At 43.6% G+C, this 280,597-nt stretch overlaps 13 protein-coding genes and 1 long non-coding RNA gene across 26 annotated transcripts; 8 read left to right on the top strand and 6 right to left on the bottom strand.

Annotated features, from left to right (window-relative positions):
- The first annotated feature begins 16,752 nt into the window (after positions 1 to 16,752).
- On the top strand, positions 16,753 to 19,420 carry LOC134132770 (uncharacterized). Of its 4 annotated transcripts, none has more exons than XR_009956963.1 (4): positions 16,753 to 17,182; positions 17,570 to 17,651; positions 17,742 to 17,832; positions 18,474 to 19,420. It is a non-coding gene; the product is annotated as an uncharacterized LOC134132770 (long non-coding RNA). The 4 variants fall into 4 exon arrangements; XR_009956965.1 differs by lacking the exon at positions 16,753 to 17,182 and having other exon boundaries at positions 17,386 to 17,651; positions 18,474 to 18,545; positions 18,646 to 19,420; XR_009956964.1 differs by lacking the exon at positions 16,753 to 17,182 and having other exon boundaries at positions 17,386 to 17,651; positions 18,474 to 18,799; positions 19,258 to 19,420.
- Positions 19,421 to 111,708: 92,288 nt separating this feature from the next.
- LOC119218277 (BCL11 transcription factor A b) lies at positions 111,709 to 145,425 on the bottom strand. The gene is made up of 3 exons (XM_037472572.2): positions 145,008 to 145,425; positions 142,024 to 142,416; positions 111,709 to 117,119 (listed from the first exon to the last, which is right to left on the bottom strand). The coding sequence occupies exons 1-3, from the start codon at positions 145,060 to 145,062 to the stop codon at positions 115,141 to 115,143; spliced, it is 2,427 nt and encodes an 808-aa protein (XP_037328469.2). The 5' UTR covers positions 145,063 to 145,425; the 3' UTR covers positions 111,709 to 115,140.
- Positions 145,426 to 146,705: 1,280 nt separating this feature from the next.
- On the top strand, positions 146,706 to 159,029 carry cep170ab (centrosomal protein 170Ab). 5 transcript variants are annotated; one of them, XM_062564538.1, is made up of 19 exons: positions 146,706 to 147,447; positions 148,847 to 148,992; positions 149,102 to 149,191; positions 149,808 to 149,889; positions 150,086 to 150,141; positions 150,547 to 150,709; positions 151,120 to 151,254; positions 151,390 to 151,842; positions 151,937 to 152,301; positions 152,411 to 152,539; positions 152,640 to 152,772; positions 152,897 to 154,360; positions 154,851 to 155,094; positions 155,354 to 155,462; positions 155,551 to 155,715; positions 155,978 to 156,066; positions 156,402 to 156,495; positions 157,230 to 157,281; positions 157,363 to 159,029. In XM_062564538.1, exons 2-19 carry the CDS (start codon positions 148,888 to 148,890, stop codon positions 157,617 to 157,619), a joined length of 4,185 nt encoding a protein of 1,394 aa, XP_062420522.1. In that variant the 5' UTR covers positions 146,706 to 147,447; positions 148,847 to 148,887; the 3' UTR covers positions 157,620 to 159,029. The 5 variants fall into 5 exon arrangements, with proteins under 5 accessions (XP_062420522.1, XP_062420519.1, XP_062420520.1 ...); XM_062564535.1 differs by having other exon boundaries at positions 151,117 to 151,254; XM_062564536.1 differs by having other exon boundaries at positions 146,706 to 147,621; positions 151,117 to 151,254.
- Positions 159,030 to 166,428: 7,399 nt separating this feature from the next.
- pld5 (phospholipase D family member 5) lies at positions 166,429 to 198,081 on the top strand. The gene is made up of 10 exons (XM_037473273.2): positions 166,429 to 166,796; positions 168,653 to 168,789; positions 169,251 to 169,434; positions 169,593 to 169,701; positions 170,005 to 170,132; positions 195,362 to 195,559; positions 196,236 to 196,387; positions 196,539 to 196,704; positions 196,869 to 196,959; positions 197,267 to 198,081. The coding sequence occupies exons 1-10, from the start codon at positions 166,764 to 166,766 to the stop codon at positions 197,524 to 197,526; spliced, it is 1,458 nt and encodes a 485-aa protein (XP_037329170.2). The 5' UTR covers positions 166,429 to 166,763; the 3' UTR covers positions 197,527 to 198,081.
- A 1,478-nt stretch (positions 198,082 to 199,559) lies between these two features.
- Positions 199,560 to 216,363, top strand: LOC119218423 (girdin-like). 2 transcript variants are annotated; one of them, XM_037472837.2, is made up of 28 exons: positions 199,560 to 199,977; positions 200,057 to 200,148; positions 201,672 to 201,771; positions 203,232 to 203,301; positions 203,863 to 203,921; positions 204,003 to 204,086; positions 204,387 to 204,527; positions 204,765 to 204,940; positions 205,880 to 205,961; positions 206,686 to 206,844; positions 206,989 to 207,135; positions 207,279 to 207,423; positions 207,901 to 208,527; positions 208,610 to 208,815; positions 208,912 to 209,106; positions 209,627 to 209,757; positions 209,848 to 209,989; positions 210,085 to 210,258; positions 210,438 to 210,599; positions 210,743 to 211,020; positions 211,128 to 211,271; positions 211,354 to 211,540; positions 211,803 to 211,948; positions 212,132 to 212,224; positions 212,595 to 212,806; positions 213,311 to 213,388; positions 214,281 to 214,346; positions 214,626 to 216,363. In XM_037472837.2, the coding sequence occupies exons 1-28, from the start codon at positions 199,915 to 199,917 to the stop codon at positions 215,714 to 215,716; spliced, it is 5,250 nt and encodes a 1,749-aa protein (XP_037328734.2). In that variant the 5' UTR covers positions 199,560 to 199,914; the 3' UTR covers positions 215,717 to 216,363. The 2 variants fall into 2 exon arrangements, with proteins under 2 accessions (XP_037328734.2, XP_037328735.2); XM_037472838.2 differs by lacking the exon at positions 213,311 to 213,388.
- Positions 216,364 to 223,702: 7,339 nt separating this feature from the next.
- Positions 223,703 to 225,944, top strand: mettl26 (methyltransferase like 26). The gene is made up of 6 exons (XM_037473079.2): positions 223,703 to 224,055; positions 224,273 to 224,435; positions 224,769 to 224,828; positions 224,934 to 225,001; positions 225,262 to 225,340; positions 225,469 to 225,944. The coding sequence occupies exons 1-6, from the start codon at positions 223,862 to 223,864 to the stop codon at positions 225,523 to 225,525; spliced, it is 621 nt and encodes a 206-aa protein (XP_037328976.1). The 5' UTR covers positions 223,703 to 223,861; the 3' UTR covers positions 225,526 to 225,944.
- A 140-nt stretch (positions 225,945 to 226,084) lies between these two features.
- On the bottom strand, positions 226,085 to 228,674 carry wfikkn1 (WAP, follistatin/kazal, immunoglobulin, kunitz and netrin domain containing 1). Its single transcript, XM_037473078.2, has 2 exons — positions 228,004 to 228,674; positions 226,085 to 227,880 (listed from the first exon to the last, which is right to left on the bottom strand). The coding sequence occupies exons 1-2, from the start codon at positions 228,262 to 228,264 to the stop codon at positions 226,363 to 226,365; spliced, it is 1,779 nt and encodes a 592-aa protein (XP_037328975.2). The 5' UTR covers positions 228,265 to 228,674; the 3' UTR covers positions 226,085 to 226,362.
- Positions 228,675 to 229,915: 1,241 nt separating this feature from the next.
- On the bottom strand, positions 229,916 to 233,563 carry LOC119218482 (ras-related protein Rab-40C-like). Its single transcript, XM_037472955.2, has 6 exons — positions 232,879 to 233,563; positions 232,734 to 232,794; positions 232,579 to 232,639; positions 232,419 to 232,496; positions 231,982 to 232,204; positions 229,916 to 231,241 (listed from the first exon to the last, which is right to left on the bottom strand). Exons 1-6 carry the CDS (start codon positions 233,030 to 233,032, stop codon positions 230,940 to 230,942), a joined length of 879 nt encoding a protein of 292 aa, XP_037328852.1. The 5' UTR covers positions 233,033 to 233,563; the 3' UTR covers positions 229,916 to 230,939.
- A 592-nt stretch (positions 233,564 to 234,155) lies between these two features.
- Positions 234,156 to 242,928, bottom strand: LOC119218654 (inositol 1,4,5-trisphosphate receptor-interacting protein). 2 transcript variants are annotated; one of them, XM_037473254.2, is made up of 3 exons: positions 242,803 to 242,928; positions 242,558 to 242,693; positions 234,156 to 236,512 (listed from the first exon to the last, which is right to left on the bottom strand). In XM_037473254.2, exons 1-3 carry the CDS (start codon positions 242,823 to 242,825, stop codon positions 234,569 to 234,571), a joined length of 2,103 nt encoding a protein of 700 aa, XP_037329151.2. In that variant the 5' UTR covers positions 242,826 to 242,928; the 3' UTR covers positions 234,156 to 234,568. The 2 variants fall into 2 exon arrangements, with proteins under 2 accessions (XP_037329151.2, XP_037329152.2); XM_037473255.2 differs by lacking the exons at positions 242,558 to 242,693; positions 242,803 to 242,928 and adding an exon at positions 236,813 to 237,886.
- On the top strand, positions 238,451 to 240,450 carry LOC119218655 (calcium homeostasis modulator protein 1). Its single transcript, XM_037473256.2, has 2 exons — positions 238,451 to 238,996; positions 239,910 to 240,450. Exons 1-2 carry the CDS (start codon positions 238,451 to 238,453, stop codon positions 240,417 to 240,419), a joined length of 1,056 nt encoding a protein of 351 aa, XP_037329153.1. The 3' UTR covers positions 240,420 to 240,450.
- zgc:175214 (uncharacterized protein LOC557610 homolog) lies at positions 242,223 to 248,263 on the top strand. 3 transcript variants are annotated; one of them, XM_062564548.1, is made up of 7 exons: positions 242,223 to 242,906; positions 243,282 to 243,469; positions 244,826 to 244,979; positions 245,405 to 245,447; positions 245,898 to 245,939; positions 246,355 to 246,437; positions 247,382 to 248,263. In XM_062564548.1, exons 2-7 carry the CDS (start codon positions 243,445 to 243,447, stop codon positions 247,500 to 247,502), a joined length of 468 nt encoding a protein of 155 aa, XP_062420532.1. In that variant the 5' UTR covers positions 242,223 to 242,906; positions 243,282 to 243,444; the 3' UTR covers positions 247,503 to 248,263. The 3 variants fall into 3 exon arrangements, with proteins under 3 accessions (XP_062420532.1, XP_062420530.1, XP_037329154.1); XM_062564546.1 differs by having other exon boundaries at positions 243,090 to 243,469; XM_037473257.2 differs by having other exon boundaries at positions 242,223 to 243,469.
- On the bottom strand, positions 248,260 to 260,360 carry pdcd11 (programmed cell death 11). 2 transcript variants are annotated; one of them, XM_037473250.2, is made up of 36 exons: positions 260,281 to 260,360; positions 259,644 to 259,764; positions 259,293 to 259,436; positions 259,026 to 259,190; positions 258,724 to 258,885; positions 258,524 to 258,635; positions 258,262 to 258,437; positions 257,782 to 257,889; positions 257,376 to 257,588; positions 256,920 to 257,044; positions 256,761 to 256,821; positions 256,238 to 256,384; positions 255,884 to 256,135; positions 255,623 to 255,748; positions 255,344 to 255,538; positions 254,991 to 255,161; positions 254,666 to 254,879; positions 254,436 to 254,582; positions 254,036 to 254,148; positions 253,407 to 253,906; positions 253,197 to 253,259; positions 252,982 to 253,078; positions 252,740 to 252,829; positions 252,552 to 252,654; positions 252,233 to 252,410; positions 251,902 to 251,958; positions 251,684 to 251,806; positions 251,454 to 251,576; positions 251,152 to 251,335; positions 250,812 to 250,943; positions 250,543 to 250,689; positions 250,169 to 250,419; positions 249,636 to 249,804; positions 249,367 to 249,520; positions 249,024 to 249,189; positions 248,260 to 248,793 (listed from the first exon to the last, which is right to left on the bottom strand). In XM_037473250.2, exons 2-36 carry the CDS (start codon positions 259,743 to 259,745, stop codon positions 248,622 to 248,624), a joined length of 5,442 nt encoding a protein of 1,813 aa, XP_037329147.2. In that variant the 5' UTR covers positions 259,746 to 259,764; positions 260,281 to 260,360; the 3' UTR covers positions 248,260 to 248,621. The 2 variants fall into 2 exon arrangements, with proteins under 2 accessions (XP_037329147.2, XP_037329148.2); XM_037473251.2 differs by having other exon boundaries at positions 260,207 to 260,296.
- Positions 260,361 to 260,430: 70 nt separating this feature from the next.
- On the top strand, positions 260,431 to 261,789 carry atp5md (ATP synthase membrane subunit k). The gene is made up of 4 exons (XM_037473258.2): positions 260,431 to 260,557; positions 261,281 to 261,386; positions 261,485 to 261,578; positions 261,672 to 261,789. Exons 2-3 carry the CDS (start codon positions 261,300 to 261,302, stop codon positions 261,572 to 261,574), a joined length of 177 nt encoding a protein of 58 aa, XP_037329155.1. The 5' UTR covers positions 260,431 to 260,557; positions 261,281 to 261,299; the 3' UTR covers positions 261,575 to 261,578; positions 261,672 to 261,789.
- Positions 261,790 to 261,791: 2 nt separating this feature from the next.
- On the bottom strand, positions 261,792 to 266,885 carry taf5 (TAF5 RNA polymerase II, TATA box binding protein (TBP)-associated factor). The gene is made up of 11 exons (XM_037473253.2): positions 266,436 to 266,885; positions 265,638 to 265,866; positions 265,226 to 265,541; positions 264,964 to 265,127; positions 264,427 to 264,562; positions 264,222 to 264,342; positions 264,007 to 264,136; positions 263,315 to 263,479; positions 263,040 to 263,217; positions 262,528 to 262,705; positions 261,792 to 262,369 (listed from the first exon to the last, which is right to left on the bottom strand). The coding sequence occupies exons 1-11, from the start codon at positions 266,854 to 266,856 to the stop codon at positions 262,155 to 262,157; spliced, it is 2,253 nt and encodes a 750-aa protein (XP_037329150.2). The 5' UTR covers positions 266,857 to 266,885; the 3' UTR covers positions 261,792 to 262,154.
- Positions 266,886 to 280,597: the final 13,712 nt, after the last annotated feature.

Raw genomic sequence — 280,597 nt, 5'->3', positions numbered from 1 at the left:
CGACAGTTGCTCCTCTACACACAGACAGAAAGGAACAAGGAGCATCATTTAGCTGTGCTGATTTAAAGAAATGCACACACGGGACATCGGACAGGCTTCAAGAAAAAACTCACAAAAGCAGCGTGTTCCCTGAGCACAAACACTTTCATATAGGGATGAAAATTTTTGCAGTTGTGCATCTGCATACCAAGTGAGGAAACAATATCCTTCATCTGCATTCTGTGGGCAATCATAGAAACACAACTGCTGTGTGATCACACTTTGGTGTAAACACAGCATCAACAGAGCCTGGCAGTCACACGACAAAGCCGGTTTAACATGTAGGTCACCACCAAACCGAGTCGATGCTACGTGCGCCTTACAATGGTTTGCTAATGACCCGTTTCTAGTACAATAGGAGTTAATTACATCCTCTGATGACTTCACACACTAAGGCCAATGGCCAAAAGAGATAACTGATCCGTCATTACTGGTCCTATATCTTAGCTTAGATGATGGACTCATCAAACAAACTTTTTTGTGGGGACAGTTTAATACGAGGATAATTCCAGTGCTGTAGCGGGGTAACATCGTAAGACCAGCAAGCGACCATCATAGAAAGGCCAGTGTGATTCTACTTATTGCTCTTTCAGAATTTTGTCATTGTTCTTGATATTTATTGGGTTTCACAAAGGCTTTTGTTCCTATTTTACCATACGTTTGGTCATTTTAGTTTATCCTTTGACATTTTATATTTAGTTTTTTTTAATTTTGGGACTGCAGTTGTTATTATAAACAATAAAAATGTCTTTATATCACGCAAATAATTCTGCAGTTTTCTCTGTATGATTTATCCAACTTGCAGTGTACATTTCTAGAGCTGCAAGAGGCTCTATCCACAGTTGTTGCTGCACATTCAGACTACTATGAAAAATCTACCTGGATCTGTTTTGTCCTTCACACCAATTCGGCTGCACATTATGTACCATGCATTTTGGAAGTGGAGAATTTTGCAGTAAAAATGACCCTCACTAATTGGGTGATTTTCATTATTGCGATACGTACAAATTCTAATCCATAATATCAGAATCAACATTTTCTAATCATTCTCTTATCTAGGCTTATCTGTGTCACATATTGTTCCTCTCTTTATTCTTTTCTTTTTTTTTCTCCCTTCTCCTGATTGGGAGAGCAGAGTCGAGAATGGTGAAGTGAGATATTAGCAGTGACCCAGTGCTGATATGCAGTGACAGAAGAGGAGGCAAGCAGTGGTGGAAGAGAGAGAGAGAGAGAGAGAGAGAGAGAGAGACCCAGGACTGATGTTCTCATCCTCTGTGACCTTTTGACCACATCCTGTCTTCCGCTGCCTCTCTTTGTTTTAATTTTTAATCTTGCTATCTAGGAAGTGTCACATCTCTGTGTCCGCCACTAATCGTTCATTTCTTTAACAGAGAGAGCGATATTACCCGCTCAAATCTCATTACTGCGTCAATATGACAGCTCTGTTGTAGCGAATGTAACTATGCTAATGTACCATGCAGGCAATGTAACACAGAAAAAATTATGTTTGCCTTGCTTCTTTTCCTACTAATAATTTTCTAGTAGTAACAAAAAATACTACATGGACCAGCTTAAAGAAAACAATATTTTCTTTTTTAGTAATGCTGGATAAATGATCACATAGGAAAGGCCATTTTTACACCAAACCTTCTATTTGCTTTCTTGGTGCTCGTAACACACAAACTGTAGCACTAACAAATTGTAGCACTTAAATTGTACTTATGACACTTTTCTGTAAAAATGTTTTGAAACTGCTTATTTGACGAAATTGTACTTTCTTCTTACTTGTTCGTCTGAGTTTGTATCTCTATGTGGAAATGCACTTATTGTAAGTCGCTTTGGATAAAAGCGTCAGCTAAATGACATGTAATTGTCAGAGGGTCGAGCTGGTGCAGGTCGAAGAAGGCAGGCAGGAAGGACTCAAACGCAGGGTTTCCAATGATAAAGTGCTCTTTATTGCCAAAACGAAGACAAGACGTGCTCCAACGATGAGTGACGTTAGACAATGACGCGACAAGGGACAACAGGCACACAGGGCTTAAATACACAAGGGAGGTGCAGGTGATTGGACACAGGTGGAAACACTCAGGCAATCACAGGACAAGGCAGGAAGTGAAGTTAACCCAAGACCACAAGGAACATGAAACTTCAAACTAAAACAGGAAGAGAGACCAAACCGTGACAGAACCCCCCCCTCAAGGACCGAATTCCAGACGGTCCTAAAGGGGAGCAGAACCGGAGAAAATCAGACAAGGGGAGGGAGGGTGGGGACCCGACGATCCTGGACCACGCGGGGAACTCCGGGTGATGGCGGTCATGTGTGGGGTCCTTCGGGGGGGCGGCCGGAACGGCGGCCGGGCCTCAGGGTCTCGGGGGCTCTGGCGGGGCGGCGGCCGGGCCTCAGGGTCTCGGGGGGTCTGGCGGGGCGGCGGCCGGGCCTCAGGGTCTCGGGGGGTCTGGCGGGGCGGCGGCCGGGCGTCGTGCTCTGCGGCGGCATCGTCGTGGCGGGGGGCGCCGAGCTGTGCGGCTCGGGCGTCGTCGTGGCGGGGGGCGCCGAGCTGTGCGGCTCGGGCGTCGTCGTGGCGGGGGGCGCCGAGCTGTGCGGCTCGGGCGTCGTCGAGGCGGGGGGCGCCGAGCTGTGCGGCTCGGGCGTCGTCGTGGCGGGGGGCGCCGAGCTGTGCGGCTCGGGCGTCGTCGTGGCGGGGGGCTCCGGCCCAACCCCTGACCCCACCCCCCCTTCAAGGACCGACTTCCAGGCGGTCCCAAGAGGGTGGGAGGGAGGGGTCATGGTCAGGCGCCGCGGGGCCGGGACCGGGGGCGTGGTTCTCGGGGCTGGAACGGGCGCTGACGGGGTTCTCGGGGCAGGAACGGGCGCTGACGGGGTTCTCGGGGCAGGAACGGGCGCTGACGGAGACTGGAGTCTTGGGGCTGGTTCAGGCGGAGACGGGGGTCCTGGGGCCGGTTCAGGCGGAGACGGGGGTCCTGGGGCCGGTTCAGGCGAAGACGGGGGTCCTGGGGCCGGTTCAGGCGGAGACGGGGGTCCTGGGGCGATGGTGTCGTACAAGGTCTGGATGTGGGCGGCCAGCTCCATCATCTGCTCCCAGCGTGCGCTGATGACTTCCCAAAACGGGTCTTTAACGTTGAGCCCTGCCGAGTCCTTCGGTGGTCGCGTCATTCTGTCAGAGGGTCGAGCTGGTGCAGGTCGAAGAAGGCAGGCAGGAAGGACTCAAACGCAGGGTTTCCAATGATAAAGTGCTCTTTATTGCCAAAACGAAGACAAGACGTGCTCCAACGATGAGTGACGTTAGACAATGACGCGACAAGGGACAACAGGCACACAGGGCTTAAATACACAAGGGAGGTGCAGGTGATTGGACACAGGTGGAAACACTCAGGCAATCACAGGACAAGGCAGGAAGTGAAGTTAACCCAAGACCACAAGGAACATGAAACTTCAAACTAAAACAGGAAGAGAGACCAAACCGTGACAGTAATGTAATGTAAAAATTCTTCTTTCACTGGTAGAAGTGTTTTGGTGAAAAATTGTAATTGTAAGCTAAATAACATATATTTAGCATGTCCATTGTACTAAAGGTCTAACATAGTGAGATTTGATTATGTATTAGATAACATCCATGTAAATACTTTGAGTGTAACTTACACCACTGACCTATAATAATGATCTAGTGTTTCTCTTTAACTCAAGAAATCAGAATCTTAAAAGTTTCCTCATGTTTTTCATTTCAATCATTACATGTGTTGCGTAATAGTTAAGAAGGTGGGGACAGGCAGAGAAGAGGTGTGCGGGCACGAGGTGCGGTTTCTTCTCAAAATATACACACAGGACTTTCATAAGATCTCGGTAGTAACACATTACACCTTTATTCAATTGCATATTTCTTTTTGTGATTCACTCTGTACATACACTGGGTTTTAAGAGAGTAATAAGAGTATGTTTTAATTCATTTCAATAGAATACACCACAGTGCTGGGAGATATACCATGTATTGGATGCATGGAACAATGACACAATAGTTTTTAACCAATGAAGAAACATTTTATTTTATTGATAATCTGCTGCTTATTCACCTGCTTATCTTTCAGGTATTGTAGCAAAAAAAATCACAAGTGGATGTGAAATTTTAAAGGCAACGTTCTGATTTACAATCTATCTGTCAAAGATCAAATTAATGGAAAACGGTCCCTACCTAAGCATGGCGCCAGCAATAAGCCATCAAACCCATAAGAGCAATTTCATTATCATTTGACCCAATTTAGAAGGAACATTGGACAACCAATCTGCAGCTAGATGTTTCCAGTATTTAATTCAAAGAGATGACGGGTGCTTTGGTTGGATTCTGAAAATGGTAACTGTCTCTCTGATTAATGATCAGCTTAAACTGATTAAAATGATTCCTTAGGATGGGAATATAAGGAATTTGCCATGTGATGGTTATGTAAAACAAAATAATGTCAATGCATTGCTAAGGTTTCCAATGGTGGTGCCATTGTGTGAGGTCCCTTCAGTTTAATCTTCAGCATCTAATCTTCTATCTATAGACAAATTGCTTAGACCAATGGGGCACCATTCTAGCTGTTCTGGGCGATGAGGGTTAGAAATAACGGACCATCTTAGATCGTTTCACTATATTGGTTTAGCTACGAGGCTTGAAACGAAGGCTAAGACGGCTCCGTGGGGATATTTTTGATGACTTTGTCCCCTCCGGTCCTTCCTTACACTAACCTTCTCCACAAGCCCGCTTCTTAATATTACTGAAAATAACAGAAACCCAACAACTGACAGAATATGTATTTGCGGGTGCAAATATGGTGAGTGTGAATGGATTATACATCCAAGCATTTAACATTTTAAAATTAAATATCCATTTAGAAAATTACTGCATTACTGTATTTTTAAGGGATTTAACAAAGTGAAGTATTAATTATCATTTTAAAAAGATATACCTGTCAAATGCATAGATGTATAATCCTTTCTCACTCACCATATTTCCACCAGCAAATACATTTTCTCTGTCATTCCTTAACTTACTGTATGTTACTGTATTTTTTCTGGTCCACAGTGAATCAAAGGGATTTAACAAATCGACCACAATTTGGCTCATACAGGGTGTTGCTCATGCTAATGTACCCTAGTTCAATGTAGGATGAAAAAAGACAAAATGAAATTCCTGAAATCAAAAAGGATTTTAAAAAAGCCCTGAAGTTGGATGAGAAAATATACTGATATAAGTGTGTACTATCCTTACAGCATACACACACAACTATAATAATCTGTTAATCTGCACACATGTCAATATGCCATTAGTGTCATTTGAAATGCGAGGGAATACGTATCGTTCCTAAGAGACCATCAGTCCCGCAGAGGCTTTAGACGGATTTGTTCGGGCTTAACTTTTCTGATGATGGAGAAACTCTGAAACAAAAAAAGAAATAGACTTGGAGTGAATGAATGTAGGGCAGATTTAATTAGCTGGAGTTTGGATGAGATATACTGTAGATATACATATAGACTTTTGAGGCAAACATTGCAACACATCAAAAAGCCTGCAGAAAGGACATGTATAGAAATGTATGTATAGAAAGGACAAGTAGAAAATAACTTATAAAAGAATAATTCACTTATTTAACCATTTGGTGGTTTGTTTTCCTCATGCTGCAGCCAGCTGCTACCTCCATTGCTCCAACCTCTGGAATGGCATTGTAAACAATATAGACACAAATTCAGAGAAATAAACAAAGGAATCAATCTGCCAGAGCCTAATCCTGTTTTCTTGGCGTAATAAGAGTTGAAAGGCAAGCAAGCTGCTCTGTGAAGAAACACTGGACAACACAATGGAAGAAGTTAAAGTAAATTAATGACTTTCTTCCTTTGCATTCTATTGTTCTATTGTCCATCCTGTCTTTTTCAATTCTTGTCCGGTCTTGTCAGGTCTGTAAATTCAGCTACTCTGACGAGCCAACGCTAAGAGGGAGGGGTTGGGGTGGGGGGTTGTAAAACAGGGTGGATGGTGTGAAACAGTGGATGACGTGTGAGTAGCTTTGGGACAAGAATCAGGGGGCCGGAGACACGCTGCAACAGCCGCCCTGCTGCCCAGCAGGCCTTGGCCTCATTAGAATCAGCAGCAGTTTGCTTCTGAGTGAGTGTGTGTGTGTGTGTTTGTGTGTGCGCGCTTGCTTTGCACTAGCTGCAAGAAGACCCTCCGAGCTAGACCAGATGCTCCATACTCACACTCAAACTACCCCGTTTGAGTGTGCTATCTCTGTCTGGGGTCTTTGCTGTCTCCTCGTCTCTTTGGGTGTCTCTCTCTCATAAGGCTGGCCTTTCAATCTCTTACTATGTTTTCTTTCTACAGCGATTGCACTTTCATTACTGTCCGAAAAATGCAGTCTCTGGTAGAAATAATGAAATTGTGACCATGTGTTGTTTCTATGCCTTGCTTTAGTGCAGAGACTAATGATGTCTGAGTTTATTATAACAATTGCAAGCATTGACGACAGGAATTTCTTAGACCTTATTATGAAAACACAATTCAATGATGTACTATGGTGTGAAGCACTGCATTTTGTGCTCATTCGTATTTCCCCTGGATTCTCACAGCAGAGGGTCACGACCTGACCCGTGATAACATGCCATGCTCTCAAGCAGAGCCCGGACTGTTATGATCTGACATCACAGTGATCTTATTGGATCAATGTGTGGGGTCATGCAGTTTAGCAATTTGATACTCTGCTCAAGTTGACATTATTCCACTTTGTCTACACCAACAGTTGTTCGTTGCTACAGGAATTCCCTGAAAATTTGCAAACCAAAAAAGAAAGGAAAAAAGATCACAAGATTTGTATAACCAAAAAGCACAGTGGTGTATTTGGAAATTATTCCTCTGTGTGTCGCGCTGATTGACATTAAGCAATGCGGATAACACTTGAATATTCACTGTGAAACATCAATAAAACAGTGACCCTTTTACATTATGAAACTGTTGATCTTACGGTTTCACCAGCATTTGAAAATAATTATCACTGGTAGTAGGGAATTCTGAGCCTCATCAGCGCTTATTTATTAATTGACACATTGAGTATTCATTTAAACGTTAAAGTGTAAGCTGCCCCACATCGCCCACTCCATTTCTCTGCCAGCCTCCCGGCTTCCACTTATCTCCAACAAGAAGCTTTATCATTTTGTCTGAGCAGCAGTGTCTACATCCCAGGCTAAATGGCTTTTTACAGGACCCATTTGGCTCCAAAATCGATTAAAGACCCTGCCACCACTCTGGGTGCTAGTAGATGAGAGGAGGGGGAGGGGGGGACATGTCACAGAGGAGGCCAAGTGACGGAGTGACTCAACCTGGGCTGAAATCTCAACTTGTGTGAGCTAGATGGACGGTAGCACGAGCAGTACCGCTGAACCTCGTCATCAGTGAATAACCGATGGAGGCTGTTTTCGGGCACGTCATGGAGCAGGAGGAGGGACGTACCTCTGTATGTCCTGGAATTTCACCTGGAAATTCACCTGGAAATAAAAGTCTGACCTGTAACTCATGTGGATGAGACTTTTATTTCTAATGACGACTGTTTTATTTTGACATGTCTGCAACCATCTTCAGCACCTTCAAACTGAACATTTGTCGAATAAAGACGTGGTCACATAGAAAAGCGCTAGCGAGGAACACATTGGAAGGACAGGAATAGGAAAACATGATGTGACCTTCACCTCAGGGATTAAATGTCAAAGGTCACATCATGACATCACATGATTTAGACAATGATGAAGCAGCCCATTAAGGACTTTAAATCCTAAAATGTCTCAGCCTTGAGAGGTGAACAAGCATTTCTGGAAATAATTCAGAGTACTGTCTTTCTTTGTTTTGAATGTTATTGATTTCACAACGATATGCCACTTTCTATTCCAATTCCAATTAGATAGAAATACTGGAGAGATGAGAGTGACTAAAAGAAAGACATTTGGAATTTGAAAAGGTCATGCTCTAACATCAATCCCAAAACCACAAACAAATACTGTTAATAGTACTTATTTTTGTTAAAATCCCATTCTCAATATCGAATATCTCGAATGATCATTGTAGTAATGAGGCAATAAACTCAGCTCAGCTTAGAATGAAAGCAACTCTAAATTCACCTTTTGCTGCCACATACAACCCGTTCTGTATAAAAGCTGCTGCGAATTACATTTAATAAAAATCCGACGTTAAAGCACATATATTGGGACAAGAAGGCATATTTTAGTGGTAAAAACAGCAAAGTAAAGTGACAACTAACAAATCCTTGGATATGAATATGAATATGTATTGTATTAACAGACAGTTTAAGCCTAAGGATATAAAGAGTGCATCTCATGGTGCCTGTCTATTTTCCCTTAGACAGCAGAGTCTGGAGGGTTGCAAAAACAGGCCAAGCTTCTCTTAACATGACTACTGGGGTCTGAGATTTATCACACCACCTGCACACAAGTAAAAAGAGATCATTTGCTTCCCTCCCTCCATGCATAAACTGCTGTGTCATTCCGGGGAGTGCATAACATTCATCGTGAAACGCTTTTTGCCTCGCTATTGTAGCTTGTATAACCAGACGTGACGCCGTGACAAGGAAGCGTATGGCTCGGTTTTTATGTATCAGTACAGATCCGTCACCGCAATGGATCATGGTACGCTGTCGGTTAAAGTCAGCATCAACGTTGCATTCATGCACTTGGGTCCGGTTCGGAGAGTTGACGTGCATTTCAAAACATGCTTAGGTTTGGAAGCTCCAAAGAAACAAAGGGATCAAGCAAATGTTCCATATCTCCAACGGACAACCAGCAGCAGACAGGCTGAGTGCCACAATACGATCCCTCAGGTCCAGAAACCAGCTGTGTGTTCACATCTAAGTGTCCTTGACAAGAGGTTTGTAAATGAGGTCCTAACCGGGATGTTTAGCAGTGATGCTAATATTCAGCAAAGCTTGGATGGAAGTGTGTCAGCCTCACTTTTAGTCACATGGTATCGTGGGGGATAACAGTCGCCGTTTGGCTGAAGACGAGAGAGTTCTAGCTGCTGATAGACCTTTAAATAGAAGTACTTGTAGGGTTGTTTTAGACAAAAGTGGGCCTTGACATGGCGTTGAGTGTGCGGATACACACACACACACACACACACACACTTCCTCTCCATTTTCAAACACACCCTCAAATCAATAGCTTGATTGAATTTGGTTCTCCACTTCTTGCTCCCCAGGGGTCCTGTTGATTGGTCTTGGCAAACGCAATCTTGTGATTGCATGTGTAACAAAGAGAGAGCATGAATGTGTGTGTTTTCCCTCATTGTGCAAAAAGTGAAGCAGCACCTTTGATCTGCCTTTTTGATAGGACTCTCCAGTCCCAGCAGCAAAAATCACGCCAAAATGTTGCCCCATCCATGTGGGCGAACCGCTCCACAGTAAGTAAAAAACGGGCTTCTCCACAGGTTGTTTACAGCTGTCAGTGGAAAGGATTCTACAGCTGATGAAGCTGATTAACCGGATAATTGGTTGTGATTCACAATGAAACATGTGACCATCAAATCTCACATGCTGAGGTGGGAAATAGTCTGTAAGTGAAACAAGTAAAAAAGCCAATAGGTTTCCTCACTCAAGAGACAATAGTAGATGTAAGAGATGAATAGATTGATGGTTTCAGTTGGATATGACCAGCCCATTTTGCCGTTTATCGTTACTACCGATTTTTTAATTAGGAGCCAAATTATTGTCATTTAAAAAGCAACATCTAAAAAAAGTGACATGACAGGCCAGTTGCTACATCCCAGTAATGACTTCGATTTAGAGACTAACTACTTGTTTTATATTTTACAACCTCCATTATCTTTTGCCTGCAAATGTAACAGCTTTAAGACCAACTGGGGAATAGAAGGGGATAGAAATGAATAAATGAAATTTAAAGAAGAAAGAAGAAATGTGTGGCGCTCCCTCTCTCCCTGTCTATGACTTTGCACTTTTCTTCTTATTAGTGGAGGCGGATCTGCCAGTGTGCTACCGCAGACAGCAGCAGCCCAAAACTGTGGCCAGAATCTCTAATGAGAGGTCCAGATAGATAATTAATGACAATTTTGTATTTGTGATCTATTATGCAGACCTGGAACACTTTAATGAGAAATAAAGATTCGAAAGCAATGCATTTTATATCAATCAGGCAAACAACCCATGGGAGAAGAAGAAGGGAGGGGGGAGAAAGGGAAAGAAACACACAGTGTTATGTGTCTGAAATCAGCAAGCAAGAAGACAAAGGATTTTTAGGTTAATATTGTAAACATTGTGCTGTTTTGATATTGTTTTGTAATACTGTCTTAGGTATGCTATATGATTTCAGAATATCTCTCATTTCAGTGTAATTCGTCTTTAGATTATCCAACTGCGACAATTCCAGAACAAAACCAGAACGTGGCTTGTTTCCTTTTATACTTGAATGTTCTACGTGTTGACCAAAGCACACTCTGGGTTCAGTCAAGTAGAGCACAGTGGGTGGTCTCCCTTTTCATCAGTCCTCCTGTATAAAAGAGGAACACAATGTCCCGCTGACAGCCCTCTGGCAGACTGGAGATGTCAACTCAAACTGTCACAACAGGGACTCAAAGACGAAGAAAAAGAATTGGTGTGGAGGAATCACAGAGGTGGAGGAAGATGAGAGAGAGAGGAAGCCCCCCGACAATCAGCACCCTGCAGACGGCCGCATACAGTGCTGATGACATCAGTGAATCAGAAGGAACAGCCGGCTGTTTCTCACCCTCTGGACAGAGGACAGAGTTGGTCCCCCGTAACGTGACACGGACGCACATGTTAACGTACACTTGCTCTCAGTGACAATCACCACCCAGAAGCATTAACACAGATATTAGCATTTGAGAGGAATCCACCATTATCTGTTTGAACAATCTGAGTCTGGAATATCTGAGGAATACTAAAAATGTCCTTTCCCACAGAGACTAAAAGACATGGAATCTAAAAGACATATAGAATAAAACTGTGGGGACATTTAGTAGAAACAATAGTTGGTAATTCTACCTTTCAACACGTGGTATCGATCATGTTCTATGCAGACTTTTTGGAATAAAAAGTCGGGGTCATTTGTACCCATGAAAAGTGTTTCCAGCAAAGTTCCCATTCGAAAAGAAGCCTAATTCACTCTTGTGACCCGCCTGAGGTCGCTTTGATAGATAATTCCCTTTATGTAATCATCTTAACATGATTAATAGACTGTGAGAGCCGGCTAAGAGGTGACTTTTGTTAACCTTTCATGGCTATTTCCCTCTAGAGGGGCTATAAGAGGCTTGGCTATTGTCTGTTTTACCATCAGGGCCAACACAGCCTGCCAGAATTGATATACTTCTGTGACGTGTAGCCTCTCTCAAAGGGAGTGGCAAATGAAGTCCATAAACGCAAACTTATTTCCTAGTAAGCATGTGATATTTTATTGTCCTTGAGGGGTAAGGTATTTGTCCCAGGCAGTTTTAGGCAAAGCATGTCCACATAAAAGTCTATTCCAATGAGAAATCACCTCCTAGGAGAAGATTTCACTAAATAAAAACATAGTTGACCCAAACACAGCAATAGAAATATTGTCATGCACATGATGTACAGTATAGCACAGAGCACACACCGAACACGAGCCTCCCCGTTTTGACCCATGCACATGCACACAATATCCAGTAACAGTAACAGTGCAGGCTGGGTAGTTCCTGCTGCAGTGGCCTTTGGACACCTCCTCGATGGAGATTCAGAGGCAGCGCCTGCAGCATACTGGCACACTGGCACTGCAAGCATTTCAACATTATACTACTGTGCACACAGTTGAAAATAGATGAAATTTCCAGGTTTTGTTTAAAAAGATCATTCCCACTGACAAACGCTATTATAAATTCTTTAACATGCAATAACCTGGAAATAAAAGGTCCGTTTTTGGCCATGAATGAACATCACCGCGATCGGTGGCCTTCAGGTCACCATCAAGCTGACCAATGTGCTTCAAAATTCATGACAGGGGTATCTATACAGGAATCTGGAATCAGGAAACATTTATTGCCATAATATGTCAGACATAAATGGAATTTGACTTGGCGGTTGGTGCATAACAGACATTTAGACATTGGACAACAAGACAACATAGTGAAAGGAATAAAATAAAATATAATAAAATATAATGCTATGGGTTAGTAATCTTAAGCTAATCTAAAGCTATGGGTTAGTTAGAAAATAAAGAAATACATACATTTTACAGATGTAGGCTTTAACCAAAGACTTTTTTTCAGGCTTCAAGCAAAGAAACCACATTCACTTTGACAAAACAGAAGTACAAAAATGTGAAATCATTTTTAGGATACGGGACTATTTCCTGGACCACTCTAAAAATCTTATCATTAGGGCTGTATAGACTCTATTTTGACAATTAATTAGCAAATTTCCACCCAATGTTGTTTTTCACCGACAAAGCGCATACCTAGAAATCATTAGAGTCTAATCTTCCTAATCTTTCACCCTGTCAGTGTAGGGACATGCTGATAACTCCACCCAGCACCCAAACAGTGCTGCCCTCCACAGCCCTTCACCCACAAGCACCACAGAGGGCAACAGCATGATGCATGCCCCCTAATCCGAATGGTCATCCACTGCAGACAGGGCCGAAACACGTCTCCAGCCCTCTGACAGTGATTTCCCTCAAGTGTTGTGATGCAGTGTGTCCCCCCCGACACACACACACACACACACACACACACACACACACACACACACACACACACACACACAAACACAAACAGCAGACAGTTGGGCTGACAAGTCGGCCGGTCAGACATCTTCCAGCCTCCTTCTACACCTGGTTTCTACAGTTTATTTCCTGTCCCTGTCTGCTTGGCTTCCTTGCGTATTTTGGATGGCTGCCTTGTACAATATTCCACCTTCTAACTGTCTGGCACGCTGGCTTACCTCTCAGGCTCGCGAAGGGAACTTTCGGCAACAATCCGCTGGCCAAACTTTGCTCTTGATGGCTTAGTGGCCGTTATCCTGCTGATTGTCTGACCCGTTACCTGTCTAACTGGCTCCTCACCAAGCTCAAAGGATAAGCAGCTGGCTTTGCACCCGCTAAGCCAGCTGCAACTGTGTACCAGGGGCCCAGGGAATGCACGACATTGAACCCTTTAATAAGAAAATTGAGAAAGGCCCCTGGAGGGGCGGCTGCTGACAGCCACCGCTGGGCCTTTGGGAACAGGGGATTACCAGCGGTGATGGGATACACAACGCATCTACAGCGGTTGGTTTCCCTCTTTTTCTCTGCATGAATCTCCCATGAACTCAGAGATTCCTTATTTTAGCAACGTCCGTATTCTGGGTATATGGAAGTCAAAGAAAATACTTCACAAGAATTGAGGGAAATGCACACAAAATTGAAAATTTCAAAGAAAATATTTGCTAAAAATGGCACATTTCTTATTTCGTAGTTAAGAATGATTAGATAGATTTTGGATTGTTGAAGAACAAGTGTCCACAGGTCAACAGAAGAGGAAAACATGTTTAGGTCCGTTCCCACTAGACTCAGGAAGCCATGTGAGTTATAAAGTGCTAAAGACCAGCAACGGTTTTAATGCAATCCTCGCTTAGCAATAACATCAGCCCTCAGGTTGTTAGTCACTATCCGGGATGAGAAATCAATGGCGGACTGCAGTCTGGTTTCATTTGGCAGAGAGGAAAACATTGAGGTCGGCTTCGATACGCGCTGTTGTGCTCGGACACAGCTCACAGCTTAATGTGCTCCTTAAAGTAATAGGTTGCTTGTCTTATGTTTTCGGACTTTTGCCAACGTTTGCTTCTTGAACTTCTTGAAGATTTTTTTTAAAGGGTTAAAGATGGGCAGGGACAAGATTTTTTTATTTGTGTTTATTGTTGAGCTTTATGTGTCACCAGAATCACTGTTGTGCCTTCACTATGCTCATCTCCCCCCACCCGCCCACTAAACACACACAAACACTCCAAAGGCAAAAGGATATTATCCGGCACGGCAGAAACCAAAGGCACTGGTGGTGAGCCAATATCGTCATGACTGGGGGGAGTCGAGTTGAATGACTTACTGAGGAAAAATTGTTTGTTGTGGGTGGAAGCAACTTTCTCAAGACCAAACCGCGGGTGGAGAGATGGCTGCCCATAAGCTTGCACACAGATGGAGGGAGGGGAGAGGTGGAGGGCCGAGAATTATGGGGCAATAGATCAAGTGCAATGGATGATAAAAGGATCTGGTTGAAGTGCATCACACATAATGTACAGGAAAAGCATACATTTTTCATAGGAAGCCCAAAAAAAACTTGGCCTGCTCATACTAGTCATCAAACGACTTGCATTGAATATACGTTTGCATAAGTAAGCGTGTGATTCCAGTCATCATCTTGTGGATAATTCTGTGTCATGACATGTGACCGGCATTGTCCCACCGGATCATAGCGAGGAGGCAGGATATGACAAGTGACGCGGAAGATGCCTCAAAAGTCCCCCTCACAATGACTCATCGCTCACTGCCCCTGAGGTTTGTATGGCTGTCAATCAAACTGTTTTCCAATCAATACAACTTTAGCCGCATAGTTGGTGATTATCGCCTTAATGAGAGAGCGGAATTTGATTTATATTAGTTTGGTATAGTCCCTGATACCCCTGGGACCTGGTTTGATTTTCTTGGTATCAATTAAGCAACAAGGTACGAGAGGCTGTACTTTATTGTCCAATAATGTAACAGTTTGGGGGTGTTGATAAGGTACTGCCTCAAGTACCTTTGCTTTGATAATACGGTTCATAATCATTGATAATCAGAATGCTGGATTTCATCACCCGGTGTTATAATGCTGGTTCACAACCTGCCATTTATCAGTGAGCCATTGGAGGTCAGGGAATTAGGGGGACTTGATTTCCACTGGGGGTGTTTTGTTTGAATATAACATTATATTTCCATAATATATTAGAAATGCAAATGCAAACAAAAGACTTTTCCCATATCCCTGTTTTCACCACAGTCTCTATTACTCTGTCTCTACTCAGCGTGTACTCGCATACACAAGCACATGCCTTCTCCATCTACATGTAATATTTCAACGATTATAACCGCATCCTCAAACACTCTGCCAGGCGTTAAAGGGAGGCTTTGGAACCGTGGTTGGTGAGGCACGCAGGTGAGAAAATGAGCTCGGTTTGAACATCTTTCTCAACTTCTCTTGCACAGTGCAGGTCCATAAGCACTGCAGCTAGTAACGCCATGGCGTTCTGCACTTATTACAAAAGTCAGTCGTGTGTCCACTTTATTGTTAGTTAAAACCAATTTTCCATCTTAATAAAGTAGCAACTTATTGGCAACACTGTTATAAAATCATGAATCTTTTTGTAACTTTCGTTATTCATAGTAAGCTTTACTGATAATCTAATCATAGCTGGGTTCACACTTATCCTTAGTTAGCAGCTAACCTAGCTCAAAAGAATTGTCTATAGCTGCCGGTTAAACCACACTGTTAAATGAGATGTGACATCAGGGAATGGAGCATTGCAGTTATTAAAATACACCTTCAATGGCACCACCCCACATGGAAAGAACCTATATGTGGATATATGCACATATATGAAACCTATATGCAGTATATAAGTACATATATACTGCATATAGGGTACATATATGCTGCATATATGCGTATATATGCTACATATAGGCGACCTATATGTGGCATATATGCGCATATATGCAGCATATATATTGTCATATATGCCCATATATACAGCATATATGGGCATATATGCAGCATATAGGCGACCTATATGTGGCATATATGCGCATATATGCAGCATATATATTGTCATATATGCCCATATATGCAGCATATATATTGTCATATATGCCCATATATGCAGCATATATGGGCATATATGCAGCATATATGGGCATATAGGTCGCCTATATGCAGCATATATGGGCATATATGCAGCATATATGCGCATATATGCAGCATATATGCGCATATATGCAGCATATATGTGCATATATGCCACATATATGCGCATATATGACAATATATATGTTGCATATATGCCACATAAAGGCTAAATTGTGGTGCTTATATGTGCATATACAGACCATATAGGTCTCCTGTATTTCTTATATCCACATATAAGCCCAATGTACACCCAATGTACAAACAAGATATGTCTTATATGGCTCATGGCAGGATCTGGTCATTATGTAGCTCATATCTCACTGTCATACTGTCATACATGATGCCTAGCTCATATTATTATCAAAGCATTAATTAAGAACTAACTATAATAAAAATTCTGCAAGAACTTGTGTAAATGCAAACACGTGAAATTAGTATCACATGTAATGTGATGTTATGGAATTTAACTATGGCAATTAAGTGAGCGGAGATGGAAAGCTATGATGGCTATACAATTTCAAATATTTCTTGTATGAAGTGAGTGGTAAAGAAGAAAATGTATAACAACATCACTCGTGTTTTTCTTTTATTTTGTCAATCAAGCCTTTTTTTTGCAATGTCAAGTCACTTCCACACATTCACATTAATGCAGTTTCTAAATGGCTGAAAGGTCATTAGTCTAAATGTAGCAAAAAAAAGTAATCATCATCCCATATCTATCTGAGCATTTCACTGTGGTTAATTAATTTTAACACAATGTCAACATTTCCGTACACGGTTTTAACGAAGACACTTGTCTTTAATTTGAGATACTTGTACAGCTCCGCTACAGCGTCGCGTGCGAATGACGTCATCAACCGCGCTGGGCCGCTTGTGGATGACGTCATTCACATGCAGCTGCGATCGTATCTTTCGCGCCGAAAGATAACGGCTGGGACTAAGTAAAAAGTAGTAAAAATGGAGACATAGCGAAACGCTGATGTCTCCATTTTTACTGCTTTTTACTACTTGAATGGACTGAGGGTGATGATAGTGGGGCGCATAGTATTTTGGCGATTGACTGTGTCCGGAACTTTTCAGTTCAAGATTTTTTTGCCTCGACTAAACAAAACGAGAAGCTGGTGGAATGGCGAAACGGCCGCCAACCCTGGCCGGTTCACCCAGCCAAATTGACGTGGCAAGTAAGTTACGTTACATTCTTTATGTATATATTACATTAAATTTGGCTCGCACGTAAAGAAGTGTAAAATGGATCTTGTTACCTGACTAGCTTAGCATGCTGGCTGTTAGCTACATTAGCAAACATTAGCTATTTGCTAATGTTAATGTTAAGTCTCTTAATTCGGCAGGGGAAGACCGAGAAGGCTTAAAAAAAGGTAACTGACTGCACCAATTGGTGCTTTAGTTTAAGTTATCTCCCCTCTCTTGTTTCTTAATGTGTATGTTTGTAGGTTTGTAATTGTGTCATCTATGATGATTTAATGTGCTTTGCCAAGATATATGTGCAAGGTGGTGTAACGCAAGTTAATAAGAGTTGGGCTAAAAGTCAGTGTCTTGTGGGTTGACAGTAAAAAGGGAGGGTCTTCCAAAAACAAGCACCAGGAGGGTGAGAAGCAGGAGGAGGGTCATGACAGACTTTCAAAGAACAAGGTACACTACCTGTCTGCATCCTGTGTGTGTGCTGTTACATTACATTACAATACATTCATGGTTCCTCTGTTTCTCCCTCTCCCTCCAAAGGTTGTCGTGAAAAAGAAAAATGTTTCTAAATACGAGACAGGAGGAGGAGGAGAAAGTGGATGATGAGGCGCGTCATGACACAAAGAACAAGGTACACTACCAGTCTGCATTCAGTGTGTGTTATTAACTAAGCTATAGAGATTTTTATGTTTGGATAGTTAGTGGTAATATGTAATTTACTTGCCCCACATGCATAAAATTGTTGAAAAGATGTTTTTCTTCTCTAACAAGACTGCGGCAACAACTAAAAACTCAGCGAAACCACAGGTGAATAACATTATGTAGTAAGGATGAGTATAAACTGTATGCTTTGTAGGATCCAATTATGGCACTTTTCCACTGCATAGTACAGCATGGTACGGCTCGCTTTAAATGGTACCTGGTCTGTTGATGTTCTAAGCGTACCGTAACGGTACTTTAAACGTGACATGAACACACTGAAGTGGTACTTCTGCAGTGGAAAAGCAACTCAGTTAAAGCGAACCGAGCTGTGCCGTACTGAGACGAGTCGTACCACGCAGTGGAAAAGCAAAGCGAGCCGAGCCGAGGCGTTACATGCAGTGGAATAAATCATGTTTGTGTGCGGGCATACCATCGCTTTTTTACTTGCTATTTTTGTATTTCCTTGCACCTCAAGAAAATGTGATGTGTGTGTATATATAAAAAAAACTCTTGCTTACTCCACCTTCATTTTACCCGCCTTTCATAATAATTTTGAAATATTACTTTAAGGTGGGAAGCCAACCAGAGGGGACGGGGAGCAGCTGGTTGCCCTGGACAAAATTAAAAAGGCAGCCATTATTGGTGAGTAAATGCATAAAGTGTTGAGAAGGGAAAACAAAACTTTTAAGACTTTATAAGTTCACCACTTTAACCATAGCCTACTTGTATCAATGTATATTAGGCATCAATGGAGACTGGATAAGGTAGGGCACCCATTATTGTTACTGTATCTGCTTAGCACCTATAATACTAATTCATTGCTTGCTCACTTTTTGATCCCACCTTTCCTTTTCTAAAGCCACATTTCTGGGGTATTGCCCTCAATGTGCTGTAAGGTGTGTAGTCCTCTATTTTGTAGAACATATATTGTTGCAAATAACCTCATGGCATATTGTTGTTGTCTGAAGTGTTCATAAATAATATTCACCCCTCCTTCACCCTTAATCCCCTCTGTCCTGCCTTATTTTGTCTATGCCGGTAATTGATTTGCTTGATTTTAATGCATACCTTCTTCAAGCGTGTGTGTGTGTGTGTGTGTGTGTGTGTGTGTGTGTGTGTGTGTGTGTGTGTGTGTGTGTGTGTGTGTGTGTGTGTGTGTGTGTGTGTGTGTGTGTGTGTGTGTGTGTGTGTGTGTGTGAGAAACAAAAGGTCTTGTTTGCTCAAAGCCCAGCCCAGAGAACACGGAATGTGTTAAAAAGTCAGGATTTGTTAATTCAGAACAGATGGCTGAATGCCATTCGCTCATTATTGTTACAATATTATTATATTGTCTAATTATTTTTGTCTTCTCTAGATGCTACATTGAAGAAATGGCCGGCAGCCAGCCGAGGGCAGATAGGAACAGCTATAAATTCCAAGCTCGCAGAGATGCGAAGATCCATGAAATGTTTTTTTTTTTTTGTTGTTGTCATTTTTGTACATTTTGATAGTCCTTAAATAAATAATGTAAATTTCCACATTTTGGGCTTTTATTTTTGTTTCCTAGTTTGGATTTTAATAATTTTACTTATAGGTGGACATATGTGCATATATGTACCTATATAGGTACATTTATGCATGTATATATATGTGTACATGTATGCGTGCATATATGTGGGCATATATGTGGGCATATATGTGGCGCATGTATGCGTGCATATATGTGGGCATATATGTGGGCATATATGTGGCGCATGTATGCGTGCATATATGTGGGCATATATGTGGCGCATGTATGCGTGCATATATGTGGGCATATATGTGCATATATGTGGCGCATATATGTGGCGCATATATGTAGCGCATATATGTACATATATAACATATAGGAAAACGGCCAATTTTATATATGTCACATATATATATGTGGCGCATATATGCGCGCATATATGTGACGCATATATGTGGCGCATATATGTACATATATATTATAACATATAGGAAAACGGCCAATTTTATATATGTCACATATATCAATTACCTATATCAAAACATATATTAAAACATATATGTTTATATAGGTTCTTTCCATGTGGGACTGAATACCACCATCGCCTTTGTTGTCAATCAGTAGTATTACATGATGATCAATTGGTTACATTTTCATTTGTCTTCCTTAGCGTAGTTCCCAAGTAATATAATACCACCTACCATCTTACCACTTCCACTCTGATGTCCTGAGGTCATGACAGCCGTTAGGAGAAACCAATTGAGGCCAATCTTTCAAACTGGCTGTGTTAAGATTTGTGAGTATTAGTAGTGTGCTTAACAAACCAGTTATGTTCAATTCACATGCCCTGTCCGCACAAATGCACTTAAGCGCGTGAATGTGAGGATGCCCGTGTGTTTGCACTAGCCTAGCCTACGTGTGTGTGTGTGTTGTGCCTCTTCCTGCAGCATGAACACACCTACAGTGCAGACAGCCGGTGAGTTAAAGGGCTTGCAGACAGTCTTCTGAGTGCTCTCTGTGTCTTCCGCTTTATCCATCAGAGTCGTGAGGGAGAGCTATGAATTAGTCTCCTTCACTCAGATTTATTAAAATGATTTACAGTCACTGTCAGCTCTTGGCACACATAAACTGCATTTTTAAAATAAGAGCACTTTGCAACTTGAGAGCTGCAGAGAAATTATTGGGGAAATGGTGCAGACACTGAACAGTTTATATGTACAACACTGTACATATAAATGAACGCATGATGCATGAAACAATTGAAAAGCTTGATAATTACACTCCAGATAATACAACAGATTTCTCCTGTATATGGAAAACCCATCAGACTGAGTTCTCCCCCATGAGAGTGATGCTTGACATACTGTAATAATGAAATAATTTATACATAATGTAAAGCTCTACTACATGGTTTTGCTGGTGGAGCTGACTGTGTGGTGGCATCAATTTATCCTAATACCTAATTGCTAAAAATATTGGCCAACACCGAAAGGCATTTGCAGTTGGAGAAGATCACATTTCCATCAACATTAATACACAATCTAAATTTAAGTTTGGTAGGAAATGATTTTAAATGCTGTATATACATGGGATGCAATCGTCCAATAAAACTAAAATAAAGAAAATCGCAATAATAAAAAGACAAGACTGTCTGGCTGTCAGAAGCAAACAGGAAACAAACATCATCTTCCACGATGCATTCCCCAATTTGTTTACCTATTCATTCACCACAACTTTCTCACTGTATGCACTTTAAGTAATTTCACGTTGTTTATTGTGGTTTTTGGGCTCTACATCACAATCAGATTGCTCTTTATCCACTCAGGGCAGTGTTTAGCAAGGATCTGTTTTTGATCCTCCTCCATTTTCAATAAAACCACCGCAATGTAATGCGATGTTTAAAGAGTGAGGTTATGTCATGTATTTCTGTGAGATGAAGTTGTACACCAATGACACATTGTTGTCAACATCATTGATTCCTATCACTTGGATCATTTTATTTTTATTGCACAATGCCCAAAATATCAAAAATCTCGACTACCACAACTAATCCTTGGGCCAAGATGTGTCCGAGTCTCCTAGTCTCACCCCACAGCCAGCTCCCATTACAACAAACCACACTCACCACGGGGCTTTGCTCTCACAGGGATGTTACATGTAACGAGTGGGACGTTTTAGTTGGCATTTTACAGCTAAAGAATATTGTGCAATTACAACGTAATAATGTATTACTCTTATTCTCTCTTATTCAAGTATTAGAAAATGACATCTCTAATAAAGTCTATCTGTATTTGGTGTTAATCTGACGGGTTTCGGTCTTGTCAAAGGTTGAACCTGCTGAAATCTTTTGGAAAGATTAATAACGAGGGACATTCGGGATTTTTTTCTTTTCTCCAAAAATTGTTTGTTGTCATTGAAAAAGGAAAAGCCATTTTCTGTCCAGCCACTGAGCTTGGCCTGGCCTATATTGATTTTTGCTCCAGTGGGCAAGAGGGAACTCCCACAAAATGAATGACCAATGGAAAATAATATGCTGTTTGAGGTAGAAGGATGATTAAGGCCCAGAACGATTGTCCATAACAGTAAGATTGTGGTGTAGCTCCACAAAAGCACAGCGTACTGTTCAATAAGAAATGAATCCACAACACTCAACCCAAAAATGCATTACCACCCTGTAAAATGCTGTGGCAGCACTGGGCCTCACAATTTCACACTACAGTGTTTGATTATTTTATTTTTGCACGAGTGGTCCAAAGGTATCTGGTTGCAGTTTGAGCATGGGAAGGAATCCTGCATCACCAGCAGCAACCAGGACACATCGGAGAGGGACAAAGCTTGTTGGAGCGTGCTGTTCTCGTACATGTCTGGAAAACAGAGTTCTTCAAAAGCACCAGATATGCCATGAAATGATGTCATCCAAGTGTATGGACGGAATAGCACATGGACGGATGAGATTTTGTCGTGTACTTTATTTTCTTTTCAGATTCCTGTAATGGCAAAATATAATGATGCCATAATGTTTTATTAGATTAATGTCTAAAACCAATCATGACTTTAATTCTGAGAAGTTCCAAGACACCAGCTGTGTGGGAACTATCTGAGCTGCTCTCAAACATTAAGAAGAAGCTTGCCACTGCCTGTCAATGTATAGTTGTTGCAGACCTCTTCTTCCTTGCAAGAAATGAATGGAAAATACAACTTTGATTCACAAGAGACTTTACAACTGATTCCCGATTGCATGAGAAAATCTTCCACAACATTCCCTTCCTATGCATCTCTATTTTCTATCTTCCTCTGGAGCAGCTATCCTGCCATAGCACTCAAATGAGGTCTACATTGTGCAGTCTTCAGAGCCGCAACACACAGATCGGTTCTGACACGCACATAAACACAGTCCCACTCTGACAGGGGCGAGAAGTTGCTGTACCCTCGACTCTTCCAGCCACTAACTCCACTCGCATGCAACTTCAAATGTCAGCTTCCTTTCTCCTCAAAAGCAACGTCAGCTCGGGGAATTAGTGGAATCTTAAGGCATCAATGTATTTACTTAGTATATTAAGTCAGTCTAAGCACATAAACGGTGCACACCATGGAGCAAAAAAATACACATACACATCAAGCGTAGACCAAGTTGGAAAATCTACACACACTGGGTTTTATTCTGATGCCTCTCTATGATCATAGAAGCCTTTGTTTGTGAAAAGGAGAAACTACTCCAGGGACAAGCAGTGCTCTCTATGACATTTGAAAAACCTACACAAAGGAATAATATATAACCGTGTCCTGAAGTCACAAAAGAGAGTAGATTGGATTTTAGATGGAATTATCATGTGGCACAATGTTACATCCAGGTTTCCTTTGGATGTGCCGAGTAGCAATTATCCACACAAAATGCTGAAAACATGAACAAAACAAAGCCAAAGTCCTGTCTTTAAATGATGAGTATCGCGCTTCCTATACACGTGGTGTGGTATGTGTGGACGAATCCATTGCTTAGTGCTTTTCTCCAACCTAGTTATGGGTGCTAAGTCTGCGGTTTTTGAGAGAGAGGGAGAGAAATGAGAAAGAGCATATTAGTTGTGTGAGTAGTCAATGAAGAGGTGTGACGTTAAGCTAACTTACAAAACTGCCGATAACATTTTAGTGAATGTCAGATGTTTCTGGAGGTTCCATCATTGGAAATGTATATGGTTCTAACATCAAAGTAGCAAATATCAATATTTAGTTAACTTATATTTTCTACAATTTTTTTTAACCTGTAAATTGTTTTTGTAATATGTAGATCTGTCTAAAATACTTGATTGGCCAATTTTTTTTTGCTGTCTCCGAAAATGGCCTCAGAAAAACTCAAACTAGTTCTCAGAAAGATGGTAATACAAGTACACACACACACACACACACACACAATCCATGTAGCACCACTTAAAGGTCATTCACAATTTGCTTCCATCTCCCTGATAAACTGGATTAAAACAGTTTTTCCCCACACACTACCATGCTCCCCGTGTCCGACCGTATATCACCTCGTCAATTCATCTCCCTTGGCACTGCAGCAGACAGGTGATGAAGTTTTTTGCTCACTCATAATCCTATTATTGCTGCACCTTTCTGCACTGGACCAAGGCCAAAACACATATTACACAAATAAAACATTAGACAGACAGAGTGGGGAGAGGGGGGAGGGGGGCGGCAAGGTGCCTGCTCCAACCTCTGGCGCCTTCCTCTCATGAAGCTCCGTTGTTGAAAGCAACAGACCAGGATGAGAGATGGTCCTTGACATTTATGTCCAAACCCAGTGGGGTCCAAATGAACATCATGGGATCAACATTTATTAAATAAATTTGTTAGACATACAAGGAATTTTACTTAAGACAGATAAGACAACATGCAAGAAAATGGAAGGTTAAATTTACAAATTTACAATTTGACTCTAGGGTACAAAATAAGGTTATGGGGTTGGGAGATATAACAATTTAAATATAAAGGATAAGAAGAAATTTAAATTAAAAAAATTAAAAATAAAAGTTAAAAGTGCACCGGCGGACAGATAACCATACTGTAGACAACTGTGTTGTGAGTGTATGTGTATGTGCATGTGGAGCGTGAAGGGAGTGACTGGTGGAGAGGGACAGTCAGTGGGGGACACGGGCAGTGATGCCAGTTACTGTAATCTGACCATTTTAACGAGTAATCTAATGTGTTAGTATGTCCAAACCAGTAATCAGATTAAAGTTACTTGTTCAAGTCACTGTGCGTTACTATTTTGTCATTAATAGTAAAATATATATTTGATTTCTTGCGTCTCTGGGAGTGAAGCCACGTAGTCTATGCAACAATAAAGTCACGTTTTCAGCACGAGGGTCACGTCACGTGTGCATACATAGACCTACCACGCAGGGACACAAACAACAATGGAGGAGGAGAGAGAGATGAGCTAAAATTATCCCCCGCCCTCCTGAAAAAGTGTGGAATAAAAAATATTTTAGGTCAGCCGAACCATCTGCCCGACTCGACTAGATGAAGTGAGTGTTGGCATAACAAGTTGTCACTTTTTATGTTGAGGCGGCGGGTGTTGTCGGCAGCTAGTGAATGTAACTAATAAAGTTGAAATCTAACGTAGTTACTTTAAAATCAAGTTATCTGTAAAGTAACTAATCAGATTCCTTCTTCAAAGTAACTGTGGCAACACTGGACACGGGCATATTGAGGAGACTGACTGCCAACAGGAAGGAGGTCTTGGTCCTGATGGATCTCAGCCTCCTGCCAGATGGAAGGGGCACAAACAGTTTTTTTCCGAGGTGAGAGGGGTCGGCCACAATCTTTCTAGCTCGCTTCAGGGTCCTGGAAGCGAAGAAGTCCCGGAGAGACGGCAGATTGCAGCGTGTCCCCCTCTCTGCAGAGCGGGTGATGCGCTGCAGCCCATCCTTGTCCTTGGCTGTGGCTGCAGCGTACCACACGGTGATGGAGGAGCAGAGGATGAACTCGAAGGTGGCCGTGAAGATGTGCACCGTCATCGTCTTTGGCAGGTTGAATATCTTCAGCTGCCTCAGGAGGAACAGCCTCTGCTGAGCCTTCTTGGCGATGGAGCTGATGTTCAGATACTGTACTGTTTCTTTTTTTAGACATTTTGTTAATGTTTTTGTGGTTGTAATAAGGGAGTGATGCATCTGTTCTGAAGGGATTCTTAGTTGACAAAGAAGCGGTGTATGCCTTTTACAGCTGCATTAAATCACCTTTTTTTTAATTTATTTTTTTATTCACCTTGCCATTTATTGGCCACTTGGTCATTACGGTAAGTTGGCGCATGTTTTTGAAGCAGAGTAACATGTTAGAAAGATTGCATATTAGATGTTACTGACTGAGAACAGATTATAGTCATTCCTATCACCAGACAGACATCAGGGATTTGGCAAAATATTTGAAAATATTTGATTCTCTTCAAGTTTTTAGATTCTTTCCATGTACAATATCTGTGCATGTCAATTGCATTATGGTTATGGAAAGCTCATTGTGATGAAAATAAATCTGAATATTTTCATGGTAAAATTTAGAGCATATAAAAACGTCGCACGAGCAACACAATATATTTTTAATTGAAGCTGGTGTCTAAGCCACACACTGCATGACCTGCTATAAAACAAACATTAACTGGTCTCAAATGTATTCAATCCTGTTTTCGTTTCCTAAAAAATGCAAGAAGCCAGTTCCCAGTGTGACCACCAGCCATGTATTATTAACGACGTAACATCAACAAGCGCTCAATCAAAACTTCAACAGTAATGTAGCACGCCACTACGGCAACAGAGAGGGAGCACGCTACCACCTGCATTGGTAGTCTTTCATCTGCACTGGAAGTATGTTGTGAGGTGCAGAGTTGTTCAATACAAACGTATGTCAGACGGATACAAACCTAATCATAAAACTCATAACATTGGCTCTGGTTTGACTTGGTAAATCCATGAAATGGATAAACGACTAGACTGTTGCTCAGCAGAAAGCTTATGTCATGTTGTATAATAATCTGCTACGGGCTTATCTAACTTGTACAGAGAGCGAGCATGAATAGAGGTTGGCAGTTGTTTCGCTGGCCGATTGTTGTACAGCCGGGCTGTATGAGTGACGTGGACCGGGCACAGGGAACCTGACCTTGGGTATCATGTACCGTGAGGGAAGGAAAGATAGGGAAAGAACAAGAAAAAAGGGAACGCGGGAGAGGACGGAACAGAGGGGAAGTAGTAGGAGACCACTCCCTAGGCCAAGTTAGAATTAGTGTGTCTGTCTCCATTTAAGTGTACACTCATACACCTAAATGGAGGCAGAGACACTAATTCTAACCGCAGTGGAGAAGCAGGTGTGGACGTACAAACATAGACAGAATACTAAGGATCTGACTGGGAGTCACTAAGGAAGACTGAGAGGAACAAAGGGTCTGGGTAGGGGGAGAATTCATGGTTGTGTTTAGATGTCATCTGCTAAGGTTAGCTTTGCATCGCTGGCAGCAGCAGTCTTCTGGGAGTGATCACAGCTCCGTCAGCCCAGACTCGAGCCGAGTGTCACTACCTGGGAGCAGCCATTCGTTGTAGCCGCCCGAACGGATTCATCTGCCCTGCATGGCTTCCATAAATTAACATTTACTCCTCCGTTTGCACTCCTCTGGCTCTCCATTGCTTTCCTCTGGTCTGTACATCTCTTGTACTCTCTCTCCCTTGCTGTTTTTCTTTTTCAGTTGCTCTCCCTGTACCCAATTTTCTCTCTAGCTTTTCCCAGAAAAAGCAGAGCTGCAGATCAAAGCAAGTCAAAGCATTCAGATGGATGGTAAAATTGTCACTGTGTGTTCCCCGGGAGATTCGTCCATGCAGTCAATATGTTAGAACTGCACTGGAAGGTCTGACGAGTAAGGATTTTAACTTCTAGAAGCAGGTCTATGTTCAGGTAAATTACCTGAGCTCATCACTCTTGGGAGAACTACATTGTGTGCTCATCAGAAAAAGAATAAAGCCATATTCTAGCTCAGATGGTCCGGGAGTTCTAGCGCCTGTGTGACGGTTTATACGTGGCGCTGCGGTAAGATTTTACCTCGAAGAACAATGAAAAGAACATCTCATCAATTGACATTAGCATAACAAATGTGACACATGCAAATGTTTCAAGACACAGACATCTAAAAATGCACATAGTAACACACAGGCAGTCTGTGCACCGTGGGCGCCTGCAGCCCCCAGGAAAGTTCTGCTCCGTTGCATGTGAATCCTTAGCCCAGCAGAGTGTGAATCATAGTCCAGCAGTCAGGTCAGTTAACCCTCTGTGAGTCTCCACGCACAACATCCATTCAGACGGACGGTGTGCTTCAACTTTGCTCTATATATAAACATCTTAATGTTGGGGGGAATTCAGGGCAAAGAAGAAGTGGCGATGCTTTTCTAAGCGGAAGTAATGCATGCATTTTAGTGCAACAAATGATTTTTGTGTGTTGTAACATAACATTTATGTGTCTGACATAAAAAAAGAACATTGCAAATTAGTAAACAGAACATGTTAATAAAGGTACTGCTGTATAAGGAATGTTCCAACATTCATCTACGTTATTGTAAAACCAGCCGCAATCATTTTAGATTCATGCAATTTTCCCTGAAAGGTTAATAACAATCATCCACTCTTTTAGCCGAAAAGTGAATCTAATCAGCATTCTGCAGGGACACCGCTCTCATTCACTGACGGATCCCATTCGATTTCTTAGTAATGGGCCTCTCCTTGCTTTCTCCCACCAAAAATCATAGTTTTCTGTTCTTCAATTATGTGTGGATTAGACTGCATCATCCCACACGGCTGTCCAGAGGTCTTGCTGAACCAGAATGTCAGTCAGGGTGACAGAAGCAGTCACATTTACATGCAGCGGGGCCAGCCTCCGTAACACAGAGCTGAGTCACGATTACAGGCCCCTGAAGAGGCAATGTTCATTCTGTCTAGTTGGGAAACATCTCTCCAGGGAAGCGACCTTAGTTGCTGACAAACACGCTGACCTTTGCATCACATTGTCGTTTAACACATCACATACTGCTCCATTGTACAACATTAAAGACAAATGCTCAACCTAAAGCAGCTTTTCTGCAGAAGGAAAACAGCAAACCCCTCAGACAAATGCAATAAACCACAAAACATTATCTTAACACTGCCGATATGATCAGAATTTAAAATGTGCTGCTTTTACGTTTCTGTCTCCCTTCATGTTACCCAGCTGCTCGTTTGGCACACTTACACACAAAAACACGCTAAGGATTAATGCCACATTTAGCCCACAATTGAGGGGCCCTGAATCATTTTAGAAATGTCTGGCAGATATATATTTTTTTATCTGGGGCGAATTTCTGCCATGTCAGAAATTGTCCTCGGTTGTCTTGCAGTTTGAACAGTTCCATGGTCCGATTTCCCATAAGGATGCTGTCAAATACATATCTAAAGGGAATGAGCCAGCTCTAATAGCACTACTACTTGAGGTGTTCATTGGGTCCATTTCAATGTTTTAACTACTAGGCTAAATAACCGAACAAAGCATAGAAAGGGTAATTTGAACTATACTCATATTGCAGATAACAGAATTCCAGTTTATATTCTGTATAGAATTAGTACCTCAAAGATCAGCCGCTTGTGTCCACATTAGGAATTGAAAAGGAACAAGTCCGAACCTAAAACACTGCCCCGAGCAGCTCTTACAATACGCTATTTCCAAAACACTTTGCTTTTCTAAGTGACTCTTGTTCAGTAAGTGCACCACAAATGTAAAATCACACTAAGTCACACAATAACACTTGGAATGCAGTCAAAGTCAACAGACAGTTTAGGACTCAAGAGAAGTGATTTCAAGAGGATCATTTGTTTTACGACTACGTGGCACAGCGGCTGCCTCCTGCTAATGTTGGGCCATTACCGTGTATCTGCTTGTTGTCTCCTGATTGCAGGTATCATGCCCTTCAAACGTGCATCAGCAAGTCATGCTAGTCAAGACTGAAGGACAACGCTGCCACCTCACTCATTTCTGTAGAATTGTGGTTAATGATGTATTTCCAGCTCTGAGTGCTCATCTGTGCGACCTCCCAGTAGATACGCCTATTTAGGGGCTACTTTCCTGACCTTTGCACAATATTTAATATAGCTGCGTGCTGATGTGCTGCCCGATGCTGCATCCACCTCGCCGGCCAGAAATCAGACGTTTTTATTCAGTTTGTGTTCAGCGGTGTGTGGTGCAAATGTATGTTCTTCCCGGGGTTAATAGCAATTATACAAAAAATCACATATATCTTTTAAAAAGATTTAAGCAAATAAGTTAGCTGAATGGATTGAGCTCTTTTCCCACCCATGGTTCGGAGGTGTAACAAGAATAAAAGAACAGAGTATATACTCACAGTATTTCGTCGTCGCGGTGACCTCTTAAGAAGCTGTTCTCCTCCTCGGTCTGTTGAGGCTTCCACAAGGCTGAGATCCCAGCCCCGCCACGGCCTCCAGCATAGAGGCTACTGCAGCAGTCAAAATAAAATAAAACTTTTTGGCGAGTTTGGTGGGCTTCTCTGCAGAGATAAGTTATGCAAGTTATAATGTACAACATGATCAATTTACCCAACAATTCAAAGGGAAAACAGGACTTGCTCTGCTCCGTTTACGTATGCTAGTGGATTAAGTGCCAGGCCTGGACTGGTAATCTGGCATACCGGGCAAATGCCCGGTGGGCCGACGCACTTGGGGGCCGGTCGATAGGCCTATACGATTTTTGATTTTTTCGTTTTTGACCGGCCCATAAAGCAGGGACAGCGGCCCATTGGTTCATTTTCCATACTGACACTGGGCTGGCCCAATCATCTCTTAGAAGGCTTCACCCCTCCCTCTCCGTGTGTCAGTCAGATGCATTCAGTGGCTCGGACCCAGAAAGAAATCTGTTCATCAGGATGGAGAAACAAAAACGTAAGAGCAAGGGGGGTGCGGAGAAATTGCGGGCCAAAAAAATAAATAGAGGTTGATGCCTCAACATGTTCAAAAATAACCGACATGTTTAGTGCTGTAGCTTCAGTTGTCAAAACTACTACAGTACCTGACGACAACATAGGGTTGCCAACTCTCCCAACCCCAAATCAGGGACACTTTCGCAGGCTGATGGGGGTGGGGGGGGGGGCTAGCGGTCGACGGGGGGAGGGGGGTGCTAGGGCTTGCCCAATCAATTTTTTCTTTGCAGCTCCAGCACTGCTCATTTCCACAGAGAGGACAGCTCTCACCCGGCACCCGCGCGCACACTGGTCTGATGCGTCACACAACTTCACAACAACCGGGAGTTTTTCGCGCGTCATTGACTTAACAGGCTGTAATTGGAAATTGGGACTGGTGCTGTCCCGGCCGGGACAGATCAAAATTGCCCGTAATTCGGGATGTCCCGGGTAATACGGGGCGGTTGGCAACCCTACCCATGGAGGAGGAGAGGTGACTAGCCACAACGATAGCGGTGCTTGCGGCTCGCAGGCAGCAGAGGAGAAGGTGCAGCAGGTGTCTGAGTCTGACAGTGAAGTCAAGGAGGGGCAGAGTGAGCAGGAGAGTGTCATTGAAACGGTAAGCAAGCAGGTAGCTACATGAACAGGGAGGGAGTGTTAATCAGGGAGGGTGCATGAGGATAGTGTGTGTGGGCCTGGCTGGGCCACAACCAAGATGATGACGATTTAACAGTTACCTCAATTAATGAATATTATAATACGGCAACAGACATAATTGTTGTTGGTTCTTGCTATTATAAAGGCTGAGTGTCAGGTTGTCATTTGTCAAATTGTCACTTAAAAGTTACTGCAAAGGCCACTCAGCTAAAGTCAAATAACACAGCATGAGCTATTTTGCACTGTTTTTGTAGCTAGCAGAGTTGAGAGTTCACTTATTCAATTGCAACTTGGGATATTATATATATTACATATTCTAATGTAACCATTTAAAACTCATAACGGCCGTCGACTGCCTTTCTTAAATTTAAAAACTTAAATGATGCCATTTGATTATTTTAATTATTACTCGCCCACAACGAGTTACACGTTAGAAGAGGTAGCTAATGTATGTTATTTGGGGGTTAAAAACCCACTTTGCATTTTGAAAGCTGTATATTCAACTAACTAGATATTTTCTAATGTTTCTTCTGAATTTCCAATACCATCAATATGCAATATTACGGCAAGTGAATACTCTAAATTTTTTATATATAGAGGTAAATGTTGTTTGGTGTCATATTTAAGAGGTGTTTGTGCTCTTTAAAGGGATAGTTCACCCAAAAATGAAAATTGTGTCATCATTTACTCACCCCCAAGTTGTTTCAAACCTGTATGAATTTCTTTATTCTGCTAAAAAGATATTTTGAAGAATGTCGGTAATCAGACAGTTGATGGACCCCATTGACTTCCATAGTAGGAAAAAAAATACTATGGAAGTCAATGGGGTCCATCAATTGTCTGATTACCGACATTCTTCAAAATATCTCATTACCGTCCACGGCACTTACAGTAGTTCTCAGCTTTGTATGGGTTTTTGGGAACGGAACAGTAGATATGCTTATCTACAGGGACCGCAAGGATAGTGTACTAGTTGGTGGTTCTGTCCCACCGATTGTGGTGGGCCGGTCTGAGCAAAAATGCCAGGCCCCTTTTTTTTGTCCCAGTCCAGCCCTGTTAAGTGCCAACAGTGAGAGGCTGCAGGGGTGACGAGCTCAGACAGATCCAACACGTCTTCTCTGCAGTACACTACACATTGACATTGGATACCTGTAGGTCTGTTGTTTTAGTGGAGTTACAGCAACATTATACAACATTTATTCCAACAATAACATATTGTGTTGTTGTGGCAATACATTTGACCAGTGAGGTTTGTCTATTCAAAAACGACACGTCGCATTTGAGACTGCGATGCACAGCTGAATCCAATAGGCCTCAATCAGAGCAGGTACTGTGGGGAAAACACAGGTGTTACCAACGACACCAACGATGGCTCTGACCTATGCAAGCGAGCCATTGAGTCATAACAGGGTGATAGTGAGCCCGCATGAAACTAAAGCAGCTACAGGGAATCATGCCTTCAATTATTTACACGGATGGGAAGAAGGTCTAGATTGTGTCCAAAGTACCGGCCTTTTTACTCATTCATTCCAAGTATATTACGCATTCAATAGTTACTCTGTAGTTAGCAGTTAATCAAAAATGTTTAATGATTCAGGGCACTACGTGAAGTATTAGTACACAAGATACCGCACACCTGTTGAATGACAGAGATTAAACAACACACGGTTGAGAATAAGCCTTTATGGTTGTATCTGCATACCAGTAACTTGAGTCAGTAAATCAAATAGACATTTAAAAAAAGGGGGAGAACAGTTATTCATGAAAGATATATTTGGCGTGAGATTAGAATCAGTGCCACTTCCTGTAATAAAAACAGCTTTAAAGCATCATAGTGCTTTAGGAGTTTGCTCCAAAGCTGAGCTAAGAGTTTGTATTTGACCATGCAGCTATATATTGGGTTGGTGGGTTATTTTTTCTCCAAACATGAGAAAAAAAAATGTATTCCCGATGCTACATCTGTTTCCAGCGACAAGCTGTGCTGATGTGAGTAACAGTGAATGTGGTTGTGGGCAATTGTCTTTCCATTTCTGTTGTTTGTCTACATTTGTGTGACTGGGTGGAAAGCTGTGTGATGTGATAGCCGGCCGGCCGAGGGCTGTTGACCTTGGAGGACTACCTTCTGGCAACAGATCTGCTTCCTCCATTGATTTTTATGTTCATGGGTGGGTTATTTGGGTTTCTGCCCTCGAGTCTCATCTTAGCAGCCACCAAGGTCGGCCCCGGAGACGAGGAATCTGCTTTTGTCTCCATCAGTTTCACACTGTAAGTACATATGGGTGTGTTGTCTGTAGCCTATAATCTGTCAACTCTTCTGCTAACTCCACTGGAGCTCTGCCTCTCATGCTTGTTTACCAAAGCAAGAAAATGTACTAAATAAAAAATGCATTTTAATTCTATTTTCTTCTTCAGCAAGGAGTGTTTTTTCGCACTAAATGTACCCTTCACAAATGCTAAGCATTTACATCTTTTGACAATAATATCTTTAAACATATTTATTAAATATCAAAGTATAAAGATTCTAATTCTGTCCATGTGATAAGGACGTTATGAATGATTATGCACACATTGACTGTCTGATTGAAGTAGTAAAACACATATTGTAAGTCTCCAGCTAAATTAAATATAATGTCAAATATAGCAATATATCAGGTAGTGTGTTAGCAACTGGATTCGAATCCAGGTCTCAGGACAATGCACACTCTACCTGATCAGTACAATTAATTTAATGTTCTAGTGCACATGCATGTTTCATGGAGAAAGAAATAGAGTAAGATAAGGATGCAAATAGGAGACTCATACAGCCCTTTTAGAATCTAAACGGGTTCAAAATCTGACCTTTAAAACACTCCGTGGTTGCACTAAGTACCACCTTAGGAATGAAACCGCCTACTTTCATGATTATAGTCATAAGTTCAACGCTCCCCTCAAGCTAACACTTGAATGATACATTGCGCTTTTGCTCTTTCTGTCATAATTCACCCTTAAAAAACACAACACACACGTACACAAATACAGTCCAAATTTTGCACATGGATACGTCACAATCTTTTAAAAAAAAATGTACATACTGGCTTCTGTCAACATGAGAATTAGCTTCTGCTGGTGGATACCCAGAAACTATATGTAGAAAAAGTGATGGATGGAGCACACTATTGGACAACATGTCATCTGATCTAACAGCAGGACCTACGACTGATCAGACAGAGGATGAATGTATACATCTTGAGTATCCAATCAAATCCCAAGGATGACGAATTGACCTCCCCACCATACCTCACAAACACGGATCATAACTCTTGACAATGCCAACTGGATAGACTTGTCTCACAGGGGAGAAGCTGACCCACCTTTGACCTACTTCCACCGAGAATCCTCAACAGGCAAGATGTCCCCATCCCCCCATCCTGCTCCTTCCCACCCTGCTCTGTCCAGTTGAGTCCAACCCCCATTTCCCACCTGAATAAAAGCTGCCTCAGACAGGGACGGGGGAGTGGGACTAAGCAAAGATCAAACAAACAAAGGCTGACCCATGAGTTTCTGGTCATGAGTTGTATTTTGAACACCTAGAGGTAACATTTAGTCCATGACTACTGAGCATATTTGCAATGTTCATGCAAAACTCAAAAACACAATGTTCTTGCACATTCAAAAACACATTCAAACATACGAGGTACAATTGGACAAAGAGCGGGCTTTGTGTTTTATATAAGCTAAGTGCATTAAAGAAAAGTATTAGTGTCCAATTTCCATTTCACTCTGTTGAAATCTATCTGCTTGCACTGCCTTTTGGAACAAAATCGGTCAAAACACAGTTGCCAAACGACATGATCAATAGCTTTTACACAACATCTATTGTAAACTGAAGTTTGACATTCACTCGCAATTGATCATTTAGACAATAGCATTGTATATCTCTAATATTCTATAGCCAGTTTAGTTCATTTTTGTGTACGAAACCTGACCTACCCTGGACCAAACAATAACCTCCTTTTTATACTTTGTCGGTATGTTTGTGTTTATGTGTGCGAGGGGGCAGGGAATCAACGTGACATATTGCTGACTGAAGCACGCCAGTAAATGTTGGTTCAATAATTAACAAGGTCCTAAACCTGCTGTCTGTCCCCCCAAGACCTCCTTTGTAATTTGTCTCTCCTCAAGCTGTCCTTCCCAACTGTCACACACACTCACGGCTGCAACTTCTTTCTCTGTTGATCAATCTTTTATCCTCAATTAGCCATAACACTGGGTTTGAATGCACTCATGCATCTATGTGCATGGTTGCATGTATGCATATATGTGCAGAAACACTATCTGCACATGCACTACCCCCACAATGCTTCTCAAATAGTCCTTCTATATGTTCAACACAAGCTTCCATGCATCTGCACATCCCTGCACATGCACTGCTGTCGTCTTAACAGGCAAGAACGTCCACGCTGCTCTGCTGTTTGTTAAAATTGCACTTGATACAAAATACGGTCAGAGTCAAGCATGTAGTGATGGAGGTTATCGCACTCGTTGGAAATTGGTAATTAAGGTTTGGCTGGGTTTGAACTGCCCTACCACTCATAGGGGACATCAGAAGGGATCAGCTGTCTGAGGCTGTACAGGGGGACCAGTCTTTCCCCACAGGGCTTCTCTCACACAGCGGTGCCAAATAAACATGCTGCCATCTAGTGGATACAGAACGGCCAGTACAGCAATTGATGCCTGATCATTTAGAAATTAAGTAACCTACCAGATGTACAGGGATGACACTTTGCTTTTTGTGTCAATTAAAGCATTATTTACTGCCTGATAAATGATCCATTGGTAAGAAGCATTTATCACTACATTTAAACTACAGGTTTCCGCTTTTTCTTTTTTAATTGAAAGAAGCAACCTGACAGAAATATGACATTTTGCTTTATTATAAATATTATAATCTAACTTATATTGTAGTTATACGGACTAAGATATTTTTTCCGAATCAAAAAATGAATGGTAACATGTTACATGGAATTACTGGTACTTTTGAAAATGAGATAGAACACATTAGTACATCACAATTTAACCTTAAGAACCATATTTTTATGTGGTTATGATCAAGTATTTCCATGTGCATTATAGTGTCTTACATGGTTCAGTGACACAGCTTTAATCAAATCAGTTTTGTTCAATAATAATATCATTAACTAATTGATCATTTTTATGGGGCTGAAAGAAAAATAGAAATCATTTAACAAAAAAAACATAATGCATTAAGGATGTGTTGAATTTTAAACACATATTTCAAAAATTAATTTGCAGGATGAAAATGGAGAAAAAGACAAAACGAATAGAGAGGTTTGGCCTGAAGGTGGCAGCAGAGCTCTTGACTCAGCGCTTTTGAACAGTTTAGTCTCCGTTTGTTGAAATTTCCAGTACAATGTTAAATGTCAATAACATTTTAATCGGAAACAACTGCTGCTGAATAGAGGAGAGAATACTTTAGTGTAAAAAACCTTCAATGGCAGAAACAAAAAAAGATCACAATAATGTACAGTGGCTTTCAATCCTACTGCATTTTAATCACTCGTACAGCAGATGGTGGTCCAGCCCTTTTGAAAGAATGAGATTGAGCACTTACACTGCTGCCTTGAATACAGACCTGTGACATGATGAATTATTACCGTATAACTTGTATCTACACAATAGTAAAACTGATGGTTTCCTTTGCTTGTGTCTAACACTGTTTCTAAACAATTACACTAACCAACTCACCTCAATATTTTTTGTGTTGTATGACCATTTATGGCAATGCAGGGGCAGTTTGTTTTTCTTTGAAGATGTCTTACATCACGCATTTTTGGAATTTGCTTTTGCTTTTATTTTGTAGCAATATACGGCACACGCACGCAGTGAGTGTTTATTCCAAATGTGGAATACCACACATTATGACAATGGCTGAAAATAAGTCAATAACTACTGTCTAACCTGTATTCATGCACTTGAAAGTCGACTCCGCCCGTGGGAATCAAAGTGGTGCTTTCTTTATGTGCATTGCAACTGTCAGAACCCATCAGATCATTGCTCCACAATGTAACCTATCATCAAGCGTATATCATATTGCACAGAGACAAACGCCTCCGTAGCTCAAGCAACGTCCTCACACACAGACACACACAGGGAGGGACTCACAAATAAAAATGTAAGTGTCCACGGAACAGTGTCAGGCATGCTGACACTGGCACACGCCAAAAGAAAAATCTTGGCCTGGCTAATGGAGAAAGGGAACCAATGCTCCCAGTGTCAACAGGCCGAGACACACCCCCTTCTCTCTCAGAGGGGACTTAATTTTTCTCGTGTCACCTTTCTGCCAGAAGACACTGATACCAGTTCCTCCAAAAGCTGCTCAGCCTTGCTGACATTGCTTAACAAAAAGCACTGAATGCATGCGTGGAATACACGCTGACCATTAACAGGAAATTACATCATCACAGGGTTCGCTCGTTGATGATGCTCAGGCAAAGAAGGGGAGGGGAAGCAGAGCGAGGGTGTTATTTAGGTGTGTGTGTGTGTGTGTGTGTGTGGAGGGTTGGGGAGGGCAGCGCGGTCACAGGTGACTGTCATGTTTAATAATGATTATCACCACGCACCTGCGCCCCCACGCTAATTAACTGGACGCATATGCAAATGAGTCGGGGGATTTAAAAAAAAAGAAGGAGAAGAAAAACAGCTTCTGGAGTGGCAGTGAGCGGTTGTTCAGCTGCTGGATTTGATTAGGATAATGAACGGTCAGCGGTGGAGGCCCCGGTGGTGGTAAAAGGAGGAGAGATAAGGGAGGATATTCGGGTAAGAAGGGCGGAAGGAAGGAGTATTATAAATAGAGGGAGTGGGAGGAGGAGGAGAAAGAGAGAGAGAGAGAGAGACATCACGGTGGTCACATAACGGGAACAGGTGGACGAGTGCCCTGTTGACTGAGGGAATAAAGGACGCATGGAGGAGGGAGATTGTGTGTTTCAGCTCAACCAATCCAAAGTCTATGTTCCCATGTTAGAAGGCTCAAGGATTTCACAGCGTAAACACCGCTCCATCACTGATTGCTGTTATGTATAATTATGCATTCAGATTATTTCTAAGGGACAAAATGGTGTTAGTGAGAGCAGCTGTCATTTGTATTTGCACATACCGGCAGACACATTTTATACCGTGTTGCATAGTCAGAAAACTAATCTACGGCTTCACTTCCCTGACGACTGAGAAGAAAGAGATGCATATAAAGGAGAGTGAGCGCCGTAGAAACCCATTCATTTTTTCCGAATGCATTCCAAACACGGTTTCTATATCTCAATGCTGTGATCCGGCGCGTGCATGCATATACACCTACCTTTAACAAAGCAAATTGCAGTTCATCCAACTCGATGGCCCCAATCTCAGTCGGGGGAGGCAGGCTCGTCACTCACACAGATAAGAGTGAATTAGGGTCCCGCTCTGGGTTTTACATTTCAATTTAGCCTCCGGCTTCAGAGCCATTAGTGGCCTAATCTAAAGCTTGGTCCGCAGGGTTCTCCTTTCCTACCAATCGCAATATTGTTTTATTAACTTTCCTGTACGCCGGAATGAGACGCCAACAGATTTATTACTTTGCATTATATTCATATTATGGTTATTTGTGATAGGAAGATCTCTTATTTAAGAATGTACAAGTAGTCAGTGTATTTATATTGTTGTGTTGCTGGATCACCAACTGGTTGGTTTGGGCGAGCAGAGCAGAGCATGAGAGTGTAATTGCAAGTTGATAATTTGCCTGGGCATGAAGAATGACCAGGACAGCACTCGCCAACAAAGCGTAGAGGAGGGAGGGAACATTGTGCAGGTGCAATGTCAAAAGTGGACTGTAACTCTCTTAAGATAACTCTCTGCAGATCATGCAGTTTTTCACATTGCGCAGAAAACCCCGATAAACGTTTAGCCTCTGGTGTTACTTATACAGGGTTTGAAAGAAAACTGTAGAAATCTAAAAAAATAAAGATAAGTAAGCAACTGTGAGAGGAGCTGATAGAATGCATTATGTTGTACACATTTACCTATTTTTTAAAATGATTAATACATACATTACTTTCATTGATTAGCCCGAATCTGTCAATGATGTCTTTAGATCAAGTTTATAAGCCTCCATCCCAGGACTTTGTGGTTTGACAACAGCTAACTTTTAGCTGTATTAACCCCTTGGCCCTACAGAAATCCGGCCTTCAACTTTGAAGGAAACCAGAAACATGACATGCTGTGACCACCGTGCAGTGAAGCAACACACGGGGTTGTTGGTGCAACGCTAGATGGCAGTTCACGATATATCCCATGATGCTGCTTGTCTACTGCCGCTGCTCGGTGAAGGGAAAGGTGAAACTTCTTCCCGGATACTCACTTTGATGCTCTGCTTTCTTAACCTCCCACCAAGGCCTCATCCCCTCGTCCCCCCTCCCGCCACCACCGTCCTTCTTCTCCACATTTCATCCATCCAGTCTGAAGCTGTAACTGTTTATTTAACTCTTTTGTTATCACACACACACACACACACACACACACACACACACACACACACACACACACACAGTTTTTTCATACACAGGTTGGGTCAGTAAACCCACTCTGCAGCCTTTGGTGTGGTCGGTATTCCTGAGCTCAGATAGTAATGCTGGCTGTGGGGGATGCTTGACAACATCAGAAAATGTGCGTGTGTGTGTGTGTGTCTATGAGAGGGAAAGAGAATGAAGGAGAGAGAGAGAGAGAGAAACTGGAGGAACATGTGGTAGTAATCTGAGTGTTTTACTGTCTGGCTCTGGTGGTGAAAGTGTTGGGCAGGGGCTACGAGCGGTCTGGATCGTGTCAGAAGCCGCCGGAGTCAGGTTACCCTGACAGACCAGACCAAGAGAGAGTACAGTGGGGGAGAAAGAGCAGGAGAGGGAGGGGGAGAGAGAGAAAGAGAGAGAGTCGAGGGGATAAACAAGTGAATGAGCGATGAGACTGGAAAGTAAGAGACTGAGGTGGTGGACTTTGGAGAGCCAACCCTCTGACTTATTCTGCCTTCCCTCAGGACATTTTAATCCCAGTCTATGTGTGTCTACTTGTGTGTGTGTGTGTGTGTGTGTGTGTTTGTGTGAACCCGGGCCAGTGGGCTCCAAAAGACAACCACTTGAACCAGCCCCAGCTGAGAAAACAAATGGCCCCGACTCCGCTCTTTTCTCTTCTTCTCTCCTCATCCAATTTTCATCTTTTTTTCCTCGACGATGGGCATTTAATCAAGTAAGGGAGCTAATCAAAGCCAGAGGAAGGCTCCTGAACCCTCAGCTATCTCCTTCTTAATCCTAAAGCTCTGCTTCTCATTTGCCATTGACCTCGAGGACCAGACTTGTCCAATGAACCTCCTGCCACAAGGACAGAGGGGGGAGTTGGATTGCTGGAGAGTTTGGCGGTTAGAAAAAGGTTATAGCATGTGCATTCATGTCTGTGTGTGTGTGTGTATAAATCCATATTCTAAGGCACAGTAAAGGGAAATGTCAACAAACCTCTTCAACTGTAGTGTATGAAACATTCAGAGGATGAGATGAATAGGGTTGAGGAATGAGGGAGTAGAGGGGAGAAGTGAAGAGGAGAGGAGCAGGGAGGATGTAGGAGGCACAGGGGGGGTCACAGGGGTTGAGGTGATAAGTCGCCTGCTGGGGAATTAATAGGGAGCAGATGGCGCTACCTTTACTAAATGTAGGGGTGTGGATATAAGAAGAAGACATTCATCAGTCTGTATTTGAGTGGAGTCTGCCGACGGCTGACGGGCCGACTCCCCCACCTGAGGAGGATTTAGCACATTCCTGCCTCACTGTGAACTGGGAGGTGTCGGCGGAACAGCAGAAGTTCACTGTCAGAAAGGGGGATTTTAAATTGTAATATGTGTATTTTTTTTCTTTCGTTCATGATGAAATGTACTGAGAGTTCTTGAAGGTGAAGAGGTTTGTTGTTGTCCCTTTGAATACCCATGGTTCTCTGTTAATGAGCACTCAAAGTAGATGAAAGAAAGAAATGTGCTTATCAAAATGCTTACCTATTTTGATCCGGTGCTCATGCTCTTATGATGTCTATCCTATTTCACATTCCAGGTTATCTCTGAGTCTGTTACAGATAATTACACACTGGGCTCTTACATCCTCCTGACAGATAACTAATTTGGGTTCTACGGCGGGTACAACGTGATATGAAACACTTTTCTTCTAAATGCCATCCTGAAAAGAACACAACCTAACTACTAAAATAGTTGAAAATGAAATGATTTTCTTTTCTGTCCAAATCTGAATGTAAAATGGTTTATTCGATTAAAAAAAAAGAACATTTTACAAAACTTAAAACAACCGTCTTCTTGAAATAAAAATCTGTAATCTATGACCTGTTCCACTCACTGTAATGTCTTCCTCAACTTGACCCAGTCCGAGTTATTTCTATGGATACAGCAATGGACCCAGCGGGACCGAGTGGGCCTATCGCTCTTATCACTTTAGTGATAATGACCGTCACATAAAAGATAACCTGGTGAACTCCACAAATGCCAGAGTGGCCCAATTAGCCACTATGCATTTCATACAATTTGCAAAGGGCAAATGTTCCCAAGCTGTAATTATGTACTCACATTGCCCACCTCGGGTGACCTGCCAACCAGTTTTGACGTCCATCCATTGTAGAGGTCGCCATGACATCGCTGGCAAAAACACAAAGAAAAAATGAGCTTGGGGGTCTGTCATTGTGTCTGTAATTGGTCAAGTTGCGCTTGTTACCTGGTAGTGAATACATAATGGATAGTGCTGATTGCAGTGTGAGATGGACAGGGAAATATCACTGTGGGGGAGGCAGGAGTGGGAGTCTGTCGGTTATGTCCACAGTTTAACGCGACTACATCTGTCATCAGCATCGATCAGTGAGCAATTTGTCCTTTTATGACCATTGTAACGCCACGCCCCGCCACCGGTTTGATCCTGGAAGGAAACGTCTGCTCCAGGTTGACCAGTCCACTGACAAAAAATACCCGTCTCGCTTAAAGGAAGATGAGCCTACAACGTGATGCAGTTCAGGGTTGCCCTGCTGCCACGTAGAAAGCTTGTTTGGACAGAAGCTACAGGTATCGCTGAGTGTCTCACTGTGATTGGGTCACCACACAGTGGTTTTCAAATCGTCATCTCTGCTCCCATGAACTGATTATATCGTTGCATAGTTGCACTTTTTCACTATTTTCTATATTGAACTACAGTGTTCAATGATAACATACAAAACACTCTAATGTTTCTTTGACAAAGAAAGTAAGGTCTTTGGGGGCAGAAAGTAGCACACGACTTCCTACTAAACCACATGTTGTTGAATTTTTGATACAGAAGACAACAAGATATACATTTATACAATTTTAGAGTTTTAGAGGTACTGGTGTGTACAAATGTCTTTAAGCTAAGCTATGCTCACTGCATATGGAAAGCAAACAATTGTAATTTCCAAAGTGTTGATCTATTCCTTTCATGAACACTGACACCACAGATCACATTTCAAAAGAATCTGTTGTAGAGCTTGCTACACATTTACTCTGAACGTTTCTTAAACTTTTTTTTGCATGGTTTTAACTGAAATTCCCTTTAATGATGTCCATTATTATAAACAGTACCATTTCAGCAATTCAGGATGACCTGTCGTAACCCGTTCCAGCTTCTACGTCGCTGTGGTCGAGCAGTGTTCAGGAGATGCTGCTGTGAGCCAGGGCCTCACTAATGTCTCCATTGCCTGCACCTGACCCCGATAGCCAGCAGTGGCCAAATTTAGTTTGGAAACGTGCCACCATGGGAGAGCCGACAGGCCCATTAATCAGCAGGAGTCTCCCCCCTATTCATCCTGCAGGTCAGAGAGGGAGCAGCACACACACAATTACACACACACACGCTATGCACACAAACTACCTTCGTGTAAAAAACACAGTGCACAATAGTGCATGACACGCCGACTAAACAAACAGTTGCTGATACTCTAAAAAGGACTCTGACAGCAACCTGTCTCTTTTCCCTTTACACTAACTATCCTAAATCCTCCATCACCTCCTTTGCGCACACACACACACACACACCGGGTCAAGGCCCTCCATCACTCCCAGTCTGATGCGGTCTCATCTTCTCTTAGTCTGAGGCAGGTTTTCTGAGGCCCTGGTTGAAGGGGTTGACCACACCCTGCTTCTCCTGGCCTGAACACACATGAACACACAAAACAAACACACACAAAATGAACACAAACACTCGTTTGTGACCTTTGGGAAGCAAAACACTCAGAAAGACCATCTGCAAAATATGATGGATTGATGTGTTGGATCTGAGCCAGAGACCTATAGTTTTGGAGGAACAGAATGAATGTGAATAGAAAAAAGTCCAATAAAAGGCCTTGAATACATGAGGTGTAAGGACAGGTTGAATGCGACGTTTGTTATAATGTCTGAGATGAACTCAAAGTGCTCTTGCCTTTGGGAATACGCGGAAAAATCTAGTGAAGATGTCCAACTTTATCTGCAGAGTTACATCACCTGTTTTCGGAAAGTGAAACTGCAGCAGTTTGTTTGAAGCAGCGGCTAATTGACTTGTAATCAGTGTTTACTATCTCGCAATTAACACTCAGAGACAATGAGATCCGAGGATGTGCCACCAGCAGAAGGCATTTATTGGGCATTATCCCTGAGGTGCGGGATGATGCCAGAGAGTAGCCGGAGAGAATGCGTCTGATAACTGGTCCGCATTCATATGTAGTGTCACTGGTGCACTTATCCTTTCTAATGTGAAACTCTGCAGGGAGATGAATAGCGGGATTTGGTTAGATTAATGAAGGTTACCAAAGTCCCCAGATGTTTCTGTGGTAATTAGAGGCCTTTGTTTATCAGGAAAACAAGTCACATCAAGAGCACAGCATTCATTATAATTTTTCATAATCTTAATAATTCAAGTAAAGCTGCTTCATTTTGTTCCCAATTTATCATGCTAATGGTTTGAATACATCTGCATAATTGCAACGCTGCCTGTTGGATCAGCGAGAAACAGACTTTGATTGAGGAAATATGTTGAGTTGAATTTATTGATGCAGTATATTTACAAATAATCAATAGGTCAAAGTTTGCTGAGTGATAGCTTAATGTTATGAAGAAGTGCATTGGTTTAGTGATATGAATAATTTTCCCCTTTTTAAAATGAATTCTCGAAAACACAGCTATTCAGGAAATGTTTGTTCCGGGTACTTAATCTACCCCAGATAGCAGGCAGGAGGCTCAAAGCTGCATTTTAATATCCCTCTCGACTGATATCATTGCACCACTGAATAGCTTGCACAAAATAGCTTCATCCTCATGAAACACTTGAAACCATTGAGAGCTTAGAGGCAGCTGTTTAATTTCCACCAAATCGATTTATAGGTAAAGGTGGATAGCCTTTCCCCAAGGTCACTTTGCTACAGTGTGTTGTCAGTGTGGGGCCTTACAGGTTTTGCTGGACAATGATGCCTGCTTTTCATTGCGCCCCAATTGTCTTGTCAGAAATCAATCGGAGATCACACCATGGTTTTGTGGCGGGAGGTCAGTCCTCGCTACAGCGTAAATATTTCATCCTGGACTCACGTCAAGGGGCTTTCAAAGATGTGTGCTGGACCATGCTTCCCTCTCGCTGCCCTCTGAAAGTGACAGGGCTTGCATTTTAGCCCACTTCAGGACCAGGTTAAATCAATTAAAATCTATTATTCATTATGACAGTGCAGTGACCTCACTGAAAGCCACTGTAATTTCAGAATATAAAGGAGAAAATGAACTGGCAGTGAACTTTGGCTTCTCAAGTTTTCAAGAGGGAACAATTGACCTCGTCTTAAAAGTCAGGCCTTAAAATAAATGACTGTTTGAAACATGGCGTGTTTTTTTCCTCAGGTACTATTAGCCTTAATATGGTAGATGAATGCATGCAGATTTACATTGCATGTGCTTTCATGCTTTGGACCTCACGTGCATGTGTCCCCAGTTGTCCGATGCCCTCTTGGAAGAAAATTGTCTCCACATTTTGGATTGCAGATAACTAGAGTCTCACTGTTAGACCGGAAAATATCATCTTACTACCTTGCTTAAAAACCTTGACAAGATTACTTGTAAATGCTGTAGCTGTGCTCTCAAGGCAAGCATCGCAAGCCTTCACCTATTGTTAAGCAAAGTGCAACTGGCTTCTTCTCTTTGTGGGTAAGATTTTCAATGGCAGCCACCGTGGATGGCGGCAGGCTGTATGGTCGGATAATAAGCGAAGAGGAGTCAGAAGGAGGGAAGTCATTAAGACCTGCTCACATATAATCATCTTGATGCCATCACCATCACCATCTTTCTATGCCTTTTTTTTTTTCTCGGCTGTCTCTCTCTTTTGCTCCCCTTCTTCCAGTCAGATGAAAGGGCCGTCTCCCGCTGCATGGCGAATGGAAATGATGGAGCCTGATAAAAAAAGAAAGAAGGAAAAGATGAAAAGTGGTTTTGAAGTGGTTTGCCACATTAGTTGGCTTCCCGCTTCCAACCTTTCAATTTAAGCAAACAATGCGTTGACTAGGAGACCTGCCAAGCTTGAGTATTCATGGAGGCAAGAGTGCAGCTCAGAAAAGAGGTAAAAATCTGATGGGTGGACAGGGTGACCGGTAGATAGAAGTGTAGGGGTTATAGTACAACTGAAGAAATCCTTTTTGTACAAATACATTCCTGTTGTTTTTAGAAATACAGGTGGGATCTTGTTTCCCATCCGACCAAACATCATCAATTGGTTCAGAGGAAAAATAAACCGTCTGTATGTAGTTTTAGTCTTGGAGGAGAAAGCTGAAATGCTGTTTAACTAAAGTTATGCTGGCCGCCTTGTGAGGCTGTACTGTGTTTGGAGCTAAATGCTAACACTGCATTCTGTTACAGCTTGAAAGGACAATTCAGATAAATCATTTAATATGTTAAGAATCTTACTTTAGCGTGATTACAATTTGGACGAAGTAATAGTATTTATTTCTATTTCTACACAGGTATTTGATCATAGAGCTAAGGAGTGATTTAACAAATACAATTCAGAGCTAGTACATGAGTGATTACCAGAGTTAATTCATTTTTTTGGGGGGAAACACAATTTTCATTCGTGGCAGACCATCTAAAAGTATTGGGACATCCAATGCAAACCACAAGGACGAATGTTGTAGAGGCGGAAATTCCACAGTACTTCAAAGACATTACTCAGGACACTGTGGATGGAGGGTATTAATCCAATATTTTTCAAAACATTCATCCAAATATTAAAAACGTCAACTTCCTGAGATTGTCAATAATCGCTGATCTAATTCTTTACAATTGAGATGTCTGACCTGCTGGTGGCGCAAGAGTAAAATTAGGGTGGGTTTCTTGCTGTGCGGAACGTGAATGTCTTTCACGATCCAGCTAGTAGTTGTTGAGATGTTTCGGTCTTGAGCAAATCTGATGGAAAAACCAACATCGATTGATTGATAGCGCCATGCCGCTAGCACGCCCAAAAGTCAGTGTGTATTTTTTTTTAGAAATGCGAACTGATGGCAGCCAGTATGTGCGTATCGAGTGCTGAGAGAGCAGCAGATGCAATTCAAGGTCCTTCTTTTCACTCAAAAAGTCCTCCATGACCAGCCTCCCTCCTCCTTCACCCGCTCCACGGCTACACGGCTGCAGCTTTTGTTCTCCAGGGATGTCCCCTCCCTCTGAAACACTCTCCCTAAAAACCTCTGTGTGTGTTTGACTAAAACTAGAACTTCTTTTTATTGTATCCTGTGCTAACTTTTGTATATTTGGTATACTATGATGTAGTTGAAAAGCACTCTTTAAAAAGATGTTAATCATCATTCTCTGCATGCATGAATGTACTGCTCCTTTAAATACATGGCTTGTTTACATGCAGGTGCCTCATTCCCCTCCGGGGCAGCATCAGTAGGCGACTGCTGTAAATGGACTCTCACAAGCATTTAAGATGGCGTAACGCATCAGCCAATCGGATGATCCTCTACCCCCTCATACCCTCTGGCCTCAGCTGGTACCATGGCATTATCAGAGAAGCAAAGCAGCCATTTATACAAATATACACACATACTGTATACACACACACACACATGCACCACCTCCCTTGTATGGCTTCGGGGCCATTCCAGGAATGTCAGAGATGGTTTCACCCTTTGTATCTGTCCTCTTTCACCAGCACTGAATGATGGTGGCCTGCATGGTTTGAGATTGTCATGGCCCAGAAACCCATTCTGAGTGACTGAAATATAATAAGGCCACATAGCCTCTGAGGGTAGAATATGAAACCAGCACAAAATGGTGGTGAAATTCTACGTTGATGGCTGTCACTACCGGAGTGCGATTTTTTAACTGGTGCAGACAAGCTGAAAAATGTACAGTACGATGTAAGAATTTAAAACATGAGCGATTCAGATGTACGCTGGAGTTTTACAGCCTGATTTCATTTCTACTGGTACCTGGTGCTGCTTGGTTCGCTCTGCTTACAAGGTACTATCCACTTACTCCAGAAGAGTAAGCATATTGTTTCTATCTAATTGACACTAAGCTCATGGCTTTTACCATGTCAACACTGGATTACTGCTGCCTTTGAGCCTGTAGAGTGGTTGACTTGGCCCACATTCAGGCCTTGTTTTCATTTCCACTCTGTCGTCCCCTGCTCACACACGTATAGTCAGACAGGCTCACGTGCGCATAGTGCCACATGTGCACACACGCGGAAGCGCTCCCTCCATTGCTCTCACATTCAGGGATTCACGTTCACCATGTCTCTCTTTCTGTCTCTCCTCACACACACACACACACACACACCATGTTCCAAGATTAGACGAGTGTTCCAAGGCCAATTTCACCGCCGCTGAAAGTCCCCGTCCCCCAAAAGCCCCTTTGGTTCAGAGGCTAAACCGGCTAGCGATTGGCCGGTCAGGGGCTAGTTTAGTTGGTGATTGGCCAGCAAAGGTCCCTGGTGCACAGTGACAGTAATTAGCACACGCCAACCATTAACAAACACAGATTAGGCATGAACTCGCATGGCGTGCTGCCATCACCGTGGTGTGTGGATGTGTGTGCGTCAACAGTGGTATTTCCCCTTGAGTGTCTGAGTAGGTCTCATTTTTACAATTTGTGTTTGGCTGAATTCAAGACTTGGCATGTGTGAGCGTGTTATGCTGGTGGTTGCATATGGGTTTTTCTTTTTTCTGCCTGTGCATTTATCCAACCTGTCTGTATTCAAGAGTGTATCTGTGTGCATACAAGTGTGTCCGCGAAAGTGTGCATGTGTGTTCTGCCTCATTTCCTCTTTGCCTGCTGGTCAATTTTGGCATTTGAAGGGAAAGATGCTGCGCATTCCCAGAGGCCCCTTCCCTTCTAGCACTGAATTAGAGATGGGGCTATGATATGTGGAAATGATTTTTTAAACGCCTCCAATCTCTGTTTCCCTCCCCTTCTTCTTTTCTCTCTCTTTCTCAATCCCCCCCCCCCTTCTCCCCTCCTGGGCTGGTGAATCCGCCCTGCTGTGTGCGCTTAACGAAAGATAAGAAGAGTCCTCCACCACTGACACTGAGCCACGGACCCTCAGAGGACTGTGCTAATCTGCTTGGCCCCTAATGGGGGCCACTTTGTGTCTGCAGAGGATCATTTCATATCAAACAAATTGTGTCCTGTGAAACCCATTACATTTTGGGCCCTTTGGAGAAGCTTCGCCCTTAGCTGACACATAGAGGACATCTTCGGCCCGACTTTTGATGCTGTAAATATTTCTTTAAGCTGGTTTTACACTGAGCAACTTTTGTCTGTTCAAGATGAGCTTTGTGCATCTTTAAAACCTAGGCGTTCTTCATTAAACGGAGATTGAATGGGAGGGTGGGGGTTGAAACGACGACAGAGCCAGAAATATCTAAATGTGGAATATGGAGGATGGGGGATAACAGAGGGATTGATGAAGGGTTAATGAACTCGGACTCCCATCTTACACATATTCAGTTTTGTAATTGTCTCTCTGCATGGGGTTTCGCGGCATATGCTAACGACATCAGGTCTTCCAAATAATATTTGACACATGCTTAAAAATATCTTTATTTACATGTGACAATGCCCTTGTGTTATGAAAAGGTGCTGGGCTGCGCAGTGAAGTTGTTTATTTAAGGTAGAAAATATGGTCAAAGGTGGAATGAAAAATACAACATGAGGAGGTATGAAAACACCATCAGAGACAACATGTTCTTAATACATCTCCGCTCAACCTGCAAGGCGCAACTGCTACGGTAAGCAGTAGCAGCTACAACACATGTATTGTAAATTTCTATTTGTATTGACAATGGTGTAATCTGCTGGGACAGAGTAACCCCTTTGTGCAGGTCTTAACGTTAACGCTATGTGTTCGTCCATATGCATGCATGCATGCATGTGTGTGCTTCTTTGCACATGGTCCAGTGTGCCTTCCTATGTGTGCTTTTGTCTCTATGTGCACGCCATCAGTTCTGCCAGGGGAGAAAAGAAGGGAGGGTTCGATGGGTAGAAAATGATCTGGGGCCGATACATATGAAACAGGAGGGCTCATACATAAACATAGCTCCAAGGCCCCGGGGCCAGGCAATCTACGAGGCAAATTGCTCACCAGTCAGCCATGGAGGCCGTTCTGTTTACTATGCATGAGGTCCTGTGACATGCTTTAAAGCCACCCCTAAAACAGGATGACTAGGCCAGTGGTAGCAAGGAGTTAGCTTTTTCTATTGCTGTGGTGTTCTTTGCTGTGAAAAATATGTAGGTGGGTGGAGAACAGATCATCGCTTTACTGTGCGGAGCTGTTGTGTGGTGCACGGTAGATGCTGCAGGAAAGGCTAAATATGACGGGGGGGGGGGTGACCGTCTGTCTGTGTATCAGACAGTGTGTGACAGTGTGTTTGTTTGTGCTTGAGTGTACCAAGGTTCTGTCTCAGGTTATTTTGGGGTTCACTTTAGCCTTTGCAATGACAGACAGGAAACATGAGGAAAGAGAGGAGACGTGCAGCAAATGTCTCAGGTCACAATCAAACAGGAGGAGGATGGAATTGCACTGTATGCATTATCCTGTCACACCAGCTGTTAATGTTGTTGTTTGTGATAGACAACAACACTTCACGGGTCTATTGAAAAGTAGTATTCAAACAAAATACAACAACATCAAATTTAAAGCAAATTTCCCCAAAGTCTGCCTGATGAAATATGAATCACAGTGTCCCCTGCCCAAACAAGATCTTATGTGTAGGTTCTATTCATCACAGGGAAACCTATTTAAATAATTTAATTATAATACTCTTTTGATCTCTCTCTCTCAAACTTGAACACAAGAGTCGGTGATTGTTGGAAAGGTGGAAAGACTTTGAGACTGAAGTGACTTTTAAACCCCAGCAAGGTAACACGACTGTGGGTTTGTCATGACCGTGTTATTGTTAATGTTTTGTGCATTAGGTAAATATATAGTGATTTACCAAACCGTTGTCCGTCTCGCTAAAGACAAATGAATGAATACGACACTACCTTCATCATACAATGAAAAAATAGATGTTTTCTTTAAACTATTTTGTCGAACAATTAATTGGACAAGGAACAACTAAAACCAAAAAATTCAGAATTCACAATAAAACGGAAATTATTTTACACTCTCAGTTTCACATGTAAAGACAAAACCATTATGTCCTTTAATTAGCTAGTAATGATTTTGCAAGTGGAAACAGGACAGAAAAACACAACCCAAAGGGAAGAGATGTTAACAAGCCGCAGAGAACACAGCTGCTGCAGCCTGCATTTACCAGCCCAGTATCCCAGGGGGAGCCCTCCTCAATTCAATTTCAATCTGCTCGACCCCCAGGGTCCAGGTTCAAGTTCAAAGTCAGGCTGCCACAGCACCAACAGGAGAATTGCCCACCCACGAGTCCCAGCCCTAAATGAACTATTCCAATGATAGATGAGATCAGGACAAATCCAACATCTATTCAATTTTACAGAATGTCTTGCCATGAGTGTGTGTGTGCGTGTGTGTGTGTGGTGAGTTGTAGGGGGCGACACGTTACAAACACCTTTGCTGGCACTCTCTCTCTATTCCTCTGTCCGTCTGCCTCCCTCTCTCTCTCTCTCTCTCAGGCTATAATTATGCTAATAGTATGTATATAGCTGTGGCCCCGGAGGCTTGGGGCGTATTGAAGGCTCCCAGGTCTTTCTCTCCTGTAACAGTATTAGGGTGCTATTGAAAAGCGCATGGCGGGTGAGAAGGGGGGCGGGATAGAGAGATAGCGCGGGGTGGCAAATGGGACATGACCACCGTGCTCTCTGTCACGACGGCGGCCTTTGTCTGGCCGAAGAAAAGGGCCTCCACCGCCAGTGGGACAATAATAGAGGCGCAAGAATGGACTCTGCATATTAAAAAACACAACGAGCTGCTCGGAACAACCTGCATGAGTACGGTGAAGGGGGAAGAGGAGGAAAATAGACAGAAGGGGAGAGAGAGAGAGAGAGAGAGAGAGAGACGGTTGTAAAAGTGTGAAAAGGGGTGATGATGTGAAAAAGGCACTAAAAGAGGCAAAGGCACAGAGATAACTGTAAAACCAGAAATGCTGTTTTTTTCTTCTTCAAACAGACGACATATCCAGTTCAGAGTACAATACAGTCCTGATGTCACATCAAGGCCAACCTCTGTTAAGATAGCTCCTGACTCGGGAGTTAGTGTCTGGGTTCACTTAACCCTCTTACTTCCTTTCCTGGTTCCTTATTATCAGCTCAAATGACAGACACGAAAAAATGTTTCCATGGTTTCCAACATTCAACGCTTTTAGGCATTTTGTGCGTGTCTCATAGCGAGAGTTTAGAGTTGATAACCAACATGGGGATGTAGTGGCATACGATCGATGGTCAACGAGGCTGTCCCCAACACGCACTTCAAAAGTCCTCCCTCCAGCCGGATGTTTGGCTGTGGCCTCTCGACTGGCCTCACTGCATCAAGCTGGTGACATTTAATTGCTCAGAATTTTAAAACAAAGAATGATCCAGAACTGTACGATCCCTTTGTGGATAAAGGGAGGTCCACACTGTGTTTTTACAGGTATCTTACTTAAAGGACAGAAATCTCTTGTACAGAAGAGGTACACATCGAACCATCCAGTACACAGCGCATGAACCTGTGCCCTCCCCCTCCCTGCCTGAGTATGTGGAGAGGTGTCAACAGTAGAGGCGTGGGTGTGGGAGGCTCTGCCACGGTTCACGACTATCGTATGTGCCTCGGTGGCTATGCGGCGTGGCTACCATCTGTCCGCGTGTCACACAGTGTGCTGCTCTCTCACTTTCTCCATCTCTTCTTTCTGCCTCTCTCTGCACGTCCTCTGCCCTTCTCTCATTCTCCCATCCCGACTTCCTGTCCTCTTGTCATTCCTTCTCATCTTTTGCATGCATGGTCTATGCCGTGGTCATGAGGATCAGTTCATTAAAAAGAGACAAAGATGAGACTCTGAGCTCGGAGAGCTGGACCGTAAAAGCTTTATCATAGGAAGTGTGCAAGCAGCTGGCAGGTTGTCTGTTTTGTGTTGTATAACTTGAAATGATTTGTAATGAAATGAAACCTTGACCATGACATGGCTGTCAACACCAACATTTTGCAGCATCCATTTTTTAAGATTTAAAAAATGAGTGTTGCACAGATAGTGTATGGAATACAATCTTGTGAGAAAGACATTAGAGAAGACACAGCAGCACCTCTCACACACCAGTGAGTGGCAGTGTGCCACAGTTCGAGTAGACGTGCTCGCATTGTGTGGTACATGTTTGGTAAAGGAGTAAGTGAGCATGTCTGTTGTTGCTGCTTGTATCTGCTGCTGTTTATAAGAAATTCTTTGAATGGTTGTGGCAATTTACTTTGATTTGTACGCACTTCATGTGTCTTAAGGCAGGCAAGCAGGCTGACAAACTGAAAGCAGTAGCTAACTAACCTTTATATTGCCATTAAGGAACTCAGCAGATTAATAGCCTTAAACATGCCTGGAAATGTCCTAAGATCTTGTGTCTTTAGCTTGTAATTTCCTCTCGAGGTCCTAAGCATTAAACCCGGTGTGTTGTCTTTGGCATTCCTCAGTTGGACCAGAGAACATCGCATGGACAGCGATACCTTCCTCTGGGATGCATTCGCATCTCCATTTGATGGAAACCAAAAAAGGCGTCTTTGGCCAAGCAGCTCCCATTATGTCTCAATGACAGAGCCTGGGGGTGAAAAACGCTCTCTTCTTTCCTTGGCACACCTTTGGGTATCGATGAGAAATGGCATATATCCCAATGAACAAAGAAGCAAGTGATTTGCCTGCCAAATTCAGCCGCAGTTTGGTACAGGTCTGAAATAATTTATCCTTGTTATGAATGATCTTCCATCGCCCACCAGCTTAGTTGGAAAAAGTGGGAAACCCTCAGACACTCAAATCCTCCTCTAATGTGACACACACCATTTCACGTTTGAACTATTTAGTTGTGTTTGGCAAACATCACAATAGCCGTCGGCACTAATGATTGCCGAGTCCAGAGCCCTCTTTGCTCCCTGTCACATTCCCACCTCATGACCTCATGACTGGATGTATGCATTAAACAGATGTGGCTGGCTATGAGGGGCCTGAAACAGGATAGGACAGCCTATAGCCTCTAGGCTGGTCTTCTCTGGCCTTGAAGCCTGGGGCCTCCGGGTCCAGAGGAAAGGATAAACAGCGTGGATCTGTGTAGGTGCTTGTGTAAGGAGAGACACAGAGACCCTTTAACCGCAAACAACCCTGTAACAGTTCAGGCAATTTTCCATTTCGGCGTCACGTGAGAACGGCGAGTCAATTTTCGGTGTGAGATGCTCCAGCAATTCGCTTGCTCAGGAAAAGAAACACACAAAAGAATATGGTTTTGTTTTGAGAAAGAGTTACACCCTGCAAATAAGTAATAATAATAAGAACATAAAAATACAATGTTGATGCAGCCTAATTGTATGTTAAACACGCAGTCCAGCCATGTTGTATGAAACAAAATGTGCAAAAAAAGAAACATTTTAAATATGACTATGTAAACTATGTAAGCAGTACTAACTATGTAGTACTGTCCAATGTCAATCAATGATATAATGACATCCATCAAGATCCATTAATAAAATGCAATAAAAGAAGTGTGTGGGGGGCCCAGTTCTCTGTAGCTCCATATCAAACCACTTTCTAAGCCCCCCCTTGATTTAGCAGTCCATCGGCAGTCACACCGAATGACTTGACTTAAAATGTGCACTGCTGAAATATTCCGTTTCACTGGAGAAAATGTCACAGGTCAGAATCAAAAGGTGCTCAAATTTTCATTTTACTTTAACGCAGGCTTTATAGATTTTGTTGTTGTTGTGGCGCTCATTAGAAAGTAGGGAGAAACATGTAATATGTTGATGACAATGGATCAAAGCCACGATGGTAAAAATGGTAAACAACAGCCCAGACAGCAGTGATGAATTTTGTTTGTGATAGCAGCTACCCTGGAGAGAAGGCCAATGTGGTGCATCACTCCTGCATCTGCAGTGGGATTTGCCCATTTGCGCTCATTGTCCTCTGTGCCTCCTTTAATAGACACATTGTTCCACTGAGTCAAATAAAAGCAATAAACATAATCAGCACCAGAAGATAGATAATGTGGTGGAACGAGTGTATGTAGAGCAGCCACACACTGTGCTAGCAAGGCGAGTCGCCATTAGTGGGACTGTAACCGACCCAGGCGGTGCTCTTTAACTAGCCCGCAGCCTCAGACCCATCTATTCACAATATGCCACAATTTTATTCATTTTTTTCCCCGATACCTGACACGCAATCTGATGATGAACCAGTCCCATTATTTCCTGTACGCCAGCAGGAAGAGATAGATCTCCGAACGTGGTGCCTTCACAGAACCAACATTATCCCTCTATGTCAGAGGTGGGTAATATCCTGGCGGTGTGGGAGTCCAGAGGTGCATACAGAATGATGTCATTAATCCTCCTGGGCAATCGCTCTCTCTTTACCTCCCTCTCTCTCCTTCCCCAAGCAGCAATGCAAAAAAACCGAGCCATATTTGCATGCTGCATATGTTGCCTGGTGGCTCTGTGGGCTGCAGGTACAAATTAGAATTTCTGACAACAGGGTGTAAGGGACGGGAGAATAGCAGGAGCGAGCAGTTTGGTTTCTTTCTTTTGCTTTCTGGTCTCTCTGCATGTCTGTCGTTGTTGTGCAGTGCAATCATACAATTCTCCCTGGCTTTCGCAGAAAAAAAAACCTTCGATACAAATTAATATGGTATAGCGATGCCAAAATCGCATTCGGATGTGTGAGGTTTGTGTCTACAGTGTTTGACTTTGACACCCAAAATCATGGGATTATTCCCTCAGCGGTCAGCAACGTTTCCCTTAATGAGCTGTGTTTTTTTTTTTTCTTTCTTCCAGCTACGAGGCATTTGCAAATTACGTAGAGTCTAGACGGGTCCCGTTTTCACTAAATGGTGACCTATTGATCAGATCAATCTAAAACGAGGGGCCACACAGAGACAATCTGAGGCCTTCACCTTGACACTGGGTAAAGATGGGGGTGGAAAATAAATTAAAAAGACAGCTCTGAATGGGGGGCTTAAACTCTTCTGACTGGACTTGAAAGCTGAGAGATATATGCGTCTGGCCTGTTTCTGCTCCAAAGGGGGACATTGTCTGGGTCAGTCACCCTGGAACTAGCCTCGATGCTGCAAATGGCTTTAACCACATTGTTTACCATCACTTCCGTCTAGGTTGAGGATGACATTAACATTCCTTATATTCTTCGAGGCCCGGATCTCTCAGGAGACGGGGAGAGGGGGCATCAAACAGGAGATCGGAGCATTTGAGTGGGTCAGCGACACACTCATGAATGTGTGCTTGCTGTTGTGTTGTCCGCCGGTGTCGAAAAGCGGAACCTCCTGCCTTGTTTCCTCCCAAATCCAACCTCATTGATCCGTCTCTTCAATTAACAGCCAGGTTTGTCCCCAATCAATTCCTATCTCCCTCTGCTCCTCTATCTGTCTGTCTGTCTATCTCTCTCTCTCTCTCTGCCTTCCCCTTTCTTCATTTTCCACATTACCCCCCCATGTCCCCAGTTGTACCCCCCTCCCACCCCACCTCACACACTCCTACCTCACACCCTAAGGTCTCGGGTGCCACTCCCTGCAAGGTGATTCTTAAACAGCATCTTGCGAAGAAATCAATACTTTATCAACAAGCCACAACGGGCTTTTGCACTTATCCTATATGATCTTTGTGGTAAAGGGCCCCGAGCATCCATCTCCTCCTCTGGCTCGCTCCCTAAGCTCTGTTGCTAAGACAATCAGAAGAAAAGAGAGAGGGATAAAGAGGGGAGGAGGGAGGCAAAGGGAGAGGGAATTGTGCGAGAGTCTGGAAGCTCGCTGTAAGAGGAGGGATTTGCTGCTCTGCTGCTTTTTAGCTTGATCTGCATCTGATTAAGGAGAGAGGGCAGAGTGTTGTCCTTCACCCCCGTGCTCCCCTGTCCCACCATTATGTACCCTGGCACTGAGATCCATCATCCACCTACCACAGACCAGGCGGCCATAGCCTGGGGACTTATTAGACCGGCCCTGCTCCATTCAACACTGGCCCATTCTGCATACCAGGCCGGTTAAAAAGCCTCCGCTGGTACGCGATAATACGCTGTATATATTTTCCATGCATCCCAATGACTCAGATGAAGCCAAAAAATACACCCATAAAAGTATGAACCTGTTCTTTGTGGGGTCCTTCAAAGTCCTGGCACTGTAGCTCAAAGCATACTTAACATGGTTTTATCACATGGATACATCGGGGTGTTTCATGCTTTCACAGAATAGCGTAGACACAGCTGTGTGTGGATTGAAAAGGAAACCTGCACATTGGCACCTTTTTTCTGTGGCGATGTTGTTGGCCACCATCGGATTAATTCAATTCAATTCAATTCATTTTATTTTGTATAGCCCAAAATCGCAAATTACAAATTTGCCTCAGAGGGCTTTACAGTCTGTACACATGCAACATCCTCTGTCCCGAAACCCTCACATCGGCACAGGAAAAACTCCCCAAAATATGAAAAAACCCTTCAATGGGGAAAAAAGGGAAGAAACCTTAGGGAGAACGTCAGAGGAGGGATCCCTCTCCCAGGATGGACAGACTGCAATGGATGTCATGTGTACAGAATCAACAATGTAAAAGATGTACAATACATTCAATTTCTCTAACTGAAATGATACAAGTAATTGCAAGTAGCAGAACAGGTGTACGGCAGGACCACTGCGGGGACAACCACCATCAGATAGAACCACCATCCACAGAGGCTTCTGTGGGGAGGGAGAGCAGAAAGATGTTGGTTTTTGATGACAGTAATATGAATCATATTTAAAGTAATGATGATGGCAGCAGCAGGTGTCAGCAGAGCCATGAGCCAGGAGTCAGAACCGGGGTCCGCACGAAGCTATGATCCACGGAGACCTGCTAGGCGAGAAAGCACAAAAAACTCCCGGAAAGAAGCTTAATTAGTGATGTACATTAATAAAACATGGATGATTGTGGTAGGAGAGAGTGAGAGTGTGAGAGTGAAAGAGGGGCTCGGTGTGTCCTAAGAAGTCCCCCGGCAGTCTAAGCCTAGAGCAGCTTAACTAAGGGCTGGTCCAGGCTAACCTGAGCCAGCCCTAACTATAAGCAATATCAAAGAGGAACGTTTTAAGCTTTATCTTAAATGAACTGACCGAGTCTGCCCCCCGGACTGAAAGTGGAAGCTGGTTCCACAAAAGAAGCTTGATAACTGAAGGCTCTGGCCCCCATCCTACTTTTTAAAACTCTAGGAACCACAAGTAGCCCAGCATCTACGGAGCGTAGATGCCTTGTAGGGCAATACGGTGTAACAAGCTCTTTAAGATAAGACGGTGCCTCACCAGCAAGTGCCTTGTAGGTGAGGAGAAGTACCTTAAATTCTATTCTTGATTTAACAGGATTAGCCATCACTGCTATGCTCCATGTTTGGGATTGGTGTTTACAGGGCCTTCATTGGACTTTAAACACAGGAGGCCTTAAAGGAAGTGAGACCTACCTTGGATCTGGACTCTCGGTGGGAACATAACGTAAATCCTTGAAATGATGTTGAACATAACCCAGACCCATGTATAGTGTCGATATATCACTTCAGTGTTCTCTAGTGATATATCGTGAGGAAAGGCTTTTTTACGAGCTCTTAGTGAGGGACCTGTGGACAATTGAGTCCAATACGTACGTATCTTGATCTCGGTAACAAGCAGTCTTATTCAAACCCGAACCATGATCATTTCTTAAGCTTCAAAACGTAGTTCTGTATTTATTTAAAACATAAACCACAACGAAGTGACAAATTGTAAATTGACAGTATCTGAGCTGAATTGTAAGAGTTCCCTCTGCTGGACCACGGGACAAATGCCTGTTGCACTTACAGGTCGTTACAATTCAAATTAAAATGTTAAATCTTACATTCAAAGTGACAGCTCTACTACATAGGTTTTTAAATATGGATTTATTTGTAGTTTTCGGCAAACAAAAGGAATTTGCATTTGTTGTATGTTTAACACAAAACCAAACATGAACATTTCCCGGTTTGGGGCATCAACCAGGGTCATTCTGTCCGGTTCATACTATATTACCAGACTTATCAGAACCGTCTGCTGTATGTCCTTCACCCGTTTACTTTCTTAAAGGTTATCCATTCCAGCCTCAAATAATAATTGTGGCACCAAAATAAACGTGAAAACTTGTCTCCCTCAAACGTACTCATGCACGGCTTGTTTTTTTCAAAATGTAGATAACGGGTTTTAATACAGCTCTAAATCAGAGGGTGACGAGGATAGTCTCGGTGTGCTGTCTCGCGCCAAGCTGCTCTCGTCTCGTAAGCCTGCGTCCAACCCGTCAGACCGAGAGTGAAAAGTAGAGGAGCTCGACATGTGCAAACATCAATCCTAAATTTCCAGCCTCAATACCATCATGACCTTGGTTTGGAATGACATCTATTTGCTGGCTGGCTGCACACATCTCTTTGCAAATTGTATGGGCCAGGCTAATTTGTTTTTATGCACGTTTAGTCAAGAATGTGATGCCACGTTAGCTTTTGGGAGCACTGCCAATGTGGTGTGGGGTTTCCGAGTGACAGAAAGAAAAGGGGGTGATTGAGGATGATTGTTCTGCCGGTTGTGTTGATATATAGAAAAAAAAGACCCACTGAACGCATCCTGGAATGAGTTCACGACAGACAGGAGTCCTTCTGGGACCATCTAAAGCTGAATATCATCTTCTGTGCACAGAAATAAACAGTGACCTTTAAATCTCAAATCCTTCAGTAAAGAGAGGTGCTTAGAGGTAGCTTAACAAATCTCAAAGTAGGGGAGACTCTATCGTGTCATAGAAATCCTTGTGAAACACTTTTAACCATGAATCATTCTGAGTAAATAAAATTCATGGACAAGAAATGTGCATGAACAAAACCCTGGCTGAGCCGGTCTGCGGTGCGCTCCCTTGACCTGCCAGCAAAACAATTGCTGTGCCCTCACTAAACTGAAATGTAAACACAGTGCGTGCAGGAAAATATTTGCCTTCCTCATAGCTGAATTGACCCCTCGGCTCGACAGAGTCAACCTCAAGATGTTGTTGCATTATCTCCACGGCACGGAATTGAGTCCCAGGTTCTGCTGCCTTCATACACGCTGCCCTCATTACCATCGCTGCTTCCGGAAAGCGAGGTCAATACAGAGCAATCAACACAATGGATTATCATTCACGGGACGACATAATGAACCCATGCGGTACACATGGATGGGCTGACTTTACGGCACGTTGATAATGTACAGAGAACTCAGAGAGTAACACACGCAGAGATAAGACTTTATCGTCCACACACATGCACCGTATACAGTGTCCTCCTCGCCTTACACGTCCTCCCATGACCAGGGCCCCGTTTAGCCGGCGGACAAAAATAGTCCCTGCGGCCCTGACATATACATTCTGCCACACACACATTTAGGTAAATGCAGTCCATGTCTTCTTTCACACATGCCCTGCACGTACACACGCTACGCAGAGACACACAGATATGGACTTGTCCTCTCACACACACACACACACACACACACACAAGATAAATGTACACACATGCTGGACTAAAAACAACACAGACTGCAGGGCTGTAGTCCGAGGATCGTGTTTGCAAAGGTCGCAGTCCAAAGACACAGTTCACATATATCTTAATGTTATGTACACGACTGCAGAGCGTTTACTGGTCACAATGCTTCACACAGAGTCAAATGTGAGTAAAATGCGTCATTTCTCACAAAATCGCTTAATTTCCAATTATTCTGAATGGAATGTTGTGATCTTTTTCTTTTATCTACCTGAAAAATGTAAAAATAGTTTTGACTAATGTGACAACACATTTTGAAGCGTTGAATTTCTGTATGGTGATTTTTTTCCCAAGATAAATGGAAAGATATAGTTACAAAAGGGATTTAAATCAAATCCTGTAATTGGTTGCTACTAGGTATGTTTTAAGGCGACACAAGGTGATTGGACTTATCTGAATGATTTGTAAAGGCTAGGTTCTTTTCCAGAAAAAAAAAAAAAAAGGCTGCATAAGTAGTGAGTAGTAAAAGTGGACTTGAGATGGTCGGACAGTCTGAGGTCGGAAAAATAAATGCGGTCCTGTCAAGCAAAGAAGTTAAACCTGGCATCACCCAGTAACACATTTAGTTTAAATCCCTTGTGTTATAGCACATCATAATTCTATTGTTTTCCTTCTCATCATTGGGTCAAAGGTCAATGAAATTTAAAACCCTCTCTTGTAGTTGTATGAACAGTGAAGTGTAATGGTGTCTGACAAGGCTTTAAACCGATGTAAATGTGACTCAAAGTGGTCCTCCTGGATCATATTTCATGGTCTTACGGGGAACTGGAGGACCATCCAACACAGCACTATTTTATGTCTCAACGCCAGCTAACTTCAGTCCAGCTTTGATGTTGCTCTGCCACATCCAACAACGCAATGAAATCTCTCCCCTTTGTGTTAGGATCGGTTGAGCACTGAATGAGTACTAACGTGCGTCCTTTTGTCCTTGTGTATGAGAATTTAAACTTGCTCACAGGTCCGCAGATATTAGATGTCCTTTTATGTACGGGGGGGGGGGGGGGGGGTGCTGATGGCGACACACTGGCCTCGCACCCTTTCTGTTGCTCAAGGCTACTCCTCGCCTGCATCAAGTGAGACGTTTGACCAATGTTTGATTGAAAATGGAATGAAGAGATACAAGAGCATGTGATATTGCTTCGGGTATGGAGTGCAGCTTCGACTGCAATCTCACAGACAGAGTGCTATCAGAAATATCAGGTATGCTTGTATAGCCGGAGGTTATTCCACGGGATTAGAAAGCAGCACTATCTCTCCGCAGCTTGAATGTGAAAATAGACCACGCTGGGTTTAAGTGTGTGTCAGTCAAAGCGCACTCTGGCATGCCGTCAAGCAAAGGCTACCAAAGACATTATTTAGTATTCCAGATGTGTAGTGCAAAATAAGCATGAATATTCAGTATGTATGATTCACTGATTCACCTAAATCAATGCTACTATGGAAATTGGACGCACAGGATAACATTTTTTATCGGTTTTGAGAGGCGATACAGTGAACCGACCACTTAACCTGACATAGTTATGTGTGCAAAAAGATAAACAAAATCTATATATTGATTTTAATTACTTATTTATGAGTTCAAAGGGCATTTCTCCATCCAAATCAACAGTGGAACCATCAATTGTTTTCTTTTCTGACTTTCTGTAACTCACCATCTTTCCCTGTCCTCCTCTCCCTCATCTGTTCCTCCCGCTTTCTGTGCCGCCGTCCCCTCTTTTGCCTTCCGTCTTGAGATGTCTCAGGCTGTCACTGACTCGTGTTCACCTCCTCCCCCGACTCACGGCTCCTGCGTCCCTCCATCCGTCACTCCGCTGTCCCGAGGCGAGCGGGGCAGGAGCCGGGCTGACTGTACAAGAGGTCCTGGAAGGGTGACCGTTCCTCGCTGTCTGCTCCGTTTGTGTTTTGTTTGATGACTTAACGGCCCATTTAAATTGGTTCTGTGTGTGCAGGAGATCTGTCCTTTTATGCAAAATATTTGTAATAGTTTGTGCAAAAATGTTTTTCCTTATCATTGAAGTTCATAAGGAGACATTTTTGACCATTAGGCATATGGTCCCAATATACACTATTATTAAATGAACCATTTTGTCTTTTCTAGTGGTTTTTCCCAAATGTGTGACTAGGTTAAACAGGAAAAAAAGGTCTAACACCCATATTTTTTGTACTACTCTACTTATGAGGGCCTTTTGGCAACAGTGTCCCAAGAATATCATCCACATGTAGAACTTCTTCGTATATAATATTTTATTGCTGTTTTTTTCTGGTGTTAATTGACTCCATTCATCCAAGTGAATGAAGTGTGTCCAGACTTCTGGTTGGTACTGTACACTAAGATGATGATGTCTGGTTTTTGAAGCAGGGGTTTTCTTATTGTTTCATGTTTTAATATGCTCTTTTAGCAGTGACAATGTTTATTGGAGTTATTTACCTTTTTTTTCTCTTGTGACAGGGTGGTGCAACGCCGAGCCCTAGTCACTGCTGTTTTTGCCCTTTGTTTAAAATAGATGTGAACTTATGGTTAACTTGTTTATATAGTATTTTGATTATGAATTGTTAATTTGTTTTTCCCAGTTAGTGTCTTTTGTTTCGTCCTAAATAGACCAACTGTTACTGTGCCCTATACTGGGGGCCTCCTCAATGCCAGTGCAGGTGGGCATATAGGAGGCTTACAGGTGGCGGCTCATGAGGTGGAAGGCTCCCTCAGTTTATTTTGCTTGTTTCCTGTTTTCTAATTCCTTTTGATTTGCTGTGTTTTTTCCTTTTACCTGGTGGTGGCCCCCCTTGTCCCTTTCACTCCCCCACCCCTGTGGGCCTCTCGGGTAGTCACCTCGTACTGGTAGAGTACCCCAGTATAGTAAACTTTTTTTAAAGCAAAGTATATTTTGTAATAAAACAAACCAACATTTTTGGACTGACCATCTTTTTAAATATTAAACCTACCTGTAAATAAAAAATGGCATTGTTACAAAACTAGAACTACACCTCTCTGCTCCTTTTTATTATAACTAATATTCTTTGGGTGAGAGTCCCAAAGTGGCGAACAGCCGCCCCGGTTACATTAGGCTGGCTACATAAAAAAAAACAGGTTTAGGATAATAGGTAAGTTTCTTCCGTAATAAATTACATTGTGTTATTTTGGGGGCGCTTGTTGTTTTGTGATTTTTTTTTCTCCCATATATGAATTGTGAAGTTCTTGTATTGATGGTCATTTCATTAATTGATATGATTTTGATATCTTCTGTGTCACACTCACCCAGTGTCGGCTGTCTTTTGTTTGGAGGTATTTTTGTTTTTCTCATATTGCCGTGTTTCATTTTGCTCTTTGTTTCGGTAAACCTTGTTTTAAGAAAGCCCTTTTTTATTCACTGTGAGTGTTTGACAAACTGTTTCCCGATGCCAAACCATGCCATAGACCTATCGGGGGCTGCAACAAAATAAAATACACATATACACGATAACTATGAGCCAAAGTCAATTTTCAAGTCAAATACACAAAGAATGTGTATTGTGTATGTTGCGTAACTCGACAGGCTGTTAGCTATTCAGAATGAGATGTTTGTAGAAATACCTGGTTAGGCCACACTCTTTGTCAACACACAGGCGTATTTACGGTGAATATAGACGTTAAAAGAAGCTTTCCCAACCTTTACATCACAGCAGTTTCTGACAGTTCAGGACAACGTGAGAATACATTGTCCAAAACCGCAACTACTCTTTAATAAAAACATAAATGGGCAGACAGATATTAGTGTAAACAAATACTTGTACGTTAAAAGGCCGCAATAAGGTGTGCTGGTAATGCTTCGCTGTGCGTGCTGTTTCATGCACATGCTTGCATACCTCTATGTCCTTTTGTATTTTAGCCACTGCTGGACACAGCCATGCATGGACTTACACTCGTTGTTTTATTCTCAATCAACACTTATCTCACACGCGCACACATACACGTATCTAGGTCAAGGCAGCCAGGGGTAACGGGAAAAGCCTGAGGCATATCTGCCAGGCAAATGATCTTATGAAATGATTAAGGAGGTGTTGCTCTCACCGAAGGCGTGGATAAAACAGGACTAGTGGTGCATATGCAGGTTCACATGTATATATGTTGTGTGCATGTGTTTGTGCATGCGAGCAGGGCTAAGCCAGGCACAACATTATCCACCCAAAGAATCCCTGGGAAGAAGCAGTTAAGAGGCTGTTTTGGGGATGCATGGTGGTGTGGTGGTTGGAGAGAAGATCTTTCAATTGAAAAAAGAGGTTAAAACACCACATGCCGCCACCATATACTCAAGTCCTTCAGCAAGACAAACCTCACACAGGGGTGTTGGTCTGTATGCAGCACCTCTATGCATTTTAGTACCGCTGTACCGTGGAAGGAAGTACTCATAACATGTTGTGCCAAGGTTTTGAAGCACATAAAAAATGTCAGGATTGACTGGCTCCCGGTAGGTTTTAAACACACACACTGAAGAAAAAAAAAAAGGAAAGTCTGGTTACCCGCTTAGTTGAAGGCCTGCAATGAAAGAGTGCAGAAGTATGACAATTAGAGGAGGAAGTGGAGATGTCATTTTAAGTCATTGCAAGGATGAACTATGAACTATAAAAACAACAACAAAAGTAAATACCTTGTTTACTTGTAAACAAATTACTTTTTTTTTCTCACCCAAACACCAGATTGAGATCACAAATTAGCATATTATATAGATAGATATATATCTATAGATATATGAAGAGAAAAAGAGAGAGATAAAGCGTTTTTTAATTGAAATATTTCTTCTTTCTCTTAAAAATTATGAATTAAAACTGACATTTTTTATATTGATAAATCACCCCGTTTGCTTACAAATTGAGGAAAGCCTCCCGAAGGGGACAACAACAGATCATTTTTAACTTTGGCAAACTGACAGGTTCAGCCCACCATGTTTTCCGCGCCGAAGAGATCAGCTCTATTACAAAGTGCTGACAGATATGCAAACAAGCAGGCTACATGTTAATGACTGCTAGCTCGGTGTGCGAATAGCAGGGCGTTGATTAGTGCTGCTGCAAGCTGCTGAAGCCAAGACAAGCCTGGCCCACTGTGGTCAGTTATAGTATCCCTCAGCCAACAATAACTAACTTCTGTCTCCAGCAACAGCAACTCGCAGTCACTTCTGCTCTTGTCCTGACAGAGGCGATGCTGTCTTACTACACAGCTGAAGTTTGCCTTCAGGGGCCATGTGGTAAAAGAGGGGGAGGATGAATGAGAACCTTTCGGACAGCGATGAAGTGACCCACATGTTTTCTCTGGTCATTTCTCCGTCTCTCCTCTTGTCTTCTCTCATTTTGTTCTATTTCCCTACGGCCATCTCTCTCTCTCTCTCTCTCTCTCTCTCTCTCTCTCTTCTCTCTACTCCTTTTGCCTCTGCACTAATACTGACGCCCCACACCATTAGTGTTGCCACACATTGACAGCAGACAGATGTTTGGTGCCACTTTTTGCAAATAATAAACCCAGGACAGGAAGTGGATTCCTCAGATGCAAATTCACATACTAACATACCACACATGCGCTGCAGGGTGACAGCTGCATTACACTGTGTGTGAGGATCTCTCTGTTATATGCAAAGCACTGCAAGTAAATTCATCACACGAACACACATAGATTCGCAGTGCCCAATTCAGAAGAGGGAGGCTGCGGAGTGGTTTCCAGTGTCACAGCATCACCCTCACCACAGATGACAAAACAGATATAATCAGCTCTCTAGAGACCCATCCTGCTGCTGCCACAGTAGTTGCAACTGGATAAATATGTACATCAAACAATCAGGGGCCACTGGCCACAATGAGCTGTACCGACACACACACACACACACACTCACTTTCACACACATAGATGCTGAGGCACGTATGCGTGCACATGGAGTTATAGACACATAATTGCACGCACTGTCAACACTCATTGTCGTCGCATCAACACATCTCATATCAAAGAACTTGTCCCTTTGACCCTTAGTGGCATATAGACCAGAATAATCGTATAATCTCCAAACTAAGAAGCAATCTGCATATCTAAATGACTGGCTGTGCCGTCCTGTCATTCCATCACGAAGGATTTGCATGTGTGTGATGTGTTTAATACATTCTCCCTCCTGATCCATTGCATCATAATAACACAGCATGCGAATCAAGCCGAGGAAGACCTGGAGCTGATTTATAGTCGTACCCTGGTTGGAGGCTCCGCCCGGGGTGTTTGAAGTGGCGTGAGTGTGTCTGTGTGTATGAATGGATGCGTATAGTTAGAGATATAGGTGTTTATGCATGTGCTCGTTTGAGAGGATGAAGGCATCTGCATGTGGTTGCGTCAGTGTGTGTGTGTGTGTATGTCTGTGAGGGGGGGAGGGGGGGTCATCTGTCTAAAGCATGTCGTCTAGACAACATTTGTGCCCTGCGTCCGAAAAGGGGTGATTGTCTTATGCAAATGAGGCCATGCTAGCTGGGACATGTCGTCCAGCATGTGGGTCATGTGATGATAGAGAGAGAAGGCGAAGGAGTGACGGTTGATAGCTATTTTTTTTTTATTGCCACGGCCATTGTTTGCCATCACCTCTGACTAGGTTTTATTAAGGCCGAGCGAAAGAGTAAAATATGGCTATAACCCCAAGTTTTCTTATAGTTTAAATTAACAAATACAAAATACAAGTGAGGCCTCTGAAGTTTTGGGTTTACATTAAAGTTTTAAGAAACCTGCCAGTGAGATTTCTACCACCACTTGAATTGTTTTTGGTATAATCTTTGTTAGGGAAAATTCTTCTCTGTTCTGGACTCTATATAAGTTTAGTGTCATCTGCAGAATATCCAGAGTTCTTATTAATTGATTCTAGAAAGAAATGCTATTTTTAAATACCAGTTACCTACTTTAATCTTTAATTTCCTTAGAAGATACAGATTTTTTTTCAATTGGAGTTGAAAATTCCAATCATCTAGTTTTTTATTAATTAGGTTAAACTTATTCATTACAAGTTTAAATCAGTTTAAAATTGTAAGTTTCTGTTCAGCACGTGAATAGGATGTGGTTTTGCTTTGTACTTCTGTGAGTGAATATGATTTGTCTCATTTGAAATTTCTGGGGAACCGACAAATTTCTTCCCTTCCAGAAGGACAGTGTGTGCGTGTTTTTGTTAAAAGACATATTCAACGCTGACACAACATGTTCTCTTCTGTCCATGACAAGGCGTGAGAAGCCTCGACATAATGGCGAGGCCTCATGTTCAGCTCTGTGGGATACAACTGGTCTTCATCCCATCACACTCTCCCAGCCCTTTCCACCAAATGTGGCAGCCATTTTCTCACTGCTCTCTTTAATTATGGAAAGCCAGAAAGGGTTTGTGGTAAAGGAAAACACTGTGAGGCCTGAGATATGAGGGTAGAGAGGGGGGGGGGTTCTGGGACGAGCACTGTGGACTTGACAACCCAGGGCATGAATCGTGTAAATGGATTTCAAAACAGATGACCTGCACACTGATCTCATGATCTGTGCCTTCCAGTCCTTCCTAAATGCCGGCTCTTTACTTCTCATCTCTCTCTCATCATTCGGCCTGTTTTTCTCTCTTTCTCGAATAGAAGCCCCCCCCCACCCCGCTCACATGACACAGCCCGAGGTATTATCATAGGATATGTCCAGAGGTCCATGCTGACCTTTAACCCCGGTCACGGTTATAGAAGGGGGCCCTGTTCCTTGCCTAAGCATAAAGAGTGGCGGGGCCAACGGCGGTATTGTTGCAGGGGGCTGCTGACTGACAGGTCATTTTTCACCCATTGTTTCGTTTTTTAAACAGCAATTTTATCTCGCAAAGTAACGCCTTGGCAACCGTGAAATGTGTGGCTTCTATGTGCTTGTTATTGTTAAGTGATGATCCGATGGCATCCAGTGCAGAAAGGTAGCCGAGGATTTCACCCGGGGTGAGTTTCAAAAAGTCCATTCTTTGTAGCATGACTGGCATTTTCCTAATTTATATATGTCTGCTCTTTTAGTGTTAATGGAAATCCATTGAAACAACACCAGAGCCAAAAAACAAACAAATGGGAAAGCACAGCAAGCAGCCACAATCAACATATTTTTCACGCATTTGTTTACTTGTGTGTTTACAGCGACTGAAGCTATCAGTAGCCGCGGCTCTCCATCTTCTGTCAGTATCTGGCGCTGTATCAAAGCTAGGGACGAGGCGCGCTCCAAGTCTTAAATTGAATTTCATGCTGGATTAGTGGCCCTCTTCTGAAATGCATGTGAGCCTCCTTTAATGACGTGCTCATCTTCACACTCCAGACAGTTTGTGTATGTGTGTGCGCTTATGTTCGTGTGTGTTTCTCCATTAATTAGTGCAAACAGGCCAGTGGAACTCACAAGGCATGTTTGCCTTATCGGTAAAAGTATTGGCTTTGTTGGGCTCTGTTGGCCGACTTCATCGAACTCTCGACACGTGAGCAAAGGGAACCGTTTTCATTCAAAAACCTTTTTAGATTCTACAAACATATTGTCTGTGGAATATATCAAATGTGCTTTTCTAACCTACCATGACTCATCAATCATGAACTCGGAGTACACACTTGTTTATACACACATCCGATTTATTGTCCACCTTCCTCTGACTGTCCCTAGCCACGCAGGTCTGATGGGGTCCAGGCAGCCTTGGGTCTATCTGTCCTTTGCCATGTGTCCTGTTTAGCACTGACCCATGCTGGAGGAGCAGGGACTGAGGCCCGCGGGGTTTGAGGTGGTACAGAATGGAAGGAGTGTGTGTGTGTGTATGAGAGAGAGGAGAGAGGGGCGGGGGGCGTAGGGAGGGGGGCTCTGCTAGAGGCAGTGTGTGAGCAGAGGGCAACAGTGTGGGGGTTGAATGTAAGCTATGAAAGCCTCTCCGTCCCTTCCATCCGCCACTTCACCCCCCCCCCCCCCCCCCCCTCGTGATCGTGGCCTGAATGACGTGGATGCATAAGAGAGACGTGCAGCGGTACGACCCGACCCCGGCTGCCAGGATAGCAACAAGGCCTGTGTCTGTCTGCATTTATGTATACACACATATGTGTGTGTGTGGAAGTGAGTGTTCAGAAAAATGTCAAGTGTGCATGTACACTATTTAATATCTAGGCGTGTAGATCATTGTGTGTGTTCAACATATCCAAATTTATCTGTTTACGCATGTATATGTGTGTGTGTGTGTGTGTGTGTGTGAGTGTGTGTGTGGCCAGCAGGAGAAAGTAAACAATGTGCTCTCCTTGTCAAAGGCGAGGCTCCAGGGCTGTGGAATATCTCACACAGGGAATGAAATGAGGCAAAGGAAGACGGAGAAATAACGGGGGTTCCACTCCATATGGAGCATGGCTGAAGCAGGTCACTTGTGTGTTTCTGTCTGTGTGTGCAGGTGTGTGTCTGTGTGTTTGTGAGTGAGATCAGACATTGGCTGTTGCAATGTGTGTATTGATAATTATCTCAAATGTTGGCTGTGGTGTAGGTATTTTTAAATTAGCCTCTTTATCTTAATGGGAACAATGCAACTTTTTTTCACACACAGACACACACACACACACACACACACACACACACACACACACACACATGCTTCATAGTTCATATTCCACTGTTGTTGTCATGTAAAACTTTCTGACAGCTACAATCCAGAACAACATGAACTCCTTTTGTGTATGCGAGCCTGTGGGTGTGTGTTGTTCTTTGATTCACAGATATTGTGTTGGGTCAGAATGTCTTCGAGCAGGGGGGGAAGGGGGGGACGGGGGCTCTTGACAAAAGAAAAAAAGAAGACAGAGTTGTCATATATCACATATCCTTAGATAGGGAACCAAAGCCTCTGGGACAAACTGATAAGTGTGAACGAAGGTGTCAAAGTTGTGCAGATGTGTGAATATGGATTGCAAACTAAATCATATTTAAAGAGTGGTGGCGAAAATACTGAAATGCGTTTAAGTAAAATCACACTAAAGAAAAATATTGTTTGAATATCTACAATTCAGCCGGGAAAGGGAAATTCTATATAAATATACACATACAGTATACAAATGAATCCATTATGTAAATATACATCACCGGCCACTTTATTAGGTACCCCATGCTAGTAACGGGTTGGACCCCCTTTTGCCTTCAGAACTGCCTCAATTCTTCGTGGCATAGATTCAACAAGGTGCTGGAAGCATTCCTCAGGGAGTTTGGTCCATATTGACATGATGGCATCACACAGTTGCCGCAGATTTGTCGGCTGCACATCCATGATGCGAATCTCCCGTTCCACCACATCCCAAAGATGCTCTATTGGATTGAGATCTGGTGATTGTGGAGGCCATTTGAGTACAGCGAACTCATTGTCATGTTCAAGAAACCAGTCTGAGATGATTCCAGCTTTATGACATGGCGCATTATCCTGCTGAAAGTAGCCATCAGAAGTTGGGTACATTGTGGTCATAAAGGGATGGACATGGTCAGCAACAATACTCAGGTAGGCTGTGGCGTTGCAACGATGCTCAATTGGTACCAAGGGGCCCAAAGAGTGCCAAGAAAATATTCCCCACACCATGACACCACCACCACCAGCCTGAACCGTTGATACAAGGCAGGATGGATCCATGCTTTCATGTTGTAGACGCCAAATTCTGACCCTACCATCCGAATGTCGCAGCAGAAATCGAGACTCATCAGACCAGGCAACGTTTTTCCAATCTTCTATTGTCCAATTTCGATGAGCTTGTGCAAATTGTAGCCTCAGTTTCCTGTTCTTAGCTGAAAGGAGTGGCACCCGGTGTGGTCTTCTGCTGCTGTAGCCCATCTGCCTCAAAGTTTGACGTACTGTGCGTTCAGAGATGCTCTTATGCCCACCTTGGTTGTAACGGGTGGTTATTTGAGTCACTGTTGCCCTTCTATCAGCTCGAACCAGTCTGGCCATTCTCCTCTGACCTCTGGCATCAACAAGGCATTTCCGCCCACAGAACTGCCGCTCACTGGATGTTTTTTCTTTTTCGGACCATTCTCTGTAAACCCTAGAGATGGTTGTGTGTGAAAATCCCAGTAGATTAGCAGTTTCTGAAATACTCAGACCAGCCCTTCTGGCACCAACAATCATGCCACGTTCAAAGTCACTCAAATCACCTTTCTTCCCCATACTGATGCTCGGTTTGAACTGCAGGAGATTGTCTTGACAATGTCTACATGCCTAAATGCACTGAGTTGCCGCCATGTGATTGGCTGCTTAGAAATTAAGTGTTAACGAGCAGTTGGACAGGTGTACCTAATAAAGTGGCCGGTATAGTATATATATATAGAAAATTATAGTATATATAGTATATATATATAGAAAATTAGCACAGATTATAATTGTAAATACGTTAACCTAATAATAATATTAATTACCTAATAATATTAATAACCTAATAATAATGTGTTAATGTGCCCAGCACTAATATGTATACATACAAGATGTATGTGTGTGTATATTTATATGTATATACAGTACCAGTACAATGCTGGGAAACACTTTCTCATCAACTGAATGAAAAAGGTGTATTCAAACTTTTGACTGGTACTGTATATTATGTAAAGTACCACAACATGTACAAAATAGCATGAAATGGAAATACTCAACCAAAATAAAAGCATCTTCACTTTCTACATAAAGCAGAGGAATCAAGTAAATTTACTTAGATACGCTTGTCCGCTGAAGCTAAAACATAACATGCAATAGAGGCTAGTTTAGCAGGAACAGCTTGCTGGTTCATGGCAAACGGCATCAGCTAATTGAGTCGCTGTGGAAGAAAGCATTATGCAGCTGGATGGAGCTATGAATGAGCACTCAAAGTGCTCCTCCACCTAGGACCATGAGCAGAAGGCTGAAAGCGCTTATCAAACTTTCTAACATTTTCACAGTAAAATGCATGCTGGTCCTTTTTATGTTATTTAAGTCTATACTCTATACTGATTCAGGGTACCAGTCCGCGGACTAGTTGGAACCAGTAGCAGAAAAAAATGAATCACTTATGTTTTTTATTTGACTTTATTTTCTGAAAAATATTTTATTTAGAAAAATAACCAGATTCTCTCCCAATTACATGAGCTTTTCCCTCTTGACTCAAGTCCCAAACGCCGTCCAAGTGTTTCCCTTGCCATGTGCAGCGACTATTTTCAAATGTATTGTGCTCTTTTTGTTCTGTACCACTGATCCCGGTTCCCTTCTACTGTACTACACGTGCAGCTGTAAACCCTGTGTGGTCTGGTGATTAATGATACAATAAAGATGGACATTTCCGACACGTGCCACAATAATAATGTTATGCAAATTTGCAGCAATCAATCTTGGCACAGAAGTGGTTAAGTTTCAGAGGGAGGCAGAACAAAAAGCCAGCCATATTGGCGGTGCTGTGTGCCAAGTGGTAGTCGTGGCCCCTGCCCAACCCTCCTATTACGAGGCTGGCAGTAAGTTGGCCTGCCCGCTGGGGGGAACAGGGAGCTGACACCAGGAACATATGCAGCAACACCTGATTGCTGCGCCACCGCCGCGGATCCTGCTGCCAGAGAGCACATGCAGACACAACATACACAGCGATGCTGAAGGAGGGAGATACTGTAGCACGTATAATAATTATATATGTCCATATGATTTGGGTGGATACTTGCAGCCACAATATAAAAGACACCCTGGCTATCATACTAACATTTTGACTCATTATAACTCATGCCACATGCATTCCCAAATACACATGCTCTGGCTTACAGAGCAAACCCACTGGGGATGCATTTCCTTATTCAGAGAGTGTGTATGCCAGGCTTGGCTGGTGTGCCAGTCGCCCGCGGTGCACCACACGCTGCCATGCTGTGCCAGCAAACAGCACTGATGCCCTCCATTTGCTGTGTCACATATATCAAATGCATGCTGCTATCACTTAGTCCTCAGTAGTCTGACCCTGCCCCCCCTGGCTGCCTCGCACAGCAAATGTATGTGTGTGCGTGTGTGTGCGTTTGTTTGTGTTTAGCATCTGGCTTCATCCACGACTATGTACTCGGATTTGATTGACGACAGTCCAGTATATTGCCATGATTGATTGTGTGCAAATCAGAGTGAATGAAAGTGTTTTTTGGGATTATCTGTGACCGGACAGTCACACTGCTCTGCCTCAACACAAACCGACGTTTCTTGGGATTTTATTTCCTCCCCTTTTTACAGTACTTTATACCAATTCATAAACCTGTGACCTTCTTAATACTCTCACACACATGCAATCACACACAACAACACACACACAAACTTAAATGGATGAAGCTATCCAAAATTGCATACAGATTTTTCTACCTCTTTGGTCAGTAAACTGTAGCCATGTGTGATAGAAGGGAGAAAGCTTGTGAGAAGGAGTAGGCGGGGGAGAAGGAAGAGGAGAAAGAGGGTGGAGGACTTATTAGAAACCAGGCCTGCATTGTTTGCTCCCTCTCAAAAGGTTTTACTGTTGTTCATGGTCCCAAGCTGGACTTGATGCGACCCTACAGGTGTCCCTGCTCTCTAAATGTGTTCCCCAGACCCTTCACCAGGCCCCTTCAAGCCGCCCGTCTGTGAACCCTGACCCCGCAGACCCAGGGAAGTATGGGTAATGGCAGGCTTGTCAATAAAGTTCAGGGTCACTAATAGACCAGCTTTGTTCTGCAATGTCAGCTACTAAAAGGGAAAAAGACGAGGGGGAAAAAAAAAGTCTCCCTCTCACCCACCGTCCTTATAACATATCTGAGTCTATTCAAATAAGAGATGGGTGGTTTCGATTGTGAACGCACAAACCACCACTTTTCTCTTCGGGCCTGCCAGCCTCTCGTCGTCTTGTTCTATCTTCTTGCCCGGCTCCTCTCTTCTTTAACTCCAAAGAGGTGCTTGTGCACCGGGCTAAAAGGTCTTAATGTGTCTGCATTCATGGAACCAGACCATAGAAGGCTGTTTTTAACCCTGTTTACGGCCTTGCATCCATTTGGCCAGGAGTCCTTCACTCCGGGTCCCTCCCCCTCTCCATATCTCTCTCCATTTTCAACCTCCTTCACTCTCCCTTGCTCTCTTTCTCTCCTCAACCCACATCCGAATCCTTTTGTGATAGGATATGAATGCACTTTGCTAGTTGATAATTACACTCTCCTTCTCTGCCCTTCTCTCTTTTTCTGACAGTGGGATCCACAGGCAGTCCTTATTCAGCCAGTAATTTGCCTGTCCTCCTCATTCATTGAGAAGGTACAAATTATCCCTTACACAGGCACTGGCTATTCTCCCTCTGAGCCTGTGTGATGAGGACTGCACTAAAGAGAAAATCGCCAAGAATATGCACTTTGTATCTTCTCTAAGTGTAATTTAAAAGAAGAGACTAGTGTTTCATTCAGGAAGTGCAGATTTTTTAGTTAATATGGTAGGCAAATGGAAAGGAGTAATAATGAAACCCCTAATTGAATGGCATTTTACTGTAGAAAATTAAATCATTACGATAAAGGCATCATAAAATGGATTTCAAACAATTAGTATTGAATGTTTTGACCGTATCAAATGCAAGATGTTTAGCTTAAGTACAATAATTAAAGTCAAACATCCCATCAGCCGTTTTGACATAACTCACTGAGATGATTTCTGGCATCACAGGCTCCAGGGTAAGCCAGGAAATTAGTTATTTTTTGCTCGTTATTGACTTCTCATCAACACCCATAGCTGAGCACTCACCACAGACCAAACTGTATTTATGCTTCGTCCAAAATAGTCAGCGGGACAAACAGATAATCGGCAAATCAATGGGTTCCACTTACAAATTACAGCCATTTGTGCCTCCACCTTTCATGAGTTTTATCAGGATGTCTGGAATTTTGTCTGGATGTGACTCGCACCCTTTCAAGGCTGTTTTGAATCTTTAGACGGGGTTGGTTTATTTCAGCATATCTGTGTGAATTTAATCACAAGTGCTTTGCTCACTTGAGAAGTATGACAGCATAACCATTTTGGTTATTTATTTATGGGCTGCGTTGGCAGGGTAGAAGAACCTGGTTGTCTCAGAGCAGGGTTCAAGCAGCCAGTGACGATTACAGGGCAAACTAGAACACTGGACGGACAAAAACCGCCCCAGGAAGGCAACAGGAAATGCTTTTTTAAAGACCATAATCATGTATCTTCAAGTAATTACAGAAAAAAACAAAAAAATACAACGATAATGTTGATAATGAGACAAAGCGTTGATCATAACCGTACGGATCAGCGCCTAATGTTCATGGAGGGACAATGGGGTACAGAGGCCCCACATTGTTCCTTGACTCGATGAACTATGTAGCTCATTACGTGGAGCTTCCCAAGATTAAAGGGATGGATATGAGCGGAGGAGTCAAGGCTTGAGGTTAGAACTGGGGGCGAAAATCGACACTCTGCCACAGCAGAGATGATCCAGCTCCTGAGCTCTTGACCCCACAGTGGGCTGCAGCCTTTGATTCCATTCCTCTATTTTTCATCCCCACATCAAGAACACATATTGTTTCATCTCTTTGCATATCATCAGACTCCATCCACCTCTCCTCATCTCTAATAAGGAGTGTCTGTCTTTTCCTCCTCTTTCTCTTCATTTTCTAGTCCTCTCACAACCGTTGTCGTCTGTCTCCCTGTAAGGGGTCCGTAATTGATGGATTTCATTGAAGGGTGTAGGTGGTGTATGTATATCTGCCAAAAGCACTGCGGCATTGATATTCTCCCCCAGGCAAAGGAAGAGATAGGGAGAGAGAGGTGACCCTGCTGCCTGAGTGGCAGTGGCCGTCATGCATAGCATCTCTAAAATGGAGGGAGGAGGGGGTTGGGGTTGGGGGGGGGGGGTTGAGGGAGGGTGAATGTCACTTTCAAGTGTCTTCTCGGCACTCTCCCTTAATGAGAGATGGGTTCTGCTCCACAGACAGCCAAGGGGACCAAGGAAGGGGCCCTCCCCACCTCCTCCTCGTTCCTCCCATCCACCCCTCAGATCTCCAATCCTCCAAGGAGCTGTCAGCTCGAGGATCCACGAGCCTGCATCTCGTCCACCTGCACAACCTCATTTTCCCATCATAACAACAACAACAAAGGAAGGAGGATTTTGTTTGCTAGTACCGCCCCTGTCTTCACGACATCCACTTTCTGTGCAGATCACTCTTGATCAAAAAGACTCTCACTTATTTCCCCTGCATTGGCTCACATTTTGGCTACATCGCTTGCTCTTCTCGAGACGCACACTGATGCTATTTAGCTAGCCCAGCCAGTGATTCATTCATTCCAGCTGAAGGGAAAGGTGAGAGGAGAGTTCTCCCAGGACTCCTTGCAGCCCCCATCTGTCAGATGCACCCGGCCCACTGATTTACATTTACCGCAAGGATTTATGGGATACCCGCCACGAAACGAGTCGAAGCAGCAAGAATCATGGGGCGAGAGACGGAGCAGGCAAATTATTCAAAGCAGTGATTATTTTGGGACGGCTATTACCCATGAACACCTGATCAGGGGGTGTCACCCGTGACTCCCCCCATCCACCATGATGGAGAGAGGCTTCATCCGTGCAGCGCTCTCATTTTACCCGGCTTGCATAAAGGAGAATTCTCTTAGGCACCGGGAGAGCCTACTAAGGCTAAATTAGGCCCCCGGACAGGCAGCGGAAAAGGGAGAGAAGAGCGGATGAGGCAGTTATGTATGCACAGGGGATTGAGATGAGGGATACTGGTCAAATTCATGATCAATCTTAAACCAAACGCATCGTGGCTATATATTCACAGATGAATAATCTACGGTCCTGTGGCATTGTTTCAACATACTAGGCCACATGCAGAATACATTACAACATTTAGATGTGAACTTCAAATCTATATTGTTGCAAATCAGCAGAAACTAAATGCAGAAAATGATCATAAATGTGTGAATTGCTGTATATTTAACAGAGGACATTTGCTAGTCCACCTGTTCTCTCTATAATTCACAAGCCCAGAAAATGTCACGATGACAGCCCTCCTCTCAACATGGCTCTTAAGGCTCAGTTCCCTTGCCATCGTCAGTGAGGATCATTACTTATAGCCATTACTTACACCACTTTGCAGTCCGCGGCTGGAAAAGGTTAGCCTAGCCAAGTTTTAGCACACTCTACGCTGCTGTGACGTTACCACTGAGGTCAGCTCAACTGCTACTCTTGGCCCGCTTCCCTTCTCCTCCTCCCTGCTCCCTGCCTCCCCGCTAAGATCGTTACCAGTGGCCCTTAGGAACGACCTGATTTCAATTCCAACGCACTTTGTTCAATTGCCCTACATGGGAGAATTTGCCGGAATGGGGCCAGTTGATTATGCACTACCACCACTATGCTTACTTCATTTAATGCCCAAAACAGCAGATCATTTTAAGAATCTAGGGCAACTAATCATGAGGCTTTTCCTCCCTCCTCTTCCCGTTGGATGCCATGTATCCATTTCGTCCGCATGTTATTTTAAACACTCTGAGGTAACACGGTGAAAATATTGCATGGTACACACATGGCAAGTATCTGAGTGGTGTCAAAGAGCAGTTGAGCATTGGTGATTAGTCGTAGCAATTAGCCGACCTCAAGACGGAAGGAGCAAGGATAAGATCTCAGCCGGAACGACGAGGGCCACACCACTGACCTAGCGTACGTTTTGACCTCACAATGACAGAGAGATGACTTCCAATCTACACTGAATGATAAGCAGCATGCAGGGCTAAACTGTAAGTGTCAAGTTAGCAGACGTGGTGGTTTGGAGGTTGGTTGTTATTGAGGCTGCCACAGGCATTTTCCTTCTCCTTTCATGTTCACTCTGTGTAGGCAGCGCGGTCTCAGGAAATTTTGTGAGCCTGATGTCTTTTATGACAGCTCTAGCTTGATTTATGTTTTTGCACATGATTTTCCATCTCTTTAATGTGCCGCAAATGTTGGATATTTTACAGTGGCTTGCAATGATTAAAGACTTTTTTATTCTATTCATTGCCCTAAGCTCATTTACAGCTATTGACGTCGAAAACACGTACGAAGCAGCACTTCCCCAACTAACAAAAAGCAATTTGTGAATAAATAAAGTGACTAAGAAAACAATAGCATGTTTAATGCCTGTAATTCTAATTCACACTGAAAGTCCTGTTATAATTAGACGGTGTTTTGTTAAGGATTGGTTCATTTAAGTTCATTTACAGCAGTGCTTAAAAATCCAAACAAAATGTGTTTGCTGAATATGGTCTGCAATTTTGTCTTTGTTAACATTCAGTAATTCCTTCTCTCTATGGTTGGTTTTACAATGCAAGAGCTCGAGACCAGACTTTTTCAGACCTATGTATCAGAAATTACAAGAAGGTCATTCTAAAATACAGGATTTTTCATCTAGTTTTAGTTTTTTCCACTGTGACCAAACCCCTTATTTTAACCCCAACCAAGTCATTTCAATGTCATTATACCCATAAAGTTTTGTTTTTCACTTGACTTTAACCTTATATCAAATTTATTCTTTTTTTTTTGGGTAGAAATCTTCCAAAAAAAATATTTGTATCATGCAGATAGAGTTGAAGTGGGGTTTTTCAACCTTTTGGTTAAAAAGGAAACAGTCCCTGCTGCAGAGCCTGTGTGTGTCAGAGGAACTGGAGTGTTTTATTGCATCGCTCTCTGGCCAAGGCTGTGATCCCCTTACCTCTGAGACACATTTACGGGGCCTTACAGAACTGGATAAAGTTCAACATGGAGCAGTGCAATATCTCTGTTTTACTACGCACTCTTTCCCCTACTCATGTACTGTCTGACTGCTATATAAGGGTCTTCACTGAGATGAAAAGCAGACTGAGACTCACTATTGAATTTGATTCAAACGCAGTCTTATTCGCTCTTTTTCCTGGCAGTAAAAGATCAGCTTGCTGAAAATGGCCTGCTCTTTGTGCCAGCTGATCCCAAGATGATGAGTCGTTTTAGCAGGCTCAAAGGAAAGTTCATTCCCCTCCCCGAAACAAGGAGTCCTTATTTTGTCTGTTTGAAAGACGAACACGGAACAAGAATCGACTGTAGTCCCATTTGTGCCATGCTTGGACTCACGGAGCAAAGATGTTTGAGCAAAGCCTACTGTGGAGCTTAAAGAGGCGAGAGGGAGAAAAGCAGCTTGGACCGGAGAAGCGCTGGACTAGGTGGGCAGATTAGTATCACAGAGATTCCTCTGAGGGAAGTGAAGATGGAAAGTCCGCCTCGCATTATGTACTCAAAGGCTGCTGCTAATTTATACTGAAAATCATAACATTGACAGATTAAAGCCACTCAACGCATTAACCCCGACACAGAAAGTTGAAGACAGTGTGGTTTAAATTGCTAAAGACACTTCACTGGCACCATATAAGAAATGAACAATAACGAATGTAATGGCTATTATTAATGATTAGCATATTCCCCAGTGCCCAGACCCCTCACACCATTGTCTTTGCCAAACTCTAACACAAACCAGTGGACATGGTGGTGGTGGATTCATAGAATAAAATATGTGGGAAATATTCCAACCCTTTTGTGGCCTGATGGAGGAACCACTTAATCTGGGGGATAGCTCTCCCCTCAGATTGCAGGTCTGAAAGGCTGTTAAGCGAAACAGGACAAAGGGACTCTTAATTTCCAATACGGCTTCATCGGTTGTCGAAACAATTAACATATCAGGAGGGAGCAGTCTGTGACAACTGTCAGAGCCCAACCTCCATACAAAACCACCATTGTGCCTGAAGGAAACCTACATGCCCTGGTCAGATATATATTCGGGATGGGAATAGGTAAGGCCTGACATGGGGCGCAGATCACAGTGCGGCTATAAGCATACAGGCGCATGTTTGTTCAAAATGTGTCTGCGGTCGTGTTTTTTGGCCGTGCGTCTGTGTACGTGATCGTCCACAGCGTCTCCCCGACAGAAGCCAGCGTGCCGACGTTATTTTGTGGCGGATCGGCAGTAGCGCTGAGGCTAAGCGCTAGTGACAATGAAAGATGCCTGGAGGACTCTTCAAAAACGTCCATCCTCACACAACATGAAGTGGACAAGACCCGCGGCGTTTCTGCGACGGGATGCCAGTCTAAGCGTATGTTACCGAGGGACAAAGCACCAGGGAAGGCAGGCAGAGGGTTGAGAGGGGCACAGGGTAGCAGAGGGGTTAATGCGGGCGTGATAAGGGAAACAAACAGACAGCAAGGCGCTCAGACGGACAGACAGACAGAGGGACAGACACAGACGGGTGAGGGAAATAAAAACGTGGAATTGGAAGGGGGATGCCACGTTGAAAGGGAGAGAAGGAGGCTGTGCATGAAAGGAAAGAGGGTGTGGGGGCGGGAGGGGGGGGCTAAGGAAAAAGGGGGAGACGAGGGGAGGAAGTTTGAAGTAAAACTGTTGGGACGTGTGTGACATTAGGACATTGGGGCCCTGGCAGGAGTTGTGTCATTGGTCCGTATGACTTGTGTATAGCCTTGGTGAAGTAACGCATTGTAACAGTGGTGGAATGGTCGCTGTATGTCAGTGCCCTTTACATCAGAAGCGCTGTAATGACGTGTCAAAACATTTAGTGGTACGTTGTGATAAATGTTTGCTGATGACCAAATGTCTCTTGTCTGACAGAAATTACAGCTTTGGTCTAATCATTTAAATGTATAATAAATTAACTTCAACAACGTGACAAATTTAGGCTCAGTTCCCCTCTAACAAATAACGAACATTTGTGATGAAGACATATGTGTGGCTGCGGGCTGATGAGACTCAGCAGAGTCCTTCGGCCATATAAACAAAAGCCCTCAGAGGAGAAAATGCCAGGGTATCCTAGACCCCCCTACCAAGAAATCTGACATGACATGAAACAGACACAGGTTCAAGCCTTGGCCTCGAGGCCTCGCAGCATTCTTCACCATTCCTCAAAGCATAAAGTGCTGCGGAAATGTTGACATTTTTCATGTACTGCATTGTAAATTAGTCACACAAAATACAAGGTCATCTTGAATTAAAAGCATTTACATCACAGAAGAGAAAATGGAATACAAGTGAATGTTTATTCAACTCTGTCTCTGACAATTTGCAAAAGCCATTAGGATTTTTACCGGAAACATGCAGGTTGTACTCACAAACATTCTAATAGTTATTATTTGACATGTAATTTGCTCAAAATTGCAAATGCAGTCATTTACAAATGTACTTCCAAGATCAGGGTTGGTTTATGAAATCCACATAATCCCCATATAAATACTTCAGAGTGTTTAAAGGGGCACAGATTTCACATTTTGCGCACATTAAGTTTAGTCACTTATCCTGCAGAGTGCTTCTCAGCTCGTGAAAACAGATGTTTCGTTTATAATATGGATCTGGAATGTACTCTGTAAAGTCATACTGCTATCAGGGGTTATCTCGGCTTAGGCCAGGGGACTGAAAATGTTAAACAGAAATACTTTTTATAAAATAGGAAAATACGCAGTCTATTTGCATCATGGGAAATATTGGGATTCTGAGAGCGTTTGTGTGTTGTGTACTAAGCAATAATCTCAGTGCCCGGCCACACCCAAATGTTTTTGGTGCATTTTACCCGAATAACAGTTTTGTTTCTACACACAAATAATGCACAAATATGAAGTGAATTTTCTTTGAAATTTGCTTGGAATATATTTAGTGGTATGCTGTGATGCCTTCATTACAAGCAATATTAATATGAATAACCGACAGGTTGAAAGTGTTGCAATAAAAGACCACACAGGCAAATAAATCACAACGGGACAGGCGTCAACGTTTTTTCATAACAATATTGTTATTTATCTTTTAAAATACAGGTATGGAATACAGTGAATACAGTTATAAGAATTAGTTCATTTGGGAATAGTTCTGTCATTCGGGGAAATGTAGAAAACAGATTGATAAAGAGGTTGAACAGTGCATTTGACATAAAATACACTGTAGATTTATTATACATTATCATTCATTTACAAATGTCTGTTTCTTTCTAAAATACTCAATATGTGAAAGTTACCTTTCATCTCTTCAGAGCAAGAAAAAAGAGAGGAAACGTCTAAAACAACACTAATTTTAAAAAGTAAAAGGGAAAAAAAATACTGAATACTGCTGTTGTAAGAATAATTGCACTTTCTTGTAAGTATTTCAATTAAAAACTCATAATGCCAGTAGCAAAGGCTGAGCATTGTTGTTTTGTTCACAAACCTATTACTAAAAGAGGGAACATTTCAATGTCACATAAACAGGGTTCCAGTTGTGAATTGAGGATCGGCCTTCGGTCTTCATCATTTAGGATAGTATGATATTAACAGTTAATGAGCGGACCGCAGATGTAAGAGGATAATATTTAACTCAGAGAGCACTCACTGCAGACATTAAGGAGGATTACCTCTTTGTTTTCCAAATACTTTCTGATCAATAACCAACACATCTTTATTTGCATGGAGCTCTAATGATGCTCAAAAGGAGGGAAAAGAACAGAGAGCCCTTTTCTGCTCTCACTGCAGGTTTCAAAGCACGGATATAGTCACTTCTTCTTAATCTGCCCTGCATTCAAGTTTGCCTTCTTTATGTTTTTGTCTGTTTGTGTTTGTTTTATGAACATAAGCCGCTTCAGGTGAGTGAAGATTGTGACACTTAATGGGTGAGTGGTAATAATGTGGTATTTAAAACACAGGCACAAAGAACAATATATATTTAAACTCAATATTCTCTTAGAAATGACTCTTTTTTGTAAATTTGCTTTGAACAACATAGTTATACTAACTGATCAGGGTGAAAGGAGCATTTGGAAAATTGCAGATAAGTGATGAGAATAACCATAGTGTTGTGCACTAAACATGTGTTTGCCTACGTAATCCTGGCGTCTCACTCCCACATCCTGGCTTCTTAAGGCTAATCCAACTGTAAACAATAATCTTTGCCACACATCTAATTATTAGGAATATGACAGAATAAGAGAAACCACACGAGAGGAGGGAGGGTAAAGAAATCAGTTTTCCTCTTGAAATGTGTGCCCTCATTCCTCCCTCCCCGGTGGTGGACTCCCACAGTCCTTGGGCCTTTGTGTCTGTCTCCTCTTTATGAATAGAGGCTTAACCATGGCCTGAAGCAATGCGTCTTCTGCTCCCTCATTGATAGCCAATGCATTATTCATTTATTTTCATCATATCATCAGATGTGCATAATCTTCACCCAGTTATTTTTGGGGAGCAGCATTTATTATCATTTTTTCCTCCATTACTTCTCAGGGTGTCACTGAGCACATTGACACTATTCAATCATTCATGGCCTTCCAACTTTATCAAGACCCCAGCTGAGATGAAAGCTAGTCCGTGCTATTGATTATCAGAGGGATTAGCTCCTGGTGAAAGTTAAGGTTAGCCCCCCGATGACGCTGGTCAATGGAAGAGAGCCGGGCCTTTTTGTCAGCCGAGTGTTAGTGCACGCTACCCTCTTCATGTGTGGGTTAGATGCTTTGTCATTTTGCATAGACGTGGGTAATATCATTCAAATCATACATGCGTTCTCGGTGGTTTTCTTTTTCCTTCATTTCATCCTGAACTTCATGCACCCAAGGCAAGCGTTAAAAAAAAGAGCTTTTTTTCTGTCTTTAGCAGACAAAACAAGGCAGGTCCAATAGGTAAGATGAGGAACAAAGAGTTTGAAACTCTATATCCTGTGTCCACAGCCCTGTGTGTAAGTCAGCGCCCTGGACCAATTACCCATAGCTCTTTCCCCTACCTTTCTTTACTTAGAATGAAAGACAAACAAAAAAAACCAAAAGCAGCTGGCTTGCCCGGTGCTTCTGTATGAAAGCACTGCTTCTCTCTCGAACCTCTCCTCATCCAGTGCCCACAAGTCTCCAACCTTGACCATACATTATCGTCCAGACTCAATGCTCCTCTTCCTTCTCTCCTTTTTCCTCTTCTCTCCCTTTCTCTTTCCCTCTACAAGAATAAAGCGTTCCTAATGACCATGGGCTCTCAAGGGCCTGCTGGTGCCCGGGTACTCCAAAGTGTGTGTGCGGTGGAAAGGGGGGCACCTCCTCCTTCTCTTCCTCCTCTTTTATCACAGGTGAGAATAGAGGGTCAAGAGGGGTTAATGTGCTGCTGTTGCGCAGAGGTTTGGGTTATCGCCATGGCAGCGGGCATGTTGAATACCATGGAGCGTTTCCTTCCTCCTAAAAGAGAGGGTTGTTTGTGACTTGTTTTTTCGGCCTCTGGGTTCAACTTCATTTTCAAATTGCAGGTTGAAAAGATTTAGCTTTGACACTTTCAAGTGAGTTGAGGGCGAAAAGACAACGTTTTACTTCTATCTTAAGGAAAGCATAGCGCTAGAAATTGCCCCACAGATCCACTAGTTCCTTTTTAAACACCAGCACGTTTGTTCCCCTTGCAGGCATACGCGGCGGCTGCAGCAGCAGTGCATGAACGAAAGGTCACTGGGTCAAGGGCTGAGGTCAGTTGACGGGTTCAAGGGAAAAAAACAACTTGCCACTGGTTGTGAGATGCAGTGGCGCAACCCTACAGTACACACACGAACGTTATACATGTAGAAAATTTACTTTGAACTTGACACATGTGGCACACTTGGGTCTAAGTGTGGAAAGCAGGGACATTTTTTGCACGGTGTAGACCTGGGAAAATGAATCCTTAAAGCCCTACATGGCTCCAAGTGCTAATTTAAATTCTACTTCTACAATAAATTAGCTTGCTCCTTTATAATTATTTCCTCAAACTTGAAACAAATGCAGGCAGATCTGAAATAATTAATTTCTAAGAGTCGGAATTGAAAAAAAAAACATTTCCATCCAACCATTCCGATGCAATTTGCATTTTGATTTCTGCGATTTCTGCACTTTTTTATTTTGCACCCTCACACACTCTGTCTCAAGGTTCTCGCTCTAATATCAGCGTGGATAAAAGCCTTTCATTAAGGTTTTCTGCACTCCTTCCAGCATTGTTTGGCTCCTAGGATAACAACAAAGTACTTTCCCCTACTCCAGGGCCAGGTTAGCAAAGAAGAAAGGAACGGTTATTCCTAGGCTAAGTTCACATCAAACACAAGGGACTCCAAGTGAGAGAAGATGAAAGCGCCAGACCTGACCCGGAAGATTAGACCAACACTGCTGCCAGCTCTGTAGCACCCAGGGGCCATTCTCACTCTAGGATCCCTCCTCTTCAAGCACCACAATGGACTTCAGCACGAAACAAGCCTAGAAGAAGAGAGCAAAGATGCGAGAGAAAGAGATGAAGAGGAAGCCGGAGGAAAAACAGAGGAACAAAGATAGGAAAGAGAAGAGAGAAGCAGGTGAAGAGGTAGAGAAAAGGAAGAAAGAAAAATGTAATAATAATAGTGTGTAAAACTGCAGACTATCCCAACCTACTTTTCTCGCCTCGGCTGCCGCCTCCTCTGACAGATAGTGGTGAAGCAAAGAATAATGCAGATTATCATAATTGCTTAAAGTGTCTTTGAATATTCATGATTTATCCAGCCTTATTATAGCAACAAATCCACACCACAATGAATGTATGCATTGTGATTATTTTACATGCACAATGCCCCCAATCCATGTGTGTGTGTGTGTGTGTGTGTGTGTGCAGCTGCGGGTGTCAAGGTTGGGTGCTATCTCTAACTAGCCCTCATCAGCTGGCCAAGCTGTTGCCCTGCCTCACATGCAAGGGAAAGGAAAACTGCAATGTGAAAGAAAAAAGTGTGTAATGAGAAGGGGAAATAAGGGAAACTATGTGATCAGTTCGCAAGAGAAGCAAAGAAGGTGAGGGAAATAATGCATGAGAAAGTGAAAGTGGAGATAATTAAAAGCAGGAAAGGACAGATGGCATGAATTAAAAATGGACTTTCTCATCACAGTTTGGAATGTGTATGGATGGAGAGAGTTGGAGTGAAAAAAAAGGATGTGAATAAAAGAAAACGTGAGTACGGGATGTTGAGGTGTTGAAATGAAGGGGTATACAGTATTGTGGTTGGGGCACATTCAGAAATACAAGCGTAGTAATGTCAAGATTTCCCCCCTCAACCACACACACACACACACACACACACACAGATAGGCCCCCTCCTGCTCCTGTGCCCATGCTTCTGAGGTGCCAGATGGCAAAGGACAAACCCTCCTTAGGGGAAACAGCGTGGTGACCCCTCCCTCTCTCACCCATACTTTCTCACACATTGAAGACGCATGGAAACAAAGATAGAGGGGGGAGGTTATCAGCAATGCCAATCAAAGCACACACACACACACAAGCTATGCACCGACTCCCGACTCCCAAGATGCAGCGATATCAAGGCATGCCATGACATATTCTAAGGCAAGGGGAGATTATGAATAGCCCCTCAAAAATGTGGCTAGCTCGTGGGCCTGCAGCATGGACAGTACCTCACATCAAACATGAGCCGCCTGCACTTTGTCTGCCATTCATGCCCTGCTACCTGCAGATGTTATCTCGACCCCACCTGCATGGCAGTCGGGGACCCCGTCCCGCAGACCTCTGCAGCAACAGGACCTGTGAATCTTGTCCAAAGACTTTAATGAGCAGTGGTGGATATGGGTGAATGGTACAGAGACAAGGGAGATAGAGGAGATAGTAAGTACAGGAATGGATATGGGTGAAATTAGAAGAGCCTGATGCATATTGGTGCTGCAGCTGGTGGTGGCGACACCTTCATGGCTTATTCTCTTATAACTGGTCGCTGCAAATCAATTTCAGAAGTTTCAACATTTAAGATAGAACACCAGTTTCTTACACACTCGTGGTGATAGTCTTGGCCATCATTTGCACCAGGGCTGGTTCAATGTCTGAATGCACAGCAGCACAGCAGCACAGCAACACGACAGTGGCTCGGGGCAACAAACACAAGTGGACAGATGATCAGACAACAGTGTAACCCAATTGTCTCAGTTTATGTAATGTTTCCCTGTTGTAGATGACACTGTTTCACAGGTACGGCAAGTACGCCACGTCAAAGGCAAACTCAGAAACCGTTATCGAATGTTAACAAAGAACATTTTTACACTGAACCTAGTATTGGTCTTCTTTTGCAAATAAGTTTAGCTGACCTGAAAGATTTTAATAAAATTGTGATTGTTTGGCTCCTTTTTCCCACATTCCGACATATCAGAAAAAGTATTTGGAAGGAGCAATCTTAATATTGAGTTAGAATTCATTTGAATAGCTAAACCAAACCAAAGAATTAACAATGTCTCACACACACTCTATGTATCGTGGTTTAATAATGCCAGCAGTGTCCGGTCGAACAGATTTTGAATTCAAACACATTATTACAGATTTAGTTTTTTCCCTCAATCCAAAAGGGCATCTTACATTTTAACTTTATTTTTTCAGAGCTATTAAATAACATTTGGCCATGCGTCCATCCCAAATACCTCTGTCTTTCCACAGCTAAAGAGTGACCTATTTGATTCCTCCTCACTCGTGCGCCTGTTTGGAAGGAAGGACTGCGCTGGAGGACAGGCCAAGCTGTCCCAAAGGGCTCCACCACTTATCACCAGCCTTCTGAGATTCCACCAAGATTTACCCCTTTATGAATAATCTCACCCACGGGCACAATGGAGAATTGGAAAGGGGGGGGGGGGTGAGAAGCGACAGATTATTTAGAAAGACACAAGGAGAGTTAGGGATGGTCTGAGAGAAAGAGAGACATGTGGGATGGAGAAAATAAAGGGAGCAGGACAGAGGAGGGTGGGAGGGGATGAAGGGCAGAGAAAAAGCGGGGCGAGAGGATGTCTTTTGATGTGTTTCCCTCTCCAGAGCGGGCATCGGGGCGGATGGTGGATCCAAAGCTGGTCCCGCTGCTTGAAGGAACTGACTGGTTTATTAAACGCTCCCACCGCCCCCATGCCTCCGAGCATGATGGGATTAATGCTGGCATAACCCTTTACTTAATTCATTACAGGGGGATGCTGGCTAATTTGATTTGATATTATTTTAATAAAGTTCTGTGATGATTTGGAAGATTGTTTCAGGCTATCAGAAATAATTTTCCAGTTATTACTGGCGTTGAGGCAAGTCCTTTGATAGTGCCAGTCAGTCTTGGTGTGTGTGGAATACATTAGCTGTAAGTGCAAGTACTTTAGCAACAAAGCTACTGAAGAAATACTCATAATGAGACCTCTCTGAATTGCCGAGTGTTGTGAAATGATGTTCAGATGTGCTTTGGGCAGGCGCATGACAAAGAAGAAGCAGGCAAAGAAGAAAAATAAGAAGAAAGGGGAAAGAGACCAGAGAAAGAGACAGAGGAGAGAAATTCTGTATGTATTGAGTTTACGCATGTCACCATTGTTAAATATGCCAGGGAAACATGGTTGCCTTTCAGAGGAGCACCATTGCTTTGTGATATTCATGTGGCTATTGAAGAGTTTTTCCCTGCTGTGGATTTTATTTGTCAGTGCACAATTCAACAGATGAAAAGAAAAGATATTGTCTCATCCTTTGAAAACATCAAATAGTTTTATACACTTTTTAGAAATATTTGCTAATTATTTCTTTTATATTTAGCCTGTTCTGCTGGGTTTGTTCAGGAATTTAATAGAATAGTTAGGTTTTTATCCCAGTAAAATATTGGCCCGTCTAGTTAGAATAATCCTGTTTTCCACCGAGCCTTTTGTCCACCTCATGTCATGAGCCGTTTGCCAGTTGCATATAATCCCGCCACTGTCTCTTCACGTATTTACATATTCCTCGAGATAATTGGAGACACTGTGGATGTCTCACAGTACTCCTTAAGCCTGCGTCCAGACCCTGCAAGTTTTGGAAGAGAAGGGAAAGAAGGGAAGGACCGGGGGCTTTGAGGAGGGGGTTGAACTGTATAGTAGTGACGATGTTTTTTTGTTTTTGTTTTTCCTTAAACCCCAAATGACACACATTTCCCACTGAAAAGATAAGCCCTCAGTCAAAGGCTGCGGGAGATGTCTGGGACCCTGTGAAAGAAGTGGGAGAATTACCTACCAGGGGTCTGGAAGGGGGGGGGGGGTCATTGGGCGGGGTTACCCTTATTCATTAGTCCGTCTGGGGTCCAAGGCGGGGTCATACAATGTGATGGTTGTTCTCCAGACCCCAGCAGACACGTTTAATGGCCACCGTTTCCTCTCCAGACACACAGAGAAAGAGAGGGAGGGGGGCGGAGGGTAGAGTGAAGGTAACAGGGGGATGGATTTTAAGAGACTTAAGAATAGTGCGACGAAGAAAAAGGTAAAGAGGAAAAAGTGAAATCTGTAGAGCGCGAAACCCAACAACAGATAGGAGGGTGAATGAAGAGGCAGGACTTAGGTTGACCAGAAGAGGAGGGGTTTTTTTGGGGGGGGGGTCATTGAGGTCCTAACTTGGAGCGCGTTAGTACCTGCCCCGGGAGAAAAACGGCAGCAAATTCGACCTTTGATGCCTCCTTCTCTGTTTTTTCACCAGCTCAAGAGTTCACAGGTCACAATTTCAGGCAATTACCAGGGTCAGAATTCATGGTTATCGTGGGTAAGTGGAATCGCATTTCATGGTCCACAACAACAAAAAACACTTGAAAGTTTTCCACTTTACATAAATACTTCAACAGCACCTGACATACGTGTCTATTAAATCAAATTCAAAGTTATATAGTGTGATCAACACCTGCAAACCAAAAGGGATCATGTGCCACATCCGCTACCGCTTATGGAATTGGCATGCAAATAATAGGGATATTGCGTCAGATTTTTATTCCATATGTGCGTTTTTAACCAAGGCATTTGATAATGTCAAGATGTCAGAGGTTTCGGTAATAGCTACTTTCCTTTTAGTTCATTATATCCGCAGAGATACGCTGCTCCAGGTTCAGTAGCGTGGCTCCCGGCAGAAATCAATGTCCGCAAAAAGGTTTTTTGATACTACAGCGAGAAATCAAGGTTGCAGCAAAGGGCACGCATTAACACAATTTCACTGAAATATGCAGAGTTCATGTGCATAAATTCTGAGATTAAATCAAAAACTCAAATGTCAAGTGGAAATACATGCAGATCCAAGTAAATAGGGCAGAGATGCTGATATTGATACTATGACTGCAAGGCACAGCGAGGGCTATGCATTCAGATAATGAACAGTCAGTTGGCAAAATAATGATGCTCCATACTATTATTTCCCAAAAATAAATTGTATAAATAATCCGGAACAAAGATATAAATCTCAAATAAAACAATTTAAATATGAGAAAGATCATTTACTTGTATTTGTAGCCAAGCTGTTTAATATATATAACGTATAATGAGAATTTATTTTTATCTAACGTTTTGAAGCCATTTACAAAAAGGGTTTTAGATAAAATTAACAGATATATCGTTAACTACCTAGGTATCCCTTCCTACATCTATCTCCACAGGTTTGCTCTTAGTCCCCAGTGTGAAAGGTAGTAATTTGTCACTTTACTCCGGCTCCAATTAGATTAATTGCATTAGACAGGCTAGTTTAGTGATCCCCCCCGCCCCCTCTGGAGCTGAGAGACAATGTTTCTATACCCAGAGGTTTTGTCATGATTTTTAAATGATTCTGTGATTCTCTGTTGAATTGTGTTTTGTAAGAAGAGCAAGTTAAATTGTCTTAAATGTTTTCCAACTGTAACATTAATCCTTTTTCTGAAACAAAAATATGATTACTATTCATCAAAACTGCAGTAAACCCATGTTATAACCATGCTCACACACAAATAGGACCTTGTTCCCCCCATAAAAGCTTCGGTGGCTGTACCTGTCTCCTAAATGCCTTGTGGTCAAAACACGTGTCGGTGCGGCCAAAGCCTCAGTTAGCAACGTTCAACCTGCTGACTAGAGCAAGAAGATTAGGGGTCATGTCAGCTTCAGATTATTGGAGGATTTTACATTTATAAACCTGTGCCGGCTCTAATTTAACTACACCTTCAGGGACCTTAAAGCCCAGCTGAAATGAGAGAAACAGATGTGGGGCCCTGTTAATGGGGAAATAGCAGTGCTGGGATGGCCTGGCATTCAGTTAAAAACAGCAGAAAAGAACCACTGTGGACAAGAAGACAGGGCCAGACAGGCTGGCTGGTGTCATCATTTTCTTTGACTCTTTTTTACCCCATCACATCCTACACCCCATCTCCTCCACTGCCAGTCCCTCGACCTCTTTCCCCACCATCTCCTCTTCTCGGGCGCAGCTTGGCTTCCTTTTTACTGTTTAGTGGGTTCACTGCAAAGCGCTCAGCATGTCGGGATGCCAGGGATGCCTGGCACTGGTGCACTGGCTGGGGCCCAGGCCTCTGGAGCTTGTGTTGTGGTCAGCTGGCAGAGCAATTGAAAGTTAAACACCTTGGACTGAAAAATCAAAGGCATTGCAGTGATTTGACTTTTGCGAACTTTGCAGAGTATTATGTCACCGAGTCCTGAGGCGAAGAAGAAGGATGAAATGGAAAGATATTATGAGATGTGAGATATTGCGTCCTGCTGCTGTTATATGTTTGAAGAAGGAGAAATGTTTTTTTTGCCACAGCATAGTGAGATCACTGCAGGGCAAACAGTACTGACCGGAGAGAAAGTGAGGGCAAGATATTTTGGGTTGATCTTTCTATGAATACTGATCTCTTGTTTCTCGTCTTCTCAACTTCTGCCCATCTGATTCTCATTCTGATTCCCTCTTTTGGGTTTTTAGCCTGAAATGGGTGAGCGTTTAAAGGGATCTGCTTCCCATTTGAAGGCCATTTGGTCATCACCATATCTAATGACAGAGGGCACTGGATTCTTCTCCCTTTTTTAGGTCTGAGAAATCTCACCATTGACGGGGCAGCTACCACAGACAGGGCTGCACAAGGGCAGATTGCTGGGTTACACATTTGCCTTCAAATCCATACGTAGTAATGAGCAGTTTGTCTGCATATGGAAGATACCCTGTGGAGTTGACACTTATGTTTCCAGTCATAAAGAGTGTATTCATGTGGCCCCGTGCACTTGCTCAATGCATTTTCTCCCACATTTAACATTCGCAAAGCCAACAGATTTGTATATTTTGAATCCTGTAGTGTTTAGAAATCCATCATAGTTGGCATTTGCTTAGAATTTCCCTTTCTTCCCTCCTTTTGTGGGCATTTTACTACTTTTTAATGCCATTTCACAGAGCTGCAAATTTTTATCATCACAAAAAAAGTAGGATGAGGGAACTGTTCTGATCAATCAGGAGCTGAAAAAAAGCAATCTGTGTGTCATTAACGTACCAGCAAATGAAAATGCTGAATTATTGATGAGAATAAATGAAAAATGTTTTTGTCAGTAGGACCGTGAAGGAGGTGAAGGACCAATGTCCAAAGGTGACCATCAAACGCTGTCGCTTTAAATACCAAGTTTTCTATTTCCAAAATTGCTAAATCAGTCTCTCCAACATAGAACCACTTATGGGAGATTTGCATTTTGTCTCAAAAAAGAAGGCATGTCCCCACAGTGTAAGTGTGTGAACAGCTTCACGTCCCTACGGCATGAGTTATACATGACTAAACACACACAAAGGGACGAACACCCTCGCTTTTCATTCAGTGGCTTGGTGTGAGAGGAGCAAAGCAGTGCCTCATCAGTAGCCAATCAGTGGTCGTGTTCCATATGGCACAGATCGGGAGGCATCACATGCTCGCCGGCTTCCCAGTGCCACTGCCAGACAGCCCTGTTAATTGGGCGACAAGATCAGAGGCAATATTACAAGCCAATTAAAGCGATCGGGACAGATTGCCAAGTGATGAGCTCCACTGCCTAATTGAGAGTGCGAAGTGCTTGTCGTCTCTCTTTCTCTCTCTCTCTCTCTTTCTATGGCTGTATCTTTCCCTCTCTGCGTTCATCTGAATAAGTCATGAGACTGCGAAGGACTGAAACTAGTTAGCGCATTAGCAATGCCATTTGGGAGCCCTTCATCACTACTCTTAGAGCCGGACGCAGTGCATTTTGGCTAGAGGAGTTGCTGCCATTACTGTAGTGAGTGGGCCCATGGTGCTGACAGACCAGCATCAGGGCAGACAGCAAACATTTCACAATACAGTCAAACCGCGTCCCTCTAGACCCATCCGTTCCAAGTTTGAGAGATCTGTAGTTTCACGAATCTCTCGTTTGATTTCGGCCATTCTCGGGTGATTTGAAATTGGCTGCCATAAGTTTGTTTTCAGGGTTTGTTTTGTTTGTGTCTGTGAGAGAGAGAAAAACAGAGAGGGAGAGAGACTGATCCATACGACAGGTACTTTAATTTGTTCTGGGAATATTGTTGTACTGGTGCAGTCCACTGGGTAGCACCTGCATGCCAAGTTTGCTTAATCATGCAGAAGGAACAGAAAAATGCATTACAGATGTCAGACGGCCTCCCGATAGAGACAGAGATTTGACAAACATCTTGACCCCTGAGGAAAATGAAATTATTTTTGTGGCTTTCAGGTTTGTGCTTGTCACCAGAGTATGAGATGTGCAAATGATGTTTTAAACTGGCCAATTACAAGATTATAGCAATTTACGTATCATTCAAGTTCAAATATATCGCACCAAATACATTTGTAACATGAATGTCAGCTGTTGGTGGAATTGGAAATGCCTTGTATCACAAGAAGACTTAACTACACATGCTGTAAATATTGCTTGTACTCACATTATATTTCTACGATGAATTAATTAAGTCAATTAAGCTTTGTGAGAAGCTGTTGAATTGTGATTGGGCATTCATTATATTTTGATGTGACCTGATCCAGCCCAAAACCATCTGTCACAACCAATCAAAAGGCCTACTTAAAAATGGCAGGACACCATGCAAAACATCATCAGAAATCACCTGGAAAGCTGTTGTTGCTCACCTTGAGTAAAAATGATTCACAAAAACCAACCGTGCACATGTACCTCACCCTGGAGCCAAGGGTTCGCTGCAACCCTGAGCACCCCCCCCCATCCCTTCCCGAGGCTGTGCGAGGCCGACGTGTCTTTGGGGACCAGCTGTGTCTGACGTGCACCGTGCATCCATCAACCGGGCCTGGAGGAAACGTTCCTCAACACCTCCATGCTAAATTCATTTCCCCACTTGGCTTTGTAGTGAATGAAGACTTTTTGTTGTTACTTGGAAGGTTGATTACCTCTTTGTGTATTTAGTCTGTGTGCTCCCCTTCTGTTTGTGCCAGTTCCTTTTTACGGTTTGTGTGATTGTTGTAGAGATTAGTTTTCTGCATTTTGACTTTGACTCCACATTGTTGTTGTCTTTAGTCTGTCATCTAACTTCGTTGATTATTCTTGTTTGATTTGTGGAATCAAACTTTAACCTGCACTGGGCTGCACTGGGCTGTAAGTCTTGCTTTTGTGTCCATTTGCCAGTGAACGAGGAGATAAATGAAAAACAAAATCATCCCCAACTACAGCATAAATCACTTCCAAATGACTGGTATTGGAAGATCTACTGAGAATGTGAAACACAGTAGCTACGTTTTCATAAACTCAGGGCAACAGAGCTCTTTACCATAAGCTCCTTGTGATTATCGTATGACGGTTACGACACTGACGACTTGTCTTTGACGATCGCTCCGTGTTATGTGCGGTTTGGAGGTAGCTGGTATTTAGTGTAGTTTAAAACCAGAGCCTGTGCCCTTTGCTATCTGTCTCTCTCTCCCACGGCCTCTTCCACATCCCTTCATAATACCACGGTAGCCCTCTAATAACCAACGGCTATGATTATCCAGTCAAGTTAGAGATTTTCCATCCATCTGATTTTTTTTCCCTCTGTTTTAAAAAAAAATGTGTTAGCTCGTGTTTAGTGTATGATACCCTCTTTAAAAGATTGGAGGGGTTCCTTTTAAAGGGCATGGAGCCATTTCAAACAGCAGCTAATGCTAGACTCAACTGCCTTTGTTTGTGTTAAAGAGGGGTGAGTGACATTTAGTGGCTAACCGAGGGGCGAGGGAAAGAACATGAAAGTGAAAGTTTTGTTTTTTCGAAAGAAAATGCCAGCCGAGTTTTCTGTTACAGGCAGGTTGTCGTACCACACACACACACACACACACCCTCCCTAACCGCACACGCATGCACATGCTAACGCACACGACCGAGGTGCCGAACGTAACGACCATTTTCAGTCTTTCCCATTAATCTTAAATGTCCTGCAAGGTGCATCCTTGTCACGTTTAAGCACACTTCTCTTTAAATGGCCCATAACTTTGAAGGGAGTTGACACCAACTTCCCATTACAAAACAGTTACAACTTTCACAACCTTTTTTATGAGCTTTATTGACAGCCCTCCCTGCAATGCCGAGCAGCAGCAGTTCAATAGTTGAATGGTCCCCCCGCCCTCTCCTCTCGTTCTGCTGATGTTGTTCTACCGCTACTCAGGGAATAAGAGACCTCACACTATGGGGACTTGTAAAACCACTGTCATGTTGATGGGGGGACTCGGCAGTGTGTGTCTGTTTGTGTGCGTGACTGCGTGTGTTCAGACTGTGTGTGCGTCTTTGGATGTGGTGTATGAGCACACTGCAGAGACCCGTAAAACGCTGTCTGAATGAAGTCCCAGTGCAGCAGTGGTGAGTAGTGTTTGATGGCCATGTGATTTGTTTGTTCAGCCCCAATGGCCTTTTCTCCCGGCTGAGGGAGAGAGAGAGAGAGAGAGAGAGAGAGAGAGAGAGAGAGCAGGGGGGAGGGAGGGAGGCCTGATCGCTTCGCACCTTCTCCCCTCCTAGCCCCACCAATGAGCCATTTAATCCTCCTTCCTACAGCGACATCAACACCTTCCCAAACCCTCCAAGCCGCCGCCGACTGTCGGACACTCTCTGACTCTCTGACTGTTTTTTTATTTTATTTTTAAATCTGTTATGTCATTTCCAAGATTACATATATGGTTGCGTTAAGTTAGTACAATATGGTGTAGAAAAAGTAACAGAGAGCAACGTTGGGGAATGAAAGTGTGTAAATGAGATGTACAGATAATGGAGAGAGAAGGACAGAGAGCATCAGAGGAAACGAGGGTTGAAGGGAGTACGCAGGTCCTTTGATGGATACTGTAGCTTGTGGGCGGCACATTTAGCCCGGTGTGGTAATTGTGTCTCTGGGGCGAGATCCTTGGACCTGTTCCTGGCTGAGATCAGAGAGCAAGCAGATCACTACAAAGCAGAGGGAGAATGAGAGAGAATTAGAATTAGAAACGGAATTATATGTTTGCACTCATGTGTAGGTTGGTGTCCTCTTCAAAGCGAAACAATACATACATGCAAACCTTAACTAGAATTATTGAATGTTTTGCAGTAGGTGTTAAAAGTAACAATGACTCCATTAAGTTAAATTAAATGACTGGATTGCTCAAATCATGGTCATTCTTGGTTTAAGAAGATAATTGGTTGTATCATTGCAGGAAAAGCAAGGTTGCAAATAAAATAAATTAATAATAACAGTTTCAGGACCATGGTATTCTGCATAATGACTGTAAAATTATCACAACTTACCGGGAGACGCCTCAGGCCGTGCTTAATGTTACACCTGTGCTTTTCCCATGACCAGTCAAAAGTGATTCAGGTTAATAAAAGTCTTTTAAGTATCTGTGACCTCAAAGGATAATCACGGTTTATTACAGCTTTTCTTTTCTTGTAGATTTGGATAATTTATTTCAGTAACAGTTGCATTTTACTCACAGAATATCTTTGGATGATAATCGATGATTCTCCTGGTGGTAATTTTCGAGGCAGACATCGCAGGGAAGTTTCATGTTTCATGCCACTCGCCATCGCCAAACACAGCAAGAAGGGCACTTTTAACCACATGAGTTATTTTAAAATGAGTGATGTTTGTGACGTGTTCTCCAAACTTGTGTTACATTGTTTACATTTTACAAGCTACCACAGTCAGAGAACAAGAGGGGCTTGTGCTGATCTTTCCATTCTCCAGATATGAACCCAGCTGTGCAACTTATCTGTATTATTATGGACGTGTTTTATCCTGGGCCCGTGAGGGATTGTTTTGAGCAAGCTCACTTTCGGTTTTGGCTCCAAATAAACTAATTTAGAAAATCAGGTAAATCAACAGATTTTCCTGTGAGGTTAACATGAAAAAATAAACAGAAGCAAGTCCGATTTAATTCACCCCTTAGTGCTCATGCCCCGCTCAGTTGATGTGTGAAATCTTATAGCGAGCCAGTGTGCAGAGGGGCCACTACTATGCTAACAAGTGAAAGACCAACATACTCTAGTGTGAAACACCTCCTTATCTCCTTCCCCCAGAATGACCAGGTTTGTTTCCCTGCACGCCCACCAACACACACACACACACACACACACACACACACACACACACAGACACACGGACACACTCACATACATGCAAAGCCTGTTCACACACTCATGCTGATGCACACGTAGACATTTGTATGCAGTAGTACACATTCAGACACACAATGCCCTCCCCTCCCCCTCCCTCTCTGCACGTCTCTCTCTGTCTGGTGACAGCGAGTGAGTGAGGGGGGAAACGTGAGCGTTGGCGGTCCAAGTGCCTTGGTGTCGACTGACAGATATAATTACAGGAGCGTTCTTTAACCCCCCCCCCCCCCCTCCCCTCCCTCATTTCTCCCTCCGCGCTCCACTGCCCCCCCACCCCTCCTTTCTCTCCTCTTGCTACCCCTCTACCCCCTACCCTCCAACGCCGCTCTTACCTCCTCGGCCCTAACCATTATTTATTTTAGCAGCTCCATACCGCTTCAGAGGGCTCAGCAGCACTCACAGGGCCCCTGCCAAAAAGTGGCTTTCTGACTGAAAGCTTTCCAAACAAGCTCCGCTGGTCCATTTGGCCGAGATCCAACGCTGTGCGGTCTCCCTACAAGCGCTCCCTCTCCCTCTCTCCCTCTAAGAAAAGAGGGAGCGAGGGAGTCTGGTTTGCATTAGGGTGTGTGTGTGTGTGTGTGTGTGTTTCTTTCTGGCGATTTGACCCAGACCTAGAGTGATGGTCCCAGGAACCTGAAGCCACACCGCGCAATATAAACAACGAGCGGCGTATTTACACAGAGCTAAGAGACCAGGAGACTGCTCCTCCAGTGCATCGCAGCAGAGCCACGTCGCTGACACTGCGCAGACAACCTGTGCGTGGCCAGTTGACGGGCCCTGACGGGGTCTACGTCCCTCCCAGGTGTCTCAGCACCGTCGGTGGAGATAGGAGTACGCGGAGAAGGCGCCATAATGCCCCCTCGGATAAGTCAATACAGGAAAGTGAGGTGGGCAGATAACACAGGATTAGATTAAAAAAGGTGGTCAGACACTGGAAAATAAATATGTTTCATATTGCTGCCATAGATCACATACATACAAAGAAGAAAGTTTAAGTTCCATAAAAGCCATAAAATAACTATTAAAAGAGTAACATGTATAATGTTTTGATTTAAAACTGGAACTACCCGATCAAATAAGTGAAAAAGATGTCTATCAGGTATTTAAGAGCACTTTACGTGACAAGTTGGGACCCATTCGGAGATAAATTATAAGGGTGTGTTGGAGCTCTGCTTGTGTGTTTAATGTCATGGCATTTGTGTGAGATGTTGCAGCTGTCCATCCTTCCAGAATCAGGAACCAGACCCAATCTCACCTGACCTCCTGTGAGTCTCGGAGCGTGACCAAAAAACGTTCACACACGCACGTTCACACAAGCGTACTGTACACAACCACACACACAGACACCCCCACCCCACACACACACACACACACACACACACACACACGCATGCATGCACGAGCCCCAGAGGAACAGAGCAACAGGACACACAGGGTTTGCCAGGCCAGCAGAGAGGAAGGAAGTAAGGGCTGGTGGTCACACAGGACGCTAACGGTAAACGCGGCTGTCACACACTACAGCGCGCCTCCTCCTTTCACCAGCGCAACCTCCAATATAAATAAGTGCCCTAATGAAATATGTGGAGTTGTGTATTTTTCATTCCTTCTTTTTTAATCAAACACAAGCCAGTTCTATTCATCGTCACGAGAGATATTCACATCAACAATGCAACTTGGCTTTGACATTAAAGGTGGAAACTTATAATCTTTATTCAATGCACCCACTTTGGTGCTGTTGTTGCAGAGTATCAACATTTGGCTTTGCTTTTGTTTTCGTATTTGGTGCATTTGAGTGCTGAAAGTGGTTGGAACAAATATCATATTTCAGAGTTTAGGGTAAAACGAGACATTACGTTGCATATTTTGAAGTCCTGAAAAGATAATTAAAAGAAGAATAAAAGAAGCAAGTATGCTTTGAAAAAGTAATACTAAAACCAAATATACCAAATTTTACAGTTGGCTACATTAATTAGAAATATTCAAACTCAAAAGCAATAGAAGTCTGTAAAAAAAATGAATGAAAGAAAAATGAAACATAAAAAAACTCCTCCAAGGACAATTTCTTCATTTTTTTTAAAAAGTACTCACAAAGCAAATAAATAATATAAAATAACCACCGTTATTGTTTATAGGGAAGAGAAAGCACAAAATGTACGAATAATTGCTTAATGATCAAAACGTTTCCAATTTTATTTTCTAAATGAAGGAAAATTTCATTTTCATTTAGATGTACACAATGCTTCCAACATTATATACAAACTATTATATACAATTTTTATTGCATTTTATTTTAAATATGAATGATGTACACTGAAATGAAATGTCAAACAGCTTTTTCCTTTTCCATTTAAAATTGTCAAACTAGTATATGTACAGGAAAAAATGTGATTATTGCATTGTCACTTTCACTAAAATAACACATGCAAATGTAGATAATGAAAATGCTGTTTGCTCTATTTGTCTGGCACGCACAACTCCAATCCTTACCTTTAATTTCACCCTTCACTGTAGAATTTGATGAACGCTCTTTGTTACAGGGCACAGCCAGGTTCAATATGGTAAACAAGATTGTTTACTCTGCTGACTGACAGCAAACAAAAACAACCATTTGAATGATTTACTAGTTTTACGACGCCAACAAAAACGTACAAAACTGGAACGGCTGGTTTCATGTGTTTGAACACAATGTCCATGTTAACGACCAGCGTTTACGGGGAGGCCTGACTGAGCAACGCCGCTCCACAGAGAAGCGATTGTTCTGCTGGCTGCTTTGCAGTCGCTGTTTATCAGAGGGGTCAAGGCTTTCGTTTGGGTCTTCTGCTGCACGTAGATGACTCTAATGAGCAAAAGGTTGCCCTCGCTGATAGCCGTCAGCGGACTGGAGCGTCAACTCTTGCATCAATCTTTTTTTGATAAATTCATCCCTTTGTTTCCGTTCTTTCTTCCTCTCTTTATCCGTTTTCTTTTTCTTTTTTTCAACCTTTTTACTACCTTGCAATTACAGCTTATCTGCAGTGGTAAACTTGGCCACTCCACTTCCTTATCTCTGTGGTTGGGCAGAGCAAGGGTCTCCTGCTCGAGTAGGAAGACAGGGAGGACACAGTAAAGAGAGAGAGAGAGAGAGAGAGAGAGAGAGAATATGAGCAGAGAAGTCGACCTCAAGCAAATGAATGAGCAAGTTGTTGAAAGGAAGCAGGCTTAACTTATGACTTCCTACCCTCGCTTCTCTTCTGTAACAGCCAGACCAATATGTTTTCTTTTCATTTTCACCTTTCACACCGCTGATATAGTAAATTGCTGGATTTCATGACTTAATTCACATGAACTTCACATGAGGTTTGCATTAAAATAAATGAAACGTTGCTCTTTATTAACTAATCTAAGTTAATATATATTTGCATATTCAAATACAAAGACGTTTTTTACGATCAATTGTATTCAAACACATTTCTGTTTGCTTCAACCATCCCCCCTAATTCCCTTATTCAACCCATCTCATATTGCCCTGGCTGGTCAGTGGGTTTCTATGTGTGTGTGTGTGTGTGTGTGTGTGTATGTGTGTTGGGGGGGTTGTCTGAAGGGCCATTGAGGTTAGGGAGTAGACCTTGGCCTTGTGGTCTGACCCCAGAGAAGAGACTGGTGTCTGGGTCTCTATGCCCTGTCTGACCTCCTGTCGCAGCATGTGTGTGTGTGTGTGCGTGCATGTGTGTGTGAGTGTGCTCGTCCATCTGACAAGATGCTTTGTGTGCGTATCTGTCTGCTTTGTATATTTACACCATATGTCTTCCTGTGCTTGCTCGCATGCTCCCTCTCCTTTAAACATGTGTGCCTGCGTGAGGGTCACCTATTTATATTTAACTATTAGAATTTCTCTACACATGCGTGCGCTCCATGTGCGGGTGTTTGTGTGCATGTGTGAGTGCATCATCAAACTCTGACACTGTGTGTTCTGGTGGGGGGGGGGGGGGGGGGGGGGCAATGTAGGGGAGGGGGGGGCAGGGCTTTGGTCAGACCAGACAGAAGTGACAGGTATTGATCGTCGTTGCTCCAGTCAAGCAAAGACCCTCTCAAGCCTGTGTGCTTTGGGGGGGAGTCCTGTCTGCATCTAGGGGGAGAAACGGAGGGAGAGGGACGACCACAATCGATGTCCGATCCTCCTCTCAGAGCGCCGGGGTCATTCTGGAGTCACCTCTCGTTCTTGTTCCTTCCTGACAGTGGTAAAATAAGAATCCGTCAGTGAACGAACGTACGAATTAAGAAAACATCAACGCGTCAATATTCTTCATCTTTCGGTATCTTCGGTCTCAAACACCGTAGACACAAAAAAGTGACACGAACAAATGACGCAAATAAATGATGGTGCTTCTGATAGAAAAAGTGCAAAATACAGATGATCTCTACGAGAACATTCCATATAAAACGGATCTCGCAAAGAATTGAGAGTTTAGATTTGAACTTTGGTGACGCTCAAACTTAGAACGAATCCCGTATCTCTGGGCCACTCGGCCTTATTCAAGGTTTCTTCATTTGTAACGAACAATGCAGAGGAGTAGAGAATATGACATTGTCGGGAGGGAGAGTTGCATACCTCAGGCTTTTCACCCAGTTGTCCTCGGTGCTCCACAATCCCCCATCCCACCTCCTTGCCCTCACCCTTTCCACAGACAAATTGATTTGCAAGGGTCCGGAGCTGGCGAGCCCTCAGAGCACCACCTTTTTTGCATACAGAGCGCTGCGGGGATAGCACAATGACTTGGTCCAACAAAAGAAGAGAGGAGAGAGGGATGAAGAGAGACGGAAAGAGGAGGGGGAGGAGGGAAGGCAGGGTGCGCATTTGCAGGTGGGGGTTGGTCGCACCAGGCCAAACTCAGCAGGACGGGGAGAACTGACTGGTTCAGAAGTCCACGAAAGCAACCAACAAGCACACACCTCTCACACACACACACACACACACGCGCACACAGCCATGGACACCCTCACACATACACACTCCAGTGCCCTCATGCCCTCAGCCCTCCCTCCTTGTCCCTTTATCCCTGTCTGGTTGGAAAGGTCACTGCATGTCTGGGAAAAGGGGTCCCAGGATCCCCAAACCCCTCCATCCATCCACACACACACACACACACACACACACACACACACACACACAAACACATGAAACAGCACAGTCCATTCATTTTAACGTGAATTTTCATCATTTCATCATTCACCGATACTATACACACCTACATATGAAATACATGCAGAGCAAAGTGATTTTGCGTGTGGTGTGAGGGGCCTGAGAGAACCGTTTGTGGTCAGCACCCCCAGACAGTGCCCCCCTCCCCCTCAGCCCCCCCCCCCCCCCCCCCACCCGACCGCAGTGAAAGAAGAGAGTGAACACATTCAAATGGAAAACATAGTCCATTGTGTTTTGTCTCCTCACGATGTAAATAGCTCCACTGGGTAGCAAACAGAAATGTGCAGTTGTAGATAAAATGAAGCCACTGTCAGTGATGTCATACGACCAACCATGTGACCAATCATAATTGTGCATTAGCAGTCACACTAAGTAGTACAAATGAGGGTATGCACCGGTACAGTTGTTGTATTTCTGCTTCCTGGTCAAATCTCCTCCAATAAAGTATACAACATGCACCCACTTTGTGTGTCTACATTAATGTGTGGGCATGTTGAGGGGCGAGATGATCTGCTGTCTGGCTCTCTTCCTTTTCCCCCGATACCCCTGAGACACTGCACCATGTGCACACACACACACACACACACAGTCTACGGAGAGAGGCAAACCTTCATGAACCTCCCGACCTGGAGCCCTAAACAGACTACCAGGACGGGGGGGGGGGGGGGGGATGTGGAGACTGCAGGCCCAGCTGGGGTGGGGGAGGAGAATGAAAACCTCCCCTTCTTCCTTCTCTCCCTCACCTCACCCTCTGCTCTCTGACCTGCTGCGAGGAGGAGGAGGACTTGCCGTGTCTGGTCCACTACATGGCGGTGGCTGGTTTGTCCAGAACTTGTTTCCAGTAACTTCTGTTAGTAGGTCTAAGCTAGTCCCAAAGTTTATCATATATATATATATATATAAATGTATATATATACAATCCATGCGGGGCGACTTCGGATACCCTGGACACCAACTGAAAAATGGCTTCTTACAGTGGAAGAAAGTTGAGATCCTGGATGTAAACTAGTACTTTGATATTACACTGAGCAGGCCAACTTCAAAGCAACTTCGCATTTGAGATTTAATTTTTTACTGTCAACTGTCAAGCCATTTCAATGTTGAATTGGCACGTGTCAAGTTACGGGCACACTGACAGTATAACTACATTGATATTTGATTTGATTTTTACTTTTTTATTTATGTGTTTATTGTTTTTCATTTTATTTAAATACATAAACACTTTTAAAGTGAAAGAGCGAGGACACAAGGGAAAGAATACCAGTTAGTATTTGCTTAGTCTAATTTTTTGCGTCACACCCGCCAACACAGCAGGTAAACAATATGATGTGCTAGCCAAAACACTCCCAGATAAACTACTGTCCAGTTTGTTGTCTTCAACTGAAGTACCACTGATTATATGCCACCTAATCTTATTTTCCATTTTTGCAAAGGATTTGTTGTTTGGAAAGGACATCACAAACTAATGATAAATTACAGCAATGAGCAAGTTAGTCCAATTTAGAAGCATTGATGAACGATGATACATGAGGAGCAGAAGTTCAATTTTGCATTTTATTCCTTTGCTGTGAGGCACACATTAACAGCATATACATCATAGAGTAAATATTCAACAGAAGGAATTTACTTATAACATCCATCAGACAGTCTGGCTTGTCAAGAAGATGCTGAATGGGTAACCTTGATAACCAGGGGATGCACAGTGACGTTTTGCTATGCTGCCAATACTGGTTCTTTATTGATATTCAACACTACACCTTGTGATACAACATGAGTTATTTACAGGATAACCATGACAAAGTTGTCTTCCAGCTCACCTCTTAATGCCAAGTTCACGCTGCGCAAATTTAGCCAGGACCCCATCGCAAGACCGTTTTTGGAGCTCACCGACAAAACCTTCAAATCACAGGATAAATCTGCGTTCATGTGCAATGTGTGTGAACAGTTTATTGACTGGACCTCACAGAGCTACAGCCAATGAGAGCATGAGGCACGGGGCTGAGGGGACACCTGGCAGAAAGGTCGCCTATAGCAAAAACAACTTCTTTGCGTTCAATTTGCAACACAACCCGTTGGCACACCCTGGGTCGTGGATCATTGCATGGATAAAGGTAAAAGGACCGGTCTACACAATGTCAATCATGTAGATAGTCGAAAACCACAACGGCTACTGATTCCTTCGTATTTTTCCTCCTCCTTCTTCTACTTCAGTGTGATTGCTGTTTGGAGAGCAGCTGCCTGGAGGCAGAGATGTTAAGACAAAACACGGACATGGACTCATGTCAAGGACAGATAAGTCTCAAAGAGTGAAAACAAGAGCGGGAGGAAAGGCGAAGGCTATATTGTGTCTGAACAAGTTGTTTGTCAGTGACACTGATGAAGTGGCAGTCGCTTTGTCTGGGTGTTTGTTTGTGCGTGTGTCTGTGCAAGAATTTGTCTGGTTGTGAGTGTTTCTGTGTGTGTGTGTGTGTGTGTAAGTACTTAAGTGCGTTTACACATTTACTCATCGGTCTTTCCAGTGAATGAGACTCAGGGTTAGTGTTTACCTGGTCCTTGATCCACCATAAGGGTATCTGCTGGTCCTGCCCCTGATTCGGGTCAAGGGAGACCCCGTTCCGGTCCATTTCCTCCCCCAGGCTCCATACATATCCCACCAGATTCTCACTCCTCCATGCCAGGGATTGTTTCTAAAGATTAGACTTAATATGAATATCCATAAACAGAATGGGACTCCCAGACTGTGAAAGCTATCAAAGACATATTTGCATCTAATCCTCAAAGAACCTCCCTCCCGCCCCTTACAGAGAGCCTGCTACCCCCTTTTGGCCTCCCCAAAAAAATCTGACTAAACCTCCCCCCCCAAAACCCCCCCCCCCCTCAAACCTGCCATCCCCCAGCCCCAGAAACCCTCCCCTCTTGCCCCCCGGACCATCACATCCATTCCCCAATCGTTGGGCTAGACAAGACCAGACCAATTCTGTTGGGGATTATTTGGCTTAGTGATGAATAATGGATGACCATCTCCCCTCTGGCTCTCCACCACGGCAGCACCTCTCAATTGGCCTTGGCATCGAGCCATTCACTGGCCTGTCTGGATGGCTGCTTGGCCGGCTGGCTGGCTACCGGACCCAAGAGATTTACACCATGATTGCAATATTAGGGAAGTATGGGCAGAGTATTAGTTCTGAATAATAACAAAAATGTTTGTATTAATTTAGTGACATTAGGGCAAATGTGCTAAATGTGAGGTAAAACGGCAATATGGAGACTATTATCAAAATAGCAGGAAAAAGTGTAGATTATCATTTTTACTAACTTAACTTACTTTACTAACTTAACTTAACTTAACTTTACTTTACTTAAGGAAAAAATAATGTTATTGTTTTCCTTCTCACTCCACTTACATTTGAAAGTGTACATCCATGATTGGCATATTTAATAGAAATCTGCACAGAGAACATAAAATGAATGCCTTTCAAAACAAACTGCTGGTCTCGGACACTCGGTAGACCACGGGGGCAGAGAGAGTGTTCTACGGAGCGTGGGAGAAAGGCCGCAACATTGTCCTTGCCCTGAAAAGCAAGGAAGCCACTCTTCTTTTATTCCTCCTCTCATCCTTGTTTTGCACTTTATCTCTTTTCATTCACTTCGCTCTCCGTCTTATTTTCAATGGAGCACTTGGGGCCAAAGACGTGTCACTGCTGTGGGTACACACACTCACACACACACACGCACACACCCGGACAAGGACACACCTGGGCATAAGAGCGCCAACTGAAAGGAGACAAGTTCATCCAAAGGGCCTGGCGAACAGTAACGCAGGAGGGGCCAAGTCCCATTGTGCCCCAGGTCCGCTCAGAAGCTTCTTACTCCTCCATCTTTCTGAAGACAGACTCCCAAGGTGCGATTTGACAAGATGTTTTTTGTACACTCATTATTTGTGACCCTTTTTTGTCTTTCATTTTCTTGTTTTACGGCTTTGTTTGTTTGTTTCTTTCAGGCGAGGGTAGAGTAGCCTTGGGTCTTTTGACGACAGCTGTGCTGCCGAGCACCGCATTGAAACAACACAAGTTCAGCACAATGACTGACAAGCGCTTTGTAGGACAGGAGGCCCACAATGAATGTGTCCCCACTAAAGACCACCGGTTGGCCCCATAAAGACCAGAATATTAGAGGCTGCCTGGTCCAAGAGAGTCAGCCGCACTCCCCGGAGCAGCTTGGAGTCAACTGGACCGACTAACTGAAGACCAAAATAAGGAAATAAAAGGTGTGGATGAAAGTTTTTACTCTGACGACGCATGTTTCTGAAAGCGACCGAAACGTGTGAAAAAATGAGAAGAAAGAGACCTGAGAGGGACTGTGAAGTATCGTCTGTGAAGATTTGACACAAATACGCTGACCCTCCCTCTCTATGTGACACTCTTAGATCCCGAGTAAAACATCTACAAGCACATACACATACAAGCCAATACACAACAACTGTAAATACTGCTGGCAGAAAGAAGGCACGGTGTAAGAAGGTCAGTCTGGCAGGTCAGGCATGTGACCGTGGCCCTGCAGCCCCTCTTCCCTTCCCTTCCCTTCCCCCTTGCCCCGCTCTCTTTGACCCCTGGGCCTCAGGAATTAAGCAGGAGTGGCGGGGCAATTCTCAGAAACTTCCAAAGCCCTCTCACCCTTCTGCCTCGGCCAAACTTAGCCTCTGTCACCCCTTCAGCAGCTGGAGCAGCTCAGCGAGCTCTGCTGGCACGGACAGGGAGGGTCAGAGCTGCCATATACACCTTTAACACACACAAGAGGCCACGCATATATATATATATATATATATATATACACACACACACACACACACACACACATATATATATGGAATATGATCGGGAAAGTGAACATAGGTAAATACAAAAAAGCGATACAATGTTGGACAATTGTGCCGAAGCCAGGATGATTTTTTCCAATCAAACCAAAATAGCAACGACTAAGGAAATCCACAGTTTCTGTATACAGCATTTCAGTTAAATATCAGCCAAAGTAAATCACTATGAAAGTCCCAACTGTCATGAGTGACAGGTTTTATGAGTTATAAATGGTGTATTTGCTGAGTTGCTCTTGTGTCCGGTCATAATTGACACTGAAATACTGTGGCATAGGGAGGCCAGAGGATGAACTTTGCTCTTTATTCACAGGACCGTAAACAGGACACACACACATACACACACACACACACACTCACACAGCCCACAGTTGAGGTGCACTGGAAAGCACACACAAGTCATAGTGCACTGATAATATGATCCTGTTTAACTAGTGGTATAAAATCTGCCAGCGGTGTTGCACCTGAAGAACACACACACACGCATGTACCAGACCTACGACCGTGAGCATACACTAACTCATATGCAGACATATAGTATTTTGCAGCAGCTGCTGCCAATCACGGTTTTAGCATGGTGCCACTCATGGATCCCAATGCTCCTTGTTTCAAGGTCAGACCTGTAGGTCCCTACTAGATATACTGCCCCCCTCCTGCCCCCCTCCTGCCCCAACTCCCTCACCTTCAGACCCTTCTCTAACCACCCATGCTCTGGAAGGAGCCACTACTGCAGTGTGCCAAACCAACCACATACTAAAACCACCGCGCTGACCAGCACAAGGCTTTTGCGTTAGTGTCACACTGTACACACACACCTAATATGCCATAGAGTTTTTAGGTATGTCACCAATGAACCCAAAGGTCAGTAATAAAGGCAAAACCTTGAGGCTCATATCTGATCGTGCACCATGAAACCAAGAGAGTCCACTCAATTATGGTCAGCGCAGTGTTCAAGACATTCCTTACCCCTCAGCCCCCAGCCCCGGTCCTTCCTTTTCACTCCAGGGTCAAAGTTTTCACCTTATCTGGAAGCCATCAGCAGTACGAGTCCCACCTCTGTGACTCATTTAGTTGTAACTGTTGCACGTCGTTAAAATCCTTCTCTCTAGCATTGAGAAGTAGGAAAACGGGGGGGAAAAAAATCCCATACACAGACGTTTAAAGCAATACTTCAGAAGCGAGGTAATCCGGGTCTCTGCCAAGATTTTCACTGCCAGTTGCAGCACATATTGTCTAGCGGGCAGACTCCGTCTCAGATGTTGTGAGGGCGAAGGAGGAGGAGGAGGAGTAGGAAGGGGGATTCTGCGGTGATCCAGTTTACTATTTTGGCTGGGGCTTTCTTCTCGCTGTGTGGTCATGGGGGCAGATCGACGCAGCCAGCAGGCACAGAGGACACTGGCTGGCCACAGCCCGACACAGAAGCCACATGGCCAGAGGGAAAGAGAAGGAGACCGAGTTAAGAGAGGGTGAGGTGGAATGAGAAAGCCAACCCGAGCTACAGGTCAGGGGACAGGGTTTGTTCAGGTTTCTTCCCCCATCTTACAATTCCCTCGCGCTTCTTGAACCCTCCCTCCTCGCTCTTGCACTTCAACTTCAGCCGGACCAAACTTCAACCTAAACCTTGTCCCTCCATCCATCCCTCTGTCCCTCTTTTCTCCCTACCCCCCCTCCCCCTCCCCCCCCTCTCGTTTTTCTCAGACTACCCTCCTAGATGTTTCCTTTCTGCCGGCCTGTCCCAACAAAGGTGCTCAGTCATGTGAAACCTAATCTCCAGCCCCCCAAAACGTGACCCTTGACCCCTTCAGTCTTCACACAGCCAGAGGGGGAGGGGGGCTGGGGCAGGAAAGGGAGGCTTTTGGGAAAAGGTCACATTCCCGAAGACACTTTTGTATATGCACGTGTGTGTGTGTGTGTGTGAGCCTGCATGCACCCGAATCCATTATGTGGTTTGTGTTCCAGGATCAGCATGTGTGTTGATTCTGTGTCTGTGCACAAAAGTGCACGAGGGGAAGTTTTCCTGTATTCTCCTGTGCACTTAACTGCCTTTTAAGTTTGTGTGTGTGTGTGTGTGTGTTTGCATGTCTTTTGTACAGTAGGTATGAGTGTATGCATGCATAGGCATAGCCACTGGGCGTATGCGCATGTTTGTAAGGAAGCACTTTTGGCCCCCAAGCGTTGCTGCCCATAGACAAAACACAGACTTTGTTTTCTACGCGAGCCAGGCCTGCAAGTCTTGTCAGGGCAGAGCTCATCTCCTTCCATCCTATGCTGGCAATCCTCAGATCTTTGTGTGTGCGTATATGTGTGCGGTGCATAGTGTGTGTGTGTGTGTGAGGCACTGGGTGTCAGCTGTCCTGGGTGATTAGTGCTTTTATATTGTTCCAAGGAGCCCCGGACGAGGCCCCCTCTTCACTGCATCACAGCACAGCTGCAGTCTGCCTCTCCATCTCTGCTCTTCAGCCTTCCTCTGCTCGCTGACACTCGAGGGACGGGCTCGGGCCCAGGGAAAATGAGCCTGAAAAAGAGGCAAGAACTGGCGAAAGAGGAACGGACAAAGAAACGTAGCATGGCAGAGTGCGTATTATGTACTGGAGACTGAAGAGAAGTAAGGAGGGATAGAGGAGATACAGAGGGACGATCCACTGACAGGCGACGGAGACACAAGCCTCAGAGAGACGTAAGAAGGCATAGGAATAGAAGGCGAGCAGCGGACAGGGAGAAGTGGTATATTAGCAGGATTAGAGAGTCGTTTCAATGCGCAGACTCTCTCCTGCACAGGATTTCCCCAGCTATGCCTGGGAGGCCTCCCCTGCTTTGAACACACAAGCAAGTCGGGGCAGAGAAAGGTGAAATAGGGGAAGAAGAGCAAAAAAAGGAGGAGGGGGTGCTATCTTTCCAAGAGAGAGTGTTTGTGAACTAGTTTTTATTAGCATAATGAGCTAATAAATTCTCACCCTTCAACACAGAGCCAGTGTATCCTCTGTAGACGTGCCAGAAATTAACCAAGTAGTAACAAAATACGACTAAATTTCTCCAACATCTTGTTTTACAAATGAAAGACATGTTTGATGACAAAACTATTCAAACTGTTTTTTACGCTTTACTTTCACAATGACAACCTTCTGGAAAACTCCCCTTTCAATCACCGGATTCTGACTGTTGCCTTTACAAGTTTAGGACATATGTCTCCACAAGAAGAAGAGGGGTGGGGGCAAGGCCCGGTAGGCAAGGGCCAAGAGCCTGCTCTGGGAAAAGTATGTCTGCTATGCATGCGCTGTTTGGTGGCGGGATTTGTGGGGCGAGGGCATTGTCGCTCTCTTGACATTGAACTTGGGAGATCGTAGACAAAGGGGAGGGGGCGACCACCCTTCTGAACATTATACATGTGTATGTGTGCAAGGACACACGCGGGCTGAAACATTCCCTGGGCCCAAACACCCGGCCTGCCCACCCCCTCCACTTCCTTGCGACTCTGCTTTATCTTAACTGTCAACACCTGGCCCGAGCAGGAACCCCTCTCTATCTGTGAACTTTAATCTGGCCCTGCTAGGCAAACAGCGGCCGGCTCGGACAAGGAGAGCGATTAGTCTGTCACGTTGCCCTCCAGTGCTTCGGCAGAGAGAGAGAGAGAGAGAGGAGGAAACATGGAAAGGAGAGGTCGGATGAAAAGATATAGGGGCTGGGACAACCTATGAAGTTAGACACAGCGTAATGAAATAAACATGAAGGAAAATAAACATTTTAAAAAGAGCTGTGCGTTCGGGAGTGGGGAGAAAAAGAGACGGAGGGGAGGCGGGGAGGGACAGAGAGACAGGAAGATGAGATGGTCTCTGGAGATATAACAGGCGCTTTGCTGACCTGACAAAGCCTCGGACCTGAGATATATTGGTGAACTTTCATCCTGACGGCGGATTCAAGCTGAGCCATGTAAACACACCTGGGTGCAATATATCCTATCACTTAGATGCATTTAAGTGCTATGTAACATTTATTTAATTGTCTGTGTGTGTGTGCTGGTGGCGGTTCTGAATACTCTAGTTAAACAGTGAGGATGCAGAACACAACAAAAAAAAACAATGCAGCAAATTCAAATGTGTATGTAATACTTTTTTATTTTTTTCAAGACAAAATGGCTGTGAAGAGAATAATGCAGACAACAGCTGAAAATAGAGTGGCATCTCCATAACTGAAAAATAGCAACAACCAAATCTGTAAGCCAAGAGAGAACTCATGAATGTCGTCGATGACCTTTGGTCACCAAGCAGTGAATATAAGTCATGACAATTCATCAGGAGGGAAAAATATTAACTGACTTGTTTTGCAGTGACTCCGTTCTGAACAGAGCATGTGTGTGTATCGTCATCATAATAAATAATGTCGACCAATGCCGTAGGTCGACTTCAAGTTCAGTTCAGAACAAATAGCTTGAGAGTAAATACAGAACACAGGATGAATCAGGGTGAAAACTCAAATGTACCTCAAAAACCCATTAGCAATGATAACATGTACCAATTTTTTTTCTATGATTTATTTAGAATATGCCTTGCATATGAGATGTACCATATTTAAATTATGAAGCACCATGGTTCTTTTGGCAATGGGGGAAAAAATGACAAAGAAACTGTAGCAAACAAACAAAATGCTTTTGAGATTGATGCTGGATTGATTGCATATGACAAAAGGTCTTTTTCAAAAACGGCTGGAATGTTATTAGGTGGTACATGTTCAAGGACAGTAAAAAGTTGGCTACCGAGAAAACCCAACAATAGCTTGTATTACTGCATATAAAATGGCAGGAGAGAAAAATATATAAAACAAACTAAAAAGATATGTACAACCACCTGTTTTTACCTCATTGTGGTCACTCCAGCGGGACTGCCTGAAAAGGCCATTATATGACCTCTCACCCTTGGGGGAACTTCACAACATTTTATTTTTCAAAAACAAACTTATTTTCAAGCATACAAATTATTCACACTATATTATCCTGCCAAATTAAGAAAATATACGGTGGCAGCTTGTTGGGATTTTTTTCACTACAGAAAAAGGGGTACATTGAAACCTTTAAAGAGTACAGGCAAAACAGTTAAAAATACAGGCTCCAACATAAATACTATAAGTGCCTACACTAAGTGAACATTAATTTCAAATACCATTCTAAATACAGGAAAAAAGTAGACCATAAATGTGTTTGAACATAGGAACTTACATGAGTGTGCATTTTCCTATGTGTTTTAAGTTCTCTCTATATATTCATATATCATAAATCTCTCCCCAATGCAAATTTTTGTTCAACCTGAAAACTTGTGTATAGTAAAGGCAAAAAATATGAGAGACAGGTTCATCACAATTCATTACATAGTGATCAAGTCCCAGATGTCACCAAGACAGAAAAAAGGAAACAACAACAATAAAAAAAACAGAAAAAAAACTTTAAATAAGATTCTCCCCTCAAGATACTGAAGTGTTGCTTTAAAAACTCAACAACACAATTTACCTAATTGTTCAAAATCAGATTTGTAGACTTTTTTCCGTTCTGTACTGAGAAGTATATTTCTATAGTTGGTATGAAGCAGGATATTTCTATGGCGGTTCCTGCATTGATGCCCCCAAGAGCCGGACTGATGTCCGGTTCCTCGGGAGGATACATGGCTGGCAACAGTTTCTAGTTCAACTCTTATTTTTTTTTCTCTTTTTTTCTGTTTAATGCAAAGCAATGACACCACACTAATTTGTCAGCATAGCAGAGCAAGTTTTCCCTTGAGTGTCCGACTGTAAACTGGGAAAATTCAACAGTGCATGTAGGTAGTCCCAGATCTGAAATCTGGTCCTCGTTTTATACTCAACCGACTGTACTCCGATTAGAGAGACAGATCCAGAATCCAAGGCAGAGTGACAAGTGCTATATTATCAACAATGGAGGGATGGAGATTAAAAAAAAGAAAAAAAAGCAACCACCACAATTAAGTGAAGAGTATGTAAACTGAAAAGGACGCAGTGACAATGTTACGTTTAAAGACTTGTGTGGAAGGGCCAATTTGATTCATTTGTTTTTCTAAATTCAGATTCTTCACTTTTGATTTTGACTTCTGTTTGAGATCGTTTCCAGTGAGTTGATAAAAAATAAGTCAGGTTACTTAAGGGTTTCTAAGATCTAATGCGGTAAAGACAATAAGCGCTATAAGGACATAAACATTTGAATTGAAGAGACACCTGGTCGACCCACTCCCCAGCCCTCCTACAACCAGGCCAAACCACCACCCTCACCCGAAATCTGTCTGGCTTAGGACAACTAAAACCCCCTCTCTTGTCTCCCAGTGGCTGCTGGCTACAATCGCGCCAGGCTGACACTGAAGAAAGTGAAGAATTTTGCGCTACTTACAAACCCCCCCCCCCCTACAAACTCTTAATTTTCAAAGAAAATAAAAACTCTGGGAAATGAAGGGCATTACATTGGTTAAAACAACTTGTCAGACTACCCCCTCGGTTTGGTACACATGTACCGGAAAACATAAACACCTAACCCAGACCTCTACACACATACTCCTTTTTAGCATGTAACATGCCAGTAAACAGAATCATAATCTGGAGAATAACAATATACATGAGTCAGGCAGATAATTGATTTACCAGAGGTACACATAATCTGTTTTTTTTCTTTTCTTTTTTTCAGCTGGTTCCTTATGCTCTGCTAAGTCACAAAAGACAGGGCTGTACAGGTGCTTGATGCAAGGACCCGCTCATTTCATATGTGCACAAAATTGTCCTGTAATCTTCTATAGCTGAAACTCCGAGCTTATAGCAAAAAGGAGGATTAACTAATGCAGGTACAGTATCCAAGGCACTCTTAGTTGTCATTTTACACCTTATTGTTAATTTCATTGCTGTTTGTCAAAGAAATATTTAATGGCGCTAGTGCCTAGCATTTCATAGGCAGCCCAATTTCTATATGTATATATTTATATATATCTTATCTCAATCTTGCATGGAAAATCTTTCACAAAGATCAGTCTTAAGTGTGACCCTGCTTGTCTTGATGTTTTGATAATATGACACTGTCCACCATGTTTGAACACTGAACTGTACATGATATGTAAAACAGTATGTACTGTATGCAGCATGGGTTCTCATTACTAACTTTTTTTTTTTTTTACCTTAAGGACATAAAAATTATCAACAGCAACACATGTACAACCAAACCCACCAGCCAAGGACAATTTTCTCTCTAAGTAGCCAAAACACACTGAGCATGCTGACCAGTTACAAAAAATACAAAACGTGTAAATTATTGCACAATAGAAAGGCTCAAAAAGTTTTGCGTTTGATGCAATAGTATTGCCCATATGATGGATCATGCATTCAGCTTTTTCCAGTCGCGGGTGATAACAGGGCTGTACCGTGTATTGGTGTCGAACCCTGTTGTCCTTTCCCCCTCACTTATTGGCTAGTTAGCCAGGGTCGCTTTTTTAGCCAGGGGAGCTGAGAGAGAGAGAGAGCTGCCAGCATGCTGCTCTTTGCCTACTCAGTCTTAATGTCATTAGCCAGAGGGCGGTCGCTGTGCCACTTCTTCATGTGTTTCTCCAGAGTGCTGTATACACTGAAAGGCATGTGGCAGATTTCACATTTGTACACGTCCTTGCCCATCTGTCCGTGGGTCTTCATGTGGCGAGTGAGCTTTGAGCTCTGGGCGCACGCATAGCTGCACAGCTCACACTTGTAGGGCCGCTCTCCAGTGTGACTGCGTCGATGCACTGTCAAGTTGCTGCAGTTCTTAAACACCTTGCCGCAATACTCGCAGGTGTCGCTGCGGCGGCCGTCCTTGGAGTTCGGCCTGCCATTCCCATGGGGAGTGCTGGCCCCGCTGCCGGTGCCGCTGCGTCCTGAGGCGGCCCGTTCCCCGTCCAGCTCGCCGGGAGGAGTGGAGAAGCGCAAGCTGCCGTTTTCTGACGAGTGCTCGGATGAGGAGGCGAAGGGCGATTGTCTGGAGTCCCCACCTGTGAAGTTGATGAAGGGGTCCTTGAGTTGTCGGGAGGCAGCGTAGCCAGCTAGCCACTGGGAGTAGACGTTCTCTGTGTTTGGGATGGTGGGAGTGTGGGAGTCGAGGTCCTTCTCCACCTTGATGCGCTTGGACAGTGGACTGAGCGAGCCAGGGCTGACCCGTCCCCTCAGCAGCTTCCTGGACAGACCTTCGGTGGATAGAGGTCCCAGGCCGTTGATGGTAGTTGTGGTCCCATCATCTGCCCGGTCCAACTCCAAGGTGGAGTCGTCGTCGCCGGGTTCCCGGGACGAGCTCCTGCGGTGAGGGTGCAGGGCCTCGCTGTTCTGGTGGTGGCGGGCCCCTTCGAGCCGTAGGCTGAAGCGATAGTCGCTCCTTTCCTCCTCTTCTTCGACTCCAGGATTTGTCTCAATTTCCTCCTCCTCCTCCTCCTCCCCTTCTTCCTCTTCGTCTTCATCCTCTTCCTCCTCCTCCTCTTCTTCCTCCTCCTCCTCCTCCCCCTCGTCTTCATCTCCATTGACCGGCATCAGGCCGTTGTTCTCACTCTTGAACTTGGCCACCACTGACTTGAGAGCATCCGTGGCACTGCCGATCAGATCACTGGTGCCAGGTTCTGGGGAGCTTGTAGTCGAGAGGCCGTCTTCCGACTTGGCATTAAGAACCGAAGACTTGCTCTGACAGTGCGTCTTCATATGTCGCTTCAGTTTGCTGGCCTGGGTGCAGGCGTGGTTACACAAGTGACACTTAAATGGCTTCTCCCCGGTGTGGCTTCGCCGGTGAACGATTAGGTTGCTCTGGAACTTGAAGGTCTTCCCGCAAAACTCACAAGACTTTGACTTGAGAGGTGTGCCTGGTTGGGTTGCATTGGACAGCGGGTTAGGGGTGGAGCGTGAGCCAGAGGGTGACTGAGAGGTGGATAGGGGAGGCGTAGCTGAGAAGGGAGGCTTTGAACCTGGCTGGAATGGCTGCAGCAGCCGTTGCATAGGGCTGGGCCTGTTGGGGGAGAGAGGCGGGGACGCCCCAGTGGCATTCCCAGCTAGCTCGCGCAGACGTCGAGAGAAGTCCATTGGAGGGGCTTCGAGTGGCACCGAGTTGAGCCTCATCACCCTGTCAAAGGCGCTGGGATGGTGGGTTGCCAGGGCCAGTTCATCGGGGCTGAGGTGATGGCGCGGTGGGGGGCTGAACAGAGGTGGTGTTCGGGGGTAGCGGCCTTCGCGGGGTGTGGATGCTGAATCCCGACCCGATCCAGAGCCCGGCATCCTCAGAAGGCTGTATGGACTGCCATCAGCCAAGTGGACAGCATGAAGGGGAGGCTGGGAGGAGGCACAGTCACCCCCCATCCCGGGAGCTGCAGCCACTCGGGGGGTGAGGGGGCTACCAGGTTTGCTCTCCAGATAGATGCGGAAGCCGTGGGTGTTCTGGGCGTGCTGCAGCAGGAACCAGGCACTGGTGAAGGGCTGCTTACAGGTGGTGCAGATGTAACTGCTGGGCTCATCTTTATCTGACAGAAAAAGAAACACAGAGAGAGAGAGAGATGAGCTACATTTTAGATTGACCTGATGAAATAAGAAAACAGACTTACTGACCAACCTCAACACTTCAATGATGACAGTGAGTATTTAAAAAAAAGTAACATAATGTAAAATATGATCGTCAAAAGCTGAGAGAATGTGAATGTCACAGCTTTTTTCATCTATATAAATTTCAAAATAAAACCAGCATTTACTCCGAGACAGAAAACCACTGATATTCAAATAAATATTTTCCGTGGATGAACAAATATTTCATCATTAAGCACGTCTGAATCTTAATTCTAAACTAATTCTAATTTTAAACAAATAAATACTCCTGTATATATGTTTATATATTTATATATATGTTTATATATTTATATATATTTTATTATATTTTATATATGTTTGTAACCAGTTTTCACTTCCAGTAAGCTTAACAAGAGAATGAATTAAACAATAATGAGAGATATCTCAGACAGCAAGTACACAATTTACACAGTCGGGAGGGCATGAGAATATTTCAAAACATAATTGACTTTCAATAGCACTTGCACATTGACCGGCGATTTGCCTGACAACGCACGCCTAATCTCGTTAAACACACTCATCTCTCCTCCAATGCCATGTTTACAGAATTAGCAAGGCTAGAGTGGGACATGTTTCTGATGCTGCATATTAATGCTGAATACAAATACGAGGTCACATTTAAAAAAAAAATGTACCAGCGCTTATCACAAAAACACACATTCCCAGGGAAAATAAGCAAAGGGAGACATTGTGTTTGACTGTTTGCGTGTGGGTGGGGAGGCACCTATAAAAATGCATTTCATGCATTATTTTTCTATTTCTGATTTTTCATGCTTTATGGATTTATTTAAATCCTCTCAGGTGAATAGAAAAGGAGAAGAAGGGGAAAGCAGAAGTGAGAAATATGCAAAACAAGAAGCATCCACCACTTGCAAATGTGCTCCCTCTTTCATCTTTTGGCTGTCTTATCCTTTCTTCCTTCTTTTTTTTTCACTGGAGGGCAGATTTTCTGAAGTCATTTGCAGACGCTGAACCCAAAACCATGGCCATACTGTGCCAGACAGGGAGAACAAGAGAGAGGAGAGACAAAGATAGGCCATGTGTATATATGAGTGTTTGCGAGTGTGTGTGTGAGATTGTGACTATGAACGATCCCTAAGATGGTGGAAGGACAGCCTTGCATTTTTAAGCCTGCTGTGCCAGAAAGACAAAGGGGTGAATAAGGGGCAGAAATAGAAGACGGCTCCTGAGCGAAAAGAGGGACACCGTGGATGAGCAATAGACGGAGCAGATTGGTGTTTTGTGGTTCTCCTTTCTATCTCGTGTGTCAGCGGCCACCATGCCCCCCTCCCAACAATCTCACTTAGAGACCAGAACACGGCATGAAATGTGCACCCAATCAAACCTCCTCGCAAACCTTTTTCTCTTGACTGAAAAGAGTTGGAAAGGGGTTATACTGGTAAATTATGGATCATTACAATCTGCAAAAATTACAGTTAATTGCTGCCACCTGCGAGGGGCTTTGACCCGCTATGGAATTTTTCCATCATAAAAAAGCCATTTGCCGTACACGTTTTTGCTCTCTCTCTCTCTCTCTCTCTCTCTCTCTCTCTCTCTCTCTGCCATAAGCACAAATAAAATGTGCCCATTACATCGGCTTCGGCTATATGTATGTTTCCTACTACTATGCATGTGTTTTTATGGCTTCAAATAGAAAGCCCCGTATCTCTCGTAAAGCGGTGGCAATAACCTGGCCTCTCCTGTTGGCTTTGCTTTGATTTGCAGCCTACACACACATCCTCTTCCCCGTCTTAATGTGCGAGCAGAGAGTGCATCTGCATGACGTGGAAAATAGATGAAATTATCTGTTATTGTGAAGGACGAGATAGGGAGATTGGTGGGGTTGGCTTGAATGCCGTTTTCCCCTCAGAGATATCTGTGTTCATCACAGGAAAAGCATTGAGGGATCATGGGAGTGAAGAAAGGAGACGAGAGTGAAGTAGAGAGAGAAGTGTGGCGTGAAGGGGACTTTCCTAATGACAACCCACCACATCTCTGGAGGACACCAGGGCCACAACACTTTAAAGACGGTAGTCAAGCCATTTTCTTATGTATCAGAAACATCCTGTGCTATGCAATCACAGGCCATCTGTGGACATTTGACAAACTGTGCTCATCCCACAAGCAGTGACAATAATTGTTATTCCCATCCAGGCGGTAGACGCATTGATGGGCATCAACAAGCCAATACCAAAGCATGTCCGGATTCACAACAATGGCAGAGGATGTCTAAATAACCCCACAACTGTGCCTGACAGATGTAGTCAAAGGGATGGAAAGACGGCTTTTCAAAAGGAGAAAAGGCGTTGTGACGAGGCGTTGTGACAAGGCATTTGACGGCGTTGGAGTTTTCTTTTTTCTTTGCAAGAAGAGAAGAGAACTGTGAGAGAGAGAACGGATGATCTTATAAACGAGTCTGTCCTCTAATGGAATAAAGGAGAGCTCCCTCTCAATCTGTCCGTCTGTTTTTCTCTCCTTCCATTAACTCTAAGTCTGTGGAGAGCAGGAGAGCTCGGGCTAATGCTGAATCTCCAGGTCCCTTTGAAATAGGATCAGCAGAGAGGAGAAACACACTGACAACCCCTTAGCTGCCATTTCATGGCAGGGGCTGAAAGAGGGGACTTTGGGGGAGAGAGGACAGAAAGCATAGAGGAGAAGAGAGAGATGGCAGGAGGAACAGGAGCAAGCAAAAGAGAAATATAAGAACTAAAGAGGCAGAGCACAGAGAGACGCAGAGCAGTCAAAGTAGAAGAGAGGGGCGTTAACAACTCCTTCAAAGCCATTTCAGCAAGTTGCAACACAAAGCAGGGGGAGGCTAGTGTCTAACGGACACAGCGCACTGCTACCAGGAAGAGAATATGATCCTTGGCTAAAGCAAAAACAAAAGAACAACCGACACACGGACCGTTGGGAAAAGAAGGCACCTCGAACAGCAGATATGGTCATCCTGCGCTGCCGAAAACATCCTCACAGCACCGTCACCGACAAACTAATACAGACAAGCCGTCTGGGAGGTTAAAGCATAATGCAAGCTTTGCTCATGCATGCTCTAATGTTGGTGTCCCAGAAGAACGCAGAGGAACCACATCAAACCCATCTCCTTGTGTCCCCATGGGCCAAAGGAAAGCCACACAATGACCTTGACCCAGTGTTAATCGGTTAAAGATGCATTAAGGAAAGAAACCATCCTCCCTCCATCTCTCAATCGAACCCACCATCCATCAAGTGCCCCTACACTCTCAAACTTTCCAGCCGTACATCCAAAAAAGCTGGCAGACTTTGGCTTGACCTCAGTTATATCCAGTTTTGTCCTTCACCAGGCCTGATGGTAGGCTCAGGCCGTCCTGGTGTGACCGCGCAGCTCTCACTGATATTGGTCATTTAGCTAATGGAGGAAAAAGCTAACAGGATTAGCTCACATGCCTTCCAAGAGGAGGAAGAGGGAATGGAAGGCACAGAGGCGCGAGACACGGGGGACACACCATGTCATCGCCATTTCCCAAAGCTACCAGTGGCTTGGGTATCTGGCGCAGTCACACACACCTGAAAAGTGATTATGCTAATGGAGGGTATTTGCCAATATTCATAAGTGTTTATAGGTGTTGGAGTGAGTGCCTTGGGAAGACGGAGGGTTGTCAATACAGTGCCTCTTAAGTGCCTCTGCCGTAACTGGCGTTAATGTGATTACTACTCTGTTTATGTCATTAGGGTATTCACAGTCAGGAATTGGACAGGGGTGAAGGGGGAAGCGGCAGAGGACAAGTTAAAGAACACGGTGGAGGCTCTACAAGGCATATATTAGAGCTGTTCTGTAGTGTCCTGCATTTCCTTAATCCATTCTGTTGTACATGACTTTCACTTGACTTGAAGGTCTGAGTGGAAAAGGATTGAACTATAATCACTCGTCGTCAGGGGCTCTAGAGCGTGAGAGCAGCTTTATTTCAGTGCATTCATCGGTGTCTCATACATGTTACAGCCCGAAGGTGTTTTATCAGTCTGTGCATCTGTTTAAGAGCAGCTGGCTGGCCTTGACCTCGCTCCCTACTTCTCTACCTCTCTCTGTTTGTCTGTTTCCATGTCACAGACACACACACACACACAGACCATACTCACACTCACAAAGACACACACACAACAGGGCTCATACACTCACTTCTTTGTCCCAGGCCAGACTTGTTGTGGTTTGCTTAGCCACTAGTCACAGACAAAAGGCCTGTTTGACCAACACTTGTTCCTGAGACAAAGCCGGATGCAGGAAATGCGGTGTATTAAACAGAAAGACAGCCAGGGAATGGAACAGAACCAAATCACAACTTTATAAAGCGTAATGTGGACCAGGGGCCTGCAGCGCTCTACTGTCGGAGTCACAAAAGACACAATTGGGAGAATCAGACAATGAATCACTACACACATCACACACTGAGACAAAAGTGAAGAGGTCAGAAAAATAAATAATGGTGATCACCAGATAAAGATGCATGGTGGTCTTTGAGGGCCTATATGCCCGCCACCAAGTAATCAGCTGGCTGTGGCTTTGTGTCACATCAGAATGTTGCACTTCTTACCATTTCTTTCCCCTTCTACTGAATGTTGATAAGAGCAGTAGAACTGAGGTTTCTCTCTAAGCCAGCAATAAACTGTTTTGACACCCAATCATGGGCAATGATTGCATGCACCATGCACAATAGAAAAATACGTTTGCTTGTGACTGTGTGTGGTTGCTGGGGATGCCCGTGTGTTTTTCAAAAGCATGCGCTTTTGCATGCACGTGCATTGCTAGTGAGTATGGTCTTATTTCTGTTTCCATGTATGCATACTAAGTGTGTGTGTGTGTGTGTGGACATTAGTATGTACTACACTTGCTACAATCATTTCAGAATTAGCATCGCTCTACCCTGTCTGTTTCCCTACGTAACCCTACTCCCTTTCATCTTTTCTCGGTTGAACTGCGTTTGAACTGACCATCCACCCACTCATCCATCCGTCCGCGTGTCCGTGTCTCTATCCCTGCATATATATATCCATTCATTCTGACTTACCCAGCTGGACAGCTTCGTGCTTGGGTGCGGCTAGGTCCGTCAGACCTTATAACAGCCCGGGCAATCCGTGTCTGATGCAGATCATTATTGGCTCTCTGCTTAAGAGAGACAGTGGGAGGCCGCACGCTGTTGTTTCTCATCCTAGCTCTAATGGTACAGTGAAAAGACCTCTGGGCTTCTAAGCTTAACCAGTCTAATTAAATGGACCATCGCTTATGTAAGCATCCGCAGAGATTATTTATTAAGTCGGGTTCCGCTTCGCAGGATCAAACCGCCGTCAACAAAAGCCAGCGCTGAACGGAGTAGGTATTAGAATAAAGGAAAGAATCAAAGAAACTGCAAACTGCCAAGTGTCAGTTTAAGCACACATATCCAGGTACATAAGAAGACTTAATCAAGCAGGAGTATTTTTGGACTCGGGCAATATCCCAGATGGGCGCGAAGTCTCTGAGCACATCAGAGGGAACATGTGAAAATTGTTCTGTCAAAGAAAAGATATGTCTCAATAAACTGCAGCTCAGCGAGGAGGACTGCGCAAAATAGGCTAATGAGGAAAATAAATAATAAAACAGAAATCTATTGACTACAATGGACTGCCAAAAAACAGACTTTTTCTTCTTCTTTATTTTCAAAATGCAGGCTGTCAATGTCTTTCCGTACAAGCTTCATCCCGGTTTGAAGTGTAAGGACAAGAAAGCCTCCGTAAGACATGAGGCCAGAACCCTGTGCTTCACTATCTCTGCATAGCTCAGCTTATGACAGGCTGGCGTCCCCGCAGAAAGGATGGAGGGGAACGAGGGAGGTCAACTAGCTGCACATTTCTGCATAAATCTCCAGTTAGATAGCATCAGGAGAGCAGAAACAGCAGAGGGAGGCAGGCAAGCAGCAATGGGTGATAAGGCCCCGGGGCCAGGCATTCGACACTGTCAAAACTGTAAGTCTTCGGCTGTTGGATGAGTGGAGCGCGTTATGAGCCTGCATACCATTTGCCAGAATGTGATTTGGCTTCATCGGAGCATACAAGGCCCTATGTCGGACGTTGCCCCCATTCCCTTCAGTCTTTTTCACAAACACAAGGTGTGAGGAGCTGGACAGAACAAAAGACTGTGAAGAAAACATTTCAGTCACATTATTATACAGCTGTGATTGTCAACAGCTTTACTAGTGAAAAGGCTGAGCAACATGAGGCAACAGAAATCACGAGACGCCCGCATGTCCGTCGGTGTTATATTATCACAAATCAGCAGGTTGCAGCAGTTTCAATGAAACATCTCTCTCCTCTCTTACGGAACACCACTGAACTGTTATGTTCAGTTATGATAAATATTTTCACATCCTCTAATGCGCCAAAAACTAAAGTAAAAAGAAATATCCATCACCACCTCAACAGGTTCTCCACAAAAATAGACTCACTGCCATGAATAATATAATAAAGAGTTGGGGTCCAACCAAAAGCTGGGGATGAACAATGCAGTGAGCAAGTGAGGGAAGAAAAGTTGAACAGGAAGAGTGTGAAGTTACTTTGCTTGATCTACAGGCCCAGACCTGCAGTCAGGGTATCTCTGAGCTCATGAAAGTCCGGACACACACACACACACACACACACACACACACACACACACACACACACACACACACACACACATACACAGTGTGTCTGGACTGAGTAAACACTTCAGCCTGTCTGGAGGATAGAGTCATTCCCTCTCGCTCGCTCTCTTTCTCCGTCCCCCATGCAGCCTGCATGCTCCCTTGTTACTCCTCCTTCTATCACGCTATTTCCTCAACACCCTGATGGCCGCACTGAAAGAGGTTAAAGTGAGTCTTTCACAATCTCTCTCTCTCTCCCACACACACACACACACCTACACTGGCCACCATACACAGTTTCGCCTTCTCCTCTTTTTTTTTTAAATTCTGAAATACTCGATTGGATTTGTTTCTCTAAATTGTTCTAACCCTAAAAGCTGAAAGTCACAGTACCTTAACACCTGAGCCACGGTACACCTCTCATCTTCTCCGCCCACTCATTTAGTGCCAGGCACATCTAAAAATCCATTAGGCTGGTGTGTACAAGTCTTTTCTTTTTCTCCTCCTACCTTTGCCTGAGGTGCTCTGTCACTGTAAATAATATTTCCAGAGAAAGTGAGACACATAGAGCAAAAGGAAAACGAGAGCGGGCCAAATAGGGAAAGACACTGCATCATTATCTTAATCTCCAAACGGAGCCGGAGGTGGAGAGGATTGGAGGTCTTTGTTCTACGGTTTGGGCTTTCAAATGCACCTGGATCACCGTAAAACACCCCATTGTCCTGACCGGTTATTTAAGTGGAAGTAGAGAACTTTTAAGAAACACAAAGTAACCAGCAATCTGGACCTACGGTCTTTGTTTCTGAACTCGCTCCCAAAAAGCCCCAGAAGCTCTGAAGCATGGGCCGTCATTTAGCTGGGGAACAAGGGCGGTTGTAAACATGTAGTTATTTTTCACCCTGCCCTACCACCTCAGGGTGAGACGACCAGGGCATGTGAGCTCGGGCCAACCATAGCAGTTCGTTATGCATACGAGCCTCAAGACATCGTGGAGGGACATGGCACTCTGAAACAACAAGGCCTGTGTGTTGGAGTGTCCCGTGGCCCGGAGCGGTGGAGGCTGAGGGTTTAACACGCGTCCCATCTGCTGTGTGTGACTGTGCACACGGTGGTCGAGTGGTTAAGGGAGCATCAATAGTCCGACTCTTTAGATCAAGGGGTATCTAAGGGTCAGCTGGAGCTCACAAATCCAATTTCCTTAGATACTGAGAAGTACGGAGTCAAGAAGGATATGCTTGTACATGCGGAAAATGCAGATCAAGTCGGAGTTTAGCATTTTTTAAAAGTTTTTATTAATTTGTTAAATTACTTGTGACGTCATAACAAGTCAGGTCTAAGCCATGTCGTTCCCTGATTCTGTAATAAGGACACAGCAACTAACATTGAGAATGCAATGCCCCCACCAACATCCATTCATCCAACCCTACATTCCCCCTTGCATTATTTATTCATCAAAGAAATAATATTGCTGGGCCACTTCTCAACCCAGACGCTTTCCAAATCCTTATTAAAATTGCAAAAAGGCCTCCTGTTCAGCCCTAATTCGGCCCCTTCAAGACATTCTGAAAGAAGCATGAATAGACATGGCAGGGCGAAGAAGTGGTCAGATATCCAAAGTGAGCTACGAATGTTTATTTCATTGCTCTTCTGCTCAGTGCAAGAAGTTGACTCTTAAACTGCCGGGACTACAAAGAGGCCTGATACCAACCGGGGATTCACCTTTATGACAGGTTGTTTTGCCCCAAACAAATGGTTGCCAAATTATATGGGTCAAAGTTGGGTTGTACATCACAGGGCACAATCTCCTTTCCCAATGACACATGACCCTAGCGGTTGGAACGGAGTGAATGCAGCCAGTTCATACCTGCGTGTAAAGTTTACCATCAATAACAGTTCATAAGATGGAATGGGCCATGTGCTTGGCAACGGCAGGCCAAGCCCCACACCATTGTTCACCTCCGAGGCTCCCTGTACCAGATTTCTGCCTTCTAATTGAAGACACGTGCTCTGATCAGCCGCCATAGCAACCGAGGGAGGCGGGTAAAATGGTGGAAAATAGGTGCAGCGCAGAAAGTTAACACCCTGAGCCGCATTCCTCCGCGTTCCAAAAGAAGGCGAGATCTGAATTGATACCAGTGGTGCATTTCACCTTGTGTCTCTCTAAGAACCATTTAAAATCATGTTCTTCAAGGCTATCTTTTCAGTTTCAGTGTCGTGCACGGGCCGCACCGTCATTGGGCTGTTGAAAACGCAGCATGTGGACTCATCCACTTATTCCCCCTAAAGGTGTGTCAGGAACATGCATAGGTTCGAGCGGTAGCGAGCGTGATATTAATTAAGGTAGCCAACCTGTAGGTTCCTTTGTGCCCAGCTGTACCGCATAAATCAGGCTTTTAACGAGGCTATGGCCCTAAGATCTCAAACCGTGCTGGAATGCTACCTGCACAGCCATGCCAAAAGTCTGTCTGGGTCTAGGGCTCCTATAGATCACATGTTTATAAGGGGGGCTATAGCGACCTACCCTGGGGAGGGAAGGAGAGAGGGCAGAGCAGAGAAGCAGAAAAAAAGGAGGGTGGCAAAGGGGGAGGGAACTATTTCTAGTGGGTCATCAGGTTTAAATAAACATGTGTGTGTTGCGCTGTAAGGTTGCAAGCATGTGTGTTGCACGTCTGCTCATGTGCTGCACCACAACAAATTCTCTTTTTTTTTACGAGGACCGTTTATAATTGGCAAAGTTAACCAAGGAAAAACGATGAGACAGGCGCAGCCAAAAGGAGACAAAGACTGAAGTCGAAAAAAGGGGGACAGGTTTGAAAGCAACTGGCAGAATTCCTCCTTTTCTCCCGGTAGACATGCATGACTTAGAAAAACGTTAAAATGAGCTTTGTGACCTCGGAAAGAGTTGATAACAGGATACGTGAAGAAAGCCTGTTTGTCTTTGGAGGACAGAAGGATTTATACACCGACAGCTGCAGGACAGAACACACATGTGTAAAGACTGACTGACTGACTGACTGAAAGGTAAACCGAGTCCACCTTCAAGCCATTGTTCCTGCGCAGAAAGGGTCCATGAACTCAGACATTCCACAACAGGTAGTGGCAAGACATACTTACACACAGCCAATACACAGGCATGATGCAAGTACACACACATTTGCACTCACTAGAGCATATCATGTAGCCACACGGGTCAGAACTCTTGCTGTAGTTTATTGACATATGCCCTTAATAGAACAGTACAGCGGCACTTTCCAATGCAATGCCTTCATCCTGGAGAGCTTGCCACCTAACCAACCGTATACAAATAAGTCAGCGTGGAACTGCAGACATTTGAATTGATAGCTGATCAGGGGATGGGTACAGCTGTGAATGTACCTCCGCTCCTCCTAAGACCTTCCCTGTCATTTCAGGAGGATGGGGGGATGATAACTTCTGGCTGTAGCAGAATTTGCAGGGGCATAGAACCCGACGGACTCCCTGTGTAGCATTCTGAAAAAACTTATTTTACTTTTATGCCATTCCATTCACGTCCAGCTGATCCTGAGAGGAGAGGGTTTTACAGATAACCCAATGGCTATCTCATCTACTTCTGCCACAGCTGTATAGATATATAAAGCCAGAGAAAGATGTGTTTGCTGATAAAACACATGGCCCTTATTGCCCTCGTCCGGTTTCATCACCTTTGCAGTACACAGAGGGGTAGCTGATGAAAGGAGGAATTAAGAGCAGTGAAAGAACAGGGATATTATCCGAAGAGGAAGGGTGCAGTTGAAGGGTGTCAAGAACGGCGCAAAAAGCTGTGGAGTGGAGAAGAAGGGAAAAACAAAAGAGTGGTGGACAGCTTTGCACTGCAGCACCCCATTCTAGATTACATTAGTGGCAGCTGCTTCCTTTGTGCGGTTTTATGGCCTGGCCCCAAGAAAAAGCTGCTGAAATTTCATTTAATCTGCTGCAGAAACTCAAGTGTCTATCAGCCACTCAAACAAGGGAGCCTAAAAGCACCGTGCTCTCAAATATCTGAGGCAAAATAACACTAATAATATCTCTGTCCATGGCCATACGGGCAGACATTTTGTGTAACCAAAGAGGGTTTGCCTGCTTGGGAAACTGGCCCGCTCTGCGGGTCCAGGGGCAGGCCTTTAATGGCGGGTGAGGGACAACGTCCCCCTTTTTTCCCTCCTTCGCTCGTTTATTTATTTCCACCTCCTGTTCATCTGTCCAAATCATTAGCTTATGTTAATCACTAAAACTAGCAAGAGTGACCCACAATTTCATTTAGTATGCCACTATACTTAACAACATATGACAACGCAGCTGCCACAACTCATTTATTAAGGTGAACTAATTGTATGACTGGGCCTATATCTTGTGTTAATTTGCATCAGTTGCCTGTCAGACTTTGACACATACAGTGTGTGATGGAAGGAAAATCCAATCCTGACATCTTTGTATTTATGTAGGTATCTTAATTAAAATGTAATCATTTAACATTGTTTGCTACCCCACGGCTCCATTTCATGTGGTAAATTATTGGTGTTTAAATGTGCTTTTTACTCTAGAAACTACTGCATCCAAACAAAGGCCTGCCAAACCCCCAAACCCTAAGGGCCTAAAGTTTACAGTAAACCTTAATCAAATAAAACCCCAAACAAAATTTGATAAAAGTATAAATGCAATTGTTATTCCTTCAAAACAATTTCATCTCAATATTCTACTTTTAGGATCCAGAGCTAAAGCAAAAGAGGGCAACCCATTTTGCCAGCTGAGCTGGCCGGACGCAGCGTGCGAGCTCTGACAGCAGTTGCAACTGACAGAGAGCAGAGGTACAGGCAGCGGTTAGGGGCAGCTTCCTTCCAGGGCTTTGTCTTCACAAAGCGGCGTTTCCACGTACTTTCATGTGCATTTTGTTCAGATGAACTGGGTCCGCTTAGCCATTCGATGCCACTTCTGCAGCTTAAGTCAAGATGAAGAGGAAGAGGAAGAGGAGGAGAGGCTGGGGCCCCTTTTCCTTGACCCCTCGAACAGTAAGATGACAGGAGTGATGACAGCTAACGGGGTGAGAGAGGAAGTTAAGAGAGGAACAGGCCCGAAGCACCAAGCAGAGATATCGAGGCAGGAAGTGTATGTCCGAACCAGATACACGCTCCCTCGGTCTGGTCGGGGCAAATCACATATGAGGAAAGTAAGCTTGTGTCTCTTTATCCCACAGGAGCAGGTCTTATTTTCATACTGCTCATCCTCTCAGGTTTGGCTTAAGCTTAGGAGACTGACACCAGTGTGTGAGGATAATGACAATGAAGTGTGGCCACCACGTAAATGGGAGCACTTTCCAACGCTAACACCTTTCTTCTAGTCTCGCTTGTCAGGCAGGTTCGTCTCTTCACTGTCAAATCAAAACACTTTTTTGCGCTACTTGTTGAGTACACTGAAGAGAAAAAAATGTTTGAGTTGGTGGGAGCCCAACACGTTATTAGTGGTTAGCATAGAAGCACTGGAAACTCTAAGAGGCCATGAGGGATTGATTCTCTTCCTTGCCTTACATTAGATGAAATGATTGATACCACTCTCATATCTGTACTGTAAATGTGAAGCCACAGAACACCGGCCAATTAGCTTAGCTTAGCATGAAGACAGAGGAAAGATTTATTCCAGTCCCGGCTGATTGCCCGGTAACGGCGCAGCTTTGACAGGACTACGCGCTAGCTGTTTCCCACACAGTTCTCCGGCTAAGCAACGAGCAGTATCCTATCTAACTCTCAAAAAAAAGGAAACAAGCATATTTCCCCAAATGTCAAGGTGTGTCTTTTATCGTCCGCATTCTCTAGTAAGGCTGGGCAGTTTAAAGTGTTGTAAGTTCAAAGGGAAATTAAATAGGGCATAGCGTGCAAAGAAATTGAGCTGATTTTAACTTAAATTGCTTGGAAGGAGCTATAAAAAAAACAGCACTTTCAACAATTTAATAAACATGCTGGCTCAGAAAGAAATACGCTAATTATGTCTTACCTTTTCCTTGTAAAACAGTGTTTACAAAAGACAACTAACACAAGATATAAAGGTAAAGTTGAAGGAATAGCAACATAGAACCACAAATGAGTACTAATGAAGACGACATGGAGAGCTGTAAAGGAGGGGTGAGGGGATGGAGGGAGACGGGGGGGGCAAATTAACCTTTTTAATTGGAGAGTGGTAGTCCTCTTTGGACCCTGCAGTTGGATCCAGAGTGCTGACAGATGATGAGAGGGAAATGGCAGGCCTATTACAGGCAATCTGGCCCTGCGACTTGGCAGACCACAACAGTACCAGAGCCTGGGGAGAACAGGGCATGTCCAGCATGGAGAGCGTTCCCTGCCAGACCGCTCGCTGGCAGAAAAGGGCTTGCCTCAATAAAAGGTATAAATAGAGAATGATTATCTTGGCACTTTGAACTATGGGGTAAAGGGATGTCATAAGGGAGTCTGGTTTCTTGTCTGATAACAAAACACTACCTGGTCAAGAAAAAGGGAAACGGGCTTCGCTTTAATGAAAATGAGAGAACCGGTCTGACAGGTATACCAGAGAGAGAAGGACTAGGGCCTTGGGTATGGGGTGGAAGAAATGCTCACACACCATTTGAGTTCACATGACTCCGTACTCATGCACGCACACATTTTTAAACACAGTGCATCTGCCCGGCGTTCGCCGGGGAACCAGATACATGGAGAAAGACATCAGAGAGGTTGACTTTCTGTCTGTCTGTGTGTCTGGATGCGGGAGCCATGTTTATGTCTGAGGATACAAGGAAAACAAACATCAAGGTCAGAGAGGCTGGAGTCTGTCCAAGCAATAGAGAGCCTCCTTAGAAACACTGTGTTAACGTCGGTCCCGTGGGGGGACCTCAGCATTCAGACAGAACCCTTACGTGGGATTTCATATTGAACATCGAAAGGCATCTAAGGGCTATTTCCCGATCAGGATGACGCCTGTGCACAATTTATGTGTCATTTAACGACGGATTATTTGTACTTCTTCCTTCTTGATGTCCTAACTTGATCCGGCGTACGACTTTCTGAGTATCAATGAAGCCCATTCATGTCATGTTCTCTTCACTAAACGACAGCCAACTTATTCATTGTCTTACAGTCCAGGAGACAGTTGATGTAACTGTAATCCCGACGCTTTCTCTAATGCGCTGACCCCATTAGAGCGACATGTATGGATATCTCGACAGTAGGTCACTGAGACAAAGAATCATCAGTCCTTACCTCTGTTCTTCTCCTTACTTTTCACTGCCCAACGTATTGTTTTATGACTACCTCTTTCTTTTGTCTATCTGTCATGCATCATGCATTTTTGAACAAGGCACAGACAACATAGGGGACCACACAAGGTTGCTTTTAGTCTTAACGTGCAAAGGATGCTACATGGAGCTGTGTGAGTCCATTCAGTCTCAAAGTGTACACGACACACTCCGCGTCCCACCCTCTGCATCCTCTGCATTTCCTCCACACAAAGTCCTGCTCACAAATTTCTCACTCTCTCCTTCCTTTGTATCTGTCTCAAAACATAAACACACACACACACACTCACACACACAAACTAGACACATGGCCGAAGAGAGTAGACTACCATCTGTGAGTAGTGGCCGGCTTTGTCTGGGGGGGTGAAAGCGTCAACACGACTCCCCTTTCACACACACACACACACTCATACACATAACCCTTGCAACGGCCCCCATCACCCTCCCCACCCAATTGCTCCAAGTGTGAGAGCTCTCCCCGTACAATCTGCACATATACATATGCAAATGTGCAGGGGGGCATTATAAAAACAGCCATCATTACACGCACACACACTCACACACACACTCACACACACACACAAAAGAAGATATGCAGGTTGGCTTTGGCACCAAAGTGGGCACGCAAGAGTTTTGGAAAAGAGAAAAGTGTTTCTCAGAAATAGAGCAAGAGCTGGAGGGCAAGAAGCAAGGAGCATGGAAAAAAGCAGAAGATGAAAAGAAGAACCTTCTTTATAAATAACAAATTAATGTGAGCATGTGTGAAATAAATGTAAATGGGATTGCATGTATTTGTACGCCGACACACATAAATGCATGCAAACACAGATGCGCAAAAATACATTATCCACGTTTTGCCCCGCAGCATGCATGTGATGAATTCATACATAAAAAGTCACTCAATCAAGATGACAGAGGATGCATCACAACTGCCCTTTGATTTAACATTGCATGTGAGGACTCAGAGACAATAACCATAATGCACCAGACATCAGATGATCATCATCTATTGTACTTTGGCAGGTTTGGATAAGCCGTTTTCCATAGGTTGTGGGTGTAGGGATGGGTGTTGTTTAAAGGACTCGTTTTTTGTCGGCCACTGAGTCAAAACCTCCATTTATGGCTCAAGGAGGACGAGGATAACATTGGTTTTCGGAAGCAATGCCTGTTTGTCAAAAAAGGACACATTTTAGTTTTATGCTGTTACTAATGTCCAATGTTCAATGCATCAATGTTAAAGAAATAGCTTTGCTGATTCAGATCAGGAAATATGTGAACATAGGTAAAGAAGCTTGGAAATCTGAAGAAGCATTCAATGCCAAATTTTTATATTTGACCCCTTTTGCGACGCCCTTCTTTTTACATTTATTACTCATTCAGGTTCATAAATGTCAACCAAGCCTCTTAGAATCAAAGGAAATACAAAATATTAGGAAATATTCATTTAACAACTTCTATTGCTTTTTTCCCGTGTCCTTTTGTCATACCCATAGAACACGAGGCCATGAGCTATGAAAAAGGTAGAGCGAGATAAAGGGAGAGAGAGAGATACCTGCAAGGCTAACTGGAAAGCCGACACCTAATCCACTCCTTTTCTTTCATGAACCTCTCTACAACAACCTTTCACGCAAGTTTCACACTTTTCCCCCATCAGCAGGTCATGATCACATCTTCTACATTTTTCTTGAAATTGTAACCTTGTGCATGCCCATGAACGTAAATGTTCAAATTACTTTGAAGACAAATGGTAGATAAAGCCAAAACGGGCATTGAAATGAAGGTTTTCTGCAATCCAGCAGTGATAAACTCTTGGCTAGTCAAAATTCGATAGGGTTTGGTGATGTGACAGAGCATATGAAGTGGAATGGTGAACACCCTGCTATAAAAACTCAAGGGACACATACAAGTTGGAATCGGGAGAGGATCTGCGTCCATATTTCATGGCTGCAAAGACACAAACACATTCACAGACAGGATTTCCATTAAGGCCACGTGGGTACATATATGATACATGGACCCACGGCTGTATTCATGCATGTAAAGCTGAGGCAAATCTCGCCCGCACGGCACTACGTACATCTGTGTGTTTGCTGTAATGTTGTCAGTACACAATAGCAGCGGCGGTGTTAAGCTTATGTTGCCCCATCAAGAGGAGAGCGCCAACAACAACCAAACACTTTTGCCTCCTCTTCCCACCCTGTTTACGAGCAGATCCATTCGTCTCTCACTTTGTTCCCACGCTCCCTCGCTTCTTTTTTCTCTCCTCCGCATTGTCCTGTGCCCTCAGGTTAGAGGTTCTTTCTGTTTCCTCCTCTAAAGCTTGCAAAGCAGAGGAGGAGGATGAGAGGAGGCGAGCTAGAGAAAGAGAGAGAGAGAGGACGGCCGGGTGACGGGGGCCTGTCCGTCTGCCTCCTTCGTCCTGGCTGGCTAACCGGACTGAACTGGTTCTGACATAGGTGAACGAGAGACGTGTCCTCTTTCGCCTCTGGACAAAAAGGAACCATGGTGGCATTCCATCTACAGTCAGCAGGTACCAGGGAAGTGTGCATCGATGTGTGTGCATGTGTGTGTGTGTGTGCCTGTCTCCCAAGACCTTTGAGGCCTGGACCATTGCCAAGTTCATCTGTTAATGGACAGCAACTACGAGAGTTGCCCCATCCCCCCTCTGTCCCTCCCCTCTTTTTTTCCCTACCCTCCGTCTCTCCAGCAGCCATGGCAGCTCACGACCCCCCCTTAACCTCCCCAACCCCCAGCCGGGCCTGCCCAGATACAGGCCCTCACTCTCCCTCTCCCGCCTCCTCCACCTTCTTTCTCTCCCTTCCCCTGAAAGCTATATCATTCCCCCCCCCCCCCCCCCCCCCCCCCGCCCCCCCTCTACACTCTGGGCTTCTCCTATTCAAGATAAACAGAGTGCTTCAAGTTCAGGGGACACCCTGGGACCCTTTAACAAAGCCATCTATCACGCTGACTCCTTTGGCCATGGTGGGCTTTGCTTCTGCTGTTGCTGCTGCATGTGTGAGTGTTAGAGCATACACAGGCTGGACATAGACCAGCCAGCTAGCTGCTAACCCTAACAGCTACTGAGCTGGACAATTTCCCCATTGTGTTTTTGTCCCCTCCAAAACCAGAGCAAAAGTGCCCCCCCCCCCCTCCCTCCCTCCCTCAATGCGCCCTCCTCCTGTTAAAATGAGACAAACTCATGACATGCAGCCGCGCAACAGAGCGAGGAGCAGCATGCACGCGGCCACTTTCTCTCCACACCTCGGAGACGGACTCCACTGACCCCTCTCCGATTCCCCTGAAGTCAAACAGCGGGACAATTAACCAAACTGTCAACAGCTTAATAGTATGGGAATATGAGACAGATAGTAGGCCTGGGAGAAGTGTGTAAACAATGTGGAGATTAAGAACGCTGCACGAGAGAGAGAGAGAGACAGGAGAGAGAGGAGGAGGAAAGGAGCCCCTTTCATACGGATCCTGCAACATTTATGGGTTCAATTAGGTAGTATTTTTCAGCTTTCAGGCGCGTGTCTGCTGTATGGAAATATTCTGTGGCAGGTGTTTTCCCAAGTGATGTGGTATTCCATGCATTATTTTCTGCTCATTATGGGTGACAGCTAGTCGGAAAATAAGGACACCGCTGGAAGAGCATGTTGAAATGTTACACAGGCTAAATTAAATGATTGGGGTTTGTTTATTTCTTTCATTTCATTATATCGAATAGCGTTCCTAATTATGTATTTGAAATTGAATGACAACAGGTAGAATGTTGGGCACCAGCCCACTAACCTCTACACCCAATGGAACTCTCCATTGTTCCAGTGGGGGCTGAAATTGAAGCATTCATTATTTATTTTAAATTTATTTTAATTAAATCCAATTCCATTGGCAAACTGCTGAAAGATGCCTAACTCCTCCTCCTCATGAGTATTTCCGAATGACATGTGTATAAGTTAAGGTGCACGCAGTTAAGGGGGCAGAGAGTGTACCGGTGACCATTGTGACACCACAGGCTCAATCCGGGCGTCGGAGAGAGACGTCACGGTCCCACCAACGCCCCCTCGCGTTTTCTCTTCCACTTCCTTTCTTCCTCTTCTTCCCGCTTGTCCTCGTGTATCTTCCCCGAACACACAGCGCGCTCCAAAATCCCAGCAGCTGGTGTCCTCTCCTGCCTCGCTCGACAAGGGGACCAGCCTGCCGGTTTTAGAGCGCTAAATTATCCATTAGATGTTATCAAGTTGTAGCAGGGCCACGCCATTCTGCTAGGAGCCATCAATCTTTCATAAGTCCCGGGCACGGCCCGCATCGGGATGCACTTCCATAACCTCCCAGCGCACCGCCCCCTCCGCCCCATCGAACTCGTCCAACTGCACGCAAACCCGGACGTGTGCCGGAGCACGCCGTCAACAAACACACCATGCTGACATAAATGCATCCACGTACACGCTCCTGCACTCAAGCACTGCAGAAACAAGCGCGATGGAGGTTGTTTAGGGAACATCCAGTTCTACATTTCTAGCATGGTGTCTTCCCCCCCCCTCGAGCTTACCCTGCTTTGTTTTTTCCTAAACAAAACTAACATTTTGAGCCAAGCATCCATATTTTTGCTCTCTAAACCCTGTTTCATTGCCCCTCACGCTAACTTCCTTTGCACGTTCTCCCTTTTTTTCCGTCCCTCCCTCCTGCTGCTCCTCGCCGTGGCCTGGCAGAGAGGCACTGCAGACATGTTCAGAATCCGCTCCGGTAATGGGCTAATCAAAAATGCAAAACAATTGGCAATTACCGCGCGGGGCCCTAATGGTCATTAGAATTTACAACAAGGTAATGAACTGAGAGTCAGCTCGGCCCATGCATATTCATAAAGCAATCAGGCCTTTGAAGATTAAAGAAGCGCTTCAAATTTAAATGAGGGCGCCAGCATGTTATCAGTGAGATTCAGCCTGCAAAAGTAAAGGGTGCCTGGGACGGGAGCGTGCAGTTATGAATGTGTGTCTCTGTATGTGTGTGTGTGCGCTCTGAGGGTTGTGGGGTCAGTTTGGCGTGGGGGATGGATGGAGGTGTAAGTACGCGTGTGCATGCATCTGTGCATAAGTAATGACGGTGCGTGTCGGTCTCATTGGGGTGCCAACTCGTGCCCGCCTGCCTTTGTGGCAAAGCACAAACTACAGTCACATCAACATCGCCGTATAGCCTAAAGTGATTCTAATACTCAAACTAACACTCTTAAAAATGAATGAGGCCTTAATCTTCTGATCATCGTTTAAATGACGTGGGATTTGAATCTAAGATCAAATATAACTTGAGCTATTAGGAGGCAATGAGCTTTCAAACACCCCCCCCCCTGAGGAATACAGCAACCTATTAGTACACATTCATGAAAAACTGCAGTGGTAGACATGGTTTGCATGCTCGTGGGCACACCGAAAGCACGCTGACACTCTCACGCACACAGAAACAAACAGACCCAGGGGCCCTCTCTCTCCGTCCTGTATCTCTCTGGCTGAGATAAGCTAGCAAGACGCAGCTGTAGGTGACCACCCAGCCACATACAAAAGGTTCAAACAGACTCGCACGAACACACACACACACACACCCACAGACAGGCGGAGTCTGACAGGCCAAACCCCAACGCTGGGACCTGCAGTGGGACAGATAGTAGAGGAAGAAACATTAAAGAGGCAGATAGTGACCGGGATCAGTGGGTTCGGACAGGCACGCCACCCTCGTCACTGTGGCTCTCCCATGGCCTCAGCGTTATCACCACGGCTGTGAGAAAGACAAAGCAATGGTCCTTTAAACACTGCAGTCACAATAAGAACAGCCGAACTCACACACTGAAAAAACAGGAGGCGATTCAGAAGAGACAAAATAAGTCAAATGTGGATCGAAGTCAAGCAGTGACCTAGATGACAACAGGAAAGAGTTCTTTTTGTTCCCATTCTCACCCCCCAAACTGACATGCCTACTTCCTGAAATACTACTTCTGTCCGTTCGGCTTTCATCCACCACTTCCTGAGCCACAGCTGTATCGGAGCCACTTTTTCTTCTCTGTTTCTGTTCTGTCTAAAAATAAAGTCATTAACCTGCAGGTGGTGAAGCCGGCGGCTGGCGTGACAGGCCCTGACGCTGTCAGCTGACCCTTGACCCTGTGATGTGACTGCCTGCCACGCTATTGACAGGGCGGAGGCAAGACACGCTGATTTCTGAGGATACTTTTTCATCCCCCCATGACGTGGCCGTGAACAAACAAGGTTGTTTCTGTCGTATAGCTTCGTTTGACAGTAGGTAAAGGGGATAGAAAGATGCAGGAATTGGTGTGTGTGTGTGTGTTTGTGTGTGTGTGTGTGTGTGTGTGTGTGTGTGTGTGTGTGGGGGGGTCTTCTGGCTTGCTCTCCAGCCAAATCTGCTGGAGTGAGAATGAGTGGATCTTGGAAGTCTTTAAGAGGTGTAGACGCGCTAATGTAGCCAAAACTTTCCAGTCCCTCAAGATAAACCACTGGGGGAATGCTGGGGGAGGGGTGGGGGGCTGAGAGAGGGAGGGTGAAAAAGAGATAGGGGCGACAGAGGAAAGCAAAGAAGCAAAGGAGAGAGGGGAAAAAAAGACGGAGGGAGGGAAAACTCAGTGGAGGGGCTTGAAATAAGTATCATATGTTTCTGACAGAACTCATCAACGCGCAACACATCATGGGGCCTCTCGCACAACACGTTTATTACAGACAAAACACAGGTCCACAGGAGGGGGTGAGCACTGTGCGTACGTCTGTGAGTGTGTCTGGGGGCATTGTTGTGTATATTAAACAGGTGTGTCCGTGTACATTCGTGGGAGGATGCATGCAAATACATACGCTGCTTTTTGTGTTCATGCTCGTGTGTTTCCATGTGTGTGTGTGTGTGTGTGTGTGTGTGTGTGCATACTTGAACTAGCCTCCACCTGAATGGCCTGAGGCTGTGGTATCGTGGTTGTTGGAAGACAAACAGAGACACAGGAAGCCCGGGCCAGGAGCCCCGAGGACAGCACACACAAACACACACACACATAATACCTACTCTTTAGTACACACACACACACAATCCCGCTGTCAGCCACACACATAACAGCCACCTCAACATAAGTCCTGCTTCCTGAACCCAGAAAAAATTGCTTTAACACACAGATACACCTCCTTTGACTCTCTCTCTCACTCACTCTCACACACACACACACACAGACACACACACACACACGTTTAGACCCAGCCCGTCCCTCAGGACCGACGCTCGGTGCCAAGTCTGGCCTGGCAGGGTCCACAGAGGGGTGTCCTCAGGCGAGGCTTGCCAAGTCAAAGACCCTTTCATGTTGAGCCTGCACGCCCAGAGTAGTAAAGCTTTAACAAACACACTCTTTCTCCCCCACGCACACACACAGTGCTATAAACAGTTTAAGTGGTCAAAACCACACACACACACAAACACGCGCGCACATATGCACATACATTAGTTTAACACCGCATCCACACTCAGGATGTAAACATCCACTAGACTTCAGCACTTGAACGCAGCCAGAGCCACTAACACTCAACCCAACAACAAAGGCTGCCCAATCTCCGCCGACAACAGCTCTTTAGAGCTCGGCTTTCGGAATACAAAAATGTCCTCTATGAAAAATTCATCCGAAAAAACATTCCTGTTCACCTTCATTAAAACTTTGCAGAGCCAACAGCCAAAAATAGGAAGGATTTCACCAGAGCCCAGAGCAACTGTAGGATCAAATTAGAGTCAGCTTTCTCAGACAATGCAGCGCTTATGTTGATAACATTAGCTGGTGTCCAATAATTACAATAGCATGCATCTGTGCCTTTTCAGTATCAATTAAAGTGATCACCGAAAACAAAGGCCCACACCACATGTGGACTCGCGGAGCGACCGGTGTGCATGCACATACACACTAGAGAAAGATATCATTACCAATACGCCTCTCACACACACACACACACACACTTCTCATGCAGTGCCCAGCCCCCCCCCCCCCCCCCCCCGTTCTGCCTGACAGATACCCAGTGGGTATACGTGTGTGCTCATGAGGGAGAATCTGTGTGTGTGTGGGGGGGGCTGTGTTGGTTTGGAGAAAGGTGGCACGGTGCCAACGGGGAGCCTGGCTAAATACCTTTGTCTCCACAACACACGGGGACAAACAGGACGAGCGAGCTGCAGCACGAAGACACTCCGGAGTCGCACAGAGGTGTTATGAGACACACCGCTCAGCTGTTTTCAATGTTTTCCTACTCATCGAGGAAGAAAGGGGCCGCCGTAATTTACTCAGTATTGATTCAGAGTCCAGGTCACAATAGAGGCAGTGTGCTGGAAGGAGGCAGAAGTGCGAGATAGTGGTCGATTTGAGCGGCTAAAATGGCCTCATTAAAACACATGGCCACACTGGCGAGAATGCAAGAGGTGCTAAAACTGGGATGGAGAAAAACAGGCCACGTCTATGTAGCAATACCCACACAAGAAGGTGGAGCCACACTAATGAAATGTAGCGAAGAGAAACGATTTTGTTAAAATTAGTAATTATGGTATAGAGGACATGATAGAGCCTTCTAAATCATAACAATGGAAAGCATCTTGGTCCAATTACTCAAGGCAGGGAGACCAAACAATCATTTACTGCCCTGTTTACAATTTAGTCCGCGGAATAATGAATGTGAATGCAAATTAAAACTATACATCCACTTCACCAGTATACCTACTTAATGGTGGTAATATCCTGTGGCATAAATCCAGTTTTACACCGCGGCCACGTAATTTGTGTGAGAAACCGTCATCTGCTCTTTTTCTGGGCCATCCATAATCTGGAGACAAGCGACAGTGTCCCTATGCATATCTTAAATTGTTTATCATGCAAATGACGGCACGCAGGATGCTCTGCCCTCCTCTTAATGGCCCAGAGCCCGGCCCCAGCTGCAGCCATGATGCTCCCAGACGACCTCAGCTGTCCCAAAGACGGAGGCCGAGAGGCACAGCCTCATCTCCGATCGCTGGGTCCATCAAAGACAACTGGCCCCCACCCCCGGCACACACACTCACACAAACACACACACACACACGTTCAACCATCCTGGGTGTCAGCTCCTTCAGCCCAGCAGCTTGGTTCCTATACGTTGGCTGCATACACTGCTGTCCATACAGAAATCTATCTGTGTCAGATGGCAGGGGGGGATTCATATGAATTTTTAGTGTATGCAAATGCTGGAAGGGTGTAACGTATAATACACTTCCCTGGAATAAACTGGACATGAAGCCAGTCTGACAGAGATACAGTGTTTAGGGAGATGCCTCATCTCAGTGTCAGCATCTAGCTGAGCAGGGTGAGAGAACATGGCAGCTAGCATATGGGGCACGGGGTGGCGCGCTGGCACTGCCAGTCCGCATCCATCAATCGTGGACACAGAAAACAGTGGCGGAGGGAGGCTTTATGTCTGTGTGACTGATGTGCGGCCTATTCTGCACCTTTCTGTTTTACCCCAAAGATCTTCAGCAGGTTTCTCCTTCTCTCTTTTTTCTGTTACCTTGACCACAAAATTGTCCTCTCTGGTTTTACACAAAGAAATGTTATCAGTGGAGGTGTCACAATCACAGCATCGGTCTCTCACAGCATAAAGCAAAGCAAAAGAGTTACGCAACGCCAACAGACATAAAGCCTAAAAATAAAGCTCTCCTCACAATGCTAGTGACCTTATGATATCATGTGAAACCCACAGCATGATGATCTAAATGAGCATGTCCGAACAGCTGACAAGGCCAAGAGGCATGTTGGATGTTTGAGTGTGTTCGGCTGTGTGTGCGTGCTCACACACAGTGCAGATGCTGAACAAACTGCACACAAGTGAACAGTGGTCATTCTGTATGATTGTGGGATGACCAATTAAGGACAGATAACAGTGGTCCCTTCACAAAGCTGCAGCCTCGGATGCTACAGTACAGCGGTTCATATTATTGAGCACCGCTCTGCGTGCATTTGGCCTCAATTGGCTTCAAATTCAATCTGCCCAGGCAATCATCCCAATCTGGCACATGATATCTGATCTGTTAAAGGAAATGAATAAACATTCAGATAGGCTGGTCATAATCAAACCCCACTCTGTAAAACCAGTCATAGGGGACCCTCGCTAGTTTGCACAGAGACTCGTGTTTTCACTGCGGCCTCATTCAGCCTCGGCGGACAAACAACAAGCCGAGCAGCCGCCTTAAGAAGTCCTTCACTGCTCAACTCAAGACAAACACTGACAATTAGGGCCTCCTCAAATAAATGCTTCTTCCTTGACAGTTTAGCATAATTACATTCCTCTGTATCTCTTTTTAATTTTAGCATCAGAGCGAGGTTTCGCAGGCGCATAGTTGAGGGAAGGAGAGATATGGCGGTGTAATAAGCCAGGGAGGGATAGAGATAGATCTCGCACCACCACATGAGAGCCATGGTGGGGACCACAGGATGTGAGCACATCTGTGATGCAGCAACAATCTTTTTTCTCGGTCTCTCTCTCCCTCTCTGTCTGTCTTTCATTGGGAAGTTTCTTTGTCTGCGTGTGTCTTTTTCACTATCTGCCAATGTTTCCATTTCTCTAAATCTCCAGCTCAGGCTGCATGTCTTTGTGTGGCTTCATGGGCTGAGGGACTTTCACAGCTCCCATATGCAGCGACAGATATTTCACACTGGTTGCGCGGAATGGATTCAATCCCAAACTAACAGCAAGAAACAAAGAAGGATCTGAGAGGGAAACCAAAATAGACTCTCCATGACCCTCAGGAACTGTGACCTGCTCAACCTTTCTACACCTTAAAGACGCCCTGCCCGCGTTCGTTTCTCCTGCTCATTAGTGTGCCCTCAGTGTGGCGGCCATTTTGAGCTCCCGCTGTGTTTACCTGTGACATTCTCCTGCTTAGGGATTATTCCTTGCAAGGGTGCAGATAAACAATCCTCATCTCGCGGCGACACCTGAACGGCCACTTCCACGGGGTGGCACGCCCTCCGCGGGTGCTGATGGTGGGTCCGCGAGAGCGACGAGGACGTGGAGAGGGGAGAGGCCAGCGGGGAGGACGGCGGCCTGTCCACGGGTTTGTCCACGCAGAGGCCCCCCTGGCACTGCCTCCGCTTGTGCTCAATGAACAGCAGGATGTCGGCCAGGGGGAAGCAGGAGTGGCACTGGCCGCAGGTCAGCAGGTCCTGGTCCCCTTTTAGGGGCTCGGCCTGAGCCACTCCCAGCCTGGGGGAGTCCTGAGAGTCTTCTTCTGGTAAAACACCTGACAGCGGCTCAGCTGCACAAACAGATAAGAGAGAGAGGATTGTGGGTTCAGAGAGAGGTTGTGATTCTGTAGAGCGGTAAACAGGAGAGAACATTTAGAAGCGTATCCGTGTGTCGTTCATTGCTGAGGTGATTGCTTCATTGCATCGATGCGAGTAAGGTCAGGTTGTAAAATAGGTACAAAAATATTTCTAGAAAGAAAGAGAGACAGGGAGAGCTCACAGGCTGCTTCGATAAGGACTGACATGTTCAGCTTGCAAGAGGCAGCCGAACGATTAAGTTGCTTGACCCTCTTTATTGTTCTGCCAATCTCGCTTTTTTAATGAACCTAACACCTCTGAGAATCAAAAAATAGATTTTAATTTGAGTTCAAGATGATTGGACCACATTTCGTTAAAAGTGCTGGGATCTCATGAACCAAGGTTAGACATTGAGGGGTTGGATGTGGAGTAGGTCCCTGAAGTACTGTCAGAGAGTGAGAGAGAGAGAGAGAGAGAGAACGAGCATTTTAAAAGAAGTAATCTAGCCACACGGTAAACGGCACTGGGTGCACCGACTGGGATGCTGAGATAAGATGTGATGAATTCCTGCCGCCGGTTCAACCTTTAATTCCATGTTGGGTCAGACGAGAAGGTGGTGAGGGACTATGCAAGATAGGCCCTGTTACCTGTATGTTCGACTGCATTAAAGATGAGGGAATTTGCCGCTATTTCACCGGAGCTTATCTTAACCAGCTTATGCCACGGACATAAGCGGGGTGTGTGAGGCTGGGTTAGGTGGAAAGATTTTCTTCAAACCCAATAATCTCATTTTGACGCCACGTGAGAGTGATGTGAATAACTTTGAAAACTAAAATATAATCCTTTTCTCGGGCATCGGGCTGAATTTCCGGTAGTTTTTGTCTGAGGAAAATAATTACGACTCTTCGTTTGCCATTTCAGATGTGTGCAGCACCTTGTTATTACAGTGGATCAACACTTTCATTTAAATTCATTTTCTATTATGCATTTTCATGTTCAAACGGAATAACAAAACAAAACAGATAAATGCACTGAGCGTGTAACTTCATTTACTCTGCCTTTATGAATATATAATTAAAGGATCCCTTGCAACATTATGTCAGTCATAAAAACAAATAACGGATAAAGTGGGATTTTTTAATAGTATTTTCTTACAAAAAAGTCATATAAAAATATAAAACAATAATTAATAAATAACATGTAACTGAAGTTCTGGGTGAGAGTCAAAAACAAAAATGATTTTGTATAAATGAAACCTCGCAAAGCCAAAGAAAGTTATTGTTTTAAATGTATGTTTTTTGTAAATTTTACAACAAAAACATTTGTTTTGTCTGCATTCTCTCTTTGAATAATCTGAATATTTCCGTTTCTATATTCCTCTTTTAGAAACACGAGTAGCGACGATCCTCTGCATGGGTTTGGTCAAGCAGCACAGAGATAAAGTAGTTCAAGTTCACTAATGGCCTACAGGACTACAAGCATCGTGCGCCCCCCACTGGCAACCCTTTGGACAATTACCCCTCAAATGTGTTGCGAAAGCATCGCTGGTTTCGACTGAAATGGGAACACCGAGGAGAAAGACATCTAGCATAAAAAAAGTAATTAAAGACCAAGTGAAACAAATCTCATAAGTTAAATACATTTGGAGACGTCTCCAAGTGGTGTTTATTTGAGCAGTTGCTGCTGTTATCATCCGAATGATGGGAAAGAAGTCGGACGCCTACACCAACGCGCACTGACCAAACGAAATAAACGGAAAAACACGTCTCTCGCTATCAGTCATTGCTCCACGACCCGGCGCGAACGCGCGTAAAACCACTCCGCTGGTCTTCCTCTCCCCACAGTCGTAAAACAGCATCGCGCACGCAGATCCGCGTGGATCTCACGCGGGAATGTCATGCAGCCTGTGCCCGGTAACGACGCATTAGTACATTGAAAAGCGCGAGATTAATAAAGCATCCGAATGGAATCTGTGCAACGGACGCTGTATTCCGTCCACGACGCATGCGAGAAGCTTTCTGCGCCGTGCGAGCGGGTGTGTAAACACCACTTCCCCCGTGGCCAGACCGACCCGCACATCTGGAACAATACGTTGGTCGAACCGCGCAACGGAGCAGCGTGCGTCGTCGTGTTGGAACAGCTTTACACGTTTCACCTGGGGAACTTGTGAGCGGAGCGGCTGCAGGGACGGGGACAGGGGGGGGGGGGGGGGCTTCGGGGGCTGCCTGCATATAGGCAAAGGTCCCCGGCCATAAAGCCCATGCATGCCCTTTAATGGCGAAAGGAAACTTGTGGGCTGCGTTATACAACGCGGTTAACCTACACAAGTTGAAGCCCGCCGTCACGTTGTTTGAAAAAAGTTCCACCGGAGGATCCAACGACGCGAATGTTTACAGAGACCTGTAGTCTTCGGTTATGTTTGCGCTTTAAGGTTCATTTCGCTCGGGACAGCGGCGTGTCCGTGCGTGTCCGTCTCCTACCTATGCGAATTCCCCGAGGAAGTTGCTATGTGCGGCGAAGAAAAGCTCAACGAGAGGGACAGACACCTTAAAACCAAGTCAAAATGCGATTAATCTCCACTTACGCGAAAACTCCCGTTTGCTCAAGTGCTGGGGTTTGCCTTGCTTGCGACGAGACATGTTGGTTTAGTGGTGGCTTTTTCGGGCTGAGTTCACATTGGGAAATCCGGCCCTACAAGGTAGACTCCAAATGAAATATCTTCATTGATGCCTCTGACATCCAAGGGCGAACAACAACAAAAAAGAAGGAAAAAAGAAGTGCGGATCATACGGCGGGTGATGCGTGGCGCGCTGCGGGCTGTGCGGACCTCTTCATGACTTTTTTCGCAAAGAGAGAGTGATGGGGGTCCGGAGATGTCTCCCCCCCCTCCTCCTCTGAGCTGCAAGTTCAAGTGCGGACGTGACGTTCCTGCGAACTTGAACGTCAGGAGATGGTCGGACTGAGGCATAGAAAACATGGGCAGGGCGAAGAGGCGGCCGGTGGGAGGGGGACAAGCCGTAATAAAAACCAATGGACACTCATTATGGACTACCTATGAAGGGGGGGGGGGAGGTGGGGGACAGAAGAGACGCCCCGAAGACACCAATGGACAGAGGGGATCAAGGGGGCCGGGCTACAGAGGGTGGGGAGGGGGGTGGGGGGGGGGGGCGGGGGTATCCAAGGAAGTGGAGTAGCAGAGCGCATGGACCAAACAGCATTATGTAGACGGGATGTGGAGTAATAAACCCAGCTTTACGGCTCCATTCATATTTATTACTTTATGGCTGATATGAATATTAAGTTATTATGTAAATTTACAGTGCAGACCTGAGGTCTTATTTTTACATAGGTGTGATAAAGTGGATTTATTTCATTATGTTGAGAATTTAAATTATTCAAAATGCATTGTATTTGATTGTGTTGTTTTTAAATGAGATTTAAGTTTCATATAAAGGACCAATGAGAAGGAGCCATATTAAGGATGCTCGGTATTAACTTTGTGACCCATGTGGACGTTCTTGGTTATTATCCACAGTGAAAATGTTAAAACCCATAGAGTGAGATAAAATTGATAAAATTGTAAAATTGTTGTATAACATAAGAAATTTATGGAAACAGGTAAGTAAAAATAGATACAATAAAAATCCGTTTTTATTTATAGGCTATATCATTATTTTGATGGTATTAACCAGTGCACTAAAGATGCTAATCTGTGTGTTAATCTTAGTTGCAGCCTATATTAAAAATGCAGAAAGGTATAAATGTTTTCATCTGAAACTGTCTATGCAGATACAGTTCAAAGAAGATTCCAACAAGCATTTATATTGAGATGAACCCTCGAAAACGTTGCTGAAAGTTTCTGCACTACAGTATTCAGTCATAAAATATATTGAGCCTGGTAGCATTTGAGTGTATTTATAGTTTTACTGTGATTTGTATAGCTGTTACTGTACAGGAGCATAATCACGTGCAACCAGACTATTGAGACATTTGAAACTGGGAGCAAAAAGAGGACAGCCATTGTAATAAAAATGATTTTTTTTGGGGGGGGAGGCAAAAGCTGGTTTTCATCTTCTAGGGACACCAGCGACAAAAAATGCATCAATGTTGCAGCAATTTCAACAATAGGCCAATAACTGATAAACAATGAATGGTGGATATTAGATGGAAGTAACACCAAGTACCAGTCTTGTTAGAATCATATAAATTAGTAAATATAAAAAAATAACAAAAATAGGCCTAAAAGCATTTTATTTGTAATGTATGTTTTGTCATATCTTCACAATTTGAAATTAGACAGCTCCGGTTCAGTCAGGACGGATCATTCACACCTAAGTTTCATACACATTCGAGTGTTGGTATTGCAGACAGAGGAACTAGTCGTTTGCTTTAATTTCTGTGGATCCTTTTCTTTTTTTGTATAATAATTTTCGAACAAGTCATTTTTGCGTGTGCCATGAACGCCTCATAATTGATCGGCCCAAAAAGGCTTCTTGAACGTCCCAGCTCAATGCGTTGGCGCCACCTAGCGTTCAAATGGAAGAATGGACGCCAATTCAAATCATGCTCCCGGTAATCTGTCTATTATTATTATATCCAGGATATTCAGTTGGGATGTATATGTATTTGTTTTAATAGATTAATCTCTAGTTATATATGCACGTAGTGACAATAACACGTTCATGAAAAATGGCCGTGGATATCCATTGTCTCATGCTTATTAGCCTTTAATGCAGTCTATAATAAAATACTACACATATTTAACACACCAGTGATGACGATGCTTTCCAAGCTTTACGTCAAATATATAGCTGATCCAAAGTCCCCGAATTATCGATCAAATTGTCTGTGAGCGTTACATAACACCGTGTGCTCCTCCTCACATGAGCACACAGCGCCACCGCGAGGCCCCGGACCCGCTGGCACGGAGGAGCGGGGCTGGGCACACACGGAGCTGGCAGCAGCGGCAGCACACGTTGTTCACGATCCTCGTATCGGATGCCGATTTTCCCGTAGAGCACCTGGTGAGTTTCATCTATGTTGCTGCGTTAGATTTCCTAGCAGGCCGCTCCTGTTGTGTCCCTCGCTGCCTTCCTTCAGCGCGCCGAGGGATGGAAGCGACGGGCTGATGAGCATCGCTGTGCTTGTGCGATAAAAAAAAACAAAAAAAACAAGAGAACATACGTCGTCCGTAACGGGTGAGCCATGGCTGCACAAAAACAAACAGCCCTCATAACCTGATTTGCAAACCACACGTGATCACTGTTGTCCGAAAGCTGTCTAAATTAGCCTCTATTGGGCTCGGAGGGCGCGCGGGCATGCAGTGGGATATCCTCCAGCGTGTAGGATCAGTACGCCTTAGATGGCGAGTCAGAATACGCATTCGAGGGTCTAGCTTTACGTTGATTTACCCCACAATGTGCGTAAGCCTTGCACATCATAAGGTCCCTTTGAGGAGATGTCCCTCTCCCAGATGAACGCTGCACACTGAGACACGGCCTAGCCGAACGGATGTGCAGGCTCCGTCATTGGCCGACTGTAAGCCAGCCAATGCACGCGCACTTGACGTGTAGACACTTCCAGGGGAGATTTTATGTCTTGAGAGAGTTGGATGTTGCTGTGTGTGCACAAGCGTCCAATCTGGGAAATCTGGGTCACTAAAAAGCCAGCCCACTGAAAGGGTTAACCATGCATTCGTCCACAGGGAGAAGAGGGGGTGGGGGGTCTGTCAGGTCCCACTGGGATCTAATTGATGCTCAAAAATGAGCGGAAGACATGACAAATTCTCCAGAGCGTGAGTCAGCAAGGCCTGTGTGCTGCTGCTGCTGCTGCTGCTGCTCCTGCAGACGGAGGGACGGCCAGCCGTGTGTCTCAGTGAATAGAGCCGTTGTGCTGCTTGCATGTGCATGAAAGGTCTGACAACTGACTGGGAATCATATGAGAGCATCAGGGGGAGCAGATATTTTTATTTTTTATTTTTTTTCTCGAGGTAAGACAGTATCTTATCTGTCGATTTGCCCCGCTTCCTGCCTCCTCCTGGCCTGTGTGTGAGCCATCTCTGACGTTCTGCCCAGCGTCCAATTAAATTAGCTGTTTCTCTCATAGTTTACCCACGTCATGCTCACGTCCTCCTTCACTTTTTTTGCAATATCAAACTCCTCTGATTTGTTTAAGAGGATGCCTGGAATCTGTTTACTGCTGTTTACATTTAAAGTTCTTCTCTCATACTGTTTGCTGCACCACAACATAAAGCGCCCTGCCGGGTGATACTTGAAGTAACCACTGTGCATATGACACACAGATGTTTTTTTATGTCATTTTGAAAAGCAGCCTGCCTCATTCACGACTGTTTACATAGTAATTTATATGACTCATTAAAATACTCATTTATGGATAGACAGATAACAAGGTTCCTGTTTCCAGGAGGATGCGTTAGGGGTCAGAGGTGAGCTAGTGAGGCAGAGATGAGTCTGACTTCCTGGTTCCTGGTGAGCGGCGTGGGGACGCGTCACCGTCTCCCCAGAGAGATGATCTTCGTGGGGAGGGACGACTGTGAGCTGATGCTGCAGGTACAACTCTCTTACGGACACCTGCCCCTGAGCCGTCACTTCCTCACGTAGTAATGAGTGATTACTGAGCCTTGCGTTGATTACACTGACTGGATTCTGTGTGATTCAGTCCCGCAGTGTGGACAAGCAGCACGCCGTCATCAACTATGAGCCGAATGCAGATGAACATAAAGTGAAGGACCTGGGCAGCCTAAACGGGGTGAGTGTTTCTGTGTGTTCACTGCTTTATATGTATTTTTAGAAAAAAAAATCTCTGATGTGAGACTGTGCTGAGAGAGGCTTTATGCATCAATGCCCATGATACCAATGTGTAAATAGTGTGTGTTGTGCATGCTGTTTACATGCATCCGCTGAAGGGGAAAAGTGCGTGCTCATCCGACAACTTAGAAAATAGTTTAGAAGGAGGGTGGGGGGGTCTTTAAGTGATTTGCTGAACTTCATGATTCAGCGTCTCTAAACTGCAGTAGATGTGGTTTGTGTGGTCATTAACAAGCACTATGCTTCCTCTTATAAAAATAATAATAATATAATAATGCTTCTTTGCCTGTCGAGCTTCTTGCTCGTATAATCTATACACTTTTTATCAACCCTTTTCCGTTTGCAAAAAAAAGGACAAATACGCCTAACTGTGCATGGGGAACATTATCAAAACACAACTAAACAGGTATACCAAAATGCCAGAATTCAGTGTAAAAGTACAGAAGCTGTTGTGAAGCATTACAGGCACAATTCAGTCACCACACAAACACCGGTCAGATGGCCGGCTGGGATCTTAACGCTGTTGCCCTATTCTCCCTGTCTGTTTTTGTTTGCAGACATTTGTAAATGATGTCAGAATACAGGAGCAAATCTACGTCACACTGCAAATTGAAGACAAATTGAGGTTTGGATACGATATCCTTTGAATAAGATCGAACACTTTGACATAGAACACAAGGTCAGTGTACATGGGAAACGCTGTAACTGTATCTGTTCCTAAATAGCTGTGAATCCCTTTTGCACTCGGCCTGCTGCATAATAGATGAGGTCATCAGTGCGTGGTTCTCACCCTTGCAACGAGCTCACCGTCTTCTACCTTAACCTGGCTCACATACCAACCTGTTCACTGTGGTTCGAGGGGAGATGCATATTCCAGAGGAGGCCCTCAAGGTTAGACGGCAAGTTATGTATGTTCATGTATTGACGGGCCGTAAATACCTTACAACGTGTTGTATTTTCTCTTCAATGTGTCAGAAAGTCGATTTCTGGTTAACTGGGCAAGATTGAACTTTACTAAATGAATCTGCTGTTTGTCACAAAAACTGCCCAGTAAGTTGTGGAAACGATAGGCTGTCGTCTCAATGAGGAAGATGACAGTCCTACAGTTATATTCAGAATGTCTACTCACTTTTAACATGGCAAATAATGAAAGAAATAGTCTGGAGTTTGGGGCTATAAATGTTTTCTAAAATGTCTCTATAAACATATGTCTGGCTGCCCTTCTATGTATTAAGCAGCATTTATTCTGTCCTACCTCTGACTATCTAATCTCTCCTGGCCACTCGCGTACATCAGCATGAGAAGTTCAGCAGCCAGCTGCAGCTGAGCCTGAAGAAACTTCCAGAGGGGGAATCGAGTAAATGTGATGCCAAACTCTCTGAGGCAGCATTAGCAGCAGCATGTGGCGGGGCCCATGCAAAGCCCCCCGAGGCCAGCAGGCTGGAGGATAAGACCACAGGTGAGAAGGTCTGAGGATTCACAGGACACTTCCTGAGCATATCGATAATACAGATGCCGGGACGCCGTTAGGGTAACGTATTGACGGTTGGTTATGTTCAAAAGCATTTCAGTGCTGAAGGATTTTTATTTACTAATTGACCAGAAGAAGTGAAAACTTTAGCTGGTTCTCACATTTCGATTTAGAGTTTTATATCTTTGTAAACTGAAGAACTCTGAGTTTTGTTGTGTAAGTTAGACGAGCACATTTTGTATTTCGGAAACTCGTGATAATAATGTGTGATCCAAAGGAAATGTGAAATATCAATAATCACTAAAATGTGTGTTTCTAAACCACAAGTAATTGTTTATGTAAATGCAGCCGTGCCATCCCCATGTAAGACTTAGTGACGAGATGTTTTTTGCCAGGAGACGTAGCAGTGTTGCACAGAATCACGCCCCTCTATGGTCAGCCGGCCTGGTGGGGAGATGGAGACCCTCACAACCAGCAACCAGGGAGGCCAGAGGAGAAAAGCTCAGATCGAAAGAGAGAGAAAGCTGATGCAGGTATTAAAAATGCTGCAAAAACCAACTTGGGATTGGGAAATATCTCCATTTCACACAACTTCAAATATGTTTAGTCCTGATGAATATATTGCTTCTTCCTCTATACTTGGTACATGTTTGCGTTAATGCTGACAGATATCAAGAAAAGTGCAGCGGTCCCAAAGTCTTCCGCCCAAACGGCTTTTAATCAGGAGCCCAGCTACTTTGAGATCCCGACCAAGGAAGCTCTCTCAGCCGTTAAAGACAGCAGGGAATCCCCGTCCCGAGAACTAGACCCTGGTGCCGCCTCTGCTGCAGAGCCCATCCAGGGCCACGCCTCCTACACCATTGAGTTTGACCCCGGTGCGTCGGGTAAAGTGACCGTCAAAGACAGAGTGGCAAAGGTGGGACCGGAGACCAAGCCTCGTCCGAAAAGGGCTGTCGGGGAGGAGCTGAGTCCACTTCAGACGGCCATGGTGGCTGCCGAGGTGAAAGTTGCCGACTGGCTGGCCCAGAACGAGCTGCCGATCGCTCTGAAAGACGCGGTTGCAGAGGACGACGGGGAGAGCGTGAAGAGCGACGTGCCAGTGCAGCTGAAGAGTCTCAAAGGTGTATACGCGATTCAACACAAGTCGTGTTTGTGTTTCCGGCTGGTTTATTTCACTTGAACTCAACCCCCTTCGCTCTACCTCTCCGTTGCCAGGCAGCAAACACGAGGACGGAACTCAGAGTGACTCAGAGAACGCACTCGGAGAGCAGCGCAGGGCCGCGGCAATGGAGCAGCGCTCCTGGGGGCTCTGGGGCGGTGCAGGGAGGAAGTTCAGAGAGGGTCGCGCCAACGTGCCAGAGGGGCTCTTCGCGGAGGAGGACAGTCCCGCCCGCCGCCGTAAAACCTCCACTCCCAACGCGGCGAGTGGCTTCGCGGAGAGGCAACGTGGAGAGGCTCGACCGAGTGGCCGGGAGGAGTGCTATCACCACGGGGATGATTACAGCGACAGAGGGACCTACACCATTGAGGTGGAGAATGGAGATCAGGAGGAGAAAGAGGCAAGGAAAATGATTGACAAGGTGGGAAAGAAAACATTTAGCACTTAGGCTCTTTTCTATTACAAGTTGTCCTCTAATTATGTCATAAAGTGAAAACCTTCATCCAGCTCGGCATGTGTGTATGTTGCAGGTGTTTGGCGTGGACGAGCAGGAGACTGTGTGCGCGTCCAGGTTGGTGGTTGCTGAACAACGAGAGAGTCTGCCATCGCAGAGGTCCGGGATGGGAGGCAGAGGAAAGCCCGCACGCATGGAGACAGAGGTGCAAAACCCGAAAGCATTCAAGCTTGATAGGTTTCTAAAGACTATATCTGCCTACATCTATATTCTTCTCTTGAATCTTTTACGCCATCTTGGTGCAGGTGCTATCTGAGCAGCTGATGGTGGGTGGTCCTCGCTGGGTCTCGCAGTGGGCCACTCTGGCAGCCAGTCACATTCGGACAGACCCTGAGGGATCAGGAGGGGACAGTCACATCATGGTCACAGAAGACAGAGGTCAAATCAGAACTTTGAAGGCACAAACATGTTGATCGATCGGCTCATTTGATGCTGAAGTTACACAGTGTGGCTTGTACACATTTTTCATGCCTCCACTTCGTTTTTTTTCCCCTCCCTTCAGCTGAAATAAGTGAGTCGAGCCACTCAGCCTCCTTTGCCTCGTCTGGACACACGGAGCGTAAGAGGAGAACCCTGCCCCAGCTCCCTGGTGAGGAGCTCGCCCTGGGAAGGAGGACCCCAGGCGCGGGCCTGCTTACAGAAATGGGGGAGAAACAGGACACCGAGCTACAAGAGAAGGAGAGCCAGGAGGAGAAGACGGCCAGGGGAAAGACTCGCCGCGGTCATGGCAGCGGGGGTGTGGGCAGTCTGGGCGGGAGCCCCAGCCGCTCCTCACCGGCCAAGTCGCAGGACAGCGCCGGCGGGCGCTCAGCGCAGTCTGGCATGTTGGCCAAGCTGCCCCCTCGTCCCCTGACCAGCGGGGAGAAACGGATGGAGGAGGTGCAGAGGAGGAAAAAGGAAGAGGAGAAGGCCAGGGAAAGCAGTGGGAAACCATTGTTCAGACAAGAGAGCTTCACTGTTGACAAACCCAGCTCAAACGTGCCCATTGAGCTCAGGCCTCACATCGATGGGCTCACAGGCTGCAGAGTGACCCAGAGCAGGGAGACGCTGCACAAAGACTCCGAAGCTGTGGCCGCCTTCTTGGAGACGACGGTGTCAGACCAAGGTGATCCACCAAGTCGGTCCATTGAAGGCTCCATGTCCCCGGAGTCTGACGTGGACACGACCAGCACAGTGAGTCAAGCCGACGGAGCGAGGAAAGTCATCCAGAAACGGCGGACTCTTGCAGGGCAGCAGAAGGAGAGAACGGTAGTGTGCTCGTCGGGGAAAAGCTCGGCCTGGAACAGAGAGACCCAGGACAGGCGGGTCAAGACCAGGGCATCTGGTCCCGCGCAGACCGCTCGCCCCTGGACCTCCCTGGACCTCACCGACGATGACGTCAACTCCAACTCCCTCCCGTCCGACTCCCAGCACACCTCTACGCAGGAGTACAGAAGCGCAACCGTTAGGGCCCAGACTGGGAGCACGACAATCGCGGCCAGCACCAAGTCTAGTCGGGCGAAAATCGCTCAGGCCCCAACGTCTGCCGCAACTGGAAAACCCACGAATGCCCCTAAGCCCAGGCCCACCAGGGCGTCGCTGCTGAGACGAGCCCGGCTCGGGGAGCCCTCAGACAATGAAGCAGCTGAGCTCGACCGGATGTCGGTCGCCTCGGAGGCCTCCACCGCCAGCTCCACGTCCAGGACAGGCATGGCGAGGAGGGGGATGTCCAGGATAGAGGCTTTGGCGCAGCCCAGGAGGCCGAGGGTGGGCTCCCCATCAGCTCAGAGTGACTCCGAGGCCACTGTGACGAGGAGTAGGGGTCTAGGGGCCCGGAGTGTTGCAGGTGATTATGCCATCCGACAAGGACTGAGAGGATCCAATGTGACCTCAGGGTCTGGACCAAGAGCCAGGGCTAACAGCGCCTCCAAGCTGCCCGACAAGAATAGAGGGCCGTCCTCCTCCTACGGACATGTCCCTCCTGCGTGTGAGTAGTTACACAACATTGCCTTTCTGGTCCTGTGGAAATGGAAATAGTATTTTTTTTTATGCATTTCTGTTATTTATTTTTGCCGGTTCATGCACTTCCTGTCCAAACAGTGTGTCTAATGATCATGCGTAATGTGAAAGGATTTGTTTGCAGTGACACATCTGTAGAAAATGATGATCTTTCGGCTTTTTCTTTGGTTTTGTGCTTTTGTGGACTGAACAGCCAACAGACAAAGTTAGTAAGTAGGTGTTGAACAGCGTGTAGCATTTAGAAGTTAAAGAGCTAGACATCTACCTCAGGGCTTAGTTGAACCTGAACAGAGCAGAAGGAGAGTGGATATTGGACTTCAATTTGTCAGGTTGCCAGAAAGGTGGCTCCAAATGAAAGCTAGCATTGCTCTGGGTCTGCAAGATGAGGCAACTGATTGTGTTTGCATCACATTTAAAGCATCATTCTAACCATAACTTATACTACCTCCCATCGTTAGCTGGCACTCGATGGCGCCGCGTACCCATAGAGTATGCCTCCACCTCGGAGGATGAGTACGGCTCAAATCGCCACATGTCCAAGCAGAGCCACGCACGTCCTTTCCCCTCCACTCGGGTTGCCCAGCTAGGAGGTTCAGCCCCAGCAACTCCTAATCCTACAGGCCTATCCGCCCTGAGGCAGAACTCCAGGGAACAAGACGAGTATATGAGAGACTGGACAGCACACAGCGAGGAAATAGCCAGGTACGTGGGTGAAAGGTACTCAGTACACAGTTTGAGAACATTGATGAGTCATGAATACAGCTTTCTCCTACACAGAGATATTCAGCTGTTATTGTTTTCCATGCTTTGCTGTGGTTTTCGAGTGGTTGCATGGTTTGGATTGTTATGAGTTGAGTTGGGTTCTGTGTATGAAGAATGAAAATAATTTCACCAAAGGGTTAAACAAGTTTTATTTATCATATATTAGATGGTGATTTCATACATTTGTTTGTTACATCAGAATTAGCCAAGACCTAGCCAAGGACCTCGCCATGCTTGCCAGAGAGATCCACGATGTGGCCGGAGACATCGACTCAGTCAGCCCGGCAGCCACCGACCCTGCAGCTCCGGTAGGCCGCCCCTTACTAGATGAACACTTCTATCTAATCAATTAGACAACTGTAAGATTTCAATTTCAATTTACTTTCTCCTACTCAGATCGAGGAGCATGTCTTTGAGGACAGCTCGGACCCAAGCGGCCCGCCTCCAGAGCCCAGCAGCATTGTGGGAACCAACGGCCGGTTTGTGGAGCTCCGCCCGCCCCGGGGCTCCGGCGGACACAGCGCCCGCTCCATCCGCCGGCAGACGTGGAACAGAGATGATGTAAGAAAACGTTTGAATATAAAACAATACTTTGAAGTCTTTGATAAGTAATGAGTGAGTAGGAACAGGAGCAGTCAGTCTCAACATGTCAGTCTCTGTCCCGCAGTGTCCCACTGCGGGACAGAGACTGACATGTCTCTTCATGCCAACTGCGATCACCCCAAAAAACGTCTTTCATGTTCATAGTCTCTAGATGAGAGGGAATTTGATCGGGAATGCACTATTTACTATTCAATTGTGCTAAAAAATGTTTTTTTATCAGGCGGTGTTGGACAGTTTACTGCTAGCATCAGTGACTCAGCTCTCAGCGAGGATACGTCAGTCTGTCGACAAAACAACCTGCAAAATAAGGTGAGTGTCATTGTTACATCTGGTTACGTCACTAAATGGGACTGCGAATGTGTGAATGAAATGCACATCACTTGGAATAGTGAAAATAGTTGCTGTTGTTAAGATGTGTTTGATTTTGGAAATAGGGCAAGCAACACAATTTGAGTGGCACATCACAAAGGATTTCACAAACAAGCGGCTTCATGTTTTACTAATTATTGCAGACGGGATGACAACTCACAATCACTCAATGAGATCACTCCAACACTGCAACAGTCAAATCCTTGTATCAAAAAGTGTTATGCATGTTGTTGTTTTTTTACTTTTAACTATTTTTGTACTGGCCTGGCCTCCAGGATCCTCTTCAAGGATAAAGAACGAAAATGGGAAGAGATTGAGAACAAACTGCAGGCTGAGCGTGACTCCTTACTCCTCAGGAGCTCCAATAAGGTGATGATGACCTTACACACAAAAAAAGACCACACAGTCATATCTGTTACTTTTGTCACGGCTGAGATATCTCAGATGGACGGACATAACATTTGATTCAGACATTTATTCTCCCTCAGGCTGGATTGTAATTACTGCGGTGATCGCTAGACCCAAAAGTCAAAATTTCCCTTCATAATAAGGAACCTACGGAGTTTATTAGCCGGTTGGCTAATGTTAGCACTATGGTGAGAATGTCAGAATAATAACATTAGCATGTAAATAAAAACACAAAGCTTCTCTTACGTGCAGATTAAATCGTGTGGTATACTTATACAAAATATGCATAACCAATGTCCCGTTAATTGAGAGGCAGTTTAATGCAGTTAACAGACAGAGTGTCAGAGTGACATAGTGTCCTTTTTGGCTTTAGTTAAAATACTTAATTTATTTTGCCTATAAATGGTTTTGGATCAATAATGCTTTAGCTTTTTGAAGGGCCAGATTAATGTCACACATTTCAAAAACCATTACTTACAGGAGCAATCATAGAGAGTGCTGGAAATTTGATTTTATGCATCGAGCACATACCATTTAGATTACCTTGCTAATACACATTTTCGGAGAGCAAACTCAAATGTTTTTGTTTTGGTGGACAAAAAATCGTACACAAAACTTGTGCCTCTCTCAGGGGCAGCGTCATAAATCCTGCTTTTGACACATTAACCGATTTAAATGTTTAATTTATGTTACAGGAGATTTCAACCATTCTTCAGGACCTGAGAAGAGTGGAGAGACAGCTGCTCGGTATGAATGTGAAGCTTTTCTTCAGTCTGCAGCTCTGTTAAATTCAATAGTACTAATGTTTGTTCTGCACTAATCTGACAGTAATTGACATGATGGTGGACCCTGACGGCACCCTGGATGCCCTGTCCAGTCTGGGCCTGACCAGCCCTCTGACTGAGCAGAGGATCGGCCCTGGGAATCAGCAGGGGGTGTCGCTGTTGCACCCTGGAGCGGAAGCGTCCTCCAGCACAGCCTCCGGGCTTGAAGGACGGACCGCTGAATCCTCCCGACCTTTAGACCAATCAGAGGCAACAAGGCGAGAGCCGGGGCCCCAAAAGAGCCCCAAATCCTACAACTGATACTTAATTAATGAAACGGTTAAAGTTGCATCCTTTCTGTTGGTCATATCTCGAAGATGCAAGGTGAGACATTTTTGAAGTATTTCGTTTTGGACTAAGGAGGGGAAGAGAGGAAGGAGTATGATGCCTATTCGGTGGAAGAGCCTGACTGCCTGACTGTCCTTCAAATTGACTCTTGATAGGACTTTGTTAAAGTCCAACATTACCAAATAGCAGCTCTTGTCAGATATACAAATGAAAACACTGCAGCACTATGAAGAAGCTGTGTCATAATATACTGTGTTTTGTGTTGAAGCTCGTTCTTATTATCTGCTACCCTTGAAAAATATTTAAAAGATGAGATGATTTAACGTGTAAGATAAACTTTTTGCTCTTATTTCAAGCCTTGGAATCTTTTGGTTCCAATGTAAAGCTAATGCAGGAACCCAAACTAGAAAGGTGCAAAGTTTTCAAATAAGGATTCAGTAGAGGTGTATGTCAAGTGTTCTTCTATCCTGCCATATAATTGTTTATAAAAAAGAATTATGTTGTTGGCCTGTTGCAATAGCAATCCCCAAACCTGCCTCAGTAATGATTTTCCACCGGAAAATGCCATGTTGCTTATTTGCTGGGAAAAGAACTGGGCATGTAGAGTATGTACCAGTGTAAATGTTTATTATAGTTCAATTAAAATCTCCCGTCCATGCCTTTTTCCCTGTGGCGATGTCATTTGAAACCAGTGTATCAAAGATAAACCGTGTTTGTTAATAGAAACTATAACATCAAATGTAGCCCCCAAAACGTTTTACTCTTCCAAATGTATTTTGTCACAAGTGCCCTGGATCAAACAATCATTACAGTCTGAGATGAAACATTTAAGAGAGTACAAGAGATAGTGATAATATATATATATATATATATATATATATGTTAACATGGTAAATATCCTCTGAGGGACCAAGACATGGTTGAAGTCCTCGACTAAAAGCAGAGCAGGCGAAGGACTGCTGCCTGTAGACCAACAGTTTAAATTACTTTCAGATCACAAAGAAAATGTTGTGTGTGAACCAGCATAGACGGGAGCTTCCCTCCCAGTCCTGCAGCTACATTTTCCAGTTAGCGATGCAATGAACGGACAGACGGTGTAATGACTGCAGGTTTTCCAGTGTCTTGCCTCATACCAATGTTTACACATGAATGTAACCTGATCAAAATGGTTTGAACATTTTAGCCCAAATGACTTGAATACAGATTGATAATTGCATTTTGTGCTCAGCACCTACTGTACTTTGTCTTTAGTTCTGTTTGAGCATTTGGAGAAGTTTTGTTTGGATGTTTTCTATGAAGATTTTTGTTTTCTTTGTAATGATGTGTTGACCTTGCAATACCTGTGTATTGTCTCATTTCTAATAAAATGCATGATAATCATGAGCTATTTTCTTTTGTGTTTCATATTCACATTATTTTGCTGCAGTGCAAGTTCACAGAGTAGATCAAAAATGTGCTGAAATAGTTTTTGACACTTGTGCAAAGTAAGTAAGGACATTAAAGTTTTGAGGTATTTTCATTGTTTTCCACTTTCCACTATTCCAACATGCTGAAAGCTTCATGGTGCTCGGTGTGCAACACCCAACTAAACTGTAGCATGTACAGCTTGTCAATGCTTCTAATTGTGGGTAACTGGCATTGTGCTATAATCACAACAAAACGTGTTCCATCACTTCCTTAACCCCTGATTTTTCATTTAACAGCGAGACAAAAAGTAAAGTAAGATGAAACGTTCTCTGAAACGAGGTCGAACTTGATTTGTCTTGTTCTGAAGAGGTGATTGCTTCATTTAAGTTTCTATTCATCTTCATCACCCCAGAATCTCCGCTTGGCAGGAATTATATAAGGCTACAACCTCCCAGAACAAGACAAATCCCCCCTCTTTCGTCTCTTCCTTACTCTTTGCAGAGCTACCGTACGTACAACAAATTAGGTTTTTATTGGCCCTGCTGCCAGAGCCACGGCAATACTAATTGTATGTCTCCAGATTTCTGCTCTACTTCCTTAATCCTTAAAGCTGTGTCACAAGTTTTCTCCCTTGCCAATAGCAATGCTAGTGTACATCTTGGGGTGTAGGAAGCAGTTTGGCTCAATTGTTCCCACTGAGCAGATTTCCTGTAGATCACACTGCTGCACTTACACTATTTCCATTTATTGCACATTACAATATTCATATTACTGCAGCATCTTTTATTCTGAGCGGTTGATCTGAACCTCTTTTAAATAGCTAATATGTGTTTACTTGCTCATTGAGAGAAAATGTAAAGTAAAACAAGCATGAATGCTTGCAAGGTGATGCACAGCAGGTGCCCTACTTACTCTTTAGTGTAATTTGAACTGTCATCAATGATTTACCACCTATGCGGCCTCAGTGTGGATCAAGTGTATGATGCTGTGCTTTGTGCATGCAGGATACTGGAGGGATTTACATATTCTGCACCTTCGCATTGATGCACCTTTGTAACCTATGGGCATTGGGGAGGAGAACAACAGGATAAGGCAAAACATCTAGTGTCAGCACATTAAAACCACAACTAAGTAGTTTTCATTTGACTTCCATTTGACCTTTACTTTTGAAAAGCTAAGATAGTTTATAGTTCAACATTTTGGTAAATGAGGTTGGTAAAAACCAATGGTGACAAAGCAGCCTCAAGACACAGAAGCTCTTAAATTTCAATTATTTTTTGGCTACTGGTTATACACTCGTACTTTCTCGACAGATATGAAGTGAACGTGATAATCAGCTAATCTAAAGCAAAGAAATACTGTAACTATTGCTTGAAAAAACATTGACTGGTATTACTTTGTGAAATGCTTCATAGTGTAAGTACTGTACGTACGCATACAGTGGCCACAGGAGGAGTTGTGTTCTGAATTAGATCCGAGCCAAGTCAATCTTTCTCGTGGAAGCACCTTTTTGTACCCATTAGATAAATGGTACTTGCTGTAAAATCTTAAGTCACCTTGTTTGTGTGTGTTTTCGAGTGTGTGTGTGCCACTTATAGTGAGCAGATGGCTTCCTAAGGTGAGCCTACTACACTGCCAGTGTCAGTATTCTGTATGTATGTGAGGTGCAAATGGAAGACATTAGATTTCATACAGTTATGTTTATGTGTGTGAGCGTGTGTGCATGTGTGTGTGTGTGTGTGCGTGAATCCAAAACTGTCCTCACACCTTTCTCAATCCGATGCCTGCTTTCTTCCCGCAGACACACACTGACGCACACCCTCCCTAACAAGTGTGTGACAGTGTGTGGACGCATTTCCGCTCAAACAGAGGCACTTTATTTCAGACGACACAGAGACCAATAGTGGCTGATTCAGCTATTGAATGATAGAGAGCAAAGAAATGCAAAAAGACGGGAGTGACAGCCTTTCTATGCGCGTTTGGCTGTGTGTATGTGTGTGTGTGTGTGTGTGCGTGTCTGTGTGTGTGTGTTTGTGCATCAGACTGTCTGGACCACAGCAGACAGCAGCATGCAGGTCATCAATGGAACTGTCAGATGATCCAAGGTCAGGGGGCGGGGGGGCAGCAGCAAGAGGAGGCTCCCCAAAGGCTCCTGTCCTGTGTGTCCCAAATGAAAAGCAGTACAGCGCCATCCAACAAAGGGGCTGAGACGCCTTTGTCTTTTAACCCCGCAAAGCTGGAACAGTTGAGGTATCTGTCACGTACCTCAAACCATGAATTATTCACTTGTGAATCTGCCTTTTAAGGATGAGGTGTATGTAAATATGAAGAAAAACCATGTTACAATTATTCTTCGGAGGTATCTTAAGTGCATAATGTATTCCAAGGAATTTATTCACACCAAATTGTCCAATATGCCAAATGGTATTTTGTGAGCCCGGCAGGCATTAGTTATTGGAAACCCCTTCATTATGCTTGGCCAAAGGTTACGGCCTCGGCTCTGGAGAATTGGTGTTGGAGAAGTGTACAATTGAGCTCTGATGCCTCCAATGACTATTGATAACCACTGCTGCCCCACACCCAGAACACACCTACACTATCTTAATAATGTAGTAATCTGAATGATAAGCGATAGAAATAGAAAATAAATTGACAATGACATTGATAAATCATTTCCCACTTTTTTTTAACGTCTTTCGGTTTTGGACAATCACTCAGGCAGAATAGACACTGTGAATATATCACCTTGGGCTTTTGGAAATTGTGACAAGCATTTTACATGACAGCATCAAAGCAGATATTCATATGCAGTGTTTATTGCTGCTCCATGGTCCGTGATGAAGTCGGCTGATTTGCACAACTGCACACTAAGTACACACTAGTGACACCTGAGGGTTGAATTCTGGTGAGTAAAATGACACAATAAAAGTGTGTGTCTCTGCGATAATGCACACAAGGTCGATCAGAAATGTATAAAACAAAAATGAATCTTTTTTTAAGGGGGACCAAAACGGTCTTTTGACTTAAATTGCATAAATCTTCAGGCTTTTATGCATTTTTTATTCATTTGGCAGTTCACATGAATAGTTTTCTTTTCAGGTATATTTTCTCACTTTGTTATCTTGACCATGGAGGTTATGTTTCCTGTCCAGTAATAGTGTCTAAGTTAGTATGTTAGTTACCGTATTTTCGCGACTATAAGGCGCACTGGATTATAAGACGGACCTTCAATGAATCGCCTATTTTAGAACTATTTTCCTATATAGGGCGCACCGGATTATACGGCGCATAGAATAGAAGATACTGCAGTAAAACGTTTGACTGGGGCTGCGTTATGCATCCACTAGATCGGGCTGTGCTAAATCAAACGTTATTAAGCGTTCTGAAAACTCTTCACTCCCATGGTAACGTTGTTCAAACGTTAATGTGGATATTAACAATATCTCTGAACCTCCAACTTTCGTTCTTGATTAATGAAAACATTCTTGGCAAATGCTTTCGTGCATCTTGCACCGAGAGGCAGCGCTGGAACAGACGGTGGCGCCTCGCGGCGGACCGTCAGCTCGATCCCGAGATCCAACTACGAGCTTTAATATACGCTGTTGGAGCTGGAATTACCGCGGCTGCTGGCAGACACCAGACTTTCCCTCCAATGGATCCTCGTTAACCAGTATGGATCAAGCAATTGATCCATATATATGGCGCTCCGGATTATAAGGCGCACTGTCGTTTTATGAGAAAATGAAATTATTTTAAGTGCGCCTTATAGTCGCGAAAATACGGTACTTAGTTAGTGAGTTTCTGGTGAAGTTTGCACCATGTTGTCATAAAGTGATTTCCTCAGATAATAAGTCAAATAAATCAATTTTCAATTAGATTTTTATGCCATTCAAAATTCCCATTCATCTAATCATCATTGACAATCAAGCATGAAAAGTTTATTTGATTCATTAAGAAAATATTTTAAAATGTCCCAGAAACCCAATTGTATTTCCATGAAGCCTATTCTAGAGTTTTACAGTTATTTGTGACCATCAAGTGTCTGAAGGGAAATTTATTTGTTACTAAAAGCGGAGAAATGTCATCTCTGGTGATGTGGAATCCTTAACCCTTATCTTAACCCTTCTGATGAGATAATTACTTATTTATCATGCTGCATTTTGACTGCTGTGGCTTTCTGTACTGAACAAACCTTTTGGGGCAATTTCTCACTACTGGATCCATGTTTGTATCCTATCCACATACCCTTTGGCATTAGTCCCAGAAGTCTACCGTTGCATTGCGCCAAGTCAGCCTTCCCTCAGCACAGATCACCCTGACCATCTAAAAAAACACCACATCCTGAAACCTGCTGCTGAGCTTTCGGTGCGAAGGTGAAACACCTATGGCACCTTGAGGCATTCTTCATTGCCTCATGAGTCTGTGTTTATATATAGGTTGAAACAACGTCATCAAACCTTACTAAAATGGAAAAGACGTGAAACCCTGTTCTCTCGCCACCCCGACACTTTTACCTTTAGTCCCATTTCCTAACCTGAATGTTCCTCGCAGCGTGTTTGTTAAAATTTTTAAATTGGTCTCTTGTGAGGGAGAGCTGTTCGGTACATCCTCCGATAACGAGGCCCTGTACAGAGAGTCTGCAGAGACTCACTGAACTCCTCTCCCTCTCCTGCAAAGAGCGCCGCTTGAAAAGCGTCCAGATTTTAAAAAAGAGCTCCTAGAGCTGTACAACAAAACGGAAAAGAAAACGGGCTGGTAGGCATTATTTCACACATTAGTATTCACCGATCATCTCAACAGTTTCTCGGTGTGACCGTTGTTGATGAGCTGGGGGTCTGGTCCATGAAGTTGCTCAGCTAGAAATTGTCTCGTGGTTCTGTCTCAGCTGATGGTCGGGGAAGCAGTGAAATCTCTTCCTGTTTAAATGTTGGTTTGACCACACGTTTGCAGGTTTGTAAGCATTCGTGTCTCTCGGGAAATAACCTTTCTGTCTCTTTCTCTTACTCTCTCTCTTTTTCACTCACAGACAAGGTAACATGCAGAGGGCACCTGGCCCAGAGAAACACAGCAGGTTCCACTGCAATTACTTTGTTCCTTGTTGCTACCAATATCTCTGTAGAATCCCACACAGTGCTTCACAAGTCCTTATAATTACAAGTCATAGACACTGCGTTCTCCTTTGGGAATTACACTGACAAATCATCAGTATGCCAACGTAATGAATCAAGTTTTTTCAAGCTGTACAATTACTCTGCAATTGGAGGGTACTTGGTATAACGGGACTACTGCTGCATTGACACGGAAGAAGGCCACGTGTGATCCTGTTAACTGGAGTAGAACAATACAATTCAGTGATTCCAGCAGTAAACGGTATTCCCGTCAAAGGTTACTAGTTTTAGCTCTCTATAATGTTTGCCGTGATCACCGCCTTAGTTGAGCATGCTAGCAAGGTAAGATGATCACAACAACAATGCTGATGTGCTGATGTTCAGCGTATACATTGTTTGCTACATTCCCCATCTTACTCTGGCACATTACAGTTTTTTTCAATTGCTAAGAAGCATTGTTCAATACTGAAACCACACTTTCAAAACTCTTCACACAGTCTGCATTTCCTAGATTCATTTTGGCCAAACAGTTAATCAAACCTACAAAACTCACATGTGTCAAAATAAGCTTGTTCCACCGATCACTGGCATCAGATTCTCATTCAGTAAACATACATGTCACTCATAACAAACTGACCTAAAGAACACTAGCAACAGGGAGCGTTACATCAATTATAAACTTGTATTGAAAGTTTGAATTAATTTTCACTTGAACATTATTTTATTACAGACTAACCAATTTTTAATCTATTGAAACCGTTGGATCCTACAGTAAAAGACAACAATTACTGTATTGTAATAGGTTTCAAAATGTAGACTATGTATTGTACTGTAACATGTACCATCTCACTTGTTGTTCTGCCGAATAAAATTTGTACTATTGAGCAGTGCAGATTATCACTGCTCTTGGTCATCCACACACTCTCCCTCATATCACTCCTCTTCCCCCACCAACCTGTCTTCTGTGATCCATATTTCCAAACAAAATCAGCACCAAGCCATCATCTTTTACTGAAACATGGTGATGAGACTAATGCAGGACACCTGGGTCGGATTTGAGCTGAAATTGCAACGAGTTTGGACTGATAATTCTTTGATTTTCTCCTAAAATTTTCTATATTTCAAAATAATTACTGCAGAAGTGTTTGAAATGTGTCATCATTCTGATTTGAATGTGGTTTGAAAGTGAGTCCAGAGCAAAGTGTTAGCATATGAAAATATCCTGCAAATACACAGTCTTTTGAATTTAGTCTGAAATATTATTCACAGTTACATATATATATATATACTTGTGTGTCGCTGAATGTTTAAAAATATAGTTTTAAAATGTGGTTTGAGTATTGAACAATGCTTCTTAGCAATTGAAAAAAACTGTAACACGCTAACATTTGTCAATAAGCACGATCCGAGGCTGATTAAAATGATTTAGTCATCAAACTTTTGGACAAATTCAAATTTGCACCTATTGATTGCACTTGTTATTACAAGTTTTGCTGAGGAAAAAATAAATATACCACATCTCATAGCAATCCATACCGTAGTCTGAGTAGAACATTTTTCAAAAACTCTTCCACCCTCATTTCATTCCCTCATTTCTCTCTTTACCCCCATGATGTCCTTCCTTTACTCCCCAGACGGTACTGGACTCATAAAGACAACAGCAGCATGCTGCTTGAGTCAGCAGCATATGTTGCTTTCTGTTTTTAGCCAATGCTGTAATCCTCTGTTAGAAAAGGGCGAATACAATGGAGGAAGAAAGTGTTCCATATTTCATCTCCCCAACCAAGGCCCCACAATGTACTTTTGTGCAATAGATAAGGACAAAGCTTTAGATTTCAAGTCAAGTTATATAATACAGTGAAAGTGAAACATGAACGAGTGCTCTGGACTCTGGTGCATTAATGAAAAGCACATTTATTACACCGATCTAAACACTGTGACCATTACAGCAATAAATACTACTGAATTATAGTCATGCCACAAGAGAAAGTTATTAACGTGCTTCATTTTTGGCTACACTAGGAAAAACAGTTTGTGTGTGTGTGTGTGTGTGTGTGTCCCACCTAATGAGTTCAGAACAATTGCAGCAGCCGTCACACACGTTGGATCACCACGTTTTAGACATCCGTCTCCTCCGAGCCAAACCAAACTGCATTTTGGCAGATGAGTTTAGTTCACTGGGCAGATAAAAAAGGAAGATAAAGAGGAAGAGGAGGACGAGGAGGAGGGTTGCCAGGGGCTCGGAGCTGCTGCTTGGTATTGGCTGTTTGAACAAGAGGGGTTGGGTCTTTCTCCATCTCTCTCATTACCTCCACCGAGAAGCAGAGAGTGAGCAGCACTGGCAGTCGGCTCACACACACACACACACACCGACTGGACGAAGAATGTCAGAACATGGGACGGAGCACGACTCGAGGTGCACGCACGTACGTTCCTGGACAGTGAAGAACCAGCAGGGTGAAGTCGGCAGCAAGGAGTGAAGACATCACAGCAGGACAGGCTGAGAGGGGGGTGATGAAGACAGAGGGACGGGCAGAGGAAGGTGTGTGACTGAGCTGCAGTGCCTCCACCTGTCAGAGAAGTTTGAAGGAGTGCCGCTCTCATGGCGGGGCCGGCCACACAGGAGCCCTTGAAGGTGATGTTTCCACGCTGTGTCTGTGTAAAATGTGACAGATTACTCGTACTTTGTCTGTTAGTGGGATTTCACTGCATGTTTTCCTTCAGCTTTTCCTTATTGCTTTCATAACATCATCTATTCATGTATTGATTTAAATTCATTGCATCGGTTCTTCAATTGCCCACTAAAACACATACTGTGTAAAATAAACGCTGTTAAGACTCTGAATTAGCATTTACATTGTAAACTATTTTTAGCATTTGTTTCTTTAAATATAATTAATCAAGCAGTCGGTAAAATGCACATCTTAAAAGGTTAAAAGAAAATTATCATCACAATTTGTCGGTGCTTAAGGGGAGGTAACACAAATAGCACAAAACACCAGTTCAATGTGTATAATGACAAAACAGAGAAAAGAAGTAAATCGCTGCATTTGAGAAGCTTCAAGCAGCTAATATTTGGCATTTTTTCTTAAAAATTGCACTCATCCACAAGTCAAGCATGATCCTCCACTGGACCAGATGTGACGAAGAGCTCGGTGGTCTCTGTGGGCCGCGGGTGGGGTGCGAGGTGTATCGGGTTGGCTCTCGTCTTTCAGCCTCATTGCCTGAGATAGACAGTGTGGTCATCCAGTTGACAAACACACTGCGACCCCCCCCAACACACACTCACTTCTCTCTAATGCGATGTTGTGTGTTACTTCTTTTGTTTTGTAGTCAGATGTGTTTAAGAATATAAAGTTGTGGCTGGAAGTCCCCTTTTAGAGCTTCTGCTGCCAAACTAATCAGTGGTATACAGTTCATGTGATTGATTGAACGCAGCTGAAGAGAATATATAATGTGATGTGTTCACACAAATCCGATGCAGCCAAACAGGGCAGGGAAGGAGATGGCGAAAATGTGTTGTCGTAAGCAGAACAGAAGTGCCCAACTGCACTTTTAAAAGAGTGGAAATGAAGACTCCTCGGGCTGGATCAGGGCTAAAAGGCTGCTGCTTCATAACCACCGACCCCACTGGCTGTCTCTCAAACCCTTATTACAAGCCGCCAACACCATACAATGCTACACACACACACACATGCACACTGATATAGGCTTTAATACCGCTTGTAATAAACACGGCATTGGGCGTATGGATGCTGGCCCAAAGGTCATAAAATCCCCCTCAGCAAGGGATTCGCTTCAACAACAAGGCAGGCCGTACTCAGGAAAGTACAAACCGCCAGCAATTCGCCGTGTATCAATTGGCCTTTTGCTGGAGAGCGTTACACCTCAGTTGTCCTCTGCGCCGTGGCATTAAGTGGGATTGTAGAAGCTCAGGGGGGTTCGCTCTGCAGCTTTAAATTTCCCTGCAGCCAAGTGGTCAAATCAAGAGTTTCTACAGTCTGGAGAAGTACAGGTGAAACTCGAAAAATTAGAATATTGTGCAAAAGCTCATTACTTTCAGTAATTCAACTTAAAAGGTGAAACTAATATATTAGTATATATATAATATATTATATATCCATAACTAATCTTTTTTGTATAACATTTATTTATATAACTTCACTAATATCCATAATCACTCACTTTGCATGTAATGAGTCCATAACATATATTAGTTTCACCTTTTAAGTTGAATTACTGAAAGTAATGAGCTTTTGCACAATATTCTAATTTTTCGAGTTTCACCTGTAGTTGTGTTGTATCAAACTTCTAATCAATGACATAGAACTCATCATCATTTCCTTTTATTGTGCACCACCCAAAAAGTAACTGTCCCGTGAATGTCCCCGCTGTCTTCTGTCACCGTGCTGTTACTAAAGGAGAAGGGTTGCACAGAGCTGCAGGTCACGCTTTTTCGTCTGTGTGTCTCACTCATCTTCCGTCTCACAGACCCAGCAGAAGTGCATTGCCATCTTTGCCCTTTTATGCTGTTTTGCTGTGCTGGTGGTGTTGATCTTCTCATCGGTGGACATTTGGGGGGACGATGAGGATGGCATCACAGAAGAAAATTGTAGCAGTGACTGCAGGTGAGATGCTCTGCAAGTGTGATATTAAGACATTTATTACTATTTATTCTAGCAACTTGTTGTTACATGAAGAATGTAGTGCCATGTTTCTACACTTGAAAAGGCGGCTGCATTGAAAGTTATGCAGCAAAAGATATTATCTTCTGCATTTCACACATTTTCAACACTACCCATAATGCAACTCGACTGCCAACATCTTGGTCAGAGGTTCTCAAGTTTTACGCTAGCGGCCTTCATGGCCTCAGGAGGAGATGAGGAGGACGACACAGGTCTGTTTACCTTCGCTATCTCCACACACCCTAGATTTATTTTATTTTCAAACTTGTAGTCTTCATCATCTCCACGCTGTGGAGTTTCCTCCAGCACCCTCTGGAGCCACAAAAGGCTTCATCCACCATTTAGAACATAGGCAGTAGTACTCCATAGCGCTAGTGCTCCTAAAGAAGTGTGTGCATTCCTAGCATCGCGCTGGCGGAGAACATCCCAGACGACGTCTTTCTCCCCGTGGATGGCAGACCCCACCTCCCTCTCTCCGCCGCCTTCCATACGTTGTTGGACAAGGCAAAGCACTCGGTTGAGGTGGTGTCACCCGTCTGGGCCTTAAGCCCCTGGGACCCTGAAGCAACGCCAAGTACTGCCAAACAGGTAGGAAGTCATGTCAGACAGTCTGAATGCATCCCACTACATTTGCGCAGAGCATGAACCAACTGGACGTCCCAGGTCTTATAGGGGGGTAAAGCAATTGTCCTTCCAAGAAGCATTGGCTCAGCAACAGTTACACAGAACATCCCTCTCTTCCTCAGGGTCAGCTGTTGTTCCAGAGACTGCTCGGCCTCAAATCTCGTGGGGTAAAACTGAAGATTGCCAGCAGTCTGACTAACTCTGCTGAACTGAAGACCTTGGCGGCGCACAGTGAGAGGCTGTCATATTTTCATTTCATAAATGCAATTTGATTTGCCACAGCGACCTTTCAGAATGAAGATTCATAGCTCCCAGCAACTCACACGTCCTGTGTGCTCAAACTAGTTTTAAAAGGAGAAGAATTTTAGTAAGTGTTTTGGTTGAAAGATGAAGGCTCAATTTCACACCTGAGCCCGATCCAGCACCTTCACAGCGAGGGTCCTATAACCTTCATCGTGTCTGCCAAACGCCACAATGAAGGTCAAAAATTCATGAACGCTTTCTCCACCTGTCCCTCTGTCTCACAATGTCCAGATGCAGAAGTTCATTTTGTGAACATGACAGCTCTTACCAGAGGAGGACTGCATTCCTCATTCTGGATAGTGGATCGGAGACACATTTACATCGGGAGCGCTGACATGGACTGGAGGTCACTCTCCAAGGTAACAACGGGCATCGACATCATGGGGGTGCAGAACTCAGTCGGCGGAGGACTGAGCTGCTGCGTTTGGGTCTGGTCAAACCCCCAGTTCTTTTCTAGCCTCAAAATGGCTACAACAGATTTTGGCCTCTCAGAAATACATGGACAGACATAATTAAATGATAACATTTGCACTCCGTGGGGACTTGGTCAGGATTAGTTCCACTCTTTAACCTGTACCTTTTTATGCAATTACCCCAGCCAGTGTTAATGGACATTAGGGATGATTTAAAAATTGCTGTCTGAGGCGAGCCAGAAAGACAAGTAGCATTTCACTTTGCATTTAGTATGTAATTCACTATAAAGAAGGAACCGAGGATCCATTAGCATACTACCACTTGAAGCGATTACATGTCACTTTTCATACTTCACTGCTGGCTCGAGGTACAACTGCTGTGAGATGTAATTACCTCACAACCCAGAGGGAAGGAAGAGACACATATAGGAATGACACACTCACACAAATGATAGAATGGAAGGTAGGAACAGAGGCAAAAAGAGACCACGTCAGTACTTCACTATAAATTGTAGTGGAGTAGATTGCTTCCTCTGTGTGCTTCCTTCTGGGTCACTCACCAAATTAGAATAAATGCTTTGCTCCAGACTGAAAAACAACAATTTAATGGAATGCAATTAAAGTTTGCACATTCATCCCAGAAAATGATTCCTATTGACTTTGTTTATTATGTTTGTGTTTCTGAGTAAAATGTCTCCCCGAACATAGATGGATATTGTTTGAATATAGAACAAAGTAATCGTCAGCTCACCTTCTCACATTGCACCATTATAGGTGAAATTTTGCCTAATACTTTGAAAATATGATATGCTTCCGTTGGCATTAAGCACAACTTTGCCTTTAGCCTAAAAGGGACAACTTTGTTGTCCTAAACACCCTAACCATATTGTAGTATTATAATTAGGGCGGTCAAAAATAGCGCGTTAACGACGTTAATTAGTTGTTTGTTTTTAATTACGTCAATTTTTTTAACACATTTCACGCATGCGCAGTGTGACAAATTATTCAGGTCAGGAAAGTACCTCTTCCTCTAGGGAATGCACTTCATCCTATACAACACATTACTGCCCCCTGTAGGCCTATGTCAGGCCGTCAGGTTCAGCAAGTCGTTTGCGCCAGTCCATGCTGAATGTTCACAGGCCATTAACAAAATCAACCTCAGATCATTTGACCAACACAGTTCCAACACGTTGGAATTCGAATGGTCAAGCACGTGAGCAGAAATAAAGAGGCCGTCATCGCCATACTTGCCATGGCGATGACGGGGGGGGGGGGGGGGGTGCTAGCGGTTTTCCTTGCAGCGCCAGTCTCATCTTTTTCCGTTCTAATTGCCGCTCGACTTCAAGGTGTAACTTTTATTATTGTTCGGGAGAAAGGTCCGGGAGATTTTCTGGAGGGGCTTTGAAATTCGGGAGTCTCCGGAAAGGAGGGTTGACATGTCTGGTCATCGCAGCCCTGGACCATCAGGAGCACAAACTCGTTTTGCCGACCGCAGCAGAGTGGGATAAACAGCAGAGGCTCAAGACCCTTCTAGAGCCATGCAGGGACATCAGTCTGTAACTTATCAAATAACATTGATTTGATTATTTTCTGGAATGAATTAAACCAAGTCAAATATCAATAACATGTATTCATGTAAAAAATAATAATGATGATAACTAGAAAATGCATTTCCTGCTGAAAATGCGTTGGAATGCAGAAAGCTGAAATTAATTTTAAAAAGTTGCTTTAAGTACAGAAATGAAACAAGCTGAAATTATTCTAAACATTGCGGAAAGAATAGAAAAAGCTGAAATAGATTTTTAAATGGCTGAAAATACATAAATGAGAAAAGCTGAAATGAACTTGAAAGAATTGCAAAAAAACAAATGGGAGAAGCTTCTATAAATTTGAAATCACAGAAATAGTAAAAGCTGAAATTAATTTCAAAAAGTTGCTTAAAATGCAACATGCTGAAATTATTCTAAACATTGCTGAAATAGAAAAAGGTGAAATACATTTAAAAATTGCTGAAAATACAGAAATGAGAAAAGCTGAAATGAACTTGAAAGAATTGGAAAAAACAGAAATGGGGGAAGCTTCTATGAATTTGACAAAATACAGAACTAATAAAAGCTTAAATTACTTCTAAACATTGCTGAAAGAATAGAAAAAGCTGAAATACATTTAAAAATGGCTGAAAATACAGAAATGAGAAAAGTTGAAATGAACTTGAAACAATTGCAAAAAAACTGAAATGGGAGAAGCTTCTATGAATTTGAAATCACAGAAATAGTAAAAGCTGAAATTAATTTCAAAAAGTTGCTTAAAATGCAACATGCTGAAATTATTCTAAACATTGCTGAAATAGAAAAAGGTGAAATACATTTAAAAATTGCTGAAAATACAGAAATGAGAAAAGCTGAAATGAACTTGAAAGAATTGGAAAAAACAGAAATGGGGGAAGCTTCTATGAATTTGACAAAATACAGAACTAATAAAAGCTTAAATTACTTCTAAACATTGCTGAAAGAATAGAAAAAGCTGAAATACATTTAAAAATGGCTGAAAATACAGAAATGAGAAAAGCTGAAATGAACTTGAAACAATTGCAAAAAAACTGAAATGGGAGAAGCTTCTATGAATTTGAAATCACAGAAATAATCGAAATAGGAAAAGCTGAGAATTAAACAATACATTTTTTTGTAGTAATATAAGGTTTAGTACTATAGTTGTAATTGTGGTACTAGTGGTACTAGCAGCAGTAGAAGTAAGTTCTAGTTTCACTAGTTTTTGAAAGCAATTGTGGTGTACCTATTGTTGAGGTACAGATAATCATTGAGGCTTTTATTTTGAAATAATGGAATTGGGTGGGGGTGGTTTGGGAGACAGAATGTTTGTTATTCAAAGCAAATGGACTTGGTAAAATAGATTTGTACAGCGCTCTTCTAGTTTTCTGACCACTCAAAGCACCTTAACACTACATAACATCATTCACCCATTCACACACCAATGACAGGACCTACCATACACATTGGCACCTGCCCAACCAGTAACTAACATTCACACACACTGTAGTCCCAGCTAGAGGAACACTGCTGGGAATAAGTGTCTTGCCCAAGGACACATTGACATGCAAGTTAGCCGGGCCTGGGATCAGACCGCCAACCCTCTGATTGGAGGACGGCCGGGCTCCCCACTGACCCACAGTCGCCCTAAGCTAAGAAAACTAAAAAGTTATTGATGGGCCTCAAACATTACAGTAAGAATTCCCTCCATTGGGGTTGAAATACTAGTAGTACTAGTAATATTAGTAGTAGTAAAAGTCATTTTAGTAATAATACCAGTTGAAATACTAGAAGTACTAGAAATATTAGTAGTGGTTGTAGTACTATTTGAAAGAGCAATACGTATTTAACAAAACAGCTTTATCCTAAGCTTCATGGCTAAATTACAGATAATCATTGCAGCATTTATTTTGAAATGATGGTATTGGGTGGGGGGGTTGAGAGACAGTATATATTATTTAATAGGCCTCATCAAACATTACAGTAAGAATTCCCTCCATTGGGTTGAAATACTAGTAGTACTAGTAATATTAGTAGTAGTAAAAGTCATTTAGTAATAATACCAGTTGAAATACTAGAAGTACTACTAGAAGTACTAGAAATATTAGTAGTGGTTGTAGTACTATTTGAAAGCGCAATAAGTATTCAACGAAACAGCTGAATCCTAAGCTTCATGTTTAAATAACATAATCATTGCAGCTTTTATTTTGAAATGATGGCATTGGGGGAGTGGGTGGGGGGTGGGGGGTTGAGAGACAGTATATATTATTTAATAGGCCTCATCAAACATTACAGTAAGAATTCCCTCCATTGGGTTGAAATACTAGTAGTACTAGTAATATTAGTAGTAGTAAAAGTCATTTAGTAATAATACCAGTTGAAATACTAGAAGTACTACTAGAAGTACTAGAAATATTAGTAGTGGTTGTAGTACTATTTGAAAGCCCAATAAGTATTTAACAAAACAGCTGAATCCTAAGCCTCATGTTTAAATAACATAATCATTGCAGCTTTTATTTTGAAATGATGGTATTGGGTGAGTGGGTGGGGGGGTGGGGAGGTTGAGAGACAGAATATATTAGAAGGCCTCATCAAACATTACAGTAAGAATTCCCTCCATTGGGTTGAAATACTAGTAGTAAAAGTATTTTAGTAATAATACCAGTTGAAATACTAGAAGTACTACTAGAAGTACTAGACATTTTAGTAGTGGTTGTAGTACTATTTGAAAGCGCAATAAGTATTCAACGAAACAGCTGAATCCTAAGCTTTATGTTTAAATAACATAATCATTGCAGCTTTTATTTTGAAATGATGGTATTGGGTGAGTGGGTGGGGGGGTGGAGGGGTTGAGAGACAGAATATATTAATAGGCCTCATCAAACATTACATTAAGAACTCCCTCCATGGGGGTTGCTTTGAAATGATGAGAGAAGGTGGAGAGAAGGAGGTCATGTCAGGCTGCACTAATCAGCTAATGAGGATCAGCTGTGAGTCACAGAAAGAGCCCCAGCTCGTTGGCGCGGCAACGGAGCAAGGTGCACTTAGCTCACAGAGAGTTACTGAGAACCCACACCTCAAACAAATGCTTCCTGGAGCAAAACTATTTGGAGTAGCCAAAAAATAATGACATTTTGAGAGACACAAGACTCTACCGAACGTTTGAGTGTAGTTTTTATGTCTCTATGTGTTTTAAAACTGCTCTACCAGCAGTTTACAAAACATGGACCTTCTTTTGTTGTCTGACTTTCTCCTCACTCTAGCGCGCACTGTAAATTCAAAAAGAACCCCAAAACTAATGAAACATAATTAGTGATTATGAAAAAAGTATAATAGATATCAACAAGCTGTTTTTTTAATAAAATTGTTAAGACTTGTGTCAACATTTTAAAGTTTAAATGGTGTCTCTAGCTGAAAGATTGGAAAAGCTGAAAAAGTTGAAAGTTGAAGAAGTTTTGAAAGGATTTGAAAATTTAATCCATTAGGAAACCATGTTAAAAAGGTTGAAGATATTAATTTATATTAATTCAATTATAAGAGCTAAAAAGCTGAAAAGTCATAGCACCCCTCCCCTGAATGAGCTGAACATTTTAATATTTGAATGGTCTTAATAGCTGAAAGTGTGAAGGAGTTGAAAGGTGCGGCGGAAGAAATAGAATAATATGAAGAAGATGAATAAGGCGGAACTAGAAAATGCATTTCCTGCTGAAAATGCGTTGGAATGCAAAAAGCTGAAATTAATTTCAAAAAGTTGCTTAAAGTACAGAAATGAAACAAGCTGAAATTATTCTAAACATTGCTGAAAGAATAGAAAAAGCTGAAATACATTTAAAAATGGCTGAAAATACAGAAATGAGAAAAGCTGAAATGAACTTGAAAGAATTGCAAAAAAACTGAAATGGGAGAAGCTTCTATGAATTTGAAATCACAGAAATAATAAAAGCTGAAATTAATTTCAAAAAGTTGCTTAAAATGCAACATGCTGAAATTATTCTAAACATTGCTGAAATAGAAAAGGCTGAAATACATTTAAAAATTGCTAAAAATACAGAAATGAGAAAAGCTGAAATGAACTTGAAAGAATTGCAAAAAAAAAACAGAAATGGGAGAAGCTTCTATGAATTTGAAAACACAGAAATAATAAAAGCTGAGAATTAAAAAATACATTTTTTGTAGTAATATAAGGTTTAGTACTATAGTTGTACTAGTGGTACTAGCAGCAGTAGAAGAAGTAAGTACTAGTTTCACTAGTATTTGAAAGCAATTGTGGTGTACCTATTGTTGAGGTACAGATAATCATTGAGGCTTTTATTTTGAAATAATGGTACTAGTGGTACTAGCAGCAGTAGAAGAAGTAAGTACTAGTTTCACTAGTATTTGAAAGCAATTGTGCTGTACTTATTGTAGAGGTACAGATAATCATTGAGGCTTTTATTTTGAAATAATGGAATTGGGTGGGGGGGGTTTGGGAGACAGAATGTTTGTTATTTAAAGCAAATGGACTTGGTAAAATAGAGTTGTACAGCGCTCTTCTAGTCTTCTGACCACTCAAAGCACCTTAACACTACATAACATCATTCACCCATTCACACACCAATGACAGGACCTACCATACACAGTGGCACCTGCCCAACCAGTAACTAACATTCACACACACTGTAGTCACAGCTAGAGGAACAATCCTGGGATTAAGCGTCTTGCCCAAGGACACATTGACATGCAGGTTAGCCGGGCCTGGGATCAGACCGCCAACCCTCTGATTGGAGGACGGCCGCGCTGCCCACTCACCCACAGTCGCACTAAGCTAATAAAACTAAAGTTTATAATTGATGGGCCTCAAACATTACAGGAAGAAATCCCTCCATTGGGGTTGAAATACTAGTACTAGTAATATTAGTAGTAGTAAAAGTCATTTTACTAATAATACCAGTTGAAATACTAGAAGTACTACTAGAAGTACTAGAAATATTAGTAGTGGTTGTAGTACTATTTGAATAAGCAATACGTATTCAACAAAACAGCTTTATCCTAAGCTTCATGTTTAAATAACATAATCATTGCAGCTTTTATTTTGAAATGATGGTATTGGGTGAGTGGGTGGGGGGGTGGGGGGGGTTGAGAGACAGTATATATTATTTAATAGGCCTCACCAAACATTACAGTAAGAATCCCCTTCATGGCGGTTTGAAATGATGAGAGAAGGTGGAGAGAAGGAGGTCATGTCAGGCTGCACTAATCAGCTAATAAGGATCAGCTGTGAGTCACAGAAAGAGCCCCAGCTCGTTGTCGCGGCAACGGAGCAGCTGCACTTAGCTCACAGACAGTTACTGAGAACCCACACCTCAAACAAATGCTTCCTGGAGCAAAACTATTTGGAGTAGCCAAAAAATAATGACATTTTGAGAGACACAAGACTCTACCGAACGTTTGAGTGTAGTTTTTATGTCTCTATGTGTTTTAAAACTGCTCTACCAGCAGTTTACAAAACATGGACCCTCTCTTGTCTTCCGACTTTGTCTGCACTCAAGCGCCCACTCTAAATTCAAAAAGGACCCCAAAACTAGTCAAACATAATTAGTGATTATGAAAAAACTATAATAGATATCAACAAGCTGTTTTTTTAATATAATTGTTAAGACTTGTGTCACCATTTTAAAGTTTAAATGGTGTCTCTAGCTGAAAGATTGGAAGAGCTGAAAAAGTTGAAAGTTGAACAAGTTTTGAGAGGATTTGAAAATTTATTCCATTGGAAACCATGTTAAAAAGGTTGATGTTTTTAATTTATATTAATTCAATTATAAGAGCTAAAAAGCTGAAAAGTCATAGCACCCCTCTCCTGAAGGAGCTGAACATTTTAATATTTGAATGGTCTTAATAGCTGAAAGTGTGAAGGAGTTGAAAGGTGCGGCGGAAGAAATAGAATAATAAAAATAAAAATAAAAACTAGAAAATGCATTTCCTGCTGAAAATGCGTTGGAATGCAAAAAGCTGAAGTTAATTTCAAAAAGTTGCTTAAAGTACAGAAATGAAACAAGCTGAAATTATTCTAAATATTGCTGAAAGAATAGAAAAAGCTGAAATACATTTTAAAATGGCTGAAAATACAGAAATGAGTAAAGCTGAAATGAACTTGAAACAATTGCAAAAAAACTGAAATGGGAGAAGCTTCTATGAATTTGAAATCACAGAAATAATAAAAGCTGGAATTAATTTCAAAAAGTTGCTTAAAATGCAACAAGCTGAAATTATTTTAAACATTGCTGAAAGAATAGAAAAAGCTGAAATACATGAATGAGAAAAGCTGAAATTAACTTGAAAGAATATCAAAAAAACAGAAATGGGAGAAGCTTCTATGAATTTGATATCACAGAAATAATAAAAGCTGAAATTATTCTAAACATTGCTGAAATAAAAAAGGCTGAAATACATTTAAAAATTGCTAAAAATACAGAAATGAGAAAAGCTGAAACGAACTTGAAAGAATTGGAAAAAACAGAAATGGGGGAAGCTTCTATGAATTTGACAAAATACAGAACTAATAAAAGCTTAAATTACTTCTAAACATTGCTGAATCTTTTTCATTCAAACTTAATGAACTTGTACACCGCTTTGCTAGTCTTCTGACAACTCAAAGAGCTTTAATACTAGATGACATCTCTCACTAATTAATACACTGATGACACAACCTACCATACACAGTGGCACCTGCCCATGTGCACAGAATAAACAAGACAGGAGAAGATCCTGGCAACAAGTCAAAATAAAATATAAAAACATTTTGCATGGTTGGTGAGTGCCTCAAAAGTTTGCAAATAGTGTAGAAATTACTGAAAGCTTCGTGGCGGTCCCATCAGAAACGCCCCTGGATACTTCCGGATAAGTTAACCGTCATGTCTTGATGATGTCATAAAGATGCGCGGTTTTGTGAAATAAACATGGACGCATACAGCGCCAATGACTAATACAAGTACTACGTGTTTCACTTGGACAATTAAATGTTAGTGGACACACACACAAATACTACAGCCCCCATCTCGATTACAATTGTTCACTCCTCAGTGCGCAGTTTCGCCCACCAGCGAACCCCCTCCTCCCCCCTAACCCCGGCTGGTCCACCGTAACTTTTGACGTGCTTATTAACTGACGGACCTTCTTGCGGTCCGATGAAGGTTATTAATAGTATATTAAGTTGACGCTCTGTTGTGTAAAATAAAGACCAAACGATCTCCTGTCATTCGCGTAAGAAAACAAACTCACGTATCTGCAGCTCAATCCCCGAAGGAACAACGTCACGCCACTCCCCGTAACTTTTGACGTGCTTATTAACCTACGGACCTTCTTGCGGTCCGCGAAAAGGTTATTAATAGTATCACTCGCGTAAGAAAATAAACTCACGTGCCTGCAGCTTAATGACAACACCGAATGAACAACGTCACACCCACGGTTTATGTCTCCAGCGGGGAGTAGCCTTGTTAGCAGTATAGCTAGCTAGCAATCTAGTACTTATGGCTCTCACATGTCTCAAATATCTTACGGTCCAGCCTCCACATTACTTACGGTCTGCTCATCCCGGGTCTCCGTCCCAACTCACGACACGCACGTCCATACGTACCGTTATCTAACCACGGTTAAACCTGCACGTCCATACGTACCGTTATCTAACCACGGTAAAACCTGCACGTCCCTGAGCTACGTCTTTATGGCCATAGATCAACAGCTGGTCGCTAATTAGCTCACGGCGAAGAGAGTGAAGAGATTTAGACAAAATCCACACCTCAAACAAATGCTTCCTGGAGCAAAACTATATGGGGTAGCCAAAAAATAATGACATTTTGAGAGACCCAAGACCCTATCAAACGCATGAGTGTAGTTTTTATGTCTCTGTGTGTTTTAAAACTGCTCAAACAGCCGTTTACAAAAAGTGTACCGGCTGTGTTTTTTTTTTTTAAATGTCGGCAGATTTGTATGGAAGCTTATGGGGCTCGGGGCAGACTTTGTCTCACAATCGGGCTCCTCACGCAAAAAGTAAATGACTCTGAGATTTCAAACTTATACGAGTCCAACCAGCACAAGCACGGCTAATGTTTTCTTTTTAAATGAAGGCTGAAAAGTGAATATTGTGGCCGTAAAGATAAAAGTGCCTCTTTTTTTTTTACTGAATCCTGACAAGGCGCTCACTCTAAATCGCGGGACCATCCGGAAAACTCCACTCTAAATTCGAAAGAAACCCCAAAACTACTGAAACATAATTAGTGGTTATGAAAAAAGTATAATAGATATCAACAAGCTGTTTTTTTAATAAAATTGTTAAGACTTGTGTCAACATTTTAAAGTTTAAATGGTGTCTCTAGCTGAAAGATTGGAAAAGCTGAAAAAGTTGAAAGTTGAAGAAGTTTTGAAAGGATTTGAAAATTTAATCCATTAGGAAACCATGTTAAAAAGGTTGAAGATATTAATTTATATTAATTCAATTATAAGAGCTAAAAAGCTGAAAAGTCATAGCACCCCTCCCCTGAATGAGCTGAACATTTTAATATTTGAATGGTCTTAATAGCTGAAAGTGTGAAGGAGTTGAAAGGTGCGGCGGAAGAAATAGTAGAATAAGGCGGAATAAAGATTAGAAGAACAATACTTGGAATGCTTGAAGCATTCCAACTAACTAGAAAATGCATTTCCTGCTGAAAATGCGTTGGAATGCAGGCTGAAAATAATTTGAAAAAGTCGCTTAAAGTACCGAATTGAAACAAGCTGAAATACATTTAAAAATGGCTGAAAATACAGAAATTTTCTAAACATTGCTGAAATAGAAAAGGCTGAAATACATTTAAAATTGCTGAAATTACAGAAATGAGAAAAGCTGAAATGAACTTGAAAGAATTGCAAAAAAAGAAATTGGAGAAGCTTCTATGAATTTGAAAACACAAATAATAAAAGCTGAAATAATAGAAATAGGAAAAGCTGAGAATTAAAAAATACATTTTTTGTAACTGTGGTACTAGTGGTACTAGCAGCAGTAGAAGAAGTAAGTACTAGTTTCACTAGTATTTGAAAGCAATTGTGGTGTACCCATTGTTGAGGTACAGATAATCATTGAGGCTTTTATTTTGAAATAATGGAATTGGGTGGGGGGGTTTGAGAGACAGACTGTTTGTTATTCAAACCAAATGGACTTGGTAAAATAGATTTGTACAGCGCTCTTCTAGTCTTCTGACCACTCAAAGCACCTTAACACTACATAACATCATTCACCCATTCACACACCAATGACAGGACCTACCATACACAGTGGCACCTGCCCAACCAGTAACTAACATTCACACAGTGTAGTCACAGCTAGAGGAACAATGCTGGGATCAAGTGTCTTGCCCAAGGACACAGTGACATACAGGTTAGCCAGGCCTGGGATCAGACCGCCAACCCTCTGATTGGAGGACGGCCGCCCGCGCTCCCCACTCACCCACAGTCGCCCTAAGCTAAGAAAACTAAAGTTATTAATTGATGGGCCTCATCAAACATTACAGTAAGAATTCCCACCATTGGGGTTGAAATACTAGTAGTACTAGTAATATTAGTAGTAGTAAAAGTCATTTTAGTAATACTACCAGTTGAAATACTAGAAGTACTAGAAATATTAGTAGTGGTTGTAGTACTATTTGAAAGAGCAATACGTATTTAACAAAACAGCTTCATCCTAAGCTTCATGGCTAAATTAGATAATCATTGCAGCTTTTATTTTGAAATGATGGTATTGGGGGAGTGGGTGAGTAGGTGCAGGGGTTGAGAGACAGTATATATTATTTAATAGGCCTCATCAAACATTACAGTAAGAATTCCCTCCATTGGGTTGAAATACTAGTAGTAAAAGTATTTTAGTAATAATACCAGTTGAAATACTAGAAGTACTACTAGAAGTACTAGACATTCTAGTAGTGGTTGTAGTACTATTTGAAAGAGCAATACGTATTTAACAAAACAGCTTCATCCTAAGCTTCATGGCTAAATTAGATAATCATTGCAGCTTTTATTTTGAAATGATGGTATTGGGGGAGTGGGTGAGTAGGTGCAGGGGTTGAGAGACAGTATATATTATTTAATAGGCCTCATCAAACATTACAGTAAGAATTCCCTCCATTGGGTTGAAATACTAGTAGTAAAAGTATTTTAGTAATAATACCAGTTGAAATACTAGAAGTACTACTAGAAGTACTAGACATTCTAGTAGTGGTTGTAGTACTATTTGAAAGAGCAATACGTATTTAACAAAACAGCTTCATCCTAAGCTTCATGGCTAAATTAGATAATCATTGCAGCTTTTATTTTGAAATGATGGTATTGGGGGAGTGGGTGAGTAGGTGCAGGGGTTGAGAGACAGTATATATTATTTAATAGGCCTCATCAAACATTACAGTAAGAATTCCCTCCATTGGGTTGAAATACTAGTAGTAAAAGTATTTTAGTAATAATACCAGTTGAAATACTAGAAGTACTACTAGAAGTACTAGACATTCTAGTAGTGGTTGTAGTACTATTTGAAAGCGCAATAAGTATTCAACGAAACAGCTGAATCCTAAGCTTTATGTTTAAATAACATAATCACTGCAGCTTTTTATTTTGAAATGATGGTATTGGGTGAGTGGGTGGCGGGGTGGGGGGTTGAGAGACAGTATATATTATTTAATAGGCCTCATCAAACATTACAGTAAGAATTCCCTCCATTGGGTTGAAATACTAGTAGTAAAAGTATTTTAGTAATAATACCAGTTTAAATACTAGAAGTACTACTAGAAGTACTAGAAATATTAGTAGTGGTTGTAGTACTATTTGAAAGCGCAATAAGTATTCAACGAAACAGCTGAATCCTAAGCTTCATGTTTAAATAACATAATCATTGCAGCTTTTATTTTGAAAAGATGGTATTGGGTGAGTGGGTGGGGGGGTTGAGAGACAGTATATATTATTTAATAGGCCTCATCAAACATTACAGTAAGAATTCCCTCCATTGGGTTGAAATACTAGTAGTAAAAGTATTTTAGTAATAATACCAGTTTAAATACTAGAAGTACTACTAGAAGTACTAGAAATATTAGTAGTGGTTGTAGTACTATTTGAAAGCGCAATAAGTATTCAACGAAACAGCTGAATCCTAAGCTTCATGTTTAAATAACATAATCATTGCAGCTTTTATTTTGAAATGATGGTATTGGGGGAGTGGGTGGGGGGGTTGAGAGACAGTATATATTATTTAATAGGCCTCATCAAACATTACAGTAAGAACTCCCTCCATGGGGGTTTGAAATGATGAGAGAAGGTGGAGAGAAGGAGGTCATGTCAGGCTGCACTAATCAGCTAATTAGGATCAGCTGTGAGTCACAGAAAGAGGCCCAGCTCGTTGGCGCGGCAACGGAGCAAGGTGCACTTAGCTCACAGACAGTTACCGAGAACCCACACCTCAAACAAATGCTTCCTGGAGCAAAACTATTTGGAGTAGCCAAAAAATAATTACATTTTGAGCGACACAAGACTCTACCGAACGTTTGAGTGTAGTTTTTATGTCTTTATGTCTTTTAAAACTGCTCTACCAACAGTTTACAAAACATGGACCCTCTCTTGTCTTCCGACTTTGCCCGCACTCTAGCGCTCACTCTAAATTCGAAAAGGACCCCAAAACTAGTGAAACATAATGAGTGGTTATGAAAAAACTATAATAGATATCAACAAGCTGTTTTTTTTAGGAAATTGTTAAGACTTGTGTCAACATTTTAAAGTTTAAATGGTGTCTCTAGCTGAAAGATTGGAAAAGCTGAAAAAGTTGAAAGTTGAAGAAGTTTTAAGAGGATTTGAAAATTTAATCCATTGGAAACCATGTTAAAAAAGGTTGATGTTTTTAATTTATATTAATTCAATTATAAAAGCTAAAAAGCTGAAAAGTCATAGCCCCCCTCTCCTGAAGGAGCTGAACATTTTAAAATTTGAATGGTCTGAATAGCTGAAAGTGTGAAGGAGTTGAAAGGTGCGGCGGAAGAAATAGAAGAACTAGAAAATGCATTTCCTGCTGAAAATGCGTTGGAATGCAGAAAGCTGAAATTAATTTCAAAAAGTTGCTTAAAGTACAGAAATGAAACAAGCTGAAATTATTCTTAACATTGCTGAAAGAATGGAAAAAGCTGAAATACATTTAAAAATGGCTGAAAATACAGAAATGAGAAAAGCTGAAATCAACTTGAAACAATTGCAAAAAAACAAAAATGGGAGAAGCTTCTATGAATTTGAAAACACAGAAATAAAAGCTGAAATTAATTTAAACGTTGCTGAAATAATAGAAATAGGAAAAGCTGAGAATTAAAAAATACATTCTCTGTAGTAATATACGGTTTAGTACTAGTTAAAATCTAAACTCTGTCCTCAAACAGACGTAACCGGTGAACAACATCAGTCTCTGACACCACATTAAAACGTATGAAGACTCGTTATAGTATAGTTATGTAGCAGGTCGAACCAACCATATAGAAAGTTATATTCAATGTATGATTTAATTGGAGTTTAGAACAATTATTTCATACTGAAACATTTCCCCTTGTTCATGACCATGCTTTAACAGGGAAACACCAGTCTTACTCAAGGGGGAGTTATTCTAACTGAAGGGGGCTCAGTAACCAGAACAAAACAAATAAATTCCCCGTAACAACGTACATTCATTCCACTGCGTGGTAATGTCATTAGCAACATATAGCCATAGATGCAGTAAACGACAGGCCAAGCTTAACACTGTACTGTAACACTGAATGCAGCAAACATGTAATCACAGCATTCAAAACTACCCATAACGTAGACGTAAAAAAAGGAGCCACGATCAGCTGATCACGTTGCTGTTCGTGGACAAGGTGGATTCACGTGTGGCAGGATATTACTCACGTCGGGTGTAGTGGCGTGGGAGAGGGAGGGAGAGAAAGCATGCGTGCTGCTGGCACATCCCGGGCTGTAGAGGTGAGGCGGCTGGCCGTCGTTATTCGCTGGCGCGGTGAAGCCTTCAGCGTTGGAGACGAGCTAATAAAGTTCCTAAAGTCAGCTAAACACTTAACTAGCGGCTAACATCCTACCGTTGCGCTTCCTCAATCACAGGTGTACTTCCCGGGCTCCGCCAGCAGCTTAATAACAACACCGAAGGAACGTCACGCCCCCGGTTTAAGTCCAGCATACGGGGAGTAGCCTCGTTAGCAGTTTAGCTAGCTAGCGCTCATCTCTCTCCCATGTTTGAAATACCTAACCGTCCTGCCTCCACATTACTTACGGTCCGCTCGTCCGGGGTCCCCCGTAACTTTCGACGTGCTTATTAACCGACGGACCTTCTTGCGGTCCGCGAAAAGTTTATTAATAGTATCACACTGCGAAAATAAACTCACGTGCCTGCAGCTCAGTCACCGAACAACGTCACGCCCCTCCCCCGTAACTTTTGACGTGCTTATTAACCTACGGACCTTCTTGCGATCCGTGAAAAGGTTATTAATAGTATCACTCGCGTAAGAAAATAAACTCACGTGCCTGCAGCTTAATGACAACACCGAAGGAACAACGTCACACCCCAGCAGACGGGGAGTAGCCTCGTTAGCAGTATAGCTAGCTAGTACTTATCGCTCTCCCATGTCCCAAATATCTAACCGTCCTGCCTCCACATTACTTACGGTCTGCTCATCCCGGGTCACCGTCCTCACTCACGACACGCACGTCCATGTCATTCTTCCTCGACACGGACCCTGAACTTAACTTGAAGCTAAACTTGCGATTAGCAGACGCATCTGCCATCGTATCCGCCATTGCTCATCGCTCTTAGTCTCTCCCTCGTCCCGCCCCCTCCGCTCTCTCCGTTCGCCTGCACACAACTTCCTGGTCAATGATTGGCCGGACCTATGGCCAAGTTCAGGGGCGCTATTGGGTGTGGAACTTCAGATTGACATCCCAAAGTAATCTCAGGGGCTGTATATAAAGAAACATGTCCGTATTGTTATTTTTTTCCATGACTGTACGAACCCTGGTTGAAAGAATAGCTGTGTCACGTGACGACACTAATCAGCCGTTATGGTTCAGCTGGGTGAGACCAACTGACAGAGTGGAGTATCCATGGCGACGGAGAAGCTGCTCACAGACAGGCAGTGATTTACAGAAAACCCACACCTCAAACAAATGCTTCCTGGAGCAAAACTATTTGGAGTAGCCAAAAAATAATGACATTTTGAGAGACACAAGACTCTACCGAACGTTTGAGTGTAGTTTGTATGTCTCTATGTGTTTTAAAACTGCTCAAACAGCCGTTTACAAAAAGTGTACCGGCTGTGTTTTTTTTTTTTTAAATGTTGGCAGATTTGTATGGAAGCGTATGGGGCTCGGGGCAGACTTTGTCTCACAATCAGGCTCCTCACGCAAAAAGTAAATAACTCTGACATTCCAAACTTATACGAGTCCAACCAGCACAAGCACGGCTAATGTTTTCTTTTTAAATGAAGGCTGAAAAGTGAATATTGTGGCCGTAAAGATAAAAGTGCCTCTTTTTTTTTTTACTGAATCCTCACACGGCGCTCACTCTAAATCGCGGGACAATCCGGAAAACTCCACTCTAAATTCGAAAGAAACCCCAAAACTAATGAAACATAATTAGTGTTTATGAAAAAACTATAATAGATATCAACAAGCTGTTTTTTTTATAAAATTGTTAAGACTTGTGTCAACATTTTAAAGTTTAAATGGTGTCTCTAGCTGAAAGATTGGAAAAGCTGAAAAAGTTGAAAGTTGAAGAAGTTTTGAAAGGATTTGAAAATTTAATCCATTAGGAAACCATGTTAAAAAGGTTGAAGATATTAATTTATATTAATTCAATTATAAGAGCTAAAAAGCTGAAAAGTCATAGCACCCCTCCCCTGAATGAGCTGAACATTTTAATATTTGAATGGTCTTAATAGCTGAAAGTGTGAAGGAGTTGAAAGGTGCGGCGGAAGAAATAGTAGAATAAGGCGGAATAAAGATTAGAAGAACAATACTTGGAATGCTTGAAGCATTCCAACTAATAATAATATGAAGAAGATGAATAAGGCGGAATAAAGATTAGAAGAACAATACTTGGAATGCTTGAAGCATTCCAACTAATAAAGATTAGAAGAACAATACTTGGAATGCTTGAAGCATTCCAACTAATAATAATGATAATTATGTATCTGTGTCCTGTTATTTATCTTTGGTATGCATTTCAGAAAGAACTAGAAAATGCATTTCCTGCTGAAAATGCGTTGGAATGCAAAAAGCTGAAGTTAATTTCAAGAAGTTGCTTAAAGTACAGAAATGAAACAAGCTGAAATTATTCTAAATATTGCTGAAAGAATAGAAAAAGCTGAAATACATTTTAAAATGGCTGAAAATACAGAAATGAGTAAAGCTGAAATGAACTTGAAACAATTGCAAAAAAACTGAAATGGGAGAAGCTTCTATGAATTTGAAATCACAGAAATAATAAAAGCTGGAATTAATTTCAAAAAGTTGCTTAAAATGCAACAAGCTGAAATTATTCTAAACATTGCTGAAAGAATAGAAAAAGCTGAAATACATAAATGAGAAAAGCTGAAATGAACTTGAAAGAATATCAAAAAAACAGAAATGGGAGAAGCTTCTATGAATTTGATATCACAGAAATAATAAAAGCTGAAATTATTCTAAACATTGCTGAAATAAAAAAGGCTGAAATACATTTAAAAATTGCTGAAAATACAGAAATGAGAAAAGCTGAAACGAACTTGAAACAATTGCAAAAAAACTGAAATGGGAGAAGCTTCTATGAATTTGACAAAATACAGAACTAATAAAAGCTTAAATTACTTCTAAACATTGCTGAATCTTTTTCATTCAAACTTAATGAACTTGTACACCGCTTTGCTAGTCTTCTGACAACTCAAAGCGCTTTAATACTAGATGACATTTCTCACCCATTAATACACTGATGACACAACCTACCATACACAGTGGCACCTGCCCATGTGCACAGAATAAACAAGACAGGAGAAGATCCTGGCAACAAGTCAAAATAAAATATAAAAACATTTTGCATGGTTGGTGAGTGCCTCAAAAGTTTGCAAATAGTGTAGAAATTACTGAAAGCTTCGTGGCGGTGCCATCAAAAACGCTCCTGGATACTTCCGGATAAGTTAACCGTCATGTCTTGATGATGTCATAAAGATGCGCGGTTTTGTGAAATAAACATGGACGCTTACAGCGCCAATGACTAATACAAGTACTACGTGTTTCACTTGGACAATTACATGTTAGTGGACACACACAAATACTACAGCCCCCATCTCGATTACAATTGTTCACTCCTCAGTGCGCAGTTTCGCCCACCAGCGGACCCCCTCCTCCCCCCTAACCCCGGCTGGTCCACCGTAACTTTTGACGTGCTTATTAACTGACGGACCTTCTTGCGGTCCGATGAAGGTTATTAATAGTATATTAAGTTGACGCTTTGTTGCGTAAAATAAAGACCAAACGATCTCCTGTCATTCGCGTAAGAAAACAAACTCACGTATCTGCAGCTCAATCCACGAAGGAACAACGTCACGCCACTCCCCGTAACTTTTGACGTGCTTATTAACCTACGACCTTCTTGCGGTCCGCGAAAAGGTTATTAATAGTATCACTCGCGTAAGAAAATAAACTCACGTGCCTGCAGCTTAATGACAACACCGAAGGAACAACGTCACACCCACGGTTTAAGTCTCCAGCGGGGAGTAGCCTCGTTAGCAGTATAGCTAGCTAGCACTCTAGTACTTATGGCTCTCACATGTCTCAAATATCTTACGGTCCAGCCTCCACATTACTTACGGTCTGCTCATCCCGGGTCTCCGTCCCAACTCACGACACGCACGTCCATACGTACCGTTATCTAACCACGGTTAAACCTGCACGTCCCTGAGCTACGTCTTTATGGGCATCGATCAACAGCTGGTCGCTAATTAGCTCACGGCGAAGAGAGTGAAGAGATTTAGACAAAATCCACACCTCAAACAAATGCTTCTAGGAGCAAAACTATATGGGGTAGCCAAAAAATTATGACATTTTGAGAGACCCAAGACCCTACCAAACGCATGAGTGTAGTTTTTATGTCTCTATGTGTTTTAAAACGGCTCAAACAGCCGTTTACAAAAAGTGTACCGGCTGTGTTTTTTTTTTTTTAAATGTCGCCAGATTTGTATGGAAGCTTATGGGGCTCGGGGCAGACTTTGTCTCACAATCAGGCTCCTCACGCAAAAAGTAAATAACTCTGAGATTCCAAACTTATACGAGTCCAACCAGCACAAGCACGGCTAATGTTTTCTTTTTAAATGAAGGCTGAAAAGTGAATATTGTGGCCGTAAAGATAAAAGTGCCTCTTTTTTTTTTACTGAATCCTGACACGGCGCTCACTCTAAATCGCGGGACAATCCGGAAAACTCCACTCTAAATTCTAAAGAAACCCCAAAACTACTGAAACATAATTAGTGATTATGAAAAAACTATAATAGATATCAACAAGCTGTTTTTTTAATGAAATTGTTAAGACTTGTGGCAACATTTTAAAGTTTAAATGGTGTCTCTAGCTGAAAGATTGGAAAAGCTGAAAAAGTTGAAAGTTGAAGAAGTTTTGAAAGGATTTGAAAATTTAATCCATTAGGAAACCATGTTAAAAAGGTTGAAGATATTAATTTATATTAATTCAATTATAAGAGCTAAAAAGCTGAAAAGTCATAGCACCCCTCCCCTGAATGAGCTGAACATTTTAATATTTGAATGGTCTTAATAGCTGAAAGTGTGAAGGAGTTGAAAGGTGCGGCGGAAGAAATAGAAGAATAACTAGAAAATGCATTTCCTGCTGAAAATGCGTTGGAATGCAAAAAGCTGAAGTTAATTTCAAAAAGTTGCTTAAAGTACAGAAATGAAACAAGCTGAAATTATTCTAAATATTGCTGAAAGAATAGAAAAAGCTGAAATACATTTTAAAATGGCTGAAAATACAGAAATGAGTAAAGCTGAAATGAACTTGAAACAATTGCAAAAAAACTGAAATGGGAGAAGCTTCTATGAATTTGAAATCACAGAAATAATAAAAGCTGGAATTAATTTCAAAAAGTTGCTTAAAATGCAACAAGCTGAAATTATTCTAAACATTGCTGAAAGAATAGAAAAAGCTGAAATACATAAATGAGAAAAGCTGAAATGAACTTGAAAGAATATCAAAAAAACAGAAATGGGAGAAGCTTCTATGAATTTGATATCACAGAAATAATAAAAGCTGAAATTATTCTAAACATTGCTGAAATAAAAAAGGCTGAAATACATTTAAAAATTGCTAAAAATACAGAAATGAGAAAAGCTGAAACGAACTTGAAAGAATTGGAAAAAACAGAAATGGGGGAAGCTTCTATGAATTTGACAAAATACAGAACTAATAAAAGCTTAAATTACTTCTAAACATTGCTGAATCTTTTTCATTCAAACTTAATGAACTTGTACACCGCTTTGCTAGTCTTCTGACAACTCAAAGCGCTTTAATACTAGATGACATCTCTCACCCATTAATACACTGATGACACAACCTACCATACACAGTGGCACCTGCCCATGTGCACAGAATAAACAAGACAGGAGAAGATCCTGGCAACAAGTCAAAATAAAATATAAAAACATTTTGCATGGTTGGTGAGTGCCTCAAAAGTTTGCAAATAGTGTAGAAATTACTGAAAGCTTCGTGGCGGTGCCATCAAAAACGCTCCTGGATACTTCCGGATAAGTTAACCGTCATGTCTTGATGATGTCATAAAGATGCGCGGTTTTGTGAAATAAACATGGACGCATACAGCGCCAATGACTAATACAAGTACTACGTGTTTCACTTGGACAATTAAATGTTAGTGGACACACACAAATACTACAGCCCCCATCTCGATTACAATTGTTCACTCCTCAGTGCGCAGTTTCGCCCACCAGCGGACCCCCTCCTCCCCCCTAACCCCGGCTGGTCCACCGTAACTTTTGACGTGCTTATTAACTGACGGACCTTCTTGCGGTCCGATGAAGGTTATTAATAGTATATTAAGTTGACGCTTTGTTGCGTAAAATAAAGACCAAACGATCTCCTGTCATTCGCGTAAGAAAACAAACTCACGTATCTGCAGTTCAATCACCGAAGGAACAACGTCACGCCACTCCCCGTAACTTTTGACGTGCTTATTAACCTACGGACCTTCTTGCGGTCCGCGAAAAGGTTATTAATAGTATCACTCGCGTAAAAAAATAAACTCACGTGCCTGCAGCTTAATGACAACACCGAAGGAACAACGTCACAACCACGGTTTAAGTCTCCAGCGGGGAGTAGCCTCGTTAGCAGTTTAGCTAGCTAGCAATCTAGTACTTATGGCTCTCACATGTCTCAAATATCTTACGGTCCAGCCTCCACATTACTTACGGTCTGCTCATCCCGGGTCTCCGTCCCAACTCACGACACGCACGTCCACACGTACCGTTATCTAACCACGGTTAAACCTGCACGTCCCTGAGCTACGTCTTTATGGCCATAGATCAACAGCTGATCGCTAATTAGCTCACGGCGAAGAGAGTGAAGAGATTTAGACAAAATCCACACCTCAAACAAATGCTTCCTGGAGCAAAACTATTTGGAGTAGCCAAAAAATAATGACATTTTGAGAGACACAAGACTCTACCGAACGTTTGAGTGTAGTTTGTATGTCTCTATGTGTTTTAAAACTGCTCAAACAGCCGTTTACAAAAAGTGTACCGGCTGTGTTTTTTTTTTTTTAAATGTTGGCAGATTTGTATGGAAGCGTATGGGGCTCGGGGCAGACTTTGTCTCACAATCAGGCTCCTCACGCAAAAAGTAAATAACTCTGACATTCCAAACTTATACGAGTCCAACCAGCACAAGCACGGCTAATGTTTTCTTTTTAAATGAAGGCTGAAAAGTGAATATTGTGGCCGTAAAGATAAAAGTGCCTCTTTTTTTTTTACTGAATCCTCACACGGCGCTCACTCTAAATCGCGGGACAATCCGGAAAACTCCACTCTAAATTCGAAAGAAACCCCAAAACTAATGAAACATAATTAGTGTTTATGAAAAAACTATAATAGATATCAACAAGCTGTTTTTTTTATAAAATTGTTAAGACTTGTGTCAACATTTTAAAGTTTAAATGGTGTCTCTAGCTGAAAGATTGGAAAAGCTGAAAAAGTTGAAAGTTGAAGAAGTTTTGAAAGGATTTGAAAATTTAATCCATTAGGAAACCATGTTAAAAAGGTTGAAGATATTAATTTATATTAATTCAATTATAAGAGCTAAAAAGCTGAAAAGTCATAGCACCCCTCCCCTGAATGAGCTGAACATTTTAATATTTGAATGGTCTTAATAGCTGAAAGTGTGAAGGAGTTGAAAGGTGCGGCGGAAGAAATAGTAGAATAAGGCGGAATAAAGATTAGAAGAACAATACTTGGAATGCTTGAAGCATTCCAACTAATAAAGATTAGAAGAACAATACTTGGAATGCTTGAAGCATTCCAACTAATAATATGAAGAAGATGAATAAGGCGGAATAAAGATTAGAAGAACAATACTTGGAATGCTTGAAGCATTCCAACTAATAAATGGTTAGGATTAAGGTGTAATTGCAACTAGAAAATGCATTTCCTGCTGAAAATGCGTTGGAATGCAAAAAGCTGAAGTTAATTTCAAAAAGTTGCTTAAAGTACAGAAATGAAACAAGCTGAAATTATTCTAAATATTGCTGAAAGAATAGAAAAAGCTGAAATACATTTTAAAATGGCTGAAAATACAGAAATGAGTAAAGCTGAAATGAACTTGAAACAATTGCAAAAAAACTGAAATGGGAGAAGCTTCTATGAATTTGAAATCACAGAAATAATAAAAGCTGGAATTAATTTCAAAAAGTTGCTTAAAATGCAACAAGCTGAAATTATTCTAAACATTGCTGAAAGAATAGAAAAAGCTGAAATACATAAATGAGAAAAGCTGAAATGAACTTGAAAGAATATCAAAAAAACAGAAATGGGAGAAGCTTCTATGAATTTGATATCACAGAAATAATAAAAGCTGAAATTATTCTAAACATTGCTGAAATAAAAAAGGCTGAAATACATTTAAAAATTGCTAAAAATACAGAAATGAGAAAAGCTGAAACGAACTTGAAAGAATTGGAAAAAACAGAAATGGGGGAAGCTTCTATGAATTTGACAAAATACAGAACTAATAAAAGCTTAAATTACTTCTAAACATTGCTGAATCTTTTTCATTCAAACTTAATGAACTTGTACACCGCTTTGCTAGTCTTCTGACAACTCAAAGCGCTTTAATACTAGATGACATCTCTCACCCATTAATACACTGATGACACAACCTACCATACACAGTGGCACCTGCCCATGTGCACAGAATAAACAAGACAGGAGAAGATCCTGGCAACAAGTCAAAATAAAATATAAAAACATTTTGCATGGTTGGTGAGTGCCTCAAAAGTTTGCAAATAGTGTAGAAATTACTGAAAGCTTCGTGGCGGTGCCATCAAAAACGCTCCTGGATACTTCCGGATAAGTTAACCGTCATGTCTTGATGATGTCATAAAGATGCGCGGTTTTGTGAAATAAACATGGACGCATACAGCGCCAATGACTAATACAAGTACTACGTGTTTCACTTGGACAATTAAATGTTAGTGGACACACACAAATACTACAGCCCCCATCTCGATTACAATTGTTCACTCCTCAGTGCGCAGTTTCGCCCACCAGCGGACCCCCTCCTCCCCCCTAACCCCGGCTGGTCCACCGTAACTTTTGACGTGCTTATTAACTGACGGACCTTCTTGCGGTCCGATGAAGGTTATTAATAGTATATTAAGTTGACGCTTTGTTGCGTAAAATAAAGACCAAACGATCTCCTGTCATTCGCGTAAGAAAACAAACTCACGTATCTGCAGTTCAATCACCGAAGGAACAACGTCACGCCACTCCCCGTAACTTTTGACGTGCTTATTAACCTACGGACCTTCTTGCGGTCCGCGAAAAGGTTATTAATAGTATCACTCGCGTAAAAAAATAAACTCACGTGCCTGCAGCTTAATGACAACACCGAAGGAACAACGTCACAACCACGGTTTAAGTCTCCAGCGGGGAGTAGCCTCGTTAGCAGTTTAGCTAGCTAGCAATCTAGTACTTATGGCTCTCACATGTCTCAAATATCTTACGGTCCAGCCTCCACATTACTTACGGTCTGCTCATCCCGGGTCTCCGTCCCAACTCACGACACGCACGTCCACACGTACCGTTATCTAACCACGGTTAAACCTGCACGTCCCTGAGCTACGTCTTTATGGCCATAGATCAACAGCTGATCGCTAATTAGCTCACGGCGAAGAGAGTGAAGAGATTTAGACAAAATCCACACCTCAAACAAATGCTTCCTGGAGCAAAACTATTTGGAGTAGCCAAAAAATAATGACATTTTGAGAGACACAAGACTCTACCGAACGTTTGAGTGTAGTTTGTATGTCTCTATGTGTTTTAAAACTGCTCAAACAGCCGTTTACAAAAAGTGTACCGGCTGTGTTTTTTTTTTTTTAAATGTTGGCAGATTTGTATGGAAGCGTATGGGGCTCGGGGCAGACTTTGTCTCACAATCAGGCTCCTCACGCAAAAAGTAAATAACTCTGACATTCCAAACTTATACGAGTCCAACCAGCACAAGCACGGCTAATGTTTTCTTTTTAAATGAAGGCTGAAAAGTGAATATTGTGGCCGTAAAGATAAAAGTGCCTCTTTTTTTTTTACTGAATCCTCACACGGCGCTCACTCTAAATCGCGGGACAATCCGGAAAACTCCACTCTAAATTCGAAAGAAACCCCAAAACTAATGAAACATAATTAGTGTTTATGAAAAAACTATAATAGATATCAACAAGCTGTTTTTTTTATAAAATTGTTAAGACTTGTGTCAACATTTTAAAGTTTAAATGGTGTCTCTAGCTGAAAGATTGGAAAAGCTGAAAAAGTTGAAAGTTGAAGAAGTTTTGAAAGGATTTGAAAATTTAATCCATTAGGAAACCATGTTAAAAAGGTTGAAGATATTAATTTATATTAATTCAATTATAAGAGCTAAAAAGCTGAAAAGTCATAGCACCCCTCCCCTGAATGAGCTGAACATTTTAATATTTGAATGGTCTTAATAGCTGAAAGTGTGAAGGAGTTGAAAGGTGCGGCGGAAGAAATAGTAGAATAAGGCGGAATAAAGATTAGAAGAACAATACTTGGAATGCTTGAAGCATTCCAACTAAATAGTGATTAATCCTGATTAATCCACTGAAAATTCTGATAAATTTGATTACATGTTTTAATCATTTGACAGCCCTAATTATAATATAATCAAATACCAATCGCCTCACGTACTGTAACTATTATCCCTTAAAAAAACAGCATCACTTTTTCCTTTTCATCTGCCTCTAATTTCTTCTGTCACATTGCTAAAGCATATGTCTAATGAACACACTTACAACCCTTACCTGTTCTTGTGCCCTTCTTTTGGACTCCCAACAGAGGAAGGAACTGGGGGTGGTGGTGTATAACTGCAGCTGTCTGGCTCTGGACCTCCACCGAGTCTTTTCGTTCTACTGGCAGCTCCACGAGAGGGACTACATCCCCTCTATCTGGTCAAAGAGAGTTACGGCCCTGTACGGGAAGGATGCCGCCCTGGAGCTACAGCTCAACAACTCAGAGGCCACTGCTTATGTGTCTGTGAGGAACGACGTCGCAGTGCCTCCTTATTTATCGCTTCACGTTAACGCATAAAGTGACTCGACACAAAATTCAAAAACCAAAGGCCCCATTTGTAGTAAATGATTCAACTGTTTTATATTCCTCCTAAGGCACCAATAACCTGACCCTGGATTAGATGGTGAATGTCTTTGTAAAAGTTTCATTACCAACTGATATCAGGCAGCTGTGATTAATCACATTAATATCACGCTGAGGAGCATCTTGATTCTGAATAGCTCAGTACCTCAGCCTAATTTGACAGTAATGAATCTTGTTACCCTCAAAGCGACAAGTGGTGTATCAGTGGCGTTTATGTCATTTGTCATCCTGTAGTAACTTTTGGAACCAAGCTGCTCCCAAACCCAACCTGCTGTTGCTTCTTGCCTTGTTCTTGCCCTTTACTATGTCAGACCTTTTGGAAAAGTAAATTCCTAATTGTGTTGTTCTTTTTAAGTGTAACATTTTTTTGTGGAGTATAAATGAGGTTTGGACAAACTTAGTTTGAAAGTCAATCATATTTCAGACAATGTTGTCCCTCAAGGGTGGAATTATTTGCCACAGCACTGCACAACATTTAATGGAGAGCAGCACACACACACACACACACACACACATTCAATACTAAACATGTCTGAATGATGTATCCTGTCTGCAGACCTCCCCTGAACTCTTCTGCGCTAAAGATCGCACCAGAGATGTAGATGCCATATATCAAGTCATCCAGAGCGCAACGACGTTCATCTTCATATCTGTGACGGACTACCTCCCTCTGTTGAGCAGGAGTTTCAGAGGAACGTCAGTCACAAGGTATTCTGTAAGACAGATCTAATGTCTTCTAAACTGGATTTGTGTGGGTCTTCAGATTTAATATTGAAAATGAAATTGAGGAACATATCGTTTGTATCGGTGCCTTTACATTGTAAAACTAATCGTCTAATTACAACGGCTGCACCAATAGGTACTGGTCGCCCATTGATGAGATGATCACGGAGGCGGTGGTACTTAGAGGAGTGAGAGTTCGCCTGCTGATAAGTTTCTGGAGGAAGACTCACCCCCTCACCTTTAACTTTGTCACCTCCCTCAAGTCGCTCTGCATGCAGCTGCACAACTGTTCGTTAGAGGTGGTGCGTAAATTCACATGGTTCCTTCCAATTTGTTTTATGAAATCTGTGGTTTAGTGTTGGCAGTGAACTTCTGGACTTGTTCTTGATTCTTTATCCTTGCATATAGTATTTAGAATAAGTGTGGGTGCTTTACACACTGATCACGATGAATGCATTTTTTTCAGAGGTTTTTTAGCCGCAAGGAGAAAGACGATGACATTCAACATGGACTCAACCACAACAAGTACATGGTGACCGACAATGCGGTCTATATTGGTAAGCAATGTGCACTATGTTTGCAACCAATTCATTTTTTCATTCAAATGTTTTTTCTGTCGTTGTTTTATGTGCGCCTACGTGCTTTCATATTTCACAATATCTTGTTTTTATACCCAATACTATTTTAACAGTTATTCTCTCTCTTGCCAAATAACTAATCCAACTGCCAGCAAGTAAAAGAATGATATTTTTTTAAACAGCAAGCTCTATCTTTACAATTCTTGCAAGAGGAAAAGCACAGTAGTGGAACATTTGTTGAGACAATACACAAAGACACTATCTAAGGTCTTCTGTCTCTCCACAGGTAACCACGACTGGGTCGGGAGTGATTTTGCCATCAACACGGGAGTTGGGCTGGTAGTTAACATGAAAAATAGCCTTAAAGGTTTGGGGGTCCTGGAACACTTCAAGGCTGCTTTTGAGAGAGACTGGAGGTCACGTTACGTTAAGAGTCTTCAGGGACACAAAGATCATCATCAGGGCAAAAATAAAAACCTCCATCGAGTGAAAATAAATTCTCAGACAAAGGAGGAAAACGAGCAGAATGACCCTTTATCTTTATAAGCACAGAATGTTTTTCTATATACTTAAACATGATTAGGCTGAATATTCTACAATTTTTCAACACATGTACACAATATAAGAATGTGTACATTATTAGACTTGACATTTCTTTTGTTAGATTATTTTATTAGATTAATTTGCAATCAACAAAGACAATATTTGAGGTCATAATTTCACTCTATACAGTTGCAAGTTACAGTATCACTATCTAACTACTTCATTAAATGTAAACTGTTATATGAGCATGCTTTGCTGCATGAGTATTGAAAGCAATATTTAAATCTAATCTTTAAACTATTCCAAGCAATATGCTGATTATAAAATGAATATGCTTTATGCGAATCGTATTTAAAGGCATAAACAGACCCCATCAAACTCACCGAAACAAATCATTTAGTATTGAATGATGATCTAGTTTTAATTTGGATTTTAGAGACTTTTTAATACTTGTTTTGCATAGCATTCAGGACTTGAATGCTATAAATGAATAGCACTTAGGCCTATGCAGTAGTTTTACAGATCTCATTTAAAGTGTTCATCTGACCTAATAAAAAGTACCTGTTTACTAATTGTTGTTGTGTTTATTTCAATATCGCCTTTCTTCCCAGCATAGAGGGGTTGACATTTACATACAAATTCCCTCAAAACAAGGTCCTCTCCTTCTCAGCAGATCATTATAAAATGATCATGGCCAAGTTTTCTGGTGTACAGAATGTAATTAGCATCTAATTATAAAGTGCTACACGGCCATTGTTCATATTATCCTTATTTCAAAGTCCCTGGTGATGTGTGAGTTGTGCAGGTTGTGTGAATTAATTATTCCAAAGCTTACAGAACGTCTCCAGAATGTCTAGGAAAACGCTATCTTACACTATTGAGTGCAAAGTGTGACTTCAGTTTGATTTGAAGTTTTGTGTAATAGCACAGCGATGAACTCAGTCAAACTGCATAAACTGGATTTGGCCACTGGCAGGCAGACAAACTCCAAAACCTGATGATTTACAGTAAAACATAACCTGGTTTGTCAGCTAAAGGTGTTCGTCATAGTTCACAGCATCTGCACAAAGTTTAGCATTTAAATCTCAGATGGAGGAATTTGAGGTAATGTTATGTTAGATAAAGTGGCAAACCAATTCAAGTGGACTATGTGTTGTTTATCTTTTTGTTTACTGACGGAAAATATTGGTAATCTGGCATATGTGTAAATGTAACAAGAACAAAACATAGTCAATGTTTGAAATGTTGGCTTATGAGTAAGGGACTGCCATTTAGAACCACAATTAAATAACACTTACATTTTTATTTTTTGTATTTTTATTTTTGTTTTCTAAATAATTCAGCCCTCTGTACGAAGCAATGGAATTCAACAACACAAAAAACACTGCTAGACATCATAAAAGTAGGATTTATTGTAGGAATGATGTTTAAGAGATTTGACCATTTTACAGATTATAATTTATCTGAAGAAATGTTCTACAATATTTATGATGTAAAAACAACATCCTCTTGAGGTAAATGAAAGATACAGAACGCGAGGTTTAGTTGTGCTTCCAGTCTTTGACGCATGGCGGCGCCGCAGCTCGGTCACGAGCTTCTAGCTCTGGCAGCATGATGGGTTTGAGTTTTTTTGGAGGGGGGATTCACATCACATTCATGGGCCAGATTGAGTTCATGACTTTCATTGTGCGGAACGTTCTCCCCGAACTCAACCAATTCATCCCACGTGTGCTCTAATAACGATATTAGTAAAAAGGTTTTCACGTTACCTGAGCAACAACGGTGCGCCGTTGTCTTTCGAAAGGAAGGCTGCTTCCGATGGGGGGGGGGGGTTGTTATGGTGACAGATTGAAGGCATTAAAATACTTTAGCATCGCTGCTGCAGTGGCCTCACGGCGCGGGACCCAGTGTCGAGTCTAAAGTACGCGTTTAAAGAGAGAGAGAGATGGCCGCACGTGACTCAATAACTGTTGTAACCGGTGCCAACTCTTCCTGTGTGACGCTGGTAGGAGGAGGAGGAGGAGGAGGAGGGAGGGGTCAGGAGAGGGAGGGGGGGTGCGGATGCCTTTGCAGCAGAGGGACCAAGGAGGATGCAACGTTAGCCGTGGACAAGATGCGGACAGGATAGGACGAATGGGATGTTTGGGTGTTTGGCGACATTGAGACCGGGGGGTGCGGGGGGTGCGCTGCGTGTAGGGCGCCACGCACCGAGACCGCAATGCCGAGAGGGGATTGTCAACTAGTTTAGATAGGATGTACGGGACCATCTGGAGGATGCACTCGAGCGAGACCGTGTCGAAATGTATGTGCTGCGCTGCCACCAGTGTTTCCCCTGATTTACATATTTTGGGACTTTCTGTTTAAGGTTTAAACCCGCAACCCTTGGTAGCGATGGAAAGTGGAGTTTTTCTGCCCTGTCTGGACGAATTCATGCTGAGCCCACTTGTCACCTGGGTGAGTGTTGCAGAAGGCTGTGATTGGCTGTCAGACATCATGAAACTAACTTATCCTGGGAATTCTTTTGTGTATTCAGGTGAGGACATTTGTGCCACTAGATGGGGACATGCACTTTGACTTCTCTGTACTACTGGATGGAGTCTTTTTGAATGATGTCATGACACAAATGTAAGTCACTTCATGCCACATCTCTGTTTTTGAAGCTTATCTTTCATTTGTCACATTTATTATAGTAGTACCCAAATGGTTATTCAGATTAGTAGGCCGCATTTAAAGCTGGACTGTCATGTACTTAAATAATAATTGATGCCAGGTGAAGATTAAGTAGATTGTTCAAAAACTAGAAATCCTCCTTATTAAGCTTTCCTGAGTCTTTTTTCCTCCTAAAGAATTAGGTAATGTCTCTCTTGGTGCCATCTATAGGAGCCATTGATACAGTATCCAGCATCTATTAACACACTTATCCAGCGAGCAACAGTACTGGCTTTGTCACTGCAGTGATAAGGAATATCTTTGTAGTAGAGCAGAAGTCTTCAAATTCAACTTCTCCATTACTTAAAGGCAAGGTTTCTCAAACAATTAGCACGAAAGAGACAGACACTGAGAGACTTCACCTGAAGCAGACCAGATTTGTAAAGACATGAGGAAATGCATAATACTGTCAAGACGCTTCTTAAGAGATTATGATTTTGGTGCCTAATGTTCTGAGGGAATTAACTTCCCCCTTAATAACAAACCTGAACTGATGGTCGTCTGTCAGTCTACAATGAGACACAAACTGCTGTAAGATGACAGGTGGGGAGAACTTGGCTTAGTCTTTATTTTCAGATTAAGAGATCCATGGTAGAATGAAGATGAAGAGTTGCGAAGCAAAGTAAAAAAAAAAAAAGACCTGATCACCCAATGCACTTGTGGATAATGGTGTCTAGCCACCACAAGTCTACAGCATGCATTCATCCCATTTATCCCCCAGCGGCACAATAACCAGCTCTAAGTGCAAAACAATGCTGTGCCGAGGGGAGGGTTAAGAGGCGGGATAATCTCCCGGATTGGGAGACCCTGTGGGATTATGGCCTTGTTGCTGCTGTTTAGTGGCTCTGGGACACAGATGGGAAGGGACGGGAAGGGAGGAGTCACCAAAAAACAGCACAGAGATGGAGAAAAGCATATTAAACCATGTGATGTTCTGCAGCAAGCATCTTTGTCTCTCTTTCATCCATTAGTTCTCTCTGTCTGTCTATCTATATTTAGTTGTGTGCAAATGCTCACTTTAGTCTCTAGCTATTTTAAAAGTCTCCACAAAACAGGTTTGGTTCCCTTTCCTGAGTAACATGGTGAGGTCTGCCCCCATGCACTGCACAAAGTTGCATTTCAGCTATAATGTATGACAGTCCCCAGCCAACAGGTCGAGAATCCAGTTAAAGAGTTCCCTTTGGGTGAACAGTTTAATGCCACCCCACTTGGCTCAGGCAGCGTGCTTTGTTGGCTGAAAGGAATGACGTCAAGAGGCTAATGTTAGGGATGAATAGAGACCTTATACATGTTTTCATGTCGATCCCTGAGCCAAAACTGTCACCAGCTTGACGCTTCTCACTCAGTTCCACTCACAACGCTTTAATTGTTTAAGTTTGTTTGTTCGTGAACAGCAGAAATGTCAAGTAAACTTTCTTTATGTCGTGTCCTGCTTTCAGAAATCCCTCGGCTACACCTGCAAAGAAAGTGATCAGGGATCCGAGTCAGAGGATCCAGAACCTCAACTATCTCATCCAGCAAATCAAAACATATTATCAGGTGAGTTCAGATTGTTTCCTCTCGTTGTTTCTCATCTGCATCTTATATAATGTCTACAAACCGGCCACCATGTTTTCCCTTTTTCTCTACATGGGATTATTGGATCTGAACATTGGATCTTTCAACTCGCTTAAATTTCACGCACGCGCACACTAGATAGTTGGTAGCACTCGTGTCACGGCAGATCATCTAGTTCCTCTTAAGATGCATGCCCTAAATATCCGCCATGTGCACATCTGTGTAATCAGCAGTGCAGCGAGGTAAGAGCGTGGCCGAAAGCCCAGTCAGAGCCACAGACAGAGCTTTAGAGTGACACATGAAGTCATGATATTCACGTGCAAACGCCACTGATGTTGAATCTCGGATTTGCTGTCTGTGTCGGAATAATTAAGTACAATTCAAGATAAGCTTTATTCTGATAAGAGCTGTTTAGAGCAGAAGAAAGTCATTTGACGGAGGATGGTACGAGCAAGTGCCTCAGATTAGCCCTGCAAAAGAACAAACCTAGAAAAAAAACTTGGTTATTATATACAATAGATTAACAGCGTATTTGAAATCATTATGATTATATGGACTCTATACTTAAGTTTTGGTCATTTCTAGTTGTGCTGATCTGAGCCAAAGAAGGACAAAAACATCAGTATTAATTTAAACCTGGAACAGAGTGCAGCTTTTTATTAATGCTCCTATTAAAATAACTATTTCAAGTAAAACTGCAGTCTATAGGCAGCTCTTGAATCTATTATATGCTGTAATGCAAGTTTCCGATCCCTGATTTTGGATCCTTTTACGTTGTGAGGTCAGTTGAAGGATTGGACTCAACATGCTAGCTGCTCTGTGGGGCTTTAGCACAATTATACTTGTACAGTACACCTACATCCTCATGTCAGCAATGCTAATACTTGAACAATCACAATGGCATAATATCTTTATACCCTCCTATTTTAATTTTTCCGCACACAAACATTTTGGAATTTGCCCTAAGTAGAAAGTACAGCTGAGATTGATGTTCATGATGGGTCAAGCAATGTGATCCATAGTCACAGATGGCCGTGCCATCCTGATGGGAGATCTAGGGCCAACTCATAAAAAGTCACTTACATCCAAGGCTAAATTGTTCTAGTAAACTTTGCCCCCCCTTGCGTGTGGGAATCAATAACAGCATAAGCCTGGCTTCACTTATTAGGCTGACGCGAGGCTCTACCGAACACTGCACCCGGGGAACTGGCGCTGTCATCGACCGATTCAGAGGGCTCCTCCATTTGTTGGCTGTGTTTCTATGCGTGTATTTAGGCAGCTGCTATGTGCTGTACACACACACACGTCCCGGTCCATTCAAGCACTTTGGCTCCACCGCAAGATGTGTTGCATTCAGTCCCCGTTTTAGTTTGGCCTGAAATTTACTCATCTTCCCTTCTCACTCCGCCCTCATCCCTCGCTGTTTCTCTCTCTTTTTTCAGGATAACCTGAGACAATTAATCATGATTCCTTTGCCCAACGTGTTGCTGCTTGGCAGGACTCCTTACTGTGGTATGCTCTTTTGTTCCTCATCTTGAGGCAGCCATGTCAGTATGCGTTTTGAAGCCTGATCAGTCTCCTGGCTGCAACTCAATGAGCACTGCATTGATTTCAAATAATAGACCTAAAATAAATGAAGAAAAGTGTAATGTAGATTGAACATCATTGCAAAATTAAGAGTTTATTTGGCAAAATGATGTATCTATCATTTGAAGAAAAAAAAAGCAGCTCATCTTATTCAACTAAGGTTGACTAGAATAATGTAGTTGTTAAATGCATTAAGAAAATGATAACCATATGAAAGGTATGACAATCTTTGTTTCTAATTGGCAAACAATCGAGATCACTTCGGCAAAAAAAGGGCTTGAGATCACAGTTTTTTGATCACTTTTATAATAAATTGCCTTTTATGAGTCTGATAACCACACTGCTTTGTGATGGTAAAGCTTCCGCAAGTGGTGACCCAAATTCACCAGCAAGAAGTTTATTCTATTTAAATCCAAGTCAGCAGACCTCGGTACTTCAATATGATATCATCATTTCAAATACTAAGCCTTTTTTTCCTCTTAACAGAACAAAGTCCGGAGGAAATGAATAAGCTTTTGCTACTTCTGTTGGGATGTGCAGTTCAGGTAAACGCTATCTGATCAGAAATCTGGAAAACGACAGACTACATAACATGTGGAGATCTAAACTGTTTGCTTTTTTTTCAGTGTGAGGAAAAAGAGGAATACATTGAGAGGATCCAGACACTTGACTTTGAAACAAAAGCTGCCATAGCTGCACACATTCAGGAAGTATGTACAGTACGTGTATGCGAGATTGGCTTTTGCGTGCCACATCTGTGTTGTTCAGCAAATCAGCTTTCTGTGTAGTTGTGCGTCTGTCTGGTACAAAACATCATTTTGTGGATACCGTAGAATTCGTAGACGTAGAGAAATTCTTGGAAGTTGTAATCATTGATTCAGAAGTGAAAGTCAAAACTGTTGCTATAATTTTCTTACTGCATAGGGAGGATCCTCGTGCCAAATAGTATTCGTTCTGATCGTATCTTTTCTCCTCCTGCTTCCCTGACTGTCCATGTCCGTGTTTACCAGGTTACCCACAGTCAGGAGAACGTGCTGGATCTGCAGTGGTTGGAGTCCAGCGAGGTTCCTCCAGCTGAGTTTGAGGCCGCAGCGAGGAACCTGGCCACGCACCTGCGACATGTGCTGGACCAGAGGGACACCCATCTGGAGGTAAAATTAACCATTTTTTCTAAATGTTTAATCAATAGTTACATATTTGCTACGTGTGTAGGAATCTAAATATATACACATTTTAGCATATTGTTAATATAAAGCGCTCATTATAATAAGACATGGAAATTGAAATGTGGATAGTGAAACCGTTTCTACTGTGAGTGCACAGATTTTAAGATGTACATTGGTTGCTGAATTAAATACTAATCTGGTCCTAAACGGGTCCTTTTGCAGACTATAGCGGAGCTAATGCAGGAAAAGGAAGGTGTGGTTAGTCTGCTTAATAGCCCCTCCAGCCCGCAGTCTGGCAGCTACTCCCCCAGCATGCAGCAGCAGGCAGGTACTCAACAACACCTGGCTGTGGAGCTGGCTGACTCTAAGGCCAAGCTCAGACGACTTAGACAAGAACTGTGAGTACCAGACAGCTCCTTATTCACTGAAATAAAAAGTGCATTCTAGTTTAACAAGAAAGCTAAAAAGAGAATGTGGGGTCTAAATGTTTAATATACCATTTAAACAATCAGGATAATTTAAAAATGTCCTTCCTTTCCTACGAAATCATCAGGAAAACAGTGGTTCTGAGACGTGAAACAATGCAAGCGGGATCCAAAATAGAAACTGGTTGAAGTCGTTCAATTCTATAAAGCGATTGTTGAATATGACGCTGTCTGCTGGTACAGCAGGAGTTTCACTTCGGGATGTACGTTGGTAAAGAGTTAGCCTGTCCTCTTGGAAACTTACAATAGTGAGTGAATAAAAGGCAGTGAGAAAGATACTACAGGATAAGAGATGCCCCTGGGAGTTTGGCCCACATTACTGCCTGCTTGGCAGATTCTAAGGCCGTGCGCCACCACTGACCCACATTGGCTCAGCATTTCAGCCAACACTGCATGTACACAAACACACACACACACACACACACACACACACACACACACACACACACTAATCCTGATCCCATCAAGATCTCAGCTCCATCATTGCTCTCCATCCCATTTCCTCGGCTGCATTGTCCCTTCTTGTTGGGATGCTGAGATTTGACATACTGCTGGCTCTGAGCAAACACAATGTCCCTTAAAGCATCATGTATGGCCATGGCCTCATACAGTTCTCTCATGTGTATGATACTTATCTAAACCTGCGTCAGTATGTTCACAACATGTGAGAAATCAAATAAAATGGGGCTTAAGAAGCTTTATGTTGGAAGCTTTACTTTGGAATCAAGTCACATGAATATGTGAAACACAAAATGCCATAGGGGTATTTGTATATGGTCATTTACAGTATTTGATGGCAGGAAAGTAGTTCACTCTAACCAGGCAGCCTGCGTATCTTTCTGACCCCACCAGGGAGGAGAAGAGCGAGCAGATGCTGGACTGCAGACATGAGCTGGAGAACATGGAGGTAGAGCTAAAGAGGATCCAGCAGGAGGTTAGTAATGAGAAAAGGAAAAGAATACATTTGCAGCTCCTTCCGATGATGACACAGAGTAACCTTCGGTTCTGCTCAGCAGATTATACAGATTATTGCACTCCATACTTTGCTGCAGAGCAGTGCTTAATGACGGCAAATTTAAACCTCTGAACTCAGAGATACACCCAAAGATTATATAGATTTGTATTCCCTGCTTTAGCCTTGTGGTTACACAAGTTGGCATGGCCAACAGGGTGGTTTTGGCAGCAATTCTAATATTAGTCTTTAGATAGAAACGTCTTGTTTTTGTCAGTTTTATCTTTCATAGTTTTAAATGTTTTAGTTTAATTTTAGTTGCTGAAAGGTCACACAAATTTAGTTTACTATCACTCAAAAGCTTTTCTCTAAAAATGCCACTCTTACATTATTTCACACACTATTTCAATTCATTTTCAAAACAATACATTTGTCTTTTCACATACAGTATAATTTAATCTGAATGTTCAATGTTACCGACAGGTTCAATTACAAAACAGCTTTGTCTGTTTGGCCATTTCGAGCAAAAATACTATTTTCACCTTGTTCAAAGATGAATCCAGCTTTGATGATAAATAATAGTTACAAGGCGACGATGACTTATGTTTAGAGACACCTGAAGACTTACATAACTAGACAAGAAAGAACGATGCAGAGCTCCATAATTCTTTGCTTTGAACCATGCATCCGTCTTAACCTTCACCAGAACTCCCAACTGCTCGTAGACGCACGCGCAGCGCGCACCTACCGGGACGAGCTGGACGCCCTCAGAGAGAGAGCCGTGAAGGCAGACAAGCTGGAGAGCGAAGTCGGACGCTACAGAGAGCAACTGCACAAGATGGAGGTCTACAAAGCCAAAGTAGAGGTGGATGTTGTCTTATAAATGCTTTACTAATTCATTTTGTGAGATGACTTTTGATTATTCATGTTCAGGGAATCACTGAATCAAGCGAAAATCAAATGTTAATTTTTTTTTTCGGTGGCGGGGGACTCATCATGTGTACGTCAGGAGTTAAAGGAGGATAACAGAGTGCTACAGGAGACCAAGGAAGTGCTGGAGGACCAGTTGGCAGGCTTGAGAGCACGCTCCGATAAAATACACCATCTGGAGAAGCACAGTCTGCTGTTGAAGGCCAGGGTCCATGACATGGAGCAGGTCAGACATCCGCACACGAGGAGATCAGTGGCATCATTATACAAGATATAAAAAATATATGTAATGATTGTCCAGTGTGTGTTTTGCAGCTACACAGAGTATGTTCTCATTTCTCTGCTGCTCTGCTTTATCCCGCTCTTCAGGAAAGGGAGGCGGATCGGAGGCGCACTGAGGAGCTGCAGGAGGAGAACCTCGCTTTGTGTTTGGCTCAAAGGAGGAGCATGGAGGAGTCCCAGCACCTGGGCTGGGAGTTAGACCAGCTTACCAAGACCACTGAAAGCGCTCAGGGTAAGAGCTGCTGATCCAGTGAGATGACGTAATGGGAAAATCAACAGATGTTTTTAATTGGAAGAGTGGAGAAGGTTAATTGAGGAAGAACATATGTGAAATCTCTGCATTCATCAGGCGTAGTTTTTTATTTGTTAAAAATTATTATTTGACTCAATTAAGATGTTTTCTCTGGGTCAGAAATAATGGTTTATGTTTATGCATGCAGTTCGGATGTATGGGAAATATGAGAGGGAAAGCTCTTTAGCTAGATTTCCAACGATCAGGAGATGTTTCACCAATCAACATTAATGTTAATATACGGGTTAACACTACCACGGATCCCATTGATATAGAGTAAGTTAACTCTGCACAGATATGATGACGATGTAAAAAGCCTGTCTAATGGCACTGGTTTTCAACTAGCCTTTCATCTCAACACGTCTGTCTCACGTCTTTACCCCCGTCAGTTAATTGCCACCATGTGTTTGTGCAAAGGCCACCAGACTCTGAGCGATGAGGTGAGTGAGAGGACCTGCAGTCGCATGCTGAAGCTGGAAAAGGAGAACCAAAGTCTCTTGAGGACCATAGAGGAACTGTCAGCTGCCTCAATTAACAGCAACACGCAGCCCAAACATGGCCACCGCCTTGAGCAGGATCATGGCTGCCAGGAGACCTGTAGCATCCACAACAGTAACACCGACGAACCCACAGGGCTTCAAATAGAATACCGCACTCATGCATTCCCACACGGCGCGGGGGGACAGCAGGTGCTATTCCATGCAGAAGATCTGGAGCAAGTCCAGAGTGAAATCCTCCTTACAGAAAATCCAGACCTTCTTGTTCAGGAGAAAGGACAGCTAGAAGATGTGGATCAATTAGACCATTCAAAAGAAGGCATGTCTGATCTGGAGGTCTTAGAAAACAATCACAATAGGCGCCGTTGTCTTGTTGGATCACGTGATCACTCCCCTGGCTCAAAGGACTGCAGTCCCTGCCATGACAGCATCTTCAAAGGTCTGCCAACACATTCCTCCTATGCCAGAAAGCACACACGACTGGAGGCCAAGTGCAGGGCCTTGGACACAGTTAACCAGCATCTACAGACTTCCCTCGATAACGCTGGTAGGTTTTGTTGATCGAACATCGCAAATCAAAGTAAAAGATTCAGTAATGCAAGCGTAAAACCCACCCTCTATCTCTATAGAGAGGAAAGTTCAGCGGCTGGAGGCAGAGGTTCAGGAGCTGGAGGCAGAGAACCAGATTCTGCAGGCCAATTTAGAAGAGATTCGGATCTCCGCCCGGCGCCTGGAGCAACTGGAAACAGATAAGCAAAGCCTGGAGCAAGAAACCACAGCCCTTGAGCGGGAAAAGAGGCATCTAGAGAAAGAGAATCGGCGTCTGCGCCAGCAGGTTAGTTGGCTTGTCGCAGAGGTAAAGGTGTCAGTTGCTTACCCAAGGTAGGATCATGTTTGAAAGGCCGATCGATCTCTTGTTGTTACTTTTTAGGCGGAGATCCAGGAAGCCAATTTAGACAGCAGCAATGTGTGCATGGCCGGCCTGGAAAGGGAGATGCGTTTTCTAGTCAAGGAGGTGGAGGGGTTAAGGGAGACTGCTGAGAGGGTCAAAGGCCTGGAGAGAGACAACAGAGAATTGACCAAGCAAGCCGCTATCGACCAGAGGACCCTGGCCACCCTGCGGGAGGTGAGGCGGGGCGAGTGGTGCCGTCTAGTTTATGCTGACTGAATACATTGATTTCACTGATAATCAACAGTTTATTATTACGCCAGCAGTGTTTCGCAGATTTTACTTTGGGCTGGATTTTATGTGCACTATGATTCATAAATGAGTCTATTCAGAAATAAATATGTCAAAAATTGTGATTAAAGCAAGTTAAAATAGTGTTTCTAATTAAGACATATGTTTGGAAAGCATTATTCTATTGTGATGTTATGTCCTAATATGAAGGCTGTACCAAGTGCATAGGTCTAATGGTTGAATTACTTTTTGCAGATTAACATAGAATAGCAAAGAAATAATTATTTTTAAATGTGGTTATGTGGATTTAAAATGAGATCTTAACCTTAAAGGCACATTTTTACCACAAATGATCATTGCCACTTACTGTAATTTTGGTTAAAACCTTCTTAAGATTAGTACTTGATGTGTAAAAAGTGTCAATAAATGTCTCTATGATGAATATGAATATGCTGCCTGTCTATAGGAGCTGGTTAGCGAGAAACTGAAGACCCAACAGAGCGACAATGATCTGGAGACGCTGGCCCATGAGTTTGAAATGAGGGTCCTCAACCAGGAAAGTGCGCAGCAGGCTGAACAGGAGGCCCCAGACAACAGGTGCTTGGAGTTCCCGTCCCGTAACCTTATGGTGAGTACGAGGAGGGTTATAATGCCACAGATACTAAATTTCTTGTTTCCTCTTTGCAGCAGGTTCAAGATGCTGGAGTCAGAGTTAGAGTCGGCTCTGAAAAAATCTCTTCGGATTAAAGATGACAAGATGGCAGCGTTAGAGGCGCGTCTGCTGGAATCCTCCACCCTGAGCCAGCAGCTGCGCCAAGAGCTCAAGACTGTTAGTCATATCTTTAAAAGTCAGGCCTGCTAGTGTCCCATTTAATAAAAAATCAATTGTGCTTTGCTATAGATCCATTTGAAATTGTACCACAGGTGAAGCTGAGCTATGAGGCCTTGCAGCAGAGGCTGGAGGAAGAGTGGACGGCGTCGAGCTGCACCCCGCCCCGAGAGACTGGCAGGGCAATGGGCCAATGGCTGCGTGAAAGCCAGGAGGCCACCAAGGAACTGCTGAAGCTCAAAGACCGTCTCATCGAAGTGGAGAGGAACGTAAGTGGTTGGCTTACATACATTGAACAATGTATAATAATAATAGCACTACTAGATGTTAAACCACACTTGCTTTCGACTTTATTTCACGCTATGACTGGACCAAACAATGGGCCGAGGAGACAGAGTTAACACTACCTCCTAGTTTGCACATTTTGCAATAATATTCTCCTCTCCAGAATGCCACACTTGAGGCAGAGCGCCAGGCGATGCAGTCCCAGCTGAGGCAGCTGGAAAATCAGTCCGACAGTCAGCAGGCTCAGGTCCTCGCCCTGCAAAGGCAGGCCGCTACACTGCAGGAGAACAACACAGCCCTGCAGACACTCAACGCAAACCTGCAGGTGCAGTAACAGTGTGACAGACACTATTCTCTGTGGTACCCCGTAACGTCCACACATAAGTATGTTCACACATCTGTGATAGATAAGCATGCGGACAATACACACTGAATTATTACACAAACTCTTAATGCTCTCTTTCCCAGGTGGAAAAATCCACACTGAACTCACAGAGTGCTTCCCTCATGGCCCAGAATGCCCAGCTGCAGCAGCAGCAGTCAGGGACAGAAAGCGAGCGGGACAATGCCACACGGGAGCGTGAGGAGCTGCGCAGTGTTCAGGAGCAGCTATTGAGAGACCACGAGCGGCTGGCAGCTCTACATGAACGGCAGGCCATGGAGTACGAGGCCCTAATGGGCAAGCACGGCTGTTTGAAAAAAGCCCATCGTACGCTGGAGCTGGAGTATCGCACGATGCAGGACAGGTAGGGGAAAAGCGCGATGATCACGCCATGTTGTAGGAGATCCCTGCATATTCATCGTGTACGTGTGTCCATGCATGCTCGTGTGTGTTTATTGGGGATGTCTGTAGGTACAATAGCCTGTTGCAGCAGCGGACCAAGCTGGAAGATCTGGAGAAAGTTCTGAAGGAGGAGCAAATGAGGATGGCTTTGGAGAAAGAACAGCAAAGGACCACCGCTGCTGAGTGTTGCAGGCTCCGTGATGAGAAGGACCGGTGAGGAGACGACATTACATGCTCTAATGCATACTCAGAGGAAAGAAGGAGCTAGATGATATCACGTACATCTTTTTTTAAGGCTGAACGACACGTACCGTCAGCTTGCAAACGACAACGAGTCGCTGGCGGCCGATCACAAAGAGCTCAAGAGCCAGCTAAACGAGGCCAAGCTGGAGCGCACCTGGTTGGAGGCGGACTTTTCCAAACTCAAGAAGGAGTTTCAGCAGCTGGACATTACCTCCACGAAGCTCACCAACCAGTGTGAGGTACAGACATGCAATCAAATGAGCTTGTGCATTTTTAAACTATACTACACCTTATACTATACTATAAATATACCTTGTAATTACCACTTTAACTCTGCATACTGCACCAGTCATACGTTTGAGAACACTTTCTCATCGAATTGAATGAGAAAATGTGTCCAAACGTTTGAATTGATTCTCATGCACATTTTTGTTTTTAGAATTGTAGACCAGTGTGTTATATATAGCTGCACATATCGATGCCTGTCTTGGTGATGTCTAGCTGCTGAGCCAGTTGAAGGGCAACCTGGAGGAAGAGAGTCGCCACCTGCTCGGCCAGATCGAGACCCTGATGCTACAGAACCGAACCCTGCTGGAGCAGACCATGGAGAGCAAGGATCTGTTTCACGTTGAAGAGCGACAGTATATGTAAGCAAAAAGGGACACGACCATGACAAAATAATCTAGTATTAAGAAAGGTCTTTTGTGTTGATTCACAGTGCGTTACAGTACCCATTACCCTGTACAAGTACACCAAAGTAACACACTAATCAACAGCTGGCCCACAACTATAAACTATAAATCTTTCTATCTGACCATCTTCCTATTCAGTGACAAGCTTAATGATTTGAGGAGACAAAAGGAGAAGCTGGAGGAAAAGATAATGGACCAGTACAAGTTTTATGAGCCATCGCCTCCACGTCGGTAAGTTGCCTGAAATAGTAACAACAATTATTTTCGTATGATTTTTATAATGAAGTTTCTGTTTCCACATTCAGCCCCTTTCTTTTTTTACATTTTCATCACTATGAGGTATTTAACTAACCGTCACACGTTTAATTATGTCATTTTCGGTTCACATTTCTAACTGTTCATAGACATAGTTTATTAATCAATCAAGAAATGTTGCAGTCAGTAATACATTGAGCTTCATAGTTTATTGAATCTTCGTTGAGTCAGACATGCTTTTCCATATGGTAATTGTTTTGTTTCTTTAGCTTGAAATGCTAACATAGTTCACCTTTGCTCAATTGGGGATTGAGTGATAGCTTCTTGTAAATCTGCCCTTCTGCAGACGTGGAAACTGGATAACTTTGAAACTGAAGAAGTTGATCAAATCGAATAGCCGTGAGCACGGACCCGACCGCCCACCAACGCCCACACACTCAGGCGCTGCTGAGCCGCACCTCTCGTGCCACGACAACAACTCCTTCATCAGTGCCGATGGCTCTGGAGGCTCGGCCCCCACCTCAGCAGGTGATGCCGTCTCACCCCAGCGCAACAGCAGTGAGTAGGAACCTTCTTGAATTCACCAGATTCTCTCCCATTGACTTGGCAGGACCAGTCTCGGTTCCACAGTCTTCCTCTTTACTGCTTCAGCCGTGATCAGGAAGTAAGATCAGCATCCGAGGCAGGGCACAGACATCCTTCACGTAGAATCAACTCCACAGCCAGAGGAACGAGCGACACGGGACAGTCACACCTACACATAAAGTTCTATTTTAAGAACAGAGAATTTTGACAAAAATATCCCCCTTATCACTTTTCAAGGAAAAGCCCAAAACTCAAATAGAAATGCAATAAATATTTGGATAATACAGTTATGCTGTGATTAATCATATGTGGGTGTGAACAGGCCTCTATGTCTTCCCATGTCTTTCTTGGATCGTAATGTGTTTCTTCACTCCTGCCTTCTGTCCTTCCCCTTGCCTACTTATCTTGTATCCCTCTGTCTGCTTGCATCCATCCCTTTGTCTACCTCCCATGTGGCTGCACTTTGCCGTTAAATAGCCACCAAAATGTTTCCCCGTATGAGGAACAGGCTGAAGGACAGAGACAAAGTGAAGTCCCTCTTCCGGCGTTCCATGTGTAAGGAAGACTGCGGCCCGGTGTTTGCCCTCATCTTTACTGTAGCCTTTTATTTAACTGCTAATTTGATCATGCTAAGTCTATCTATGCTTTATAATTTCCACTATTACATAACATAAAACCATAGTAACCTTGGAGTTAGCATGATTCATTACCGTCAGCAATTATCCATCCAAACAGGTGTAACGTCTGTAGTCAAATGGAGCAATATGTCCATTCATGTCATCCTCATGTTTGAGCATTTGCAGCAGTCACTTTAGCAGTGTGGCGATCATTAATCAGAGGTCAAAGAAATGGCGCATTGCAGGAGGACACTGGTGCTGCATTAGCTCTGTCCTACCATGACCTAGCTTTACTAACAGGATAGAACCACGTTTCAATGGTTGTGTGGTCTATGGAGAAAGCAACACACCCCTGCCTCCTTGACCAGTTCACCTGTCCATCCCTCTCCCTCCACCCCATCCCACTTCTTCCACTCCTTGGTCCAACGACGCAGCCCTGAGCAGCTTGGCGTACCCTTTGGCCGCATTCAAGGAGGAGGGTTGGCCGTTGGATGGCCCAGCGCGGTTGGAAGGGTCAGAGGCTGATGTTGAGGAGGACAGGAAGAACGCATTGACCTCCTCCCTTACCCCATCCATCTCATCCATCCTCCACCTTAATGTTCCTACCACTCTACCATCTGGCCACGTCACCATCATCGACAGGGTTCCAGATGTTTCTGACCCTTGGGTGACAGGTAGAGGCAATCCTGAGCCACTGTTATGATGATGTCACCGTCATTAGTTAGATGCTAGCGCTCTTTTGTGCATTTTGTTTTACATGAAAAGAAAAGTGCTGAAAAAGTGTCATTTGCCTATAAACATTCACTGATTTCTCACTGTATGCCCCACAGACAAGGATTCAAATGATGCTGCTCTGCCATCTGGATTTGAGGACAACGACGAGCTGCAAAATCATGGTAAAGGCCTGTGGATAAACGATGAGAGGATTCATCAAGCATACAGATGTATTACCAGCTCGGGAATTAGAGCGAATCCATCAAATTGCAATCATGACCTTGTTTTCATATTAATCTGTATCCCAACAGAGGCCAACAACTGTTTTAGAAAGACTTTTCTCTGCTGCCCCCTGTTGGTCATTGCAAATATGTTGAGACTGCTGAGACATTTTCATTATATAGGTGACCATTTAGAGATATATATTAGCTCTTTAAAAAAGTGTCCTCATATTTTTCCAGGGCTGAATGGCGTCAAGAGTCGAGCCCAGAGTGAGAGCAGTGGTGAGTTCAACGTGAGCCTGGAGAATGAGCCGTGGTCAAATGGCAGCAGCCCTGTCCAGCACCCCCCGTCACGTTGCTCCTCCTCCTCCTCCTTCCAGCCTCCCAGCGATACTTCCACCCCTCAACACAGACAGAAGCAGCACGAGGAGGAGAAAGCTTCTATCATGCCTGTCACAAACAGCCAAAATTCAGTTCTCCAGTCTTTACCAAGACAGAAAAATCCTGTGATTTCTCAGGACTTCTGGCTCACAAGGGGCACAAAGAGCATCCGAAGGGGGTCAAGAGGGAAATTGACTCGTCGGTCGTCAGATTCAGCTGGTGCAGTCAAAACAAACCCAGGACTCAATGGGATGAGTTTAAAATCGTCCTCTAACAAAGCTGAAACAAGCCGGGCCCTAGCTTGTTCACCTATCACAGTGCTGTATGTTCAGGGCAAATCTTCCTCAATGTCTGGCTGCCTCAATTGCTTCTCCACCCCTCTCGGGAAAGAGGGGCGACAGAAGGGGTCAAGGTTGCCAAAAAGTCTCCCCCGAGCCAGCGATGTCATTTCCACTGCAGAAGGATCGTCCCGACGCTGCAGTGTGAACAGTGACTGCAGGGTGATGGTCAAGACTAACCCTCTCTCCATTCAGGTGTCAGATAAGAGCAGTAAACGAGAGGAAGCCCAGAGTCAACCTGAACCTGAGACAAATAACAGTGAGCCTGAGCCCATGCCTCCAGTTAAGCCTCCGAGAGACCCAACAGTTGTTCCCACAGACAGCCCCAAATCTCCCGTGCAGGAGTCCCTTCTTGGCTCTTCTTTCACTTTCAAATCTGTCTTCTCAAACACCATTTTCAGTGAATCTGTGGTCACTACCATGAATGGTCTGGATACCCTTGAAAACAACCAGATATCTCTCTGTCCGAATCCATCCCTGGTGCAAAATGGTCCAATTGAGAGCCAGGAGTCGCCTCCTAACGAACCACAAACGCTGCTCAGCGTGGTTAATGAGCAGAGTCAAAATGCACCGGGGCAGGAGGAGCATGACAAGCCACTCACAAGTGCATGAAAGCAGCTGTCACATTATTGAATATTGTGTAGTTGAATACAGCTGGTATCTGCAACTCCACTTTTCATCACGTCCACAGAAGCACACAATTATAGTCACTCTAATGTAAAATGTATAAACGCCTGGTTATAACATAATCCTAAAGGGTATTTTTAGTTACTTTTGGATTTTCTTTCCCACACATGTTGTAACATTCCCTGCCCTCAAGGCATGTTCATATACCTGAGTCATTGTTCACAGTATTATCTTTCCATTTTGGTTCCATTCTGGTTGTCTTTTTGGACAATTCAGTTTCATACAACTTAAAGTACGGATCGATGTCCTTCTTTTGCCCATTTTAAATTATATTGTTGTTTAACCCGTTTACTTTACCACAATGAAAATCCTGTGATGTAATATTTGTGTTTGCCACAATTGGAATAATTTCTGCTTTTAATATTTATGTCCTGTCCCTCAGATAGATTTGTCTAAATTATTACATGTTGATTGCTGTGTCTGTAAGATTTGAATGTGAGCATTGGGTAAATTTGACATTCATATCTGTGAAACTGTAAATCTTGTAAATTAGGATGTCTACCCGAATGCCATTTTACCTTAGATAAAGAAACCCTCTATGCAGACAAATTATGAATAAACGTTTCAAACTTTGTGCGCTTTAAGTTCAATAGCTTTTGTTTATGAGCAGTATCTAGTGGCTGAAAAATGAAATCATAAACTATTACTGAACTTTCCGAATATAAAGAGCATGATGATATTGTTTTGTAAACATATTCAACATTCACAGCAGGTCCTTTTCCTGCCCCAGAAACACTTTAGCCATCTATTCCATTGAGAAATTGAGCTAGTATACCACGATCAAGCTGCAAAAGCCACCATAAAGCTTTGTTCCCACAACAAACCAACCCATATTTAAGCTTCCACAACTTTGAGTCTTATCTTTTTGGTGGGAGCCCCTATGTTAGCAGTTCTATTTGTAAAAGGAAAGACACCTATTCAACCACAAAAGGTCTAAGCTGTCTATGTAAGGGCGCTGTTCCATTGACGTTTGTCCGTATCGGACTTGGAGCTGATGTCAGGGCCTCGAGTGACTGACAGATGTTAAGTGCCTCTAATTTAGACTCAATGATCCATTCTAAATTGAATGTTGTTTTATTATATAACAATTTGGATGTTGATTTTAACTTGAAAAGCCATGTTGCTGGGGGCCTGTGTGTATTAGTGTAGTGGAAAGTACAATACATTCCTATGAGATGTTATAATGTAGGAGTATAAAGTAGGAGCGAAGGGAAATACTCCAATAGAGTACAAGTGGATCAAAACTGTTCTTAGGTCTTCCTCAGACAAATACTTTCAGTTTCACAGAAGCTCCCATCAGAGGAAGTCTTCATGAATATCTGGGAATCAATTATTCTGTTTGCTTTAAGACCAGTCATCTGGTCCAAGGCACAGAGAATGTCATTTGAAACACCACAAGCTGCCTCTCATCAATGAGTCCTTCACGTTCTTGAATCAAGCAGAATCACAGCTGAACTGCTCCGCTGTGAGACGTTATTTTGTCCCACCTTCCAGTTATGAGACCATTTTCCATCTGGAAGTAAACCACCCCAACACCTTTCAAGGTTTAATAGGCATTGCTCCTCGTCAGGCAATTAGATTCATATTCACGCTTCATTGAAAAAGAGATAACCCGAAGATCAAGTCCTACTCACCTTCTCTTGCCTGAAGATGGAGTCATGGCTGACAAAGGGGTTTTAATAGAAGATACACGGCCATCATCAAGTCCATCCTCTGCTCCTCCATCACCGTGTGGTACGCTGCAGCCACTGCCAAGGACAAGAGCAGTGTTACGAAGGACGCTCCCGCACCGCCTCCCTCTCGCCATCAGAGGGACCCCTCTCCCGAGTACTAACTGGTTTCGAACTCCATCTCCCATCATGCTTCACACCTGGGACTGATTCCACAACACCACTGATGACACACACACCTGCACCTCATTGACACACACACCTGCACCTCATTGACATACACACAAAAGCCACTGACACCCACACACTCACTGCGAAGTCTTGATTCTGCCCCGGCTGTCATTTCTGAGCGTTTTCTCCTTGTCTTGATCCCTGTTTATTGACCCCGGACCGTACTGCTGATTGCTCTCTGCCTGCCCCGACCCCTGCCTGCCCGCTGACTACGATCCTGTCTGCTCTACGTTGCCCTGTCTGCTGTCATTGCCTCTGCCTGTCTGATGCTCTAATAAAAACCTGCGAATGGATCCCTCCGAATCCGGCGTCTCCTTACAGAAGACTTCGCCACTCACAGATCCAGCAGGCCTCGTACACCTGTCTTCGGAGCTCTCCGCTCAAGCCACCCAGCTGGCCCAGCACCACCATCAGCTACAGCGTCTGACCACCCTCACCGAGGAACTAGTGCACGCACTATACGGGCTACGGGTATCAGCAGACGCCACGCCACCGAATCCTCCTCCCAATGCCTCCCCAGCGACCGTAAACCATTCTATTAATCCTCGTCTGGCTCTTCCGGAAAAGTTTGATGGCACTGCTGTAAAATGTAGAGGCTTTCTTCACCAATGCACACTCTTCGTCGACAAACAACCCTCGATGTATCCAACGGATTCGAGTCGGATAGCTTTCATCAGCTCGCTACTCACCGGGAGGGCGTTGGAGTGGGCGACCGCCGTCTGGAGACCCGACGGATCCGCGTTCCCCACGTTCACCAACTTCCTGCTACAGTTCCGCAACGTGTTCGAACACCCCACTGAATGCGGGGATGCCGGGGAGCAGCTGCTCGAACTGACCCAGGGGAGGAGAACCGCAGCTGAGTATTCCTTATCTTTCCGCACACTCGCTGCGCAAACCAACTGGGTCGAGGACACATTGAAGACCCTGTTTCGCAAAGGTTTATCTGCCGAACTACAATCGGAGCTGGCCTGTCGGGACGAGGGAAGAGGGTTGGACGAATACATTAACCTGGCCATTCAAATCGACAACTTGATTCGTTCACGGCGTCCTAACCGGTATCCACCCCGGCTCACACGGGAGACCTCCGCCACACCTGAACCCATGCAACTAGGCGTCACTCGCCTCACTCAGGAGGAACGTGAACGCCGCTTGCAGAAACATCTGTGTCTCTACTGCGGACAGACCGGACACCTGCGGGCCGCCTGCCCAGTACGTCCTCCTAACGATCCCCAATCGGTGAGTGCGATTCCCAAATCTAGCACACTAAATTCCTGCTTCATTCTACCCATTCGTTTGCTGGTTCGGGGCAAAGTTATCCCAACCACAGCGCTACTGGACTCTGGGGCCGCGGGGAATTTCATGTCACGTGAGTTTGCCACTAACCACCAGTTGAGGTTTAATTCTTGTGGTTCCTCCCTCACAGTGGAGGCGCTAGACGGCCGACCGCTAGGGGAGGGGAGAGTACAACACCTCACCGAAGAGATCAACATGCACGTCGGTGCACTACATTCGGAGAGGATCAAGTTCTACGTTATCCAGGCTCGCAACCACTCTGTGATTTTGGGCCTGCCCTGGCTACGCACCCATAACCCACACATCTCCTGGAGAGAGAATCAGATCACACAATGGGACACTTCATGTCACAACCACTGCCTAACCAGGGTACCCCGTGCACCCCATCACCCTCCAGAACCCGTCAACCCCGGGTCAACAGAACAGAATCTGCCACCCGAATACGCCGACCTCGTTGAGGCCTTCTGCAAGAGGAGGGCTGCTCAACTCCCCGAACATCGTCCAATCGACTGTGCCATAGACCTACTGCCAGGCACCTCTCCCCCCAAGGGGAGAATATTCCCTCTGTCACAACCCGAGTCACAAGCGATGAGGAACTACATCGAGGAGGAATTAGCGAAGGGGTTTCTTCGACCATCAACGTCACCGGCAGCGGCCGGGTTTTTCTTCGTTAAGAAAAAGGATGGATCCCTTCGCCCCTGCATCGATTATCGTGGACTTAATGACATCACTGTCAAGTATCGATACCCTCTGCCTCTCGTCCCAGCCGCCCTAGAACAACTCCGTCAAGCCCGATACTACACCAAACTAGACCTACGCAACGCATACAACCTGATTCGCATCCGTGAGGGTGACGAGTGGAAGACGGCATTCTCCACCACTAGCGGGCACTACGAATACCTGGTCATGCCGTTCGGCCTAGCGAACAGCCCATCCGTGTTCCAGTCCTTCATGAATGACATCTTCCGTGACATGCTGGAGAAATGGGTCATCGTCTACATCGACGACATACTGGTCTACTCCACCTCCATGGAGGAACACATCCAACATGTCCGACTTGTCCTGGAAAGACTCATTCAACACCAGCTCTATGCCAAAGCAGAGAAATGCGAGTTCCACCAGACCAGAACTGCATTTTTGGGGTATATAATCAGTCAGGAGGGGGTGGCCATGGACGAGAGGAAGGTTACGGCAGTGGCGAACTGGCCAGTGCCCCACACGGTGAAGGAACTGCAACGATTCCTGGGGTTCGCGAATTTCTATCGAAGATTCATCCGAAACTTCAGCACAGTGGCTGCTCCCCTAACCACCCTGACCAAGCGCCACACGCACCGCATCAACTGGTCCCAGGAGGCACAACACGCCTTCGACGAGCTACGGTCACGGTTCACCTCAGCACCCCTCCTGCGACACCCCAACCCCGAGCTCCAATTCATAGTGGAGGTCGACGCCTCCAACACCGGAGTAGGGGCCATTCTCTCCCAGCGTCAAGGCACACCCGCCAGGATGTTCCCATGCGCCTACTTCTCTCGCAAACTAACCCCAGCCGAACGTAACTACGATGTGGGCAATCGTGAGTTACTGGCCATGAAACTGGCACTCGAGGAGTGGCGGCACTGGTTGGAGGGAGCGAACCAGCCATTCATCATTCTAACCGATCACAAGAATCTCGAATACCTTCGCTCCGCTAAACGTTTGGAACCCCGGCAAGCCAGATGGGCCCTCTTCTTCACGAGATTCCAGTTCACGGTAACCTATCGACCAGGCTCCAAGAATACGAAGGCCGGCGCCCTCTCTCGCCAGACCGAGGGAGTTCCACCCACTGCAAGGGATAACATTATCCCGGAAAGCTTGCTCGTGGCGCCGGTTCAATGGGACATCATCACGGAGATCGAGCAGCTGAACCTTCGTCAAGCACCTCCCCCTGAATGTCCCGCAAATCTCCTCTTTGTCCCTGAGACGCTACGTTCACGACTCCTCGATCAGGTGCACTCGACCCCAAGCTCCGGACACCCCGGTATCACCGCCACAATTCAGCTCCTCAAGAACCGCTTCTGGTGGCCCACTCTGACTCCTGACACCACCCGACACGTGCAGAACTGCGCAAACTGCGCCACCTCCAAAAACCCCAGACAATTACCAGCCGGCCTACTAACACCACTACCCATACCCCAACGACCCTGGTCCCACATTGCCATAGACTTCATCACCGACCTACCCGCATCGCAGGGACATACCACCATCCTCACCATCGTGGACCGATTCTCCAAGGCCTGCCGACTCGTCCCACTACCCAAACTTCCCACAGCACTAGCCACTGCGGAACTGCTCTGCAACCAGGTCTTCCGTTTCTACGGACTACCGGAGGACATAGTGTCAGACCGGGGACCCCAATTCACCTCCAGAGTATGGTCCGCCTTCTTCCAACGCCTCAACGTTAACGTCAGCCTCACCTCCGGTTACCACCCACAATCCAATGGGCAGACTGAGCGTCTGAACCAGGACGTTATCCGTTTCCTCCGCTCATACTGCCAGCGACAACAGACGGAGTGGAGCAGATATCTATTCTGGGCCGAATACGCCCAGAATTCGCTGGTCAAACCCGCCACGGGCATCACCCCGTTCCAATGCGTCTTGGGCTTTCAGCCACCGCTATTCCCGTGGTCAGGGGAGCCCACTAACCTACCATCCGTTACAGAGTGGTTGCAGAGAAGCGAGGAGACTTGGAACCAGGCCCACACTCACCTCCTCCACGCCGTTAGACGCCAGGAAGGTCAGGCCAACCGTCGCCGTCGTCCTGGTCCCCAGTACGTTCCCGGAGAGTGGGTCTGGCTCTCCACCAAAGACCTCCGACTTCGACTCCCATGTCGCAAGCTCAGCCCCAGGTATGAGGGTCCATTTCAAATTAAGAAGCAAATTACCCCTGTATCCTTTCGATTAGACCTACCCGCCAACTACCGTATTTCCCCTACATTCCATGTCTCCCTGCTAAAACCTGCCGATGGCCCGAGAGGAGCGCGGGAGGAGAGATCCACGTCACAACCTCCCCCCGCCATCCTGGTCGACGGTGAGGAGGCTTACCGTGTGCATGAGCTGCTCGACTCCAGACGCCGGGGCAAGACCCTCCAATATCTGGTGGACTGGGAGGGGTTCGGTCCGGAGGAGCGATCCTGGGCCGACGCTAAGGACATCCTTGGCCCCACACTCACGGAGGAGTTTCATCGCGCACACCCGGAGAAGCCGGCCCCTCGTCCCCGCGGAAGACCTCGGCGCCGCGTATCTCTTCGCGTCAGGAGCCGCTCACAGGGGGGGGGCTCTGTTACGAAGGACGCTCCCGCACCGCCTCCCTCTCGCCATCGGAGGGACCCCTCTCCCGAGTACTAACTGGTTTCGAACTCCATCTCCCATCATGCTTCACACCTGGGACTGATTCCACAACACCACTGATGACACACACACCTGCACCTCATTGACACACACACCTGCACCTCATTGACATACACACAAAAGCCACTGACACCCACACACTCACTGCGAAGTCTTGATTCTGCCCCAGCTGATATTTCTGAGCGTTTTCTCCTTGTCTTGATCCCTGTTTATTGACCCCGGACCGTACTGCTGATTGCTCTCTGCCTGCCCCGACCCCTGCCTGCCCGCTGACTACGATCCTGTCTGCTCTACGTTGCCCTGTCTGCTGTCATTGCCTCTGCCTGTCTGATGCTCTAATAAAAACCTGCGAATGGATCCCTCCGAATCCGGCGTCTCCTTACAGGCAGGTTGCAGCGTGTCATCCGCTCTGCAGAGAGGGTGATTGCCTGGAATCTGCCGTCTCTCCAGGACTTGTTCGCTTCCAGGACTTTGAAGCGGGCCAAAAAGATTGTAGCTGACCCCTCTCACCCCGGACATGAACTGTTTGTGCCCCATCCATCCGGCAGGAGGCTGAGGTCCATCAGGACTAAGACCTCCCGCCACACAAACAGTTTCTTCCCTTTGGCAGTCAGGCTCATCAACAGAGCCCGCCCCCCCCCCCTGACTGACTCTCACTCCCATGTTCATTCACTTTGTCACTTTCACTTGTCACTTTGTTTAGCTGGTGCACTTTATCTTTATTTCTAATTTTATCTTTATCTCTTCTTACTTACTAACCCATAGCTTTAGCTTTAGTGTACTAACCCATAGCATATATTTTATTATACTTTTATTTTTATCTTATTGCTGCCCTATGTTGTCATTATTGTACTGTCTTCCGTCATACACCAACCGCCAAGACAATTTCCATGTATGTCCAACATATAATGGCAATAAACGTTTCCTGATTCCTGAAGATATATCGGCACAGGTAGGGTCAACACCGATCATTGCTTTCCGCTCAAAACCACCCCTCAGCTCAGCACAACTGACACTCAAAAAACTCAAAAGCCATTGCTCGCCTGAGAGAGTTGTTGAGATTGCATGTGTGGGATGGGGTTGTTCCTCCCTCCTCGGCTGGCTCTAATAACTCTGGCATGCTTTCTCCCTGTGGACAAAATATTGAGGTCTTCTGGAAATTATTTAAAGGTTACAAACATGTCGAGTTGATTGGATTTAGCACATTCCCCACTGAAAGACGGTGTAATGTAATCTAACACACTGTGAATTGTACGCCTGTGTTGTGTGTGTGTCTGCAAGATAGGAGAACATGTGCCACTCCAGCGTTCCCATTGGATGATATTTCAGTCACGTGAGACAATGCGGAAGCGGACCATTTTCAGACAAAAACAAAACAGCCGTGGGTGTCGTTGAGTTATTCAATCGGGTCTGACGTTGTTCGGCCATCGTGGAGTTGTTTCACAAGCTGTACCGCATCATTCGACAGCTACACCCGGTGTTTGGAACGATGCTGAACGCCGCCGCCGCGGAGAGGAACAAGGAGCCCATCCTGGCAGCGCTCCGGGACAGCGTGAACACGGGGAGGTCCCTGCAGGCTCTGGAGATCTCCTCCGGTACCGGGCAGCACGTCACACACTTCGCTCAGGCCCTGCGGAATATTATCTGGCAGCCTTCAGAGTATGACCCGCAGTCTCTTACCAGGTAAACGCGTTGTTGGTGTTCAGTTAGTGAAAAAAAAGGTACCGTATAAACTCGGTTATTTACGGGATTGATCATAGTTTCTGCGTAGTCCACTTGAAACAGAGGCAACGGCCATTAGACTCGGTTATAACGGTTGTTCATCTGATACTACTGGTGCATAACTGTTTTGTTGGATGGTGCTTGCCTTCACAATAATGCCTTTTGTTCCTATTCTTAGTATCGAAGCTTACAGAGCCCACTACCAGCTGCACAATGTGAGGCCTGCCATCCACCTGGATGCTTCTCTGCCCTATCAGTACTGGGGAGGCATTCAGCCAGAGAGCCTGGATCTGGTAGTCAACATCAATATGATGCACATTTCCCCGATGGCTTGCACTGAAGTAAGAACAAATGCCTATATCATCACGTATCTAACCCAAAAAGGTCCCTGATTTAATGTGTGATAATTTGATAAATTTCACATTGGTAATACCGTACGCACTAAAGCACAAAATAAACTGAAATGTTAGAACATCACATACATTGTACACAGTTTCTCTCAATTAGAGAATAATGCAAGAGGTGAAGACTTAAATATATAAATGCACCACAAAATGTTCTTTTTGCTCGGGGGTTCTCCCAGTGGGTAAAGCCACAATCCTACACAAAAATATTGGTTTTAATCTCTGAGGAGGATCCCAACCCCACCGCATGTGATACATTTTATTTTCTAGGGTTTATTCAAAGGAGCTGGAGTAGTGCTGAAGCCACAAGGCCTTCTATTCACATATGGCGTGAGTAGAAAAAGCATGTTGTTATAAATTCATGGTATGTTATTATAAAATCTAAACATACAATGTCAATAAATGCTAAATACCAAACTTTGTTGTTACCCTCAGCCATATGCAGTGAATGGTCAGATCACCCCTCAAAGTAATATTGACTTTGACTACAGCCTACGGCAGAGGTAAAGTGTTTTTTGAATCTTTGTCATGAGTAGGGAAGTTAATTCTTTTATAGAGAGATTTGAAAATAATGGAGTTGTTTTCTTGTCATGGGCAGTCATGGATTTCACATTGACATGCACTAGCATTCATCTGCTTTGCGTAAGAGAGAATAGTATTGTATAGATAATCATGAAATGACTTGTTTTTTCATCCATTCAATAAATAATGCAACTGTGGCTGTGGTGTATATTATAACGCTATTTTTTTTTTAATCCTACAGAAACTCAGAATGGGGACTCAGGGATATCGCCCTCCTCAGTTGTACAGCACAAAAAAATGGTTTATTCCTGGAGAGAATGGCAAGTGAACACATTGTTTGATCACACAATAGAATTTGTTTCCCTTAAAATACAAAAAGAAACTTTAACAATGCAGTTATGGTAATGTTAGCCTAACAATGGATGATTTCAAATATTTTCTTTTCTAGGTGGACATGCCTGCAAACAACAAGTGTCTTCTGTTCCGGAAGGAAAGTTTGGTGTGAAGAATCTTCTGGTTCCTCCTCTGGGTGCAGACCAGTATTGGAGCAGGATGGTCAAAACGCCTTAACTTACACTTGAAACTCAGATACATTGCCAAATTTTCTAGAACTTTTAAGGAATTGTTTCCCCATATTTAAAAACAGGGTGAAACAGATGAAGATGTTTGATGCAAACTAAAATGTTGTAATGCATTATATAGTATTCTGTATTGCACTCCTGAGAAAAACTGCTCACTGATATGCTGTCTTTAGATAATTTGCTTTTTTACAGTCAACTACTCTCTTTTCTTCATTCAGCGTGAAGACTTTAAGTAAAACTAAGTTAGAAGAAGTGCTTTGCAAACAGGACTATTTAAGCATCAATGTGCTGCACATTAGATCTTGAAATCACATGTAACAAAATAAAAGCTATATAAAACACCTATATGACTAGTATAAAGAGCCCCGTATAAAATGAACATAATACAATAAAACAGAACTCATCCTTGTATTTTTTTTAAATGTCTATTCGTTTAGCATCACCAGCTAGGCATTTTTGTTGATTAACTTGTGTGGCTGCTACATTATTTTTTTTTTAGAAACGCATGACAAAAAGCATATCTATATTTTAACTAATTTCTAATAACATTTCATTGATATTGATGGACTTGCAACACACCTGGAATGTACCTCAACCTGTGTTGAAATGAATATATATTGTACATGCAAATTATATCTCATATCTACATTAACAAATAAGTCATTTGTGTCATTTGATATAGAACTGTATTAAATATCAGTTTCCAATTCTAATGTCCCTATTCAGTGCTAAAGGTCAAAGTGACCACAGTCCCGTGACTTTTACAATACCGCACAGGTCATTTTATTCAGGACCTCACGTAGCTTCTTTAGTCTGCGTTCAGTTATGGCTCTGACATAGCTGTCGGATTGGATGATGGCCATGCCGTCCTGCACTACACCCATCACCAGCAGAGGGTTTTCCTCCATGGTGATGTTGGGACAGGGACAGCTCCAGTCTATCTTGGCAATAGTCACCTCTAGGTGTTTGGTATTGAAGAAAGTCAACCCCATCTTTTCATCTCTCAGGACTTCCTCCAAGCTAAAGCGGGCCAACCCCGAGTCCAGATCCTCCACCAGCTCTGTCAGCCGGCCCACAATAGCAAAGTCGCTCCTGCACAAGCTGGGCACCATTTTCCCCTTCACTCGACAGGTCTTACACGGTTTCTTTTTGGGCTGTGGGCAGTTTGCCTCACACTCCTTTTTGGTGCTGAAGCTGTTGGCGTTTCCATGGCAGCCACCATAAGCGTAGGCCTGGCACTGTTTCAAGATGGAATTCCAGGCCCAACGTGGCTCCCAAGATTTACAAGGGCCCTGGACAGCAGGCAGGAAGCAGATGCCCGTCCCTTCCCTCTGACAGGAAGCCTTACACTCCTCATAGGTCTCAAATCGGTTGCGGCTGTCGTCGCATCCACCGTTGGTGAAGGCCATGCAGGAGCCCTGCTTGCTGTCATAGTACCAGTCCACGTGACGCTCCCCACTGCACACTCTCATGTCTACTTCGGCGTGGCAGTCTGCTGGCGAGAATGGTTTTCCCATGGGCATCTCAGGATCTTCGGAGAAATCATCGCCGGCCCGGCGGATGACAGACAGCGGGTAGTCCGCGCGAAGAACCCCAGCGGAATTCCGTGCGATGCACGTGTAGATGCCCGTGTCCCACACCTGGGCGTTGTAAATCACAAGCTGACCGATGTTGGTGATAACTACATTGCCATACATCTGGTCAGGCCTCATTACAAGCTGCTCGCGCCGTTCGTTCCGTTTCTCCCAAGTTACATCAGGCCTGGGGGCTCCCACGACGTCGCAGTGGAAGCTGACTGTGCCTCCGACGTAGACGGACTGGTGGTGAGGGTTGGAGTACAGCGCGGGGGGCACGGGGTCCTCCTGGGACGATGTCGGAGTTGGGTTAGCCGTAGTGTCCCGGGGCAGTGGACTGGTGTGGGGCCCGGCCAGGTAAAAGCGACAGGGGACCACCGTTAAAGTCACCCCACGAATGCAGGCCTCCGCGTCCATGTAGCAGCGGTTGAAGTATGTGAGGCCATCCGAAGCGCACGTGAAGTTGGGCTCTTTCTCGCACCGGTCCTGGCACTTGCAGATGGGCTGTCCTTCCCAGATGTCACAGGTTGCTCCCTGCTGGCTGCAAATGAAGTCCTCACAGGTGGCTGTGGAGTTGGGGGCATTATTTCCGTCTCCTCCTGCCTCCCCGTCTGGCTGGGCAGGGGTGCCATCGGAGAAACGTGCAGCCACGCAGCTGTTGAGACCACACACGTTGGTGCAGCATTTCTCAAAATCAGCACAGTCCTGCACAAACATAATGCGCACACACAGAACTTATGAATGAAGACCATCATGTAAAAAAAATCACACCAAATGAATTAATGATCATCAGTAAAATACTAATAAGGATAAGATAAATAACACTACCTCATCGACGTTGCATTCTCTTTCGCAGGTGCTTTGCGCATCAACCCAGAGATTGGAATTCAGCTTATTGGGACAAAATCCTTCGTGTTCAACTGTGGATCCTGCATCACTTGAACAAAAAGAAAGTTCTGGAAATGTGCAAACCAGGAGGAGCACCAAATACGGACGTATCCATCCTTTTACTAGTTTATTTACGTCGGGCGCATTATTCCAACGTTTACGCTGCAAAGCCTCGAAAAGTTGTAGAGGGATTTTATACATTATTGCTTTTTTGCATAAGTCGCCAACCGGGTAAATCCATTCCTCCTACAGGGGTTCAAATCTGAAATATGTCCACGGCCGATGTGTAATTGCTATCGTCCGTTTTGCACGTAAACATCGAGGAAATTAGCTCGCCCTGCGCCAAGAGGAGAGTTGTTGCAATTCCAAAGAACGAGACGAGTTCCCACGTGCTGGACTGAACAGAACAAATATCCAAGACGACGCGCGCAAAATGCAGCTCGGTTGCATGCAATATTTGCCGCTTTAACCAAAAACCCTCGCAACAACGGGCCAACTCTCATTCAGGTCGATTTCCCCTAACAGCGAGCGAGTGTGCACAATGAGAGAGAGAGACGCAACATCAGCCTTTCAGAGTATGAATGGAGGTGGAAAGGGCAGCCCCTCTGACCGCCCCCACGGTCCTCCAGTGTCTGACACTCTGACGGAGCGGCACCATGCGCTAAGCAACTGGACAAACATTGTAAAAACATCAAAGGAAACTTTGGGTCGTGGTGGCAAGCTGTCGCAACAACCGTGCGCACGGTGCTACGCGTTCCGGTGAGAAGTCCAACGTTAAACGTGTCCAGACGGTACTTACAGAGGTGCCTTTCACAAGTGAGGTAATGGGCCGGTGAAGCGGGCGGTTCTTTGGCATTGATTAAATGGCTCCATAGGTTTTGCACACACAGAGCCTTTGGGCGGACAAAGCTTTTCTTCCAAAAAATCAAGGAGGGTTAAAAAGAAAAAAGACAAAAAAGCGGAAAGTGTGAAAACCAAACACGGGGCGTGTCGCATCGCGTCTGGTGGCAAAAACGTGTTGTTCACGTCCTTCGTGTCTAGACGTCGCTCATTCACACGGAGCTCAGAGATGCCACGGTCAGGTGGGAAGGCGTAAAGCGCCACATTTTCAATGGTGTGCGACTCATCTTTGTCCCCGGCGCAGCGTCCGGGCGATGGGAAGCTTTTCTTTAAGAGTGACCCCTGCAACCTTTGGGTGACTTTTGACCGCGTTGTATTTATGCGCCAGAGCGACGCGCCCGGTGATCCCAAACTGCCCAATACCTAGAGAGCGGCTAATCAATTCATACCCCCCCCCCTCCCAAACGGGGGTTTTATTGCACTCAAACGGGGTTGGACAAAGGGGTTCCAAAAATATTCCCACAATTCCGGACAAAGATAAATGAACGGATCACCATTGCGTCACAGCGTAGGAGCCGTAGGAGCAGAAAGTGAACCTTTACCATTTATTTGGTTGGGTGACTGTGTCCGTGGTTACAAAGTTATAATTTATTCCATATCCAAAACATTAGAAATATTTACATAAAGTGCTTTAAATGTTCCGTGAGCCGTGGTGGAGAGGACACGCACTATATGACTTCGAGGAGCCTATCACAGACATGGACACTGGGAATGTTGAAGAGGTGGAAAGGAAACTGACCATTTCTGTCAGATAAAAAATATTTGAGTAGATTTCATTAACCAAAACATTTAATTTAGACTTGGAAGTTCTAATTGGCATTATAATGTTCTCTACCATAAACAACCATTTAAATCCCTCCTAATGGACACAAATTAATCACAGGGTAAGATAAATGAAGTAATTTATAGTAAGAATATCCAACGTTAATAAAAAATATCACAATAGCAGATGTGACCTTCAGCCTCTGATTTTTACAGTTTTTACAAATGTAACCACGTGGCCACAGAAAAGAAAGCAGAGGACTCTTGTTTTACATTCAGAAATACATTGTATATAAATAAAACATCCAACAAGCACTCATTGTTAAAAAGCTTACAAACTCCTTAAGGACAAAGACACGATTACAACCCCTTCTGGAGGCATCTGCACATCTGAGCAATATCTGAGCAGCCCAATGGGTTGATAGATAGATGGTCCTGCTGGTGGAGGTTTAAACAAGTGAGATTTAGAGGCAAAAACGGCATGAGAAAGTGAACGAATGTCCAAACCGAAGACGGATGGAGATGGAGGTTGAATTCATTTGGGCTAAAATCCAGCGGCCGATTTTGCAGGTCAGCTTTAGATTGTGTAGTGCTAGGCTAAGTAGGACCTTGTGTTAACTCCAGTCTGTCTGGAGAACTTACCCTGCCGCTTTCATGACATTCAATTTAAAGAAATACGTTTTAAATAAGTAGCTTAGCAACGTTGAGGTTGCAAGATTTTTCCAAGGTAAACAGGAGCATAAGACACACAAATAGGTTTTACACAAAAGCAGGCCTCCCAGAACATTCAAGAGACGGGCACAAGAAGCTCCTTTCTGGGATTGATCACCAAACACAGACCAAAACAACTTGCACAAACAGCTTACATACAACTTTAAATACAATTTTCCATATTAAAAAAAGCTTGCCATTGTCCCACCAAGCGTTTGTAGTGTTAACAAGTGAGCCACAAACCTCGATTCACATCAGTTGGTCCCAGGGAAATCTGGTTCTATAGCTTAGATAAGGGGTAAACAGGCGTCCACAAGAGGGCACCAGCAAAGCCCAAAGACAACAGGAACCAATCCAACCCCCCAAGGCACTTCCCAAAGGTCAATGTGAGCTCACAGCAATATCCGTTTCCGGTAAAGACTGCTCGTGGATCTCCCTTAATGGCCTTGGAGGAACAACCTTTAATACGTGCCCCATGGAGGCAACAGAAAGTCCACTTATCACTATGAAATCTTACAGTTCCCCTTCGAGGATGACGACGAGTCTTTCGGGGGACTCTGTGGAGGCCTGAAGGACTTAGAGCGTTTCAGACTGTTGGCTTTGCTTCCGCCACCGCTGCCACCCGAGGCCGCACTGTTGGCCACCGAGTAGGAGCGTCCATGCATCATGACTGCGTTCATGCCGTTGGCCATGGAGAAAGACTTGAGGTGGGACTTGATGGCCACGGGGAGGGGCAGTTTGTCAATGAGGTGCACCGGTGTGCAGGAGACGATGGAACGGCAGCACAGATCTTGTAGGCTGAAGACTGTGGAACAACAAGACGGAAAAGGATTGTATAGGACTGGCTGTCATGTAACATGCCAACTCAAGTTTAACTGCAGGGGTGAGGCACATTGCTCTCTGACGCATCTTTTCAGCGTGCTCATGATCCGTTGTCTTTGGACGTCAATAAAAATATCATGTGGCGCACCGCAGTGTCTCCAGTGAGCTTGGATGTTAGCATCAGATAGCCATTTCAGTTGTGCTATGTACAGCAAGCTGAATCTGTCCCTAAATAAATGAATACCGTTGTGTGGACTTCAGTGATTCTAAACACTAGAACGTCATGACAATTAAAACTGTAATTGCTGAAAGCGCAGCATTATGAAAACAATTGACACTATTCGGTTGTTGAGAATATTAGTTGTTGTGCATTTCTACAACAAATTATGTTAATTTCACCGGCTGTGAATTTGGGGTGCAGCACTGATGAAATATTAACTGGATTTCTATTTGAGATGCAAGTTATTTTTTCTATTAAGAGGTGCTTATAGAATTGTTTTGGCTCAATAACTTAAGTACAACTAACACAGCTAGTTTGACTGTTAATGATAAAGTGAATCTACATCATATCCGCTTACCCGGAGGTGGGGTTGTAAAATGAAGAGGTAAATATTTCAAAAACGAAACAAATAAAACAATCTTTCTGCGAGAGCTATGAGGAAAAAAACAAAAACATTCCTAACGTGTTAGAAAACAAACGCAAGACAATTTTAACAAGCTCACCTCTGTTGGGCTTCCAGAATTTCTCCATCCCGTGCCTCATCAGCACAATGCGTGAAAGCTCTGTGAAAGATTCGATGACGTTGAAGTTGCACAGCGGACTGACCTCAAAGAAGGTCATGCTGTTCTTTTCTGCATAGGCCCTCGCCTGCTCCGTTGGCACCTGCCGCTTGAAAGCCAAGTGAAGACGATTTCCCACCAGGATTCTGGGTACACCTGGGGCATGCTGATGGAAACCAACAAATGGGAATCCAAATTGCTTCTATGTCATGTAAACCCAAATTCTGTTGCAGAATTGTTGTCCAAAACAGGATTTCCTGCAGCTGATGCACTAACTAATATACATTAATTTGTCTCGGGATGAAAGGACATAGACCCGTGGTAAACACAATTCCCGAGCACTTCCTCCATTTCTATGCCATTTCTTTGAATGGTGGTACCTCGTCAATTTCCCGTATCCAGCGGTCAATGCCATCAAACGACCAGCCGTTGGTGATGTCATACACAAGCAGGATGCCCTGTGGAATGAAAGCCAAACGTGTTGACACGTACACAGTGACACGACGATGAAGAAGAAAACAACTGCTCTATAGTGGTCACCTGGGCTCCACGAGAGTAAGACCTGAAGATGGTGCAGAACCTGCCCTGTCCCGATGTGTCCCTATGGAAGAGACAGGCGAGCATGTAAAGTTACGTACACTACGGGTTTGTATGTTGCTGTTGCCTTGATAATTCTACCTTGTTAAAGCACCCACCATAACTCTAGTTTAACTCTTCTCCCATCCAGCAGAATTGTGGTGGTCTTGTAATCAATCCCTGAGATTACACACAATTTAGTTAGTTCATGCAAGTCCAGGCTTTTTACTTCATTTCTAAGCGAAAGCTGAGGTAGTTACTCACCACTGCTGTAGGCATAGGGGGACTCTACTGATCCGTCTTGTAAACTGTCCAAGATTTCTCCTTTCCCAACGTCGCTGTCTCCAACCAAAAGGAATTTCAAGAGATAATCGTAACTCTTGACTGGACTACTCTGTGTGCCCATCATCCCACGCATTGAGACAGAGAGCTTTCGAAGCTCGCCCGATGTCCACTATTTCAGGGACAAGCCGGACGGCCCCGACACTGGAGGCTAAGGCTAGGCGGTCGCCGTTGACGTTAGCTCACAAGCTAGCTGGTGCAATAACCACGAATTAATAACACTAACTGCGTTCTTTGTGAAGTCAATCGTTTAAAAAACGATTAGTTCGGCAGGACAATATCGACTTAATTTTTAAAAGTGCGCCACTAGCACCTGAAACTCAGCCCGGACACGTCGACGTGACTTTATTGTTCACTTTAAAAATCAAAACAATCTGAACTAGCTGTTAGCTGCGTTGTTAGCTAGCATAGATAATAATATATTCTAGTGCCAACAGATGACACATAGGAATACGAAGCGGCTAAATCCCACATAAAGTAACAATCAGCCAAATGAAATACGATAGTTTCAACTTTGCTTTTAAAGAAAAAAGTCAATGAGGGCTAGTGAGCTCTAATGCACAACGTTTAGTCGAGTGGACTGCGTTGGAACTTCCTGGTATTGAGGTCACCGGCCACGTAACATCCGGGTTCCATTTAAACTATAAATACATCTTGTATTGCATTTATTTGTCGTATGAACTAAATTGATCTTTTGATTTTGGATCGCATCGAGATGTGTTTAGGATATCTCGAACGTTTTTTTGTCTTTATATTAATATTCCTCAATTGAAAGGACAATTCAATTAAATCTGCTGCGGGAATTCTAAGATAACTAAATCTTCAAAAAAATATATATTAATGTAGCATTTAATGCTATGTTATATCAAAATTGATACATTCATTTCAAATGGATCAACCAATTCAGTTTTAAGTGAAATGCCATTCTCCTGCACCGAGAATGTCAATGGCAGTGGGTGTTTTTAGTTTCAACCAGATTGTTTAAAAGTTCTAATTATGAATCTGGGTCATCAAAGACTACGTTTTTTAAAAGCTTTTTAGGATTTTAGTTAACCATTGATATACTGTTAAGACTGCAGTGCAGTCACATTATATTCATGTTTGATCTTGGCTGTGGGAGGATGCTTACACTCATTTATTTGATTGCCACAGGATATGGTGGAACACCCAAATGTATAGAGACCACGAGGACAAACATATAATACATGAAGATTTAATCATGAAAAAAAACAATTTCTAAAACAAAATACTAAATACTAAATAAAACAGGAAACCAACATAACCCAACTGTTTATGCGCTTGAATGGTTACATGTGATCTTAAACTGTAGCATTAATTCATGAGCAGCTGCAGACAATGTTGATGCCAATTCAAAGGGATTATTCTTTTTTTGGCAATGTGGCAGTCTTGTGATGTAAATCATTAGCTGAATCTTTTTTGTAAAGGAGTAGCTTTAAAGTAGACCGATTTCAATAACTTCTAGGAATATGATCTCCTCTCACTGGTTAATTTCAGCAACAACGACAACGTTTAGAAGACCCCAATTTGGGAGAGTATCTAGACTTCTTTTGTACCTGTAGTTTAAAAACAGAATATAAACAGCACAGTTAAGTTAATCAACATAATCATGTATCAATAGGCATGCATTTCTAAGCATTTCCTGAAAATGCATCACAGCATTTTTGTACATACAGTTGTGGACCACAAGGGGATGGAAGAGATTCACCTTCTTTGCATGGTTAAATTCAGCAGGAAGTTCAATAATTTTCTGTCTTAAAGGGTTCCCAATAAGAACATGGTGCAGCAGTTTTTTCTTTAGGCTTTTCTCCATGAAGGCCAGTAGGTCCCGTAGCCTACAGTCCATGAGGTTGGGTTTCCATTGCGATGCATCTTTGGTTAAAAGCAAATGCATTAGCGCAGCTTTGAAATGAAAATCCTTGAGAGCACTGCTGCCTGACAGAGCTGTCTGTCTCTTGTGAAGAAAAAGTGCAATTTCGAGAGTTTGTCTGTGGCATGAGTTTAGATGCAAGCGTTTAGAGATGTGCTCCAACAAGTTTTCTTCATAGGAGGTGAGGCAGAGTGTCCACAAAGCATCTACGTTGTTCGGGGAGCAATGGCTAATGAATAAATGGGCCTCACTGTTGACTTTAACCACAGGACGCAGAGTGAAGCTAATCTTCTTCCCTGATCTGAAACGAACTATCAGAGCACCTGGAGCGTTAACGTAGGGAATGTTGAGCTCAAACTCATACTTATGTGAAATCTGATCCCATGCTTGTTTGATAATGCTCTGAAACCATTTGGTAACCTGCAATTTTGAAAGGAATGGAGAGTTATTTGTGCAAAGGAGGACATCACGAACGTCAGTCATTTTTGTCTGCATACTCTCAGTCTCAGAATGCAGCAAGCACACCATGTCTTCTGAATCGGGAGACTGACAATGGCAGCCATTTGGGATTTTCTCATTTTCCACCAGTTTGATTTGACCACAGACTTGCATGTAAGGCAGCACGTCACTCGGCTCATCGCTCCACAGCCGACACTGGAATCTGTATGGATGGGGTGGGTTGATGGGGACGATGATGTTGCACGCGTCCCCTATCTGAAAGTCCTCTATCACCATACCACCATTGCTATGACAGATGGTCCTCATGACTGCAAACAAATCCTTCATAAACCCCTCCAAGAATTCCTCCCACTTCTTATCTGATGAGACTTCAAAGCATTTAGAATGAAATTTCTGCAGAGTCTCATTGTCTGGTAGCAGCACTTCAGCAGTGGTGCAGATAACTGGGAAGGCCTTGGTTTCTACTTGTTTCGTATGGGATGGTTTTTCTAGGTATTTCCTGATTAAGCGGACCATGGAAACGATGGAGAGTGCGTTCCATATGTACCAGAGATAACCCTCCTCCCAGTCACCAGTGTCCTCTGAGGCTTCATTTTCTTGTGTCATGGCGTGAAGGTGTGACGGAGCCGATTCTTGTTCTTTGGGACCGAACATCTCATTCTCTTCAGGATTCTTTTGTTGCCCTTGTGGTTTGCTCGGGTCTCCAAAAGCGTCATCCGTCTGTCTGTCTTCTCCCTGTTCACTGTTCTTGACCAGCTGTACGTTTCCATTTTGCTCACATTCAATTTGTGGAGTCTTCAAAGTAGTCTCAGGGTCACTTTTGGAGCTTTGAGGCAAGCTTGGATCGGAGTTTTCGAAATCATGTTCTCTTTCTGATGAGTTTTCATCAACAACCTCTCCCTCTGAATCTTGATGGCTGACAGTCACACTTTTAAAAACGTTTCCAACCCCATGCTGATCAGACTGAAGGTTTTCTGTATCATCCTGAGAAAGTCTTGTCTTGTCAGTATGTGTCAGTTCCTCTTTGACAGCAGCCATTTTGAGGCCCAGTTCCTCTCCTCCCAACAACAGCCTCTCTTCATGCTTTTGCATGCCATTGGTGGTGATCTCATCCAATTCCTCAACCCCGGGCTTGTCCCTCGGATACGTTAGTAGACCCAGAGCGACCAGTAGCACTCGCAGCAGAATATCTTGCATTGTCAACACGGTCTGTGAATAAGTCGGACAGCATAAAGTGGTGTTAAAAATAATTTAAGTCATTTTGAAAAATTACTCATTGTTCTTCAAAATATGTGTAAAGGGATGAAGAAAAAAGTAAAAGTCCCTGCAAATATTAGAAAAATGTTCTTGCAGGCAGATTTGATAATAATGCAAAGCAAGCAAGAAAGAAGCTACTTCCTCGATGGCCTGGAAGCATCCTCCTTACTCGTTTCTGAGCCAACATTTTACATAAAACACTATTTATTACTGCACTTAATATAGAAAGAGAAGAAGAACAAGAATACCCACCGAACGCAGTGATTAAGTATCTCAGTGTTGCGATTGTCCGGTGAGTGTGAGGAAGCAAAAGACACAGCAACAGACTTAATGATCTCTTCCTATTTTAGATTTTGTTGCAGGTCTTCTTCCGTGACTTACTTCCTGCACGCGCTGCCCTTCTGCTCTGCTGTAATATGTTCCTGTGCAACACCAGATCGACAGACTTCCTGTAAGTTTAACTGCATACTCACAGTAGTACAAAGGAAACCGTTTAGTCATTGAATGGATCTAACATTTACAAACTACTTTTAAATAATGAAGGACCATTTGTCCACCTACTATTGTTAAAATTAAAACAACTGCAGGAAAATGCTTTGCATCTGTGAATATTTGAGTAAAGCCCAGTTTCTTTTATTCCCAGTGGTTCTCACTGGCTCTGCTTCATTCAGCAGGTGCAGTTGCCTTGATATTTTGCCTGTTTTTTTAAATTTCGGAAACAGATTCAGTCTTCACCTGGCAAACTACCAGCCAAAGCCACGGATATTTAAATATATTGAGACAATTTTTGCATGTCTGGAGCACTGCATCCCAGAGGATCAGGTGACTTAAGTTAACACAACCACATACGAAAGTCCTGTAAGGAATTATAAAAATCAAAATAATTGTCAAATGACTAGCTGGAAGTGTGTTTATGAGAACTGTAATAGCTTTACTTTTAAGTAAAATATGCGCTGAATTGCAATTGGTTGTTATATCACACTTAACACCTGTGGAGGGAGGGGCACGATGACAGATGATGTGGTCGGCTTTGAACCTCACCATCGAGTATTCGAGAAACACCTTTCAGTCAGTCAGAGCTACGACATCTAATGAGTAAATAAAATACTGCAAGTTGATTACCATGGACTATCTTGTTGCTATGTGATTATTTTTCATCTCCTTTTGTTCATCCAACGTTAAGAAAATAAGTAAGTCTGTTTGTTATGTTTCTTTTGTTGCAACAATTTATGCCTGACTGTGTATCATCCTCTCTATTATCAAACTGTTTAAACCTGATAACAGATTGATAAGAAGAGTCATACAAGATTATAAAGGGTTTATTACAGCTTTATAAATCTATTGAAATAATGCATTAATACTTCAACTTTTGAATGGCAAAGTTTGAAAGGCAATGTCTGCTGAGCCTCTACAGTATCTTCATCAAATGTTATAACAATTTATAGTTAACTAGTTAACAGTCTTGGATTATTAGTTCAAGCAAGCTTTACTAATGAAACTAATGAACACCTAGAAATAATGACGTACTAACCTTTTCTGTTGGATTATTAAAAAGTGAGATGCCGTTGGCCCTTTGTTAGTAATTTATCCACATGCATAATTGCAGGCTTGGTTGTTGTTAACGCTATACATCTATATATCTTTATAAATAAATAATAAATCCATTAGTTGCAGTCAATGATCCCTATAAAAGACAGTATGATCAGAGAGTGGTTCCAGCTACACCTTCATTTACCACCATAGAATAATAGGGAAACTTGTTTTCAAGAAAATTATGTGTATGTATGTCTTTTCTACCACTTTTTTAACTGTCTGGTTTCAAACTTCCTACTGCACTTGCTTTCATAGATACGATTCCATTCAAACCCAAGATCCACCACATCGCCCAAAATGGATAAGTTTCGTATGATGTTCCAGTTCCTCCAATCAAACCAGGAATCCTTCATGAATGGGATCTGGGGTATCATGGCACTCGCTAGTGCACAGATGTACTCTGCCTTTGAGTTCACCTGCCCTTGTATGCCAGAATATAACTACACCTACGGGATCGGACTGCTCATTATTCCGAGTGTATGGTTCTTTCTAATAGGTTTTGTACTAAGCAATAAAGTGTCAGTGCTCACAGAAGAATGGAAAAGACCCACAGGGGAACGAAGCAAGGATCCAGCAATCCTCCGATACATGTTTTGCTCAATCACACAGAGATCCTTAATAGCACCTGCAGTGTGGGTGTCTGTCACTCTTATGGATGGGAAGAGCTTCATCTGTGCTTTCAGCATGACCTTGGATATCGACAAATTTGGGAATTATAGTCTGCTGACGGGGATGTCGGAGATGGAGAAACTCAGACTGCTGGCAAGGATTCCATGCAAAGACCTGTTTGAAAATCAGGAAGTGAGAGTGGCAGCGTCAAGATACATCAAGTGTATATCACAGGTAGCCGTTTGATCCCTCCTCTTCCTATTCCTTCCTATATGTTTTAACAGGTTTAAAAGAGGTAATTAACTTGCAAGGGCTTTTTTTAAACAACAAAAATCAATTAAATGACACATTTAAATAAAGTAAAAGGAATGCTGCACGAAATGTTAAAAATAAGATGAAGTCAACTATAAATCACACAGGACACCTTTGACACCAGGCTTAGTGGAACCCTTGTACTGTAATGAGTGATCATACATGTTAGCTGTAAGGAAAGCTGTGGATTTCAAGATGGAAACATGGTTTTATTCATCCATGTCTTTTTAGTATTTGGGAAGTGTCTGACAATAATGGTTAGTGTATTTTCTTTTTTCAAAATGATAATAGTCACTGTAAATAGACATCAGTCACAATAAAGTAGACAGTGTGGCCCATGTTCTGCACACTTTCAGCAGGCAGTTTTTCAAACCATTACAGGAAATAATGACTAAGCAAATCCTTTTTGTCTTGCTTTATTCCTGAAAAACCCCTTAACCAAAATCCGGCCCTGCACTTTGAGCTCACTGAAAATTTCCTGTTTCCTTATTGTAAGGAAAAGCCTCTAAGTGTATTATTCATGCTATTTCAATTCATCCAAGAACACCCACACTGTTATTTAGGTCTTTGATCAGCCCAAAGGCTCTAAAAAATCTATCTATCATATGCATTTTTGTTAAAGAGCTATGAAACTGTCGGGAAGCTCTTCCATATGCTTTTTTTTTTCAATCACACGTTGAATGATGTGATTTCCAGGATCTTCACTATCTGCAAGCTCCAAACAGCCAGATTCCATCTATTATTTCTACATTTCTTTGTAAACTGCATTTTTCAGTGCTGAAAATGACAGTGACTTTGCCTCACCAACGCATTTAATAATGTCTAAATCTTACAGGCATGTGGATGGATGTTTCTGCTCATGATGACCCTCTCAGCCTTTTTGATCCGAGCTATCCGGCCGTGCTTTACTCAAGCTGCCTTCCTCAAGACCAAGTACTGGTCTCACTACATTGACATTGAGCGCAAGCTGTTTGATGACACCTGCAAGGAGCATGCAAAGAGCTTTGCCAAGGTTTGCATCCACCAGTACTTTGAGAACATCAGTGGGGAGATGCGTAGCATGCACAACCGCTCCAGCAAGGATGGCAGTGATGATGATGACGAGGATAACAAGACAAGTGATGAAGACAGGCTTTTGGGTATCAGGGCCCAGGATGATATGAATAAAGTTTTATGGAACTGGCACGCCTCTAAGCCAGCTCTGGCTCTGAGGAAAGAACAAATGGAAGGTGAAGACAATGGCAAATGGAACGGAGAGGACAACGGAGAAGCAAATGGGTTTGCAAAGGGACACACCCATGAAGTAGAGAAAAGGGAGTGGGCAGTGTACTACAGTAAGGTTTGACAACTTCAAAGCTGCCATTTCAGGAATTATTATGTTATGTTAGCTTGTTACCACTCATTGGTCAACATAGTTCTGGTTGACTTCAGTTAAATCTAAAATTGTTATTGTGTAGACAAAAACCTTTATGTTTCTTTAACTGTAGTCACAGTCACACGGTAGTTAGTGTTTTTCTCAACTGCAGGGCCTCCATGAATATCTCCAGGGCAAAAAGCATAACATGATATCAAGTGTTGATGTCGTATTAGCAAATAGAACAGTTTCTTGCACGTAAGGCCCCTGCAGCCTCTTGCTTATGTAACTTTGATAGATAGAATTTTAAAAAAATGTAGTGTCACAAATGAAAAGCTGAATTAATAAAAAATAGAGCTCAATCTATTTCAATTCAATACACAAGAGACATTTTGCTGCTACAGCCTGGCTTGTTCAGCTCTGATCATTAGCTTATTGTAGCTATTGCTGTGCAACCAACAGCAACAGCAACAGAGTCAGTGTCCGATGCCCTGTAACCGCCACTTGAGACCACTGAGGAAATTGTTTTTATGCCGAATTAAAACAAACCCTTTCTCTGTGGTGGTTTTAGAGTCATGTAAAAATATTATGTTTGGATGAGACACATCAGAACACGGATGATTGTCATTTATTATGTTTTGAAGAACTTTTCTGGTCTTATATCTTTTTATTTTATTTCCAGTCAGGCAAAGCCGTGATTAATGCAAATACAAAAGCTTGGAATTTACATGCCACTAAGAAAACAAGGTCAGCATTTGCATCTCTCTTGCTCCCTCATTTTCATGCTCAGTTTGGTCAGGCACTCCCAGGGAATTCCAGTATCACTTCCAGTATAACCTGCCTATCTTCAGGAAGCTCTTGATACATCCCGTTGCGTCATATTCCACAGGAAGGCGTGCTGTTGACCACCACCCTACACATGCCAACAATGTAGCTACATCACCCTTATCATTCGATTCAGAGACCTGTAAACATCCAGCAGTGCATGCGTGTGTGCCGTCAACAAAGCTGTTCCTGTATTCAGCATTAATGGCATTACTGGAGCACCAACGGGAGGGCGAATGGCATTAAATCCCGCCGAAGCCTCTGTCTCCCACCCTCCCCCCCGGAGGATTGGTGAAGCTGCACTCCCCTTGACCGTCTCTCACAGCCTGCCCCCGGTGGCCCGGCAGCTGTTCTCTCCCCCAGCTAAGGCTGCTGGTGTGGGGGTGGAAATGCAGGCAAAGTCTTTTGTCCAGGCTCTGACTTTTCTCTCTTGCGTCTCCCTGGTTTCTCCCCTCTATGCCTTTCTTCCCGCTTTGTTTCCTCGGGTCGACAGATGTCACTTCCTCTCTTGCTTTCTATTTCTGCCTTTTTCTTTCTTTTCACCAATAGTGACACAAGGTTCAAACATAGATCCAGCAAAGCAAACATGAATCTGTATGTGTGAAGTAAGGTAATGATGAATGAGGCTGCATCATCTCTGCTTTTGCTGACCTCCACTTGACAAAGAAACGGCCTTGTTTTGGTTGTCAGGACGTCAGCCATGCGCGCGCTACTGGCGGGGGCCTCCCTCGACTTTGCTGCAAACGTCTCTTTTCTCTCCCTCTCACATATAACTGCTGCACGGGGGCGTGCACACACAGACAAACACACATCAGCATGCTTGCAGGCGCCCGATTCGTCAATGTCAGGCTCATTCTGCCTTCCTTCTGCCTACAGATTGGAGGGCTGAGGTTGCGAGGGAGGGCTGAGGGAAAGGAGAGTTGCGAGGCAAAACGGCTGGTCACATGAGCAGAGATCTGTTTACAAACCCAAGGCAGAGCAGAGCAGGAACAAGGGGTGGAAGTGGAAGGGAAAGGCGAATTGCAGGCTGCCTCTGAGCCACATTTCGGATGGGAAGAGGAAGAGGAAGAGGGGAAGCCTGCCCTTGACAAAGCCAGCTGGAGGGGGGAGAGCCTGAATCTGACATGCTAAACACACTTCTGCACACACACCACATTTGTCTGTGATTTTTTTTCTTTTTTTCTCAATTGAAGGAGCAGATGGTTAGAGGGAGAGTAGGATCCCCCCCCCCCAACAACACCCACCTCACACACACACACAAGCATAGACAAGCGCACTTACTGACACACAAAACACCCGCTCACCAGCAGAAACACCAATCCCGGCCAGAGGACTGTTGTTGACTGCATGGATCTGTCCTCACTTTGTTTGGGCTTTGAGAGGAGCGGCACATCTTTGCCTTCCAAGGAGAGGAGGAATACCCGCTGCAAGATCACAGGACTGGAGGAGGAGACAACGGAGGAGTGGGGGTTGAGACTTGTGAAAATCCTCTGTTAAAAAAAGCAGCTTTGGGAGGAAGACAAAGCACAGACTAATACCAGATAATTACCTCCATTGGACGAGCGGTGTCATTTAGAGCGAGGGACGTCATCGAATTTGACGAGGGGACAACGCCGCACGCGCCAAGTACAGACAAGCCTTTCTGCAGGAAATGTAAGTATTTCCTGTTTCCAAGCAGCCCTTGTTGTTTTGGACATTGTGACAGAGAGAGATTCAGCTTTTCGCAGCAACAACTACTGAGTGGCACATGGTACGAGGCATCTGAATAAGAATCAGCTCTTGTCAACAAGATTTCTTTGTTTCTCCTTCGCTCTCCTGTGATGACATCATTCTCAGTGGAATCCAGGAACATAGGAGGTCTTCGCTCCCGGTCCAAACCCCAGTCTTAAATCTCCCAATCCTTACACAGAGTGGTTAATCCTGATTTGGGAATGGTGGGCTCCCAGACTGCTGAGCCAATAAAACTGCACCTCCCGAGGATTTGTGGAATCTGAGCAAATCGGGAAATCTTGATATTTGTCATTTGAGGAGCTGACACAACCCAACAAAAGAGCGATCCAGCTCAGAGGGGACTCGATCCGGGCTCCGAGCAGATCCAGTGTCCTCAGCCTCGGCCCACGAGCTCGGCTCCTCTCCAGCATTCTCCTGACGGGGCCTGGATTTGCTGCTGCTACTCTGGGAGTTCAATTTCATGCAACCATCCCAATGGTGTAACGGTAAGTGAGGGGGTTTCTCTGCAGTCAGCCAAATAAACAAGATGTGGTGGCGCGTGTACTTTCTTGTTTATCATGAACTCAGTTTGTTAGTTGCTGCCTTATGGGATCCCAATTGTGGGCAAACTTGTAAAATGGTAAATTACTCAGAGAGTGAAGGCCTCAGGTAAAATACAAGAATAATTCAAGGTCATGTTTGTTTGATGGCCCGAGACAACTAAAACTGAAAATGAATATTTTATCCCTTAACTTTACGACACTGTTGTTTCATTGTGTTGACTGATCCTGCAACACATCCATGCCTGGTTCATAATTATATGAACCATATATTATAAATATCTCTCATTATGTTTTCCCTACACTAAACCCCACGTCTAAATCCAACCACACCACCCAGCCATGCCAAATATTGAATCCATACCCCCCTACAAAGTGCAAGCTGTACCCATTCATTCCCCCTAAAGAAAGACACATGGACATTTAGAGGCTGCCAAAGAACATCCTCTCTGAAAATTAATAGGAACACATGGGGTCTGTGGAAGTGGAGCTTCCTCGGCTATTGTTTATCCAAATGATCCTTCAGTCCCCAGAGTTCAATCTGTTTAATATTCACCAACCCCCTGCCACCTGCAACACACATACACCATTCAGACAGGCACTAGACATCCCTACCCATCCATCCCCCAATGCTAACGCAGACACACACACACACACACACACACACACACACTCCGCCAGCCAGCTCTACAGAGTCTGTGGAACAGATGGTGGTGAAGCGGAAGTGGTGTCTGTCCTCCATGTTTGCCATGTTCACAATCAAGTAACACACTGTCACACACTTTGAGGGGTCCCTGGAAACACCTGGATCAAAACAAAGCCCGACAATTAGATAAAAACTCCTCACCAAATGTCTTATTAAACTCTAGATTCAGGTTGCTGTTAGTGCAAAGATCTCCTCCTTCTCTGCCATGGTTTTCTTGCTAATTACTGTAGAGTTTAAATGCTGTAAATGTTTACCACTTTCAGATTATAATCACTCCTTGACCGGGGAAAATTATTTACACAGATCCCAAGAGCTTAACTGCTCTCTAAACAGCAACAGAACAACAGTCTTCACAAACTGCAGCGTCATAATTCTATGCTACCCATTAAGAATTAACACTGTCAATGCTAACTGAATACTGTACTGTTACTGCAAAGTAAATAATGAAGTAGCCAGGTTTTCCTATTTTTGAGTGAGGCTGTAAACACACATCAAATAGAGAAACCTGTAGAAGACGTTTTGAGGTAAATGCATGATAGTGATAGAAACACAATGTGTGTGAAGCTTGAGATCTCACTCTCTGCTCTTCTTACCAGGGTGCGTGTGTGGTTTGGGTTCTGAGCGCTCTGAACACTACTGCACCATGACGTCTGAGATCTATCACCTCCCGCTCAACGTGTACGTCATTGTGCTGGGCATCGGCCTCTTCGTCTTCATGCTCAGCCTCATCTTCTGCTGCTACCTTTTCAGGTAGGTCTGAGGCGGGGATGGCAGATGTAAACTCCAAATTTAAAGGGCCCAAAACATCCTTGTTCATGTTATGTTTTTCTAAAAATGATGCAATGACACAAGTAGTGTCCCATTATCAGTTGTTTCTAAAATGTTGATTATTACAAGCCCCCAAAACCCAGCATCAGTTGGGCTGTAGATTCATATGAATAAAGAAAATGTAATTGATCATGTGATGAATTTATACAGAAGTTCTGTATGCTAATGCCTTTTCATTCTTAGTAATCATGCTGTAGTGCACTCCTAATTCATATGACTTTGTACAGAGAGGTTTGACTAATAACACGGATTACATGGAGCCATACTGTATATCCTTGTAACCAACTGAAATTGCAGATGTTATGACAGCCATTTCTACCATACAGATGTCTTTCTCCCTTACTCAGGTTGAAACAACAAGGAACCCGGGAGCAGTTCAGCTACAATGAGGTATGTAGTCACTGCAGCAAATGTCCCTCCCCGGGACCATGTAACACCAGCTTCTGAGGCAGGTTATAAATAGACTACTAAAATATAATTTCACACTGTTATTATCAACAGTGCAACGCACCACAGCCATTTATACACAACCTTGACTTGAATGCCCTTAGCGGCTCTCGGATTCAAAGCCGTTCATCTAGCTGCAGTGTGAACGAGCCTGACCACGTGAGCAGGTAGCAGCAGGGTGTCACAGTGTCGTGCGGCTTCGGGGAAGGTTAAATTCAAGCAGAAGCTGTCTGTATATGTTTTCATAATGATTTCTTTCTCTCTTTTTTGTTTTACACACTCTTCTTGCAATTAGTTCTATAAGCTGATCACACGAGGACATTGAATTTCTGCCAATATAACTGACACTTCAATCACATGACAATGTTTCAACCCTTCTTTTTCAAACTGTAGGTGGTGCTCAAGGGTGCCAGCAAGAAACTGAGTCTTCTAGGAGTAAGTTGTTTTTTCTCACATTTCTTGTGTTTCACAAATGTGTGTATGAGCTGCATTACCCATTTGTAGTTTGACACATTTCACGACCACGCTGCCTCGGTGGCCCCTCGGATGACCCAACGTGGGCTTCGGTTGGATGTGATTGACATGCTGCACACACAAATAGAAAGGATGGCCTAAAAATACCTTGATTCAAATGCAGCCATTTGAAAAGAAATGTTAGAATGCCGACTTCTTGTAGCAGAATTAGAAGTCCAGGAATAACTGCACTCACTCAAAATGGGTAACATGAAGAGCTTCTCTCTCGTCTCTTGTGATTTCTAAAAATAGTGCTTTTTGAAGATTCTTCTCTTTAGTGTTGAGGGCCATCTTTATTTTCATTCAATGCGTCAATCTTTATTCTTTGATCTTGCAGCAAACCTGTGCGGTGTGTCTGGAGGAATTCCGAACCAGAGATGAACTTGGAGTGTGCCCATGCTCACATGCATTTCACAAGAAGTGAGTATGGCAGTAACCGTGCCGCAAAGACAGGACTCATGAGAGGTTTCTGTGTAGCCGTTAGTTATTTTCAAACTTACCGTTCCATGGATGTTGCCCAGACGAGATAAAGCGTATTAGATAATTTGCTGACTAACAGTTTCCGACCAGCTAACTGGTTAGCAAGTGATGGTGGCATTATGTTAATACTTGGCATCAATAGTTTATGTATGGCAAGAAAGCCATTTTACCTAAAACGACTATTCCTTTTACCTTTTCCCCCCTTCTTAGAAGAGATCGTTTTAACCAATAATGATCCATCTCATTTATATCTGCAAATCCTATTTGAACAAGTGCCTGCTAAACTAATGTTTACAGATCATTGGTACACAGCTTTTTTTGTTTAGTTTTAGGGTTTAGTTTTTAGTTTTACAAATTGACATTTAAAACAAAATAAAAATCTTTCCTCCACATCCAATGTTATGGGGGGCATATTATGAAAAATATTTAGTGTTTCCTCGCGTTAATTTGGATATCTGTATGTCTACCGACCGCAAAACTCTTGAAAAAAAACAACTCCTACAATTTGTTATAGTTCCAAGTCAGAAACGTCAGGCTTGAGGGACTGCAAATGAGCTTCCTTATCATTCTTTGGTCACTATGAAATGGAAGTCTCTCCTACATGGCCTTGCCCCCACCCCCGTTTGCATTTAAAGGAACAGGCACTCAAAACAGGTCGCTCTGTGGGGGGCTATTATAGACTGGGTAAAAGGCTGCCATTTGAATGACCCTTGTGGTATTTTGACCAAAGTAGACTTTTTTTTTTTTAAACCCCAAGGAACCATATCAACTTAATATGGTAATATGGACATACAATGGGTCCTTTAATTTTAGTAGTTTTAAATGGAGTTGCTTCTGTTAAACTGACTTTTTATAGCTAACGGTTTACAAATGTGTCCTGTCAGGTGCCTGCTTAAGTGGCTGGAGATCCGCAGCGTGTGCCCCATGTGTAACAAACCCATCCTCCGGCTGCACACAGACGCCCCCCAGGGTGCCGAGGGTCCGTTGGATCCGGAGGAGGTTTGAGCGAGCTGGCAGAGCAGAGAGAGGACTCCTCACAGAAAACACGCACACACAAACACAACAGATGAAGGGCAGTGGTCATCTTAAAGACATCTCACAAGATATGTTGATAGTGATCCCAAGTGGCTGCCCTGCATATGACCTTTGAGCAACATGCCTGATGGTAATCGCATCTTGACAGCACCAAAATGATTTGGACGGATCAGTTAAGGAGCTGGAGGATGATCAAGATAAAGATAAAGATAGAAGTAATGCTCTTAGTTCTACATTCATAATTGCACCGTTTACCAAAAAACATGGTCAGGCAAGAGGAGCCACAATAGAAAGCGGGAGATCATCGCCACCAGACGACTAGTGCAGCACTGCCAGAGACCAACAACATTACAGGCATCGAGAAGGACAGCAAGATCAGTATGGATACCTCTAATATCTCAGGGGTGTTACCAATACAGCCAGCACAAACCACGTCAGCCACCCTATAGCCCTGTGCCACACATGCATCTTCAGTACTGCCGATGTAGGGGAAATGCTCCAGCTGTGAGAAGTTAGCCACGACGTCCAGCGGAAACCAAGAGCGGCGGGATTACAACCACGGCGAGATAAGTAGACGATGTTGTTACAGATTGTGTCCCATGCTCTTTCCTTTTAGAAAGAGACTGATAGAAAAGTAGTCTTGCCTGTATGTATTGTATGTAAACATGTCCCTATATATTGTTATTTTGTATTTGTTGCTTTTAAATAAAACGTCACGTGATGTATTGTAATGGAGTTGCATTTATTGAAAGGCCAGACAGGTTAATATTACATGCTCCCACAAATGTTTGACTAAAAAAAACGGTTTTAAATGAACAGTTACTACATGAATTATCATCTACAAAGCACATTCTCATAAAAGATTTACTATAAAAATGTCAAAGCAGATTTTTACATTTACAGATTGTTCCAAATCTCCAACTGCAAAAAATAACTCATTACCAGCCAAGAAGTTGATCATTTTGAGAAGGAACCATGATGAGAATCTGGAGCCACACACTTGTTTGCATACAGGTGCGAAGGTCAGACCGGGTTCAGCAACCTGTAGTCCACGTGCACAACGTGTGAATTGTAGTGCGTATTTGGTCCTTAGTTGGCAGCCTTGTTTCCTTTCGCTTCCACAAACTCCACAGCCTTCTCTTTGACTGCCTGGATGGTCTGCGGGGTGCCGTGCTTCTTCTCGTACTCCAAATAGCGCTTGAAGAAGAACTTGATCTTTTTCACTGAGACACTCAGGGCGATCACACGATCAAACAGCGCCCTGCAGGAGACAAGTAGTTGTAAACCACCAAACAGCAGGCTTCACATTTGATCATAAGACTGGTCTTTACACATTTAACCACCAGGTTGTCATGTAATGGCTGAGGCTCATTAGCTTACATACAACAAGAACAGATCCCTTTATATTGAGATAAATGTACAAGGAATGAATCAAAATGTGTTTAAAGTGACAGTGGGGACTGGCAAAGCAAATTAAGGGCCATGACTTACCGGACTTCCTTCTGTGAGCCATGTTTGAACACGAGGTCGAGGAAAACTGACCACAGGTCCGTGCGTTTCGGGTAGCTCGTCAGGACTTTGTCGAACATGGTGCGACCCTTCTCTGGATCACCGTACCGGAACTCCAGCTGTGCAAACTTGGCGATCACATCTACACCTGAGAGGAAGCATGAAAAACACACAAACAACGGTTAGAACCGGGAGATACACAGCCGGGACAGGGGAAGCAGAATCTGAACAGTCTCACATGCTGCACACAGGGTCAAAAGGTGGGTGGGCGTACAGTACAACAATATAAATATACAAATGGTTTCGTGAGAATACGGTGTCTTACTCTCTTTGGTAGGCAGACTCTTCAGTGCCCTCTGCAGGAGAACACTGGCGCCGTCGCTCTGACCCTGCTGCAGCAGGAAGGCCCCGTAGCTCAGCCACACAGCCTTATTCTGACGGAAACGCCTCACCATCGTCTTATACAGGCCCTCAGCCTCCTGGACCAACGGGACAGAGAGGAGTAAACGCACAGAAAGAGACGTGCACACGGTACCGTCTGCAGAACACAGGGTTATCGCATCAGTCTTGACGAGTACGCGCAGTGGACTGTACCTTGGTCTTGTTGCACTTTGCGTAGATGTCAGCCAGCTGCTGGTACACGGGCATGGGCTCGCAGAACTGCAGCGCGCGCTCAAACACTTTCTTCAGGCTCTCCTCTGAGCCGTACATGTTCTCCAGGTTCAGCAGGGCCACCCACACGTTCAGCTTCTCCTGCTCCTCCCTGGACGGATGCAGGTTTCATACAGTTAAATGTGCATATTTGGTTTTATGTTTGTTATTTTGTAAAATATAGGTGGAAGCTTCAAATAAGCCCAGTTGCCTTTTTGCTTCTTGCACAGTGATATTCATTATTTCTATATTGTTTGTTTATTGTTTACTTTGTATTGAGCAAATAAAAAAAATAAAAAAAAGACTGCCTCAACACACCACCTTACCCCCTCACCGGAGCAGATTACCATTCATTACTGATTATTTTTTTTAATAAAACGGCCAAAAACATATTTCTCGGTGGCCTCCATGTAAAAATAAATGTTTTACGTTAATGGTTCAGTTTAAAACTAAATCAATATCTATAAGGCAATCACCTAAAGGAGATGGTCTTCAGGGCCCTCTCGGCCACAGCGCGGGCCTGCTCGATCTGGGTGGCCTGCAGATGGTGAGCCATATATTGGAGCCAGAGCAGTGAGCTGTTGGGTGAAGCGAGGAGCAGGCGCTCAAAGGCGGCAGCATCCTGAGGCCGCAGGCTCGGATCCATCAGCTCGGTCTCCCGCTGTACCAGGGCCTTCTCTGCCGCCTTTTTCTCTTGCTGAAGCTCGTGGCGAGATTTTTTCTGTGGCTGGTGGAGCAAAGTGGTGCGTCCCAGGGCGAAAGACGTCAAGTTTGATGCTAGTATAGACATCAAGATGACAGAAAGTGGAACTCCTCGAATTAACCTAACGTGTATTTGTGGTCAGCTCACCTTCTTGCTTTCGTCTTGGTCCTCTCCGTCACTGGATTCGCCCTCCTGTGCTGCCAAGGCAGGCTTCAAGGAGCTCAGGTGAGCGTCCCAAGAGAAACCTGCTGCCACCTGCAGTCTGGATGGACCAGCTGGGCTGGGTGTCACCTTCTAACATTAAAGAAGGGGGTGAGGGGTGGGGTTCTTTTATCAGGTTCTTTGTAATGATATCCCAGTACCAAATCTATGGGCATCTGTATGAATGATACCGAGAAGCCAGTGTACTTGCTTACCTTCACAGAATCAGATTTGGGTTCTTTGTCTCTCTTATCCTCCTCTTCTCGGAAGTACACCTCTACTCCGCTGTCATTGTCATCAGTCTTTGCTTTCTTTGCCTTCTTTGTGATCTGGGACTCTAATTGCTTCTGATAAATGAAACCACAGTAAAGAGACGAGGGCATCAGTGACCATCAAGCATGGCTGTGTTGATTTTATTACAGTCTTACTCAAGAGCTATTAACTGATAACTGGATACGGCATTGGTCCATGTGAACAGGGTTGGTAGGTTGTGTTTACTCTTTAATATAAAATCAGGATGGAAGGAAAAGTCAACATGAGCAAACAGTCAGTTACCTGCACACTCTCAGACGCTGTGCGTTTCTTCTTCTTAGAGTCACATGTGGTCGTCTTAGAATCATACGTCCTCTTCTCTCCCACAGGACGCAGCTGCAGCCCGAGAGTCTCTGGAAGGACGTCTGGCTTCCCCGTGTCCTCTGGGAGCAGAGAGAGGTAGACCAACCCCTCCTCTTTGTCAATACTGAGGACAAAAAGAGAAAAGAGCTTTGGACGTGATGACGGCATTATCTCCGTAAATGGCTGTTAACCTAAAGCTGCATCGGGCAGGATGTGAATCAGCAGTACGGTGTCCTTCTTACCTGCAGATCTTGGTAGTGAGCAGGGTGTTGGGAGGCAGGTGCTCAGAGAGAACCTTGTGGTCTTTGACAGAGTACTTGGTGCACTGCTGGAGTTGGGCTCTTCCTGTGATGCTCATCGACAACCTGGAAGGAAAAAAATGCAACATTAGATATGGAACATGTTGGGGTACACGGAGTTCAATATAATTGTGATATCTGTCCAGTGCAAGTTAAAGCTAAAGTTCAACTACCTGATGAAGACCCCGTGCTCGCTCACAGACTTGACGTAGCCTCTGATGACCTGGCCGGCTCTCAGGTGGTCTACAGATAAAACTTCTGGGTCCTTCACTGGTTTGCTCTGCTCTGGGTTCAGCCTTAAAAAGCAAAGTTGCAATGTCAAAACAGAGGTTTACATGAGATGAGGGTCTGCATTTGATAAACAAAACGGAAAAGTCCAACTCGCTCTTACCTTGATAGACGTAGAGATAACTGCCACGTGCCATTTTCCTTACCAAGGAGGAAACACCTAAAGCAAAAGAGGCAAAAATAATTAATCCAAATGGCATTCTTCGTAGCAACTGAATAATGTGTCCCTGAAGGTGACCATAAATGTATTCAGGGCAAAGCCAAACAGCATTTACAGCCATAAAGATAAAGATGATTCAAACTCCTTATTCTGTTTGATCTAAACTACAGTTAACTTAGTCAACCACAGCACGCAATTGAAATGAAACATCACAGGGCACAAACTGTTCTGATAAGTCAGTCTGTCCCCAAAGGTCGCTGCTGCATCTCCTGACCTCAGCAGTTGATCCTTGCTGTACCCGGCCAACGGATTTGGCTTGTAGGCATCACGCAGGTCAGTCACAGCAGCTGTTCCCAGGTTGCCAAAGGGAAGTTTCATCTGGACGCCAAATTGTGGGTGACTATTAGTGACCATTCCCAAAGTCACGCTGCCCGTCTCAAGCTGGTGGACACCTTGAAACGAAAGAAAAAAAGTTCAGAGTCAAATTAATTCGGGCCTGTGTATTTTTGAAAACAATCGGGAAAAAGAGGTAACAACGGTGCGACAGCCATGTGAAACATGACACTGGGAAGTAATTTGTGTATTTTAGAAACCTGTGAGTGACAGTGTGCAACGCTGTGGTCCGGAGGTCACGTCTACCACTTTGGCAAGGACTGCTTGGCCAATCTTGTACAGTTTCTCCGGGTGGCTTGAATACTGAAAATAAGCAGAGTTTTGAAAATCACAGCCGTTTTGATAACCTTGATCTGATTCTCTTCCAATACGCACATGAAATACTTGCCTTTGGGTCTGTGATGATTCCCAGCAGGTCGACTGTCATAGTAACACAAGGATGTGTGGTGACTTCCAAAGTCTTCTTCTTTGGATTGAACTGGAGGCAGAAGAACACACTGAAAACCTCTCCTGCACTTTTACTCCGATTTAGATTTGATTGGTAAAAGTTTGACTTGATAAAATAAGGTTGAAAAAAAATGAAGGAAATTAAGCAGGCTAGTGTAAGGTACTATGATGTTATGAACTTACCTTTGATACAAAGCATTTAATTTCTTCCCCGACCGTATAGCCGTTTATTTTCTCTTTCGCTGAAACAGGTTTGAAATCTTTGTTCTCATCCAGTTTGCTGGAGAGAGAAAAGAAAACAGAAACAAATAAGAAGCGGCTTTGTGTAATTATAATATTCAGGTTACTGTGCAGTATGTCATGATAACAAAGCTCAATGAGCTGTACTATGCAATTACCTTGGTATAAGTGTGAGCTCAGGGATGTTGTATTTAAATTTGGGGTGGGAAAACGGCAAGAATCTGGAATAAGAAACTCATTCATTTAAATTTCAATTCAATTAAACAAATTAATACATATTAAATTCAACTTCAACGCCCCCCCACCCCCACCCAACCGGAGTTGTAAACCTAACCGTGGAAGCATAGTGACCCTCCAGTATACGTTACCTGTGGCTGGAGACTTCGCGTCCCCCGATGACCCTAGCGGTGATCTCACTCCCCACTTTAACTGTGGACGTGGGGAAGGATCCTAGAGGCACTTTTGCCACCTCCATCACCTCGGACACATGCACGCTGCCCGTGCTGCCGTCCTCTAGAGTGACCTGTATGGAGGCGGGCTTCACCGTCTGCACTTTGCCACGCACAATGTCCCCGAAGCAGTGGCCCCTCGAGCGCTCCCAGTTTTTGAAGGTGGCAGCTTGCTGTTTTGGTGAACCGAACACCCACGACACCAGGGCGAGCCCCTGCAGTTCCTGGCAGCTGGCTTCTATGACCTCGACAGACAGGCTCATTCCCGCCTTCAGCTGGTCCGACTCGGACGGAAACGCCTCGTTCAGGTGGCAGCTGGTCTGGATCACGGTCAGCTGTGCCGTGTCACCGAGTGAGATGGTGGCAAAGTCCTGGTTGATGTGCTGCACTATCGCTGCATACTTCAATCCTTCAGCCAACTGTAAGGAAAATGAATGAAAACAAACACCAAGATTAAATTAGAAGCAGACTGTATCCTAGTGCCCTGTACATTTCTGGGTAATATCAGAATGCAGTTTTAGGAAATGAGCAGGGATAGCAGAACTCACAGATTTCTTCTTTGCCACCAGCGTGGGTAGGATGGACACATGGACACAGCGTGACAGGATGTCAATGTGGAGGATGACCGCAGTAACCTTCTGACCTAAGGTCAACTCAACACCTGGAAACAGTGAAGCCAAACGACAATTATGTACAGCAGCTCACACAAAGGGATGTTAAAATTAACACTGCAACGTGACAAATGAGTCCTGTCTGCAAGGGTTGGTACACCTTGTGATGTCAATTAAGTAGAAATAAAATTATCTATCCAATCACAGATAAAAATAAATTTCATTTTTTGTTTGCTTCAATAGGGCAAAGCATAGGCGTTAAAATGGCCACAGATCTTAGAGCCTCAGCAGATCAGACATTCAGATTTTAAATACACACTTTGGTTTAAATACTCACCCATAACCTGGTCCTTGGTGGCTGTTATGGTCGCACCGACCAAATCGTCAGACTTAAAGCGGGCACCGCTGTCCACAGTGTCCACAGTCAACTTCAGCTTCTGACCCACAATCAGGGAAGCCAGCTGCTGGAGAAGGTCACTGTTCTCTGAGAGCAATGACGGAGACAACGAGACGTTAGACACTGAAGACCAGCATCGAACAAACAATTAGAGACCTACGCAAGCATACCTCTCATGGCTAACATTTCAGTCACAGCTCTTCTCTCCTGCAGGCCGTTAATGAGTCTCGTCTGGGCATCGCCCTCCGGACATATGACCTCCGAAATCTTCAGCGTGACCAAGAAACGCCGCTTTTCTACATCCAGGTTGGTCACTTTGGCCATTACCGTTTGACCCGGTTGAAAGGCGATTGCTGCATTGCTGATGAACTTGTCTGCCAAGGCCTGGAGAAAAAAGGAAAAAAAAAGAAGCAAAGCAGAGGACAAATTGTATTATGAAAAATGTGTAAACAGTTTAGAAGTAGTAGAACAAGAACACGTAAACCCTTTACTCACAGAGTTAGGAGCAAGACCAACAAGGCCGTTTGGGAACTCTACGAAGACACCATAAGGCATGAGGTTCTTGATCCAGCCAATCAGCTGCATTCCCACAGTGACTTCAGAGAAGTCCTTGGCAAACACTCCTTGCTCCAGCGACCATCTCACTGTTGGTTTCTTGGAGATCGCCTTCAACAGAGGAGCAGCTAAGGAAAACAACAACACCTCTGCTTTTCGTAATTAGGATAGTTCCTTGATGGTATCCATCAATGGGTGGTAAAATAATGAATACTGTACGGACTCAATCACCAAGAGCAGGTTGAGGTTCAGAATCACGCAACATCAAGACACTTTATGTCATCAAAGGATACAATATTCTGTTTGTTCCTGCTGAAGCAGATGAGGTTGGAGATGGTGTCTCCCTCCTGCATGCTCTCCAACAGCAGTGGGCAGTTAGACAGGTGATCAGAAAGGTGCATTGTGGGTATTACGGCTCGGATCTCATCGGGGAGGATGGCCACTTCCAGACCGGTGGCGGACTTCTTCTGTATTCTAGCCTCCAGCCTCTATGTCACACAAATACAGAGGTTGAGGTCAGACAGAGACATTTATATTAAATAAGAACAGGAAAAACAACAAGAGACACTTACTTGCCCCACTTCACAGTCAAATTGGGGATTTGCAACTTCCTCCATGTCTCCCTCTGCCGCGGCCTTAAACGACAGCACCAGCTTGGCCTTATCGGGGTTACACTGAAGAACTTTAGCCTTTAACACCTGGACGATAAAATAAACAACATCAGATGCCAAATACAACAGGACGTCTCGTTAGTGCCGGTTCCCAAACATCTGGAACAAAGACATTAAAAAAACTGATATGACATCTGTGCCCATGCCATGTGATCTCCTCACCTGCCCCACATAGAAGATCTCCTCAGGATTGATGATTGGCTGAGAGCTGAGCTCTTTGAGCGGCACCAGACCTTTGACGTCGTTGTAGAAACGGACAATGCAGCCAAAGTCCTTGATGCAGACAATGTAGCCGTGGGACACGAGGCCAGGACGGGCATCGGTATAGCTGAGGAACAACGGCAGGGCGCTTTCAACCAGAGCCTTCTTTCTGGTCAGGTAAAGGTTCTTCTTGTCTGCATCTACGGACAGCACCTGGGGGGAGAAGATCCAAATGAAGAACGAGTTACATTCTGCCACGCAGAGCTTATTCTCATGCTTCTTTCAGTTGTCAAAAATATGAAAATTTGGACTGACCCGGCATTTTATCCTCATGCCCTGCGTGTACTTCTTCTCTGGGTTCTTGAGGATGATGTCGGACAGGTGAGTCCGGGGCACCAGGCCCTTAATGTGGCCAGACAGGTGCACCACCATGCCGTGCCCAATCAGGACTGACACTGTCCCCTTGGAGGAAAACACAAGAAAGACAGTTGAATTGAGCTATATTAAGGATACATTCATTGGAGATAGATATAAAACAGAAATGTAATGTATTAGTGAGATTTTGAGGTGCTGGTCTCCTTATTCTGTTACAATTGTAAAAAGCCAAGTTAGCTCTTTACCTCTTTATGCTAAATGGCTACAGGTATTCAATTAATTTTATTTTGTATAGCCCAAAATCACAAATTAGCCTCAGAGGGCTTTACTGTCTGAACACATGCAACAACCTTGGTCCAGAAACCCTCAAATCGGCACAGGAAAAACACCCCAAAAATACTTCCACACTTCCATTGGGGGAAGGGGGAGGGATTTCTTTGACGTAAACACGCTTTATTCTTACCTCTACAAGCTGACCGGCCTGAATATCATGATAGCGATGAAAACGCTTTTCCACCACACTCCTGGAATTAAAAAAAGGGGTGATGGTCAATGAATCACATTGGAACAGAAAAGTCTGGTATAACTGTGGAATAACACACATAAACGAGGTGAAACATACTTCCGCACACTAACGAAATGGATTTGGTCGATGGGGCTGAAGTTCAGTATCCTGCAGGTGTGCTCAGTCATCCCCAGCACTCGGTTTTCATTAGAAGGCTCATTAGGCTCCTTTAGGTGGTTCCTCTGTCAAGATGCAAGTTAATACCCAAATGCTGAACCAGCAGGATATTCACAAAGAGCATTGTTCTTCCTAATGGTCAAAGCAGGCTTTAACATTGGCACCTTCCTAAAATAACGGCACACGTCACACGTCACTTTTTGTCAAAAATGTTGTTGTTTCTTAACTCGTCTCCTCGTTCCCTCTGGTAAAAATCACCAAAACGCTCAGTTAAACAGATCATGCGGTCAAAGCCATTTAGTACAATGGCCTATGATAAGATGGTGACCTTATTTACTGGAAAACCACTGCCGTGGCCCGTTATTGGTACAGTATTCAAACCTCTCCGTGACTCACATGTACAAAGGCCAAAGTTTTGTCTGGCAGTTCCACCATGGCTCCAGACATGTGGTGCATTGCAACCATCTTGCAGGCCTTCACCACCTCGCCGATGCGCTCGCCCCCGGCCGGAGCGTGCTGGAGTCTGGCCCCGGGCTGGACCAGGAAGCTGCGCAGGCTGAGGCCCACCAGACGGGTGGACGGCTCCACATACAGCACACAAGCTTGCACCTGGGTGGATGGTCGCAAACACGAGGTTAGCCTACCAGGTTTACACATGTGTTATGAAACAAAAAACACATGGAAATCTTTTAGCTGGTAAATTACTTGACATAAGATTGGTTTTAATTCAGTGCATTTCAATCGAACTAGGAGTTTGAGTCACCATACTAAAGAGTTGAAAACCTGAACGGATCAGTTTTACCTCATTTCCTTCCGTGTAGCTGCGTGTCTGCTCTGGCTCCATGTGGAGAAAGTCCACCTGGCCAGTAAAGGAGGACAGGAACTCCAGGATCAGACCATGTTTGGTCACCTGTAAAACCAACATGGAGGCGTTATTCATATGAAACATGGCTACCGAGGAAGATGCGGTAGTGACTGTATAGGGTTGGAAGTAGACTTTAGTCCTACGATCGCATCCGTCAAGCTATTGTTTCCCATTTGACTTTTTTCCCTTCATTTTTGAAAAATGACCCGATTCTCTCTCGATTACACGCAAACATTCTCTGTGACGCATTGAGGGGCGTAATAATTGTGCGACACACAAAATCGAGTACTATACCATATGTGCCTGGTTTCCCCCTTCAGCTTAGATCATTCACATCAAAAATTCTAGGCTTCCAATGAGTTTTTCCGTAAACCTTGTACTGACGAGTGTCAGCAAAAATAAAAGATGCATCTATACCTTTTTGATTGTAGCTTTGACCAGAAGGCCGGGCAGCAGGTTGGTGAGGTTCCAGCCCTGCTGGGATTCAGCACAGACCCGGGCGGCGGTCGGAGGGCTGACAGAAAGGTGGACCACGCGCCCCTCGTTCTTCACTCTTTCCACTTGACAAGTCAAATACTGACCCACTTTCAGCTCTGGAGACATGAAAAACATGCTGAAAACTGATGTACTGCTACTCTGAAAGCCTCTAAATGACAGCCGATGAAATACTGCATCATACCTTCCGGGAAGTTTTCCCGCACGTTCTTGGGCAGGAAGGCGTTGGTTCCATTGATGCCAATGTCAACTATGTAGCCATGATCCTCCACACTCTCCACACAGCCACTCAACGCCTGAGTTTTCACAAAATAACATGACAGTAAATCGTTGGATTTACAGTTTTTTAACCGAATATTTAACTGAAGATTGCTATAAACTCACCATGCCAGCTTTCAGAGTGCTGGAGGAGAGAGCCTTGTTGACCAGCTTTGGATTGATTGACAGCTGGAAGCTGAGAGAGCCTTGTTTGCCTACATCCAACTTGGCAAGGATACACCGTAACACCATGCCAGGGTAGAAGAGATGTTGTAGAGAGCAGATCTCCTGTGAAGTAAAAAGACAAGATACGTCTCTTAGATATAAAAAAAATACCCTGGTGAATAAGTAAGCTAAGATATAAATGAAGGTTAATATCTACTTGTTTGTTTAATGTAGGTCACTATCTGACTTCAGACCAATCGCACCTCTGTATCAGCTGAATCCAATTGCTCGCTGAGCAGCTTGGTGTAGGAGTCAGAGATGTTCATGATGCTGAGGAAGCCTTCCATGCCGCAGGGCAGACCGACGGTCACCTCAAAGTCTGTTACATCCTTCACACAGCCCAGCATCAGGGTGCCCTCCTTCAAATTCTGAAAATGCAGAAAACGCACTAAACATTAAACCCGGATTCTGTGATAGCGACAGGTACCCTAACCCACATATGCCGGTACGTGGGTCAACAAACGGATTACCTTGATGTGTAGAATTTCCACACACTTGGCTTCTGCATTCAGCGTCAGGCCTCGATCGCCTTTGCCCGTCTTTGGCTTCTTGAACTTCTTGTCGGCATCTTTGGCCGCCCCTTTTCTTTTCTTAGTTTCGGCTTGTTCGTTCGACTGCGAGAGAAGAGCAAAGCATTGTTCACTGCCGAGGTCATTTCATCCATACATCCTAAATTGAGAGTAAGTATACAAAATATGAGCCATATCTAATAAGAGTGTGGGCGTGTGTGAGAAACGGAAATTGTGTGATAACCCTTATGATTTACACCAGGTGTTTTAGATGTAATATGGATATGACAATAGACAAGATCAGACCGCTACCTGGAATAAGTTGTCCACTTCTGTCCGCTCCACCTTGGTTTTACTCTCGGTGGGCTTCTTTGCCGTTCCTCCTCGAGGGAAGTCTTCCTCCACTGATGCCATGTTTGATGTCGTTTCAAATCTAAAAAAAAATATATTATTTACATCGTATTAAAACATGTAATTTTCGCTGATCACATAGATCAACTCGCCCTAATCTAAGGGACAAATGGATAAATAGATCCATTTTGTGCCTTTTGGGCACGTATCTGGGTCATGTTTTTTAACACAGTAATGAGTTACTATTTATACATAACTTGTAGCATCATGAGAAGCACAGACAGCAGCTCGGCTCATCAACATTTAGCACAACAAGATACATCAAACCAAATAGCTGGAAAAACATAAACAAGTCCATTACGATCAGATGCAACAATGCTGCACATAAAGTTACCGCTACGACTCAACATGCGCAAGACAACATTAGCTACCTGCACGTTTTATGTAGTAGGGCTAAAAATATAGCATGATTGCCAGCAAATACGAGACGTATCTAGACAGATCATCTCGATTTCAATACATACATAGTACATCAATTGGGTTATTTCGGTGTTTCTCGCGAAATGCTTCTTTCCGTTAAATCTCCGGCAAAACTCACATGTTGTTCAGGAACACGCCATGACCACAACCCGGAAGAAAACCTTAAACGGGCGTGCCTTATTTCTCCAATCGCAGACAAGACAATGCGATTGACACAACTATCGGCCATTCAATGGCCGTTTTAGACGCCAGCATTGAGTGACATCCGTTTGGACCAATAGTGACAAATCCCCTGATTATGAGTGTAGGCGGGACTTCCTAACACATCAAGCATCGCGGCCTCTACTGAAGGGCACCCTTCTCTTTCTGTCTGCACAGGGGTCGAGCTGATATAGGTAAGTCCTAACACATTTACAAAATAACACATTTCACGTTTGGTTCAACAAGCAGCCTGAGTAGCAGTTCATCGATATTGTCTTTAACACGCCTCTGTCAGGCATTTGTTATCTAAAGGTTAACGAACGGTGTTAAAATGCAACCGACGTTAGCTATGTTAGCAGGCTAGATTAGCCATCAAGCTATCTAACAACGTTTACTTTATTTACTGACAGATGAAATACAGTCTGAATGAAATGTGGGGTTAAGAAAAACCCATGAGTTAAGCAAAAATAATAGATAAGTCTATGAACGAGTATTTCGCAAAAGTATGTTTTTAGCGTCTTGACATTGTTAGCTAGAAATGATCTTAATAAGACGTAAAGCCAACGCAATATGTTCTGTCATGAGATGCAAGTTCTTACTTAATTCAAATGCGGTGTGATTTGTACGAGTTTAAAGGTCATGTCAGTAACTTAGTTAAACTGCGATTTTGTTTTAAATTGAATCTGCTAATTTATATTTTGTTTCTCATGGCGCAAGGTTACTTCTTTAAATGACTTGGTTTGTGCAACCGTATGAAAACTATATAAGATATAATAAATATATTTGGGTTACTTCGATATAAGTCTACATTAACAGGATCTTTGAAAATTATATTTTTTGGTAATTCATTTCCTGTCATTCAAGTATTTTGTTTCTGCTACTTACTGTACAGATCAAATGTATTCTCCTTGTTATAGGACCATTTAACAATCAATAATGGGAGGACACGACGCAGGATCCCAGCACCAGTTCACTGGGTTTGCAAAGTACTTCAACGCATACACAATCACAGGAAGGAGGAATGTGAGTTGTGTTCACCTTACCAATAAATAAACTGTATTTTCATGTTTAACAGTGAAACACGAAATTGATATTCCCATTAATCATCCTTTTTTTAACAGTGTGTATTGGCCACATATGCCAGTATTCTAGCCATTGGCCTTTTCTTCAAATTGAAGCCCAAGAAACAGGCCGCTGTCACAGACAAGTGATCATGTAAGTCTTCACATCGTGTTTTCCAAATCCATTGTACTTTAGGAAGGTAATCTTCCATTCATTTATCTTATAACCCTCATTGTCTCCTTTCAGGTGTCCATTTAGATCGTTTCTAACAGCTGGTAGAGGAGGAAGCATCTGGACATGCTTGTAAAAAAATATGACTGTTTGGTTTCCCCATGTAAACAATAAAGAACATTTATGCCCAAAACATAGAAAACATGTTTTTTTATTTACAGTGTACAACAATATAAAATACTATGATACGGAGATGTTAGCCAAGTGTTGAAAAAGCTGTACTTGTGGCAGTGATAAAAGGAAAAAGTCTTCAACAATGGCACTTATCATGGCAAAGGGCTGTCTGCAATGAATCCGCTCGATTTGTGGCCCGAATCTCTCCGACTAAGGGCCGGAAAATGAGTCCGGCTACATCTGTATCTTCATCCACAGCTAAATTCTCAGCAGGCGTAAGTTGTTAATACAGTTTTGTTCCAACTGCGCCACAAAGCTCTCTGATTACTTGGGGAGCAGGGGATCTCTATTTGCTTTATTTCAAGCTTCTGTCAATTTCATTTCTCATGGATTGTAGGAACCAGCAGCCAAAAGCAGGTTTCTGCGGGTGAAGTGAAGGTTTATGACAGGTGTGGATTTGGACATGTAGGTTCCCAGCAGAAGCTCCTGGGAGTTATCTTGTAGATGGACGTGTCCTGTAGCTGCTGTGAAGTCATCCGTCTCTAAATCATCAAATGCTTTCGTAGCGTTCCACAGACGAACCGTGTTGTCCATTGAGCCTAGAACAACAAGACACCGTCAGTGCAAGCTTAATTGGAAAATTAAAACCTCCAAATCTGTGAATATATACAAGGCAGAGTAGCTTTAAAAATTGCAATGGAGTTCCATGACAGTTAATAAATATTGAATTTATGTCAAATTAAAAGATGTCACCCACCGGAGGCCAGGATCTCTCCGTCTCTGCTGAACCGGAGGGAGTAGATGGAGTCCGTGTGGCCTTTGAGCTCTCCAATCATTAGCCCATGACCAATGTCCCACAGAAGAACTCTGCTATCAGTGGCTCCTGAAGCCAAGAACTTTCCATTGGGGGAGAAGGCCAGCGCGTGGATGGGACCCTGGAAGACAAGCGTTGAAGGCTGGCTGAGTAGTGTTCAATGCAGCAGTCGATTCCTCTAGCATTGCTGTAGTGTAAACCTGAGACTCTTACAAGCCTTTATCAAAAATTATAGAATCAAAAGACTCCTGGGTATAAATTAAATCGAAAACTGGATATTTTTTATTGGCATCAACCTGGTTTTCTATGTCACAATAGTTGCTGATGTGAACGAGTTAAACTAAATTGGATCACTCCGCTCTGTGCGGATAGCAAACTAAACGTAACCATAATAATATCTAAAAAACTTGAAATGCTAAAATACTTCACACAACGGATTAGGTGACTCATCTGACCTTGTGACCGGTGAAGATGCGCACACAGCTTCCGTTCAGGACATCCCACAGTCGGATGGTGCGGTCAGAAGAACCGGTAGCCACGTAATTGGAGTTTGGGTGGAAGCGGGTGCAGGTCACATCAGCGAGGTGACCAGAAAATATCCTCAGAGGCTGGTAGTGATCTGTTGCCCAGAGACTAAGAGAAAGCACAATGTTAGACAATCATGGACTGTATCGACAGTGTGTTTTTCTCTGAACTGAAGAATGAGAGGGGAAAAAAAAAAGTTTCTTACCGGGCAACTCTGTCATGTCCCCCAGAGACAAAATAGTACCCATGGGGGGAAAAGTGGGTGTCCCACACTGGGTAGTTGTGACCTTTGTAGCCCACCAGACAAGTGAATGTTTGGAGGCTCCACAGCCTGACTGTACCATCTTCAGAACTTGATAGCAAGTAGTTTCTGAAAGCCAAAAGGAATTACCACAATTATAAAAAAGTTAAATGTTAAAGCTACAGAAACTATTGTAAATTCTCTAATCTTATTACACCTAGACTACTGTATTACTTGCCAAAGTAGAAAGAAAACTAAGCTCACAAGTTTGATGACATTAACTTTTGTTTTATCTCCTTCACATTGGAAGCCTATCTGTGTTGGAAATCATTTTAAGCATCCATTAAGTTAATACAAGGAATTAAATGTTTTAACCCCTCAGGCCTGAATCTGAATTTAGAATCCAGAGGCTCTGAAAGACTCAGCCCGAGGAAATCCATCAGGCATCTTTCAAACTAAAAATGTCACTGCATCGCCCCCCCCCACCAGTTTCTGTTTTTGGGTTCTGCCATTTAAAATGTTCAATTTGATTTGTTTAGCACTTTCATTCTGTTACTGCTGTGTATTTCATGTGTTGCTGTGTTGTGTTCTGTACATGTTCTTTGCATACCGTTTAAAGAGCTCTACAAACACAGACATTTTAATTATTATTCTACCTGTCCGGGCTGAAGCTGATGCCATACACCGGGCCACTGTGTCCATAGAGGATCTTAAGCTCGCTGGCCGTCTTCTCATCCATGATCCTCTCCAGCACATCGTCCGACTCTTTGTCAATCAGATTCAAGTCTTGAGAGAGAAAAGAGACTTGTGTTGTAGAAAGCCCGAATGACAGCACGCCGGGTTGCCATGGTCACTGTCTCTTGCACTGTACCTGCTGCAGACTTGACCTTGCGGAGTTTTTTCGGTGTGACACTCCACACCCGCACTGTGGAGTCAGCGAAGCCTCCTGCGATCAGGCTGGAATCATCCGTGAAGTCCACTGCAGTCAGACCCTGCCGCGACAATTAGACATGAACCTAGTTGGATTCAGCTTTAACTTCCTGCTGTCCACCACCGGCTCGCTGAGGAGTTAATACCTGGTATGCGTTGAGAAAAGAGTAGAAGCAGATGGAGGGAAGGTTTTCTGGTCCCAGGCGGATCCTCTTGGTCGCCTCCTTCATGTACATGATCTTGTCCAGCTTGTCTGAATCCTTCAGTTCTGGAAGAGGGATCCTGAAAAAAACAAAAACCACAATGTTGACGGTCACTGTGCGAAAAAAATAAATAAGATCAAAAACTGAAATTATAACTTTTAAACATCCGAACATGTGAATGCTGTGGCAGGTTCAACACTATTATCTTTCTTGTCCCGTGTGTGAATAAGTATTTTCCTTCAAATTAAAAGTTTAGGTTCAAGCGTAATGTTTAACTGAAGTGTCCATCGACGTGGCAGCAAACTTCCAATGACCCCTACTGCTCTGGCAACAGCATTAGATGCTGGTGACAGAACACACGGAGCTTGGATTCAGGTTTACTCCCCGTCCGCTCACATACAGAGCAACAGGAAATAAAGTGGGACACATTTGGAATCTTTCTGTAAACAAATGTGAAATATCTTCAACCAAAATCTCTACCTAGTCGGTTGAGGTGCATTGGGGTCTTGTTTCTTGCTCTTTGAGCCCACGCTGTCCTTTTTGGGTTTCTTCTTCTTGGGTTTACCCTCCTCATTCTCTGCCTCTTCATCCTCATCATCAAGAGGCAGCTCGATTTCCGGTTCCTTCAGCAGTCCGTAGTAAACCTGAATGAATGAGAATAAAAACAAGAACATGTCATGAATTCAACAATAGTGGAAAATAAGGGTGTGGTGACAAAGAAGAGGAATCATATATATCCAACCTTAGCCTTGTTGGCCTCTCGTTTGGCCTCTCCGGCCAGGCTGCCGGACATTGCGTCGATCTGGCTCTTGCTGCGCGGCATGCCATCGAAGATGTCGATGTAGAGATGCTCTTGTATGATGTTCCAGATCTGGTTGTTCTGGCGCTCCTGCAGGTGCCTCTTAAGCAGCTGGTAAGAGTCTCGGGAGATGCGTAGGACAAACTTGCTGGTGCGGAAGTCCAGCAGGGTCTCGTTGCCTCTCATGTGCTCCCGCTTGGAAAGGCTGGACAAAACGCGCAAGTCGTCCTCGTAGTAACACTCCTGATCGCCGCGGAACCTGTGAAGGAGAAAAACAAAAGGAGCATGGTTCATTCACTGAGTGGGATTCAATGCTAAATCTAAATGTATAAGGTCTTGTGCGAAGGAAACTCACTTTTCAAAGAACGCCCTGGCCTCACTTTCGTAATTGTTGTACACCAGTTCCAGGTACATGTGCACAAACAGCGGGTAGAAGACCTGGGACAGCTCTGCCCGGTGACAGTCCAAAACCGATTCTATGAACCTTTTCAGGCCGTTGTAGTAAACCGGGTACAGCTTTGGGTCTCCCTGCTGGCTGTAAGCTGACAGCACCACATTGACGTCGGGCTGGTCCTCCCCAGCAGCTGTTAGAGAGGCCACCAAGATATGTTTTTTTATTAATTAACTAGTCATTTTGGTAATAAAGAATAAAGACATCAAGGCTTTACAACAAATACTGTAAACTTGTGAGGTGTCCGCTAAGCCAGTTAAACAGCGGTGTGAAAAACCTGCTAACATGAGGACTTTCTCCAGATGTTGTTGTGACACCATTGGTTTTGTATCTTCAACATCAAAATAAGAAGTTACTCATTGGAATTCGTGGTTCATTTGAATGAAATTGTTTTGCTAAAGAAACAAAATCAAAATACATGTAGCAACCCCAACAACACAGGACAATGAGTGAACACACTACAAAGTCAAAGACGACAGATCACCAAGTGACTCAAGCATCCTTCAATACCCCCCGCCTTCATGAAACCTGAAATCAAACTTTTACTAAGACTAAGTCAACACGTTAGGATTAGGATTATAGTAGTCATGAACGTGGTAGTTCACGATTCACGGGGTAAATCCCTTTTTTTAAACTTCAGGTGATGCTCTTTCAACAGTGTTTCTGGCAGTGAAACTACAGAAGCCCGGTTGTTTATCGGACCTTTAGTTGGCGCCTGAGCGACAGCGGCGGATGAGGCGGTCACACGGCTGAGAAGAGAGCTCGCATCCGCGGCGTCGCTTGCAGCACCAGCAGCAGCACCACCACCCGAACCCGCTCCGGAAGAGTCCCCCCCTTTCAGATCGAGTGAATCCTCCGGCAATCCCGCTTCGCGACGTAAAATGTCCACGGACTCGATCAGTTTGTTCTTTTTGAGGAATTGCAGGACCGCCAGCAGCGTCTGCTGGTCCTCCGGCGCTGCGGTCGCGGGTTTGGTGCATGCGGCCGGCGCCCCGGAACCGGGGGACGTAGAGGCCGCTCTGCCGTCGTTTGTACTGTTACTTCCAGAGCCATCGTTCGATGGTTCGGTTTTTATGTCTTTTTCTTCAACCGCGTCTACCGGACCACCTTGTACGGCCGCCATTTTAAAAATGAAATGCGCATGTGCGAGGTTTAAAAACGGGAAACGTTAGTCGCGTGAGATCAGTTGACCTGATTGGTGCTTTCTGAGGAAACGTCATCCTGTGCGGAGCAGAAGTCCCGCCTTCAGCCTAGTTGGAGGCGACCTAGAGAGTGACGGCTTTGTGTGTAGAAGTCGTTGGTTTGTTTATTTATTTTCAGAGACTTTTTTGTCCCCTGCATCGCCACTGCTGCTTTTCATGGGCGCGCACATATTTGTCTCGTATTGTCCTCCACAACTTTGTGCACCCCTCGACCTGCAAACCGACGTTTGCGGAGCTCCCCCTCCATGAATCGGAGGCCATCCGTGCGTCCTTATAGTCCGCTAATGACGGGTTTTATATGTGGTCATATTTACGGATTTCTTCCGACAAAAGCTCTTCAATCTGATTCATTCCCTCGTAAAAAATCTTTATTTTAATATTGTCGGTATTATGCTATGAAACCGGAAGCATGAGACTCCGGAAAGGATGTAGTTAGCTGACCAATCACAGCTGCGTGCGGCCCGCGTCAAAAGAAAAATTGTTTTGCGGGTGTTATTGTAACAAATTCTGAAAATATAATCGATGAATTTATCATCAACGGGTTCATTTTAGCTCCAGCTGTTCTCAAATGAGATATTTCCGTATTTAGCAACTTCTCTACCATTTTCATTCTAGTGAAACTCCTTTACACTATGTATTTGAGCACTGATTATCATATAAAACGTGAAGATAGTTTGTACTTTAAAATTAATAGCGTGTTTGATTTATTTTAGAGACGTACTATTTTGCAACACATGGTGGCACTTTAGTCCCACATAACCTGCACAGTTTGAGTGTACCAACCAGATTACCTCCCTGAACAGACAGAACAAATAATAATCGTCTCTATTGCTTACTTTACCAATTATTTAGATTAATCAATATGTTTTGAAAAAGTCATCAAATAAAAGAATCCCCACCAGACTGTCCTGGGAGCCTTCCTATGTTTGTTTTTTTCTAAAATACATTGATAGCGTGAAATAGTTCCATTGAAGAGTACAAAAACCAGATAACATCCACAACAACAAAAAATACACGACAAATAGAAATGACATAAAAATATCAGCAGTGCTCACTTTTCATTCTACTGAGGCTAGATTTCTGCGCAATAACACACCTTCCCTCTGTGAATGTCCCTAACCCTCAGAGATACACTCATACCCCTGACTTTGCATTACTTGGATCAGCTGTCAGTAGAATATCATACCTTGTAGCATTTTTTCTAGTTTTCAAAAAGTATTTTTTTCACTGGGACCATTCCGCATTTATTTCAAGTCTTTCCTATAGTGTTTAAGATCAGTCTTAATTCTAATACAATATAAGCACGTCTAAATTATTTTTCGTCGAGGTGAGATGCAGTTGTAGAAGCAGGAGGTTCACAGATGGAGCAGTGGGGCGTTGTATAACATGACGTGGGCGTAGCTCTGGGAGGAGGAGAGGTGGAGATGAAGGGGGGATGTTTGTTAGGAGACAAACACTTCAATATCAGAGGCTCAGGGCGTGGTCATCAGTGCAGGTTCATTGTAGCGCTGCAAATGACGGAGTGTGAGGAGGATACGTGAGTGCTTTAATGTTTTAATGTATGTGCTATAAAGTACTCACTTATAGTATATATACAGTATATGTATATATATAGTATTTACCATAGCAAATATGCAGTTGACGTGCTGAAAGACATGTCAGGCTAAGTTTGATTAATTTAGAATCTATTAGTGCTCCCTTCATATATATTCATTACATGTATGTATTCATTCAATGCAGGCCTTCATATATATTATGAAGGCCTGTAATGAATGCAATGTCTAGCACCTGAGCCCCCCGTAACAATGAGCTTTTGACGTACAGACACTGACAATACCAATAAACAGTGCACATTTGATTTCTTACAATGGTATTGGCCTAGATGTCAAGAGTTTAAAAATAAAAAAGTTTACTCTCCTTTAACATTAAATGGCTCCCGGAAAAAAATATCTCTACTTTTTCCCCAAAGCTTTTTATGTTTTAACCAACGATAACCGTCACAAAACCCGCTTCTGTAACCTTTAGTCTTAAGCTACAGCCAGTTTGGTGTGTGTGGTCTTATGTTTAATAAATGTAAAGCTGCTCACATCCTCTCTTCAATAGTAAAGACAAATGGTCAGTGAAATCCTCCTTTCACACCTCAACTTTTGTGCTGAAGCTGGAGAATTCTCCCATCAACCTCCCGTCTTTCTCTCCCTCCCTCTCCCTCTCTCTCTCTCCCTGCCCGCTCTGCCGCTCTGTGTCAGGAGGCAGCAGGGTGTGGCATCCCCCTGCAGAGACAGCTCTGGAGGAGCACACAAACACCATCAAAGAAAACCTTTCCATGTGCACTTAAACCCCCCCTGTAATTAATGTTGCTGTAATGCCACAACATAGAGTTTGAGAGAAAAGAAACCATCATTCACTCCAAACATCACACTTTCATGTGAAATGTCCCTGTACTTGTTGTGGATTTTACATTCACGTAATACTCACCATTGCATCAGCTTTTCATTTGTGTTTCCATGCGCTTCAGGAGATGCGCTGTTTTCGGACGTCCCCTAAAGGTGTCATGTGTATGTGCCAGTAAAAATATCCTCTAATGAATTGGGGGAAGGTTCATAGCAGATGTGCTAATTGGTATTGATGGCATCACCCCAAGTGTGAAAGAAATGAGCAGAAAATGAAGATTTCAGACATTGAATTTGTATAGTTTAATATCACTTCTACCGACGTTCAAGGCATCATATGCTTTAAACTCCCAAAAGATAAATGACAAAAGCTATTAAAAAAAGAGTCACTTTGAAGCAAAGTGTGTATGTGAATATTTGTGCGTGAGGTGTCAGCGAGCCACGTAGTCCTGGGAGATCAGAGCGGGGCGTTGCAGTTTTAGTCACTTTCATTTTAACGCATGCACGTGTCGGGTGCATCCTTTTCCCTGCTGCCAGACGTGGTGCAGTTGAGCTGCATTTAATGATTTCTAGAAATAGATTCACCATCTCCAGAAGACAATGTCTGCTTAGAGCCATGGATAACCCTGAAAATAAAACAACCACCTATTACAACACAAAATGATGAAGATGAGAGCGAGCGTGTGAAGCAGACAGTCTTACTTCCACATTTCAATCAGTTATTTCCTTCCCCCAAAACCCTGCATGTCATCCTATGAGCAGAAAACGGCCAGGAAACGCAGCAACACCCCTCCCTCAAATTCACAGGTAAATAATTCATGAAGTGTGACTCTCTGAAGAGGTGGAAAATGCCCTAAGAGAAGCAAAAAGGGAGTGGGGGAGAGAGTGGTGCCCAGGAGGGTGGGGGGGGGATGGAGATGAAGGCAGAGAAAGGAGAAGAAGGAGGGGTGGAAGGGTAAGGCAGCATGGCGGGTGGGATGGGGACTGGGTCAGGGAACAGAGGGGTGTGGCAGCGCTCGGGGAGCAGTAGCAGGAGAGAAAAGGATGCAGAGGATGTGCGGTTGACGGAGAGTCGCTGGAATGAGCCTGTGAAAGCGACGGGGGGGGAGGCAGGTGCAAAGGAAACAGTGCGAATGAAACACAGTCACAGTAAAGCAGTTTTTTTTTGCAATGATGTGAAAAGTGAGCAGATAGGGAGAAAGGGGGCTGAGGATTTATTTTCTGGTAGCCATGGGCAACAAGGAGGAATCGCATCGTCATCCAGTTTAATCACTCGAGGGTGAAACAATAAAACAGAGCTGCCCTTCTTTTAATGAACCTGTTGTGAAATCTGTTGGACGTGGTGCGCAGACACACACTCGATGGATTTAAATCTTATTTGCATTGCTCCCCAGAAGCCACTGCGGTTCTAAACCTTTATCCAACCTTCAGATCTCTTCTTACACCAGTTGTTTAATAGGATGTAGGTGGCTATCAAATTCCCTGAAAGCCATCTTAATGTTACTGTGACTCACGGCAAAGCTTTTCGGTTAGCTTCTATCCGTCGGTCCTTGTTTTTTAGAGGCTGTTCTTATTTGTTTTTGGCCAATACTTGTGTGCGTGCATGCACTGATGCATGTTTTGAAACCTTTTACCCGTTCAGGCAGAGTAATGGGTGGAAAGTCAGAGCTGTGGCACTAGCGTTCTCCTTTTGGGGGCTGAAATGTGCAGAGCTTGCATTATTCAACACTGACCTATACTGGAAGGCTGGATCTTGCACGCAGTCATAGACATGCAGAAGCGACCTTGTTTAAGTTTAGGTACGTGAAATACCGGCTTGACATTGTCAATGTGCCCACGAGCAAGGCATTTAATCCCCTTGTGCTCAAAGGCAACCGCTCCAGGTGACGTCAAAACAGGTCGTTGCACACACACAAGGGGGAAAAAGAATAATTTGACATTTGTGGATGGCACTTGTCCTCATTCTTGGGATTTGGATGAGTAGATCTGCACTATTTTCAGGTTTGTTCAATAAGCAAAGTTCCTGATTCTTGAGAAGATTAGAGCTGGCTCTCTTTGCAGTTGAAAAAGGGCAAAAGAACAAACAGGCATTGGTGTTTCAAATGCAGTTGCAACAGTGTCTAAAGTCCTCTATTACCACGTGTGTAGTGCGTTTTGGACCATAATGTGATTTTGTAATCATTCATTTAATTTGTTCTCACCCTCTGCACAGCCTGTCCTCGTTCTCCTTCTCTCTGCTTAACGTCTCTGTCTGGTCCCTCCTACGCATTCCCTGTCAGTTGATCAGACCAGACATTTTAGCAGCCCCCCCACTGCAGGTCCCTCCCAACACAATGTCGTGCACCACAGTTTCTTTATCACTATAAATAATCCAGGCCCCCATCTAAAACTAAAAAGGCAGTGAAAGGACTTAACAAATGCAAAACATGCAGAGCCCTATTGAAAGATAGATTCGGCTGATTATTCCATGCACCCCAAACTGCATGTCTCCATATTACGTAATGCATAATAACCATTGCTTTTATAATTGTTGTTGTTGTTGACCCACATGTTGTTGTTACCCAATGACGCTCGGTATAGAAGGTAATTCACTGCATACATGTCCTTTGTTCCCTACTCCTTCAAATAGCTTCCCCACCAAATTAGGCTTCTCTGCGGTCCATCGAGCATGTCTAGAGATTATCACACACACAGACACACACACACACACACACACACACACACACACACTGAGTGACTGACAGCTGCTGAAAGGCAAAAAGATAAAGATCAGAGCTCTGGTTCTTAAAGCCCAAATCAATAATTTGTAAAAAAAACGGTGACATTAACATTTCAGAGACAAATGATTAACATATTCAATGTATATGCTATTGTCTGTATATTTTAAGAAAATGGTATTCATTCACTTTGTTCTAAGTGTATGTATGTAGCTGCATTCTTAGCTCTTTTCAACCCCTTCATAAATTAGAATAATTTATTGAGAGATGCTGCCCCTCACCCTCCTAGTGTTGGTCACATGGGCGGGATTCTTCCCCTCCAGGACAATAGACCGCCTGATAAAAGGATGTGTGTATCGTAGCGAACTTTGGTAAATTCTTGAAATCTGTCAATGCAGATGTGTACTAAATCCTGATTGGCTCTGGTAAGCCAGGGTGTCCAGGAGCAGCTTTTCTCTGTAGGTTATCTGTTAATTTGTTCAGAAAGGACCCATTGATTTCCATTCAGTTGTCTGTCATCAGGGAGGACAGGGACCTGGGCTACTGCAAGGCCATAATAATATCAATCATTTCCTCTCTAGCACTTACTGTTTTTGTACTATCTGGATTGTGAGTCTGTAATAAAGATTTGACATAGCACGTAAAAATATAAATACAAACCTTATAAAATATGAGATATCTAAAGGTGTAAAGCACAGTAAGAGGTTAACTTATATAAATCTGAATCTTGATGTACAATTTCCATTTCCCTGAGAGAGCCTGTAATTGTGCCCTTTCATGGGAGAAGGCATGCACAGTGTACACCAGCATGCGAGTCAATTGGATAATAGTCTCATGTTTGGGGGAGTTCAGATCCTAACCTCATGAATGACACAGTGACATCGTACACTGGCACACGGTGAACACAAAAGCAACCCATAAACCAAGCAACGGATGGATTTATCCAGACGAGTGATTTATGACCCGTCAGTCTGCTTGGGAGCTGACTGCACCAGCTTCCAAACTGTTTTTTAATTAGTGGCCCATCCCGCTTCATCGATCTGCTCTCTAACTACGCCGCGATGGCTTGCTATGGATCAGCTGTCCTCGCAACAGACACAGCAGCAAAGCCATCTGCGCACCTCTGCAACACTCAGCCAGAACCTTCACTGCATTCACTCCATTAAGGGAGATAAATATTTCAGCTCTTTACCAGCCGGAAGTGTTGCAGGAATGTTGTTGAAACTCGAGTCCCAAAGGCTCAGAATGAGTTGCCTTTAAATTATGCTCACGGATAATTGAATGCTTCTGTGGTTTTCCTCCTGTTCAATAGCTGTTAACGTGTGTACAGTGACACAGTATATCAGCCTCTGGGCCGCCTGCCAATAGGTGAACGACTGCAGTCAGCACTTTCAGAGATGGGGTGGGGCGGGGGGGGACACGTGCGCACTGTGGGCCTGGCGGTGGGGGTGGAGGGGGTTGGGGCCTTGACATCGCGTGTCTTTGTTGTGTTGGTGTAGTGCAGCAAACAGGGGCGGGGCCTAGGGTCCAAGGTGAAGAGGTTCCTCACAAAAAGGAGAATGAATGACGATATCGTGCGTGAGATGGACACACAGTCATGAATTCCATCGACTAATTTGAGTATTTAGTGATTCGTTTTTGTGCGTTCAACCGTAAATTATGAGCCTGGTCAAAGACGATGATTATGCACTTCTACACGGCCATCATCGAGTCCATCCTCTGCTCCTCCATCACCGTGTGGTACGCTGCAGCCACAGCCAAGGACAAGGGCAGGCTGCAGCGTGTCATCCACTCTGCGGAGAGGGTGATTGGCTGCAATCTTCCGTCTCTCCAGGACTTGTTCGCTGCCAGGACTCTGAAGCGGGCCAGAAAGATTGTAGCCGACCCCTCCCACCCTGGACATGAACTGTTTGTGCCCCTTCCATCCGGCAGGAGGCTGAGGTCCATCAGGACTAAGACCTCCCGCCACACGAACAGTTTCTTCCCTTCGGCAGTCGGGCTCATCAACAGAGCCCGGGCCCCCCCTGACTGACTCTGACTCCCAGGTTCCTTCATCACTGTGTCACTTTCACTCGTCACTTTATCCTTATTTTTATTCCTAATTTTATCTTATCTCCTCTAACTTACTAACCCATAGCTTTAGTTTTTAGCGTACTAACCCTTAGCTTATATTTTATGTTTTATTATACTTTTATTTTATTTTTATCTTATTTGCACTATGTCGTCTTTATTGTACTGTCTTCTATGCACCTTCCGCCAAGACAATTTCCATGTATGTACAACATATTATGGCAATAAACGTTTCCTGATTCCTGATTCCTGATTCCACTGGGCTTCATCTGCATGGCCCAGCTGTAGATGAAGAAACTCTCATCAGTTCATTTTTCAGACATTTTTCCTTCCACATAATGAAGGCAGTGTGTCAAGCTGGTCATGCTGCCTGTGAGATAAGAGGTGGGATACGCTCACCATGAAGAATCCTCCGTGGCCTGTAACAGCACACTGCCAAAACAAATGAATCTGAGGTTTACCACATCTGTTTCGTAGTTTCTCTTGCTCAATACGAGCCTTTGATAGCATTTAATTTGATCAATGGTGACATTTGATTAATGAAAGCAGCCATTAGTGTCATATGCTCTCATAACTTCCACTGCTTTCATTGAGAGAACAATCGCTCCGGCCCTCAATTTCTTCCCCGTTGAGTTTTAAGACAGATCATAACGCCGTATAGTGGTTCTCTGCTGATTATGAACGATGCCTTGCAATTACCCTGCACTCACCCCTGACTAGCAGCTTAGATTAAATGACTCACTTCCACGGAAATTATCAGCAGCAGTCCATCGCCGTGTTGTTCTTTGTGCGTCAAGGTTGGACTGGATGTTGCCGCTCAAACGGGCACAGAGGAGTAAGGTGTTTGAAACACCATCCCCCTACTCACACACACACACACCACACACACCATCTACAAGGACATCATCACCTTCAGAGGGCCGAAGGCTGAACAGCAGTAACAGAGGTGATTAAACCACAATGTCACTAAACCAACAAAGGCAATGATTCCATACACAGGAAATACAGTGCCTGTGCACGTCTGTTTGGAGACTACATATAGCGCGTGGATCAGAATAAGAGACTCTGGAGACAGGTAACCTTGATTCCTGCAGCCCTTTTGTGTGGGGAAGGGAGTGTCCCTTTATGTCCCCACATCTGGTTGCTATTGAGGCACTTTAAATCCCCCCCCCCCCCCAATAATCTCACACTTCAAAACGTATCCTTGATTGATGAAATGTGCTGTGTGTCAGGCCGGGGCAAGACACCTTCTCCCTTCCTGTCTTTGTGTGTGTCTCTCTCTCACTCTCTCTAATGTCTTTGTTTCTCTCTCCTATCAGGTGCTATCCCGATGATTGGGTTACACCTGTGCTGGCCAATCAGGGCAGGGCTCAACAATAAGAGGAGGAAGACAGAGGGGGTTATTCTGCTTTGCTTGACTGCATGGTGACACCGGGAGTTGTGAAAGTTTAGCAGTGGGAGGTTGTGGAGCCTGTGTGTCTACCCTGAACGTGGCTACTTTCTGTTGCTTTTGTCTAAAAACACTAAGTTAGTGGTTGATACCTCTTCCTATATTTTGGGTTTGCCCGAGATGTTTTTGGAGCAGTATGCACTGCCACTTCTGTTATCGGGTTCTCACAAATAGGTAGACAGACATAGTTGTGTTGTATTAATTTCTTTTGTTTTGCACATGAAGGGGACGTAACAATGAAACCTTATTTACCTTGTTTCAGTGGAGCTAAAATCATCAGCAGGAGCCTGAAGCAACACCTCCTTAGTCCAGTCAAATGGAAATATCGAAGTAAATAAATGATTGTCTTCTGTAATTTGTTTAAAACAGAATACATTTCAATGATGTGCTCAACAATAACTCTCACATCTCGTGTTTTTTTATATATTTCCAATCTTTATGATTAGAATACAAAGACGGGTGCTTTCATGAACCCACTCAGAGTTATCCCCTGACTGCAGTTCCTCTCAGCACTGAGAAAGGAAAATCTGAAACCGCATCTCAAAGGTACAACTAATGTAGTGTGTTTGCTGTCTTGACGGTTACCATGGTCTTCAGAGTTTAATATAACGCCGTTGTTTTATTGTCCAGTGGCCCCAGAAAACAATTATTGCAGCTCTAAACCATTGTTTTGGTGTTTTGCATCATACCTTCATCTCTCTTGCAGAGAGCAAGATGAAACCATAGTAAACGGTCTAAAACCTGTGAGTTAGGTTTAAAGCTTCAGTCAGCCATCCACTGATGTTTTGAGCCTTTATGCTAAGGAGTAAAGGCTCAAACCAGGGGACAGAAATCAAAGGCAAAACCCCATTACACTTCCATTTGATTATTTTGAGTATAAAAGAAACATGAGCTACTGTTATGTGATGGGTGCCGACTGTCCTAACATTTGTGTGGGACACAGAAATGTGCAGGCTCTTTTTATTCTTAGAAATCACTCATTATGGTCGAATCAGATTTAATTATCCTCGATGTGTCGTAGTCTCATCCTAATTAATCTGTGCAGCACTTCTGCTTTGGCAAAACGAGGAAGGACCACGAAAACATTTCTCATGAACATAAAATGTTGCTATCTTTTTGTTTTATAATTTCACTGGAAATAAGTGGATGTTTTTACTGAAAAGGTCTGAAGCAACTCGCCAGCAGGTGTTAAACCGCAAGAAAGTGGTGACGTTATTTTAATAATTTACAAAAGAGACCAAAGAAGCACTGAATAAAATCAAGACTCAGCAGAGGTTTCATCTGATCTTTCAACTGATTCGGATGCATCTGTCATCCGAGCTAATTTGAACTGAGTGAACTGAGTTCTTCATTCTTATTTGAAACAGAAACATCTAAAAATGATCAGAGAAATCACTTTTCTTTTTTAATGCTTTGAGCTTCTGGCTATTAATTATTCCATTTGTTACCCATACTGTTCTTTCAAGGCCTTTCATGCCCCACACTACCATAATGAGCATTATTTTCAACAGGAAGTTCAATTTCTTTGTGTTGTCTCCCTCAAAATGCTGTGTCATAGTCTGCAGACTGGATGTTGAATAGAAAGCCCTGATGGGCTCAGCTGCTCTATAATGGATTAGGCAGCAGCAGCAGCACAGACCTCTCACCCCCCAAAAGAGCTGAAGGAACAATTTAGAATAGAAGGTACACTGTGATATTTAGATACACTGTTTATCTCAAAAGTATTAGATTGTGTGTGTCAAAGAGATGAAAATAACTGATTCATATTTTCTGTCAGCGGTTGTGTGCTGCAGCACAAGGTTACTCTAAGGACACATCCCTGTAGGTCGAACTTGTTTTGCTTCTCTCCTGCACCCTCCCTGTCCTCCTCCAACATAATGAGTCCCATGTGAATGGGGACCAACCAGCACTTTGTCCTCATGTCACTGACTAAAGCCTCTCCCAGCCAAATTGTAGGGGTTGCATAAAAGTGACATTGATGAATGGAAGGAGATTTTACACATTTTTTAACTGAAAGTCATCATATAATTGACGTAAAACCCAATCCCAGAAATGCTTCATTGTCCATTAGATATAATGGAGAATTTAAATGCCTGGTTTACAATGCTGATGTTTCCTGAAAAATGAACCACGAACCATAAAACGCTGCTGACTGAATCGTGTGACTTTTCCTGAAGCAGGAAGTGAAAACGTTTTTTTCAGCATAGTGCAGTGTGCTGAGCTACTGCTGCTCATGATCCATGTATCAGTTTCTCAATGCACCTTCCGCCCTCCCTTTTGATGCAGGTGAAACCCTTTTTCTGTATTACGGTGGGGTTAAAATCTATTTAATCACAATTGGTAGTGATGAATCATACATTTGACCACAGCTAGACCTGGTGTGATGTGTCTTTCTATAGGCTTTGCGTATATCAAATATGGTAGTTACCGGTGAGGCTCTTGTGTTTTGGTATAAATAATTGCATAATGCACATGCATTTAGCTTTGTACAAGTTATTCAGCTTTCCAGTATTCATTTTTACCCATTTGCATTTTCAAATTTAGAACATTTCCTTTGAAAAATACAATGAAAAACATGAGGCACATCTAAAGTAGATTAAGTCAGTTAGCCATTGTTCTACAAAGCAAATCTTTACACCTAAATAAAATTTACTACACTATTTAAAACACATGAAGACCATTTTCTGATTATTAAGATGCACTTCACAGCTAAAGTAATTAGTTTTCAGGTTGAATACCCCCAATATCTCATCCTCAAAGCGTAGATGGAGGTCACAAATAGAGCTGCGACCTTCCCCCTTTTATCACATCGTCCTTCGGTCTGTCTGTCTGCATGTCTGGCTCAGCCGGCTCTGTCTCTGCTATTATTAGCACTGAGAAAAAACATCACAGTGATGCCTTGGTTAATAGAGGAAGCCACGTGACACACAGGGCCTACCTCAAAATGACTCAGTATTTTTTGCAAGGCAGAAAATAGAAAGAACAGGTAGCAACAGACTATCTTTGGCCATACTACTTCAGTGTACCATTATTCAAAGTATCTTCTGATCCCCATAAATCTTTCTAGGTACCTTCTGAATCCTTTCATATTGCTGCCTTTTGATATCTTTGTCTACAACTCTGTCCCTCTGAAAGGCGTAAATCACAGAGGCTGCCTGAGCACAGCAGGATGCCAAGGCAACAGCAGCTTCAATTCACAAATTAACACTTTGAATACAGGTGCAGCGAGAACATGCACATCCATCTGTTGCTGATTCTAATCGTGAAACTATTCATATTAACAATTCATTGAAATGTGCCTGGCTGCCAGTGTTTAAAGGTTAGCAAAGTAACTGAGAGATTCCCCTCTCTGCAAGATCAGTGGTGTGTTTGACTTAGCTTAGCATAGCACAAAGCAATAGATATAAGGAAAAACATTTGGACATTTGGACTATTGTAAAATTAGAAAAAATAATAATACAGTTTAATAGGCCATTAGCTTAGACATGCCTTACTGACCTCGGTCCTTTGACGAAGTCATGCTGAGGTTGCTGGCTTTGCACATTTTCCCCAAAATCCAGTCCAGTAATGTGCAAAAAGACAATCTCTTCTTGTGGAAAAAGTCTTTTGTGGAGGCTACATATGTATATGCTGAATTTCATTTCATTCCACAACACAGCAATTGGTGTATTCACGTTTTCTTTGACTTCACAAAGGCACAAACACATTATTTTCTATATAAGGCTCTAAATGAATTATCATATATTATGATATTATGATTTATCAATATCTGTATCTGTGACATATGGTTAGTAGAATAAGGCTGTTAACCGCTACGACAATGTCCGAAAGGTCGCATGAGTCTTTATTTTAAATTTCGGCTTTATTTTAAAGTTTTCGGTGTAAAGATTCGCTAACATCCTCATGCCGTTTTTTCTGTTTCTCCGTTGGCTCTTCCACATCCACAAGTTATAATCTGTGCAGAACCGAGGCTTCAGTGCAGGGAGGAGGGATGGCTTTGATCAGGAGACGCTGACAAACTGGTGAAATTTACGGCCGTGGCCGCCTCGCTCTGCTTCTTGATTCTCATTTCCTCCACCATTACAGCCCTGCACAGACACTTATTAACAGGCAGGACATAAAGCATGCTTCTCCCTCAACAAACTCGCCTTTGTACCTCAAAATAGCAAAAGGTGAAGACATGAAAAAGGAACAATTCCAATAATGGGGAGTGAGTTTGTACAGATGGTATTAATATTCATCTCAAACTCCAGGTACAACCTGAACATTAAACTTACAGACAGTTTTCCATTTGATGTTATGGGGTATAGGGTTATATCATGGCATTCAGATGAGACTTTGAAGAGTTAATAGCAACTTAAGTGGAAAAAACTGTGAAAAACGAACCCGGATGTTAACGTATTGAGACGTGAGAAAATGAAGAGAGTGTATCTTTGAACTAATAGGCACAGTTTATTCTTTGTTATGTATTTTATTACAAGCAACATCAGCCAACTGCAGCGTTTGCTGGTTGCATTGCGACTGAAGGACTAAACACCCTCAAACTGATCTGAGATCCTCGAGAAGGCAATATTTGCTACATGGAATTCATGTGTTTTTATTTCCCTGTAATACTCTCGTTTGTTGCTTAAGGTAGTGATCAAAGGCTAAGAAAAGGGTGGCGAAGATGAGACTCAGAATAGAAAGTTGAAGCCCTCCTCAGGTTTGAAGCATGAGGAGGGAGTACTGTTTCATAACGGGGGCTTTTACAGTGTGCATTTCACCCAATGGCTCCCACCACACCTTCTAGCAGCATTGCAGGGGTATAAATCTTTGAAGAACTGCAAACTGCGTCACACATGCACACCCAGAGTCGTAGCAGTCCCGCCCTGTTACAGAGACAATCCAAGAGGCCTAAGGTCTTAAGGTCCAGAAGTGTGTGTGTGTGTGTGTGTGTGTATGGCGCGGCGAGGGGACAAAGATCAACGAACAGTGCAGCAGCAGGTAAACCATCGTCAGAAGAAAAAAACATGTTTCCAGGAAAGAAGTCAAGGAG

This window comes from Pungitius pungitius, chromosome 9, assembly GCF_949316345.1.
Source record: "Pungitius pungitius chromosome 9, fPunPun2.1, whole genome shotgun sequence".
NCBI classification, from domain to species: domain Eukaryota; kingdom Metazoa; phylum Chordata; class Actinopteri; order Perciformes; family Gasterosteidae; genus Pungitius; species Pungitius pungitius.
The sequence above is the reverse complement of the archived record's forward strand: the minus strand, read 5'-3'. Positions and strand labels throughout refer to the sequence as shown.

Bases quoted from the DNA above. Each gene is read 5' to 3' on its own strand.
- pld5 (XM_037473273.2), top strand. From the start codon at position 166,764: ATGGCGGGGCCGGCCACACAGGAGCCCTTGAAG. The intron at 170,133-195,361 runs GTAACAACGGGC...GACTCCCAACAG, and splicing joins ACTGGAGGTCACTCTCCAAG to AGGAAGGAACTGGGGGTGGT. The intron at 196,705-196,868 runs GTGCGTAAATTC...CATTTTTTTCAG, and splicing joins ACAACTGTTCGTTAGAGGTG to AGGTTTTTTAGCCGCAAGGA.
- LOC119218423 (XM_037472837.2), top strand. From the start codon at position 199,915: ATGGAAAGTGGAGTTTTTCTGCCCTGTCTGGACGAATTCATGCTGAGC. The intron at 200,149-201,671 runs GTAAGTCACTTC...TCCTGCTTTCAG, and splicing joins AATGATGTCATGACACAAAT to AAATCCCTCGGCTACACCTG. The intron at 209,107-209,626 runs GTGAGGCGGGGC...GCCTGTCTATAG, and splicing joins CCCTGGCCACCCTGCGGGAG to GAGCTGGTTAGCGAGAAACT.
- LOC119218655 (XM_037473256.2), top strand. From the start codon at position 238,451: ATGGATAAGTTTCGTATGATGTTCCAGTTCCTCCAATCAAACCAGGAA. The intron at 238,997-239,909 runs GTAGCCGTTTGA...TAAATCTTACAG, and splicing joins ACATCAAGTGTATATCACAG to GCATGTGGATGGATGTTTCT.
- atp5md (XM_037473258.2), top strand. From the start codon at position 261,300: ATGGGAGGACACGACGCAGGATCCCAGCACCAGTTCACTGGGTTTGCA. The intron at 261,387-261,484 runs GTGAGTTGTGTT...TTTTTTTAACAG, and splicing joins CAATCACAGGAAGGAGGAAT to TGTGTATTGGCCACATATGC.
- pdcd11 (XM_037473250.2), bottom strand. From the start codon at position 259,745: ATGGCATCAGTGGAGGAAGACTTCCCTCGAGGAGGAACGGCAAAGAAG. The intron at 251,807-251,901 runs GTAAGAGCGAGT...TTGCTTTTTAAG, and splicing joins TTATCTCTACGTCTATCAAG to GCTGAACCCAGAGCAGAGCA. The intron at 248,794-249,023 runs GTAAGTCATGGC...TGTCTCCTGCAG, and splicing joins GGCTCACAGAAGGAAGTCCG to GGCGCTGTTTGATCGTGTGA.
- wfikkn1 (XM_037473078.2), bottom strand. From the start codon at position 228,264: ATGTATAAAATCCCTCTACAACTTTTCGAGGCTTTGCAGCGTAAACGT. The intron at 227,881-228,003 runs GTAGTGTTATTT...ATGTTTGTGCAG, and splicing joins GAGAATGCAACGTCGATGAG to GACTGTGCTGATTTTGAGAA.
- mettl26 (XM_037473079.2), top strand. From the start codon at position 223,862: ATGCTGAACGCCGCCGCCGCGGAGAGGAACAAGGAGCCCATCCTGGCA. The intron at 224,056-224,272 runs GTAAACGCGTTG...TCCTATTCTTAG, and splicing joins GACCCGCAGTCTCTTACCAG to TATCGAAGCTTACAGAGCCC. The intron at 225,002-225,261 runs GTAAAGTGTTTT...TTAATCCTACAG, and splicing joins GACTACAGCCTACGGCAGAG to AAACTCAGAATGGGGACTCA.
- LOC119218654 (XM_037473254.2), bottom strand. From the start codon at position 242,825: ATGACACCGCTCGTCCAATGGAG. The intron at 242,694-242,802 runs GTAATTATCTGG...CTCCTCCTCCAG, and splicing joins ACACCGCTCGTCCAATGGAG to TCCTGTGATCTTGCAGCGGG. The intron at 236,513-242,557 runs GTGAGCGGGTGT...ACTTATTCACAG, and splicing joins CGGGATTGGTGTTTCTGCTG to ACCGTGTTGACAATGCAAGA.
- LOC119218277 (XM_037472572.2), bottom strand. From the start codon at position 145,062: ATGTCTCGTCGCAAGCAAGGCAAACCCCAGCACTTGAGCAAACGGGAG. The intron at 142,417-145,007 runs GTAAGTGGAGAT...CTGTTTGTGCAG, and splicing joins GAGCAAACGGGAGTTTTCGC to CTGAGCCGCTGTCAGGTGTT. The intron at 117,120-142,023 runs GTAAACACAGCG...TTTTTCTGTCAG, and splicing joins TAAGCAGGAGAATGTCACAG to ATAAAGATGAGCCCAGCAGT.
- zgc:175214 (XM_062564548.1), top strand. From the start codon at position 243,445: ATGCAACCATCCCAATGGTGTAACG. The intron at 245,940-246,354 runs GTAAGTTGTTTT...TTGATCTTGCAG, and splicing joins AGAAACTGAGTCTTCTAGGA to CAAACCTGTGCGGTGTGTCT. The intron at 246,438-247,381 runs GTGAGTATGGCA...GTGTCCTGTCAG, and splicing joins TCACATGCATTTCACAAGAA to GTGCCTGCTTAAGTGGCTGG.
- cep170ab (XM_062564535.1), top strand. From the start codon at position 148,888: ATGAGTCTGACTTCCTGGTTCCTGGTGAGCGGCGTGGGGACGCGTCAC. The intron at 149,192-149,807 runs GTGAGTGTTTCT...TTTTGTTTGCAG, and splicing joins ACCTGGGCAGCCTAAACGGG to ACATTTGTAAATGATGTCAG. The intron at 154,361-154,850 runs GTGAGTAGTTAC...TCCCATCGTTAG, and splicing joins CGGACATGTCCCTCCTGCGT to CTGGCACTCGATGGCGCCGC.
- taf5 (XM_037473253.2), bottom strand. From the start codon at position 266,856: ATGGCGGCCGTACAAGGTGGTCCGGTAGACGCGGTTGAAGAAAAAGAC. The intron at 265,867-266,435 runs GTCCGATAAACA...CCTCTCTAACAG, and splicing joins CGCTCAGGCGCCAACTAAAG to CTGCTGGGGAGGACCAGCCC. The intron at 265,128-265,225 runs GTTGGATATATA...TCATTCATTCAG, and splicing joins GAGAGGCCAACAAGGCTAAG to GTTTACTACGGACTGCTGAA.
- LOC119218482 (XM_037472955.2), bottom strand. From the start codon at position 233,032: ATGCGTGGGATGATGGGCACACAGAGTAGTCCAGTCAAGAGTTACGAT. The intron at 232,640-232,733 runs GTGGGTGCTTTA...TCTCTTCCATAG, and splicing joins AGAGTTAAACTAGAGTTATG to GGACACATCGGGACAGGGCA. The intron at 232,497-232,578 runs GTGACCACTATA...TTCATTCCACAG, and splicing joins CTTACTCTCGTGGAGCCCAG to GGCATCCTGCTTGTGTATGA.